Here is a 288358-nt window from a genome sequence, read left to right as displayed (position 1 = left end):
TGCATTAAATTTTTTCAAGATTATTTATTTTGAGAGAAAGAAGGCAACAAAAGGAAGAAAGAGAGAATTTCAAGCAGGCTCTGTACTGTCAGTGCAGAGCCCCATGTGGGGCTCAAACTACAAACTGTAAGCTCATGAGCCATATGAAGTCAAGAGTCAGATGCTTAACCAACTGAGTTAAATGGGTGACCCCTTATGTCAAAGCATTTATAAAGAAGACTATTCATTTGGGTCACTAAGACATTATGAATAGAATTCATATTACTATCATAATGACTAAGTATTCTGCACAGACCAATTTCTACAACATATTGACTTTGTAATTTAAGACAAGTACTTACATTTTCTTAGTCTGGATTTCCATTTCTATAAATTGGTTATAATCACATGTATCTCACTGCTTTTTATAAATATCACATATATATAGTTATAGTATATATTTATACTAATGATATACTAATAGTGTATATATACAGAGAGTATTTGGCATAATGCCAGGTCTAATATTTAAAATGTAGGGATTGAGGGGCTCCTCAGTTGGTTGGGCTTCCAACTTCTGCTCCAGTAGTGATCTTGCATTTAGTGGGTTTGAACCTTGGGTTGGGCTCTGTGCTGACAGCTTGGAGCCTGGATCTGGCTTTGGATTCTGTGTCTCCCTCTCTCTCTATCTGCCCCTCCCCTGCTCACTCTCTGTCTCTCTCTCAAAAATAAACATTAAAAATAATAAAATGTAGGGACTGCCACTAATATTATTTTTCATATTATGACTTTGTTTTACTTTTATTTATTTGTTTGCTTATTTGTTTATTTATTTGAGAGAGAGTGCAAGCAGGGGAGGGGCAGAGAGAGAATCTTAAGGGGGCTCCTCGGCCAGCACAGAGCCTGAAATCCAGAGTCTATGCTTAACCAACTGTGCCCCCCAAGTACCCTTGGCATTTTATAGAATAAATTAAATCTATTATTGAGTATGAACTAATCCAGAAATTTTACATGAGTAAAATATAAATTAATAAAATGAATTGCATATAAGGAAATCAAAAAATAGAAAAATATGAGAATTAACAACACTTTTATTTGGTTTATATTGAAAATTAAATACGCTGGGTAATTTTCCATTAAGGAAATTATGTCATAATGATACTTAAGGCTACAGAATAAATATCTCCAGATTAAATATATATGTATATATGGTGAAAAACACAATACAACCTTAATACTATGGAAAAATAAACATTGAGTTTCCAAATTTTTATACATTAAAGCATTAATGAAATTTTACAGAAAATTCAAATTTGGTAAAAATGCTCTTGTAATTTAAGTTTTAACAGATGTGAAAGAAGAAGAGAGATAGACAAACATGCAAAAGCACATTACTTATATAAGAAGGGAAGCAAAGTCTTAATTGGTCTTTAACAACTTCATGGTGACATTATTACAATTCTTTTAAAGGTGATGAAAAATAATATTGGCGTGTTTCCCTTAAAATAGAAACCTGACCACCTCAAGGTAATCTTTAATTTTTGCATCTAATTCCTGATAAATTTGATAAAGAAAGCACCATCAACCTAGTGCTATTGTTACAGAAGGATGACAATGAACCTCACCTCTTGTCAATTTAGACACAATAGAAATCAGGTTGCTCTCTGGGAGTCAAATAGGAAAACTGAAACCCAGTGGATGTGCTTAACCATCAGTGTGATTACACCAATGATCTATGAAGATATGAATGAAGATAGTCTCTCCTCCATGACTCCATACTCCCAAGGAATCCTTGTAACTTGAATATGGCTTCCAACATAACCTAACTTCAAGAGGCAAATGCACTAAGCAGCTAAACAAAGTATGTGATCTATTTGGCAATCACATTCTCAGTGTTAAGAAATAAACAGACAATACTTTTAAAGAGGCCAAGTGGTACTACCATCATCTATCTGCTTTCATTTCTATGTGGATCTAGCACCAATCTATCCATCCTCACTACATCTATCATAACAGATTGTTCTCTTTCCACCCATCCACTCTTACTTCCCCTTATCTATATAGCTATGTATGAATTTGGCTAATGTAAAATTGGATGCCAAAGTTGGAATGATTTACTTTCTATTCTGGTAAAGCTTAACATCAATGACTGTGACCCCCTTTTTTGGGGGGGGAGGGATCCATCTAAGTAGGTATTCATACAGAAAAATTCCACTGAATTTCCAATGAGACACCCAAATCTCACTTTTTAAGGAAAGAAACAGCTGCTTGAGATAATTGCAGTAGTCACACAAAGTGTTCAGTATATCTCTCTTTATTTGAAATAAATCTCTATATTGTGTGCAAACAAATGTTTTAGCATAGACTAATTTAGATTGAATTTTTTAATTTATATTTGGAGCTTTATTTTAAAGAAGAGTCTCAAATTGCTAGTGCAAATGTCATCAATAAGAAACAGTTGCTACTGACCAGCAGGGTTGAAATATCTACTACAAAGACCAGGGATGCTGCTGTGACAGGAAATAGTATCATTGACCAAAGCCCTCATTAAAAACCAGAGGTAGCTGCAGTGCTTCTAAGGATCCTCCCCAAGGAAGAAAGGAAAGGGAAAAGGAAAAGCAAAGAAGAAAAACAATATAGCTTGGCTGTTCACACTGGATGCTCAGACGTAGGCTTTCTACAAGGAAAAGACGAGGAAAAGAGCTTAATCACAGGTACTCTTTCTGAAATACAGAGAAGGCATTTGACCTTATGCCCGAGCTCTATTTACATTACTTCATTTATTCTTCACAGCTCTGTGAAGTGATTATTATTATTTCCTGCTCCCAGTCTGGGTTTCCTTAGGCTCAACCTATCAATTACACTTACAAGATTCCGATAGGCAGTATGTGACACTGGCTTTCCCAAAAGGACACGGCACAGGAAATAGGGCATGGGGTAGGACAGCCTCTGGTGCTTTTCTTCATTGAGACTTGTCAGAGACCGCAAACCATATAGCTCTTCTCTGGTATGCACGTGTGACAGCCCAGGTGCAAGGACAAGAGACACAAAGCATGGCATTTCCCTGGCTTAGAAGCCCCATGTCTCAAATAGGAGCTGATATGTCTCAGGACAATTCCAGAGGCAAGACTAACGTCAGGGCAACTCCAAGTTATAAGATCCACTCCCCTCAGGGCAGTCTCAAAGCTATGACTCTCACTACATAGTGATAGTTTATTCATTGATCTTCTGTCCAGATGTCATTTACCTATATGGGGTCATGTGTGCTATAGGCAATGATACCTAGTCACACAACTGGCATCCTACTTTAATAGGAAAAATAGGGATAGAAACTTATTTGTCCATAGAATAGGAAAAAGGATTTTGTTAACTCTACTCAACATTTCCATATAGCTCTGAGGAAGATGACAGTATCAGGTAGTAGTGATTTAAGATCACACAACCATTATGTGACAACTTAATTCCTTGTCTGTCTGACCTCCAGAACTCTCCTGAGATTAACACCTGCTCAGTTCATTTCTGTACCTGTCCTGGTTTTTCCACTCCAGCCAGAGTGCATGACTTAAAATTACACACTTTCATGTGGCCCCAAATGCTTTATCTACTGTAGGAATTAAAGCTTTTATGAATGTCTGAATAAGTCCTACTTATTTCTTAAGGGACTGGGCAGATAATATTGAAAACAGCAACCAACTATGATGTGTCAGCATTGGTATTATACATACTATATAACTCAGTAGTATCTACATCAAAGAATTCATCTTAAGGAATTAATCACATTAAAGCACAAAGTTTATTTGTGAAAAGATAACAAAAATTAGAGAAGGCACAGACAATCCAGAAGATTATGTGCACAAAGGATAATTTTTAAACAAATGCAATATAATAATCTTGAAATTTGAAGTGACACAGATTATATTCTGTGAAAATGTATGTTTCTCAAAAACAAACATTTTGTAAATAAAAACTAATGACAGAGATATTACAAATAAAAAGAACAACAAGAATAATACAATAATAATAATCTCAGGTTAAGGAAAGTTTCCAAAAGTCCAAAATTTCTAAAGAAATATATGATATATTTATCTGGATCAAACTTAAAAATGAAGGCAAAAGTCACTCACAATAGAAAAGAATAGCACAATTAATAAGCATAAGAAATTATGTTTTAGCACAATAATATGTGAGTAAAAATTTATAAAAATAAATCATTTTACCAACCATTAAATGGTCAACATTTTAAGATTTTTTGAAGATCATTCATCTAAAGAATTAGAAAACCACAATACTCATTTACTGTTGGTAGGATATAATGCTATGGTTAATTTGGAAGGCAATTTCACAGTAATCTCACACACACACACACACACACACACACACACACACACACCCCAAAGGACCACATCAAAGAATGTTAAAAAAATACTAATCAGTGAATTGCTTATAATAATTATTACAATTAGACTGGAATAAATATTTTATCAATTTTATTTATCCATTTTGAGATAGAGAGAGAAAGAAAAGAAAATTCCAAGCAGACTCAGTGTAGAGCCTGATACAGGGCTAGAATGCACGAATCACGAAATCATGACCTAAGCTGAAATCAAGAGTCAGAGACTTAATTGATTGAGCCACACAGGTGCCTCTAGATTGGAAAAAATATTTAATGGAAAAAATCTCAATAAGGAACTTCAAACTAAGCTTGGGTCAGTTTATATATGTAAATATACAGAGGTAAAAAGAACATTTACATCTATTTTGTCAGTCTGTTTGAGCTGCTATAATAAAATATCATATACTGGGTGGCTTATAAATGACAGGATTTTTTTCTGACTATTTTAGAAACTGGTAAGTCCAAGATCAACGTATTACTGATACATTCAGTTTCCAGTGAAGATTGACTTCCTGGATCATAGTCCAGTATTTTCAGTGTGTTCTTGCATGTTATAGGGAGTTTTGGGGTACCTTTTATAAGACACTAATTTTGTCATCAGGACTCTGTGCTCTCCTCCAAATATCATCACAACAAGTATTAAGCTTCAACATATAAATTTGGGGGGAGGACACAAACATTTATTCTATATCAGTACTCACATAGAATATCTTTACGATGAAAAAAAATGGGTTGAAAATATATTTGGAGAAATACTACATTTATATAAAATCAAAACAACCATATGACTTTTCTAAACATTTCCATATCAACAAAAAGAAAAAAACTAAATTTTCAGAGGTTGGAGAGCATAAAAATTATTCCATATTCATACACTGTATGAAATATTGACTAAGAAAGGCACTATATTTTCAATAAATTGACAGTAGCCAAAACAAATGAAAAATCTTCTTAAAACAGAAGCTTAAATTTAAGGTATTTAAAGGTACATCCAGGGGCGCCTGGGTGGCTTAGTCGGTTAAGCGTCTGACTTTCGCTTAGGTCATGATCTCGTGGTTCGTGGGTTCGGCCCCGCGTCGGGCTCTGTGCTGACTGCCAGCTCAGAGCCTGGAGCCTGTTTCAGTCTGTGACTCACTCTCTCTCTGACCCTCACCTGCTCACACTCTCTCTCTCTCTCTCCTAGAAATAAATAAAACATTTTAAAAAAATAAAAATAATAAAGGTACATCCATACCAATACAAAAATACTAAAATAAATATATATGTTGCCAAAATTAGTATAATCTATTTCTAAAACCCTATACTTTGTGAAATTGGGGAAATAGGTTAAAATAAAGCTAAAATTGTTTTCTTGATATTTGCAAAATGGAAAAACAGATGCGTTTTTAAATCTTAACAAGTAGTAGAATAAATGTACTTTCTGTAAAAAGGAGTAGAGAAGATTTTTTTAAACAAGGAACAAATACTACTATATAAGTAAATAAGTGTCAAGAATAAAGAAAATTGGGGGCACCTGGGTGGCTCAGTCGGTCAAGTGCGGACTTTGGCTCGGGTCATGATCTTGCAGTTTGTGAGTCTGAGCCCTGCGTCGGGCTCTATGCTGAGAGCTCGGAGGCTGGAGTCAGCTTCAGACTCTGTGTCTCCCTCACTCTCTGCTCCTCCCCCACTCAGGCTCTGTCTCTCTTTCGCTCAAAATAATAAACATTAAAAATCTCTTTTGAAAAAATAAACAAAATTGTCTGCCATGCCTATATTAATTTTTTGCCTCAAAAATGAAAATTGGACAGTTTCATTCTTTAAGAATTTTACTTTCTTTTTTTTCTTAGAATTTTACTTTCTATATGATTTTACCTTACAATTGATCTCCCAATTTTTATAATCAATCTCATATAAAATATATTCATATAAAACTTCCCCTATTTTTTCCAGTGAGATACTACCTTAATACTATAAAAGAGGAGATCATCATTAGAAATTTCCATTTTGTTATAATACTACATTTTGTTGTGTATTATTATTATTTATTTATTTGAAAATCTTCCTTTTCATATCTATATTTCCCAGGATAAAATGGTTATCATAACTTTGTATTTACTATGTATTTCATCATAACCAGTTTTATATCTATAACATAAACATACTCACTTGCAAGCAAAGAATGCCAAGTGTTTATGCTATGAATGGTAAAAAATGGCATAATTGGTTAAATGTTGGGTTATAGCATAAATATGAGTTAGTGTGCTCAAAGACACAGATGGACTTTTTATAAGAAATTGAAAGTTCGACCCTGTACACTGTTGGTGAGATGTAAATTTGTGCAGCCACTGTTGAAATCAGTATGAAGTTTCCTCAAACCATTAAAAATACAAATATCATGTGACCCAGTAATTTCACTATTGGATATTTACCCAAGGAAAATTAAAACACTAATGAGAAAAGATATATGCATCCTATGCTTATAGCAGAATTATTTACAATAGCTAAGGTATGGAAGCAACACAAGCATCCTTTGATAGATGATTGGATAAAAAATATGCGATATATATATGTTACTCTGCTAAAAATAAAAAGGCAGAATACTTCAGTGACAAATTATGTCATAGCTCAGAGTCTGGATTCTGCTTTGGATTCTGTTTCTCCCTTTCTTTTCCACCCTCCCCAGCTCATGCTCTGTCTCTCTCTGTCTCTCGAAAAATGAATAAAGTTTAAAAAAATTGCCACCATTCTTTTTGGTAAAATAAATATTTTTTATAAATTTGTACCTAATATATGATGAAATTCAAACATTTTAATAAGCATTGTACATAATTTATGTATAATCAAAGAAAAAGATATTTAGAAAAATTATTAGTAAAAATGCTTTGAACTTGTAGAAATATACCAATGATGAAAGGACATTGAGAAGTGAATATGATAATAATAAAAAATAAAAGTAAATATTAACCATTGAATTATATAAAGGGAAATACTTAATAATTTAGTTTTTGTAAATATTGTACTAAATTATAATTTATGCAAGAAACAGATATTGAAGATGATTCAAACATTTGATTTTAAATCCTGTGAAATACTATAAGAGTGGAAATCTTTAAAAACACATTTTCTGCACAACAGAAGACTTGTACCTATAGAAAGTATGGGGAAATGGGAAATGCAAAAATACACCCTGAAACTAACTTTTAAAAAATCACACATAACTAGAATTTCTTATAGCTCTTTTTAAGACAATTATTGGAAATACCTATTGAAGTAATTCTCAGTATTTTTAAGTAATAAGAGCAATAGCTCTCAGTACTCAGCAAGAGATAAATGAAGATCACTTTTACCCAGAGCCACATTTCCTATAAATAATAACATATCATAACTCAGCATGCTATCAGTATGGTCCCTTGAATTTTAAGGAGCCAATGTAATTTATTCTCCTTATTGTTATAGCATTTGAAAAGAAAATTACTTTAGAAATTCATAATAAGAAAAAAAAGTAAGTCCCACTAGCTATTTCTCACCTGGCAAGTATTAGGAGTCATTAACTGCTAAGTCTTTGATGTGAAATTTACTTTTCCATTTGAGATCCTCACTCAGTTCAAGCACATAGTTTTTGTTAATTATCTGGCAATATCTAAAAATGTTTGCATAGCAAGAAAATGGAATTTATAATAGTTGTTTCAATAATCAAAGACAAAGGAGTACCCCCATCTTCATGCTTCATATTAAATTTATCATCTAATTACCTAACCAACCAATCGTGGACTTGAGGAACCCCAGGTTTCAAACGTGACAGGCATCATTGGCATTTGAGAACATATACTTAGCTCCTTTGTACAATATGTTGCTAAGAAATGGGAACCTGCTTATTTTCCAATGAGTATTTTTTTAAGGGATGTCTTTGTTGATTTCCCCTCAGAGAAGAGAAAAAGTCAGGTATAAGGAGGTAGAGGTGGACCGAGAACTGTGGAGCAAAAGAGCGGGGAGACTGGGTAGAGAAAGGGGAAAAGGCAGTTTAGGAGAGTGTTTACTGTGCAGTTGCTGTTGGAAGCACAGGTTTGGGTTCTCCTGGACTTGTTGAGAAGCAGGCAGAATGCATCCTAGGATTGTTACCCTGTAATATGTATCCACTAGCTCCCCAAGCTTCTCTTGGGGAGAAGACCCCAAGCCAGACAGCAGAAAGGCAGAGCATATGCACAACTGCAGGGAAACCAAAAGGGTCCAGCAAGAGTAAACTCAGGACTCCAGAACTGTGTACAAGGGGGCTACTGTGTGTCATGCATAGACCTGGGACTCTGAAATTAACCGAACAGCAGAAATGCAGTATATAAAAGTAGAGAGATCTAAAGCACAGTCACTAACCTTGGTGAGTTGATAATAATAGCTATGCAAGATTGTTTAGTCTTAGTATAAAATGAATGACTTATATAAGGCTTGTAGGAATTAATTTATATAAAAGTCCACCTCCCAACCAGTCTAATAACTCCCTGTAGGCAGGGAACACTTAAAACTTGCTATTTCTTAAAGCCCATAAAATGTACTCAGTATATAGATATATATTAAAAATGAAAGAAGAATGGGTGGTGGAGAGAACAAAAAAGAACCAAAAAAGTTTAGAGTGGTTCAGGAAAAGACTTAGAAAAGGAGCTATTTGTACTGGGCTTCACCAAACAGAAGTAATTGCACTGTGCAGTATGCTTATGAGTATCTGTTAATATGTTATATTATCTAATGTTACATTTTAGGAAAAAAAACTATTCAAAATATTAATGAAAGGGAAGGAAGTAATTTTAACTACCTCTAAATACAAGTCAATAAAATTACCTTAACTCTTCCATTATCATTTTCAAAGAAAATTATGACAAATTAATTTCGGAACTAGATTTCTGATGACTGAAAACAAAATGAATCATAAAACTCGGTTCAATACCATTATAGCCAGATACAGTTTTCCTTGTTTTCTCTTTCTCCAGTTCCATTTTTTTTTTTACCATTTAAAATGTTATGTTGTGCTTTCTCTGAATTTTCTCTATGACATTGGTCCTGACAATTAGGAAATCCTGCAATAAAGGTCAACAATGTTCATCTCTACAGACTGAATATGTGAATAACTATTCTTGAATTTTTTTTCACAGTTAACCCAGAGACTTTTTAGCTCATAGAAAAATACATTTGTAAAATCAAAGTCTGTGTCAGTGCTTTACTATTTAAAAAAAAAATAAACATTTTATTAACACCTTCAAAGATCAAGGGCTATAAAAGTAAAACCTTACAAAATTTGAGCAAATAACATAAATGTGTGTTTTGGTACAGGTTCACAATAATAGTACATGCAATAGTATATGATTGACTCTTCAGTTAATTGAAAAACACATGTCTTTTTAAGGACATTCATTCAAATCACATCTTAAAAAAGTTATGCTGGTCAAAAGCAAAACAAAAAAGATGAAAATAACCTATGCATATGTGTATCAGTTATTTACAGCTACAGTCATGCTGCATAGAAAGCAATCACAAAATCTTCGTGTCATGAATTGGCAGATATTTAAGTCACACATCTAGTCTAGATATTCCATTGATTTCAAATTGGCTAGCTCATACCTCTTTGGTCTACTGATCTTGTAGGGTTTACTCACATGCTGACTTTCAGATTATCTAACATAGCCTTGTTTCAAGTAGATAAATGGGAGTATATCCTTATGTCATTCCAAGGAGAGATGAGAGAAAAAGGAAACAGACAAACACTTTTTCCCAGACTCCACATGGATCACATATTCTAATGTCCTGTTGACCTAAGTGAGTTATGTAACTGAACTCAGAATTCAGGGCTAGGGAATTAAATTCAGCCTCTTTAGTGAGAGAAATTGTGAAGTCATGTGTCAAAAAAACATAGATATAAGGGAGAAGGATGGAGAATATTGCCCATTATTGCAATCAATCTCCTACACCTTGCGTGTTATCTCTAATAAAAGGGCATCCATCCTTGACCTCTACTACAGACTATAATTGTGTACTTTGAAGAGTCATTTATATCTATGGTTAGTTTTGTGTAATCAAGCCCACTTGAAAAGCTATTAATACCACGGAAGCTGTTGCTGATCAACTTTTAAGGATCATTAAGATATTAGTTATAACGGAATCTGGTCCTTTCATTTATGAACTATATTATCTGTATAATGACTCTTATAGCCTTATTCTTTATTTACGTCTTTCTGTCATGAGTACTTATAGTTTTCATGATATATTTTACCTTTATAAATAGGTCTGTTTTTGTTTTTGGGTTACGAGAAAATGGGCTAATTAGCTACATTCATTTGTTTTTCATAGACAAATGGTCATGATGTTCTCAGCTCTGATAAAACCAAGCAGACAAAAGCAAACTATAATGTTAATTGACACACGAGTTCATCTAATATTAATTTTTCTGGCACCCACGATGGATTTCTGTATAAGGTTTCTCTCACTACACCACAGTCAATGAACAATTGCATCTTTATACTTGTGTTCTCCTTAACACACGGGACTACTCATTGCTCCCTCAGTAAGTATTTCCTGAACTGATTGGATGAAATTATGATAACATAAGTCAACATAAGTAATTCTCCAGTGCTTTGTACTTTTTTAAAAACCTTAGTTAAAAAAAGAGGTCAGCATACCTAATCCTTTCCTTTTACTCTGCCATAATTCAATTTGGTAATTCCTTCTCTGATTTTGTCACAGGTGATGGTGATGAGAAGATAAAATGAGATAAAAAGATAAAAGCTAAGAACATAAAATATTCTTTTTGGAATTCCAACATGAAAGAGAAATGGCTAGGGCTAGATTTCAGGGATTTAAATATTTGTTCCCACATACGAGATGGCTATTGCTCTTCTGAGAGAGAGAAGGAGAGAGAGAGAGAAAGAGATAGAGAGAAAAAGAGTGAGAGAGAGTATGTGTGTCATTTTGAAATCAAAATTTTGACAGCCATATAAAGGCACTATATAATCTGAGGGTAGATGGATTTCATTCCTAGACTGGTGTACCCTTCTTACAAGTCATATTCAACCCCAAAATATCTATATTTCTTCTTATTTGAATGACATTAACATTAAATTACGTCCATCAATTTTATATTCTGGTTACCATAAAATTGTCATCGCTAACAAATTTATAGAAGAACTTTGACATATTTAAATGTGATAAAATGTACAACATAAATAGTTATAGTTTGAAAGCTATTTGGTTCTTAAAAGTCCTCAAGATTATCATTTCAAAAATTTACATTAATTAGGCATCATAAAGTAAGGAAAGTCTAGATCACTGTAGTCACATATGTTGTTAAACACCTGTCAAGATTAACCTCTATTATCTTATTTTTAATAAATGTATGCTCCTCACATGCATACGGAGTTTATACATTATAATTTAAAATACAACAAACCTTCCAAAGGAAGAAAATTTTATGAATGCTTTTTGGAGTAATTGTATGTTGAAAAATAGCATTTTATTAATAATTCAATACATAAAACTGTTTAGTAGATCTTTTAAATATGGCTGAATTCTGAGTTTTCCACTGTACATAGGATTGCAGGTCCAACAAGCACAAATCTTATCACGATCTCTACAGAGGGAAGAAATTCTTTGCTTAAATAAATAGTTCATACTGGGGAGAAAGGCAAAGAGAAAGTGGCTAAATAGTTTTCAATCTTGAGAGCTTTGACTGTTATATTGTTAATACTGATCAACCACTGCACACTCCACCTTCAACACATTCATACATTGCTAAGAGTATTTATTTATATCTCTAGAACAGGTGATTACTGGTGTCAATTTATTGAATGATATGTTTTGCTTTTTTATATTTATATTATTGTAATTGCAGAGTAATTAGTTTTAAAAATATAATGAAATCATGGTAGCTTTTAAACAAACCACTACTAATGTGACATCACCTAATAGATATGCACGGAAGGAGTTCCTGACCTCCTGATGGAATTTTTCTGGTGTACTCACTAGAGTCATCAACTATTTTTCCAAACAATGTGACTAAACTTAAAGGCCTTTTCAAGGACCTGTCTGCTGACTTATCCTGATTGCATTTACACTCTGAAGACCACTTGCTTCTGTGACGGCCGCAAGTAACGTTGAAATATTGAGGATGGTTAAGTTCTTCAAAAGAAAGGTATCTCTGTGGCATCCATTCAAATGCATTGTTTCACAGGGGATGTATTTTGAGAAAGGGCAGATGGTAGCATTTCCCAGAACATCTGTTACCCATCATTCTTTCACAGAGCAACCCAGATGCTGTTGACAACTTGTATGTAAATCATGCTGACAATTTGTTCAGCGTCTTTCCTGCTGAGACTGAGGTTGTCCTGGTCATACCATTTATCAGATATAGGAGATTCTCTGGTCCCACAAGAACAGCTCCAACTGTGTTTTGGCCGCAGAACAATAACAGCCATTAAATTAATGGAACAATTTATCTACCCTGAAGTTATCTCCATATTACAGCAAGGATTTCCTACCTCACCATCCCTAGTCTTATCTGAAAGTGTACACTAGATATTAAATGCTCCATAGAATAGAAAAATGCCAAATTGCTTCCTGATATTTGTCCTTACCTTCTATTATTATTTGTTAGGGGTAATCATTTCTTTGACCTTGCATTTTAAAATTACTTTCATCTCAGGGAAATGACATATAAGGGGAAAATTATGCATGCATTCCTATATAAATGTCAGATTTTTTAGTTTGCAAATGCGTGCTATAAAATATTCACAGTACAGAAGTTGATTTACAATCCATTTCAGTCTGTAATCTATCTTATTCTAATTTTGCACCTTGTATCAGGATGCATTTTTTACATTGTAGAAAAGAAAACAAAAAGAAAAAAACAATCATTTCTTTAATCAACCTACCTATGCAAAGGATAAACAAAAAACCATTGGCATTTATTAAATGATTGTTGGTTTTCTAAACAAGCTTCATTAGATAATACAAGCTGTAAAAAGGGAAAATGCATAATTAAAATTTAAAATACCTAAGCCTATGAAAACATGATAAATAAGCTAAGATTCCTGTAAAAATAATGAAGATAAAAAATTAAAGATTGGGTTAAGCAACTTTAATACAAATTTGCACACACAATACCAATTTAATTTTGCTAGGTAAATAAATTTTACTTTGGGTGTTGATTATTCTGCATCTGATAGTAATTGATTTTATCTAAGCATTTTTGTTACACAGTTATGGGCTGAGTCAACTGAGAACACTATGTTGAGCTATGAAATATAAATGTGTTCCATAGATAGCTTAAAATTATAACATATATAATATTATATACAATATATGTGTAATGGATTATGTATATTATAATGCGCACATACAATTACAAAATAAAACCAGTCCCTGTTAGATTGGCCCTCCACCTTATAAACATGTGTTCTGAACAGGGACAATAATTACTTGCACTATAAAAGAAGGTAAAGATAGTTTTCGGTGGGTTCTTTTCCAGACAGCTAGCCTATGAAATTATAATTACTTTAGACTAAAACCAATGCTAAATTTCAGTTGTATCTAAGAGTGAGACTCCTGGCTCTTAATCAAGAGTATCTATAAAAGATGTCATAGGATTTGAACCAACTTCTTGGGTGAGGATTTTTTTAAGCCTTTGCGGTGGGTGGTAAAAGATAGATTTATCTATAAGTTAAGTATTTATTAGAATTCATACATATGTGTAACATCTGGAAAGAACATTCATCATACGTTATGTCACTTGATTAAATGTAAATAATATGATAAAATTAAGTTTCACAAATTTGAATTCATTTTTATTTTTATATTACTTAACAACTTACTTGTAAAAGTATTAACCTTCTAACAAAACATCCTGAATTTTATGATACCACAACAAAGTATCCATTAAGCGATTTTGTTTGCTATATAGTAACTAGGTCAAATTAGTTAAATCAGTGGATCTGAGATTTTATTTTCTTATTATTCAAGTAGCTTCAAAATAACATAATCTCTGTGTATGATTATACATGAATCTACTAATTGATATACATGTGTGTGAGTACACAGATGAACACACCTTTTACATTATTGGATCTCATCAAATAGGTCCCAGAAGAAACTAAGGAAGTCATAGCAATTGGTCATGTATATTCTGAGTAGCCAACTTCATCCAGATTAATCTGTCTTGCGTAGCTCCTGCAACTGTACCTGTGAAAGATCACATTGTGAAACATAACTGTGACCTGAAACTCTTGATCTGAGGTATATTTTTTCAAGACCTTATTTCTCTGTCTGTTGAAACACAAAACTCATCAGAGCCCTCTTGCTAGGGCAGTGTTCATGAAGTCATAAATTGGGTCACCATACATTCTACCTTGCCCAAGACATTTCTGTTATGGTCGTTTCCCTGTGCAATTAATAATGTCCCCATTCACTCCAACATGTGCAGGTGTAGATGACAAATGATATGACCACATTACTTACTAACCACCCAAGTGCATCATGGTGCTGGAAAAAATCTTAGTCATCAATTCATATCTGAGAACGTTTTGAAGCAGCTTAGTTCTTGGTTTATGAATTACACATCCAGAATGTTTGTGCCAGTTTCCCCAAACAGGTATCAGTGGCTCCTTGTTAGGTGCCTTTTAGTTCAGTTAACATTAACTTTGACATGGTGGTTCTAAATGAAAATTGTCATTCCTTCTTCACATACTGGCAAGCAGGGAGGTTTCCTATTTTTAGGACCATAGAAATCATTACATAAAGTCTGTTTATATCTGTGCCTGACAACTTGACTGGTCTCACACAGAAGGAAAGATAATAGATGTGCAAAGTGTTTAAGTGCAAGGTGCTTTTCTGCTTCCCAATTTATCAAGAGCTTTGACAAGGAAAAATGTAAGAATCCAGTACCCTGAGGGGGCAAGTTATTGTTCAAAGTTGCCCTACAAATGTATTCTGACACAGCAGCACATCACCTTCTAAAAACTCGGCCAGTTGTACATCCTATGCCTTAGGTGTGTATTAGGGCAACTATCTTATTTCATTAGCTGCAGAAATTATTTTGTCTTGTTGATTCAAAAGTACAAAACATATTTGTTTTAAATAGAACAGAAAGGTCATGATTCTCTGAAAAGCATTTATGTCAATAATTAAGTCAATTACTATAAAAAGAATAAAATCCTTGTAATCAGTACCCTCTCTCTTTGTGGCCCAAGATTAAATCTATGGACATTAAGTGCTATATGAAGTTTAAGTATATCACTCTTACTTAAAACACACTTCCACTGGGTCATCCTGGAATGCGTTTTGAAAAACCAAGAGATGGAGCTAGAGCCATGATGTCTCTGGAATGTTAGGGTCAGGGAATGGCTTAAAGTTGGTTTTAATATGTACATATTGTTTCCAGTCCAGACAGTCAAAGTTTATGGCTTTCATCAAATACTGGAACTAAACCTTTCAAAACATTATTAGTTTCAAATGGTGAGCTGAGTACATATTATCTCTTTTTTGGTCATGAATCCCAATACCTTTATGAAATATTAATAAATAATTAAAATATAAAATATATACTTCTATTTGAAAGCAAGAAGGAAGAAATTTGCTTTTTAGAAAAAGTGAAAAATATCTTAAAGTTTAAATATAATGAGAAGCAGAAAAAAGATCAAAATTGTAGTTTGAGGGACACGCAAGAGAGTGCCTTAGACCGATGACACAAAATGTCACCTTCTTACAGGCAATGGAAGAGCTTTCACTTACCTTAGTTTTACCACTCCATCAAGGGTGACAGATTAATCTAACTGAACTTTAAAATAATAAAGATTATCTTTTCATTTTATTGGGCTTCCTGGACTTAAATGTATGATAAAAAATAATTCTTACTTGGTATATTGTTATACTCTCTTTCTCTCTCTCTCCAGTCTTTTACGTTCTTTTCTATCAAGTCTAAACATGGTTTTGACTGAAGTAAAAAGGATAAATCATATCAATTTTCTTCAATGCCAGAGAGATGGCCTCTGAAAATGCTCACAAAACATGCAAGCTTATTTCTCAAAATGTTGAATAAGCTTCCTAATGAAATAGAGATCAATGTGTCCTAACAATCATAGTTCCCTCAAAACTTGCCTGAAATCATTTTAGTTGCCTGACTTCAAATTGGAACTATTTCAGTGTCTACAGAGTCTGTATTACCAACAACCAATACATCAGCAAAAGAACCTAAATGTGCTAGCTTCTCCAGAGCTCCATTCATATATAATCCTAATTAACAGAATAATTCCACTATGAGGCACTGCTTTAGAAATTTCTGAACCAATTAACTTATGATCAGACTTGTGAGTCAAATGTAGAGATAAATTTCATTTCCAAACTAAAGATGATGCTATTAAAGACTTAGTATTTGGTATCTCCTAACCATGAGCATTATTGACATAAAAATGCTAAAACAGGGGTATCTGTGTGGCTCAGCTGGTTAACTATCAGCCTTCTGATTTCAGTTGAGGTTATAGTCACATGATTTGTGTGATCAAGCCACTGACAGCACAGAGCCTGCTTGGGATTTTCTCTCTCCCTCTCTCTCTGTCTCTCTCTGTCTCTCTGTCTCTCTGTCTCTCTCTCTCTCTCTCTCAAAAATCAAAAAATAAACATTTTTTAAAATGGTACAACAATGTGAAGATGATCAAGGTTTCCTTCTCCAAGCATGTAGATATAATGGTAAAATTAGAGGGAAAACAAATGAATATAGTAAGTTCTTCTTTACATCCCACGCTCTATTCTGTTACCTAAAAAGCCGATAATGCCTCCATCTGACTAGTTTCTTTCTGTATTTTATAAAAGCAAACATATTGAGCACAATTTCGTTACTACTTATTGTTATTCTTTGTTTTACCTGCATTCATATTTTAATTCAATCAGATATTCAACAAATGTTTAATAAGGACCTCATTGGTGATAGGCAATTTTATACAAAATTCAAGGAATAAACTATATTGAACTATTATTGGTTTTTTTTACCAGAAATACTTTGTAGGTAGACCATTTCAGATATAACTATTTAAGTGATCTGATCTTACATCAATCCAAGAATGAGAGAAATGGCTTCCTGACAAAGCAAGTCATGATTTGAAGCATTTTAATGAAAGTGTTTTGTTTCTGGGATCATGTAAAGACATGAATTTGGATATTTTAAAGACTAATTTAACACACAAACATGATAAAACAAGGAAGAGACATAATCTATATACCACATATGTGTTTTTATTGTTATGGAACAGCAACCAATGCAGAAAGAAATTTTTCTAATATAAATAATATAAGATATAATATCCTAACATTGGTTTGAATTAAGTGAACATTTTCCTAGCCCAAAATTTTATTTTCCTGGGACTGCTATAACAATGTACCACAAACTAAGTGGCTTAAAAAACATAAACAGCTTTGGAGCCTTGAAGCCTGAAATTATGGTATTGGAAGGGCCATGCTCCCTCTGACATCTTAGGGACACCTTTGTCTTTTCTAGCTTCTGGTGGTTTGCCAGCAACGTTTGGTATTCCTTGACTTTATAGCTGTAGAACTTCAATCCCTGAATTTATCATCACAGGACATATTCTCAGTGTTTCTCTTTCTTCACTAGTCCATTTTCTTATAAGACACAACCCTATTGGATTAAGGGCCCACCTTATCCAGTATTCATCTTAGCCAGGTACATCTGCAATGACCCTATTTCAAAACAAAATCACATTTGAAAAGTACTTACATGAGCACTTCAACATCTTTTTTTAGGGAATACAATTCAGCCCTTCATACCTGATGTTCTTTATTATTTAAAAAGTCAACAGAAACTAACTCAGTTAATCAAAGAAATTTGGATATCCTTGCCCTCAAGAATCAACCGAGCATCTCTGCCACGTCAGATATATTACTGAATTGTTATAAGAGTAAAGAGAATGAATACTCTGGAAATTATGTAGAATAAATTGTTTTTGCCAAAGGTGATGACTTACAATTACAATATCTCAGTCAAATATTTTCCCGAGTTTTGAGGAATATGTAAGCTACTTTTTGAAGTAAACCTTGGTGAGCTTTATTGACACTGGAACTTTTCTCTGGGTAGAGGAAAGAAAACTATCCAACTAGAAAAAAAGTGCTACTTTCCTGTTTTAATTTCAAAATACAATGTTTTTACTCATGCCTTCTTATAGGTCTAGAACAACTCAGCTTCTATCACATAAAAGAGGGAATGCCTTTCTGAATAAGCTTGTCTTAGCTCAATCTCCTTATGTGGTAATCATGCCCTTGATGATCATACTAAAAATCCCTTCACCATCTCGGTACATATCATCTTGCATTAGCAGGAGATGGAAGCCTACACATTTGAATTCAACATAAAATACAGATGAAAACATATCTACCATTTCAAGGTAGAGATCCAAATTCAAGGTAACATCCAAATTCAGCAGAGATATTCATAATATTTAACTGCCACCCAAGAAGTATAGGTCAATCAGAATAGATACTACTCTTAAATAAACAGTGGGTCTTAACCAGCGCAGACCAGTTGAATGACTCTCCTGAGCTACAATAACAATTATATTTAGGTTGTTATTTCTATGACTTTATATGACATTTTTCTGTAATAAAGCTTTTCTGGGTAGATTAATAAACTAATAAGGAAGTATAATCTATTAAAATTTTAACTTGAATTTTGAGAAGCGATTGATTCTCTTTCAAAAATTCTGCAATTATATTATTAGAGGCTTTTAATTTCTTAGAAATTTTATAATGCCTTAATAACATAGGAACTGTGAGATACATGCAAAATTATATGTAAATCTATTTTAATTTCTTGAGCTTTTCCAAGATAATAATGTTAGGATGCTGTTTCAATTTAGCCATATTCTAAAACATTTAATAAAATTTGCATTATTTTAAATTTGAATATTAAAGAAATTATTATTATATTTTGTTTTAGAGATCTTTGCACTGTAGTTTGCCAAGGTAGCTTTTTTACCCTTTGATTGGTCCTTACTAAGTCCTTAAATATCCTACATAGCAGGTGTTAGCAATAAACCACAAGGGATAAGCAATATTTCTTCCTAAATAAAGGAAAATGTTTTCCCCATCCTTTTACCTGTATTTTTTTAAGTGAGTACTACTCAAGAATGAAAATACAATAATGCTATTGTTTATTTAAAAATTAATTTAATGTATGTCTAGAAGAGAAAATGGAGATATTTTTCCTGTCCTTGTAAAACTGTTTATTTAGTCCATCTATTTTGCTTACTCCTTATGACTAATCACATCACCTTTAGTATTATAATATACAAATAATTCTTGAGTGCTTTTATTATCAACTTGTGAACACATTTTGTTTTTATTATTGTTCTTGTTATCATAAAAAATAATATCACTCATTGCTTTGAAAGAAGAGTCACAGTTTTAAATAAAAATGGACATGTCAAAGGATCTGGATCCTTTTTTCTATAAAAAAATTACTATAAATTCTCTAAGTTCGTGTTTATGCAGTGCTGCTGTGCTGGTGTTTCGTGCTATTCTTGTGGAGTTTGGAGCACCACAAAGTTCCTAAATCATGCCAGGCAATGGTTTGTTTCCCAAATTGTAGACAAGGTTAGTATATGTGACTCTAATGTGCTATGGCAATTAAGAAAAATGTGAGATTTATGAAAATATTCATAGAGTTAATATTTCTTGAATAATCCCAATAGGAGTGTTTTGTTGTGTTTTTGCTCTTGTTGCAGGCACTGCTTTTGTTCCCGGGAGCTTTTCACCTAGTTCTTGCCCTTTAAAATGAGCCATAGCCAGTTCACAGAGGAGAGCAGGTCTTCCTATTCAAGGTTAGCAGGACGTCCCAGCCTGTCTCCTCTTCTTTTCATCTCCAAAGACAGTGGCCATGCCCACAGAGGTGGATTTAAAAGAGATCAGGAGATATTTTTCTACATAAATTTTAAAAAGATATTGGCATTTGTAGATATGTTTAAACCTTCCTAGTGAAAATTGATTTTTCAAAATATTTTGCTTCATTTGTTTATTTTTGGTTCACTAGACATATAATTTAACTTGTTTATTCCTAAATAAACATTTAAGGCTATGAGGAATATTCTTTTGTTTTCAAAAGACAATCCAATGTACTGTTAGCGTGTTCTTTCAAGGCGATAATTAACAGAACTGTTTTGCTGAAGGCAATTATCAAGTCTTTAAATGATTTAAGATCAGCACTGACTCCACCCATGATCTCGCCACGGGAGTCCCAATGTCGCCAAAATGCCCAGACTGACACGATCCTAGAAGAAATTCCCTCAGCATCTCTACCACCTGTCTTTCTGTCTTGTTATCCACTTTACCATTCTACCATCTGTCGCACCGCGGAAGTGACCTGTAATTAAGAACTTTGAAGTAAATCCCTCTAAATTATGATTGGACACAGTCTTTCATGGCCTTCAAATATAACACTTCTGTTCTTGCTATTAGTCAAGAATTCTCTTGCATGGGGCATGGAGAAGACTGGCACGTGCAGAAAATAACCTTAGTGTCTTAATGACCACTAATTAGGCATTTTGTCTTTCAAACAGCACAGTTATATGACAGCCACACAGCTGTTTCTCCAAGAAGGAAGAAATAAGGTTGTTTTGGGTGGGGATATTTGTATATTGTTTTTCTCTCCTTAGACTATGACACATATTTTGGGTTTTATTGTATATTTCTCCTTAGCATATATTGCATATTTTAATTTTTTCCAAATAGTTTCTTCATACCACAAAGTTACTTTTAATTTTCTTTAAAAATGTATAGTATAGGAGCGCCTGCCTGGCTCAATCAGTTGGACGTCAACCTTCTGATCACAATCTTGAGTTGGGTGCTTTTGACCCACCGCCTGGGTCTCTCTGATGACAGCTCAGCCTAGAGCCTACTTCAGATCCTGTGTCTCCCTCTCTCTCTCTCTCTCTCTGCTCCTCCCCCACTCACACTCTGTTTCTCTCTCAATAAATAAATAAATATTAAAATAAATTTTAAAAAATAAATAAAAACATATAGTATAATTTTCTTCTTAGTATATTTTTAATGTAATATAAAATGGGTCATATAAAATACACGTTTGAAAAGAAAAAAAAGAATGACTAATTTAAAAATCTGCTAAAAAAGATCAATTATACATTGTGAATGATATTGTAAAATATCATTTTACATTTATTTTAATATCTGTATTCCAAGTGCCAGATGTTTCCATAATGATAAATCCTGTGAGAGGAGGAATTTTTCTCACTTTATTTTTAATGATTTCAAAATTTATGCAACTCACAGATTTGTTAAAAACACTGCACATATCTTCTTGAATTTCCATATCTTCTGCTTCTTAAGACAACACATTACCATTTGGGGTAATTTTTATGGCAAATTAAGCCATATCATTTGTAAGTATAATATCAAACATCACTAAGTAAAAGGGAGAGAGGAAAAAGTGAGTTTGGGTAATTAAAAAAAATTAGTGAACTCTCCACTCTTATAAATCTTCTCATCTTTAGCAGTAACATACTATGTATTTTTTAAATTTGTTAATATTTATTTAATTTTGAAAGAGAGAGACAGAGACAGAAACAGAAAGTAAGGGAGGGGCAGATAGAAAGGGAGACACAGAATCCAAAACAGGCTCCAGACTCTGAGATGTCAGCACAGAGTCTCACACTGGGCTCGAACTCACAAACTGTGAGATCATGACCTGAGCCAAAGTTGGAGGTTCAACTTACTGAGCCACTCAGGCGGCCCACATGCTATGTATTTTTAATAGACTGTGCTTTAAACATGTTCAACTATTGAGGTTGAACTGAACTGAAGCCCCAGCACAGTCCCCAGCCATGTTCTTAAATACCGGTAGAGGTCTCTGTTCCAAGCCTTTCTATCTGCTTTGGATAGTGATCATTGCTAGAATGCTCTTAATAGTGAATTAAAAGTTCTTTCCAAACTCTCAGTTTTTATGCCTAAGTTTTAAACCCTTAGGAGATACATCTTTCTTTTTCTTTGTTTCTTTTTTAAGTTTATTTCTTCATTTTTGACTGAAAGAGCATGAGTGGGGAAGGACAGAGAGAGAGGAAGAGAGAGAAAGAATCTCAAGCAGGCTCCACACTGCAGTGCAGACTGTACCTAGGGCTGGATGTGGGACTCAAATTCAGAAACCCTGAGGTCATGACCTGAATGAAAATTAAGTGTCAAACATTTAACCAACTGAGCCACCCAGAGACCTGGGAAAGATACATCTCAATGCAAACCCTGCTTCACCTCACAGTTTATCACAATGTGGACCTACATTTTATTTCTCAAACTAGAGATTTCTAATCATTTTGCCGCCCCAAAAAAGCAATATTTTTTAAATCTCTTTAACATTTTTAATCTCTTTAATATCCTGATGGTACTCTAAGACACATAATTTTATTTTAATATATTATCTGTCATATTGTGTAAAATCAATGGATCTTAACCTACTATAAGCATTACTGCTGACCATCTGAGTGAATAATGAACAATCTTATGATGAATAAGGGATAAGGGGTGTAGAGAGATAACCTCAGTGGATGCATCTAATTTCTCAGTGCTTAAACACACACACACATACACACACACACACACACACACACACACACACAAATATACAGGGCATTAAAATCACATCTGTCAGCTAGTTATAATTATCTATAAGTATCTGTGCATATAGTTAAGCTATATAATCTTGGTATCTATTCATGATAGACTATACATTATGCTCTTAATATAGTATCTCTATTTTTCCAAATTACTGTAACTCCTTATGATACATGCTTGTGCATGTATATAAACCTATATGCACATAAACACACATACATATGCACATACATACACATAGTGCATCATAAATGCAGTATGTTGTCTAACAATGTTTCTGAGATGTGGTCCAAAATGTTCACTACTGTATCTAAATTTATTGATTCTTGCATGACAAAAACAATTAAATCTGTTGACTCCAATTTAGTGAAAACAACATGGAGATACTTGTGCCCTCCTATCCTTATCGTTTGTTCTTCCTCACTCATTTTAGATAAATTAATGAACAGAAATGAAGTGGGCATGTGAGACTTTTAAAAGCCAGCTGCTATTGTTGGCTTGGATCTGAAGCTAATGGCTAATCTTCAAGTACAGTGCCTGTTTTGCTATAACCTGAATCCTCTTTCATCCTGACAGCCTATTTCTGAGCCAAAATTGGGGGACAGTCTTGAATTCTTGAATCTCTTATTTGAGAGTGGTGTGGGGATAAACAGATGCAGTGTAGGAGAGAAGGAAAATGTTGTGTATTCCCATTCAGTTCTCACTGAGGTTTTATCTTTAGTTTGTGTTACTATTTTAAAGAAAAAATATGGAAAAATGTGTCCTGTGAATTATCAACGATATGCTCTATATTTAGATACTGTATATACTTTTACTTTCATTATTTTATGTATGAACCAGAAACATTTGATATTAAATATACTGCCATCACTGTAAAATATTTCACTTACATATACTGTATTTGCTTATTGATAGATTTGGCATTTTTGCATTTTGCATTTGGCTTATTGATGTTTGTGTCATTTTTCAAAAATTTTCAAATGGCATACTTCACAATCGGTAACGTGGAACTTTATTTTAGTATAGTGCAAAAGATATTTTGCCAATTATAAAACTAATGTCTTTTATTTTGTTCATAATGGTAATTAGACCTTGGTTTACAATTTCCCTGAATTTTAGAAAACATCCAGTTAACAGTGTTCAATGAACAAATTGAAATGAACACATTGGACAGTTTGGTGATAATTTAGTGAAACAAACTGCTTGAAGTGATGGCTTTTTTAATTGATCAGCAATCAATTTGGTGAATTACATTATATATTAGACTGTTTCATAGTCGGCTTATCATTTTACTTTTCTGTGCCTTCCTTACTTTACTTTTCTTACTTCAGTAGCCAAAAAAGTTTTTAAAATGTAGGTTTATATTAATGATGCATCTATACATGCATATGCATGTTTATGTCCATTTAAGTGTCTCCATATATGTTTATGTTAACATGTATATCTATGTAGTTGGTCCAAATATAAAAATATACTTGTCAGATATAGCTGATGGTTTTGGAATAGAGGAGGATATAATGCAAAGGTCACATACACAAGTGCATCTAAATATAAAATATATATAATTTTATATGATGAACACATGTGAAAATTATTCCCATTTTTAAAAAATTAAAATTAAGTCTTTAATCTATCCCATTATAAGTTTTTACTGAATATTCATTTCCTAGACACAAAAACACATTATGAGATAAATCCATTTAAATAAGTCTATATAAATCTTTCTCCTTATTAAAAATAATAAAAAAAACATAATGAAATGAGATTGGAATACTCAAATCTCATGATAATATTAGAATAGAAGTATTTATCTTAAGAATTCCAAATGTATAATTATTATGATGGTGTTGATGATGATGATGTTGATGATGGCAATGATTTTTTTAGTTTTAGTTAGTCCAGAGAAATATAACGTGAATGAAAAAAATGCAGAAAAATATTTTTATAAGATTTAATTTGATGTCAGTAAAACCTGTGAGAGTTATATAGCCAAACAATGAGAAACGTCATGAGACAGCCTTCTGGTATCCCCCCAAACCCTTCTGTCATGCTTGGTAACTTCCTTGTCCACGGCTGAGTCCACAACATTCTTGGACAACCAATACTCCAAACTGCTTACTGCCCTCACGCAGCCTTCTTCCTCCCTCCTAAAGTTACACTCCTAAATCTCTAGATATATTTGTTAACTCTCTTTTTCTTCTAGATCTAGTACATTCACAGAAATGCTTTTTACCTCTTTTTTTTTTAAATATTTTTCATTTATTTCTAGGAGAGAGTGAGAGAGCGTGAGCAGGGGAGGGTCAGAGACAGAGGGAGTCACAGACTGAAACAGGCTCCAGGCTCTGAGCTGGCAGTCAGCACAGAGTCCGACGAGGGGCTCGAACCCACGAACCGCGAGATCATGACCTAAGCGAAAGTCGGACGCTTAACCGACTAAGCCACCCAGACGCCCCGCTTTTTACCTCTTTTAAGACCCAATCCACTTTTGTGTCCTGGCTTCCTCCATCTCTCTATAAACTTAATCCTATTGTTCATAATTAAAACCTATTGCTTATTAATATTTTCTACTGCTTTTTCTTCACTTTCTATTACTCACCAGGCTTGAGTCTATCTAATAATCCAAATATATACATAAACTTTAGGAAATTTCTAGATTAAGTAACACAACTAAGCTGAAAAAATATAGTAATTTTTAAAAATAAATCCTCTAGGGGAACCTGCATGGGTCAGTTGGTTAAATTCCGACTTCTGATTTTGGCTCAGGTCATAATTTTGCACTTGCAAGATGGACCCCAACTGGGGGCTCTGAGCTGGGCCTGGAGACTGCTTGAGATTCTCTCTCTCCCTCCCGGACTTGCATGCACACACATTCTAAATAAATAAATAAATAAATAAGTAAGTAAGTAAGTAAGTAAGTAAATAAATAAATAAATAAATAAATAAGGGGCACCTGGATGGCTCACGGTTAAGTGTCTGACTCTTGATTTCAGCTCAGATCATGATATCATGTTCATGATTTTGATCCCCGCACTGGGCTCTGTGCTGACAGTGTGAAGTCTGCTTAGTATTCTCTTTCTCCTTCTCTCTGACCCTCCCCCACACAATTGCCCTGTCTCTCTCTCTCTTTCTCTCAAATTAATATACTTAAAAAAGTAAATAAATAAACACTCAAAATTGCACTTAATGCCAACAATTATTTTTAAAAGAATGCAATAAAAGAAAACAATGCCATTTATAATAACAACTACAAAGGAAGTGTCAAACAAGGGATATGTAGATTTATGTTAAGTAATTATAAAAATAAACTGAAAATTTAAAAAATCCTCAAAGAATGAAAAATATTTTCTTCTTGGCTAGAAATACCCAATATTGTAAATATTATAGATATTTTTTCTTTTCTATAAATATAAGCTCAACTAAAGCATCTAGATGATGATAATTGAATTAGAAAAGAGTATAAATATTACACAAATAATAAATAATAAATATAATAGGATACCTGGAAAAATTCTGAAAAAATAAATACTAAGACAATTAAAGGTATAATAATTAGAAATGTTTGATATTCATATATAAATAATGCAGACAAATAGAATCTAATAGAGACTACCAAATAGAAACAAATATAATGAAAATTCAGTATATAAAAAGGGCAAAGTGGAAAAAAATTCAAAATAATATTTAACTGATATTGTTGATATACACTACCAATGATTTAAAGAAAAAATAATCTGAATGCTAATGTAAGCATTCATCAAAATAAAGTTTCAAACTATCAACAATTTAAACTTTAGAAAGTAAAAACAGATGAATATATGAAAAGAAAAGCAAGACTAAAATTAAAAAGATTGCAGAACAAATCCAAAAATAATATTTATCAAGTTATCATTATTATGAAGTAATCAAATCACTTTATAAGTTAAAGCCTCAAGGCACCTGGGTGGCTGAGGCAATTGAGCATCTGATTCCTAATTTAAGCTCATATTATGAATTTATAGTATTGTGAAAGCCCATGTCAGGCTACACTTGTGCTCTCTCTCTCAAAAAAATAAAAATAAATTAAAAAAGATGCCAAACTTTCAACATGAAATTTTAAATGTCAAAAATTATCTATGTGCTATCAATTTTTTAAAAACTTTAAAATAATTATGTGACCAAGATGCATCTGAGAAACTTTAATACAAGTGTCTCATAAAGGCTGATTTTTGAGACTAAGAGATCATAAAGTCAATATATAAGCAAAATGCAAAAGATTTGGGTAAATATAATGCTCATAAAAGTACATTTGTATTCAACAAACCTATACCTGATTTTCTTTTCAAAGACACACAAACTAGACAGAGAATTTGATAATGTCCTAGATCTCAAAATAAAGGTAAAACATATTTCAAAATTACTAAGTATTAAAGTATAGTATTGAAACCAATATTAAAATTTTTAAATAATATGCAAAAAACTTGAGTAAACATAATCAAGAAACATATGTGTAAGCATTAATTTTAAAAACATGCATAAAAGAACATAATGAGTGATGCCTGAGTGGATCAGTTGGTTACAACTCTGACTTCAGCTTAGGTAATGGTCTCACAGTTCATGAGTTTGAGCCCCACATCAGGCTCTGTGCTGACAGCTCAGAGCCTACAGACTGCTTCAGATTCTATGTTTTCCCCCTCACTGCTTTTCATCCACTGATGTTCTCTCTCTCTGTGTCTCTCTCTCAAAATAAATAAATAAATAAATAGAAAAAATTAATAATATAATTAGTTTAATAATACTGTACTTCTGCCAGTAAATATTAAAATATGGTATAAAACCCTCCTAAAAATTAGTTGCTTAATTTCTCTCAAAAACATAAAATATATGAATCACAAAAATGCAAAAATAAGGTGACTCCATATTAAGATATTTGGCCAAGGTGGATGGTTAGAAACAAATTTTATCATTCTTCAAATAACAAAATTAACAAGTTTTGAAGTATTTTACAAAACCCTAGCATGAAATCTAGAAAACACCAGCTCAAAATAATTAAAATAATAGGTAGTCCCATTTATACAAAAGATAAACTAAGGTGATACTAGATATCATCAACTAGAGATTATCCCATGATTGCTAATTGTGTAGAGCAACAGAAAATATACATTAAATATATAAAGAAATTATGTGACAACAGCAATAAGAAAATGATTAATCATCAGATTCCACTTCTTAAATCTTTTTAATTTTTTTAAAAAATTTATTTCTGAGACAGAGAGAGAGAGTGACAGTGTGAGCAGGGGAGGGTCAGAGAGAGAGGGAGACACAGAATCTGAAGCAGGCTCCAAGCTCTGAGCTAGCTGTCAGCACAGAGCCCAACGTGGGGCTTGAACCCATGAACTGTGAGATCATGACTTGAGCCAAAGTCAGATGCTTAACCAACTGAGCCACCCAGGTGCCCCCAGATTCCATTTTTTAAAAGACATAATAATTAACAGTCTTCCAGGAAAAAATATGAGATCTAAATTTTGAAAGAGAAGAGGAAAAAAAAGAATTTTTTATTGAATAGTATAATTTACCTTAAATAATATAAAAGAATACACAAAAATTACCTGGACAGTTATTAAAACCAATAAGAAATTTCATCAAGTTTGTCAGAAAAAGATCAACTACGATATAGTTTTTTTTACACAACTCTGGTGAACAAATTGGAAAATGTAATAGGAAATATTTTAATGATCACTAGATCAAAACAGCAGTAAATACTACACAGGACTAACAATAAATCATGTGAGATATTTATAGGATCTTTTTGGGGACTAACCCTAAGTAAACGTAATATAGGATGTTCATGCATAGCTATATCCATCAATGGAAAACCACTGATCTCCACACATGTTTATGAATGCAGTGCATTATCAATCAAAGGCCAATTATATTTTTTATGAAGTTTGATATGCAAATTCTAAAATGTGTTACTTTAGAAGTGTTGGTTCTATAATATTTAATAAGCAAGGGAACTTAGATACATGGTTTGTCTAGGACAGCCACAAGTTGTATAGACTTCTGCATCAACCTACCAGAATCCTAAATGTATAATATAGAGGCTTTCACTGGGTTCAATCACATATTCAACTCTATAGTGTCAACAATACTTTCCTCTCTCAAGGCCATGTTCTTGAAATAGCTCTGAGTATGGGGATGGTAGATGAAACATACATTTTAAGGGCGGATAGAAGTTAGGAGCTTATGATTGCTTTTGTCCAGCTATTGGATCAACCAGGTGTCACACCCTCTCAATTACCTACTTTAACATCTACCCCTCATGACCTGTTTTTACAATCCTATAAGTCCTCTTCTTTTGCAGTGTGCCCTGAGTGGTCGTCAAATGGTTTCATCAGCTTGGAAATGGTTCGTTTGACAACTATCCGGATGCATTAGAGGCAGATACCACAGCAACAATATAGACTCATGCAAGAGAAAACACAGATCAGGATAATGATCCCCCAAATAAATATTTTTTCTACCAAGAGCCCTATGATCTGAACTACTGATTTATTATGTCCTCTAGACTGGGTATTCAATCACTCAGGGTTAAATTACATAAAATGTGATTTACTAAAGATGATACATTAGCAGACTCATCAGCTATGAACACTGAATAATGGCGTAGGTGCTTTCTTGTAAGGCAGTAATAATGTCTAAGGCATTCCTCTTTTGTAGCACCACCTTTTTTCATTAGAGATATTTCAGTGGTCAGTAAGCAGTATCTTTGTAGACTTTAATTTAAGGCTTGTTAGATTAATTTTAGTAAGGACTTCTCTGTGTTATAATGGCCTCCAGACAAATGGAGGGTGGGGGGGGGGAAGATGGCAGCCAAATGATCATACCAAAGGAAAACAAAATATGCCATTTAGTCTTGAGGAGAGGGAGATTGGCAGCTTTAGGCACTTGACCCGGTTGTATATACCACATATGTTGGCCAGAAGAGGGGGCATAAGGAGATGGAATGAGAACAAGATGTGCTAGATCATGCCCTGCATCTTCTCTCTTCTTTCAATGATACATGTTTAATTTCAGATATAGTGTATTCCAACAGGTCTGGCTTGCAGCAGAACAACAGGATCCTAATAGAGACTGATTATTTCCCCTCATCCAGGGTGTAAAGTAATTCATCCATCCTGGTGGGATATCTCATTGCAATTGCCAGTAGATAATGCCTTTTCTAAGAGTTGTGGAACTTGATATTTTCAGCAGCACAGCACATTGATCTACCAAAAGAGTTGGACAATTATTGGATGTTTCAGCAGGTTTCCATAGTCTGGCATATAAGGCAACAGGCCCTACCGGTTGATTATCCAAACTTATTAAAGTCTGGTAGTATTTTAGCCCACCCAGCCAAGGTGGGTTTACTTGTTAGGAATTTAATCTGCTGCCCAAGTGCTGCATTCTTTATTTTTACCAACCCTGCTGCTTGTGGGTTATATGGAGATGCAACTCCTATTCACTATCATATTCTTTTGCCCATTCTAAAGTATCATATGACCTTTGAAATGGGATGCCCATTCACTGTCTGTTCAATGAGAGTATCTGTACATGGTGAAGAGCTTTTCTAATCACCTAATGATGGCAACTTGGTTTGTGCAGCAACAAGGTAAACTTGGGTTAGGCCAGATGCAGTATCCACACAACCCAAAGCATATTTAGAAATTTCCCTTGGAAGGAGGGGCCAATATAATCAATTTGATAATCCCTCACCATTTGGAAACTCCAGTGGATGAACCAAGCCTTCTTTGGCAGTTGTTTTGGGCATTGTTTACAACATACAAGACATGTTGTTAGTGTATTAACCAAGTCACTGTATTTTAAGCATAATCTGACATTCTTGGCAGTATTTCATCTCACCTAAGCACTGTGGGGGTCATTGTTTTCATGCACCCAATCTGCTGTGTCTACTGAAGGGTCAGTTGTTAGGCCTCATACCAGAGATAGGGCATTAGCTTCCTCATGTGGCCTCTTGTAACAAGAAGATTTGAAAATGAAGAATAGGGCGCCTGGGTGGCTCAGTCGGTTAAGTGTCTGACTTCAGCTCAGGTCATGATCTCATGGTTCGTGAGTTCGAGCCCCGCATTGGACTGTGTGCTGACAGCTCAGAGCCTGGAGCCTGTTTCGGATTCTATGTCTCCCTCTCTCTCTGTCCCTCCCCCACTCATGCTCTGTGTCTTTCTGTCTCTCAAAAATGAATAAACAACAACAAAAAAAGAAAGAAAATGAATAACTCTGGAAGATAACATTTAAAATGAATAAAAGTAGTTCAAAAGTGTGGTATTAGTGCAGTAATAAATCAAACACAGATGAAACAAAATCTTGAGTCCCAAGCCGACATATTAATTAGTTCGTTCATTAATTTATATTCTAACTTAAATGCCACAACCGTGTTCTTGTTCATAGCACATTATTACAAATGGGCCCCAATGGACAGTTTCTTTTTTATTTTTTCCACTTTATCCTTTATTATCACTGGTATTTCCCTACTTTGAATAGGTGTTCAACTCAGAAAATGTTAAATGTCTCTTAACTATATGTCTCTAAGCATATAACTTTAGTTGTGGTTTTTAGCCTGGGTATGTAATGTTTAGCTTACATGAATATTTTGCAATATACATTTTTCACTTCTTCATTTTTCTCACCCATCATGTGTGTTAGGTCAATCTACCTTGCTGAGTAGACACCTAGTTTCTTGTTCATTATATTTCATAGCATTTTTCTAATATTACCCTTACAATAAAAACTTTTCCCCAAATTCTCTTTCATACTCCCAAATACACTAGAATTAACAAACTGTATAGGCCATTTATTTTCTTGATATAGTGTACCTCATTGCTATGCCACCCCTTCCTATTTATTTGAGTTACCATCATTATCATATCTACCTTATGCCACCCCTTCCTATTTATTTGAGTTACCATCATTATCATATCTACCTATGCACATATGTTTCTTAGTTTTCTGGTAGGTTTCATCAATCTTTTATTTTCCTGGTTTTTTGGCAAAGAAATATTTTATAAAAATATATGGTGTTGCAGTATACTTTTATACCTGCTAAGTTAATTTCTACCTTTTTGTTCTTTAATTAGTATGGGTGGTGGGCATTGAGGAGAGCACTTGTTGGGATGAGCATTGAGTGTTGTATGGAAACCAATTTGACAATAAACTATATTTTTAAAAAAACAAAAAAAGAAGAAAAGGACGCTTAAAAAATACAAAAAAAAACCCATGAATTAAATAGTGATTGATGTTTAAACTTCTAAGATTATAAAATTATTTTGCACCCTGGAAGAGAGAAAACTGCTCGATCTCTACTATAATCCCATTGTATTGCTGTAAGCCTTTTGTATCTTTCTAGGGAAATAAAAGCAAAAATAAACTATTGGGCCTAGATCACAATAAAAAGTTTCTGCACAGTGAAGAAAGCGATCAACAAAATTAAAAGATGATCTACTGAATGGGGGAAAGATACTTTCAAATAACATATCTGATAAAGGGTTAGTATCCAAAATAGGTTAAAAAACTGATAGAACTCAACACCGAAATAGTAGTAATAAGTCAATTAAAAAGTGTACAGAACACATGAATGAACATTTTTCCAAAGAAGACATACAAATGGTCAACAAACACATGAAAAGATGCTCAACATCAATCATTATCATGGAAATACAAATCAAAACTACAATGAGATCATCTCACATCTGTCAGAATGGCTAAAATCAGCAACACAAGAAACAACAAATATTGGCGAGGATGTGGAGAGTTGAGCCTCCTGCACTTTTGGTGGGAATGCAAACTGGTGCACCCACTCTGGAAAACACTACAGAGATTCCTCAAAAAGTTAAAGATAGAACTACTCTACAATCCAGCAATTGCACTGCTAAGTATTTACCTAAACAATACAAAAGCATTAATTCAATGGGATTTGTATATCCCAATGTTTATAGCAGCATTATCTATAATAGCCATATTATAGAAACAGCACAATTCAATTGACTAATGAATGGATAAAGAGAAGTGACATATATATATAGATAGATAGATATAGATATAGACATAGATATAGATATAATAGAATATTACTCAGCCATGAAAAAGAAGAAAATCTTGCCATTAGCAATGATGTAGATAGAGCTAGAGAGTATTATGCTAAGCAAAATAAGTCAATTAGAGAAAGTCAAATCCCACATGATTTCACTCATATGTGGACTTTAAGATATGAAACAAATGACCATAGGGAAAACAAAAAGAGAGAGAGGAAAACCAAGAAATAGTCTTAACTATGGAGGACAAACTGATGGTTACCAGAGGTGAGGTATGTGGGGGGATGGGTAAAATAGGTGATAGAGATTAAGGAGTGCACTTATGATGAGCACTGAGCAATGTAAAGAATTATTGAATCACTTAGTTGTATATCTGAAACTAATATAACGCTGTATGTTAAATATAAACTATGGAATTAAAATATTTTTATTTTAAAACATTAAAACTAAATTTTTATTCTAAATATTAATAAAATATTTTTTTAAATTTTACAATAAAATAATTTTTATTTTAAATATGAAAATAAAGAATATATATACCTGCTAAGTTGATTTCTACTTCTTTGCTCTTAAGAAACAATGATCTGGTTTATCTATTTTTTACTCAGATCTTCCTATATTGCTTATTGACATATGTTTTCTTATTTTTTACCGATTGTTTTTACCACTGACACATCATAATCGCATGAAGAACATTAGAGTTCAATGGTGTTATTGTACGTTCTACGGTCTTAGATAAATGTATAAGGACATACACCCATTATTATAATATCATACAGACTGGTTTCACTGCCATGAATGTCCTCTGTGCTCTGCCTAATCATTCCTTCCTGCCTCTAACTCTGGTAACCACCGATTACTTTATTATCTTCAAAGTTTTGCCTTTTCCAGAATGTCATATAGTTGAAAGTATATATATACTTGTTTTAATTTGCATTTATATATATATATATATATATAATGTTTTCAGATTGGCTTCTTTCACTCACTGATATACATAGAGCCTTTCCATGTCTTTCCATGGCTTAATAGCTCATTTCTTTTTTGCACTAAATAATATTCCATTGTCTAGATGTACTACAATTTACTTATCCATTTACCTACTAAAGCATATATTGGTTGCTTCCAAGTTTGGGCAATTATGAATAAAGCTGCTATAAACATCTATGTGCAGATTTTTATATGACATAAATTTTCACTTCTGTTGGCTACATATTGAGAAGCATGAAAGCTCAATTCTATGACAAGCTTGCTTAATTTTGCAAGAAACCACCAATTTTTCAAAGGCGCTACACCATTTTGCATTCCTACTAGCAAAATAAGAGACTTCCTGTTGCTTCACCTTATTGCCAGATTTCGTGTTGTCAGTGTTCTGGATTCTAATAGGTGTGCAGTAGTTTCTCATTTTGTTTTAATTTGCATTTCCCTGATGAGATATAATGTGGAGCATCTTTTCACCTACTTATTTGCCACCTGTATATCTATTTTGATGAGATGACTGTTGAAATCTTTAGCCTATTTTTTAATCATCTTGTTATCATATTGTTGATTTTTAAAAGTTCTTTGTATATTTTGGCTAACATTCCCTTATCAAATGTATCTTTTACAAATAATTTCTCCCAGTCTGTGGCTTGTCTTCTCATCTTGTTGATACTGTTATTTTCACAGAGCAGACATATATAATCTTAATAAAGTCCAACTTATCAATCATTACTTTCATAGATGGTGCCTTTCATACTGTATCTAAAAAGGCATCACATCAAAGTCATCCAGATTGTATCCAATGTTATTACCTCCTAAGGGTTTTATAGTTTGGGTTTTACATTTAGATCTGTGATCCATTCTGAGTTAATTTGTAGAGGATCTAAAGTCTGTCTAGATTCTTTTGTTTTGTTGTTGTTTCCGCATATGGATATCCAATTATTCTAGAACCACTTGTTTAAGAGACTATCTTTGTTCCATTGTATTCCCTTTGCTACAATGTCAAAAATTAGTCTATATTTATAGAGGTCTATTTCTGGGCTCTGTATTCTATTCTACTGATCTATTTGTCTGTTCTTTCACCTCTACAATGGTTCTTGATTACTGTAGCTTTACAGTAAGTTTTGAAGCTAGGTAGCATCTGTCCTACTTTATTCCTTTCTTCAATATTGTACTGGTTTTTCTGGGTCTTTGATTCTCAATATAACCTTTAAAATCGGTTTGGCAATATCCATAAAATAACTTTTGGGAATGATCTAATTTTTAATGTGGTTGACAAAATCTGCAAATATTAAAAAACTTCATCTTTTCTCACCTGAACGGATATTATAGCACTTTCTCACAGCATTATTTCTTGTTTAAAACTATTTATAAAGTTAAAACATTGCTTGAACAGTAGCAGGAATGACAGACATGCTTTTATAAATTCTTTCTCCTATGTTAAAGGAGATGCCTTTTAGTTACTCCACAAATTTTAATGATTACTTTAAGTGCACATATAGACAGCATAAAGTTAGACTGTCCCTTTTTATTCCTTCATATGGAGTATGTTTTTTAAAAAAACACACATATAAAGAGAAATTTATCAAAATATTTTCCTGAATCTATTGATATTATACTGCAGTATTTCATTAACATAGCAAAACACAAAGTAGATTACAAATGAGACCTTGGCAATAAAACAGTCTAAGATTTAAACAAAGCATTGCAGTGCATGGAAGGATCTTCCATTGACTATTACACTTTTCTCATAATACCCCAAAGATACACACTATATCCTGATGACATTTTTTTCTTAAATGTCTTCTATTTCTAAAGGATTTTCACACAGATTTTTTATGACAGTTTTCCAGATTCACATACTTCTCTCTCTCCTCTCACTTCTGAAGAAGCATTCCCATTTTTGGGAGAAAGCCAGCAGCTCATGCTATGTTATCCCTTTTTTTTCCTGTATGGATATTTATTATATTATAAATTTGATATTTCAAATTCTTAGTTAAATATTAGCTATTCAAAAATTGATGGTGTGTAATGACTTCTACATATAAGAAATTCAATTTAGGTTTATATTTTGCATATACAAACATTAATAAAAACTAGAGAACTAATCATAAATAGAAAAATTCAAAAAGCATTGGAAAAATGTGTTGATAATTAAGTAAGAACTTTTATAATCAGCATCCAAAGTTTAAAATATTAATATTGAAAGTAATAGTACTAAAAAAAGTCAGAGTAGTAAGCAGAGGGCTTGCACAATGATTTACAAACACATTTTGAAAGAAACAATTTGTACTGTAATTGACAAAGTATTAATATCTAGGCCAAAGGAAAAAGAAAATATCTCATGAGTGATATATTAGTAAAATAAGTAAGCTCCCAAGAGCTAAAAATTATAGAAATATTTAATAGACTTTTAAATAAAAACACTTAATTGATTTAAATAATGCAATTAGTTTAACCTATAGGAAATTCAAACTTATAAAAATCCAAAGAGACAAGATTATTGTAAAATTATTTAAATGGAATCTCTAAGAGTCTGAGTCATAGAAGCTTATTGAATTTTAACCAGAAGATTGAATTCGGCTGGAAAAGTAGAAGGACCTGAAGTTTTGGTATATATTATAGACAGATACTATGGAAAATATAACAGGGAGTATAATGAGCCAGGAGGCAGTTTACCATGCCTAATAGGGATTATCGTGGAAGGAATGGAGAGAAGGAAAAGGAATAATTTGATGAAAAAAATGACTTCTCAGATTCAAAGGGCAGAAGTTTTAAGTAGGATAAATCTGCATATCAGCATATCTTACTAAAACTGCAGGTAAGGAAATATAATGAGAAGTCTTTAAAGCAATTAGATCCTGACATATCAATATGTAGAGTAAGTTATTAAAACATTAATATAGTATCTTAGGGATTGCTGAGGAAAGAAAACTGGTTACCAGTTGTATTATATCCAAATCTGTGCTGCCCCAGAGCAGATTATTTTAAGAATGTACTTGTTATTTTTAAAACTTGTTAGAGTCTAGGATACATGATAGAATTTCAAAAGTAGCCTTTTAAGGAAAAAATAAAAATGTATAAATTTTAAATCACTGTGTGTATAGGTGAGAAAATAAAGAAGCATGGAAAGTCCAAGGACATCAGAAAAAAAAAAAAAAAGCATAAGAAGATTGAATAAAAGAACACCCAAATTATGATGGTGGAATTTGTCTTAATGTATATTGAAAATTACAGTCAATAGATGGTCTAAAATACCACATACAAGGTAGATGTATTTTTAAAATATTATAGTAAGAGTATTCAAGTAAAAGAAAATCATCATTATTATAATCATTAAGAAAAAGTGACTTTAAAGCAAAAGTCTGTTAAGAGATAAGCTGAAGTACATTACATTTCCAATAATTTATTTGAACAAACATGAATTCCAATGAGGCAGAGCCAAACAAAAAGTGGTCAGGAGCACTCCACAGACAGAAGGCGGTGGAAAGGCTTTTACAGAGAAGATGTGGAATATATATATGCCTTATTTGGAAAACCTGATTTGGCTGTTTGTGATTAGTTGTCCTTAAATTCCATTTTCTCAGATTTGCTTGCATTGACACTGGCTTATGTTTGGTGCTTATATAGACAACCCAGACATTAGAGCCACTTCAGTCTAATTGTCTTCTTATTTAATTACTGTAAAAAGCCTTATTAGGCATCAAGAGTGTCATTGTGTTATTATTCTATCAATAAACTAGACTTGAACAGGAATGGAAAAATGATTTAATCTCATTTATGAATTTTGATATGAAAGTCTTTTTTTTTTTTTTTTTAGAAAGAGAGAGAGAGCACACGAGCAGGGAGATGGGTCAGGGGGAGAGAGAGAGAGAGAGAGAGAGAGAAAGAGAGAATCTTAAGCAGACTGACTCCATACTCACCACAGAGCCTGACATGAGGCTGGATCCGACAACCCTCGGATCATGAACTGAGCCAAAATCAAGAGTTGGACGCTCAACTGAGCCCCCTAGGTGCCCCTTAATATGAAAGTCTTAAGTAAATTAACAACAGTTAAAAAGCAAACATGATCTTATTGTATTTATTTGCAGAAATGCAAGAACAATTTAGCACTAAACAAGCCAGCAGTGTGAATTACCACATTAACAAACCGCTAGAAAAAATAACTTAAGATCATTTTAAAATACATAGACATGTCATTAAAGATATTCAATCATGTTTCAAATTAAAATATCTTCTTAGGTAGGAATAGAAAGGAAATTAATTACCTTAATAAGGAGAATCTACCAAACCTTACAGCAGCCACAGTTAATGGTGGACTTCTGTAAGCTTTTCACATTTTAGGATAATCAACACCACTGTTCAGGTGCCCTCTCTCAGGTCTCCTGTTTGCTGCTGTGCTTAACACCCTGACCTTGACGGTAGATGACCGCAGGCTATCACCTCTGCCAGTCCCTCCTTTCAAGCCCTCCCACCCATGCACAAGTAGAGGCTTAGCTCAGACATACTGCAGCTTAGCTCCAGACCACTGCAATAAAGTCAGTACCTCAATAAAGTGAGTCAAATGAATTTTTTGGTTTCCCAGTGAATGTAAAAGTTATGTTTACACTATACTGTAGTTTACTAAGTATACTACAGTATTATGTCTATAAAAGCAATGTACATATCTTACTTTAAAAATTACTTTCTTGCTAAAAAATACTAACCATCATCTGAGCTTTCAAGGAGTTGTAACCACTGATCACAGATCACCATGACAAATTAAATAATAATGAGCAAGTTTGAAATGTTGAGAAAGTTATCAAAAGGTGACACAGAGACATGAAGTGAGCAAATGCTTTGAGAAATGGTGCAGATAGACTTACTGCACACAGAGTTGCCACAAACCTTCAGTTTAAACAACGTAATCACTTCGGGCACCTGGGTGGCTCAGTCGGTTAAGCATCCAACTAATTTCAACTCCGGTCATGATCTCACGGTTTACCAGTTCGACCCCCCATATCTGGCTCCACTCTGGCAGTGCAGAGTCCACTTGGGATTCTCTCTCTCCTCCTCTCTCTGCCCCTCTTAGACTTTTTAACACACACTCTCTCTCTCTCAAAATAAATAAATAAGCAAAAAACGACCAATGTTATATCTTGAGGCACAATACAATGAGATATACCAGGGGCATCTGGGTGACTCAGTTGGTTAAGGATCTGACTTCAGCTCAGGTCATGATCTCATGTTTGTGAGTTCTAGGGCTCACAACTGCATAGGGCTCTGTGATGACAGCTCAGAGCCTGGAGTCTGCTTTGGATTCTGATTCCCTCTCTTTCTGCTCCTCCCCTGCTTGCACTCTGTCTCTCTCAAAAATAAATTAACATTGAAAATTTTTTAAAAAATTAAAATGAGGCATGCCTGTATACTGTAATGATACACCTAAGGATTAAAAAGAAATAACCAAAGCTGATTTCTTTGCAGATGATGTTATCAACATGTTGACTACAGTCTGCAAACCATAAAATATAACCAGAGTCCCATATATATTTATTGTAGAGAAATGAATTGTTTCTGTATCTTTGTAACACACAATTAAAATGTGTGCTAAAAATATACTACTTAAAATAGTACTTAGAAAATACTTGTAACATAAGCATATTGGTGAGATAAGCCAGGAATAGGATGTTAGCAAGTTGATAGCTTGAATGGGTTAAAAGCACATAGAAGAACTTTTTATGGATGGACTATCATTGACAAGTTAGAAGAGAATATTTAACTAGGGCTTATGTGCAGTTAGTAAATCATATTTGTTCAAAACAGAAACAATGTGGGTTTGAACAGGTGAAATGTAGGTGAGAGTCAGGTCATGAATGACTTATGAACTCAGTTTACAGAAATGGCCTTTCTCCTGTCAATGTTGATGGAAATGAAACTGATATAACTTGGAAAAACTGATTTAATGAAATCAAAATTGTAGTTCAGGAAGAAGATAATTCTAGTAGATGGACTGAAGCCAGGAGAGCCTGAAGACAGGGAACTCATTTAAGTGTGTCTTCTCTATATGATTTTAATTTTGCATTAAAACTTTCCAGTGGTATTACTTTTGTAATCCATAACCATTCAAGCAGTGCTACTCTTAGAATATGCATTATGACAGTGTTTTCCTTCAGCATATGTATTTTTGTAGCCTATAAACTTCCTCATACATCTTCTTAAAATTGCAATCACCACCACGAAAATTTTCTTTCATATCTTATTAATATTGCAATAACCATTAAGTCGATGCAATATATATCTCAGTAATATGGCAATACACATTAGCTTATTTTAATGTTAATAAAATATATAAACACGTCATTCTAATATGTACTGCTAAGTTTATATGCATTCATTGGTTGACTACTTTAATAGTATAATGAAAAAGGAGATAGGTCATAGAATGGAAAGCCATGGCCTTTGGAGTCAGACAGCCTGGACTTAATTCCTGGCTCTCCAGTTTTTTCATTGAGAGCCTGAATAAGTTTTTTCTTCCCAAATTTAGCTTTTAATCTCTTTACCAATATGAATGGTAATGCCAACCACCCAGTGTGTTAGGAGGATGAAATGAGATGACATATGTGAGATTTCAAGGCTAGTTACTGGCACATTATAGGTCCCAAGTAAAATGAGTTCCTTTCAAGTTTCCGCTAATGCTACATGAAACTATGAGGGAGTGGGGTGGAAAAAGTATGATAGAAATGGCTTTGCTCGTGTGTGTGTGTGTGTGTGTGTGTGTGTGCATGTGTGTGTCATATGTTGTGGGTGAAGGTGGGAAAATTCGGCAGGCTCAATAATGAAAAATATTAAAATGAGAACTGAAAAAATTAATTATTCATGCCCAATATATTCAAATAATTGAAAGCATGCCAGTATTAACTAAAGGTTTAGCAGTTAATGTAAGTCATTATTCCTATCACAGTTGACTAAATGAAGTTCTTAAAAATAAAATCTACAAAATGATACAAACATTGAGAGAAATTATAATTTTCCATGACTATATTACTTACATGGCAATATATAATCAATAGAGTATATATCTAGCTTTGTGTCACATCTTTTTTTATGCTAAACACAATATTTATCTTTAGAATCACCTTTGTTTAAATCCCACTGAAACTCTAAGAGAATACATACAGTGACTTTTTTTTTTTTTTTAATGTTTTACTTATTTCTAGGAGAGAGAGAGAGACAGCGTGAGCAGAGGAGGGTCAGAGAGAGAGGGAGTCACAGACTGAAACAGGCTCCAGGCTCTGAGCTGGCAGTCAGCACAGAGCCCGACGCGAGGCTCAAACCCATGAACCGCGAGATCATGACCTAAGCGAAAGTCGGACGCTTAACCGACTAAGCCACCCAGGCGCCCCGTACAGTGACTTTTTTAAAAGACAATGTTTCTGTCCATGTGGAGTGTGTGTGTGTGTGTGTGTGTGTGTGTGTATGTGTGTGTATTTCCATTCAAAAAAGAAGAATGAAGTTGCAAGATAAGAAGACTACTACAATTGACAAGGAAAGATAGTGGTGAAGAACAGTGGAAATACTGATAATAGTAATAGTCAAAGCTAATGACTTTTGATCTAACCAAGGGATCCAGGATAAGGTGATTATGGGAGAATTGAAATCTAGTACCCTGTGTTCAATGAGCTCATGCCTTCAAGCATTGACTGTGCCAGTCTGGAGCAAGTTTTTTTTTTTTTAATTTTTTAATTCAAACAAGCCATTTATGTGTCAGCAAACCCTCTGATATTCTCCTATTGTGCATGGCAGATATTATTTTAAGTAAGCAACATAGATTATTTCATGAGAGAGATGCATACTATGTTGTGTTAGTTTGGGTCCACTGATAAGAAGAACTCAAAATGGGATGTACATACATAAGAGATGAGAGGGGGAGAAGGAAGTGAGACATGTCCTGGGAGGTAACCAAGATGCTCTTGACATTCCCCTTAGCTAACCTTAAGACTGGCCATCAAGTTCCTGATCCCCTTCTGTTGTTACAATTATGTTCAGGCCATGGCCACATTTCTTACAGACAGCCATGGCCCTTACAGAATCCAAATGGCCCAAAACCAGAAGCCCCTTCCCTCCTTTTTCTTAGAACATTCACTTTAGAAAACATGTCTTTGTAATTTCTTTGCTTGCTCCTTTGCATTGTAAATCTTTTTAATAGTTTCTTGCCTCTTTTACAGTCCTAGACTATCTTTCTCAGGGACCCGAGGGCTATCCCTGTGAAATGCAATCATAAAGGAACCAATGTTCCTGTTTCTCAGTCTCAAGGAGGAAAGATGCCTAACATTGATAGATACTTTCCTTCAACTTATAAAAGTATCCCATCATAAAGGAAGAAAAATGTACTTTTCTTTTGGGTAGGACTGATAGGCAAACATAGATGGACTATTAGCCCACTGCCAAGGTTGTCCATGAAAGTTACCCTGCTTCTGTGAGATACCTGGATGGCTCGGTCAGTTAAGCATCCTACTCTTGATTTTGGCTCAGCTTATTATCTCACAGTTCATGGGATGGAGCCCCTGTGCTGACAGCGTGGAGCCTGCTTGGGATTCTCTCTCTCCATCTCTCTCTACCCCTCTCCTACTCTCTCTCTCTCAAAATAAATACATAAACTTAAAACACACACACACACAGACACACACACACACACACACACACACACACACCACCCTCCCCCCAGAAAAAACAACCTTATTTTTCCTCTCTTGTAAAGGACTGATGTTAATGCTTTTGCCATTCTTGGTCATGGTGGTTTGTAGGAAATGTTGCCATGGCCCAAACATACTTGTGGAAACAGAGGGTCAGCAGTCATTTAGAATCCTATAGCGTGAGGGGCACCTAGGTGGCTCAGTCGGTTAGCGTCCACCTTCGGCTCCTGTCATGATCTCGTGGTTTGGTGGGTTTGAGCCTCACATTAGGCTCTGTACTGACAGCTAGCTCAGAGCCTGGAGCCTGTTTCAGATTTTATATCTCCTTCTCTTTCTGCCCCTCCCCTGCTCATGCTTTCTCTCTCTCAGAAATAAATAAAAAACATTTAAAAAAAAAGAATCCTATAGCATGAGAGTTGAACCATGTATTTTCATGATTTCCATTATACATACTTCTTACTTCTTCATATAAGTTCAGGAAGCAGCTTTTTATGGTTCTTGTGGAGTTTTATCTAGCTGGGCAGACTGGCAAGGAAAAGTTTCGTATCAAAGGCCATGTGTTGGTCTCTCTTGTTTTAAAGAAGTACCATTTTTATCTTTGGAGTTTTAATTTATCTCACAGGGATGATGTAAATATATGTCCTCAAATAATATTTCACTAAATTAATTTTTAGCATGTTAAATCCATCAGTACTAAAAAGTATTTAATAGACATCATTTGGTGATATATGTCCCATATCAGCACTATGAGTTGAACAAAGATTTCAAACATAAGGGTGCCTGGGGGTGGCTCAGTTTTGAAAAATATTTAATTACATAAATATACTACAGTGTACTTATCCATGCTATAGTTGATGGACATTTGTCAATTTCCAGATTGGAGGTATTAAGAACAGGCTCCTATGAACATGGTGAACATGTGTTTACATTTGTAGGGGGGATTCATATAAGCATAGAATTAGACTTGCTGAATTAATAGGTTCAGCTTTAGCAGATTCTGCCAACAGCAGTAAGTGAGATTTATCAAGTTTTTTAATCTTTTCAAAGAATGGACTTTGGTTTTGATTTTTCTCTACCATATACCTGGGTTTTGTTGTTGTTGTTGTTTTTTGGTTGTTTTTATTTTTTGATTATTTCTACTTTGAGTTATATTATTTCTACTTTTATAAAAGAATGTTAAATCATTGGTTTTTAGTCTTTCTTCTTTTGTAAGCGTTTACGGCTATACACTTCTAGTTAAGCAGTAAATTACTTTGCCTGCATCCCTTGTCATTTCCCTATGATCAGGAAATTCAAATTATTTTTGGTTTCTTTTGGGATTCTTTTCTTTGATTCAACACTTTACTTTCAAACAGAAACTATCTAGTAATTATTAAGTCCACAATGATTAGAGAGCATCCTAAGTGATTTTACATCTTTGAAATATATTGGGTCTCAAAAATAATAATCTATCATCTGATCAATTTGGGGAGATATTTCATTTTCACATGAAAATAATATACATTCTGTTGATATTGGGCACAATGTTTTACATCTGAAATGTAGCTTAAGTTTATTAGCTGTATTGTGCAAACCGTTATTATTACTTTTTTTTTTTTTTTTTTTTTTTTTTGCCTTCTGGATCTACAAGTTAATGAGAATTAGTGTCCCTTGTTATTTTATGGATTAGGTTATTTTCTTTTTAGTTTTATCAATTTATGTTTTATAATTTTAAGTATTGTTTTTATGTAGACATTGATTTAAAACCAGTATGTTTCTGGTAGCTTCTTTCATTCCATATCAAACCCTAAAGAAGTCAGTGCTCTCTCAAAGCATCCTTTCCTTTGCATTTTCCAGCAAGTTTTGTGTTCAGATGCCTCTTCCTTTCCTACCTGGACACCTGCAATGGTTTCTCTAACTCCTCTAGTTTCATTATTCTCTTCTGTCCATCACAAACACTACTTCCAAAGGTTTAGTTCTACTTAAATCATGATTCTGTTCAGAACCCTCTCAAAGCTCCCCCTTCCTCCCTTAGGATAACATCTTGATTTCTTTGCACAGCTTTTGAGAGCTTTCACCTTTGAGAACTAATATAAATGTAAATTGTGCTCCATTAACACCAGATTTTTCTTTAATCCTATAAGGTGCTATACATTTTCCTGCCCAAGCATTCTGCTTTTTTCCTGTTTCCTCTCCCAAGATTGCTAGCTCAATTCCATCCCAGGCCAAAATCCAGTCACTACCAAATGCTTCAAGGATACTTCCAGCTTTTATTTGCCTCTACTTTGTAACTGGTGATTCTGATCATACACTGCTTTGTATTACACTTATTTGTGTCTATTTTTCACACTTGCCATAGTAATTTCTTTATTGAAGGAATGTGTAGGTATGTATGTGTATGTATAAAATACACTATTATATATAATGTAATATATGGTATATATACATATATGTGTGTGTGTGTGTGTGTGTATATATATATATATATAGTAAATATTTTGTAATGACAAAATATTCAGAGAATAACAAGGAAAATAAATTTCCATTTCTTTTAGAGCTGTTGCAGGTCAACTAACTGAAGGTTAAGAAGCAGAGTCTTATCAGAACAAGTGACCTGAGAATAACTACTGTGCACTTTACTGATGAAAACAATGCACAGCTGAAAGAAAGGCATAAAGGAGCAAGTACACTGCTTGTGAATTGAAATTGCTCTCCCCAGTTCTGGCGAGCACCTGCAGAACCACCCTAAAACCCAAATTAGAACTAAAGTCCTGTACATTGGCCTCTCCTGAGCTCATGGAGTAGGGTGCTGGAGGGAGGTTTATCAACTCCTCCCAGGCTTGTGCAGGCGTAGAGTCACTGGATTTCCCTCCTCCCCTCATGCAACTGCCAGTGTATCCTGGTCTTCCTACCTTGGAGGTAAGACTATTGTTATATTTAACAAAGACATCAGTACCAGTATATGACACGTAGCATAATAGTAAATGTTATCTTACTTGAAAGTAATTTACAGGAAGATTCAGTGACCTATGTTTACGCTCAGTTTAGTCATATAAAAATAATTTCAAAGGATGAAATTTATGAAGGAACTCTGCAACTTTGAAATTAGTATCTGGTTTGCCTAAATATTAAGCAAATCTAATTTTTATTAAAACAACAAATAATGATGTTCTATAAGCACAATATTATTTTGTATAATCTTTTTAGGCTATTAGGCAACATTTCATAGAGGATTACTGAGGATCCTCAGTAATTTCAATTGAGGAAATGAAATTTAAAAAATTAAGTAACCCATTTTGCTTATTTCTAGTCTGAATCAGGATCTAAATTTACTCTGCAGACCACTCAAAGTGTTATGAGATTTCTGTGGATAGGGAGGAATTTGACAAGTTTAAATTGATATGGTTACCTTAGACAAAACAAAAAACAAACAGACAAACAAACAAATACTTCCAGATTACTACGGCAATGTTAATCCATAATACTGTTAGGGTGAAAACTATTTTTGACATTCATATTTAAATTTCACACATTAATATTGATGTTATTATAAGAGAACATTGGTCATTATTTATTTTGTTCATTCTTACCATCTTATATATTAATAAATAAAAGTTGAATGTATAAATTATATTGGGTCTGCTGTGGTTGAAGAACAAGGAAGGTGATTCGTGGACAAGGAAAATATTTTAATAGTTAAGGGAATAAACTGCCCAAATGTTATTTTTTCATCAAAAGTGCATATTAGCTTTCATTCATGAAACAAATATTCAACATTTCTTTATTCTTTTCCAGAGTCCTCACTTTTGACACTTGACTATAATTTCTTCATCCAGGCTTGTAAAGGAAAGGCAGTGGGGTTAGGTTAACACAGTGATTCAAGACAAATGCCAATTGCACGTCTCATTAGACGTATATTCTCCATGGAAAGAGTCACAGAAGCATGGAGCATGGTGATATATATGAGTGTGGCACTGAAGTTCTACAGATGGATGTAGAAATATTGAGTTAAGCACTTAAAGCAATTGCTTTCAGTCATCTCAGTGATAAGCAGTCACAGATGAGATGTGTGCATTTGAGATGGAAAAGGTTGGTGTAAATTTAAATCAAATCCAAAGGCTGACATTTATCTCATTTTGGTTGGATAGAAAAGAAATATATTTAAGGTTCAGAAACAAGTTTAAATACTTGAGATGAGTTAAAAAGAGTTGAAAATTCTGTCACAGAATCTTTACTTAGCTTCACTGTACAAAAGCAAGTTGTTGGCTGTCTCATATATTTGTATTTTGGTAAATAGAAGATCTCTTTGATTATGGGATGAAATAAGATTAATATGTGAAGATGAATCATAGGACAATCATTTGATTGTTTAATTATGAGAGATAATCAAGAAGGGAACCATGATCACAAATACAGACAGTGTTCTAGGTCCATTCAATATTAATTACACTATACACAAGAGCACACAAGATGATATGATTCATAAAAGAAAATAATTACAACACAAAACACAACATAAGCTGCTGCTCATCAGAAACCACTATATATTTAGATGTTGCAAGAAAATTTATATATTTTTAACTGTATATATGACCTTTTCAGTATAAAATGTCTCCAGTATCTTTTAGTAGGTAAATCAGAATAAATAGGCCAGAAGAAAAAAGAGACAGAAGAAATAGAAACGTTGACGCAATATTTTAGATTATCTAATGTTTATTAGATACGGAACCATCTTGAGGAATTTTCCCCAACACTCAAAAATATGCCAATAGAAATGATCACTCAATACCAGGTTCTGAAAAAATGAAGAGCCTGGAATTGTTTACTGTATGCAGTGCCTAAAGAAGGAATTAAACTAATATCAGACTAAAAGGTCATAAGCTTCTGCAGTGCAAGAGGCTTCCATGATCTGGACATTCACCTTCATGATGAATGTAGCTAGGGCCAGAGATGTTAATGATCACTATTTAAAAGTGGTTTTGACTAACACCTGGAGCTTTTCCCCAGTTACTTAAAATGGGGAAATAACTGGGAAATTTTTATTTTAAGATGTTATCTGAGACAGTGGGGTCTGTAGCAATTCTTGCAAATGACCCCAATTTAATTTTAGTGTAGTTTTCCCATAGTAAAGTACATTACTCACCTTATTACAAAAATAAAGGTCTATTCATCTTTGGCCATTGACAAACATTATGCCATCAAAAGTAGATACTTTGATTAGCCCTTTTATCCAAAATAACTAGTTATTGAAAAACAAAACTTTTAAATGAATGAATCAATGAATAAAATGTTCTTTCTCAAAGAGAAAATTTTCAAATATTTAAAATAAACTTATTTTCTGGTCACATTCAAGAGGCTATTTCTTCTGCTTTTTATCATTGGGTTTTCAGGCCATAAATGCACTCTTTATGTGCTCTCTTTTTACCATTTTTCAAAATGAATAATCACAAAAAGAATATGCCATTACAAGTGTAGAGAACCGTGAAGTTAATCTACCACAGTTCCATGGATTCTGACAGAGGACATGAGACCCCTGGGCCACAAATAAAGAGCTGTATTATTCACTAACAGTATACATCATGATTCTATATTTATATTGGATTTCATCGGCCCCTGCATGACCCACCCACCGAGGCAATCCGGAAGTGGGCCCAATTGTACCCAGCACATACATTGGATTTTTGCAACAGTTGAGGAAATCTAAGCTTAAGGAAACCATTTATGTTTGTTTTGTTTTGTTTTGTTTTACTGAGGGAGTTGCTAGCAAACCTGACCAAACTTTGCCCCACATGGAGACATCATTTTTATCAGACTCATCAGGAAACATACCCGCCCTCTGCCCTCAATAGGAAATATGATTTCTATCTTCCAAGGCTTTCTGCTATACAAACATCCTTGGAAATAGAGTTGGGAACAAAAGCTATCACAAAACATGTAAAAATACCTTGGAGGATTGTGTTCAAAAACAAACATAAATCAAAATATTTGAGAACCAACTAAGAGAAAATAGAAGTTGAGTTGATATCCTGAATAAAAATATGAATCAAATAGAAAGCTAATCCCTCTTTAACATTACATGTGCCAATTAATTAACACTAAATGGTAATCAGTATCTTCTCTGTAGCAGCTTTCTTTCTATCATTTGCCTTATTTTGTAAGTGCTCCCACTTCTTTTCTATTGCCATAATATCAAAGGAAGGTTTCTTCTGCACTGTTGACCTTTCATTTAATTTAGTAATCATAGTTTTCCAATAGATGATATGTATTACAATTGAGATAAGTTGTGACCACTACAGGCAAACTACTGGTATAGATGTAAACCAAGGAAACACTAAGCTCGATCATTTTTCAAAGAGTCTTTATTTTCATTAAAAAAATAAAACACAGTGTGGTGCCTGGGTGGCTCAGTGGTTCAGTGTCTAACTTCAGCTCAGGTCATAATCTCGTGGTTCATGAGTTCGAGCCCTGCGTTGAGCTGTATGCTGATAGCTCTAGCTCACTGGAGCCTGTTTCGGATTCAGTGTGTCTCCCCCTCTCTCTGCCCCTCCCCTGCTCATGCTTTGTCTTTCTCTTTCTCCCTCTCTCTCTCTCTCTCCCCCAAAAACAAATAAACATTAAAAAATAAAACAAAATAAAACACAGTTACAGGTACACAGTTACACAGTGTTTAACGTTTACGTTAAAAAATTTATACAGAATAAAATGGATCCAGATACAATAAATGCAAAAGAAAATAAGTTCTCATTAAGCCAAGATTTCATCACTTTTTAAAAAGATTTTATCTTTTACAATGACCCTAAACAGGCTTTTGTATTTTTTTCTTTTCAATTGGAGACATTACCTGTTTTTATTGGCTTGAGCTTACTATAAATTTGTAGCCTCAACTAAAATATATGGTCTGTTTAACCTTCATCAGCCTTATTGTAACTTTTCCCCATGGTGCCAGGGAATAGATTTCCAGAAATTTACAGCCACTCTGCTTTTGGTATTGGAATTGGCACAGTGTACAATATCTCAAACAGTAATTCCCATTACCTAACAGTACAGACCTGAAGGGAGACAAAGCCATTGTTCCAATCAAGCAAGGCTTCTCAGGCAGCTCATGACTAATTGAAATGAAAGTTTCTCTGGTTTCAAGTTTCTTACCACCATGGTCTACATTTTATGAACAATATACTATTCACTTTTTTTTTTTAATTTGACTATACAGTTAGAAAAAGAAAAATATATTTGCTTTGTACTTCTTAACGGGTTCTTATGAAGAATTTATTATACTTCAACTATTTTACATTTGGCACAAGTATTTTCTGCCCTGTGTCTTCTTTGGAAAAATATCTATTCATGTCTTCTGTCCATTTTTTGATTGTTAAACCTCTAGCTATACTTATCAAAAGAAAAGAGAAAGGACTCAAATAAATAAAATCACAAATAAGAGAGCAGAAATAACAACCAACACTACAGAAATACAATCATAAGAGAATATTATGAAAACTATATGCTAACAAATTAGGCAACTTGGAAGATTCAAATAAATTTCTAGAAACATATAAACTCCCAAAATTGAAACAGGAAGAAACAGAAAACTTGCACAGACCAATAGCCAGCAAAGAAATTGAATCAGTATTTTAAAATCTTCCAACAAATGAAAGTCTAGGGCCAAATGACTTTACATGCAAATTCTACCAAACCTTTAAAAATAGTTAATACCTATTCTTCTCAAACTACTCCAAAAAAATAGAAAACAAAGGAAAACTTTCATATTCATTCTATGAGGCCAGAATTATGCTGATACCAAAACCAGATAAAAAGAATACAGCCCAATATCCCTGATGAACATGAATGCAAAAATTCTCAACAAAATACTAGCAAACGGAATCCAACAATGCATTAAAAGAATCATTCACCACAAGCAAAGAGTTTTATTCCTGGGCTTTAAGAGTGGTTCAATATTCACAAATCAATCAACCTGATATACCACATTAATAAAAGAAAGGATAAAAACCATGTCATCATTTCAATAGATGCAGAAAAAGCATTTGACAAATTACAGTATCCATTCATGATAAAAACCTTCAACAAATGTTGAAAGGGAGTATACCACAACATAGTAAAGGTCATGTAGAAAACTCCACAGCTAACATCATCCTTAATGGGGGAGAAACTAAGAGCTTTTCTTCTATGGTTATGAACAAGCAAGGGATTTCCACTCTCACCATTGTTATTTAACATAGTACTCAAAGTCCTAGCCTTGACAATAAGGCAACACAAAGAAATAAAAGGCATCCAAATCTGCAAGAAAAAAGTAAACCTTTCACTATTTGCACCTACACGATTTTCCATGTAGGAAACCCAAAAGACTCTACCAAAATACTGCTAGAACTGATAAACAAATTCAGTGAAGTTGGAAGATACAAAATCAACATATAGAAATCTGTTGCATTTCTATACACCAAAAATGAAGTAGCAGAAATCGAAATTAAGGAATCAATCCCATTCACAATAGCACCAAAAACAATAAGATATTTGGGAATAAACCTAACTAAAGAGGTGAAAGAAATCTACTCTGAGAACTATAAACCAGTGCTGCAAGAAAAGGAAGAGGACACAAAAAAATGGAAAAACCTTCCAGGTTCACGGATCGAAAGACTATTGGTAAAATGTCTATACTACTCAAAACAATCCACACATTTAATGCAATTCCTACCAAAATACCACAAACAGTTTTCACAGATCTTGAATAAATAATCTTAAAGTTTCTAGGGAACCACAAAAGATCTTGACTAGCCAAAGCAATCTTTAAAAAGGAAAACAAGCTGGAGGTATTACAATTCTGGGATTCAAGTTATATTAGAAACCTTCAAAACAGTATGGTACTGGCTCAAAAATAGACACATAAATCAATAGAACAGAATAGAAAATCCTGAAATGAACCCATACCTATATGGTCAATTCATCTTTGATAAAGCAGAAAAGAATATCCAATGGGAAAAGACAGTTTCTTCAACAAATGATGTTGGGAAAACTGAACAGCAACATGCAAAAGAAAGAAACTGTACCACTTTCTTATACCATACACAAAAATAAATTCAAAATGGATGAAAGACCTAAATGAGAGACCTAAAACTATAACAATCCTAGAGGAGAGAATAGGCATTAACTTCTTTGGCATCAACCATGCAACTTCTTTCTAGATATGTCTCCTCATGTAAGGGAAACAAAAACAGAGATAAACAATTGGGACTTCATCAAAATAAAAATTTCTGCATAGTGAAGGAAACAATCAACAAAACTAGAAAATGATGTACACAATGAGAGAAGATATTTGCACATGACTTATTTGATATAGGGTTAATATCCAAAACATACAAAAATATACAAAAATGAATAAACCTATATTTTACCCTTTAAACAGTTCTCTATCACATTCAGTAAGTCCTGTTTACCACTCTAGACTAAGTGTACTTTTTTGTTTTTTTCTATCAGTAGTTAATTGATCCTTATGTTGTCTTCCTCTTTGTTCTCTTAACTCTTATCAGGAGAGGTGATTACAAAAGTATTTTGTGTTCCAAATTCTAAAAATAAATATTAATATAATTTTGCGTGGATTCCCTTCTGTATTGGTAAATAATGAATTTACAAGATATTAGATCTTTTACTTTCTTCTCTTTCAACATGATTTTGAGAAATATAAATAACTGCCCCCCAAAATTTTTTTAGCATTATTTTATTTTATTTTAATTTATTTAAATTTATTTTTCAGAAAGAGAGAGAGAGGAAGGAAGGAGGAGAACGGTAAAGGGAGAAACAGAATCCTGAGCAGGCTCCATGCTCAGTACTGGAACCCAGCACAGGGTCTATCCCACAACTCTGAGATCATGACCTGAGCTGAAATCAAGAGTCAGATGTTCAACCAACTGAGCCACTCAAGTGTCCCAAGCTTAGCATTATTTTAAATTTTGCTTGAATATATCTATTCATTTCTTATTTTGCAATCACTAAATCAACACTATTGGCAAAATAAAAATTAGGCAACTCTTAAATTCTGAACAGTTTTTTGATAGAAATAACCTAACTTTTTCTATTGTAGCATTTGTTAAGGAGGATACTGCCAACATTGAATTCCATGTATACTAATTGGATATAACTACAGGTGATTTATAATATTCCAATATTTATCTATTCCAGGAATTCTTTACCATGAACATCAAATGAGACTGGCTTTCCTCTTGATATACATCATGCTCATGGAGTGCCTCTGCCCACAGAAGTTTATTTATAAGAATAACTTTTTTTATTATGAAGTACCAGATGCTATTGTAAAGATTTTGAAACCAGAGGGAATTTTTAAACAGTCACACAAATTATCCTCCCCAGAAATATCTATAGATAGCAGTTTGGTATTTTATGGTTGTCCCTAATTTATAAGGCATATGTGCATTGTGCACATTTGTGTATGCACAAGTATACGTTTATGTGTTTCTTTTTGTGCAGTTTTCCCATAATATGATTTAATAGTGGTATAATACACCACCTGAAATTTTTAAACAAAATTGATAAATAATTTTGTTTTATCAAAATATTATTGTTATTTATAACGTTTTCCTTAAAAAAATATTGCCACAATGAATATATCTTTATATAAACTCTTCCTTCATCTCATGATGATATATTCCACCAACTGCTGAATGAAATAAAGACAAAAATGTAGACTCTTATACTGCAGCAAAACATCCATTTAAACATTCTACTTTTGCTTCTATTTTGCTTTACTTAGTTAACTGTTTAAGCTCATGCAAAGAATGTTGTTTGTGAGGAGGAAGTACTGTAGTTGAATAAGCCAATTAAGAGTGATACTTCCTCCATGAACCCTCAGTTTGTTCTCTATAGTTAAGAGTCTCTTATGGTTTGCTTCCCTCTTTTTATTTTTCTTTTTTTTTTTTTATGTAAGGACATAGGTGGGGAAGGGCTAGATGAGTGATGGGGCATCAAGAAGGGCACTTGTAATGAGCACTGGATGTTTATGTCAGTCATGTATCACTGAATTCTACATTTGTAGTCAATTTTACCATAGTGTTAACCAACTAGAACTTATAAAAACTTGAAAAAAAAAAAAGTGACAAGCTACTTATATCACTGGAAAAGAGACCAGTGATGAGATCTCTGATGTTGAGATCTCTGGTCAGATATACTACTCTAGAGATTCTGAATCCTAGATCCAGTCCAGGCCTACTTCAGTGAACGTCCTGTGTTTTAGCTAGGGTGCTATAATAAAATACTGTAGACTGAGTGGCTTTAGCAACAGACATTTATTTGTCACAATTCTAGTGACTGGAAGTCCAAGATGAGGGTACCAGCTTGCTCGGCTCTGGAGACAACCTCTTCTTGGTTTGGAGATGTCCACCTTTGTCCTCACATGGCTGAGAGCTTGAGACAGCAAGCCCTCTGGTCTTTTCTTTTTTTTTTTTTAAGGACACTAATCCCACCAGGAGGATGCTTGACCCTCATGACCTCATCTAAACCTGATTACTTCCCAAAGACCCCATCTCCAAATACCATGATATTGTGTGTTTGGCGGGAGGGAGGGGTAGGACGTTAGCATATGAATTTGATTGGGGACACAATTTAGTCCATAGCATCCTGCTTCCTCAGATTATACAGATGAAAGTCAAGTCTCCTTCCTCCCAGATGCCCAGCGTGGGTGGCACAATGGCAGTCATACAAGGGTACAGGAGAAGCCACTACCACCACATACTATGGACCATATGCATCCCAAGGGTCATTGGATTATTTTTAAGAATCACTTGCCTGTGAAAAAAAAAGTGTGGGGAAATGGACAGATTACTTGAAAGAAATACATCTTTCTTTATTTCTTCACCTTCACTAAGCAGGTCTGTGCTTTAAAAACCTGAGCAAAAATGTCAGGAAAAGCTGTTTCTTAGTGCTTTCATTCTCCAGCTTTATTCAGGAATCACCTAAGACTTCAAACTCAATCCCATCTCTTGTGTCTGAAGTTGGTAAGAAGGCTTAAATTTAGACCTTGATCTCCAACACCAAAGGCTTGCACTCTGTCTCTAGGTCTTACTCCCTTATCATATGCCTTGAAAATGAACTGCTTCGGCTCAGCTCTATGCAGTCATTTAGTGATGATTGGACTACATCAGCCAATCTGAGAAATTCATGACATACTCTCCTTTATTTTTTTCAAGAGAATATTAAATCCTTTATTGATTACACATGATAATAGATGATACACAAGCTTTAATCCCATCTGTAATTTTATCTGATACCACACTTCAATTTATATACATTGCATAAAATGTGCCAGTAATCATATTAACACCCAAATAAACTCCAGAACTTTGCTTGGTTAACCCTTTTAATGGTGAACTCTAGGTCATAACACATTCACTGTCAGTTCAATCACACCAATGTTTGTGGAGTCAATGGCATCCGTGCTCAGGCAGATAATGTAGATAATGTCAAATAAATAAATACATATCAAATAAATGTCAAATGGAACCTGGCATCACCCTGAAGGAATTCGTATTTCACACTGTTGGGATAGTTCATCAAGATGGCTTCAGAGTAGACTAACTTTACACAGCACATTAAAAAATACCCAGAAAACATTTATTCAGCATCATAATCAGACTGTTCAATCTAGCAATCAACAGCATGGGTGCAAAAAAACCCAAAACACAAAAAAACACCACTCTACATTAAAACCCTTTGTTGGAATGCCTTACACTTTCCACAGAATAGAAACTAAAATAACCTGTTATACAATTAGTCACAAATACAGTCCTCAAATTTTTTGCCCATACACATGAGTATCGTCTAAAACATGTCTTCTTTGTAGCAATTAGGCCCTGCCACCACTGTGCTTGGCTGAGTTCACAAGTCTGTTGTAACCTATAGTTTCCCTGTCACTTCTGTGGCTCTCTTTTCCTGCTGTGCTTTGTTTCCTGCCAGTTATTAAAACCTTCTGCCACTGCCATAGCTACTGCTGCTGCTGGAACTTCCAGAGCCACGGGTTTCATGGTTTGGTAAAGTATTGGCCTCCACCAACATAAGGACCAGAACTTTTGCCTCCAAAAGTTGCTCCTTTCATGGGTCCAAACTTTGAAGATGGATGGATGTAATTGCCAAAATCATTATAGCTTCCTCCACCTTCAGAGTTGCTTCCAACATTTCCAAGTCCATTCTAACCATCCCCACTGCCACCATATCCACCACCACCTCGACTGCCATCCAAGCTACCTCGCCCACTGAAGTTTCCTCCATGACCAAAGTTGTCATTCCTACCAAAACCACCTCCATGACCACCACTGAAGTTTCCAGAACCATTTGGACCTCTTTGGCTGGATGAAGCACTAGCCATCTCCTGCTTAGAAACAGCTCTCCTTACTTCACAGTTGTGGCCACTCACAGTATGGTATTTTTGAATGACAATCTTGGTCATGAAATATTACAAAAGCAAAGCCTCTCTTTTTGCCACTGACTCAGTCAATCATGATTTCAATCCCTTGAATTTTCCTCTGCTGTTCAAAATCATCTCTTAGATGATGTTCTTCAGTTTCTTTTTTAATGCCACCGACACAAATCTTTTTCACAGTTAAGTGGGCTCCAGGTATTTGAGAATCTTCTCTTAAGACAGCCCTCTTTGGATCCACAACTCTTCCATCTACCTTGTGTGGCCTTGATTTCATAGCTGCATCCACCTCTTCCACAGGGGCGTACATGACAAACCCCAAACCCCTGGAGGGCTTGGTGCTTGGATTTCTCATCCCCATACAGTCCATAAGTGTTACCCATTGCTCAGAATGGCTCCTCAGACTCTCATCGATTGTTTCAAAGCTCAAACCTCCGATGAAAAACCTCCACGGCTGTTCAGGCTCTTTGGGAAACTCTGACTTAGACACGATGATGGTGGGAGAGAAGACTTTAACAATGCTTCCTCAGCAGTATCCAGGGGCAGAAAGCGACTTATTCTCCTTTAAATTTTTTTTTTCCTCCAAGTATGCTTTTTACAATACTATTCTAAAAATTTAGCATGGATTAAATTTCTAAATCCAGGTTGAAAAACACATTTTCCAGGAACATTCACTAAATGATTTTCCCATCCCTTATACTTTACTTTATGCTCTGGGATCATATCACAGTTTTGGTCAAAAATCATAGAAATAGCAAAGTTGATAATAGCAATATCAATGTTATATCTTATTATTTCCAAAGTACTTCATAGGGATTAATATCTTTGACATTTATGTCAGCTCTGTGAGATCTGAAAATAATTATTCTCATCTTCATATTACAGATGAGAAAACTGAGGCATATCAAGGACATGGTATGTCCTTAAGCCTAACAAGGAACTACAGGAAAAGTTCAGAGACTGAATCTGGGATTTTTTTAAATTAAAACTTAAAGAAAAGAAGCAGCTTCCTGACAACACCTCACAGAACTTTCTTTCATTATTAGTTGTTCTGTGCATTTATGTTTTAATTAATCATTTGGAGTTAAAAGAAAATTAGAAGTTTATTTGCCTGAATAATCTCGAATCACTATGCACATTTATACTAAAAGATTCTTGTGGTTTTTTTCACATGTAAGAGATTTTGTGTCACATGAAGAGGTAACCAGTTGTCATACTTTACATGCTTATGTTCTGTTTGATAGCGATCTATTTTCATATTTCCTTTTATAACTGCTATGGAGTCCTATTATTTGTGCAAATCCATTTCCATTTTTGGAATCATTAGACATGCATAATGTAGTTCATTGCTATCAGAATTTCATGCTTATGTAATATAATTGACTCATAGTAATTAGTGGGATGCCTATTTTTGCCTTAAGTTAGAAATTTTCATTTTTTTCCTTTTTGACTCTTGGGTCAGAGATATGAAGCTAAGTAGAAATTTGTATAATTATCCTGTGGATTTCAAAAGTTCCAGAATGTCTAATCAATTTAAGTCATTAAATAGTTCCTTCCATTTTTCCCCAAAATCTGTAAATTCAGGAAAATATAAAGCCCTTCAGATGCAATTAAATTAAGAAATTATATTTTATTTCATTTTGCCTAGCCTAATTCTTACTATCAACATTCTTAGCCTATATACTAAAAATAACTTATTAAAATGTAATTTTAATCACTATATTGCTGACATTTTAAAAAAGCAAGACCTATTTTTTTAATTTTACCTCATTTGTTCCCAAACTTAGTTTATTTGTGCATTCGTGTATCAACTATGCATTCTAAGTGTCAGATTCTCAGCTAGGTAATTGAATAGAAAATTAAATAGGTCATGTCCTTGTTTTGACTCTTTGTATTACAGATTCTAAAGAAGTAGGTGAAAGTAGCCAAAGTAGCATATAAGAAATACGCTAACAGAGGGGTGTATGTGTCGCTTTGGTAACACAGAGGAAGAGGAAGACACACCCTGTCTTCAGGTAGATTGGTTGTCAGGGAAGCCTTCCCAGGAAAGGCTGCTTTTAATCAGAATCCTACAGCTTTTGGAGCAGTTTGCCAGATGTATGGTAGCAAATAGGAGAAAGGCAACAAAAAAAAAATCAGATATCTTAACATGCATGGATTTTTCAAGTAGAGGAAGCAAAATATTATTTGATGAAAAGGAAGGATATGGGGCAGGTGGGTTAGCTGGAGGAAAAAAAAAGACTCTTAAATGTTAAATTTGAAAGGGACATTGAAGTGTGGTTAAGTGGTAGGTGATAGGACAAGGCAGAACTTGGCTTGCACCTCCTTCCACACGTAACAACTGCTTCACCTTGGGCAGTTACTGGTTTTCGTATTTGAAATGTGTGGATGAATGTACACACACATATGTACCATTAGTGGGTATTTCAGGTTTAAATAAAATAATAAAGTTTATGTGGTGAACACAGTGCCGAGTGCTACTCAAAGTTCCACTATCAATGCTGTTACTATTCTTATTGCTTCTATGATTATTAGGGCTTTATTCCATAGGAAGGTCATTCCTGAAGCTGTGGAGAGAACTCGGTGATAGAGGAAAACAGTGCAGGCTAGGGAATCTCTTTATGGAGTATTAAAACCATTCCATCTACAGAATAAAGCAGAACAATAATACTGATAATAAAACTAAAATACTATCTGAAATCATTTCATACCCTGTACCAGGGAAATGGAACTAATATTTTAAGGACACACACACACACACACACACACACACACACCATATACCACACCACACACACAGGGACAGAGAGAGACAGATAAAAAGAGACAAACAGGATAGAGATAGAGACAGGGGAGCAAAGAGGTAGAGAGAGATTTATTTTAAGGAATTGACTCCCGTGATTGTGGGGGCTACAAACTCTTAAAATCTGCCGGGTAGGTGGCAAGCTAGAAATGCAGACAGAGCTTCTATGTTACAGTCTTCTTGCAGAATTCCTTCTCCTTCCAGAAACCTCAATTTTTGCTCTTAAAGCCTTTAACTGGTTGGCCTTTGTATTATGGGGGATAATCAACTTTACACAATATCTACTGATTGTAAATGTTAATCACATCTAAAAATATATAGCACTTCACAGATACATCTAGGCTAGTGTTTGACCAAACAACTGGGCACCAAGCCTTGCCAGGTTGACACATAAGATTAACCATCTCAATAGGACTGATGAAACCAAGGTTTAGTACACTTAGTTGATGTAGTGGAAGCTAGACCTGGCATTCAAACCCCTGGTTATATGAATTCATATTCAGAATGTGTCACCCACAAGCTGCCCGATCTAATAAGAGTACATATGGAAAAGAAGGGATCCATGTGAAGTTATGACTATGTGAGGGAAATGAGGAAACAGAGGGAGAGTAAAATTATTTTCTATGGTTTATTTTTAATGATTAGGTGACTGGTACAGTGATTCTGGAAAGGATCAATTGTGAAGAATGAAGAAATGGTCTGTTTTGAACCAAGTAATTTTGAGTCCTGCAAAGATCAACCTGTTACCTCCCTGAGTAAAAGAACTTAGGTTAAAAAAAATCATTGTTCCTTGCCTCCTTTCTTTCCAAATACCATCTCTGCTGCGTGAAATGTCTTTCCACATTTATCCACACACAGCACCCAACTCCTCCTTCAAATGAGATAGACTAGTGTCTTCCTTCTGAAGTCTTCTGTGAGTTTCCAGGCACACTGAGTCATCGTTCCTTGTGCCTCTATAGGGCACAGCTTTGTTAATGCTGTCACACTTCACAGCAGCCTCCTTGAGATGGGGACCCATGTCTGACCCAGCTTAGCATCTCACAGTAGTGCTTGGTCCTCAGCACTGGGCAATAAGCCACTCCTGAAGGAATAAAGATTGGCCTCCTCATTTCATTAATATAAGTATGCATAGGGTTGCTCAGCCATATAAAATATTATGACATATTTATGAGTCCTTTTAAATATTCAGCATAAGTATGAGATAATAAGTTGACTGTCATATAAAGTGTAACTATAGCTGTAAAGTAAAATGTTGCCCTGAGCTCATTCATATCTCTGGTCTGTTTCAAAACTGGCCCCAAATTATGTATCATTCTTATATCTATATATTAATTTCCTTTCAGGCTGAAATGGGCAAACAAACTAGTCTTTTGTATTTTCCTTTTTTTTTTTTTTTTGGCATCTAACCCAGTAATATTTTCCTGAATTAAAAATAAAAGACAATAATATTTTATTTATTTTTTCATTCAGGAAAATAAGGCGGCTCTCTAATAGTTGATGTCGTTATATAACATTGCACTACGACGTAAAATTTTATAATCAAATAATTGATTCAAAACCTATTAACTAAAATTTAGTTAATTGTAACAACTTTAGAGGTTCATACTCTGCCAAAACCGTAATTCATATTAATTTATTTGGAAGGAAGAACAGGTGTGGATTTATTATTATATTCTGATTTATATTATAAATTATATGTTCACTTTCAAGGCCCTGAAATCCCGTCTCTCTTTGCAGCATCAGATGCATCCCAAAGAGGTCAGATTCGTTCAGGGGCACGTAGGCGTCCAACGAAACCGTGCTTGGTTGGCAGCCTGCATACACCGAGCACACGTGAATGACTGACCACGAGATGGCCCCTCTCAGAGTCACTTTGTCATTCATTTTTGCATCTGTCTATGGTTTTTAGGTCAAAAATGAATGAATTAGCATCAACTTTGAGCAGCACAATGGGTAAATACATAGGATTATCTTTTATAAAGACCTTAAATTTGAATAATACCAGCATATAAAATTCCAGAAAAGGAAATAGAATGCTCACTAACTTTTGTAAAAGAAATCATTCCATTGTAGTAAATAATGGAATGCACAGATAACTTTATGTATAATCCTCAACTTTAAAAAAGCCTAGAATATGTACATTTTTAAATAAAAAGGATTTTTTATTTTTTTTAAGTTTATTTATTTTGAGAGAGAGAGAGAGCATAAGTGGGGTAGGGGTAGAGAAAGGGAGAGAGAATTCCAAGAAGGCTCCACGCTGAAGCGCAGAACCCCATGTGGGGCACAAATCCACAGACGGTGAGATCATGGCCTGAGCTGAGATCAAGAGTCAGACGCTTAACTGACTGAGCCACCCAGGCACTCCTAAAAGGATGTTCTTAATATACAGCATATTCTCATGTTAGAACTTTATTGATCTAGTTACGCTTGACCTAATCTGTTCCAGGTGAAATGTTTACTTCTTTACTCCCTATTCTTTCACTAATTTTTTGTATATTGTGAATATTTTTTAATTTTAAGCCTCTAAATAAAGATAGAATTGATAACTCAGTAAGAGTCTGTGAAATACAAAACATATTCAATACAATCAAAACTTTACATATTCTTTATGATATTGAATCATTAAATTATGTGGATAAATCACAAATTACACTGAGATTATTCAATCTTAAATGTATATTTCTTCTATAAATGTATCCTAGTCTTAAAATGAATGTGCATTTTTGGATTAGTATGTCTTATTCTGAATCTCCTCTTAGTTTTAAAAATTCAGATTTGCTTTAGCCTCTGGAGGATTCTAAAAGAGTGCCTCCAGGAAGTTTCTAAAATGCCAGTCCCTTCTCCCCGTCCCATCTATTGCTTAAGGCCTTTTAAGATGCTTTTTACATAATGATGTTGCCCGCATTTCTTTCTCTCTTGTATTTCTCAACTTTCTTTCCTGTAATAATTCAACAAACATTTAGTGAGTGCCCACTAGGTGTCAGACAATCTCCTAGTAATTAATAAAAAAAAAAAAAAAAAAAAGGAAAGAAAAAACTTTTCTTGATATCTTCACATATGTGGAAAGAATTAAGACGAGAAAGAGAGTACAGTGTGAGAAAGAAGATATTTTCTGCTATTTTCTCTTTGAAAATGTTGAAGTGGCCTGCTCCCTGAACAGTCTCCAACTGGCACTGGTTTTACAATTGACTGGATTAGAACACAATTTCTTTAAAAAATGGTTTTGCGTAACTAATTAGCACATAATGTAATTACTCTTCTAAAGACTCATTTGTAGAAGATGTTGCATTGTTCATACAGAGAATATTTCAAAGAAGTTTGTAAATAATATATTTTTCCATTTATTCATAAGACATTGTTGGAATGTCTACTAGACAAAGGCCCTATTTACAATTTCTATGAAGAAAACATAAATAAAAAATAGTGTCTATTCTCAAGGACCTTACACCTAGCAAGAGGGAAATTAATCTAATCAGGTTGGAATGCACATCCGAGCTGTGAACTTTACATTCTCAATCAACAAAGACAGATTTTAGGTGCCAATATAAAACTTAATTTCATTCTTATACCTTTGGACAATTTTCACATTAAAAACTCTGTGGCATGAGCTATAAGGTTTTGTTCATTTTAACTAAAGATGTGTAGTATTAAGAGAAAATAAAAGTTCAAATTCAAGATTTGTTGAATGTCTTGATATTATATCAAGACATATTTTTGAATATATCTATTCTAAAATCTTGTTTCCCATGTTTATTGTTTAATACTATTGTTTCAATTTGTTGCTTTAGTCTCATTATAAAAGATATTCCCAATATCGGGTGACTCTGGTTTAATTATTATCATTACTATTAATAGTAGTCGTCGTCGTCATAGTAGTAGTACTTGGAAATCCTATACCAGTTCTAATTTGCTGTAGTCTGTTCCTAGATGTTGTACAAGATGGACAGAATGTATTGCTCCTACTGATAGGTATGTGCCAAGGTCATTTCCTCTGGGTATGAACTATTCATCCCCCTCTGGGTATAATTAACTTCTAAGAACAGGTCTCTTATCTCTTCATTCTCAGGACTGACACTGCTCCAGCTCAAGATCAAGTACCACTACAGTGAGTTCTGAGCAAAATGGGAAGAATTCAAATGCTCTAGCTATTCCAAATCCATTTCCCCCATTAGTAACCTTGACAACAAATGTTTCCAAGGTCATTGCTGCATCTTACTTGCATGGACTTAGCTTGGTGCTCTCTAATGCTGCTCCTACTTTTGCAGTTATTATCTGTTGGGAACTGGTTTCTTCAGTTTTGACATGTTAACATGTCTATGTTCCAAATGTGAGCACTCCCCTCAGTATTTGTATAAAGTGACATCATTTTTTTTTTTGTTTTATTAGACATCCATAGGTTTATCCTTATATGTAAACTACCTTTTTTGGTTCATTTCATGGACCCAAAGTGAGAGTTAAGTGAGAGATAGAGTATATATATATTTATCACTTTATTATTTTGTTCCAATGTTTCACCTTTTGTTCAAGTTGTAAACTTATATTTATCTTTCAATGCCCTGAGCAGTGTACTCTTTTTTGTACATAATTTGTTGCCTAATAAAGGTGTTATTGTTTGAAAATGTGCTTCTTCCTTTGATTCTTTGTTTCCTTTCCTGAAGGAATGGCAAAAATACTCTCTCACTATCCCTACACAACATTTTAGTCTTCTTTATTTCCTCTTTAATCCTATTCCTTCCATTTAAACTATCCAGTGAGGTTTTCATAATCTGTTTGTTGTAACTATTTTTATTTTCTCTAATACTTTATCTTAGATGTTTTCAAATTTTCCTTCATTGTCCATTTTTCACTACCACTGTTTGGTTATGCATCTATTGTTTCTTGAGTGGCCTATTGCATTTATCTCGGTGATCATTGACTTCTTTAATGTGCCCAACTAACTGATTTATTTCACAACAGATAAAATTATATCTATAATGTAAACCTGATCTCATTTTCCCATGAATCCCCAATGGCTCTGGAGAGTGAACTGTCATCCTAAATGGAGCACAAAATCCTTCATGACTTTCAGCTATATCTCTCTTGATTTATCCTGGAATCCATTAAATTTGGAAACCTTTTCTCTGATTCCCCAGGCTCTTTCTAATATCCTTGATTGTTCATAGATCTCACCTGAAGCTATATCTCACCTGAAGCACCTAATCACACCAGGGTACACATGGATGCCTCTTTAAAAAACAGTCTCTAAATATTTCTTCAATATATATTGATTACAGACACTAAATCTTGAGCAGGTGGCTTCTTGGTACCATTTTTAAAACTCACCTTCTTTCTTGTTTTCTTAGTATTTCACCTCTTTCTTTAGTTTTCCATATACTTCTCAAAGAAAAGACAATAACAAAAACAAAATTCTTGCAGAAAAGCATACACAGTCCACTGGATTTTTTTTTTTTTTTTTTTTTTTTTTTACTCTTTTTATTCACCACCAACTTAAGAAATTGCATTGGTGCCTCACCCTCCAGTAGAAAATACAAATCAGAGTTAACTGACCAGTATCAGATTGAGGCAAATAAAATTAACATTATTTTCTTGGCTAAAAATGTCAGATTTTACCAATGTTGTGTGATTTAACCTAGTATGTGTAGTATTTCATTCTACAAAATACTAGCAGAAGTTGTGTCTCTGCCTTGTTACATTTCCAGTGATGATATGGTATTGCTGAGAGTTTGGTCTATCAGAAACCTCACATGCTGATCCACCACTTAATATGTATTTGATTCAGATAAGAAACTTTCTCTGGCTGAAATGGCTTTAGCACTTTAAAAAACATACTTTATTTTTAGAGAAGTTTTAAGTTTACAACGAAATTCAGTGGAAAGTACGAAGTTCCCATTTACCCTTCTGTCTCACACAGGACAGCCTCCCCCACTACCAGTACCCCCTGACTAGAGTGGGACATTTGTTATCACCAATTATACTGCACTGGCACAGCATAATTGCCCCAAATCCTTAGATTACACTGGTTTTGTACATTCTGTAAGTGAAGACAAATGTATAATGACAACTATTCACAATTATAGTGTCATATGGAATATTTTGACCACACAAAAAGTCCTCTGTGCTCCAGCTATTTAGCCTTTCGTTCTTATCCCAATTCCTGGCATCCGCTGATCTTTTTAAATCTCCATGGTTTCTTTTTTTTCACAATGTCATATAGTTTGAACCATATGTTATGCAGCCTTTTCACATTGGCTTCTTTCACTTAGTAGTATGCATTTAAAGATTGTCTATGTTTTTTTCATGATTTGATGGCTCATTTCTTTTTAGTGCTGATCCATACTTACTTATACATCCATCTACTGAAGGACATCTTAGTTGTGTACAAGTTTTGGCAATTTTGAATGAAGCTTGTATAAACATCCATGTGCAAGGGTTTTTGTATGGACATATGTTTCAGCTCACTTGGATAAACACCCAGGGCATGATTTCAGGATGGTAAAAGTATATTTAGTTTTATAAGAAAAGACCAAACTGTCTTCTAAAGTAGTGATGCCATTTTGGATCAAGCTTCTACCACTTTTGCTTGCTAGGAAGACTCTTATACACTATTTAAATGGTGCCCAGTTCTCATTTTTTTTTATGAAACTCTCACAATCTGCAGATAAAACTAGGCATTTTGTTTCTATTCTACCAGAAGACTTATTTTTTAAGCATATATTAAATAGACCCCAAATGAACCCAAATCTAGGAAAAGAAAAGTGTCCTTACAAGGGTCAACGCGCCTGAGAAAGATTATGGTATATGATGGTAACTCCTGCCAAATACCACAGCTGAGTAACTGAGGAAAACATGTTTTAGGGAATATGTATATATATATATATATATATATATACACACACACACACACATACATACACATATATATATGTATATATCATATATATATCGTATATATGATATATATGTATGTATATGATATATACGTATATATATGATTCACCAATATCTTCTTTCTGGGCTCAGTCACACTAGTCTATGGCTGCATACAAATGAATTAATTATAGGTTGCTTAGAGCTTCTCATCTGGGAGCCAGACCTATTTTGGCGTGAAGCTCCTCTCTGAGCACCACATGGGAAGAGACACCTCCTACTCTCAACATTGAAGTAGTATTTGGCAGATTGGGAACAGCACAGTGCCCTCACACAGGGTGCTTCCTGTTAGAAACAGCTGCGGAGATGGCAGAATCATCAGAGGATGGGAACCTGACTGGAGGAAGGGAATGCCTGGTCACAGGTTTATCCTGTCTTTGAAACCATGACCTTTGAATAAAATTCTTAAAGAAATTGAGACCAGAAAATTGATGTCTAGAAATCAGTTGATTTGTAATTCATCCTTATGGGTTAAGGATTGATAAAAATTACTCAGAAAAAAGAATCAGTAGGAGAATAAAACTTCAAAATCAGCAGAAGACAGGTGCCTTTGAAATATGGCTACTAAAATAAGTATGAAACAGAATCGACCAGTTATAAGAATAATTAGAGATCAAATGAAATGCATATTATTGTACTTTGAAATAGAATTCTACAGAAGTTAAAGTATTATATATTATAGAAATAAATGTCTTTTAACTATACTTTAAAAACAATTAGAATTGCTGCATTTGCAGTGAATATCCCTTAATGGTTAAGATTAATATAAGAAAAACTTCAAAAAATTTTTCATTTAGTATAAAGATATAAATTTAGTTGTTTCAATTTTATATTTTTTGTAATCCTCTGCAATTTTTGACATTACTATTATTGAAAAGAACCAAATGAGTTCACATACTGCAGTAGATAACTGGCCTGAGAAGCTAAAAAATTCAATGAAAGTACTCAGGAGGGCTAACCTGGTACAATTTTTAACTTCCCCCATCGAAAAAATGATCATCATTAGGTTTTAAAAATGTATTCACACATTTAAATGCTTGCCAAACTGACAGTGAGTTTTTAAATATTATTGTTTTTCTCATCATTAAACCAAGTAACACTGACAGAAACAAGGATATCTGCTAAGAAGAAACATTTGTTTCTTTCTTGCTTAAGAAGGTAATAGAGGGGTGCCTAGAGATTAGGCCCCTTAACTCCCCAAATACTCAAAATTAGAGGAGATTTTAGAAAGAGTTGATGTATCATTTGAAAGTTTCATAATGACACCACAAAAATTGTAATATAGATTTGAATTGTATATATTTTCTATGATAGTAATAAATGACTGTGCATTTGACTAATTAGAAAAGATTGTTAAATATAGCAATGGTTAGAGCATAGATTCAGGTTTTAAATTTACAATGTCATATCTTATTTTGACAAATTATTATATCAGTGACCTTGGGTAAATTAACAGTACCTCTTTCACTGAGATAGTATGGGGATTGAATGAGTTGATATCTGTAAATAACTTAGAATGATGTGTTCAGCATTCAAAATCAATCCGTGTAATTTACTTCATTAACAGAATAAATAATAAAATCAATAGGATCATCCTAATAGATGAGGAAAAAGCATGTAACAAAATTCAAAACTCAGTCATAATAAACACCTTCAGTGACTTAGTTATAGAAGCAAACATCTTTAACATGATATAATATTCCATGAAAAATCGATAGCTAACATAATACTTAGTAAACAGACTATAAATTCCTTAAGCTGATTGAGAACAAAGCAAGGATGTCCGCTTTCACTACTATTCAATACTATGCTGGAGTTCTCAGCCAATGAAAAAAGGAAAGAAAAAAATTTGTTCTGACAAGAACAGAAGAAGAACAAATTATTTTTTTGCAGAAAACATGATTGCTTTTATATAAAATACTAGTTAATCAGGAAAAAATCTCTATGATTACTAATAAATGAATTTAGCAAGATCATAGGGTTCAAATCAATCTGAATGACTTAATTATATTTGAGTAAACTATTGGAAATTACCATTTTAAAACAAAAGCATTCACAATAATTTTTAAAATTTATATATATATATATATATATATAATAATGGTAAGCCCACTAGAATGAAAACTATAAAATAGAGATCAAGATAAATGGAAAAATAGTTTATGTCATAAATTTAAGAGATTTAAATAGTTAATATATAAGTCTTCTCAAAAATAATATACAAATTCAAGTCCATCCATGTAAATAATTCAAGCGGTTTTCTTATAGAAACTGACAAATTGATTTTAAAATGGACACACACACAAATGCAGAGGACCAAAAAAAACTCTAGCACTACTTAATTTTAATACCATAGTTAGTGTAAATAATTAGGAAAGCATAGTGGTGGGCAAATAGATCAATAACACAGCATAGAGAGTCCAGAAATAGACATAAACAGATATAATCAATTAAATTTTAATTCAAGCACTAAGGTAATTAACTGGGGAAAGACTTTTCTCTTCAACAAATGTTCTACAACAACTGAAAGTATGCATGAGGGGAAATGAATCAATGTCCCTACCTAAAATGATTCATAAAAATTAAATTGAAAAGGATAATTGAACCAAAATTTCAAACTATAAAGCTTCAGAATAAAACTTAGAATGATATCTTTGCAACCTCCAAGTAGCTCAAGATTTCTTATGAAAATACCAGGATTGTTAAACATGGAAGAAAAAATGGATAAATTAGACTTTATAAATTTTATACATTTCTACCTCTCAAAATACATACTGATAAAATGAAAGAGTAATCCACAAATTGGCAGAACATAATAGATGTAAAGCTGTCCAGACTTATATCCAGAATTATCTGTGTCTGTGTCTGCATGTGTGTGTATGTATGAGTATATCTAATAATTCCATTATAAGAACAACAGTTTATAAAATGTGCAAAAGAGTTCCGAATCCCATGAAATGGTGCTGAAAATATTAGTCATGAGAATGCAAATTAAAACCACCACTAAAGAGTACTTCATAATCACTTTCATGACTAAAATTAAAGCCTGATGTTATCAAAGGTCAGTGAGTATGAGTGCTGTTGAATCTCAGATACAATTCTTCTGGGAATATGAGATATTCCAGTCACTTCTGAATATAGTGGCAGTTTCTTATAAACAAGACCTATAATATATATGACCCATCAATTCCAACCCACTAAACATATGACTCAGCAGTTACTCCCAAGAGAATTTATTCACATAAGCTTCATTCATCATAATCAAAAGAGGAAAATGACACTAATATCGATTAATGTCTTTATCCATTAATGGGTAAAAAAAATTGAGGCATTCATGCAGTTCATACCTAGTAATAAAATGTACAAACAACTGATGCATGCAGTGACAGGGATGAATTTCTAAACTTTGTGGTAAGGGAAAGATGCCTCTCACGAGATGATACATATTGCATGATTCCATTTATATTAAGTTCTAGACAAGCAGAACTAAGTAATGGTGACAGAAGTCAGAAATGTGTTTTGCACTGGAGGACTGGGAAGTATGGGTTGGCTGACATATGACCCGAGAAGCATACAGCAGTGATGAAAATGTTCTACAGGTTAACTGGGGTGAGGATTACATATTTCACATATTTGGCCACTCCCCCCCAAAAAATTTCTACACATAGAACACATCTTCTTAAAAAAGAAAACAGTCCACCTAAAAGCAAGATATTTTAATCTATACCCAAAAAATGCTATAAGTAAGTATTCTATATGAAATCATATAATGATATCTATATAATTGTATAAATATATAATTATAAGTAGTTATAAAAGTTTTATATGTACACATGTAACAGCATTATAAGGAGAATAACATGCATCTATATTTTTTTGTATAAATGTGTCTTCATATATACAGGTGTGTGTATAAATGTAACATAGGTAATATGTCTCTCAGGATACACCAATGAATATTAAAAAGATGGTTAAAAATAAACAAGAAAATTATATATATATATATTTAAATAAATTTTAAAGCCTGGTCTTCTTCATTCAAGCACAAGTTGAAAATATCATGTGAATATCAATCATTCAATCACATCTTAAAAAGCATGTTTACATAATTAAAATTATAGTCATTATTCTTCCACGCCTAGGTAAAGCAATTTTTTCATATGTTCATGAGTCATGCAGATAATTTTAAGGAGATAAATTTGGTTTGTACACTTATTATTATTTTTCAAAAAACAGAGTTTCTTGCTCTTTATTATAACAGATTAATGTGGAATTTTTTCTTCCTTGTCCTAAATATTCTAAATAATTACAGTCTAAATCACAAACACACTTAAAACCTTGGTAAGTAAATATGCCTTTGCTTCTTTTTTCTCCTCTTTGGCAAAAAAATGTAAGTATTTACTAATGTTTCCTTTAATCTTATTCTTTTTCCTATCATTTCTAATCTCCTTCTTTTCAACTAATTGAGACATTATGAACAAAGATACAAGATGATAGAAAATTAAGAAAGACTTGAGCCAATAACCAAGCTTTTGACCAAAGGAAAAACACACATCAGCTCCCAGACTCCACTTACAATCTATGAGGGAATGTGAGATGGATGGAACTGGCCTTAAATCTACTGAATGCTGATAACTTTGTGAGACTATATGAGGAGCTCACTATATATATGTGGGAGAAATGGAAGGAATGGAACCTAATGTTGGAGAAATCACTGCCCTTTTGTGGGAGAAGACAAGAGCACACACATTATGACAGAACAGGCTGGAGACATTATATGACCTGTATTGCTGTTTCTTTGCAAATTGACTAGAGCGATCTTATACTACTGTTAGTTCACTACACCTGATGCCACATAACAAAGTAAGAATAGGACAGACCTGGAGCTCATATAGATAATTAGGTACCAGCAATATGTGAAGCAAAGTATGTCAGTGTCTTCCTTCTTCTTTTTCCAGATTTACCTCCCATTATGTACCATATTCAGAATGCTTGTCAATAACAACAGGCAACTGCAGGCTAAGGATTAGGTAGTGGCCTGAAACAGAGGTGATGAAAACTCAGGGACTGCCTACTGTTGACAGTTTAACTAAACTACTCCATAATACTGTTGTTTTGGCATCCGGTTTGTGTGACCAAGCAGTCTGCAGGGGCCTTGAACTGACACTAGCCCCTCCCATGAGGCACAAATGCATGCAAGTTCCTGATAGGACTCCCAAACTGCCTCGTGATAAGCATATTGCCTTGCTCCCAGGGTCTTCCCTTTGTGTGCCCCCTTGAATTGGTCCCCCGAGAAGCTTACCAAGACCTGACTCCTTCCATCTAAATTGACCAATCTAGCCTTAGCCCAGGAACTGCAAAGCACTTCCCCTGTGGACCCTGATAAAATCCTGTGCCCCAGGTACTGCCCCACTGCTGCCTACCCCCTGTCTTAGCCTTCTATGTGTCTTCAAGGCATAATGTGTACCTCTTCAGAGCCTGTAAATTGAACTTTATTTCACTTTCTCTTGTTGTGCCCTGACTCACCATTGGACACCCCAAGGCTTTACTCAACAAATGTTAATTTAACAAAGTCACAATGATTGGTTTCACCAACAGAACTGGATATATTGAGTCACATTTGCTACAGACCCCAGGGAATGCCTTTTAGCTGCAAATAGCTTTCCGACTGAGCGTCTCAGGTGGGCCATTCTATCTGAGAGGGGTCCACTTCTTGCTGGCCTTCTGTTGTGCTATTTTTGGCTGCATTGCACCAACTGTGCAGGGTTTTACCTTGGTCTCTCATTCCAAAATATAAGTTCTGAGAAAAGACTTAAGAATCCTCCTGAACCTCAGAGTATTGATCATTGGAGCTAGTTAGAGGTGCCAAAGATGTATTCCACCTATTAACACCTTGTGGAGTAAAATCCCCAAAACAGTGTTAGGCCTTAGGTATATTTCCTGACTCTAAGCACAAACCCAGCTGCTGTCTGTTATAGAATTGACTAATATTTTTGCAGGATCTTGTTGCATTAGTTAATGCCAGGACATGAGAGTGCCAACCCCAGCAGTACTGTATAAAAGTGCCAGGCAGAGCCCTTAGGAGAAAGAAAGGGAGATTCTCCTTCCCTGACCACTGTGTTTGGGAGCCCCACTAGGACTCTGAGTTCTAACCAATATGGTTACTCAGGAAGGCATGGCCCCTGGCAAAAGCAGTAGTGGCTAGGGCATATGGTCCCTCTTTCACTGCATACCTTGTTGTCGCACTTCATCGCCTGACCCCATGGATATCACGGGTCTCATCCCTGGTGTCACAAGATCCAATGGCTGAATACAAATGGCTGAAACACCTAGTGCCAGCTCCCCCTAGAACTCATGAGGAAGTTACTAAATCTATAGTGCCCACGGAAGAAGTGGACACTCCTCACTGTCACAGCAGAACGTGTCGAAGTTGTGGTTCTATATTCTCAAGGCTTAGGGCCCAGATCTAAAGATCCTGCCACCCCAATTCCAGTGAAGTCAATTGGGACACGCTGGGGAGGAAAATCTACTGACTACAAGTCAAGCTAGTTTCTTGAGACAGTCCACTTTGTAGGCTTTCTGAGGATGCTCTCTAAGACTTAACAGCTAGTAACACTATTTTTAGTAGAGAGGATAGGCCATTGCCCTGCATAAGATCAAAGGACTGCCACTGAGGTCAGCTGAACTCAAGGGGCTATCATTAACCTAAGGGCATCAAAATTCTTTTCCTTGTAAAACATCAACTCACAATCAAGCTGTGCAGTGGGGACAGCACATGTTAGGTCTCTTCACTTTTCAGAAGCGATATATTCTACACTTGCTCATTCCTCTTAAGTCTACTTATGCTCTTGGGGTCCCTGGATGGCTCAGTCTGTTGATCAACCAACACTTGGTTTCTGCTCAGGTCATGATCTCAAGGCTCCTGAGTTTGAACCCCATATAGGGCTCTGTGCTGACAGTACAGAGCCTGCTTGGGATTCTCTCTGATCCTCCCTGGTGCTCTTCCTCTCTCTCTGTCTCTCAAAATAAATAAACATTAAAAAAAAAGTCTACTTATGCTCTTCCTTACAAATCGGTGTCTTTCCATTGGCGAGAACCTCAACAAACTGCCTTGCATCTGGCCTAGCAAGCCATGCAGCAGGCCCTAACTTTAGTTGCTTGGGACTCAGACTTCTGAGTTGAGCCACAGGTGTGGCTCCACTTCATGGGGGCTAAGCATGGTTCTATCTGGCTGCCCATGAGGTTCTGGATCAAATACCTTCTCTGGATAGCAGCTAGGTACATACCACTCAAGCAACAAAGTTTGACAACCCACTGGACTCTTCAAGAGACAGAGGCACCATCAGGCTCACAGCTCATACTGCTTTACACAAATCTCCAACACATCTTGGGTTAGGGATTCAACCCAACAGCCTCAGCATGGCATCTGAGGTCTCACTGTTAAAAGGGAATGGGGTACCATCAGGAAAGGACTAAATTTGATGTCAAAAGCTTTTCTAGATAATAGGAAGATGTGGCATCCCCCCTATTCAGCCTCTTGCCCACTAACATTGATGTGGGTATTCCCATTAAGGGCCCCTCTAGCAGTCAGGAGAACTGGAGACCCAATGACTGACATGGAGAGAGAGAGTCAGTATTCTTCAAAAAGAGCAGTGCCCCATCATGCACAATGGTGTCTGCTGGGAGACTGCATCATTCCATCCTGTTAGTGGCATGAACCTAGTTGAAGATGCCTGCTCCTCACTTGGTCCATCTGACAGAATTGGTGGAAGTGGACTTGGGTCTCTAACAAGCCATAAAAATAAAATTCCAAAGAATACACATTTTTACTGATCCCTGGATAGTAGACAATAGGCTCACAGTTTGGACTGGACAGTGACAAAATAATAATGTCATGATTCAAGGAAAGTCTCTCTGGGTGCCTCCATTTGCAAAAATATAGCCAACTCATATATGCTGGTTATAATCACTTGTATTTGTACACACATGCCAGCAAACATCAGAAGCACATTATAATAACATTTCAGACTACCTATGCAAATTGTATGCTTGTTCCAAGGCCCCACATGAGCCACATCCTAAAGTATAAGTCACAACTCCAGATACAACTATTGCCTCCAGAGGTGATATACCTATGAGCAGAGTGGACCCACATTACATCAGGCAGTATAAGAGTAAAGGAACTAATTGAGCATACAGATGCAGATCCCCCTTCACTCTGGCTCTAGCCAAAGTGGTAGTAAATATTTGCCCATTTTAATCCCAAACAAAAATCTAGAAGGCTCCCAAGTGGAGAAATGTGCTTCTGCATGACAGACCTTATTCAAAAAAACTGATTGATTTTATTGGACCACTGTGCCCTCCAGGGTGGCTAATAGGTATGCAGCTATCATTATTGATACTTTCACAAGATTCCTGGATTGCTTCCTCCAGAAATGCTCCTTCCCATCATGTAAACTTCTTAATCATGTATGTGCTCATCTTAGGTCCACCAGATTCTATAGATTCAGTCTAGGGTTCTCATGTCATCTCCCAAGCTATTGTTCTAGAACTTGGAATCTCATGGAATTTCCACCTAGCTTACTGGCCCCAAAGCAGCTGGACTTACAGAGATGCATAAAGTCTACTTGAAGATATGCCTCTTAAGCTTTTAAACAATAAATGATTCCCCAAAAGAAAAGGTCTTTTACCCCCAACTCTAATATAGCTTAATTCATGGCTCGACACGGGGCTCGAACCCATGAACTGGGAGATCATGACCTGAGCTGAAGTCGGACATTTAACCAACTGAGCCACCAAGGCGCCCCATGGTCCTCAGATTTTCAAGCACCCCCATCTTACTTCTAGTTTCCTCTAAGGATTCCCTTGTTAGTACTTATAGGCAAACTTTACACCTCTGACATTAGAGAGGGCATCATTCACATCCACCAAATAAGTTCTCCCTTCACCATTTTAATCTTTCCACACACTGACCACATAATCGAGGGTGTAGTTTACAATATATCTCTTAGATCAGAGAGCCCAAGGGGACAAAGCCTTAGCAAATTGATTAGAGAGCATGATCATTACAGATTTTATTGGCCCAGACAATATATGATCCACTGTCAGTAGTGAAGCTCAGGCCGAATGTATGTGGTTAAAAACTACTACTTTTATTTATTAAAAAGTTCATCCTCCACAACAACACTGCTGCAAGAAATCTCCCTATCATTACTACACTGACATATCAAGATTGATTATTTTACCTTCACAAATAGTAGGTTTGGGTTGAAGAGTACTAACCTTATTGCTGAGTCACTTGTGTCCCCCAGCTCCACCATAAAAAGAGTAGAAACCTGGACAATTTTATGTAATCCTCACTTGTGTTTTTCTAATATGTAAAATGGAGATAGTAACAGTGATTATCTTACAGTCATTGTAGGAATTAAATGTGTTAGTATATGTTAGACACTTTAAACAATTCTTGACATATGTGCCTATTAGGCACATAAATGTTAATTACTATTGTCATCATCATGTCTATAATCTTAGTCATTACTATTATGGTAAATAGGATACAGCTTTATGATTCAATGTGTAAGTTTTCCAAGAACACACATTAAATATATTGTTGTTGTTGTTTTTAAGTTTATTGTATTTATTTTAGAGAGAGAGAGAGCACAAGAAGGGCAGAGAGAGAAGGAGAGAGAGAAGGAATCCCAAGTAAGCTCAGTGCTGTCAGCGCAGAGACCAATATGGGGATCGATCTCAAGAACCATGGTATCATGACCTGAGCTGAAATCAAGAGTTGAACACTTAACCAACTAGGCCACTCAAGCACCCCCTAAAGATATTGCTAATCATTGGCATTTTATGTATTTAATTTACCATTATTGGTTTACCATAAAAGATATGTCATTATATTTTAAATGATTCAGAGAATACCTTTGTGTTTGTCCTTGTTTTTCCTACTTTCCAGCAACATTTAAAAATGTATGTTAATAAATGTATCAAGATACAAAATTAATTGTTCTCAATATTCTATGTTGGTAATGCACTGAGATTTTAGCTTCACTGTAGGGAGACTGGGACATGATATGATTATCTTTAAATATCTTTAAATATGATTCATTTTGCCCATATATAAGCCAAAAATTGAATTTCACTTTTCTCCATTCCTGTCTCAGGAAGAAAGTTTATAAAAGAGTACATCAAGTTTGGGTTTCCTTCCATCCAGTTATCTAAATGCTGTCTGCTCAGGCTATCACTTTTGGGAAGATGATGTAAGAACGTTTCAATATATAGTTGGCATAATTGTGCATAGCTGCTGTCAAGAATTCCTAGGCAGAGACTGTCATCTGAAAAGGTTACTGTGACATTTCTAGAATATGCTTTTTCAAATATGAATGAAACATGTTGCCTTTTTGGTTGAGGGTAGGGAAGGCATGGAACCTGACATTTTCCGTGGTGCCAAAATTAGAAAACAAAGTATTAGAATGCCAAGAGTAATCAATCACTCAACAAGTATTTGTGTAGTACCTACTTAGGTGTTCCTTGCACTGCTCAGAACTAGCATTTTATCAGATTTAAGTGTTTAGCCAAATGAAACCTAAAAATCAAGGAGTTGCTTTAATCTAAATTACAGGGATCTGCCAAGAGAATGTTCCATATGTTGGAGCTACTGAAGTACCTGCACCCTTTTGAATGACTATTTTCTATACTCAGAATTATTACAAATGCAGAATCAAATTCTGCCTATAATAAACTTTTACTCTCTGAAGAGACAGAAACAAGAAATTTATTCAATTAAGATGGATATATCGTGTATATATATATATATATATATAAAATCTTTACATTGTACACCTTAAGCTTATACAATTTTGTATGTCAATTATATCCCAAGGAAGCTAGAAAAATAAATAATGATTTTAAAATAACTTGCAAGGCTAAAGTACTGCTCTTCTAAAAGAAAAGTAGAATGTGCTAGCAGTAGAATTAATCACTTAGTCTGGATGTTTTTTTCAAAGATGTATTAACATTAACAAAACTATTTAGGAAAGACTTATTTTAGGCTATATTTGTAGTGGGGATAATGAAAATAAATATAAACTGTAACTCAATGGCATGAATTTCACACACTAGTTTAAAAAAACTCATTTAAAATCCTCTTGATTGTAAAAGGAGAGAGGCAACGATCGCTGCAAGAGTCTTAGGAATGCTTCTAAATATTTCACATTGTGGAGGAGGTTTATTCAGATAATTTGGGGATGAGGTTGCTCTGCTATCCTTCCTGTGGAGTTATAAATGTCATGTTCCAAATTCAGGATAATTCCACAGCTGGAAAAGAGTTTTCACAAACTGGCTACCAGTTTTCTTTTATGCTCTTTTTAATGGTTAATCCTTTCTTATATAAATCCCTTAATTTGATAAAGATGGCTCATTATGCTGCTTTATGCCTGGTTTAAAATAATCCCATTTATAATAACTGTAGAAAATAAGGTTGAACAAATTATCTTTATTTGCCTTTTTCTGTTTGTTTTTGCTCTTACTAATTAAAACTGTGAAAGGTGCCTTTTTTACCCATTCTTTTGCATAGTTGATTTCCATACCTGAAAATGAAATAGCGAATTCAGCATAAAGGTAAATACAATATTTAGTCTTAAAGAAATTGTGAGATTATCAGAGTAATTCAATGTAAATAGTAACACGTATAATAAGTGTTTGAGTGAACTAAAATGAATTAAACATATATATTTATATGCTATGATATAACATATAAATATGTTACATATGATATATATGTTAATATATATTGTTTTGGGGCTTTGGTTTTGGTTGCTATGTAAAAATGTATGTGTATACATATACTTCACAAAGTTGACTGTCAGCGCAAGCATCTTTGCTTATTCACATCAATTCTCTTGGCCCATTTCTTTGGGTTTGTTGTGCGATCTTGATTCAAGGTTGTCTCTAAAGTCCTCGCTTAGGTAAGTTTGAATGAAGGCTTCCTCTTTGCATAACAGGTATGCAAAGCATATTTTTGGTATAATTTTTGGCAATTGCAACAAGTGACATTTGCTACAAGCAATCAAGAAAACATAGATCTCTTTATACCCAGTAGTTATGGCCTCTAGGAAGTAAACAAATAAAAACACTAGAAGTACATAAAATCAAATATTGAACCTTAGTGCCTTTAGGCAAGAAAGTAGCACAGTCTTCCTTCAACTTTCTTTTTCATTATCATCTGTCTCAAAATCTTCCCTGATCAACAGTCCTTTATTTGGCCTTTTTGCAGCACCATTAAGGTCCACAAAATCATGACTCAGACCCTACTCTACCAGAACAAAACCTGAAAAAGTAGTCATCTGTGCTTCTTGCACTTAATTTATTTTATGTCAATTCCCACTGTGATCATTTTTGGTACTTCACTAATGTTCCAAACACATTTGCAATGTTACTTCATCTAAAATGATGTTTTGACTTTCTCAGATTTGTGTGTCTTTTACAATATATCTCTAATTTCCTAAAGCAATTAGCCAAAATAATCATTGGCTAGTTAACATTTACCATTAAAATGATGGCCCAGGACAGTGCCAGTAGGGAAGAAAAAAGTTTTCCAGTAAATGAACAAAAAATTCAGAGTCTCCTCCTAGAACTTTGAGTAGTTCACTATTTAAAGGAGGCAGAAATATCATATGCAAATAATATGTATATACATACATACATATATATACAAACATATATATAGGTATAAATTATGCAATCAATCCAATAGTACAATATTTATTAATTCTTCCAACAATTGTTTATTGAGCACCTAAATAGATATAATTCTGCTTATTGGGCATCACAATGAACAAAATACAAAATCCATGCTCTCATGAATTTTACATTCTATTTGAGAGAGACAAAAAGTGATTCTATTAAACAAGCCACGTAACATGTTAAAAAGGTAGTAGTGTTAGAGAGAAAACATATGCAGTATCAGAGAAATAGGACAGTGTAGGGAAACACTATAACTTTCAAGTAGGTTGGACAGGGTAAGACCTCAATTTAAAAATACCAATTAATAAAGATTTTGAACAAGGTAGGGACACAAGCTGGGGAAGAGGGAATGGTCAGCGTGAACTTGTGAATGCCAAAAACAAGAGTCAGTAATGGCAGCACAGAAAATAAATGGGAGAATGTTCTTTACAAAGGCTTTAAAGATATAATAAGGATTTTGCTTTCTACTCTGAGTAAGATGAAGAGTAGTGTTTAGAACCAGGAACCAAATGGGATTTTGAAAATATTTCTTAGACCTCAGTGCTGACAGTAGAGTGTAACTGGGGCCAAGTAACAGCAGAGAGACCACTTAGGAAGTTAATTGCTCCTAGTTAGTTGAGAAAAGGGGTGTTGGAGGTTTAGGGTAAAGTAATGGAAATGGAGAGAAGTGGTGGGATCCTGTGTATGTTTTACAAATGAAAGGAAACCACCTTCTTGGGTGTGGGATTTACAAGAAAAAGCAGAGTCCAAAATGACTGCAAAGTCTTGGATATGGGTATATCATTGGAGTAAAAGGGGAAAGACACCCCCTGCGACTAGATGCTGCTGTCTTACACTATTCACAACCTGCAGGATAGTCTGGTCACCAAATGGAAGCTCTGAACCCCTCTCCATGAGCTAATCGTGCACTCTTTCAAAGCAACGGAGAGTCCCAGCAGCTGACCAGATGACAAAAGGTAACCAAAGGTCTGCTAGATTTCAAACTACTCAGAACAGGCGGCACTTCTGTCAGATCTGAGTGAGGGAGATTCCGTTTACGGCCATCAGGGAGCTTGACCAGGCAGGCCTGCAGGGGCCCCTATAGGTGCCCACCCAGGCGCAGGTCCACAGGGCAACAGAGCTGCAGCCTGTGGTCACGTGGCATCAGGCAACACATGGCCAGAAGAGGGGGGGTGTAGCTGGTGAAGGCATAGTGAAGACATTATATACAGACACTCAGCTAGAGGTATTAATCGATGATCCAGATACTCGTGATTCTCAATCTTAAATCTTTGTTGCTTTAAAAGTTTTTATTTTAGACTTAGACATCTAATTAATCATAATTTATGTGTTTAAGTCTACCAAGAAATCACTGGAACTCTTGTTACTGTGTGACAGTATCCACCTGACATATAGACACCTTAGCCTAAGAGTATTAATTTATCAGTCCATAAACTTTTTTTGATATTTTGTTGAAAATAAAACCAATGAGAATTGACTGACTTAATCACCATTTCTAATGACCAAAGGTTATAAATCATTTTATTTCACTTGTCTGAATATTTCAAACATGAAAAAGGATGACAGAATTTTTTCTCTGTGTTTAAAAAAGTGAATCACAGTCAAAGCCAAGTATTTTATTATAAATTCTGAGTATTTTGATAACTATTTTGCCATTTTTTTTCATTCTCAGTAGTAGAGGGATTACATACATATATAAAAATTATATATAATTTATTATTACTTCTCTAGGGTCTAGAACACCTTTTGGTTTTTATAATAGATGCTCAAAATATTTGATGAATGAAAAAAATAAATGGATGGATAAATTAAAAGCCTATAGCTGTCTGATATAATCAATAAGAAACTGAGAGATATTTTCCCCATTTGCAATATAAAAAATTTTTGGACATATGATAACCTATGTATTGGGCATTCTGTCAGAGAACATCATGTAAGGGAGACTATGAGAGAGGGATATTTTTAGTTTCAGGGTCTTTAAGAAATTTAACATGTCACCTTCCTTATCAAGGAATAAAAGGATATCTGTTACCGGGAACTGTTTCAGAACTCTGAAGAAGTGATTTCTGTACAACATAAGATATTGCCAAAAAACCCTGCTAATCAATCTCCTTAATATTTTTTGGAAAACTGATTTGGATGATACTAGAGATCACTGCTACAATTCTTAAATTTATTAAAATTGGATGATAAAATAAGTGACAGAGCAAGTTAACGTCAGTTTGAAATGATCTGAATTTGGGTAATTAAAAATATTCAGATAAGAATTCCAATTACTGATACCCAATATTATTAAAAATAGCTAATGCTGGAAATTTATAAACTAGTTTTCAGTCAAATGAATATGATATTTTTCATCATAATTAATGTGAATGTTCATAAGATTTATTTTCTTTTAATTTTTCCAATTTTTCTTGATGTTATTTGAATGAATAATTCTGGGACATTGAGGATTTTCTCTTCCATCAGTTAGATTTTTGTTTTATTTTTTTTCTCCTTTTAAACTCTGTCCTTTTTATGGTCAGCCTTCTGGTATATGAATAGCTCTTGAAATATAATAAGTGTACCAAGTTAGGTTTTACTATGATCTGATGTATCAGCCTTGTGATGTGACTAATTTACCTAGACCACATGGGTTGTTTTTCTTTTGTAATTATATTGCCATGCAAACTGTTTGTAGTTGGTGAAATGCATGCCATTTCATCTTGGGAGTTGGGGGGAAAATACCATTCAAGAAGACTGAAATAATTCTGCATTAAGGATATTTCAATATTGCACTCTAAATCCAAAAGCATAGCATTTTCACTAATTGGGAAGCACACAAATCTTTGGTATTGTTTATGATTTCCTCAGCAGGGAATGCAACATCCTACTGTAGGCGCTACAGAGAGCTCCATTTATAAATAAATCATATTTGGAGCTTGAGAAACCAGAGATCAGTTGGTAGCAGCTGGCCTCTGTGAATCTCAGCAACAGTAGACGATTAACTGCCAGGATTCTTTTCCTTTCTATTGAATCATTCATTGACAGAAAAACAGACTTAATTACAAATAAATACGTAATGCATTTTTGAAACCTTGACAGTCACAATGCTGTATCTTAATGGAATATTTCCCATTATTAGTATCATAACTAGGCATTTTCAAAGTCACCACGGGAGGTAAGTATATTTTCCATGAAAGGATTATTTCAATCTGAGATCTGTCAGAACTCTTCTTACCTATAAAACTCAATAGCACAAATATCATACAAAAATAAGAAATGTGATATTCTTTCAGATATTATTTTAATGACTATGAACAAACCAAATGACCATATTGCTGATGTTTGGGGATATTTAGCGTAAAGATGGCCATGATTTTAAATTGGCTTAATGGTACATGACTATTACTTTTAATGTGACACGTTTTTCACATAGCAGAGCATAACAAAACTCACTGGAAAAACAGTTCTTACCTAAGTCATATTAGCTTGGTTAGAGGTCTCAAAAGTAACTCTAATGACTTTGTGCCCTTACCTGCGTCAATGTACTTTTGTACCAAGACAGTCCATGGAGAAACTTTTTCTTAGGAAAAAAATGAAGCTGGAGACAAGGTAGTTGTAAAAACTTGTTTATTTTTTTAAAAATAAATACAAAAATATAAATATAAAACATTAGCAGATAGAATTTGATGAAATGAAATTGCACAAACGTTTGTATACCAGGTTGCATATCACACCTACTAACACCACATGTATTTTTTTTTTTTAATTTAATGTACAGAACAGGATATACCTTAAATGTTTTTCTTCACCTTTTTAAAAGCTTCGTTTGCAAGGGCAGGACGTGTATCTAACAGAAGCGGCTTGTGAGGTTGCTATCCTGTTCATGTTTCTGAAATTATCTTTTATTTCTAAGATGGACAACACTGAATTTCCATAGCTTTGGCTCTTGGAAGTGATTAAATAAAATTTCGCATATATTCCATGAGACATCCTACAGGAAAGAATTAATGGAATTAATGAACAAATTAAGAAGTAAATGGGAAAAAATTGTGCTGAGTGGCAGGAAAACTCTCCTGAATATCAAATATTGTGAAGGAGGGGACAGTGTCCGTCGAGTTACCTCTTCTTGCTTAAACAGAATCGATATCCTAGGTTAAGAGTCTTTGTCACTGTCCCCGCCACCGTACATCTCGGCCAGCTTGTTAAACCGGGGGCCCCATTCTCGGAGGTAATCGTAGTTTTGGTCTCCGTCGGTGGTCCCTGACTCTAAGGAGCTCAGAGACTCTGCGATGGAATCGTTTCCCTCGTAGGCGTAGGTTGCGAGTGAGTCGTACGGGGGTGCGGTGGGGTCGAGATCATGCTCTTTCAGCCTTTCGTTAATGAAATCCCGGACGTCTGTGTTGTCCGGCGCCGTGGGAGTCCTCCGAGGTATAAACAACGTCTCCGGAATGATGTCTCTCCGGAGCTTCTTCTCCTCGATGGCTGCGGGGTTCCTCAGGGTGCCGATATCAAAGGCTTGGGTGTCCTCCTCTCCGCCACCCTCGTCGTTATAGCTCACAATGTTGTCTCTGATGTCCTCTTTAGACAAGATCAGAGGCTCTTTCTTCCGCTGTCTTTTCAGAGCTGCAAACAGCACTACTATAACTTGAAACAAGAAAAAGAAGATTCATTAGCGGTCCATCTAAAGCACTCTATAAATAACGAGTGGAAGTCCTGGAAAGGAGTTGAAGTTATTTAGGTTTTTGGACACAGGCTGGAATTTAAGATTCATTCTGTACTTCCATTACTTTGGAGGGGAGGTGGGGGGAAGGGAGAGGGGATCATTGAGGATTGAGCCAGGGCTGGTGGTTTAAGGGCAGTGTGTGCAATTTATTTTTAAAGCCATCTGGGATATTTCTCAAATACAGTGAGATATTTTGTCTATTTTTTCTAAGAACTGTTTAAAGTTAGTTCCTGATTGTACAGACATTATTTATATTTTGCATTGAATAGTGGCATAAGGTGTTACATAATAAATAGACACATGGAATTCAGCTTCAAATAAAACAGTTAAGGGGGACAAAAACATGCCCATAGTTTTCATGTCTTTATGCAATATTCAAAAGGCAGCATTCTTCACAAGATATGCAAGTATTGGTTTGAGTTAAATAGCTTTGCTGATGGATTTACATAGATTTTTCTTTCCTTATGTTGTTAAAAGAAAAAAAATGTTGTTAACTTGTTTTTTCATACATTGTCTTAATTAGTGGGGGGGGGAGTGACCTTCTGATTAGACACTATATTTGTTTAGCAATCTTCCAGGTATTACCTGGAAATTATGTATCTCATGTGAGACCAAAAAGAAGCAGTCAGATCACAAGATGGCAAAGAGTGAATACCAGTTTCTACACCAAATTACCTACAGAAACTATGTGTGAACCTCAGCTAGATACATTTCAAATGACTATAGATGTACAGATAGAAATGTGTATCACTCAGAAAGGGCATTTGCCTATATTTGTGACCAGTTATCAATAATAATAACTTAATAATTTTACTAAGCATAATAATGGTAATATCATAAAAGAGAGGAGAATCTTAATCTCAAATTCCCTTTGGTTATATTGCTATTCCTACCCTCATTCAGTATTCCCAAACATTTTGGACATGATCCTTTAAAATGGTGACTTGGGGAAACAGAAGTGAATTCAATAGATAAGGAAAGAGAGAGAAAATATTTTACCAGGGATATGTATGATGAAATATATACTTATTTAAATTCTTTAGAAGAAACATATATAGGATATAGGATTTATTATCATGATGAACTGAATATATCTTCTCAAAATTCATATTAAAGCCTAAATCCCCAAAGTGATGGTATTTGGAAGTGGGGTCTTTAAGAACTAAAGTCATAAAGTGGAGCCCTCATGAATTGAAACAGTGCTTAGTGATTTTATAAAAGGAAACAAAACAGATGATTACAGTCTGCCATGTGGGGTTACAACAGAAGATGCCCTCCCCAAATTGAGAATCCGCAGTGCCTTGATTTTGGACTTTTCAGCCTCCAAAACTATGAGAAATAAATTTCTGTGTTAAGCCATCCAGTCTACAGTATTGTTACAGCAGCCTGAACTAAGAGAATTATAATATTCTGTGAAGGGCTCTTAAATTTTGTTTTTTATTAACACAAGACTGTCAGGCTGCTTGCCTTCAAGCTTGTGTGAAAGGGCAAACAAGGAACTTTTTTAATGCAACACAAAATAAAGTTTTAATCTATTGATAAGTGTTCTTGACCTTCAAAGTGGTTAAAAAATAAATAGGCCAGCATTAAGAGAAAGAAAATGTTTATTCTTCATGTCTTTGAGAAAATGTGACATTTTATTGTGCTCAAATTTATACATTCATGCACACTCATAAAATTGTGATGTAAAGATTTTGAACCTTAGATTGTTTATTATCAACCAAACGATCTTACCCTGTAAAAAATGTTCTAATAATGAAGATAATGAAACTTACTAAGATTGGCTCCAAAATCCAAGTTCATTTTATTGCTTCTTAAAATGTCAGATACAATGTTTTTTGATTAGGGTCATAGGAATATGCACAATAGTTTTAAGATAATGCAACTGGAGAGTAAACTTAATCAGATTTTTCATTCAAAAGCAGTTAAAAAACAATTTGCTCTAGGTTATAAAATCAAGTATTATTGTTGCAGAGAAAAGTGAACCAGGTGAAGGCCTATTTCAACATTATTTCAGTGAAAAGGAAAGATAGCAAGGCCTCCATCCAGCGTAATAAGAACAAAAACCTGGAAATAAACTGTAGATTTACTGAAAAACTATCCCCAACTAACAGCAAAGTACCTTGACTTCCTTGAGCCACTCAGAAATCGTTTGACCTTGAAAAATTCCAAAAAAGCTCTAACTTTTGATCTTACTATCTTAAGAAAAGGTAATAGCTATCTGACCCAAAAAAATATTTTAATATAAACAATATCCCCTGATTAACTTATGTCTGTTGTATATAGATATTGGAGTTATCTGGGAGGAGATATTTAATTAATTAATTAATTAATTTTTAATGAACGTTTTAGGTTTTTTTTTTTTTGAGAGAGAGAGACAGAGAGGGTGAGAGTGAGCAAGGGGCAAAAAGAGAGGGAGAGAAGCAGGGCTCACCCTAAGAGGGGCTTGTGCTCACCAGACGTGAAACCCGAACTCACAACTGTGAGATCATGACCTGAGCCGAAGTCAGACGTTTAAAGACTGAGTCACCCAGGCGCCTGGAGGAAGTACTTTGAGAACAGCATTTCTTATTTACAAACACGGAATCTAGAAACGACCGTATATTCGGTAACGGCTCTTACCCAGCAAAATAATGATGCAGAGGAGAATGGCGATGAGGGCGCCCGTGCTGAGGCCGGCGGGGAGGAGCAAGGCTTCGGCGCTGCACGACTGCATGTTGCCTTGGCTGTCACAAGCACACACGCGGATGGTCAGCGTGCCCGTGCTGCTCTGAATTGGGTAATCGTTGTCTGATATCACCACGGGCAAGAGATAGGTACTTATTTCATGTCTATTGAATCCATTTTTTCTGGTTAAAATTCTGGCCGTATTATCTAAAAAAACATTTTTAAATATTAAAAATGGGGGGGAGATGGGCAGGGAGGAGGGCACTTGTGGGGATGAGCACTGGGTGTTATATGGAAACCAATTTGACAGTAAACTATTTGTAAAATTAAAAAAAATATTAAAAATGGCTTGGGACAGTAGATTTCTCTCATCTTGATCACTATGGTTTGACGTATAAGTAAAAAGACATTCGTGTAAATTATAAAATTATTATCAATTATCCTATAAAATGTATGCAGTGCAACTGAAAGGTAGATAAGACAGGTTATACAGTCAGAGGAATCTAATACTATGCTTATTTATTAGATTTCCAACTAATATGCAGATACTACTTTTAAAATGGTAAATTTTTGTAAGTGAATATTTTATCAAAACTGCAAGGATAATAGCATATTGTTTTTTAGGATTTTCAGAAAACATACCTATGCATACCAAGAAAAAATTATATAATTTTTTAATTTATAAATGCATGTATATTTATGCACTCATGCACACATACACACACACACACAAAGCACGTATTAATCTAATATTCATGAAGAAAAACATGGGTAAATTTTAAGTGTAGTTGAACTTTTAAAATCAATAATGGACTCCAAACCCTTCAAGAGTCGCAATATATAAACAACGGTGAGCAAGTTATTTAGTATTTCTGAACTTTGATATCTACCCATTAAAATGAATATAATATATAACTGAAAATACTGGTGGAAGACAGCTGATGTGGGGTGCCTAACAGAGGCACAGAGAGATGTAAGGACTTAATAAACACGAGCATTCTACTACTCAGTATATTGCTACTGAAAATGTCTGTATCTGATAACTCACCCAGTATATTGCTACTGAAAATTTTCTTTATCTGGTAACACACCTCCTTAAATGGAGGTGGTGCAGTTAATAAAAAAAGATTCCTCCTACCCTTCTCTAATCAATATTTTTAAAAAAATCAATATACACTTGCATAATAATTTCCTATTATGTTGGTCCAACGCACTTAGACTTGTTTAGCCAATCCCATAAGGTTGTTTAAAATGCTAATGTTGGGAAGGGAGTGAGTTCAAATCATATTGTTCAAATTCATATAAAACAGAAAAAAAAGTGATAATTTCTTGCAAGCATAGTGTGTACATATAAAAGTCATTTCATAAATTATTAATAAGATGTTATGTCTACTACATCAGTTAACTACATAAGCTACAAAAGGAGCTTAGCAAAATAGAAGACATACATCAGCAAATTAAAAAAAAATAAAATGTAACCCTAATAATTTTGCAAACTTGACTTATATTCCAAGAAATATTAGGGTATAATTTTTACAGTCTCAAACCTACACAAAAATAAGTATAGGCCTATGGATATATATTTTTTCTTTTTTTATGTTTTTATCTAAATTTCATTTAGTTAACATAAAGTATAGTATTAGTCTCAGGTGTGTAATATAATGATTCAACACTTCCATACAACACTTGGTGTTCATCACAAGTGCATTTCTTAATCCCAACATCTATTTCACCTATCCCCCCATCCATCTCTCCTCTGGCAGCCATCAGTTTCTTCTCTATAGATAAGTGTAAGTATCTGTTTCTTAGTTTGCCTTTCTCACTTCTTTTCCTTTGCTCTTTTGTTTTATATCTTAAATTCCTCATATGAGTGAAATCATATGGTATTTATCTTTCTCTGATTGATTGATTTAGCTTAGCATAATACTCTGTAGTTATACCATGCAACATTTCATTCTTTTTTGTGGCTGAGTAATATTCCATTGTGTGTGTGTGTGTGTGTGTGTGTGTGTGTGTATCGCTTCTTGCTTCTTCTTTATCCATTCATCAGTGCATGGAGACTTGGGCTGTTTCCATAATTTGGCTATTGTAGATAATGCAATAAACACAAGGATGCATCCTTTGGATTAGTATTTTTGTATTCTTTGCGTAAATTGCTGTATCATAGGGTAGTTGTATTTTTAACTTTTTGAGAAAATTATCGAGGAACCTCCATACTGTTTTCCAGAGTGGCTGCACCAGTTTGCATTCCCATCAATTGTTCAAGAGGGTTCCCCTTTCTCCATATTCTTGCCAACACTCATTCATGACAAAACTCTCAACGAAGTAGGTTTAGAAAGAACATACCTCAAAATAATAAAGGCTATATATGAAAACCACACAACTAATATCATTCTCAAGGGAGAAAAACTGAGAGCTCTTCCTTAATGGTCAGAACACAACAGGGATGTCCACACTCACTACTGTTATTTACCATAGTACCAGAAGTCCTAGCCACAGCAATCAGACAAAGAAAAGAAATAAAAGGCATCTAAATCCCCTAGGAGGAAGTAAAAACTTCACTATTTGCACATGGCATGATACTCCATGTAGAAAACCCAAAAGACTTCACCAAAAGATGGTTAGAATTGATACATGAAGTCAATAAATTCACAGAATACAGAACCAATGTACAGAAATCTGTTGCATTTCTATACACCAATAATTAAGCAGCAGAAGTGGAAATTAAAGAATCAATCTCATTCACAATTGTAGGAAAACCAATAAGATACCTAGGAATAGATTTAACTAAAACAGTGAAAGACTTGTAGTCTAAAAACTATAAAACATTGATGAAAGCAATGGAAGTGAGCACAAAGAAATGGAAAAAAAAACATTTCATGCTCATGGATTAGAAGAACAAATAAGGTTAAGATGTCTATATTACCCAAAGCAATCTACACTTTAATACAATCCCTATCAAAATAAAACGTTTTTCCAGAGCTAGAACAAGAATCCTAAAATATGTATGGAACTGCAACAAACCCCAAATAGCTAAAGCCACCTTGAAAGAGAAAAGCAAAGCAGGAGGCATCACAATTTCAGACTTCAATTTATATTACAAAGTTGTAGTGCTCAAAACAGTATGGTACTGGCACAAAAATAGACACATATAAATCAATAGAACAGAAAACCCAGAAATGAATCCACAACTACATGGTCAATTAATCACTGACAAAGCAGGAAAGAATATCCAGTGGGGAAAAGATAGTCATTTCAACAAATAGTGTTGGGAAAAGTGGATGACAACATGCAAAAAATGAAACTGGACCAGCTTCATACACCAAACCCCAAAATAAATTCAAAATGGATTAAAGACTAAATGACCTAACTGTGAGATCTGAAACCACAAAAATCCTATAGGAGAACACAGGCAGTAACCTCTTTGACATTGGCCATAGCAACTTCTTACTAGATATGTCTCTTGAGGTAAAAGAAACAAAAGCAAAAATAAATGATTGGGACTTCATCGAAAGAAAAAGCTCCTGCACATGAAGGAAACAATCTACAAAACTAAAAGGCAATCTATAGAACTGGAAAAGATATTTGCAAATGATATACCTGATAAAGGGTTAGTATCCAAAATCTATAAAGAACTTATAAAACTCAACACCAGAAAACCAAATAATCCAATTAAAAATAGGCAGACGATAAGAATAGACATTTTTTCCCCAAAGAAGACATACAGATGGCAAACAGACACATGAAAAGGTGCTCAATATCACTGATCATCGGGGAAATACAAATTAAAACTACAACGAGATATCACCTCACACCTGTCAGAATAGCTAAAATCAACAACACAAAAAAACACAACAGGTGTTAACATATGGATATATTTAGAATCTTCTTGCCTTACCCTTTATTAACTTTTCCAAAGTTTCTAAATCTTAATTTTACTTACAATAGTTTTAATATATTGAAGAACAAAATGACATTTTACCGCATTCTAGCCATTCTATTCAAATCATTTTATTAAATATTTAGAAAGTCATCATATAATTACGCTTTTGATCTATAAGTTATTGGAAAGTGAAGGAATCTTAACAATTAAAAGCCCCAAATGTGTTATCACAGAAGCAGGAAATAAAATTTTAAGAACTTATACATTAAACTTAAGTTTTCTAAGATGAATATATTGATAAACATAAGGGTATTTTCTCAAGAAGAGCAATTCTATTTCTCAATGAAAATTCTTTCAAAATTCACCCAGTAGCAAAATAGTAAATTTATGCAGGATTATATCATATATTTCATCTACCTTTAGTGGTATTCTATAGAGTGTCATGTTCAGATTTATATTCATATGCCTTCAACTCTTGTTCTGAGAAACTCATATAAGATCAAGAACTCTCCCAAATATAGGAAGATGCCACTACTTGTCAAAACTTAATTAAGATTAGCCTAAAGGTGCTTACCTAGTAACTTTGAAATGTTGTGATAAGACAACATTTCCAGTCTCTATTACTTTTCCAAATTGAGAGGTGGTTTGTGGGAAGCCAGGGCTTGGTTTAACAGGAACATAAATTAAAATATACTTAGAAAGATGAATAATGTTGTCAATTCAGTATTAGTGATATCCAGTCTAAGTTCAACATATAGGATGCCAGATTCAGCAAATAAAATGACGGGTGTTATTTTACTGATATGCAGATGAAACTGGACATTTTGTGTCTTATCTGCCAACCCTATGCTAATTTTTCCCATCACAATTATTTTAGATGTTCAGAGGGATAGAAAACAGACATTTCAGAGACTCCAATTTAGCAAACAGATGTTACCAGCGGATGCCCTCTCTTCAACTGATTTGTGACATTTCTACCATATCAAATATCTCAAATAAAAATTGGGTTCATGTAAAACTATCCATTATCTTCAACTTCTTTCTGATATTCTGAAAGCCACCTAGAGGTGATATAGCAATCTGACTCTGCCAACGTACTTACATTGTTATGAAGGTATTACAAACATGCCAAGGCAGTTATTAAATTTATTTTAAGAATAGCTGTATTTACACTTACTCTAAAACATGTATGGCTTTTTAAGAAAGATGGGATGATATAGTTACTTTAACATATATTTATTGGGGGGGAAGAGCTCTCACTGCACACTTTTGTTTAGACTAGGATAATTACTATATATTTTTTCAAAGAATAAAACTTTTCAACTTTTCAAAAATGTAACCATTTTCATATTTTTCCTATAAAATCTGTTTTTGCCCCTTTTGGGAATGCAAGACACGTAATTTCAGTATTTTCAGTATTTTTCATCACAGAGACATTGAAATATTTACATATTACACAGAAGAATAGTGTATCTTGCCCTTGTGACTGCTTTTGCACTTGAACCCCCTCACAGGCCAATATGACTACTTCTCTTTCTTATGACCCATATTCCATGCTTTCTTGGTTTTGGTGAATCTGTTGCTGCTAAATCTCATTGAAATTTTCACAAACGTCTCACTGTGTCATTCATTTCTCTGCCCCATGTGTCTGATTATTTCCAGCCTCTCTGTTTCCAAGATCCAATCTTCTCATTAGTTCTCGTATAGAAATTTCTTTCACGTAATTTACTATTTTTTGAAATTTGAGAAAATGAACACTGTCAAGAAATTAATCTCATCAAATATCCGATGAAAACAACATTTAGTAACACAGATCAATAAATTAGGACATCATACATATGGTAATTGTTACTTTGCAGAAAAGTTGTTGTTACTGTCACCTTAAATCATAATGACCCCGTTCTAAAATTTACCTTCATTATCCTGTACTGTGAAGTTGGGATTGACAGCAGCTAAACTGAAGAAAAACTTCTGTCCACCTAAAGGGTCATCTTTGTCTACTGCGCTTATAGTCTGTATTAGCTGCAGAAAAGAGAAAATGCATATTTATCAAATTCTATGGGTATAATCTGCTTTATAACATGTAATTTTTAACATCCAGTTTTGTCTAAGTTTAAAGGCAGTGGGTTTTTCTCCTTGTGCATGTATCTTTGACTTATTCTATCTTTTTTTGTTATTACTTTGATTTTAATAAAGTCCTCATCTCTCTCTCTCCCCCTCCCTTTCTGCTTGTCTCTGTCTCTCTTTCTCCCTCCTTCTCAATTTCTTCTATATATTATCCATTTCTTCAAAATAAAAAATGTCAATATTATATTTTTGCAGCCTTTTAAATTTAGTATTTGAAATGAGGTTATTTCACACATCTTTAAACATTGATCTGGAAGAGTTTATCTAATGTAGAAAAATTTCAGAAAACTGTTGTGATTATGGTTTTTCTCCTCATCAAAAGTAAAGTGAAAACTATTCAAAGAGTGTAGAGATTTTATAGATAATATTATACACAACTTTTTAAGTGAAAGACTTAAACATTATGGTCTATTTTAGCAGTTATGGTTCACTCCATCTGCACTGTCAATTAAATTACATATTTTTATCAATATATGCATATGATGGGAAATGGTTATTTTATAAAGTTCATCTCTGATTTATTTATGGATAAGAGACAATATGAGATGCTATCTGGTAACAAAACAGAAAATGTAACACTTTATACTATAATCAGATAAATGCTTTGAACATATTCGATTAATATTTTTAAATATATATATAACATATAGCTATATAATTTTTGCATATATATCCATTTATCTTTAAGTTATATGCCTAACATTTTTATGTTTATTTTTGCATATATTAAGTTTTCAAGAGAGCTTCAGAAGTTGTTAAATTTGTATACCAACGTTTATATAAATGGTCAAATTTGTGCTTAACTAAAAGGAGTATGCTTTAATAAACTGACCCATTTTAACATTGTGTCTATATTTGATGAAAATATTTGTTACTATATTTTTATTTAAAAAGATTTCAATTTTAAAATATTATATGAAGTAATTATTAAAAAAATAAGAAATTATTTTAACTCTTCTGCATTCAATTAGTCTTCTTTTAAAGTGCGTTATAAAAATAAAAATGTGGTATGTTTTAGGTACTCCCTATTTACTTACATCTTTAACCACCTCCTTCAAAATGCCAAAAGAAATACAATTTAATCAAAGAGAGATAAATGTTTATTGTCTAGGAATAAGCAGCCAAAACAATCATTGAAACTTTGATTAATTTTAAAATATATTTTTAAATGAAACATAACTACTTAATGAAACTGTAGTGGTAATTTAAGATTGAATAGAAAGCAAAGCTTTATTGTTAATGGCTTAGCCATCCAATACAAAACCAAAAATGGTACTATGTGAAGGAATTAAAGAGAAAAAAAATGTTTATACAAGTATTCATTAATACCATTTAAGAGGTATCAATTCAGTTACCAAAGCATTTCTTGACTGATTCTTGTTTGTCAAGCAGTCTAAAATATTTTCTTTTTAAATAGTGATTTATAAGAATAAGTTTAAGGGAAAAATGACATAAATGAAGTAACATCAAGAAAGACAGTAGAGTAAACAGAATTTTTATGTTTACATATATCATTGATTAATAGGTTAGCACACATACAAACACAAAATAATAGAAATTTAAAAGTATAGCTAAAAGCATTTTAAAATAAAAACTATAATATTCCATCATAAATATACATTTTCAGCTATGATTATAAATTACAATTTCAGACAACAAAATATCCACATTTTTACATATATCTATAAGAAATTATAATGGTTTACACAAAAATTCTTTTTTCTTTAAGTTTATTCACTTATTTTGGAAAAGAGAGAGAGTGTACACTGTTGCATGTGCCCAGGTGCAGAAGAGTGCACAGAGAAAGGAAGAGAGAGACCCAGGCAGGCTCCATGGTCAGCTCAGAGCCCAACTCGGGCTCCATATCATGACCATGAGATCATGATCTGAGCAGGAGTCAAGAGTCAGGTGCTTAAACAACTGAGTCACCCAGGTCTCCTTACAAAAATTCTTTTTTTTTCTTTAAATTTTTAGTGTTTATTTATTTATTTTGAGAGAGAGAGAGAATGGGGGAGGGGCAGAGGGAGAGAGAAAATCCCAAGCAGGCTTCTCACTATCAGTGCAGAGTCCAACATGGGGCTCAGTCAAACACCGTGAGATCAAGACCTGGACTGATATGGAGAGTTGGACACTTAACCAACTGAGCCACCCATGTGCAAAATTTCATGCAAAAATTCTTAATTAAAATATGTTATTTGAATAATTGATTTCAAAGTTAGTGATTCACTGATATTTTCTTTAAATGTTATAAAGAAAGTAATCTCCATGTTGTTCAGGGATCAACTGTAATTTGTTTTGCTGTATGTTTGCTTATTTGATTTGGCATATGTACCATATACATATGGGCATATAAATATACATACATATATATATGTATATACTATATACATTTGAGTTGAGTTGCAATAGAAATCATAAGTTGGCAAAAAGAAGGAGATAAAACCACCTCCCCTATATCTCTGTATAAACACTCACTATTTTATTCTGCTAGAAACAAATTCATTTTAACTAATTTCCAATAAAATAGGTTGCCACATTGTGGAAAACAAAACCAAAACCACTGGTGATGTCTAGTATTCACTTTGAGCATATGGAGAATAGACATTGATAAGTCATTTATATTTTATATCCTTAGCTGTAACATAATTGGTTTGTATTTTTACTAGGCTATTCTAAAATAATCTCAATTCAATGAGAAAGCTTTTACAGTGATCATGAGCTTTTCCAGTGGTTAGAGTAATAGTTTCCATTGATGTAAAAATTCCCTTTGTTCCGGTAAAAAGCACTCTTTTCAGTAGCTCGTAAGTAACTAAACTGTGTTCCATGGAGACATGCAGTGGGATATTTTGGGCTTGATAAAGGTCGGGACCTCAGATACTATCTGTGGGTAAATACAAGTAGCACTCCTCCCTGGGGAGACTCTGGGGAATCTGTGAGACCGAAATGCTATTTCTTTCCCATAATGATGAAAATTTTTTAAATATATTTTATTGGCTGAAAACGAAAGAGAAATGAAACAGCCAGTCTTCTTTCCTTTCCTAAGGACTCTCTGTGATGGAAAAGATAAGGACTCAAGTAGCTTAGTTCAGGCAGGAGAGGGAACTCTTAAGGGTACATCAATTGTAAGCTCCATCTTTTCCAAGGGGGAAAATCTTCTACGCTTAGAGGAGGGAACAGGGAAAAAAAGAGGAGGAGATGGTAGTTAATTTTATCTCTGTCTTCTCATTTTGTCCATGCATAACACAAATGGAATTATTTCCTACGCTGTTGCCCAAAGTACGACTTTCAATCAGCACTTGATTCAGAGAATTAGGTAGGTTGAAATACTCTATAAATAACTGAAGCACAGCCAGAAGTCCTCACAAGCTCCTACTTCCCAGAAGGAGAGGCAGAGTTAACAAGTGAATTTCAAGGATGGTTCAGTGAAGGACTTTCCCAAATAACCACCTTGGTTTCACCTGTTAGGATGCTGTAACCTAGAATTTCATCACTGAGTACATAAGGATTTGGTTTAAGGAACCATTTTTCAGCCTATGAGACCAAAATGATATTTAATAAACTGATCTTATTTAAAAATAACAAACTACTATTGGGGCTCTTGGGGCACCCAGAGCCTGGATGGCTCAGTTGGTTAAGCTTCTGACTCTCGATTTCTGCTCAGGTTGTGATCTCATAGTTCATGAGTTTAAGCTCCACATCTGGCTCTGTGCTGAAGTGTGGAGCCTGCTTGGGATTCTCTTCTCTCTCTCTGCCCCTCCCCTGCTCATGCTCTCTCTCTTTCTCTCTCTATCTCCTAAAACAAATGATAAACATTAAAAATAATAACTACTATGGGAAGCTATTGCACATTCAATTAGACAAAAATTATTAATCATGTTATTCCTAACAAGTTGATCAAAATAGGCTACTTTTTTAATCGAAATAGTCTTCAATTTTATTATTTTCCTTCAATATGCCAAGAGGTTTTTAAAGTCCAAAAAATACATAGTTACTAAACCAGATATATTTTTTTAAAAAGAGTCATAAAGAGGAAAAAAAAACCTTTATTTTGTATATTTTGAATACATTTGGAAATCAGTATTTAAAATGATTCAAATGCTCTGAAAAGATATCTCTTGAAAATCAAATAGAATAACCATAGAGGAAGCAATGCATGCGGCAGTTGTAAAGTGGGTAATTTATCTCTTAGAGAAAAGGCTTCAACTTATATCATGCTGAGCCTGCCAAGCAGAGGACTATTTGGAATGGTATTTTCAGGGCAAACAGTGTTTCATTAAGAAGTAGGTCGGAAGTAGCTTTGTCATTTAAATATTCCAAATTAAACATTTCCATAACATTTTCAAATAAAAAATGAATCCAATTGCAGCAATTTTACCATTTCAAACAATAGACAGGCTATTGAATTTCTGTTAGAATCTTCAGAAGGAAGAATCTGTGTTATTCCACAATGTAATTTGCATAAAAATGTAACAATGACATTGATGTTTATAAAGAGCATCAAATGATGTCAAAACACAATACAGTTTTGTGATGGCTCTTCTTTCTTTAATAAAACACATTTGATTCCCAATTATTATTTATAACATGCAGCTTCCTTCTGTGAAGATAGCACTCAAACCAATTAAGAGCATTTCTTTCAGCCATATACACTGGAGTTTTGCAAACAACAAAATGAGTCCACTGAGGAAAAGACTTAAAGAGTTATAAACAAAGCTGATGTAGAAAGAATGTTTTAAAGGACGAAAACTAAGTCATTAAGCACTCTGAGTGTTGCTATAATGATGAAATACAAGCATAAATCTAAGGAGTGAATCCTTCAGCCTGCTTTGAAATCATTTGCATACATTGGAATATTGATGCACTGTCTAGCTGATCCCATGTATCCATCTCTGTGTTTTTCCTAACTTCCATCTCCCATTTCTCCAGCAGTTACGGTACTCATCTAAAGAAAGAGCAGAGGTTTTTTGTTGTTGTTTTTTTATTCTTCCTATTTTTGTGTTTGAGTGTTTAATAAGTGAAAGTTATTTCTTCTTACATCTAAAGTTTTGTGGTAAGACTAAAATTTTATGTTTTCATTATAACTGCACAAAAGAAATCTGAAATTCGCTATATTGTCATTGAGAACATTTTTAAACTTTAAAAACATCAGCCTTTGTGTGTGTGTGTGTGTTGTGTATACGAGAGAGAGAGAAGAGAGAGAGAAAAAGAGATGAAACATAGCAGGGGTGGGCACAAGGAGAGGGAGAATGAATCTTGAGCAGAATCCATGCTCAAAGTAGGGCCCAATAAGGGGCTTGATCTCATGACCATGAGATTGTGACCTGAACAGAAATCAAGAGTCAGGCATTTAACTGACTGAGCCATCTAGGCACCCCAGCACCCCATCATCAGCCTTAAACATAATATATGTTCCTGGGCCTTATATGAGTTCTTTTACCTCTGTCTACTCATTCTTCTTAAGATTAGGAGAAGACAAATATTTAACAAGCCATTAAAATCTTCCAAAGCTCTTAAGTCCTATGTTTGCTCACCTGTCCTGGTCTGGCATTTTCACATACAAAAGTGTCATAGAACACAGCAAATTGCGGGGCATTGTCATTAACATCCAAAATTCTCACAAAAACAGCCACGCGAGTCATCTCTTTGGGATTGTCTAGAAAAGAGAAAGGAAAAATTTGTTTAGGAAGACACATTTGTGCACCAGATTTAATTTATACAAGCATCTTGTGGATATTAAGTGCTCACATAAAAATAAACATCGCGTTCATTCTACTAACATAATGAGCAAATGCAATAAAGAAAATTACTACAGAGCCTAATTAAGTAGTCATAAATTCAGTTATTATTGGCCTCAAGAGTACTACTATTATTTTGGAAAATCTTCTCAAAAGCAAAATCCAGCATAAATGAGTTCATATTGTACTTGTGTCTTTACTGTCCAAAATATGTAAAATAAGAACAAATAGTTATTAAATCTTTGTCATACAGTATTATATTAAGCTTCAGCAAGTTTTTGGTTGAAGAAATAATTTTAAATAAATTATTAACTAGTCCATAGTCACAAGCTTATAAGTAGTAGTTTTTATATTACAACTTACCCTTCTGACTACTTTAATCACTAAAATGTATTCCAATAGCTACTCTCAATTCCTCTTTTGGAAATTTTAACATATAGCTACCAGTTTTACAAGTTGGATAGAAATTTAAATTAAACATAAGCATTTGAACTTTCCATTAATTGTTATTGATGCTATTTTAACAATCCAGGCTGAATTTTGTGAAATAAAATTAGTTTGATAGTAACATATAGTAGAATAATGTTTTATTTTTTCCTACAAATGCTAAAATCAAGAGTATCAAAATGTTCACATAAAAATATGCATTAAAAATGTTTAGATTTGTAAATGGAATTTTAAAATATTAATGTCTATTGGGGTGCCTGGGTGCCTCAGTTGGTTAAACATCAGACTTGGGCTCAGGTCATGATCTCACAGTTCGTGGGTTCAAGCCCCGCATCAGGGTCTGTGCTAACAGCTCAGAGCCTGGAGCCCACTTCGGATTCTGTGTCTCTCTCTCTTTCTTCACACCTCCTGCCCGTGCTCTGTGTCTCTTGAAAATAAATAAATAAACATTAAAAATATTAATGTCTATTTGTAAACATGAGGTAACAGCATAGCCTGGGGTAACAAACTTTTATTAATCATAATCGCATTATTTCCACGATGGGTTTTTCTAGGCATGTGTACTGATACCTAAGAGTGTTTTGACATCTTAAATTGAAGTTCAATTTATCAGCCTTTGTGATATCAAAATCTTAGTCTTTGGATACAGTTCAATTTCTACATAGACTTCAGCAAAGTCAAACTGAAGATCAATATAAAAAAAAACCAAAGGAAGTAATTAGCTAAAAACAAAGAAAAACAGGGGTCTAAGAAAGATAGTGGAGGAGAATGAAGGGTCTCAGCTTAGCTTGTCTTGTCCCTGAAATGCACGTCGATCAGTACCAAACCATTTTACACACCTAGGAAACTGATCTGAGGATTAACGCAACAATCTGCATAACTTGAGCCACAGAACTCAGCAGGTACACAGTGCGGAAAGGTGAACTGGGGAGAGAGAAGCTGCAGAGGGCAAGGAGCTGTTTTTGCAGAGAAAGAATAAAGGGAGAGAGTGCTTTGGGTGAGTGCTTTCGTGCAAGAAAAGTACTCCCCCAAAAGGAGAGAAAGAAAGAGTGAAAACACACAGAAGACTGAACAAGAATTCTGTTCCCAAAATCCACTAATGGGGAGAAAGGAAAGAGTTTCAGTATCGTTAGGATTATATACACAGGGGAGCACAGAGTCTGAAATTCTAGAGTTCAGTTCCTGGTGGTGCTCTGCTGAGAGGGAGAATACCTAGCAGCAGGCAGCAGGGTCTGAGAGGTCCATGGGCCACAGGGGCGAAGCGGTTCTCCTAGAGAGCATTTGGTAGAGGCCAATAGGCCTCCCCAGGGTCAAAGGTCCCAGCAGACCCCGGGGAGCAGCCACATTTACTGTTATTGGGACAAAGACATTATAGTGCAGTGAAACCTGGCACTAGCTCTGTGTTGTGATTTGTCACACTCTCTGAACTTCTGCCACCGTGCAATTACACAAACATTTTCTGAGGTAACCAGGCACCTGGCTATTGCTCAGTGAGACCCTTTCCCAGAGAGATGGCATGGGTCCAAGCCACTGGGGTATCTGCAGAGATGGGTGTTGAAACACAGCCCTACCTGCGACAAAACTCTGCAGGGAGGTGCTGCCTGGCAGGCTGATGCTTGGATACGGACAGGGTAGAGGCAGGGAGTGACAGGCCTGAGACAAAGAAGGGGTTCTTGAATGTCAGTGAGAGCATGAGGTTCCTGTGACAGAGACTAGGAAGCTGGGTGAAGCCAGTTCCAACTCTCCGGCACGCGCGCATGCGCGGGCATCCAACCCAGTAAACTAAGTAGCACCACAGGACAATGGAGCCATTACGCCAAGCCCCGCCCAAGTGTGCACTCCAAGCACAATGCCTTGACAACCAGCACAAGTCTCTCCCTCTGCTCAGTGTATGGACTCTATAGAGTGTTTCATAGTCTGAACTCCAGGGGACACTGAATCCAACTTCATTTGGGTTTCATTCTGTTTGCTAGTTCATTTATTTATTCATTTTTGTTTATTTGTTTTTGTTTTGCATCTGTCTTTGTTGAAATTGTTTTTTTTTTCTCTTTTCTTTTTCTTGGATACAGAAAGAGATAAATTTATTTTTTATTTTCTTTTTAAAAAATATTATTTATTGTTTTCATTATTTTACTATGTTTTTTGTAGATTTTTATTCTATTTCATTTTTTATTTCATTTTGTTATATTTTATTATATATATATTTTAATATTTAAAGCTATTCTTACTCTTTCTTTCTTTACCTTTTTTCTCTATTCTACCAAGTTTCTTTCAACAAGCAGAGCAAAACATACCTAGAGTCTAGCTACTTTATTTGATTTTTTTGTTTTGTTTTTAATTTTTAATTTATTTTGTTTTATTAATTAATTTTCTTTCTCCAAAATGACAATGAAGGAATTCACCCCAAAAGAATGGACAGGAAGAAATGACAGCCAGGGGCTTATGCAACACATATGTAAGGAAGATATTTGCAGTAAACTCAGAACCACAATAGTAAGAATATTAGCTAGCTGGGGCTGAAAAAAAGCATAGACTCCCTTTCCGCGGAGATAAAAGAAGTAACTAGTCAGGACAAAATTAAAAATGTCATAACTGAGATGTAATCCCTAATAGATGACACAATGAAAAGGATGCACAAAGCAGAGCAGTGAATCAGTGATATAGAAGACAAAATTATGGAGAACAATGAAGCAGGAAAAAAGACGGAAACAAAGGCAAAAAAGCACAATAACAGACTTGGAGAACTCAGTGACCTATTAAAAAGGATAAAATCCAAATCCTAGGAGTTTCAGAAGATGAAGAGAGAGAAACAAGGACAGAAGGTTTATGTGAGCAAATTATAGCAGAAAATTTTCCTAATCTGGGGAAGGACATAGACATCAAAATCCAGGAAGCACAAAGAACTCCCATTATATTCAACAAAAAAGACCATCACCAAGGCATATCATAGTCAAATTCACAAAATACACAGACAATGAAAAATTATGAAAGCACCAAGGGAAAAAAGTCCTTAATGTACAAGGGAAAATGGATCACGTTTGCAGCAGACCAATTCACAGAAACTTGGTAGGTCAGAAAGAAGTGGCAGAATATATACAATGTGCTAAATCTGAAAAATATGCAGCCAAGAATTCTTTATCCAGCAAGACTGTCATTCAAAATAGGAGAGAAAAAGAGCTTCCCAGACAAATAAAAATGAAAGGAGTTCATAACTACCAAACCATTCCTGTAAAAAATTTTAAGGGTGATTCTTTGAGGGGAGAAAAGATGAAACAAAACAAAAAGGTACAAAAGCAACAAAGACTGGAAGGGACCAGAGAACATCACCAGAAACTCCAACTCTACAGGCAGCATAACGACACTAAGTTCATATCTTTCCATACCCACTTTTAAATGTCAATAGGCTAAACGTACCAATCAAAAGACATAGGGTATCAGAATGGATGAGAAAGTAAGACTCATCTAGATGCTGCTTACAAGAGACCCATTTTAGACATAAAGACACCTGCAGATTGAAAGTAAGGGGATGGAGAACCATCTCTCATGCTAATGGTCACCAAAAGAAAGCTGGAGTAGCCATAGTTATAGCAAACAAACCAGATTTTAAAATAAAGACGGTAGCAAGAGATAAGTAAGGGCATTATATCATAATTATGGGGTCTATCCACCAAGAATATCTAACAACTGTAAACATTTATGACCCCAACGTGAAACACACAAATATATGAATAAATCAATCACAAACATACACAAACTCATTGATAATAATACCATAATATTGGGGACTTCAACACCTCACTTACAGCAATGAACAAATCATGTAAACAGAAAATCAACAAGAAAACAATGGCTGTGAATGACACAGTGGACTGGATGGACTTAACACATTTATTCAGAACATTTCATCTTGAAGCAGCAGAATACACAGTCTTCTCGAGTGCACATGGAACATTCTCCAGAACAGATCACATACTAGGATACAAATCATCTCTCAACAAATACAAAAAGATCTAGATCATAGGGTGCATATTTTCAGACCACAATGCTATGAAACTCGAAATCAACCACAAGAAAAAATGTGGAAAGACAACAAATATTTGGAGACTAAAGAACATTCTACTAAATAATGAATGAGCTAACCAAGAAGTTAAAAAGGAAATTAAAAAGTACGTGGAAGAAAATGAAAATGAAAACACAGCGGTCCTACACCTCTAGGATGCAGGAAAGGTGGTCATAAGAGGGAAGTATATAGCAATCCAGGCCTTCCTAAAGAAAGAAGAAAGTTCTCAGGTACACAACCTAATATTACATCTAAAAGAGCTGGAAAAAGAACAACAAATAAAGCCCCAAACAGCCAAAAAAAAAAAAAAGTCCAACTTTGGCTGAGGTCATGATCTTGCAGTCTGTGAATTCAGACAGCTCAGAGCCCCAGAGCCTGCTTTGGATTCTGTGTCTCCCTATTTCTCTGCCCTTCCGCTGCTTACACTCTATCTCTCTCCCTCATTCTCTCTCAAAAATAAATAAATATTAAAATTTTTAAAAAGGCATCTAAATTGGCAAGGAAGAAGTCAAATTTTTAGTCTTTGCAGATGACATGATACTCTATGTGAAGAACTCAAAAGACTCCACCAAAAAAACCCCTGCTAGACCTGATCCACAAATTCAGCAAAATCACAGGATATAAAATCAGTATACAGAAATCAGTTGAATTTCTAGACACCAATAATGAAGCAGCAGAAAGAGAAATCAAGGAATCGATCCCATTTACAATTACACCAAAAGCTACAAAATGCCGAGGAATAAACCTAATCAAAGAGGTGAAAAATCTGTACACTGAAAATTGTAGAAAGTTTATGAAAGAAATTGAAGAAGACACACAAAAAAGGAAAAAAAATTCCATGTTCATGGATTGGAAGATCAAATATTGTTAAAATGTTGATACTAACCAAAGTAATCTACATATTCAATGCAATCCCTATCAAAATAACACCAGCCTTCTTTACACAGCTAGAACAAACAACCTTAAAATTTGTATGGAACCAGAATAGACCCTATTGAGTAGCCAAAATAATGCTGAAAAAGCAAACTAAATCTGGAGGCATCACGATTCTGGACTTCAAGCTTTACTACAAAGCTGTATTCATCAAGACAATAAAGTTCTGGCACAAAAACAGACACATAGATCAATGGAACATAATAAAGAACCCAGAAATGGACCCACAAATATATGGCCAACTAATCTTTGACAAAGTAGGAAAGAATATCCAATGGAAAAATGACTATCTCTTCAGCAAATGCTGTTGGGAAAACTGTATAGTGACATGTAGAAGAATGAACCTGGACCAACTTCTTATACCATACACTGAAACAAACTCAAAATGGATGAAAGATCTAAACACGAAACAGGAATCCATTAACATCCTAGAAGAGAAAATAGGCAACAACCTCTTTGACCTTGGCTGCAGGAACTTCTCACTAAACATGTCTTCAGAGGCAAAAGAAACAAAAGCAAAAATGAACTATTGGGACCTCATCAAGATAAAAAGGTTCTGCACAGCAAAGGAAACAATCAGCAAAACTAAAAGGCAACTGATGGAATGGGAGAAGATATTTGCAAAATATGTAAAGAACTTATAAAACTCAAAACTCCCAAAACAAATAACCCAGTGAAGAAATGAGCAAACACATGAATAGACACTTTTCCAAAGAAGACATCCAGATGGCTAACAGACACATGAAAAAATGCTCAACATCACTCATCATCAGGAAAATACAAGTCAAAACCACAATGAGATACCACCTCACACCTGTCAAAATGCTAAAATTAACAATTCAGGCCAACAACAGATGTTGGCAATAATGTGGAGGACTAGGATCCCTTTTGCACTGGTGGTGGGAATGCAAAATGGCTTAGCTACTCTGAAATGCAATATGGAAGTTCCTCAAAACACTTAAAAATAGAACTACTCTGTGACCCAGCAATTACACCAGTATGTATTTATCCAAAGGATACAGGAGTGTTGTTTCAAAGGGGCACACACAGCCCAATGTTTACTGGTAACAATATTGACAATAACCAAAGTATGGAAAGATCCCAAATGTCAATCAGCTGATGAATGTATAACGAAGAGGTGGTATATGTATACAATGGAATATTACTCAGCTATCAAAAAGAATCAAATCTTACCATTTGTAACAACGTGGATGGAACTAGAGTGTATTATGCTAAGCAAAATAAGTCAGTCAGAGAAAGACAAATAGCATATGACTTCACTCATATGTGGAATTTAATATACAAACCAGATGAAATAAGGGAAGAAAAGCAAAATAATATAAAAACAGAGGATGAGAAAAACCATAAGAGACTCTTAAATACAGAGAACAAACTGAGGGTTGCTGGCAGGGTGTTGGATTGGGGGATGGGCTAAATAGTGATGGGCATTAAGGAGGACACTTGTTGGGACGAGTACTGGGTGTTATACGTAAGTGATGCATCATTAAACTCTCTTCCTGAAGTCATTATTACACTATATGTTAACTAACGTGGATGTAAATTAAAAATAATAATAAATAAATAAATCAAAAAAATAAAAACAAAGCAAAACAAAAAATAACAGATGAGGTGAAGGACAGTAGCAATGTTATTAAATGGCCTCTACCAACAGGGTTTATGGGTATTATTATTTGCCTTTGTGAAATTTATCTAACTTTCTAATTTTATCTAAATGATTTTCAAAACCAAGAGAAAAATTATTGTCATTTCTAGATAGGATATATATTACCATTCAAAAGAATTTACTTCTCCTTTCTTTCCACGTAATCATAATGTTACTAAAATAATGAAATCAGCACTTTTAAAAATAATGTTTAAGAACTGATTACTCAGCAGGGACATTTACAAGGTTGAAGTCATATGAAGGAAGGAAGACAGTTCTAAATCCATGTGAAGTTTATTTATCTATCTTTCTTTTCTCAAGGGAAACTTTAAAAGGCATCCTCTCTTTAACACTCTTTTCCAGTCTTACTCAGCCTTTGTAACCATATGTATTCCATTCTTAGGTTCTGATTTCATATTTACCAGTGCATTGCTGCCTATTATTCACTTCTTAGTGTGTCAGGTGGTTACAGAGTTCAGACCCTGGAGTAGATTCCCAGATTCACCACTGATTCGTTGTATGACTGGCCAATTTACTCTGTCTCTCTAATGCCTCAATTTACTCAGTGTAAATCAAAATAGAACTTCTAATCTATGGAGTTACTTGAAAAATTAGGTGAGTTAATGCATGAAACTATAAAAAACTACTATCAAAGTATTACTTTGTTGGTTAAGTGCTCAAAACGTGTTGACTATTATTTTTAAAATCATCCTTATTATCGCCATGATACCTTTTTCATTTTCTTACATGACTTGAAAGCTTATGCTATCTTACTCCACACAAAGCATTCACACAATAAAAATGTGTTAACTGGTTTTCCTACAGTTCATACGGGTCTGAAGAGGACTACATGTGTGGAGAAGTGGAGAGAGGAGAAAAGAAAAAAAAGAACAGTCTATTCCACTCTTTTCCTACCTCCCCTAGTCCTAAACAATTTGCAAACAGCCAGAGTTCACCTATAAAGTGTTCACCTACAGAGAATCCTTAACCTACCTAGTGTTATTTGTTGCTGTGGGGAGGAGTGGGAAGGTATGATTCTTCCACGTTTTCTAGTATGTGCTTTTTCATCTACTTAAATAGTGGACATAAGCAAAATATTTTCTTTCAATATAGAGCCCTGACATAAAAATAACTTGCTGGTAGCAATTCACTTTCTAACTATGCTGAAGAAGCCAAGAGAGACAGAAAAGTTTCAGATCTAAAAAAACTGCATTGTTAGTCCTTTGCCTGACACAATATGAAGATTCTTCAGCTTCTTTACAAATAATTCAAGTCTCTTCAAATCAAAAGCTAAATCCACAGGGATAATGTGCTTATCAAGCATCAGGCCTAGAGTCACCTATTCAAACAACAGTGCTTACACTAATCTTTTTACAGATAGATGTTGCAGCTTATGTACAAATAAAAACATAAAGCATTCTAAGAGTCATCGTGCAGAATGGTAGCTGGCATATGCTTACCACCTGAGTCTCTCTCAGGGCCAACCAGGCACACTCCACCGTAGCAGGAATGTGTCAGCAATAAAGGATCTTAAAATGTGAGAGCATTCTTATGTATTCAGTAGGCTTTTCCATTGTCCAAGAAAAGGAAAGCTTAAATAATTATCTAGAAATCCAAAGCTTTAGAAAGATGTGTCTTTTCTACCTGTTCAGGGCAAGAATTTCCACTGTCAAGGAACTAGGTATAGATAATGGAGTTCTTTGGCCATGAACTTTGCCCTCCTGTTCTCAGAATGTATTGCAATGATTATCGTCAAATTTTCAGATGTGGGCAGAGGAACTCATTAGTTTCTACAACCAATTTCTACAGCCCAAGTGTGACCTTAATTTTAGGCTTTTTATTCTCCAAATAGCATTTAAAAATATTTTTTGAAGAAGAAAAAGAGAGAAATTTTTTCACGGTATAGGGCACTAAATAATTACCTGGAGCAGTACTTGCTGTATGATGTGCTACACTGCTGCGGAATGTAGAATTAAACTGTTAGAGGCAGGGCCGGAAAACGTCTTGGTAAGAAGTCCATTTAAACATCATTCCGTCCTGCTTAGGGCTTGGTGTAATGCACACTTACCACAAACCCAGTGCTTAAAATCTAGGAAAAACAATTTCCTATATATGCTGTTTCCCTCTCTCCCTTATCCCTTTAATACCCAGAACAGCATAATGGGCCCCTGACTGCTTGTGGCTTGGCAGGTAGGCATTCCCAGCAGCTACTCCATAAATTGATTTCACTTAAGGGCAAAAAATAGGTTTAGTTCTTAAAAAGAAGAACATAATTGGCTTTGCTTTTTACAGAATCGTAATTATTTCAACTAGCTTTAGAAGTTAAATTTCTCAAAGTACCTGAAATGGAAAATGCAATTCCTAACTCGTTAGGCTTAAAATTGGATCTTGAATCAAGGAGAGAGCACAAACAATCATGATTCTGGAATGATTAGATTGGACTCTGTCAGGCACATGGCACCATGGTAATATGGAGATAGATAATAGAAATAAAAAGCTTTCCTGAATAGAAAAACTCAAAGAAAAAAATTCTTCAGTTAGCCTTAAATGGCAGAGCCATTTATATCTCAGTACGGAAAAACTGGGTCATTTGGATGGTGGAGTTAATCTGTATTTCAGAGCCAGATTTAAGGACAAAGCTAAGTCTACTATTTTATCTTGATTGAATTCATTGTTAATGATCTGTCCAGCCTAGTTTCATCCTTCTGAGACTTTTGCCAATTTTTCCCCAAAGCTCTGCCTTCCAAATCCTGGAATGGTGGCTTCAGATCTCTTGACTTTGATATGTATTTGTGGATTCGGCTTAGTATTTCAGATTTGGAATTTATAGGCTTAGTTTTTCTCCATGATTTAGTCACTAATTACTGCTTCTTTTTGAAACAGTTAAAGAGCTGATCTGTCCATGTAAATCACATTACAGGAATTAGAACCCATGAACGAGTCTGAGTGAGTGGACAAAGTTGGCTTCACAGGCATATGCAATTGCACAGGACCTTCCTCTCAAAAGGGCCCCACACTGATTTTAAGGCTCTGTTGTTGCCTTAAACATCTTAATCACTTTTTAACAAGAAATATGACACTTTTATTTTATAATGGGCTCCAAAAATTACGTAGCAGGTCATTTGCATGGGCAAGAACCTTTGCAATTAGAGAGAGATAGGATTTTGAGTTCTGGCTCTGCCTGTTATTACTCGAATGAAATTTTGTACATTAGGTAGAGAATTAAATATTGGATCTAGAAACAGAACAGCTAGTTTTAAATCTTAGTCTTACTACTTCTGGTATTGTGGCTTTGGGCAAGGGACCAAAACCCCTTGGAGCACCTTCTCCAGTATATAACATCAATAAAAATATGAGTAGGAGAAAATTAATATAAAATTCTTAGAATAATACCTGGCACAGAGTGCTTAATGTTAGCTATTATTACTGATATCTTCCTTTCCTCCTTTGTAAAAAGGAAGTGATAATACCTACCTACATGTATGTTGTTAAATGGTACATACCTGGGGCACCTGGGTGGCTCAGTCAGTTAAGCGGCCAATTTTGGCTCAGGTCATGATCTCATGGTTCCTGAGTTTAAGTCCCCTGTTGGGCTCTGTGATGACAGCTCAGAGCCTAGAACCTGCGTCAGATTCTGTGCTTCCCTCTCTCTCTCCCCTTTCCTTGCACTCACTCTCTCTCTGTCTCTCTCAAAATGAAATAAACATAATAAAATTTTTATTTTACCAATATTTACCATCGATTTTAATTTAGTGTCCATGCAATAAATGTAATGCATTTATTTTTCCCCAAAAGAGGATATCTTTGCTGCCTAATTCTAGATAATTTTTATTAGTCAACATTAAATGTTGATTTGGGATACCTGTAGTGATGCCTCAGTATACACAGAAATCATTGAAAAGAATTAAAGGTGCTGAAAGCTTTTTATAAACTTAGATTAAAATTACAATTCATGTATATAATGAGAAGGAATTCTTTTAAAAATATTTTTTAATATTTATTTTTGAGAGAGAGAGAGACAGAGACAGAGTGTGAGTGGGGGAGGGGCAGAGAGAGAGAGACACACACACACAGAATCTGACATGGGGCTCAAATCCATGAACCCTGAGATCATGACCTGAGATGAAGTCGGATGCTTAACCAACTGAGCCACCCAGACGCCCCAGAAGGAATTGTTTTTTAAAATGAAACAAAATCTAAAACTATATGTTAAATATTACACACATAAAAGTCATCTTACTGATTTCAGCAGCTATAACAGTAAGATTGTGCCATTGAGATAGTTCACGGTCAAGTGGCTTTGAAGTATAAAGGGATCCATTTCCAGAATGTATGTTAAAGATCCTGTCAAGGTCAGTATGGCGATCCAAGGAAAATCTGAACATAGAAAGCAAAGAAAAATACATGCAGTATTATTGGTTTGTAGGAGGAAATGGTGTAATGCAAACACACACAGTATCATATAATAATTTCATAAAAGTGCATAGTACTGATATAGAATGAAGACTATTTCATTGATTTATCTCACACACACACACACATTCCCATCTCTACCTCCCTCCTCTTGGGAAGGCAAGAGCTGCCACTTATTGGTCTTCTGAATACTTGTGTTATTAAATCACTACCTATTGCCATATTCAACTGAACGTGGACCACTTTTTCTACAAATAGTTGGCATTACAGGTGGTTGCAACACCGACTGACTTTAACTAGTAGTTGTGAATTCTGTTAAGGAATTACCATAAGGATGTAATGCAAAAAAAAAAAAAAAAAAAAAAAAAAAAAAAAAAAAAAAAAAAAAAAACAAAAAAAAAAAACAAAAAAAACAAAAAACCAAAAACAAATACAATACAAAACAAAACAAAACCATTCCCAGAAGCAAGGTCTTTTTCTTAGTGATGAAATTGGAGACATTAGTTCTTTTACAATAGTAGGTTATCAATTTATGATGATGTTCAGTAACCTCATGGTATGATACCCATATAGCTTCAGTCTGTTAACCACATGTAACATTGAAAAATGTATGTATTTTGACAAGAGATGTTTAAAAAACAAAATTTTGGGAAAGGAGTTTTTACACATTTGTACCAAATAAACTCTTAGTGTATGTATAAAAAACCAGCTATGCTGCAAATTGATTAAAGGCATGTGTTTGGAGTCATTCTAAAGCCTACCACCAGGTTTATCAATCAGGTTGAGATAGTTGGCATAAATCCCATTATTTGGGAGATTGTCAGGCAAGATGGAAGATGGCTATACCCCTCATTTAAGATGGCTATACACTTCACAATCCTACAATCCTGGCTACAAATCCTGGCTATGCTTGAGTTAGCAAGCATAATCCTCAAGTTATATTTAATGCTCCATATTTAAAAAAAAAAAAAAAACAAAGCAAAATAAAGATGACAAGTCCTAGAGTAAATTCAGTGATGGCAGATATTTTCCTAAACTACACTGTCATTTATTTTAATATTTTTATGAAACATTATTTTTCATTTTGTCTTGTGAGTTATAATACAAAATGATTTTAAAAGTGCCATAGAACTCTTTTCTCTTTTGATGTTCCAGACCTGTATAATATTTCAAAATATCCACTGAAATTTATAATCCTTATGCTGGGTTTTGAATAAATTGCATTAGAGGAACAACTTATGTTGTCAATATAACGAATGTGATTTTACTTTTGAGGACTGCTTATTTTGGATTTTTATTTTAAATCAGTTCTAAATGAAATGGGCCAGTAATGAACAAATCTCCTTAATAAGCTCTAGCCCTCTCTACTAACAAAATGCGAACTGAGTTTTGCATTCAAACAACATGCCTTACCAGTCACACACAAATTTGTAAAACACTGAATCTCTATATCTGGAAAAATCACAAATTCTATCTCAAAATTCTTTTACTACTAAAAGACTTAACATACCTCCCATATGAAAGTACCTGTACTACCCATCTCTGCCATTTACCACATTGTATTAGAAATTCATTTCAACATCAGCATGTGAGTTAAATCTCAAACAGGAAACCAAAGATGAAAAAAACTCAAGCATCATTCTTGATATAGTACGCACTCAATGAATATTATTTCAGTTACTGAATCTTCCTCCCTAACAGACTGAGAACTCCTTGAGAAATATGTTCACATCTGATATGGGGATCCACATATATTTGTTAAATGAAAAAAAGAGCAACTTACTTCTTTGACATTTTGGCAAATAAATTTTCTTATTTCTATAGAAATAGGCCATGAAGTTGCAATATGTAAATCAATATGAAGCATTATTGTTCATGTCATATCATTTTATGTGTTTCGTCTTATTTCTTATAACTTAGTTTTTAAAATAATTATAAAATTTAGATAATTATGTAAGATTACATTAAAGATAAAGAGAGATCCTGGTTCTTTTACAAACATGATATAATTATATTTTTTGATTCTCTATTGGCAAATTCTGTGTGCTAATTTTCATTTTCCCTTTGAAAATCATTTCAAGGAGAAACATTTGATTAAATCCCTTTGATTATTATATTAACACCCATAATATGTGACATAAACAATTTATAATACCCCCAGCATTATCGATCCCATAAATACATTGCATTAGTAAAACTCTTTTATTTCTGATTACATGTATATGTTTAAACTACATGTTCTATCAAGATTGATATCCCAAAATATTCAGTTCCATTTTTATATCAAGTTAGCATTAATTCAATTATACAACAGCCTTTATGGCATAGACTTGGTCATTAATAAGCAATAACATCATTAATTCTATTGCAATGGTAGACATAAATGGATTCTTTCCTTAGACTTGCATTCTGATTACATATTTTATTTTTGTTTCAAAAATCCACAGGCATATTTGACATATAATAATTATCAATCTATAAGAGGATGCAAAATCGATTTACATTTTGTGGATAATATCTTTACATTGCCACTTACTAACACCACTGGATTTAAATTGAACTTTTCTTAAAAATAATGTATTTCTTTTGAAAAATGCCACTTTAAAACCAGGAACACAGAACACAGCCTGTTAAAATCAATGAAGAGCTAGACCAAGAAAATTCTTGAACGGTATTTAATAGGTAAATTAAGCATGTATATTGGTTATGTAAAGCCTTCAAAGGAAAAAATATCCAAGAATGGAACCATATCAATGAAGCCAAATGGATTGGGGAAGAGACAATTATGAGGAATTCATGTCGGCAGATGAGAGCTGTACATGATCACCATGTATGTGGTCTGTGGTGCTGCATGTGAATAGAAGGGAATATTTTGATAATTTGAAACCACATGGATGGATCTAGAGAGAATAATGCTAAGCAAAATCAGTCAGTCAGAGAAAGACAAATACCATTTGATTTCACTCATATGTGGAATTTAAGAGACAAAAGAAATGAACAAAAGGGGAAAAAAAGGAAAGAAAAAGAGAGAGACAAACCAGATAAACAGACTCTAAACTATAGAGAACAAACAGATGGTCACCAGAGGAGGGTTGATGGGGTGAGGGGGTGATGGGTGAAATAGGTGAAGGGGATTAAGATTACACTTATCTTGATGAGTAAGGTATGGAAGTGTTGAATCACTGTATTGTACACCTGAAACTAATATAACACTGTACTTTTGCTACAGTGGAATTTTAAAAAACATAAAAACAAAACAAAAAATATTTAGATAAACTTTGTAAATCAAGCACTAATTTATATATATATATATATGCAGGACCTATAGCATTTTTAAGTTTGAGTTGAGTTAGCATCATATGGCATAAAAAATTAGAGATTTTTTAATATTATGCTGTTGTATACTTTGGAATCAAAGAAGAGTGTGCTTGGAAATTGTGTAATTATCATTTAAACTCTTACTTGACTGGACCATGTGGAGCCAGAGGGAGGCACAATTAACCTGTTGAGAATTAGGGAAATGAACAAAATCCAAAACACATGATGTACTAAGAGTTTAAAAATGGCCATTTTGATGAATATTATATATAGATATCCACATTTCTTTTCAAAATTATAGAACAAATATTAGTAAAAACTTTGAGTCTTTCTCATTTGTATGCATTTATCATAATTCACATGTTTTTAGACTGCCAAAAGAACACAAAGCAAAAAAATCAAAATTAAATTACTCTGATCTTTCTGGAATGCTCTATTTACTTTAACTAATATTTTTTGAAACAGCCAAAACAAAAACAAACAAAAACCTTCCCTTCTTTGATGGATCCTAGGAGTATAGGGGAGTTTCTAAAATGCATTTTCACTGCATTGTAACATTGCTAGAATTATATTCCTTTTAACTGTTAAAACTCTCAATTTATATCATTTAAAAACTGAAAATACAAAGGAAGTGATTCGGTTACATTTTAAGAGCACCGCTGACACAGTGTCCTTTATCTGTACTGGGATCAAAACAACAAATACCTTAAAAGATACAGGCAGATGATATGAGCTAGGTTTTAGGCTAAAAGGCATGATTTGAAGTAGAGCAAAGTATGAAGCTGTGCATGCCCTGCCCCCAAAACATTCAGAGACAATTTACTTTAAACACTTGTGCTACTCAAATTGATGTACAACTTACGGAGAGACTCATATACTTCAATGCATTAAATGCTATAAATAGAATTTAATGCTCTCTACATTGCAGTCCCCTTTCTTTCATCTGAAACATGGGCATAATTACCTAATGGGGCTAGAAGCAGAATCTGGGTCCCTTGCCATTACAGTACCAATGATCGTGCCCACTTCAATGTCTTCATGAACTTCAAACAGGTAGGAGGATCTGCTAAAAATAGGAGGTTCATCCACATCGTCTACGGAAATTTTCACAATCGTTGTATCTTTAAAGGGTCCCAGGTAATAAAAACGTGGATCCACGTGGGTATTTTCTGCTTCAACCTTCAGAGTGTAAAGTCTTCGGCTCTCATAGTCAAGTGGCTGTATAAATAAATCATCAAATTAGAGTGAGGGAAATTGGATTATATGTTCCTGTCAAGTTACAGTGTGATTTTCAAAGCCTGGTTGAGTTCTGTCAAGTTGTTTATTAACTGAAAATAATTAAAAGTTATAAAAAATAATATCACATTTACGTATCAGATAGGGTTCAATTTTTACTTTTTATGCATTCAATGTGTAATACTTCAGAACATAGGAAAATTAGACTTTAAATCTTGGAAAGATTGAAAAGAATCTTAAAACCTATTTTATAATGTGATGATTCATTACAAAAAACGGGCTGGTAGATTGTTTGTGTGTTTATGTGTACATGTGGGTATGCACAGGCTTGTGATACTGCTAAATGTTTGTAAGTAACAAATTTAGTTATCTTTTTACATTTATGTCATGATATTACCATTCAGTTTAATGGGCTCATGATACTACATAAACTTTATAAAATTTTGAAGACTAATATAAAACTTTCAACAGTTGTATGAAACATTGAAGATCAGGAAAACCTTGAGTAAAGAGAAGAGAGAAAAATTCTGATAGCAAATTAGTAATTAGGTCACATTATGAATAAACAAAAAGTGGGACCTACATATTGATGCAGTTTAACTATCATGAGTATGAAATCAAGCTCTCCCCTTCTTACCCCTCCAAAAGGTATGTTTTGTTAGCAGAGAAAAGACATTGTGGTTTCAGATTCCTTCAACCTTCCTTTTTTAACTGATAAGCAGTAAATTCTATTTGCATTATTATTACTTTCCAGTCATGAAAAAAAAAAAAAAGAAGCTGCTTCCTCCTTTGTGGGTCACCGTCCATTTAAAAACATTTGGTCCTGTACTTTGGCCTTTGCAACAGAATCTGCGGATAGTTTTGATTACTCATTTCTTTAGTGGTTACTTAATGCAATAGAGTTTTCAGGACATTTCATTAGGATCTTTCATGGGGCCTTAATTTTTTCTTATAATAATTGTACTGAGGCTACAATAAAAAACCTAGTTACCTTTAAACTGAATCACTGAGCATATGTTAGCAGAAAAGTTTCATTTATGTAGCAGAAGGGAAAATGTGAACAATTAAATTATCTTCAAAAATATGCTGTCTCTTTTTATTAGCAACTCTAATTATTGCTTCATACATCTGGATAGATGGCATGCTACTTTCTGTGCCTCCAAATGTGATGACACGTTGCCATTATTAGCTATTAACTATTTTTTCTAAAAGAAAACAGTATTATTATGGGGGGGGCTTTTATTAATATGGGTCAGAAATACAGTCATACATATACTAATTTGCCTTTTAAATTTTGTTAAAACTCAGGTTGCATGTTTCAATCAACAAAAGTATTTGGTCAAAATGCCCAAGGAGATCTTTGGCTTTATGTCACTCGTGTTTGTGCGTGATGTAAATTACATTTGGACATGATATTGGTATCTCTTAATGGATAATGCATGTGTGGATAGCACATAACAAAACCATTATTTGCTAAATGGGAAGATGCCTATTTATATTGATGATGGGCACCTTTTTCACTGTTATGATGCCTTCTTGTGTGTCCTTCTCCGTTATGATGTCAAACATATCAGTCCCGTCACCATCAATAATTCGGTATTCTACTTCTGCGTTTTTCCCAGTGTCCGCATCAGTTGCTTTTACACTCCCAATGGCTGTGCCGACAGGGGAGGACTCAAGAACTCGAAGGTGGATGGTGTCTGAAAAAAATATATATATATATGCATACACACACACACACACACACACACACACACGAGGGAGAGAGAATTTTCGTTATAAGTCTTAAACTCTACATCAGATATTGGATGATTAGAAAGTTCAACACCCATAGTATGGATTAAGATTAAGGTCTAGGAATGGAAAAAGTGGAATTTAGGGGGTTTGGGTCTATGCATATAACAAATAGTTCCATCCTCTAATCATGTTAAGAACTCTGTTTTTAGAAGGAGCACATTGTCTTTTGCATTTGCACAGATAACTAAAGATCGGCTTTCAGTGCAGATACGTACCTGTGTGTGTTTATACAATCACAACAAATCCCAGAATATACAGTGAATATTTATATTTGTTTCCTCTTTGTTGTATTTAGTTCTTAACTAACCTTAGTTTATTTCAGCTAAAGAACAGAACATTACAAAACTCCATGAAATCGGCTATAGTGGGGAGGAATCCTATTTCTATTTGTGACAGCAGAAACAAAAGCTAGCCTGTGGGAGAAATACAAAGAGGCACTTTACAGTGTCAGTGTGAAACACTCAATTCTGACAAGCTCCCCTCTATTCCACAGCAAAACAAGAATTTATCTAAGCCCCTGGTGCATCTAGATGTGTTTCTAGTGGGAACAACTTCTACTGCTGAACATAAATCTTCAGAAACATAAATCTCATAAACTTATGATCATAAATTATATATTACTGACAGATTAATCAACCTGAAGCACACTTCTGATTATAGCACCTTCATGCTCATAAACCTTAAGTAATTCTCCTTCAGATATATAATAAAACCCAGACCTTTTAGCCAGTCATGCTCTTACCTGAGTAGATCTTCCCCGGTGTATTTTTCCTTTAGACACTTCTCTGAAGGATTTTGCACCAAACTGGACTTTACAAAGTTTTCTTGTCAAAACTTAATTTCCTACATGTCTCTCTCTGTTTTTCACATGCTAGTTCCCTCACATGAATTTCTTCCCCCACTACTCTCTTGTAATCACAATGCAATTTATCAAATCTGAGAAAATGACACGGTTACAGTGTTACAGTGAGTGTTTGGGGGCTGCGCTTCTCAAAATTCATATATTGAACCTGAATCCCCATTCAGTACCACAGAATGTTAACTGTATTAGGAGACAGGGTCTTTAAAGAGGTAATTAAGGTTAAATGGGATCATTAGGGTGGGTTCTAATCTGATATGGCTGGTGTCCTTTCAAGAAGAGATCTGGGCATAGGCACAGAGTGGGGACCATGTGAAGACACAAGGGAGAAGACAGCCATCTAGAAGCCAGGCAGAGGCCTCAGAAGAAACCAACTCTGCTGATCCTCAATCTCAATCTTGGACTTTTAGCTTCCAGATCCGCGAAAGAACAAATTTCTGTTTAAGTCACCCTTAACGGCAGTCTGTGGTACCTTATTATGGCAGCCCTAACTAACACAGGTACCTCCACATGCTCAGTTTGGGAAGTCATTTCCTATGACTCAGCATCCGCAATGCCCCAGTGAGTTTCAGCCTGTTCTTTTTTTTTTTTTTTTTAATTTTTCTTTTACATTTTTCTCTGCATCTATTTTTGAGAACACTATTGAAAGCAACTCTCAACTCTTTCCTTGGCTACTGTCCTATTGAATAGCACTCTTTACCTTTGCTATTTCTAAAATCTCCTGTCCCTAAATATTCAGATGGCTCTCAGTCACTTCCTTCAGATGATTGCTCAACTGTGACTTCCTCAGAAGTTTTCACTAATAACTTTACTGATAATAGCCCTATTGGAAATACTACTCCCAATCATTCTTCATATTACTTGCAACAGCTATCATTAAATTATTTACTTATTTATTTTCATGTAACATGAAGAATTAAAGAAAAACAGGGATTTTGCGTTTTTTCACCAGTATTTTCTCACAATCTTTCTTTGAATGTAGTGGGCACTATATTCTTATTTGTGCATTGGATAAATGAGAAACTTCATAACTTGTGTACCAGCTCCTAGATGTGACTAAATTCAACCAAATCTCAGATGCTCTTATTATACACTGAAGTCAAATTATCTTTTTGAAAACAATAATCTTTGTGTGTGCGTTTTACATTTTTATGTATGAAAATAAACAGTAACACTATCAATAATTACTCAGAGCTGCAAAATTATTTGATTGGTCCCATTGAACTTGAAATGAAATATACATAAGCTGGCTCTCCCTAAACTGGCTTCTCTGTCTTGTCATCCTTTCTCTTAATTAATACTCTCCATGACGCTGGTCGCTTTCAGGTTTAGATTTCTCCGGTATGCTTTTCTTACTTTGATTTTCCACATGACTCTGCCTGGAAGCCTCTAACACTTCTTTTGAAAAATATCTATTTCACAATCCTTCCATCACAGAACATCACCAACTCTAATCTATTTACAGATAGACCTTTCTTTAAAATATTAAATTTTCTAGAAGCAGCATCTCAATAAGTTGATTTATTACACTGTAGCAGAAGCAGCTTTTCTAAAATACAAAAATAATATCACTGCCCTACTGAAAGCACTTATTATTGACATTAGGATAATTTTTTAATTTTGTCATTTAGTTTATGATGTCTGTAAAATCTGCTTGCTGTTAAAATCTTCAGAACCACAATGATCTATTCTCAGATCAAAATGAAATTATTAGACATGCTTGAATAAATTTTAATAAGTCTGTATCAATTAAATTCTCCGACCATACTATAATTAAGCAGAGGTTAATATAAAAAAATAAAACTCCCAAATGTTCAAATTCTTGAAAAGTTAAAAGAAAATTAAAAATAATTCCTATGTAACTGATGGTTCAAATAACACATAAATATAGAAACCTAAAAATAATTGAAAAATCAGTGAAAACAAATTGACACATGGTGCAGAGAAAATGATTCTATTCAGAGAAAGTATTTTTTAATGTTTATTTATTTATTTTTAGAGAGAGAGAGTGTGAGCATGGGAGAGGCAGAAAGAGAGGGAGACAGAGAATCCCAAGCAGGCTCCAAGCTCAGGGTAAAGCCCGACATGGCCCAATCTCATGAATCGTGAGATCTTGACCTGAGCCAAAATCAAACAGTGGACACTTAAGCAACTGAGAAACCCAGGTGCCCCTAGAGAAGGTAATTTACAACTCTGTATGTTTTTATTCAAAGAAAGACAAGCTGAAACTAATGAGCTAAGCATTAAACATAAGAATCTAGAAAAGAAAGACATAATAGCCATCAAAGAAAAAGAGGATAATAACTAAGATAAAAGCAGAAAGTAATATATCATTGAAAACAAGTATAGAAAAAGAAGAATAAAAATGCCAAAAGTTGAGTTTTTTTAAAGGATCCACAAAATAAATACATAAGGTAAAATGGTTCACAAAAAGAGGGCAAAAAGTATTAAGAATTATTTTAAAGAAATGCAACTACAGATAATGTAGTGATTTAGAAATTCAGAGAATATTATGAACACTAAATATTTAGGTAAATTCCTAAAGATAATTAAAATACACCAAAAGCTACTAAAGAGGAAATAAAATACGATTTAAAATGATTTAATGATTTAATATGATATAATATTTAAAATGATCTACCCTCCTAAATACTAACAGCTCAAATATTTTTTATTCTTTTTTTAATGATTAAAAAAACTTTTTAAAAATTTATTTGGGAGAGGAGGGCAAGAGGGAGAGAGAGAGTTAGAGAGAGAATTCCATGCAGGCTCTACACTGTCAGCACAGAACCTGACATGGGGCGTGATCTCACAAACCATGAGATCATAACCTGAGCCAAGATCAAGAGTCAGATGCTTAACTGTCTGAGTCATGCACGTGCCCCATGAGGTCAAATATTTTTAAGGAACATTCATGAAACAGAAAATTCTTTATATTCTGTTCTTATTGTAAAGTCTTTTGGAGAAAAGAAAAATGCGGACTCTTTCCCAACTCATTATGAGATCAGTATAACCCTGATCCTAACGCCAGATAAGAGTCCAATGACCATACAGAGTGAGTTAAAAGTCAAGATCCACCACACCTAATTGTATAATGTTTAGTAAGTTTCTTTTAATGAAGATAGAACTGTAACTTTAAATATAATGAGGTATTCAAAACTTATAATAAATGAAATAACTCTTATTTCATAATGTGCTAATGTGTCAAAAAGCCAGAAGAAAGGTAACTACTCACATTTAAAATAAGAAATCTAATTATATCTTTGATTCAAAAATATAAATTACAGGAAGTTTTGCTTTTTAACTTGTTAACTGATATTTGTTTTAAAAATAAAATATCTATATCCTTCAAAACTAATTTAGAGTGCTATAGTTTATATTAGTGTTTAATTTTTTAAAGCCTAAGAAAAATCCTGTACTATAACAGAACAAAAATATCTCATAGAAACACCATAATATTAAAACTGATAACACAAATCTCTATGTATAAATTCACGCTTATAAACTAATTGTACATTTTTATTTAAATCGTTGTCTCTACAAAGGCCTAGAATTTTATTCCACTAGCATCACATACAACCCTAATGCCCAATACTGTTTTCCATAATATAAACTAAATTTTCTTGGAGATTTGCTGTTCTAAGTCACAGGAATGGAAAAGAAAGTGGCATCAGGAATTCTTCAGACAGAAATTAAGTAAGTTAAGATCAATGGGATCGTAGAAAAATATAAAAACCAACTTGTTTCTACTGTCCATCATTTTGAAAATGTGATTATTGATAATATAATAATAATTCAGTTGATTAAAAAACATTAAAACAGGCTTCTGGTACTATAAACTGGATAATTAAGTTCAACTGAAAAATGATATTGTGGATCATAAATTGGGATAGAAATGTACACCTGAAGGTTTTAAAAAAGGACAAGCACCAAATTGACAGAAAATGAGAACCTACAAGAGTTAAGTAGAAAACTGAAATCCCCTTTTGGCCTGAGGATATTTGCCATCTCTACAAAACTGATCATTATTTTTATAGCCTCTTCAAGCAAGAAGGACATATAGCAAACTCCAAGTAATCCACAGACAGGTTATGCAACAACAAAGTGTCCCCACAATTAACTAGGATTAGTGTTTTGCAGGAAAGCATGATCTAAATACAAACCATGCTTTACAGCATTTTACGTTCCTAGTATCAGTTCATATGATCCTAAAGAACTATATTTTTTACAACCATAAGCACCTTTAACTGCTGGAAGAGAAAGATGACGCTGTAGCATCCATCAACACAATGGTAAAGGATTATAAGGCAGTCTACAGTCACTTCAGGGAGAATCTGTATATGGATAAGAAAACCACTGAAATTATGCTATCTGGGGGAGACTTTGCTTCTTAACTACCTCTTGTCATATCTTTCTTTTTCAAGTGCTTTTTATAAGAGCGAGGGACATTACTAGCCCTGGAAAGATATACTATAGCTGAATGAAAATACAGTTGTAAATATTTGGCTCATAAAGCCACCAAAGAAGGAAAAAAATGGAGTCAGGTGTCACCAGATATATAGAGCAACATATGAAATGCCTGGTGAGATAGACACACACACATATATAAATACATGTGGATATAAATATATATATGTGTGCATATATATCCATATGTATTTATATGTACTTATATGCATATATATTCTTAGCAAACAAATAGTTCTTTAATATTTTAATGGAATATATTATCAATAATCTTTATAAATACACTTTTGAAATTTCCTAACAAAGGTTAATTCAGCTCTTTCAGAGTGTTACAGGTATCTCTGCCTTATGAATGTTTTGAATTAACATTGTAAGTTTCCTCCCTTTCACCTTCGTGTTTCACAATAATTCTTAAACTACAAAATGCTAAGGTGTATTCAGATATTAATAAAATTATTCTATTGCCAAAGACAGCTGTAAACTACATGGGAGGGGGATTACAAAGAGATGAGGTAATTTCCAACTATAGCCTGCAAAGGTATCTCTTCAATTTCCTTCTAACATGCAAAAACTTTAGTTAAAAATTCTGCATCAGTATCTTTTTGGTTATCTGCAACAATCCTCAGCTCACACACACACACAAATTGTTTCTAAAACTTCAATTTACAAGTAAATGTAGGCCAATATTTTAGCAATCTTTAGCAAGGAAAAGATTTCTAAAATAAGACAAACGATTAACAATGCATAAGATAAAAGGTTGATGAATCAATCTATGCTCTAATTAACAACTCCTCTAAATAACAGACAATATAGAGAAAGTGAAATACCTTACAAATAAAGAGAAGAGAATAATTGCACATTGCAAAACACAGTTTGTCTAAAATCCATAAGAAAAGACAGATAAGCTACCAGAAAAATTGGTCAAGGACATGAATGGATAACAGTTTACAGCAGAAGAAACAAGAAAGGCAAATAAACAGAAATACACTGGATTTTTATCAAGCAAATGCAAATTAAGGCCATGATGTGATACTCACTATTTCATATCTACTAAATTGACAAAAATTAAATCTGACAAAACCAAGTCTTAAAAGTATGTGGTATAACGGGAACTATTATGCAGAGCCGATGGGTGGTAAATTTGGCACCATGGTTTTGGGAAATGTACTAATTAGCTAGGGCTGCTTTAACAAAGTATTAAAACCATAGAAATTTGTCTTACAGTTCTGGAACCCAGAAGTCTGAGATCTAGGTATCTGGCAGTGCCATTCTTTTCCTGAATGCCGTAGGGGAGAATCCTTCTTTTCCTCTTCTAGCTTCTGGACCTTGCCAAAAATCCTTGGCATTCCTTGAAAGGACATCATTCCAGTTACACGGCCTTCTCCCTGTGTGTTCACATTGTCTTCTCTGTGTGAATGTCTGTCTCCGTGTCCAAATTGCCCTTCTTTATAAGGATATCAGTCATATTGTATTAAAGCCCTAACCCTAAAGACCTCCTTGTAACTTGATTACTTCTTTTTTTAAATGTTTATTTATTTTTGAGAGACAGATCGTGAGCAGGGGAGGGGAAGAGAGAGAAGGAGACACACAATCTGGAGCAGGCTCCAGGCTCTGAGCTGTCAGCACAGAGCCCAACATGGGGCTTAAACTTACGAACCCCAAGATCATGACTTGAGCTGAAGTCAGCCTCTTAACCAACTGAGCCACCCAGAGGCCCTTGAAAGGTCCCTAGCTTTACATAAGGCCATATTCTGACATACAGAAGTTTTTAGAGGACACAATTCAACCCATAACATGAAACAATGTGGGTTATATATATACAAAGTGAACTTAAATGGTAGCATAAACAAAGCCCAGCAATGCAGATGAGAATACTTGCAGAAATGCCATATAGAAACACTATTTGTAAAATGGAAAAAAAAAAAAAAAAAGGAAGGGAATACAAATGTCAAACAGAATGCAAATAGGTAAATTCGTTACATAGTATACATGCCAACAAAATTCAAAAGTGAAAACTGTGAGCTATAATTATGTGGGGAAAATATATATGAATCCTAAATACATAATAAGTGGAAATAGACATGTATCAAAAAATTTTATATAGTGTGATATTATTTTTATAAGCTATAAACAAAAACCACAAAATATACTTTTAGAGATATGTAAATGTTATATGTATACTTATCTACATATATGTGTATAATTATCTATATATGTATATATAAATATATATTAATAACAAAATTTGAGGATCATGAATGTAAATGAAAACTATTTTTAAAGGCCTGTAATGATTCAAAGTGGTACTACTTATATTCTCTTGCAGTTATTATACACTACATGAAAGCAAACCCATATACACCACAAATAATTGTCAAGTCAAGTATCACTTAAAGTGTTGGTAATGGGGTCACCTGGGTGGCTCAGTCGGTTAAGTGACTGACTTCATCTCAGTTCATAATCTCGCGTGGATTCAAACCCCACATCCGGCTTTGTACTGACAGCTCAGAGTTTTAGGATTCAACAACGTGTCTCACAAAGTTCAAATATATATATGAAATCGATATATTATATAGCGCATATATTATATATTATCATAATCACATATTATATAGAATATATATCATTTATATAATTATATATTTAAATATGTATATTTAGGATATGTATTTTTATATATAAATATTAATTATATATAATTGTAGGTAAGTGATATTAATATAAATTATACCTTAATATAAATAGTATATAATATATAATAACAATAATATATATAACAACACAAGGAAACATGAGTATCACAGGAAAACAAAACACTAAAAAGAAACAATAAAAAATTCCAAAAGCCAATAAAAACGAAACAAATAGAACCTTGCAGCTAGACCAACAAAACAATGTGGAGCCATCATATAAAAAAATATTTTAAATTATCTTCAATATGCTTTAAGAAGTAAAAGTGGTCAAAAAAAATCAGCAGAAAATAACTATAAAAAGTGGCTGGGCATTTTTTATAAAGAACCAAATACAGTAAATAGATATTTACAGTATAATAGTTGAAGTTAAAAAATAATGGATGACTTAAACTTAAGATTATTATTATCCGATGTGGAGTTTGAGAACTAGAGGATACATGTAAGGAAGTACATGCAACTGAAAACTAATATGTAACTGTGTGGTTGGAAAAAAAAAAAGGTATGGATTAAAATGTCAATGGGCATTTCAAGGTAGCCCCTGATCCTAGCAAAATATTAAGCAATGTCATCAAAATTTGATGATGAAATTATTTTGAACCTAGCCAGCATATTAATCAAGTGTGATAACCCAATAAAGATAGTTTTAGACTCAGCAAATTCTCTCCTTGTAGGCTTTTTTAAAGAACCTAATGAAGAATGTATTCCAGAAAAATAAGGTGCTAAATCAGGATATGGGAATGCATGAGATCTAGACAGTTTTGTATCCAAAATACAAAAGTAAAAAAGGAAAGTCTGGGGAGGCAGGTTTCCTGAGCTGTAGAGATGAGCCAGCCCACATTGGAAGGGAAATACGATGGGTTTAGGTGTGCAACCCTGAATGCTACCAAAAAGAAGCTAAATGCTCTGGGGCTGCTCACTCAGGAATTCTGGGCAGCTGTACACGGAGCACATGAAAAGCTCAAAGTTGTAATATCTTGGAAAAATACACCTTTGCTAAAGGGGATCTCTCATATTCAATAGTTGAAGTTACTGCATGGGAAATAAAATGTCTGACTTTGTCTCTGAGACATTTGAGAGCCAGAGTATGCTCCATTAAATATTTTGGCCCAGGGACACCGAGGTGGCTCAGTTAGTTAATCATCTGACTCTTGGTTTCGGCTCAGGTCATGATCTCACAGTTTATGAGTTTGAGCCCCAGGACAGTGCAGAACCTGCTTGGGATTCTCTCTGTCGATCTCTCTCTGCCCTTTCCCCACTTGTTCTCTCTCTCTCTCTCTCTCTCTCTCTCTCTTTCTCTCTCAAAATAAATAAATAAACAGAAATTTTTTAAAAAATTGGCACAAAAGTTCAACATTTTACATAGTTCATAGTATACTATTTTGATAAGCTCATTTTGAAACTTGCAGGGGTTTTTTAGGCAATTAAAAAATCTCTCTCTCTCTCTCTCTCTCTCTCTCTCTCTCTCTCTCTCTCTCTATATATATATATATATATATATATTTTTTAAAAAATTGGCACAAGAGTTCAAAAGTTAACATAATTCATACTATAGTGGTTTGATAAGCTCATTTTGAAACTTGCAGGGGTTTTTTAGGCAATTAAAAAATCTCTCTCTCTCTCTCTCTCTCTCTCTCTCTCTATATATATATATATATATATATATATATGTACCTAGTGCTTATAGTGAAAATGCTGGTGGGATAGAAAGACAGAGAGAGACTGACAATAGTGGATATAAAATAAACCTATTCACATTACTTAAATTTGCTAAGATAACAGAGTAATGGGAAAATTTTGATTTAATTACATCTGGGGAAGAAAGGATTAAGATGTTACTGAGCTCTATTTCCATCAGTCATGAAAAGAAGTCAAAAGGTGAGATATAAAAACATTTCAACAAATAATAAGAATATTTTGATTAAAGAACTGTAGCTTAACCTAGATGAGCTGAAAAGGTAACAGTTTAAGTTATTTTCTGTGAGGATTACAGCTACAGGTGAGGAAGAATGGAAGAGGTGGCTTAATTTCTTTTTAAAAAAATCTATAAACTTAATACTTCAATGCAAAATATTTTTTAAAACTTTAACTAGAAAATTTCCTGATGATATTAGGGATTATCAGATTCTGGTAATAGGTTTCCTAATCATGGGTCTTCTTTTAACAGGCAGAGTAAGAACAAAAGAGCAAAACATTATTGTTTCATTAATTTTACTGTCACATAGATTTCACTGAGTATTGCCTCTGGGAATTTGTTCTCCCACTTTTTATTTTTAGCTTGGACATTTTTGAGATTGCTTGTATTTTTAGGCACATGCTTAGATTCTGAAAATCTGCCTGCTTTAAACTTGTCATTATAGTTCTGGTCAAGGATCCAAAATTATTTATCACTTCATTTTATTTCTTGGTGAAGGGATGATCTCCATTGCAAAGTTTATTTCTTTTTGAGGAGAATAAGCGTTATCTGTGCTAATTTTCAGTACCTTCTGAGACATAAACAGGAAGTGATCATGCTCCATTGGTTCACATTATACTAAGGCTAAATTATTATATATATCTCTGTTCTCTTCCACACTAGTTTGTTGGAAGGGGCACGGGCGCGCGCGCGCGCGCACACACACACACAGTAGGTGAATTGGGAATGTGTGTGTCCATACAGGCATATACATATATTTATTTGTTCCTGAAACATTAATAAAAGTATGTTCAAGGTGTCTCATATTTTTCAGAAAAGCCATGATTAAGATGGAGCCAATTCATCAAAATAGTATAGATTTAGTTTTCTATTAAATAACTCAAATAGCTATATTATAAGGATACATATGATATATACACACATACAATATACACATTCATGACTGTTTTAAATCTATGGCAACTTTAGTAACTAATTTGTTCAAGAACTAGTTATTCAGTGCCCAACATACACAATTTGACAATGCTTTCTCTGGAATTGTGTTTATGTGCAGAAACCTGTTTAGGGAGAAGTTTCATTGGGTCTATTTCAAAGTTAATAGACTGCATTTCTATATTTTAAATGTGTGAAAGAGCTATTCATTCATTTTTTTCTAATTCACTTCCAAAAGTAGCCTGCTGAACACAAGTATTCTAGTTTGTCAAACAAACTGAAATTATTTTCATTAGGAGTCTGCGACGGTGTTTACCATGTGGGGGCGCAGCAGGAAGGGCATCGGAAAGGAGGCAGATTGTTATGAGTCCTCTGACAAAAAACAAAGTAGCTCCTATCACCCATCTTACGTTTCATTTTTCCCTAAAGACATCTATTTGCATGCTCTTTATTTTTTATCTTACAGTTGATGGAGCTTTAATTATGTGGTATGCTTTCCTATCAATTCCAATTTATAGTTGTTTTAAACTCATTCCCAGGTGTCAGATTGAATCATTTGCTTCTCTTTTAATGTTTAGAGCAGATAAATGTTTCTTCCTAGTGAGTATGTTCTTAGTTTGGTTATCTATTTAAGTACAAAAGCCTGAACACAAGGAGAAATTGCCATTTGTGCCTCACATATGGAAAGTCGTGTTTAGAAGTACAAATCTAAAAGGTAATTTTGCTAAGACTTCCTAAGGTCTGGGCAAAATGTCTGAGGAATGCACTTTGAGACCATTATCTACAACCTCACACCACATCTCAGTTTTCATTATTAAAGATTTCAAGCAATTTTGACGTAGTTCTGGTTTTCTAGGAGTCAAGACTAAACATTCCAGGTCACTTGTTTTTACCAAACATTTGATCAATAGGACCTTTGAACTTCAATATTAAAAACGTTGCAGATTTGTGTACTAGAATTAGAAACAATTGACAGCTCAAGGTAAGAGAGTTTGGAGGAGAGATATAGGAGGCAAAGTAAGAGATGTGACAAGCTGACATCCTCAGAAACAACCTAAGAGATGCCAGAACACTGGTGGGAGGGCAGCAAGAGCAAACTCAGGTTTTGAGCTCGGCAGCAAATAGTTGCGGTTTTGTTTTGTTGATAAAAAAACAGTAAGGCTCAAAAAGATATAATTTGTCTTTTTCCTTTGTTCTCTGCCCTTGTTTCTATTCACATTTATGTACGAACTCTTAGCATTTCCAGCACTGTGGTTAAAGAAAAAAAAATATATGAATCAACAAAATAATTTAACATTAGTTTAATTTTTTTATTTGCTTTGTGTGTAATCTTATCGTAACATCTTCATGCTGCATAATAATCTGGAACAACACTTGCTTTAAGAAAAATGACACAATTATGCACGTTTATAAACCATTCCATTGTATAATGTTTAAAAGATGTTTTTTAATGAGCTTAACAGGAAGAAATTAAAAACGAGATAAAGCTCCTTGGAGAAAACTGCACAGTGGTTAAGGAAATTATGCAATGCTAAATGGGCATTTAGGAGAAAGGAGAGGAGAGCTGAAAGTCACACCAGAGACTGACAAAGGAATGAGGCTTTGGAACGGAAGACTCTCACCAGAGGAAAGACGGAAACCTAAATTTGTGAGCACCGGAGACGTGATCACCAACTTAGCTTTGGGCATTGAAGTTAAATTAGAGCAAAGCGAGATGCTGCATGCGGTCTTAGTTTCCTGTTCATTGAGGAAAGCTGCAGGACAAAGCTTTTAGACAAGCTGCCCATTGATCCCTGGGGACTGGGAAATCCATCTTGATACGTATCTTTGAAATTGTCTCCAAGGTTTGGCATCAATACAATGCACACAACTGCAATGTATAGAAACAAAACTGTTTCATAGGACATGGAGAGGTTAAGATAACCTTAAACTAGTCATTCATAATCATGTTAACATTGTATTAGGTAGCCCCTACTATTGCAATGTGTTGCTGAGCGGGCATACTAAAGACTGTAACAAACAAACATATTTGCACAGCTATTTGTATCTACATATTTATATCTATATTTATCCGGGGGTATTATTAAACTTTGCTCTGAAGGATACAGAGGAACTTTGAATCCCATTTTGCAAAATGCCAAATGGTTAGTCGAAGGCAACTCTCCATGAAGTAACCAGGGAGTTTCAAGTGGTATTTGTATAATTTCCATGCACACTGTTCCTCTGAGGAATTTAGATCTTTCATCAGATTTGCAATATTGTGCATTTCCCCAGTTATGTCTCTCTAAACATTTAGCCTAGCTGAGATTATACTGTCTGTTTTCACTTATATATCGTGTGCATACCTTGCTTGGATCGGTATATTTGTCTCTACTCTTAGATACCTGAAACTCAATTCAAAATGTTCAGATCAAATTGAAATCCCTGTCTCTCTCTTCAAACAAGCTCTTCTGGTAAAAAGCTAGAGCTTTTTCTTTTGCTCTCTCCTCCCTCCCTCAAGCCTTTGTCGACCTAGTTACCAAGTCCTGTGGATCACCCACTTAAATATGTCTCAAATCCCTCCTCTCCTCAGCATTAGTCCAGACTCTGCTCCTGTGATCCAAGCAGTGCACTTCATTCCTACTAGAATAATTAGCCAAAATGAAGAACTGTGCTTGGTCATCTCTTTAAACATGTTCCTTTGCATCATCTATATGGCATTTTAGTTTTATATCCCTCCTTTTTCCTGATGTTAACAATGCCCATATATTTTCCTTCTCTCATAACCCCTGCTTCAAACCCTGGGGTCCAGCCATACCAAATCGAGCTCATTTCCCTTGTTTTCCTGCCTAGAGAACTCTTAAGTAATTTTCTCTTTCCTGATCCACTTCCAACTGAAGAGTTTATCATTTGATGATTTAGACTTTAATTGGCAATTATAGTATGAATGTTATTGCATCATTCTCCAATGATAGATGTGTGCAGAACATACATGTCAACATACATATGTAAAGGCATACATATATGAGATATATACTTACATCTATGCATCTGTACATACACATAACCTATATCTACATACAAAAATAAGCAAGAAAAGAAGAAGACACAGGGCGTAGGATAAACTACAATGTAACCAAAAAGGTGTGTGTGTTTATGAGAGAGAGAGAGGACAAGGGAAAGGGAGAGTTTGTGTCTATGCCCTTCAAAGTACAAACCATTTGTGGATGTATCCTATCTTATATCTCTCTTTATTAATTTATTATTATTTCCTAGCATAGTGCCTGCCCACACTGTTGGACTTTGGTCAATGTTTTATAAATCAAGGAATGCTTTTATAACACCATTTCTTCATAATTCTTATAAACTATAGACATTGGAACCATAGGGAAGAATCCTACAAATATTTTGGTGGTCACAGAAAAAAATCACACCTATCTCTAACCAATATAAATTATAGAACAGTACTATGGAATATAAAGGTATTTTTTTTTCCTAGAGAATGAAAAAGGGAAAAAGAGACATTTTAAATTTCATTCCTTCTTTCTCATGCTAAGGCATCTTCCTTGGGACATACCTGACTGTTGCTCTAGTTGAAATGTGCTTGATAATTTTAAAATATGCAGATCAGCCTGAGGCCTACATTACCTTGGAATCCCCATAGAGAAGAGGTTGATTCTATTTACAAAGTGAAAATCAGCACTTATTAAATCAAATCTCTCTTGTACCAGGCAGGGACTATGGTAGTCTCACAGCTCACTGAATGTACGGGTCTTAAATCCCTACGTATATCATAGAGACATTTCCTTGAAAGACCTTGTCTCAAAAAAGTTGTTTATTTATGTGTCCAAGGAGTATAAGGATCCCATTTAAAAAAAAACAAAAAACAAAAAACAAAAACAAGCAAGTCATGTCTGGTCCCGGAGAATTGCAAAGGACCAACCCTTAAAGGTTTCATTTCCCTGTTTGTATCAAATGCATGGACGTTTTACGAATTTAGTATACCTTATCTAATCTACCTACAAGTAGTGAATCATGGAATTAATGAAAAGCAGTGCTCTAGGGAAGATAAAGAGAGTCTTTCAAGTACCAATTTCTTTTATGGTGTAGTGGTTAGAAGCATAGATTTTTGAGCCAAAGACACTTGATCCTCAATCTGACTTTCATTTATTTTCCAGTTATAGAACTTTGAATGAGTAACTAAGTTTACATGTATCTGTTTTTTTTTTATTAACAAAAAGGAGAAGGTAATTATGTTATATTATTATAATTGTATATATGTAAAGACTTAATGAGTTAATATATATATTTTGTATTTTATAGTGCTCAGTACATGCGGTAACACTGCCTATTTCTATTATTTTTACACTACTGCTTTATTTAAATTTACACAAAGTGGATAACCAATATTTATGTAATTTAATGGGCTAAATAAAGTCAGTGGCCAATATAGATCATTTAGATAAAACACATAAATATACATAAGATATCTTTTCTGGGCTCTGCCTGATTCTGATATTGTTTTCTATTGTTTCTCAATTGGCTATAGTTGTGTATAATATTTAGATACAATTTGAGGGAATATAAAGAGTATTAAAATATTCAGAAAATTAGAGTCTTATTAAGTTTATTTGTACACCTAAATTGTCTATTATCCATAATTTATCTTAATAAAAACTTTCCTATATGGGAGAAATTCTATGTCAATTTTCAGACTTAACAACCCAATGAAGAACTGATTTTTATTGCTGTCCTTAATAATTCACGGCAAAAAGTATAGTGGACAATTATAAATTCACTTTTTTGAGTGTACTTGGGATAGATCTGGAAACTTACATTATAAATATCACATCAAATTTTCATAGATTTCATGATTATCTACATACATAATGCCCTAAAACTTATCTTAAGAGAGTCAAGAATAAATATAAATAAAACTATCACTCAATTTGTTTGCATTTTATAAATCTTTCCACTTAGTAAACTTTCAGCTCATTTAACATTGCATAAATGTACTAGTTACAGGCCCCTGACTCCCACTTGCACACCTAAGCTTGGTGCAAACACATCTGCGACTCAAGGCTAAGTAGACCAGGGGCATGGTTCCATGACAGCTGCTTTTCTCAGGAGCCCACACCTAAAGTTAAGGGGATGCAAAAATAATCTACTCTTTCTGTCTTTTGTCTCTGTGAGAAGATGTGTGGGAAAGCAGTTAAATGTGAATAAAGAGCTGTGGTCTTGAGCTATGCCCTAGAGTTGGCTCATTTGTGGTTCGAAGTTTTTGCCTGGGGCTCAGTTAGTGCATTGCCTTTCTTCTTCTTGAGTTCTAGTGAACTATTGTCCCATTCAAGAATGAGAGCCAAGTCCTCAGCACCAGCTGGCTGGCTTGTACCCTGACCATCTGCGTAAGTGCTTTTGTAAGTGTTTTTTTTTTTTTTTTCTAAGCTTGAACCTACTTTCTTGATATTTATTTTGTTTTGTTTTATTTTTGTTTTTAATGGATTTGAGAATCTTATGATACAACATTCTCTGCTACATTAAGGCAAAGATACTGGGATCTGCAGATCAGATATTTCTTAATCATTTATTCTGGTCAGGATGAAAATCAGTTATTATAACATTTTCCCAGAGATTTTTTTCTAAGTCATTGGACACAGTCTTGTTCCAGTTGATTTTTCCAAGCCCCACAAAGATCAAGTTTCAGTAATTTAGTCTTTTCATAGAGCCTATTTTGGTTTTCTGACATTAGGGAAAGATGAAAGGAAATGGGATAAAAAAGACTAAAATATTTAAGCAGGATACCAGGATCTTAGATTTCAGGTGAAGAAGTGTAATATTTTCTGGGTTAGCACAATGAAACAGCAACATTCAAGGACCACTGAACATTTGACTGGTTGGAGAGCAGAAAAGTAGGCTCTGGAGTCCTCATTCATGAATGTATTCATCTGTTTGGATGAAGTAAGCACATTCATTTTGCTGTGGCCACTGGGGTTACAGGTCTCTCCAGGCTTATGGCACTTTTCTTTAATCTTTGGTTGGCCACAAAAGAACAGCAATACAGCATCAGAAACAGAAAAAGAGTAAGATCAGAAACATTAGATATACTCCCGAAGACGGAAAAGGGGAAAGGAGGAAATCCATTTTTGTCAAGAACCTATTATATGTACATTTACTATTGAAGACCTTTTACATATGTGACCTTATTTATTTATTTATTTATTTATTTATTTATTTATATCATTTTTGCAATGATTCAATTTTATTTTAGAGAGAGAGATTGAGACCATGAGCAGGGAAAAGGGGCAGAAGGAGGAGAGAAGGAGAGGGAGAGGGAGAGGGAGGGAGGGAGAGGGGGGAGAGAGAGAGAGAGAGAGAGAGAGAGAGAGAGAGAGAGAGAGAGAGAGAGAGAGAATCTAAAGCAGGCTCCAAGCTCAGTACAGAGCCCTATATGGGGCTCAATCTCACAATCCTGTGTTCATCACCTTAGCCTAAATCAGGTGTCAGATGCTCAACAGACTGAGCCACCTGGGAGGCCCTGACCTTATTTATTAACTGTTAACACCTAAGTATTGTATAGGTGGGATTAAGATCTAGGGAAGCTAAATTTCCTAATTGTATGCATTCTCAGTTCCTGAAATCACTCAGGTCTCCTTAGAAAAGCCTCCCCTATTCATCCTCCCTAACATAGCACACCTGCCATTCTCCAGCCCCTTCCCTGCTCTATGTTCTTCACAGTACTTACCACACAACCAGACATCACATTATACCCCTGCAGTTATCACTTTATTGTTACATCTTCAACCAGGAGCTCGGGTTCTTTGTTGGCCACTGTGGCCTAATTCCCGCTTCATGCCTAGGCCATCAGAAATTATCTACCAAACCACACTTAATTCAAAATTTCTTCCTAACTACTATATTGTTTTTCTATTTTATTTTCTTATTCATCTTAGCTTCTTAAAGTACAGGCATTATTTCTTCAGTCTTCTTTTTGCTCTTCTTTTATTCCGCAACTTAATATCCTCCAGCTTCTCACAAAATGATTTCAACTCAAACCAACTGGGAAAGATCTCTGCAATTACTCCCATTATGTAAATTCCAATAGCTGCTATCCAGTGCTGATTTAATTGGACTTTACGGAAGTAATTGTCATTTTTGTCCTTTCCATTGTTATTCTGTTTTGTTTTGTTTTAGTATTATAAAGTTCCAAAAACATATAAAATTAGAAAATACAGAAAAGTAAACAGTTAAAAGCATCTACTATTTCAGCGGTGCCTGGGTGGCTCAGTCGGTTAATTGTCCAACTTGGGCTCAGGCCTTGATCTCACCATTCGTGAGTTCAAGCCCCATGCTGGGCTCTGTGCTAACAGGTTGGAGCCTGGAACCTGCTTTGGATTCTTTGTCTCCCTCTCACTCTGCCCCTACCTCACTCACATTCTCTCTCTCTCTCTCTAAAATAAATAAATATTAAAAAGCATTTGTCATTTTTATCACCAGAGAATTTCCATCACCACTTTGAAGCAGGTCTTTTATCATTTCTTTTTCCTGCACAGAATATGCCTTTTAATACATTAGAAATTTGCTAATTCCCAACTTTGTGAACTCTTCATCTTTTTCTACCTTTATGGCATATGGTAGTTTTAAGAAAAGACTTAGATCAAGAGATAAATTTCCCAAAAAAAGCTTCCACTGTATGTGATGTACTCATACCCTCACCCCCTCATTCCAATTTGGATAAGTGCTGCTATTCTGTATGCCCATTGCATTCTGTGCATAGTTCCTTCATTACACATGATTTCCTATTGAAATATTCTCTCTCTTGCTATACATTATACCACTCATAATCAAGACATTAATCTTCATATGCTTAGGTGCAAACACAATGCCTGTCAGTGAAAGGTAAGCAATAGATTTTTTCTTCCTTTATTATTTTAAAAATTCCATCTCTTGATATAACTCAGGATTGTGAAAAAAATTCAAAAGATGTGTCTTTTAGAAACTGAAAAATACAAGTTAGTATCTGAAGCAAAAGAGCAGAAAATACTTTTGGAACTCAATTTTCAGGTGCCCTCTAACCTTCTAATCCACTGGCTCTGCTTTAGAATCACACTAAGCTGGGCACCCATGTTATACTGATGTTCACCTACCTGTACACTTCTAAAAGCACAGGACCATGATGATAACTTAGGTCAAGCACACAGCTGCGTGTTTGTAAATACCAGTAAAAATTTGCTATTGTCAATGATCCTGGGAGTGTAGAGCTCTTTGATCTAATCTCTCATCAACCTATTGTTGTTTGGTATGATCCAGCCACATCATCTTTAGTTCTTGACATAATCATTCAATTTCCAATCTCGGAGTCTCTCACATGCTGTTAACTCTGCTTGGTGGATTTTTGCATCTCTTTATATGGCTGAGTTTATTTCATCTTGCCATGTTTGGATAAAATATCATCCCTTGAACAAGATCTTCCTTATTCTTCCCTTTGGCACACACGTGTTCCTCTTTTTATCCATGACTGAGTCAACGCCTTGTATATATATGTTTTTACTTATGTCTGATCTGCCTCACCTACTGCAATGAAAGGTCATAGGTAAAAAAACCAGGACCCTTTGTTGACAACATTCATATATCTAATTTCTAAAATAGAGTTTGGTGCGAGTAGTTTTTTAAATGTTTATTTACTTTGAGGGAGAGAACACATGAGCATGTGCATGCACAAGTGTGGGAAGGACAGAGAGAGTGTGCGAGAAAGAAAATCCCAAGCAGGCTGTGAGTCAGGGTCTCCACCTCACAACTGTGAGGTCATGACCTGAGCCGAAATCAAAAGTTGGATGCTTAACCAACTGAGCCACCCAGGCACCTCACAGTGTGCTTTCAATAAATATCGTCAGATAAATGAATTTATGATTTCACTGGAATAGATCCTCATATAACATATCAGTTTCCTAACTGCAGCACTGTTGACATTTTGGGCCAAGTTATTATTTGTCCTGTGAATTGTAAAGATGTTCAACAGCATTTCTATCTTCCACCCAATACATGCCGGTAGTAGCCACCAGCTGAGACAAGCAAAAATGTCTCAGAACATTGCCAAATGTTCTCTGGGGTGACAAAATTGTCCCTGATGGGGAATGACTGTTATAGATCCACATAATAAAATAAGCTAAACAATGAAGCAGGACATCTGAGTTTTCATCTTTCACTGTCCCTTCCAAATGACTGAGATTTTTATCTTCCACAGATGGACCATATTGGGAAATACTGAATTTGGATCAGCCCATCTGCAGGGAAGTTTAAGTTCTGAGGCCACTTTTATAATATTGACTAATAATAGTAATAGAGCAGCACTTGAACAAATCAACATTACTGAATCCATAAATAGACTAGTGCCAGCCACTGAGTCAAGTGCTTCATAGGTGTTGAACGATTTGGTCTTACACTCTACCACTGAGTATGCACTGTTATCCAAGTTTATTAACTGTCACTGAAAAACAGAAGGGTCAGTTTAACTGACCAACATGAAAAAGCTGCTAAGCGAGGAAGATAGCACTGGGACTCATGAAGAATCACTCCGTGCAGAGATTGATTAGAAATGTGGTTAGTCTGAACTGAGACTTGATGCAACTGGAAAATCCATTCTCTAAGTGTGTATTCCGAAGAATTATGGTAAAAAAGAATATAAAATGCCCAAAAAAGTTTTATATTTTAAGTTTTATATTGATATATCTGAAGGACAATATTAGGTTAAAGAAAATATGTGTTTAAAATATATGTCTCCTGCTTCTTTTAATTTTTTCCTATGGCTGATAAAAATTATAAGTACATATGTGCACATACTTTGGGTTTGCATTATAGTTCTATTAGGCAGCATTCGTTTGTTGTCTTTATCATTTCTACCCTGAATCTCCTTTACTTGTTCCTTACATCGGTGAAATAATAATAACCAGGGATAACATAAGTTAGTTCTGAGTTCTCAATGCTATGTTGCATATGAAAGGCTTCATAAACTGTGGAACTATCTTCAAATCTTGGCTATTTAATGAAATGATATTAGAAATTTAAAACTAGTTTTCTGGATGTTAGATGACTGAGGCTATCAAGTAGTATTCTAATTGCCAGAACTGAGTGTTCCCAATAGTAAGATATGGTTGCAAATATTCATTGCAGAAAAGATAACTGAGAAAATAAAAATCCACAAATTATGTTTCTGGCTATAATTAAAAAATAATGAGGCAAGATACAAGGTGCTCTACAATTCCTCTAAGTATATTGTGTTGTACATCTGGAGTTGGACATGGATTTCAACCCTACACTGCATTACTTGTAGTTTGGTCTTAACATCTACAACATTTGTTTTCTCATTAGTAAAATGGAGATCATAATATTGATCTGAATGAGTTATTATGATTAAATAAAAGTAGGCCAATGAATAACTTGTTACAGTGGACAACAAACATGTTATTCAGAAAATATGTTATGTTGCTGCTTCTTTTTATTATTATCATTATATCATTATCATCATAACTACTACTACTATTATAATTATATCAGGGCTTGTGTAATGTACCTATCAGATACCAATCATAAATTCTGACTTAACAAAAGGAAAGAAAATAATTATTGAAAGAATTGATAAAGGTTTTACAGTAGATGAAATTTCATTGGACATTATTATCTTTCAGATACCTGATTTTTGTGTTTAATTAGAATATATTAATTTGCTTTAGTGGATGTATCATTTTTAAATAAACTGCATTTTTGAAATGTGTATATATGTTCCTGAGCATTTACAATATAATAGTCCTCTTAGTAGGCACTTATTATTGACTTAAAAAATACTTTTTTGAGGAATATTTTTTTCCATTGTGGATAATGTGATTAATTAGCTATGGTTTATTCTACTGGATTTGCATTTTCATTCTCCTGGTAACAAATTCAGGCAAAGAAGTGGTCAGAAATATACACAAAATGCGAAATTTGAATTCTAATGCAACTAAGTATGTCTTCAGACTTATTTGAAAAGAACTAATAGGAATTATTACTGTTCTTCTTTCCCTGCCGATGCTACAGGTAATCAGAGCTGCAATCTGACTGTTTGAAAGGAGTATTAATGAATACCCTTTTCTCTGTGTTTTGCACCAAACACCACAATACCAGATCTAATGGGAATATTCCTTAATATTTAACAAAAGAATCATCATAAATAATAAGCAAGTGATTATTCTGCTCAAAAAATTCCATGTGAATGTTTTAATTTTTCTACACACATGATTTTAAACAAATCATACACTATTATTACTCATCAAAGTTAGACAAAAATAACATGGAAAAGAGGTAAATTGATTTCAAACAGTCAAATTAATGCAACAAATTCTTAGACCATAATTTCTACTGCATTATAGTCTTTAGGGAAAAATAACTATTACAGGGGGCATCTGGATGACTCAGTTAAGCATCCTACTTTGGCTCAGGTCATGATCTCACAGTTCGTGAGTTTGAGACCCGCGTCGGACCCTGTACTGACAGCTCAGATCCTGGAGCATGCTTCAGATGCTGTGTCTCCCTTTCTCTTTGTGTACACCCTCCCCTCCACCCTCCCACCCCATTCTCTCTCTCTCTCTCTCTCTCTCTCTCAAAAATAAACATTAAAGGGGCGCCTGGGTGGCTTAGTCGGTTAAGCGTCCGACTTTCGCTTAGGTCATGATCTCGCGGTTCGTGGGTTCGAGCCCTGCGTCGGGCTCTGTGCTGACTGCCAGCTCAGAGCCTGGAGCCTGTTTCAGTCTGTGACTCCCTCTCTCTGACCCTCCCCTGCTCACGCTGTCTCTCCTAGAAATAAATAAATAAAACATTTAAAAAAAAACATTAAAGAAATTAAATAGCACAGAAAACTACATTGTAATACTTTGTCACCAAAGTATTTAAGCCAAAAATCAGACTAGAATTGGGAAATCAATTTAGAAGTGGACACCCAACAAATGCTAAAAATTAAGAACAAAGATTATACTACAACCTTCATTTTATGCCACATTTCTAACAACATGAAATTCCATCTTAAAATGCAGGATTTTTCCAATTAGCAGGAAATTGTCTGATACTGGGAGGTATCTAACTGAGGCCTAACATCACCCATTCTAATTGCATGTCTACTAAATTTATATAAAAAGGGAATATAGGTATATGTATTATATTGTCAGAAGCTAATGGTTCTGAATCTATTCTTGATCTATTTTGAGAACTTGAAGTGTTCATTTTATAACAAAAATAGATTTAAATAGACAACATTATCACTAAATAGATTTAGTGTTTTATAACTAAATAGGTCAGGAATACAAAATGTTTTAGAATGATTACCATTCCAAACACAGAGAGAATAGCTATGAGTCTGACACAGTGATAGTAAATGCAAGTCTGATTAGTTTGTTAGGTTCTGGCTATGTAGCCCTTTCTGACCAAGTCCTCATAATATGACAAATTAGATATTTTATTGAAAAATTTTACCCTCAAGATAGAATCCTTCTTATTAAATTCTAGGTGGAAATAAACACATTCATTGTAGAAGTATGACTTTGCTTTCCAATGAAACATAATTTCTTTTTGCTATCTGAAAGAAATAGTTCTTGGATTACAGTCAGAGATGCAGAATATATATACACATATATATATATATACATATATATGGACAAGTTTTGTAATCATAGATCCCTGTTTCTAAATGAAATACATCTGAAATATATATGTACATATGTATATATATATCACATTTCAGCAACAGTGAATTCATCAGCATATGCACCATTTTTTTTTCACTTTTGTAGCACAGTTTCAATGTTTTTAAAATTAAATGATTGACAATTGCTTTGTCCATATCTTTTCTCGTTTTAGTCTAAGCTTTTGCCCTGTGGAAAGACCATTAAAGACAGCTTACTCTGGGGGAAGCGAGGTGGATTGTCATTTACATCTGTCAGTGTGATGTTCACCGTGGTGGTTCCAGATAAGCCTCCCATCTGGCCGCCCATATCTTTGGCCTGGATTACCACTTGATACTGCTCCCTGTTTTCTCTGTTCATGTTTGGTAAAGCAGTCCTGATGATACCTTGAAGAAATATAAAAACTTTTGTTATCCTCATTAAAATTTCAACTATTAGTTAATAAGACCACAAATTATTTATCTAGGGTTTTTTGCAAGACAGAATATATTTTTGCTATTTATTTTTATTGTCTAGAAATAATGAAAGTGATTCAACATAAATATTTTACAATTTGTGTGGTTTTCTGTTACCCAAAGAATACCATATTAGCTATATAATGACCTAAACCCATAACCAAACAGCATAAAACCAGGCCTATTTCCATTAGCTCACTCAATCATTTAACTTAAATTCTCAAATCTTTAAGTGTGCTATCATCGCTCTTCTGTAAGCATTAATGTTAATGTTTTGTTCTTATTTTCCCACCTTTTTTCTACTTCTAAATATCATAATGACTTAAGGTAACAAACACCGACTTATGATTTCTGACCTGTTTCAGGCTCCACAGAGAAATATGGCTTCCCTTGAAGTATGCTGTAAATAACTCTGGCGCTGTTCCCATAGGAAGGATCATCGGCATCTGTAGCTGTGACTTGCACCACAGAAGTACCTGAAGTATCCAAATTCAGCTTAGTTCTGCACAGTACCAGAAGGAGGAGCAAAAGCACTGGTTTTCATGGTAGACTTGAATGATTTTTGGCTTTAATAATGACCTCTTAAAGAAACATTTAAATATAATTGACATGAAAATCATACATACAGTGTTATTACAGGAAAACTCTGAATTCAGCTACATATTTATTTAGGCAACAGGTACATTTTTATGCATGTGTAGATAACGCTACAATGTATCAGACTATAATAAATGCAGTTAGTTTACATACCCTTACCCTTGATATTAAAATTCATTTTTCCATAATAGATTTGTTTCAAGTAAAGGGCATATCTGATCACAAAGCAGTAAGTGTGCTCTTCTTTCCTCCTCTCCACTAATTAGCTATAAAAATAATTAACATCTGGTCTAAAATACAATTTTATGAATAGATTAAATTCTAAATTTAGACACAATCCAAGATGATCCCAAGTTCCATTAACTATTAAAAGTTATTTAATAAAGTTCAAAATATATAAAAGAGCTTTATAATAAAGCAATTGTCAAAGCCCTTAGGCTTTAGTGAAGTAAATATTAAATAATAATCCCAGGACAATGCTTTTGAGAAATGAAGACTTGAAAATGTGCCATTATAACTTAAAAGACAGGTATCAGAATTATTTCATTAGTTTATATGACTTCTCCCATGCTTGAGGAATAAATTTATTTTACCAAATTCTAAATATCTATTTCCAAAAAAAAAGTTATCTTTGTTTCCTGATGTTTGATTTTTGTCCTTCTCTATTTAATAAGAAAAGCAATCTTAATGTTCATTGCATACAAATAACAAATAACAACTTCTGTTTATTTCATTGAAAAAGAAAGTTCCATTATCTTGAATGTTATAATCAGCTTTTGCATGCCTTCCATGTTACAGATTCTACAGCCTAGATCTGTATGTCTATGCTAATATGTGATTGTATGTAATTTCTATATCTGTCTAAATCTGTATTTCTATACCAATATGTGATTGTGGTATTTCAACTAGTTTATTTGAATAGGAGATTTACATCAGCAGAATTATGCTTATAATAAAAATATGCTTTAAAATAATATGAATCAGATAATATAATCAATTGCATCCTTTGTATCATCTAGATAAACCAGACAAATTCTTTAGGCAAATTTTAACTAAAGTATGTATACTAAGACTTTATATTACATCTACAGTGTTCTGAATGTGCTTATAATATGTTTGGGGTCAGAATTTTACCTAGCTGTTCTACAAATCCATGTGACAAAGATATTATATTTTCATAGTTTTCTACTAAATTTTAATGGCATTTTCTTTGGTTTTATAAGGAAGTATCTACTTATTTGCAAAGATTTACGAATCCATAGCATGTAAGAAAATGATTCATCTTTTTTTTCTAACTCATTTCCAATCTGAGGAAATTAAATAAGTACTCTTAGGAAAGAATCAAACATGTCAAATAGTTAATATCAATTAACTGATCATAGCATTTTAAGAATTTCTGGTAATTATTTTTTACACTTTTTGCATACCATGATAACTCCTATAAGTGAACTTACCTACAACAGACATTTCCGGGACACTAGCTGTATAAATTTCTTCAGGGAACGTTGGCTCATTGTCATTGATATCATGGATTTTGATCACAAACTCAGACTCTGGTTCTACTGGTCTCAAAGTTCTTCTGTTAATAGCTTGTGCACGCAGAGTATAAAAGGCCTTTTCTTCCCTATCAATTCTTCTTGTGGCATGAATGTCACCTGTTTTTTCATCAATAATAAAAAGAGTACCTGCTCCATCTCCAGATAAAATATATTTGAGTGATCCATCTCCTTTATCTTGGTCTGAATGAAGCTAAGGGAAATAAAAAAGAGCATATCCATGATAATGTCTAAAAGTACATAATGCTGAAAGAATTCGAACAAAGTATCTCATGTCCCATCACTGAATAATGGGGTCAGTTATCGTAGCTCTTGAAATGTGACTTGAATAAGTATGAACACACTCATCTATATATCTTAAACAGTAAGGCTAGCCTTTCACATACCAGTGTGATTTTTACTTTACATGGGGAAAACTAATAAAAAATAATCCAACCACAGTTCCCCTCTTTGCTTTGCTTGGTAAATAATCATTTTCATAGGTAATTAAAAGCTATGTCATTGGTCTTGATATGCTTGTGTAAATATTACTTCTCTCATTTCTTTTTGAGTGTAAAATTCTCTTACTCTCCTATTACTTAGGAAATTCTTATAAACTTACTATTAGTTATTGCATTCCATTGGAGAATTAGTGATAGCTTAACTGTAAGACAGGCAAAGGTGTGTGAGGCATAGCTCCTATGTTGGAAGCACTATGCATTATTTACTGGTTCATACCAGAGAGAGAGAGACAGAGAGAGAAAGAGAGAGAGAGAGAGAGAGAGAGAGAGAGAGACCATCCCACAGATATTTTTGAAACTCAGAGGAGTACAAATAGATGTTTATACATTTTAATATTATAAATCAAGTCAATAAATTCTACAATAAAATATGTTACGTAGTCTCCTAAATCGTCAAATTTATCTTCTTAATAACCTCAGGCAAGTTTTGTGCAACAACAAGGCAATGCTAAACAAGTCTGTTTCTTTGCCTATGCCCACAACACTAATCTTCCAGAATCCACTCATCATGTCAAGAACCTTTGCAGGCATTCATGTGGGCATCTCAGCCCAGTGCACAATGCATCTCAGTGCAAATGCTACTCCTGGATTCCAGGTTTTCATGGGCAAGTTCCATCTATGTTGTATTTTAACAGATGCTCCCTAGGACTGCCCTCCAGTGTCTAGGGGTGCATATAATAGTTGGTAAGTTTGGCTTTTGGATGACTGACCTGGAGGAGAGAGCCTCCTTGGACCTAGAAACAAGCTCAGGGATGTTTTGGCAGGATATAATGAGTCCCAAGTACATTGAATATGACCTGGGAATAGATATGCAGTTTCTAGATGTGAATACCCCTTGCTCTCCATGGAATTCTTACCCTGCATGGTAGAGCTTACATGTAGGAGGGACTGAACCTGCCTTTGTAAAACACAAGGATTATAAGTTTTTCTTAAATTGAACCACCCAACCAATGAACAGTTTCTATGCTGGGCTCACAGTTGGATTATTTGCAATGAGATTATGTTTTTAAATTTTTTATTTTGTTTTTTAGCAGATAAGAAATATGAAAACAATGTGTAGACTTCCTAAACTTCTATAAGGCTTTTATTACAGCTGAGGCATCATCACAAGCATTTTTCTTTTTTTTAGTATTTACACAAAATTTAGTCATAAAGCAGAACAGGCACACTGAAGTGTAGCCTAGAAAATTAAAAATTGGAGACAACATCCTTCAATTATGCAAAAATTAGCATTAGATATTTATCTAAAAAGGTTTGATATTTTGCTTTAGATTATTTACATCAACAAACATTTTCATCTAATTGCCAGTAGAAATATTAAGCTGATTATTTCCTATTTAAAGCAGGCTTATTTTTTTGAAAATTTTTTCTTCTTTTTGGAGCTCATGTCAACGAACTTACTTGGCTCTGACAACACTTTTACATGAACATAAAACTTTTAAATTAAATATATATTTTAAAACACACATACAGCTAAAATATTGTATTGCTGGTACTGTTAGGTCTATAAAAGCAGTTTTGGGGCACATGGGCACCTGGTTGGCTCAGTCAATTTAGTGTCCGGCTCTTGATTTCAGCTCACGTCATAATCTCCTGAGGTTGAGCCCCATGTGAGGCTCTGCACTGACAGCAAGGAGACTGCTTTGGGATTTTTTCTCTCTCCCTCCCACTCTGCCCCTCCCCCATTCACAGGTGCCTGTGCATGCGCTCTCTCTCTCTCTCTCTCTCTGTCAAAATACATAATAAATAAATAAATAAATAAATAAATAAATAAATGACAGCAGTCTACTCTTTAGTTAATGGTTTTTAGTAACTAGCCTTTAGCCATCAAATTTGGATCAACCTCGATTTTTTTTTTCTGATTCCTGGACAAATAACTCATTATTATAGATATATGGGGGGGGGACCCAAATGGATATGTACTTTAAAGAAAGAGAGGAGCCAGATGACAAATAGTTTTTTTACTGCATTTTTAGCCATTCACAAACAACAAGGTAAGGTTGAAAAACTCAAGAGATAATCTGCTTTTAAGTAGAAAGCTCTCAGAAGCAACATATGACTGTGTTGTCCAGGGAACCACTCTCAAAAAGTCGCAAGATTGATGCTTTTTAGTAACTGAAAACACACATAGTTGCCAGGAAACTTTCCAATTACATGAATGTGCAACAGTGGCAGTTTTCCAAACAGCAGATATAAGCATTGCATAGTTCTTATTCTGTCTGAGAATCAAAAGAACTCAAGAAAAGATTATCATATTATCAATTATTTGTTCAGGTAAGTGTGATTTGTAGTACACAGTTGTGATTTTTATTGTCTATTCATTCAAATTTTTTTCTTTTCTAAATTTTTTAATGTTTTTAATTATTTGTGTGAGACAGATAGACAGTGTGAACAGGGGAGGGTCAGAGAGAGAGGGAGACACAGAATCTGAAACAGGCTCCAGGCTCTGAGCTGGATGTCAGCACAGAATCCTACGCGGGGCTCAAACCCACGAACTGTGAGATCATGACCTGAGCCGAAGTCAGATGCCCAACCTACTGAGCCATCCAGGTGCCCCTCATTCAACAATTTTAACTTAGGAATATGTGTTTACTCTCCTAGGAATCAAGTACTTCTATAAGTAAATCAATGATTCCATTCTATTGCTATGGAAAATCCAAATATTGTGTGTAATAGAAATTCACAGGCCCACAGCTGTGTGTGAGGATTTCCTACAGCATCTAACACCTAAACTACCAAATAAAGGATGACTGGAGGTATAAACTTGGAATTTTTTTTTTTTTGGCATTTTTCAAATTATACAGAACACTAGATGAATACAGAATGTAGATTCGGAGTGAGGAAGGATATACAGCAAGATGGGAAGCATTAAGACCAGTTCTGCTATTCTAATCAGTTAGACATGCAAAAGAAAATGCTAGAATGGGGAGATTTCAATTATTATAAAGTTCAGTTTTGGAATCTGAATCACAGCAGGATTTTTACATTAACTTACACTACAGAATGAAAGCATAAGTCCTGTAATTGGATCACATACTGTGGGAGTTTCCATTGGATTAGAATATTGAACATGGTAGAACGAAATCAAAGAGACGAGGGTTAGGAGCTGGACAGTGATTTTAGGAATCAAAATGAAAGGATTTCCAACTTTCTCATAATTAACAGAAAAAAACAAGACCTAGGCATTTATAAGCTTTGGTCTTACAAAGCCAGGCTTATAATGCATTTTTCTTAAACCATCAGAACTTGCATTAAAAAAAAAAAAAGGGGGTGCCTGGGTGGCTTAGTCGGTTGAGCGTCCGACTTTCGCTTGGGTCATAATCTCACGGTTCGTGGGTTCGAGCCCCGTGTCGGGCTCTGTGCTGACTGCCAGCTCGGAGCCTGGAGCCTGTTTCAGTCTGTGACTCCCTCTCTCTCTGACCCTCCCCTGCTCACGCTGTCTCTCTCTCTCTCCTAGAAATAAATAAAAATATTAAAAAAAAAAAAGATGCATATACGTATCTTAAAATTTTTTTTAAAGTTTATTCATTTTTGAGAGACAGACTGTGAGCAAGTGAGGGACAAAGGAGAGACACAGAATCTGAAGCAGCCTTCAGGCTCTGAGCTGTTAGCACAGAGCCCACATAGGGCTTGAACCCACAAACGGTGAGATCATGTCCTGAGCTGAAGTTGGTGCTAAACTGACTGAGCCACCCAGGCTCTCCAAAGTATCTTCTTTTTTTAAGGAACATTAAAATTAGAATAAAGGGCCCAAATGATCATATATGGAGGCTTAACATTGGCCTATGTTTATTGAAATATTATTTAAACAAACATATTTGGGAACCAAACCAGTAAAGAAATTACATTTATTATAAGGCAGAGAAATACATTTCTAGAACCCCTGAGACCTGAATGATTGAAACTCTGGTTGAAACCCTTAAGAGATAAGAGTTAACTTATAGCAGGTATGTTGATGTTACTAATTTCCCAGCAGTTATAGAAAGAGACCAGCAGACAAAATTCTTTAATATATTCTCCTGCGTAAGTGCCCTCTCTTCTTTTTAAGTTTCTCTTTATTATTTTAATTACTTCTTCTTTTGTGTATTTTCCCCCACCCTTTCCCTGGTACAACGTCTCTGTTCCTCATTCCTTGTGTGGAATAAAATTTTATTTCAGATTCCAACTAATTTACTAAGTAAAGATCAGACCAGGATTAGTTAGTCCTGACAACGATAGCTTTCTCATTACTCTTCCTTTTTTCATTTGGACGTTAGGTATCACTACTTGGATATTAAATATTTAATTGAACAAAATCAGTGGTTTATGTTACGAGAAGTAGAATTAGGGATCTTGTGCCAAGTAACTTACAGCATCCACTTGGAAATAACTTTTGTATTTATTTGACCTCGTGCTATTTTATTATGTGGGACATTAAGTTTTCTTTAAACACAGGAAAAGTGTCAGATTACTGTGGCTTTAGTTCCACGGTAACACCTGTTCTCCTGTGTGAAACATTTGTGCCACAAATCTTTAAGAAGAATTTTATGTTAATACTGACCTTTTCTTTCCTTGAGGAAAGCGTATTAAAAATTCACAACCTGCTGGGTTCCTTGTAAATTCACAAGCAGATAAAGGACGTGGCAAGATATGTGACAATTAATGAAAATAGAACAACTGTCACTGTGCTGCACATTTAAAAGTCATCCTCCTATTATTTAACTTTTCTATTTAGATGTGGTTAATTACATAACCCGTTTGCTTGTATGGAGTAGCTGAATAATTAAAGCTAAGCAATCTATCGAATTTAAAGAAATATTTTAATCACAAATTATTTATTGAAAGCCTGTTAATTTTAAATGTGGCAGGTTTCTGATAATCTTGTAATATTTCATGCGTCATCTTAAGGTATTTGTCTAAAACACAGTTTGTAAGCTAAAAGGCGTCTTGTAGCTTATCTAGTTTAAGGTCATCTCTTTTTTAAGAGGAAGAAACTGAGATATGATCAGTTATTTTCTTTATGACACAGAAGTTAAATTAAGATTACGCTTTGGGTTAGGTGCTACGTTCATGGAATCTTTATCTCTTACTATGCTCATTTTTATTTTCAGTTCCTCACATTAAATGAAGAAATATAAAAAAATAATCAAAGTTCCTATCTATCAAGTTCAGGGACTTTATTTAATTTATTACCAAAAGAATAACTGATTAAAGATTTTTACATATAGTTTCACCTTGTCTGGACAAATGAAGAGCAAGTTATACAAAGTGAAAATCTGTCTTTCAATACTGCCAGGAAAGCTATGATTCCTACTGGTTTAGAGAATTGTGTATTGCTGTGTGAGATTCTTTCTCATTCAGAATACTGATACCTTTTTAGATATTGCTAATTGTTGGTATTTGGTTCTATTCCAAAAACTGAAAAAGATAGAAGATAAAATTTGAACTTTATTTGTAAAACTATATTAGAATTATATTTATAACAGACTACTTATTTGAAGGATAAATTTTGATGAATTTATAGGACTGTAACATTTGCTCTACCTATGAGTTTAACAATTTTTTGCACATGTACATTAACTTAAAAAATATCAGAAGTTATTGAATAGATTTCCTAATGAATAGTGATAATTTTATGCCTGGTATTCCTTCAAACAGCCAATATATTCTATATTTGTTTTAAAAAACCCAGGATGTGGCAAATACATTGTGCTATTCTGGTAGTAATATTATTAGCATTTTGCTCTAATTGCTCTTGTGAGTAATATAATATCAAATGGAAAATAAGACATTGAATCAAATATTTCAAATTTGCATCCAATAAAAAAAATAGTAAAGATGGGTTAGCATCAGAAAGCAGATGAAAGCATGTTAAAGCAAGTAAATACAATCTGGTCAGAAATAAATACATAGTTACTCATTTTGTTGAGGATGGGTAAAAAAAAGGAAGAGTAGTGGCAAATCTTAATTGGAGTATAAGTTTACAGAGTAAGACTGGCATTATTTTATTATTCATGATGTAGAAAAATATAGCTATTTTTTATTAATCCCAATGAAACAATTTTTCCTTCAAAATTAGGAGGAGAAACTAAAGTTTATCAATGACATGGATTATAAAGACAACTATAATTTTAAAATACACCAAATATATGATTTAGATTAGTAAATACTTTTCTGAACAATCTCATTCTTGGACCAGAGACAAGTATAGAGGATTAAATGATGAATGGATAATGATGTCTGCATAGCTTAGGATCTGTAAATAATAATAATAATAATAAGTGGTTTATTTTCCACATTTGAGAGGGTTCTCTAGAGAATGTCCTCCAAGAGGAAAATCTCCGGTGGAGTCTGGATTCAATAAGTAAGGATTCCTTTTCTCATTTGGTCTTCCAAGAGCTCATCCTATTGAAAGTTGTATGGTTTTTTGTTTGTTTTGTTTTGTTTTTGTTTTGTTTTTGCTTATGGACTACCCCGAGTGGGGAGTCTAATTTGGAATCATCCTATAGTTCTGGGTGCACTCTTTGAAGCCATTAGAAATTACTCAAGGCCCTGCAACGGGTCAGCCTTCTTTGCCAAGAGTCTAATAAAATGCAAGAAGACATGACATCTGCCAGAACTATTGCTAACCCACATCTTAAAGTGTCTCAACTTGCCATTGCTTTGCTAGTACTGTAAAGATACCCAGATTACACTGAAGGGGTTTAGTTAAGTTTTCCATAGACACATGTACAGAACATTAGTTGCTTCAAGAACTTAAATGATATGTATAATACACTGCAGTCACATTCTTTACGATGTATTAGTTTATTCTTTCTTTTTTAAAAATAAAAATGCTTATTTATTTTGAAAGAAAGAGAAAGACAGAGAACAACTGGAGAAGGGGAAGAGAGGGAGACAGTGAGTCAATGTGGGACTTGAACTTATGAACTGTGAAATCATGACCTGAGCCAAAACCAAGAGTCAGACCCTTTAAACAACTGAGCCACACAGGTGCCCGAGTTTATCCTTTCTAAAGAGGGTTATTGGGGAAATATTTTAGAGAATGTTCATATTCTTTTAGGTGCCTGGCATTTTCCTTGTTATAGTCTAGAAAAACACTTAGTTATGTAAAGTATCCTCATCAAACATTTTATACTTCATTCCTCCCTATCACTTGGAGAAGTCTTCTTAAGCATCTTGGATTTATAATATAGGAATATATGTAAATACGTGTCTAAGTCATTAAGTAAATGCAAAATAATTAAAACCAAGAGATTTTTATTTCTAATCAATAAGGTGAAAAGAATGAATAAGAATGATCACTTATGTATGGGTTACATGAACAGCTGAGAATCCTTCCTCCCTTCTTTTCACCAACAAAGGGCTGTCAATAGAAGGTGTAAAAGGTAGCAAAGGGCTAAGGATACATCTGCCTTGATGGAATTTATTAAATAAGTAATTTTTGAACTGGATTGATCTAATATAAATTGAAGAAAGTGATGAGACTTCTAAGTGTGGTATTTTAGGATTTAGAAGTTTTGGAGATTTTGCTGCGGAGGCGGTATTTGAAGCTGCTGGGCCACTGAGACTTGTAAAGGTGCTTTCATCTTGAAAGCCAGTGAGTAACAAGTACATGATTGGGTGCCCAAAGGAGAAGGACCAGGCAGCTGCCGGCCATCTCTAGGGGGTCTGGTCAAGGAAAATGAAAAGGGTTTTGATTTTTTGAGGCACTTGAGGGCTTAAATAAGAGTCTAAAAAGGGCTATGAATGCTATCCTATAAAAGAAATTATGTAAGTGTGTATTTGATTCTGTGTGAGTGTGTGTATGTTGTGTGTAAAATACAAAAGCAACGTTATAGGTAGTTTCTGACAGTGTAAATATCTTTCGAAATATGGCCACAGAGCACTAGGTTATAAACTATTCTAGGGGAACTTTCTGTGTTTTTCCACACACAAAACAAGGAATTGAGAAATCAAGATAGATGTCCTCTTCAGGAAAAGGGATTGCTCATTTGACTGAGAGACTATCATATCTTCATTAAATGAGGAAACTTAGTTCTGAGACAATGTCATGCCTCTATAACTTGTCTCCTTCCCCACTACACACATTTATACACCCTGAAAATCCAGTTTCTTCAAACTTCTTTGTAAGACTGAATTAACGTCTCTTTCTTTGTGCCCAATTATAATTTGTGTGTGTGTGTGTGTATAAAATTTCATAGCATCTGTATTAATTTTGAACTATTATTTTTATAAGTCCTTACGGAACTACGATTATATTTCCTTTGGGGATAAGAACCAAGTTTCTATTCTTTTGGACTCATCATTTCACAGTATATCATACCTAATTATTTATTTGTGGAAGGAAGTAAATATCAGCATCAAATGCCACAGATATGAGGAATAAAGACTTCATTTTGCATTACTTTCTTGGAAAGGCTGACTATTCTGAATGGAGTGAAATGGAGTTAGAAGTCCATAATGAAAACTGGGATCAGCAGTTAGGCTACGTTACACATGTATGTAAAGAAAACCTTATTATTTATACTGAAAAACATGGTATTTGTAAGTTAGTAGAAATTCCATTTAATTATGAGATTGGATTGGTGAAATACACATACACACACACAGTCAGGGGATAAATTTAAATTTTTCAGTGAAGACCTAGGGATAGAAATGTAAATCCGAATTTGTCTCTGAAACTGTATGGTAAGTCATTGTAAACATCTGTAATTTATCTTAAAAGTAGGATAAGGTAGGTAATAATACTACAACATTTCCACTGACAACATATAGAACAACCAGATAGATTACAAGGAAAACATATTGCCAAAGCCAGATTGCTGTGTGAACGGGGACTGAATGGACTAAAACTTGGAAGGAGAGAATGGGAAACAATGAGCTGGGGACTGGAAACTGCTTTGTCCCTGTGGGAATGTGTCCGTCCTGGGCTAGGTTTGGAGGTAAAAATATGTAACTGTCCAAAGAGGCTAAGAAGAAAACAGGAGTGATTTTTGAGTTCACATGGTAATGGAGTGAAAATATTGGAGAAATGAAGGTGCTGAAATGCCTTCTCATAAGACATCTGTTGAATTATGGGTCTGTAGATGGCTAGAGGTCCAGGCTAAAAGCCTCTGAAAGCGAGAATACAATTGCCCACACTCCTAGAGTCTTGATGTTCTCAGACCCAAAAGGAAAAACAAAAGCGAATAGGTGAAGTGTGATGCTCTTCAAGGGAATGTCAAATTGACTAAGAGCTAAAAGTAAAGGCTTGACCCTTTGACAAATGGGGAGAAAATAAAGCAGGGGACATGTATTGTTCTTTGTGCAAAGCTGAAGTGGCAAAACACTCTGGTCATTCCCTCCTGGAGATTTTTGTCAATTGGTGAAGCAGCTTCAAACAAATGATTATTTTTGAAGAGTAGAACTGTGGAATTTTGGAGCAAAGAGCCAGGAAACACTCTTACTTGAAGGGTTCACCATCTCAGAAAAGCAATAGGCAGTAATAAACATAGTCTTGCCAAATGACTACTTATCCTGATCTTCCTCAATCCCTGATTGAATTGTGATAATGTATTAGTTAGGGTTCCCCAAAGAAACAAAACCAATAGGAAATCTATATCTATTTCCTTCTTTCTATTTACCCATCTAGAGAGAGAATGATAAGGAATTGGCTCATGATATTGTGAAAGCTAGAAAGTCTGAAATTTGTAGGGAAAGAGAGAAATCTCAGAATTTGGAAAGAGTTGAGGTGCAATCTTGGGTCAGGCCAACAGGCTAGAAACTCACACAAGGTTTCTATATTACAGTTTTAGGTTTCTCTTAAAAACTTCAGTTTTTGCTCTTAAGGCCTTCAGCTGATTGATGAGGCCTGCCCCCATTATGGAGGAGACTTTGATTTAATTATAGTTTATGGATTGTAAGGATTAATTACATTAAAAATTACTTTCATAGAAACACCTAGACTAGTGTCTGATCACAAAATGGAGTTTCATGTTTTAGTCAAGCTGACACACAAAATCAGTGATCATACATGGTGACCAAGTAATCCAATAAATGAAGAAGACTTTTTGGTGAAAACTAACCCATTCTGGAGGTTTTAAGTTCTTTATACATAATATGTGGTAATAAAAAGTTACTATATGTGCAAAAAGGTAAGATCATACAACTTATGCAAAAGTAAAAACAGAAGAGCAGGAGACTGTGGATAATGAACATATTGTATTTAGAAGACAAAATTGAAAAGTAATTACGTATATTTGAAAATGTAAGGAAAATGGAAAAACCAGGTAAAAATGAAAATAAAAAAGAATCAAAATAACATTCTAAAATGAAAAATACAATAGCTGGCTTTTATAAATCAATAGAGAGATTTTACAGCAGCCTGCGTATAGTGAAACACAAGATTAGTCCTTCAGAAAGTAAAAATAGGTTGCCAACTTGAACTTAGGTATATAGAAACTGAAATGCAGAGAGAAAATATATGAGAAAAAATAGATAAGATCATTGGATGCTTGTGAAATCAAATCAAAAGTTGCAACACACATGAAATTGGATTCCCAGAAAGAGAGAAAAGAGAGAATGCAACACAAATTATATCTGAAGGGAAAATGGGGAAAATTTTTTAAAACTGGTATAAGATATCAAGCAACAGATATAATAAACCCGAGAAGCTCCAGAAGGACAAATAAAAGTAAAAGCAAATGAATCCCATTATAGTCACATTTTTAAATTAAAACATATAAAGAAACTGGAAAAGTAGGAAAAAAAGATTCATGAACTTCAAAGCAGCAAGTTTTAACCCTGATTGCGGTTTTTTCAATTATTAGAAATTATGGAAGCCAAAACACAGTGAAATGACATCTTAAAGCAGTAACAGAAAATAGCAACCTAAAATTCTACACTGTGCTTAAAAACACACCTCACAGAGGAAAGTCAAATATGTATGATTGCAGAGAAAAATGAAGGATATTTACCTCAGATAGCATTTAGTAAAAGGAACATGAAACCAATGTTTTCAAAATGGAAGAAAAAAGTCTCAAATAAAATTTCTGAAGGGAAAGAAAGAACTAGAATTGTAATTATGCAATAAATAAAAAATGATTACTGAATATACAAAGGAATAATAGTAATGTCTTTGGATGTGTAGAAATAAAGTACATGACAATAACATCATAGAAATAAAGAAAAGGGGATAGAAATTTAATTTATTCTAAATTTAGGGGCGCCTGGATGGATCAGTCAGTTAAGCATCCCACTCTGGCTCAGGTCATGATCTCAGAATTCATGGGTTCAAGCCCCACACCGGGCTGTGGGCTGACAGCTCAGAGCTTGGAGCCTGCTTCAGATTCTGTGTCTTTCTCTCTCTCTCTCTGCCCCTGCCCCACTCACACTCTCTCTCTTTCTCTCAAAAATAAATAAACATGAAAAAATTGAACAAATAAAATATTCTAAATTTAAACCGGTTTGTGCAATACACTGGAGTGTGAAGTTCTGATATGCACATTTTTCTGCATGATTATTATACTTCAATACAAAGTTAGCATAATTTATCTTTGATGTCTTCCCACATAGCATCTGATCTCTTCATGCACCATCAACTTCAGGCTTATAAATCTGGCTATAATCCCCACCAAATGGATGTCAACATAATGGGATACGAAGAAAAACATAGAGAATAATAAACCAAACAAGTGAGTACCAGGATTCCATTAACGTCAATATTTTGCCAAATGTATGTCAGATCCTTTTTGCTTTAAGCCAAACAACCATGAAAATAAAACATAATTCACACAAGTGAAGCCTTCTCTGTCCCTTCACTCCTTTCCTTACATCCTTACCCATGTCAGCATCCTGAAGAATCTTTTTCTTCCATATATTATATATTTACAATTTGAGTAATAGTGCTCATCCTAAACAAAACGCTTCATTTCCACCCTCTGCACAAAGCAGCTCCTCTCATTTTAGTAAACTGCATACTTATCAACCAGTTTTTCAGACCAAAAACCTAGAGGTCATTGATTTTCCTCCCAACTTTACCCATTTATTCCAGAAGCAAATCCTTTTTTGACTTCAAAATATACTCCAAGGGCTTCTCACTGCCTCCATTGCTGCCATCCCAACAAACCCCAGCATAACCTGTGGTGCTTCTTCCAGGCAGTCTCCCTCCTCTATTTCCAACACTTTGTGGCTACTGCTCTCCACTCACTAGCCAGCGATTATTTAAAAATGCCAATTGACACATAACCGCTACCAGGCTCAAAATGGAGCAATGGCTTCCCGTCCCGTTTAGAACACTCTCTCCCCCTAATTTACAACATTCCCAATGAGGTAGCCCTTGCCTGTCACGTTGATCTCATCTCTTTCCATTCTGCCTTTAACCACTTGAACTCATACTAACCTTCCTGTTTCTTGAACAAGTTAAAAGTATTTCTACCTCAGGCTTTTGCACTTGCTGTCACTTTGAATGAGACACACCTCCTCGCTTAAGTTTTATAGGCCATTCCGCTTATCTCTTGTGCATCTGTATTTTTTGTCCTGTGTGTTTCTTGCACTGTTGGTCATATTCTTCTCAGTTTGTAAGAAATTCTGCAAATACTTGACTGTTAGTAATTTGCTCTCATGCCATCACAAATGTCTCTTCTTGTCGGTTTCTTTTAACATTGATAATAATTTCTTTCATCCCAGAAAATATTTAATCTTAATGTCATAATTTTTGGTCATTCCTTCTATGCTAATTTCTTTCTGTATCTTACTCAAAAAATATTTTCCTAACCCACAGTCATATATATGGCCTCAGAGAGTCTTTTCACTTTTAATATTTTAAAATATTTTTTAAATCCACTTTTCTTGGATGTTTAGCTCACTTTTATCATCCGAATGCTGTGTATGTGGGCGGGGGGGGGGGTTTGCAACAGATCTATTTTTTTTTCTTAAGGACTTACAGTAGATATGGTTAAACCATTGATTTTAATTCCAACTCTGTCCCCTAAAGCTATTCTATGTAACCACAGGCAAGCTCTGTTTTGTATTTATTTTTGACCACTGCTCCAACAAGGGGAGCATCACCCAGGACATGCTGGACATCAGGCTGCTGAGGACCAATGGCTTCCAGCTGAAGGCCCTGGCTTCACCTTCTTCAGCTCCTGGTGATCCTCATCTCCAGCTCCTCACGCTTCACACCTGCGTGGGGGTGCTGCTTACCTCCCCGGCGAAGCACAACCTCAATAATCCACCCCAAATACCCCGCTGGACGCAGTCAGGCCACACCGACCAGCATGGGGTCTGCTGGAGTCCTTGGCTGCCCCCTCTCCTGAACCATGAGGCAGCAAGGCCCACAAGGCGGAGCTGGGGAGTCCCAGACAAAGGGCAGGTCTGGTGTTGGGCTAATGAGGCGCCAGGTCCAGCCTCAGTCTCAGAAGAGTTGCAGAAGGAGCACAGGATGTCCCTTCCTCTGTCAAGGCAGCACCAGACAGGTCTCTTGTGCAGCCCACCCTGGGCAACACGTCGTTTCTGCTGTTTCTGGACCTGGGACACTGGACCCTCAGAACTGCCACTGTGGTTGCTAGCTGAGGCCTCACACCTGCTCTTGGACATCGTGAGGGAGCTGGTTGACCTGCTTTTGGATCCGGCAAAGGCCCTCCACCAGCAGTGACTGGGAAGAGACCCAGAACCCTCCTCAGGTGTCCAAGCCCCCACTTTTCTAAGCACAAAAGACCAAGAAAGCTGACGCTTTTCTGAAAACATTTCCTTTTTCTTCATAACCATGAGTATTTTTAGAACATTCTATTTTGTTCCATTTATCTATAGGCACCGTTATAGTCTAAGTACTAAGAACACACCCAACTTCTGGAGCTTCATAATGACTGGTATGTGTTTAAATAAGTGCCCTTTATTAACCATCTTAAAAAAATTATCTTGCAATTATTGATCTTCACCACACGTATTTTTAGCATCAGCATGTTCATTTCTAGTAAAAATACAAAACAAAGAACAACAACAACAGAAAAAACGTTGCTAAATATTTGATTGGGATTGCAATTTATAGGTTAAATTGGAAAGAGTATAATCTTAAACATAAGATCACTTCTTAATCTCAAATATTGTTTTTATCTCCATACATTAAGGACATATTGCTCCCTTCAATATAATTTTGCATTTTGTTTTGCTATTTAGCTGATTTTTACCATCTGAATTCATTAGACTTTGTTTTAGATTTCTAGAGACTGTTCTATCGAGTGGGATCATTTTATGTACCTTTTAAATTAGTATAGCTGCTTCTAGTGTGCAAAACCGCAATTTGAATTATAGTAATTTGAAGAAAATTCATTATATATGCAGATCAGCATCAATCAATTATAATCAATATAAGTTTTCCACTAAACTCTACCTCATAATTTTCTTGTGACTTTTTTTCCTATAATCTGATAGAACCATCCCACTATATTTTAGAAATTTTTTTCTGTTATCGTATTGTGAATCATTCTTTACTTTTGTTAGTATTTGTACATGCATTCATTTCAAACTTTCTTTGTTAATATAACTAAAGGTCAGCTTTTAAAACAGAGTTGATTTGGGGTCTATTCCTCTATACCCACAATGGTTAATTTTACTTTCAAACATGTTATCTTTGTTACCATTTGTACTTTCTCTTTTCCTCACAAATAATATTTGCCTAAATCCTTTGTGTTCTCTCTCTCTCTTCCTTTTTCAACAACCAAGTCTTCCACAATTCTGTGAATTTCCTTTCAAGTTGCTGAAGCTAAAACAATTTTCATGTTTCAGAAGACAATCTCCCAGAGCCTCTGCCATGTTCCCAAAGGAGCTGTATGAGATTCAGACTCTCTTTACAGCTGCTGTGCTCTGATTTTTCTTCATCAGATTCCTCTGCCTCTCCAATCTCTAGTATGCTTCTTTCTTTGTTGTGTTATTGTTACTGTTCAATTTTGAGGTGACTTCCAAATACTGGATGTACGTGTATTTTCTCTTTGGGCAAAGAAGTCAAAGCTGGATATTATTTTTCCTGAGAATATGAACATATTACTCCTTCATCTTATTATTAGTATTGCTGTTAAGAATTCTGAAGTATTTCTGATGTCTGATCATTGTATAAGAGCCGGGGATTTATTTTTCCCTGGAAACTTGTAAAATCTGTTTGTCTAGATTCCTGAAAATTCAGGGTATAGAAACATTGGTGTTTCTATATTTCTTTCAAAATTTCAGGATTCTCACCAAGTGCTTTCGTTCTGCTTTCTCTGTTATGGGACATTCTAATAAATTTTTCATTGATATCCCCTCTCCTCCATTATCCCTGTTCTAGAACTCCTATTATTCAGATATTGATCTACATTGTTTTTCATTTTATTTTTTTTAATTTTTTTAAATGTTTTATTTATTTCTAGAAGAGAAAGAGAGACAGCGTGAGCAGGGGAGGGTCAGAGAGAGAGGGAGTCACAGACTGAAACAGGCTCCAGGCTCTGAGCTGGCAGTCAGCACAGAGCCCGACGCGGGGCTCGAACCCACAAACCGCGAGATCATGACCTAAGCGAAAGTCGGACGCTTAACCGACTAAGCCACCCAGGCGCCCCTGTTTTTCATTTTAATTTTATTGTCACTTAGCTCTGATTTTGTATCTCTAGGTCTTATTGCTTTACTTTATAGGTTATGTTCCTAATATTATTCTCCATGCTGTCTGTTGAGAGTTTTATATTTGATATCATATCTTTATATTCCAAAGACAACTCTTTTTCTACATGAATTCACTTTTTAAAATTATATACATCTAGCACATAACATTTTCTACCCATGACGGCAACAGTATTTCTACCCTATCCCCTTCTGATAACTTGCCACTGCCTATTCAAGAAAAATAGCTCCATACTCTCTCTGGAATCCCCATTAAGAGATGCAATCTATTCCTTTTCTCTTGTAATAAAACAGAATGTAGCTAAGGTATTGCTGCATAATTTTCTAGACTGTGTCAGAAAAATTGGGGGAAAAAGTGAAAAAGTCACATCCTTCTGAGCTGTAACACTTAGACTATAGCCCTGAGCCCCTGTGTAAGCAATCTAGCTACATTGTGAAGTTATCAGGCTCTAAGGAATCCCAACTATGCATGGGTAGGCCACAGGGAGAAGTGCGGAGACAGAGAGAGACAAAGAGACTTACAGACTGACAGACAGAGAGAGGAACTATGGCAAATAATATTATTGTTGTTGTGACAAGTCATTACATTTTGTGGTGCTAGGCAGCAATAGCTAATCAAAGAGTACTCTCTCATTTTTTGAGTGTAACATATATGCACTTATATGTATTAGCATTGCATTCTATATTAATATTTGTTAATATTACATAGCTGTTGTATGAGACTTTTCTATATATGTTCTCTAATTCCTTCAAATTGTTTTTTCTATTTGCTTTTTTCTGCCATGTCTATAACAGCTTTCTTCAATATCTTAATTGGAAGCTTAACTAAATATGTAATGGCCCACAAAATTTTTTCTTCAGAAAACTTTAGAAATTGTGTCATTTTAATTTAACATCCAATTTTGCTGTTGAAAAGTCTAGTCAGAATCTGATTTTTATTTAATTATAGTAAAAAAGAAAAGATATTCTTAGTATACTTAATTCAAAGATCTTCTCCTTATGGTTTTGAAATCTTGTGATAATAGCTCTAGAAATTAAATGCCTTCATTTTAATTCTTTATGGAGTCCCTTCGATTTAATCATTGATGTCTGACCTCTGCTTTGGGAGATAAATATGGTGTTTAATATTTTATTATTTTTGCATTTTCTGATCTTTATTTTTATTCTCTCTCTCTCTCTATCTCTCTTTTTCTCCTTTCCCTCTGTCTGTCCTTTACCTCTTCTTTTTCTAGGTTTGTAATTGCTTATTAGACCTGCTGGATTTATCCTTGACTATTTTTTCCATATCATCCTTTTTTAAAAATTTTCTTTATTATTTCAAATAAAATTGTTTCAAATGACCTTTTTTATAAAACTGTCCTACATTTATCCATTCTCTTAGAAAATACAATTTAATTATTCTAAAGTTCTTTACTGTACTTTGACTTTTCTTGTTTTCTCAGAGAGTGATGCTCTATTTATTAAATGAGGTACCTACCTCTCCTTTTGTGCTGCAGTATTTCCTAAAGTGTTAGTGACAATTTGTTATTCTTTTACATTTGTGTAAAAGATTCACTAGAGGCTTAAATGACTTATCTCCTTCTTTAAAAGTCTGACCATTAAATGAGCATGAGGACAACATGCTGTCCAAATAGTATCACCAAGCAGCCAAGCAGTTCCTAAGCAGGGCTTGGTAGCAGCTGGTACGTTGGCTTGCCATGTTTCTGTCGATTTGGCTGCTAAAGACAAACTAAGCCCAACAGATTTAGACAGTTTATTACTCTAAGCAAAGCAGTTTGACTAAACTTCATGTGTGTAGTGGTTTCCCTCACTCCCCAAGCCCTAAGGGGATGCAGAATCTTACAGCAGCTCTATGCTATAGCTGAAAGACACCAAACCCAGGAAATCCCCAAAGGAATTTCTAGTATTATACTTAATTTTCTGGGTTAAGCAAACCTTTATTGGGAAGAAACAAAGAAATAATTTTTATCTACTATTCTGAAGTATCACCGGGGAGTGAGCTATTTTCTGTTTGTACTGTTCTGTATTATAAATTAATCTAAGCAAATTGGCTGTTAATACCTAGAAGTGAAGAAATGTAAGATTTATGAAAAGCTGTCTTCCAACAGGGATAGAACATGTCTATCAGGATTGAGAACTTCAAAATAAACTGTGCAGGTGGGAAACATGAAGTGAAGATCCCGTCTACACTACCATGCCCAAATATTGGGTATCAGTAATTAGTAATACCCAATTTGAGAGCCATAATCACTGCTAGGAAGACATCTGATGGAATGATTTGCTCATGCTGTTAGTAAAGGTGGGAAGTTGGAAGGAAAAGCCAATCAATGAATCTGACTGTTGAGGAGCAATTAAACTAAATAATCAGTGAGTCCAAATTGAGATTGAAAGCTTTCATCTCAGCTTCCTTCTCTACCACTCTCATTAAATGTTAATTCTGTTCTGGTGATTGTTGTAGGTATCACTTTGATTTTGAACTTTTAGTTGCCCATAAAGTCTTCATAATTTTTATCCAGTTGAAGTCTCATCCATTCCCTCTGTTTGTAATCTGTGCGTATGACTGCATTTTCTTCTTTTTCAGGTGGGAATGGAAGTAATCAAGAAAGAGTAGGTTGCCAAGTTGAACAAAAACTACCTTTAAAAAAGAGGGGGCACCTGGGTGGTTCAGTCAGTTAAGCGTCTGACTTTGGCTCAGGTCATGATTTCATAGTTTGTGGATTTGAGCCCCACCTCAGGCTCTGTGCTGACAGCTCAGAACCTGTGGCCTGCCTCAGGTTATGTATCTCCCTCTCTCTCTGCCCTTCCCACATTCATGCTCTCGCTCTCTCCCTCTCAAAAATAAATACACATTTAAAAGAGTTCAAAAAAATAGTACAATTGTATTAGATCAAATTGAAACTATTTACTCTAAATGCTCTACAAATAAGTGTGGTTTAAATTATACTATTAACTTAAGCATAATAAATTCATTAAAATGACAATATAATACAATATAAAATATAATAAATAAAATATAACTGGTTGTGAAATTGTGTAACTTTCATTTTTCTGTAGAATGTCCAGATTTCTAGCACATTTAAAAATCTATAAAATGTTCCTCTTTGCTTGTTTGTTTCTTAAATTCCACATATGAGTGAAATCATATGGTATTTGTCTTTCTATGACTGGTTTTGCTTAGGATAATACTCTTTAGCTCCATCAATGTTGTTGCAAATGGAAAGATTTCATTCCCTTTTATGTCTGAGTAATAGTCCATTGTATATACACCACTTCTTTTTTTAAATTTTTTTTAATGTTTATTTATTTTTGAGAGAGAGAGAGAGAAAGAGAATGATCGGGGCAGAGAGACAGGGAGACACAGAATGCACAGCAGGCTTCAGACTCTGAGCTAGCTGTCAGCACAGAGCCCGATGCGGGGCTTAAACCCATGAACCGTGAGATCATGACCTGAGCTGAAGTCGGACGCCCAACCAACTGAGCCACCCAGGCGCCCCTATACACCACTTCTTTATCCAGTCATCAGTTAATGGACAATTGGGCTATTTCTATAGTTTGGCTATTATAGATATTACTGCTATAAACATTGGAGTACAGGTATCCCTTTTAATGAATATTTTTACATTCTTTGGGTAAATACCTAGTAGTGCAAGAGAGGCAAACCACGAAACAGATTCTTAACGATAGACAACAACCTGCTGATTACCAAAAGGGTGTTTTTAGGTGGGGGGGATTTGTCAAATAGGTGTTGAGGATTAGGGAGTGCACTTGCTATGATGAGCCCAGGGTGATGTGTGAAAGTACTGAGTTATTATATTCTATGCCTGAAACTAACATAACACTGTAAGTTAACTAACTTGAATTAAAATGAAAACTTAAAATAAATAAAATGTATAAAATGTAGTTATTTTCAAGAATTAGCTCAACAAGACTTCTGTATAAGGTTTAGTGTTGTACGTCAGCCAATTTGACAATAAATTATATTTTAAAAAATCACTAAGTCTAAGCACTATCCTTACTGAAAAATCTGTTAAAGTTTCTTTTATCGCTAATGACTAAAACCAAATTTTTGATTGAACAAGCCATTAAATAGTAATTTCTTGAATGATTGTTTTAAATGTAATGACTGGAAAATTACAAAGAATAGATTTAAAATATTAATAAAATTTAATAAAATATTTAATACATCTTTATTAAAAAGTAGCCCACTGGTCTATAATAGTGATCAATGTATGATAGCGTATTCGACAGCCTATGATAGTAGAAATTAATTGAGCATAATTTATTCTTTTGTTACACACTGATGATTATTACACATTCACTTCTGTTCTAGAGTTGTTCAAAAAATATTTTTACATATATTCTCATATATTTGAAATGATTTAAAACCAAGTTGATACATTTTAATCCCAAAAGTTTTTCATGTATTTTCTATAAAAATCATAACTATAAACTATATTTTAAGGTATTCTTATTTTCAAGTTTGCTTAGACCACCTCATTTCCTTTGCCTAAATTCCATAAAAAGTGTTAATGTATAAGTGTGGTGGTGATGTAGTGAGGGGGGTAGATGACTTTCTGATACTATATCCTATAACTTTGAATACAGATAAAAGCGGGCTTATTAAAATCTGTCTCTCTTTTATTTTGTAATTACTTTCTACTCCTCAATGTAGATGTTCTCTATCTAGCCCTGATAACTTTCTGAACATTGTTTAGGTTGAAATTTTCTGCTTTTTTGGCATTACTTATAATTAGATTTTGTTGCCAACTGAAAGTCTTGATAGGTTTTCTCCTATTTTAATATTCCTAGCTAATCATTTTTACATCCTACTGTGTTCTCATTTATTTGTATCTATTCTGTTTTTAGTAAAACAGACTGATTGCTGGCTGAAAAAAAGGGTTCAATATATTTCCATATAATTTCATGCTTAAGTTTAATTGTGATCCTCTCCACATAAAAATAAAGATAACACACCATTAACATTTCACAGCTTAATTTACATTTTCAACTAAGTCGTTTGCTTGAATCCTTTAGTCATTAGTCAAGGGACAAGAAAATGAGATAAATTTCCAGTCAGTTAAAAAAAAGAAAGAAAGGAAGAAGGGCTGAAGTTGTAGGAGGTATCTCCATCCTAAAGAACAAATAACCACTTCAGGTTCTGTAAGCAACCAATTACATTACAAAACTCTCCCTGCTGAATTTAATAATTATTTAAAAATTGGTATACTCACTAAACAAAATAAGATTAATGGAACAGATTAAAGATGTAACTAATGATGCATATCAGATTTTTCAAGCAAGAATTGAATTTGTTTTTAACTCCTTTGAGAAATTATGACAGAAAACTTGTATTTTTGTTTAAAATGTTTAACCATCCCCAGAATACAAGTTATTTGAACAAGATGTAAAGTATAAAAGTACTTTTGTGCCTATTATAATTTTGTGTAATATTAGACAAAATAAGCTTGGGGAAAAGACTGTACTCTTTAAATTGAGAATAATAAAATAAGTATATTTTAAAACAGATCATTTAAGTGTTGAAAGTCTGTAAGACTTTCAGTAAGTAATGTTGAAAATTACTGTGTTTTGGGGCAAATTTTCTGCAACTTAGCTAGCTTAATGCATTGATACTATATTTTATTATCTCAGAACATGTGGTTTACATACAGAATTTAGATAATTATATTTATTTAGTAGTTCATTATAAGCTATCATAGGGATTCTGAATTTTCCAGAACATTCGTATTTGCAAATATTCTTCCAAACTATTATTTTCGTTTAGCAAGCAAGGTCACTATGACAAAATAATGATAAGAAATTAAGTAAAATAATAAAATCTATTGGGATGAAAATCTTAAGAATCATAATTAGTCTGGAGAACTAATTTAGAAAACTACATTTTTAATTTTAGATGACTGCACTTTACAATGAAAACTATTCAGTCCTCAAATGGAGTTAGTATATATTTTAAGAGATATTAAACTCCATGACCCTTCTCAGGGTATGCTTTTCAGATCGAATAAAGAAAATAGTCAAAGTCAAGAAATGAAGATGTTAGCATAGAAATCCAAAGAGAAGAAGGAACAAAGAGGGGAAAAAATCAAAGAAATATTACAAGAAGGGGTAAAAAGAAGGGGTATACAAATTATTATAATTTATAAAAGTTTGGTTCAATACACAATTAAATGTTTCTATACAATGTTAGAATCTTGGGTTCAATATTGGAGAAGGCTTTATCTTTACCTTGCTGTAACTTGCCAATATGAAATGTAATACATCATATTAGTTACTGGACTATTTTACATTAATGTGTTTTAATATCTGGTATCTTTCTCATGTGCCTGGTCCTATCTCATTCAGTGTCCTGATCTTATTTTTTATTTTTTTAGTGATTTTTTAAAATATTCTATCCTTTAAAACAAGCATTTTGCTTAGGGTGGCTTAGTGGGGCAGGGAGGTGTTGGGGAGTACTGCATAGTGTGAATTATTTGTTTTAACTTTATCCCTTTAGTAGGAGAATTATTCTCATAAAAACATTCACTTGATTCCCTATTTTGGCTTACTAGAGCACACATATAAACATACTGCTAGGAAATAGATACCATAGGAATTATTTTCTCCTTATTTAGTAGAAATAGACAAATAAGAAAATAGGCTATGGTTGGTTATTTTATTCTTCAAGCAAATCACCCTACAAAACCTTGCATTAGCCAAGTTGTATATCACAGCTAATTTTAGTAATGAATAGACATCTGTTGAAATTTATTATTTGGTTGTGACAAGTTTTAGTTATGAATCTGTGTACATAAATGTGTATCTAGGTACATAAAAGAAACATTCTTAATGAATTACCCTTTTAAACCAATGAATGCATAGTTACAATTTGCATAAATTGACCCTAGATCAATATCCAATCAACACTTCCTTTAGACGGTTCACGACTGGACTGATTTACACTACAGTACTCTATCTGGAGAAACATGTTTATTGGAAGAATAAATTCAAAACTTGAAAACATATTATAGGTGGGGAAGAGAAAAGCAGTCTATGGTAATACAAGAAAATCTGTGGTTAAAATGTTCCCAGATGACAGTAAACTATTTGTAAAAAAAAAAAATAATAATAATAATAAATAAATAAATAAATAAATAAATAGTGGGATATATGTGTCCCTATGAATCAGCAAAAATAAATAAATAAATAAATAAATAAATAAATAAATAAAATGTTCCCAGAAACAGATATATCTGACAATGAAACAGGTTACAATAATAATTTCTGGGTTTAAAAGAAAAAAAAAAACTGGTTGTAAAATGACACTTTGAGAACACAGTCCAAATTTCCTAAGAGAGAAATCTGATCTAGTTTAAAAGCACTATTCAAAAAATAAAGATTGAAAATTTTCTTTTGGAACTATTTAACTGATTAAAGTGGAAAAAAATTCTGTTCATTTTATGGGCAATATTGCTTTGGCTAGAGAACAAATTATATTTTCCATGTTTTAAAGTGTGAGTTTTAAAAATTTTTTGTTACTTTTCTATCATTGCTCTTAAATGACTAACTGATTTTCATTATTATGTCTCCAAATTTTGAGCATCTAAACATTTGTGTCTTTAACTTAACATCTTTTGATGATTTTACTTTAGCAATCTATGATTGCAGCTGCTCAGCTAAAAGCGTGATTTTCTTAAGGGCACCTGGTTGGCTCAGTTGTTGGGGCATGCACCTCTTGATCTCAGGGTTGTGAGTTCGAGTCCCACACTGAGTGCAGAGATTACTTAAAAGTAAAATCTTTGAAAAAAAAAATAAAAGCAAGATTTTCTTTCCCTTTGCTGATTAAATTAAAGTAATGCTGTTTCATTTGGAGTGATTTCCAGTTCTCTGTGTGTGTGTGTGTGTATATATCTGTGTGCAATATTCTACACAGTTCTTTTGGCTTAGATGTTTCTGGCATATTAAAGAGGCCAGTAAGAAAATATGTTGGGAAAACCACATGGCCAATATATAATCTTTAATTATGCTGCTACTTCCACTTCTGAATATTTTCTTTAGATTCTTCTTTTTATTTATATAATTAAAATTGCACTGAATTAAATATCTTGTTTGTCAGAAATAATTGTGGTTTTTTTCACTGCGATGTGCCCTAAATTGTATTAAGGCTGGACATTTGGATGGGGCATAATAGATTTTTTTTTAAGTTTGCATTTCATTATCTAATTTTGATTTTCAAAATTACAACTTGCATAAATAGATGCTATTATTTCCTTCAAAAACATGAAATCTGCACTCTAGGAGATTAGATAATGTTTTGAAGGAATCTTGACTCCTAATGTTCACTGAACTTGAAACTCAGAGTTCTTTAGCTATAAATAATTGTATTTTAAGAGTAAAGCAATTTCAGGTTGAAAATTTCATGCTGATAAATTTGTATATTCAATAAAAACCCTCCCCACAAAAATAAAGTTGCATTTTCTCTGTAATGTTTTATATAATTTGCTAATATACTAATATACTATAGTTAAGTAATGTTTCCTGGTAATATAGCAGTAGATTTAAATCCTAGCTATATAATTTACTAGCTACATAAATAGCTTTAACCTAGCTTCTCTAAGCTTCAGTTTCCGTATGTTAAATAGAAATAGGAATCTTTGGGTCTCAAAGCTTTGTGTAAATTATAGCATCTAAAGTGCCTAGTAATAACTGGCATACACTATGGCCCCAATAAATGGTAACTAGAACTACCTTTATCTTTTAATGTTTAAAAGTATTTTATATATATGTGTTATTTTTATAAAATGTTATGCTGATAATATATATATAGTAAAAATATTTATATGGAATATCTATAGTAAAAAACATGAACGCAACAGAATATATGGAATTTGAAAGTGGAAATATCAGGGGGGTTAACATAATTTTTATACTATTTATTATTCACTTCATAAATATGTGTTTGGTATAAATTTGCATTTATTTCACACTCACAAACTTTTTTTATTAGAAACAGAGAGAGAGAAAGAGAGAGAGTACAGTGGGGTTAAGGGCCATAGGAGAGAAACAGAGAATCCCAGTAGGTTCCATGCTTAGCATGTAACTCAACTTGGGGCTCAATCCCATTATCTTAGGATCATGACCTGAGTCCAACTCGAATTGGACATTCAATTGACTGAGCCACCAGGCACCCAACAAAAAACTTTTTAATATAAATGAATAACTAAGACTTCTGGTTTCCAGTTCAGCCTATGAAAATCTTAGAAGTTCCCTAATCTTAACTATAAGTAGAAAGCTCAACAGATTGAAGAGTCAATAGCTCTTCTTAGGTCCCAAAGAGAGGGTAAGACACAGGACAGGACAAAGTACTGCCCTCAAGATGGGAGTCAGAAAGGCAATCACAGGGAATCTGCATAATGCATCAGAGATTCGTGAGCTGAAATCAACACAGGAACCCGTGCCAGGGTAGGGACACCTGAACTGTAATTGATGAACTGATGGAAGTGCAGTGAGGATGACTGAGTTAACACACCAAGAGGACTCAGTTATAGGGGTGTCCCACAGTATTGTGAGATTTACCTCTAGGAGCCCCAGCAGTTTCCACAGTAATTATCTGAGAAAAATCCCCTCTGGCTCCCAGCAGAGGGAGAAGAAAAATATGCCAGAGTACTGCATTCTTCTTAATGAGGCCTGCCCTCAGGGAAAACCAGTTAACAAGAGTCTAAGCTATTGGGGTATTAACAGAACCTAAGTGTCCTAGGAAGTGGAAATACCCAACTTCAGTCAGCTCTAACCTTCCACTTGGGAGATTTTAATCACTCAACTCCAAGACCTTCTGACCAAAGTAGGGGAGGAAAAAACTGAGAAACATTTGTGAGGTTCATAGTCCAGAGGTACAGGATCACTTATAGAATGCTTCCCTTCCCTTCACACGTCATCATCACATTAACAAATGACTACTTATCTAGTAAAGCATGTCCAGCTATGAAGAAAAAAATGCAAGGCACACTAAAATGTAAAAAACAAAAAAACAAAAACAAAACCACAATTTGAAGAGACAGAGCAGGCATCAGGACCAGACATATTAGAGATGTTAGAATGATCAAAATGGGAATTTAGAACAACTATGATTAATATGCTAAGGGCTCTAATGAAGAAAGTAGACAGCATGCAAGAACAGATGGGCAATGTAAGCAGAGAGATGGAAATCCCAAGAAAGAACCAGAAAGAATTGCTAGAGATAACAACAACAAAAAATGTCACAAAGCTGAAGAATGCCTCTGATGGGCTCATTAGCAGACTGCACATGGCTGGGGAGAAAATCTCTGAGCCAGTAAATATGAACAGAATCCTAAAAAATTGGAAAGCAATGGCAAAAAGATTGGAAGGAACAGAACAAAATATCCAAGGACTATGAAGCAACTACAAAAGGTTTAACAGAGGTTTAACTGGAAAACCAAAAAAAGAAGGAATCTGACCTATAGAGGAATAAGGATTAAGTATAATATAGGCTTCTCCTCAAAAAGTATGCAAGGAAGAAGTTAGTGGAGGGGAATATTTAAAGTGCTAATAGAAAAAAATTTACCACCTGGAATTCTGCACCCTAAAATTATTCACTTCAAAACTGAAGGAGAAATAAAGATATTCTCAAACAAAAATTGAGGGACTTTGTTGCCAGTAGACTAGCCTGCCTGGAAAGAAATATTATAAGAAGCTCTTTAGGAAAAAGGAAAATTATGTAAATTAGAAACTCAGATACAAAGTAAACAACAGCATTGGAGAGTGAATGGATAAAGATAAAATAAAAACTTTTTGTTTTACTTACTCTTTTTTTTTTAATGTTTTATTTATTTCTAGGAGAGAGACAGAGAGACAGCGTGAGCAGGGGAGGGTCAGAGAGAGAGGGAGTCACAGACTGAAACAGGCTCCAGGCTCTGAGCTGGCAGTCAGCACAGAGCCCGACGCGGGGCTTGAACCCACGAACCGCAAGATCATGACCTAAGCGAAAGTCGGACGCGTAACCGACTAAGCCACCCAGGCGCCCCTGTTTTACTTACTCTTAATTGACCTAATAGGTAACTGTGGGGCTCAAACTCACAAACCATGAGACCATGACTTGAGCTGAAGTCAGATGCTTAACTGACTGAGCCACCCAGGTGCCCCTGGTACAGTGTTATTTGAAAGTGAACTTAGATTAGCTGTAAGTGTATATTGCATACTTTAGGGCAACCACTAAAACAAACAAACAAAAACAAAACAAAACAAAAGAGACTGAAAAAATAAGTATAGCCAATATTCTAAGAAAAGAGAGAAAATGGAATCTCAATTAAGACCAGAAAAAGTCAGAAGAATGGAAGACTAAAATAGGAAAAGGGAGGAATGGCAGCAAATAGAAAACAGTAATTAATATGGTAGATATTAATCCATCAATATCAATAATCAGTTTGAACATTAATGGTCTAAATCTACCAATTAAAAGATAGAGAGTGTCCGAGTGGATCAGAAAACAAAACCTAGGTATATGTTGTCTACAAAACACTAATTTTAAATATAAAGACACATATAGATTAAAAGTAAATGGATGTAGAAAAATACACCATGCTAATGCTAATCAAAAGAAAGCAGTTTTAGTTAATATTAGAAAGCAGTCGCCATACTAATTTCAGATAGAGCAGACTTCAAAGCAATGTTGGTTATCAATGATAAAATAGGGCATGACGTAAGGATAGAAGTGTCAGTTCTCCAAGAGAACAGAATGATTCATAATGGGCATGAGCCTACCAAGACAGCATCAGACTACAGGAGGCAAAAACTGATGGAACTGCAAGGACAAATACATGAGTCCGCTCTCATAGAGACTTCAATATCCCTCTATCAGAAATAGGCTGGATCAGCAGGCAGAAAACCAGCAGAGACAAAGCAAACTCAACAACACAATCAATCAACTGGCTATAACTGCTCTCTATAGATTATTTTATCCAGTAACAGACAAATACACAGTCTGCTCAGGCTAACATGGAACATTTGTCAGAATAAACCACAATCTGGGCCATAAAAAAACATTTACCACTTTGAATAGAATAGAATCATACAATGTCTGTTCTCAGATCATACTGGAATCAAATAAGAAATCAATAATAGAAGTATAGCTGGGATATTCCCAAATAAGTGGAGATTAAACAATCTACTATTAAATTACATATATATAAGAATATTATGACAAATTTAATGAAATGAAAAGGCAAACTTAATGTAATGAAAACACATCAAAATGTGTGAGATGCAGTGAAAGAAGTGTGTGGAAATTTACAGCATTGAAAGTATATAGTAGAAAAGAAAAAACATCTAAAATCAATTATCTAACTTTCTACCTTAGGAACGTAAAAAAAGAAGAACAAATTAATTATAAAGTAAACAGAAGAGAAAAAGTAGAAGTCAGTGATACTTAAAACAGGAAATCAATACAGAAAATCAATGCAAAAATAGGGTTTTATGAAAAATTTCAATAACATTGATAAGCTCTTAGCTAGGCTAAGGAAAAAGAACCAAATGTCGTAAATTACTAATATCATAAATGAAAGAGGGGACATCATATCAATCCAACGGCACAAAAAGTATACTAAAGGATACTATGAATAATTCTATGCTCACTAATTTGATAATCTAAATGTAATGGATCAATTCCTTGAGAGACACAAGCTGCCAAACCTCACACAAGAAATAAAAGACAATCTCAACAGGCACATATATATTAAAGAAATTAAAAAATTAATCACTTTAGACAGCAGAAAGCTTTGTGATTCGGTGATTCAGCCATCTGACCCAGATGGCTTCACTGGTAAATTCTACGAAACATTTAAAGTGGGATTTACACCAATTCTTTACAATCTCATTCAGAAGATAGAAGCAGAGGCAATACTTTGTGATTCATCTATGAAGCCACTATTACCTTAATACCAAACCCAGACAAAGGCATCATAAAAATATGCAGGTCACATTTCAAAAGCATGGATGTAAGGGGCACCTGAGTTGCTCAGCTGTTTGGGCATTCAACTCTTGATTTCAGTTTATGTCATGATCTCCTGGTTCATGAGATTGAGCCCAGCATTGGCTCTGCATTGACAGAGTGGTGCCTGCTTGGGATTCTTTCTTTCCCCCTCTCTCTGGCCCTCCACTGGTTGTTCTCCTTCTCTCTATCTCTATCTCTATCTCTCTTTCTCTCTCTCTCTCTCTCTCTCAAAAACCAATAAATAAACTTAAAAAAACAACAACATAGATATAAGATTCCTCAACAAAATGTTATTAATCAAGTCAACAATGAATTAAAAGAATTCTACACTACAACCAAATGGGATTTGTACATCTCAGGTATTCAAGTCTGGTCCAATGTTCAAAAATTTATTAAATAACTGGAAGGCTAAAAAAAAAGTCACATAATTATATCAATAGATAGACAAAAGCATTTGACAAATCCAATACCCATTTATGTTAAAAACTCTCAATAAACAAGGAGAGGAAATGTTTTCAAATTGTTAAAGACTATCTACAAAACTACAGCTAACCTCACATTGTACTTATAATAAGGAACTCAAAGCTTTCCTCCTAGAAAGGATAATCCTATTCACCATTCCTTTTCAGCATCGTACTGGAATTTCTAGCTAATTTAAAACACAAGAAATGGAAAAGGAAGTAAAAGGTATACAGATTGGGGAGGTAAAAATTGTCTTTGTTCACAGATAACATGATTATCTACATAGAAACCTTGAAAGAATCAACAACAACAACAAAAATGGAACCAATAAGCAATTATACTGAAGTTACAAGATATAAGGTTAATATATAAAAGTCAGTCACTTTCCTATATAACAATAAACAAGTGGAATTTGTAATTAATACATAATACCAATTACCACAGCACCCCATCCCCCAAAATAAAATACTTAAGCATAAATCTAGTACAATATATGCAGGATCTACCCATGTTCATGGATAGAAAACCCTATATTGTTAATATGTTAGTTCATTCCAACTTGATCTATAGATTCACTGTAATCCTAAATATTTATCCTTATTTGATAAATTCTGCTTGTAACAAATCTCCCATATCTGCCACCATCATGTATCTCTCAAGAGAATGCACCTCCTTGCCCAGGCTCTGATACTTCATACTCATCCGTCCATAGTACAGATGGCCTCCTTATTCTGTTTTTACTCTGCTGTGTATGCTGGGCCACTGCATTGTACATATGCCCACCTCATTCATCTTTGATTCTGTCTGCGCATATCAGTTCAACTCCCTATATACGTTTCCTTAATTTGTACAGCCTCTAACATTCAAGCTTGTGGCTGCCATCTCTAAGTATGTTTGCTTACCCCTTCAGGTGTTCTTAAGCATCATTCTGTGCAACTAAAGCCTTTTCAATCTTGGAAGTGAATGTCTAGTTTGCTCTGTCCCAAATAGATTTAAATGAACAATCAGGGAAGGGAATAGAAGGAAAAGAGAAAAGAAATGGGGTGTAGGGGCGCCTGGGTGGCTCAGTTAGTTGAGCGTCCGACTTCAGCTCAGGTTCTCGCAGTTTGTGAGTTGGAGGCCAGCATCGGGCTCTGTGCAGAGAGCTCAGACCCTGGAGCCTGCTTCAGATTCTGTGTTTTTCTCTGTCTCTGCCCCTCCCTTGCTCATTCTCTGTCTCCCTCTGTCTCAAAAAAAAATGAACTATAAAAAAATTTTTTTTAAAGAAATAGGGTGTAAAATATCTTTACTCAGACAATCTAATTGTGTAGAAAATCCTAAGCAATCTATTTTTTTAATGCTACATGTTCCACATAAGTTAATCAAGGCCATGGTATACAAGGTCAAATACAAAATAACTTGTATTTTTACATACTAGCAAAATATTCCTGGACAATTGACTAAAATATCATACCTTTTATAATAGCATTAAAGAACATAAAACATGTAGGGAAGACTGTAACAGCATGTATGAAAGATACCTATACTTAAATATACAAAATATTATTGATATAATTCAAAAAGTCCAAAATAGATGGAAAAAATATAACTTGTTAATAGATTGGAAGACTCAATGTTAAGATACGTTATGGACTGAATGTTTATGTCCCCCTCAAATTCATATATTGAAGCACCCAGTTTGGCTGTACTTGGCAATGGGGCCTCTAAAGAGTAATTAAGCTTAGATAAAGTCCTATGTGTGGGGCTCTGACCCTATAAAATCAGTGTCTTTATAAGAAGAGACACAGAGAGCTCATTCTCTTTTTACCTCCATGAGCACACACCCTGAGGACAGGCCCTGTGAGAACATAGTGAGAAAGCAAGTATCAGCAAGCCAGGAAAAGAGAGCTAGCTTTCAACAGAAACCAAATCTGCTGGACCTTGATTTCGGACTTTCAGCCTTCAGAACAGTGAGAAAATACATTTCTGTTGGCTAAGCCAACAGTCTATGCTATTTTGTTATGACAGCCCTAAGCAGATTAATGTAAGATGTGAATTCTACACAACTTGATTTATAAATCCAGCAAAATCCAACTAATACTAAGTATATATTAAATATATGCTTTGGTGAAGTTAAGATATATATAGAAATGAAAGTAACATGGGGAGCGCCTGGGGGCTTAGTTGGTTAGGTGTCCGACTTTGGCTAGGGTCAAGATCTAGTGGTCCATGAGTTCAAGCCCCACATCTGGTCTGTGCTGACAGCTCAGAGCCTGCAGCCTGCTTCCAATTCTGTCTCCCTCTCAATCTGCCCCTCCCCTGCTCAAACTTTGTCTCTCTCTCTCCCTCAAAAATAAATAAATAAAAATTAAAAAAAGAAAGTAACATGGAATTGCCAGAAACTCTTGAAATAAATCAAAGTTGGTGCCCTTATTTGATTTCAAAACCTACTTTGAAGCTATAGTAAGCAAGACAACACTATAATGGCATAATAATATACAAATAGATAAATAGAGGGGTGCCTGGGTGACTCAGTCGGTTAAGTGTCCAACTTCGGCTCAGGTCATGATCTCACAGTTTGTGGGTTTGAGCCCCACGTCGGGCTCTGTGTGACAGATCAGAGCCAGGAGGCTGTTTCAGATTCTGTGTCTCCCTCTCTCTCTGCCCCTCCCCAACTCATGTTCTATCTCTCTGTCTGAAAATTAAATAAAACCAAAAAAATATTTAAATAGATCAAAAGAGTGGATTGATCATTCATTACTACACTACAATGATTAGGTCAATTGATTTTTGACTAAGGCATGACAGGATTGGAATGAGAACAGAAAAATATTTTCACCAATTATGTTAGGACAAATGATTCTCTATATGGAAAAAGAGCAACAATAAATAGCAGCAGTACAACAACAACAACAACAAAGACAAAACCTCTATTCATAAATTACACGGCACACAAAAATGTATGCAAATCTAAATAGAAACTACAAAACCATAAATTTTCCAGAAGCAAATATAGGTGAAAAAAAACCTCACGACCTTACAGTAACCAAAAATCTGTTAGAAAGGGGGAAATATTCAGTAAGCACTAACTATAAAAGGGAAAAAATATATATAGAATATTATATACATATACACATATATATAATGGATTTTATTAAAACTAAAATCTTTCTTTCAATGTAAAGAAAATGAATGGGCAATCAGTGACTGGAGGAAAAAAATCATTTGCAGTAACTATATACCTGATAAGGAGCTTATATCCACAATATTAAACAACTCCTATGACTGAATTATAAAAGTCCCAAAGCCCAATAAAATATTAGGCAAAATACAGAAAGATACTGCATAAAGGTTTACCTACAATGGCTATTATTTATTTTATTAAGTCATATTAAAGATACTCAGTGTCCTCAGTCATCAGGGAAATACAAAGTTGTGATACCACTATGCACTCTACTGAATGGCTCCATTTTTAAGACATTAGCTACCAATGTTATCCAGGAGCTCTCATATATTAGTGCTGAGAGTATAAAATGGTATGTATAACCCCTTCAGAAAAGTAGAATTTTCTCATTAACTATGTACCTAGCTCATGACCCAGAAATTTCACACTTCTATGCATTTACAGAGAAAAAGAAAAAGGAAGGAAGGAAGGAAGGAAGGAAGGAAGGAAGGAAGGAAGGAAGGGAGGGAGGGAGGGAGGGAGGGAGGGAGGAAGGGAGGAAGGAGGAAATAGATGTACACAAAAGGTCCTGTATACCCATCAACAGGAGACTGGATAAACAAATCGTGGTATGCTAATCCAACAAAACACCACTAATAACCAGGAATGATTCACTGATAAATACAATAGTACACAAAATCCTCACAACATGCTCTGAGAAAAAGAAACCACACACAAAAGAGTACCTGCTATAAATTCATTTGTATGAAATTCTAAATGAGGAAATACTAATCACTGTTGGAAGAAATCAGAACAGTGGTTCTGTTGCCGGTAAGGGACTAACTGAGAAGGAACACAGGGAACTTTCTAGGGTGATGAAAATGTTTTATACTTCATGTGATTGCAGAGGCAAATGCATTTCTCAAAACTCATTAGACTACAGCTAAGATAGTGTGATTTGCTATAAGTAAGTTATAGCAGAAAAATTTGAAAACACCTTACTTGAAGAGATTTATTGAGAAAGTTTAAATATGCCAACAACCAGTATCTCTTCTCTCTCTAACTCTGCAACTATGTGTGTATTTCTTTCCTTTGGTTTTTATTTTATCAGCGATGTTAGTAGCGGATAGTTATAGAATGTAATGGTATCTCAAATATGGTTCACCCACATACTCTATTTTTAGTGATAGTCAATCCAGAAACCCAAAGGATTAAATGTTTGTCCATAATCATAAAGAGAATTAGAATCAGCACATGATATTCAACACAAGTCTTGTGATCTACTTTCCAGAAAAATATCTACTGTTTGCCTTAGCTTTGTATTTTTAGTTTTAGATTTTAGTATAAGCAACTTAAAACATTTTTAATGTAAGCTTGTTATAAAAAATAAATATAGACTAGAAATCCAAAAGAAAAACATTGATATATTGAACATATTACCTCTATAAAGGAATACTGAGTATAGAGAATGTGTTCTCAGTTAACATTTAAAAATAATTTAAAATGAAAAAAATTTTAAATAAACATTCCAACTAAAAAATGAGTAAACCATTTGGTACTTGTTTTTCCAAAGAAGGTCTACAGATAGCCAATAAACCCATGAAAAGATGTTCACTGTTACTAGTCCCAAGGGACACAGAAATCTAAACCACAATGAGTTTCTATTAGGATGCTTATTAACAAACAGGAAAAAGAATATGGAGATATGGAGAAATAGAAACACTTTTCCATTGCTGGTGGGAATGTATCAAATAAATAATTTTAAGAACTTCATTAGTGGACTAACTTTTTAATGTTTATTTCTTTTTTAGAGAGAGAGAGGAGTGAGCTTGAGTTGGGGAAGGGCAGAGAAAGGGAGACAGAGGATCTGAAGCTGGCTCTGCTCTGTGTTGACAGCAGAAAGCCAGATGCGGGGCTCGAAATCATGAACTGTGAGATCATGACCTGAGCTGAAGTCCGATGCTTAACTGAGTAACTCAGGCACCCAAACATATTAATTTTAATATACATGATGTGCAATGCTTTTTATACATATGCTAAAAGGCAACAGATCCATGCCTCTGAACACTCATTGACAAATTTTAAAAATAATTTCTATTGTCAAAAACATAGATTTTCCTTAGAACCATTAATGTCATTTCTAAAGTATTTGTGCACATTTATATTTAAAATGACTCTATATATTTTCCTACTTTATTTGTTGTTTTCATAAAACTTTAGTAGGCCTAGTAAATTTATTTCAAATATGTAGGGGTTTTTTTTTCTCCCAAATTTTTATTCTTCATTGGAAGACACTGTTACCTCTGTGTGTGTTTGTGTGAGCAAGTGTGTGCTTTCCTTGAGATTTTTCTCTGAAAAGATTCCAATTTTCTGTTGCATGGAAATCTGTTATTTTCTTAGAGAAATGAATTTGTAGAAACTCCTGCATATGATTTTTAACAGTGATAAAATATTTCTATTCAATTCTGTTTTAACTGAAAACAGTAAGGAGAACACATTTCTCTGCGGTTTGCACATTGAGTTGTCAGCCCCAGTTCTGCCTTGAAGGACCAAATGTGGTTCCAGCTGTGTGAAGCCTCCTTCATGAATGTCTCAACTTCAGAGAGCTACCTAACCCAGGTCACCATTTCGAGGGAAACCCACATCCAGAATCTGATAGAGGCATAAGTATATGGATCTGGCCATTTCAATTCAATGAAGGAAGATTCTGGTAGGATATTTAAGCTCCAGAGACCCCATTAGGTTGGCTGAGGCTGTAGGGCCTGTATCACTGACCAATTCTCTGTTCGATTATAATTTTTTTTTGTTTTTAATGTTTACTTATTTATTTTGAGAGAGAGAGAGAGAGCACGCGAGCATGAGCAGGGAGGAGGGGCATAAAGAGAGGGAGAAAGAGAATCTCAAGCAGGCTCCATGCATGATGTGGAGCTTGATCTGACAAACTGTGAGATCATGACTTATGCTGAAATCAAGAGTCAGATTGTCAACCACTTGAGCCATGAAGGCACCCTGTTGAGTTCTAATTCTTACATCTCCCTTCACCAGTGTTTATGCCAAGGAACTCCCTAATATATATTCTGATAGGCTACATCATGCAACACTCAAAGTACATACTACTTGCTTGTTATCTGACTCCTGCAAATAATTTACACAAGTAAAATGCTCTCTCCATTTCTATCTAATCAGATCTCAAAATTTAAAACTGTCTAGAGAAATCTAGAAAATTTTGTTCATATTTGTGCTTCATAGTTTTAATTTGATTTGCTTTGGGGCAATTTAAATTTTTACCAATTTTACAAGCTTACTTTTGTGAATGCTTTGAAATCATTTTCTTTTGTTCCAGAGAAAATTATGACCTGGCGAGGCTCACTGTCGTGAAAGATGAAGAGTGCACTAGTAGCTGCTGGTTGGAAGTCCTGCTGGCTTATTACTCATTTTAATAAGGATTTGTTCCTGATAGTTTATTTCAGAATCTGATGTGAGGAAAGAAAAGAAACAGCGTCTATTAACGCACTCCTCTTTTAGACACTGAGTGTTAATCAAAATGGAATTTTGTATCAGTGAAAATTCAATTTAAGAGTTTTTAGGGAGAACCAATCCTCTTTCACTTTATGTGGCATTCATCATAATCAACATCTTTGGCAGTGGTGGATGTGTGTGTGCATGTATATGTATGTGTATATATGTATGTGTGTGTGTGTATGTATATATATATATATACACGAATGTGTATATGTGTATACGTATGTATGTACACATTAATATATATGGATATACATGGATATATATGAATATATATATGAATAATTTATATGCTTCAGTGGATTTTAATAGTGAAATTCATGATGAGCCTTAAAGATTGTAGACAAAAGGAAAGATTTTAAGAAGTTAGAAAAGATGTAAGAAATAATAAGAGGAGTTTAATTGAACCAAGAGAATAACAGACACACTAAGAAATTTACTAATGCTAAAATCTGCAGGGGTCAGCAGAAAGAAAATGCCTCAGAAAAAGGAATAAGTGAGGAATTATGTGACAGGAAAATAAATTAAAATTTAAGTCAGAGGCCAGAAAAGCATTATTATTCAATTTTGAGTTCAGATCAGTATAAGAATAAAGCAATTAAGAAATTTAAGAATTTCCATGAGAACTAAAGACAGTGGTCAGGGCAAAGTGGCAGGAAGGCAGGAAGAGGAAGAGATTACTAACATCTACCAAGTATTTATAATATGCTGGAAACATACTTAATGTATTCCATAAATTATTACATTCAGTTCTAGTGATATCTTCATGGGGGAAATATGCTATGTAATGATGAATTGGCAAATCTTTAGCAACCAGCTCCCCAGTGTCAGGAGGCCTAATCTATAATGTCTGCTAGTTTCTATTGTGTAAATACTACATTACACTTAATTTAAAACTATTACGGTGGCATCAACTGACATGTACACATCCTAAAACATGAATAGTGAGCTCTTGCAGGCAGGTGTGAACTGGCTCTACCACACCACTGCTGCTATGCCTAGTCTATAAATAAGACACTAATACACATAATAAATCCAGGAAAAGGTAGACTCGAATTCATATAAACTTGCCTGGTTCAAAAATTCATATTTTTACTAAACTAGACTTAAGGAAAACCAAAAAAGTGAAACAAAACACCCATTGTCTGGGAGGCAATGGAGGAGTCAATACTATCCCAGAGCTCTGGCTGGCCCAGCAGTTAAAATTCATGCGGAGCTTCAAGGACCCAAGTGGCAGAGCTAGAGGAATGGAGTCAACCCTTCTCTGCACATCCAGAATGGAGTTTTTGAAACTTGCCTTACCACTCCAATTAACAAATAACAACATGTAGAGAAAGTTTCCCTCTTCCTCTTCAAAACACCTAAAGGAATTTAGGAGATCGAGAAGGAAACACCAGCCCCATCTTTGAAGAAACCAAGTGATTACTCTGAGGCTAGGCATATGCAGTGAATTGTAAATGGCAGGAGAAAAAACATGGAGAGAGGGATGCCCAAAGCTGAGGAACTAGGCAAACACTAGTAGAGTTCAGTTTGACAGAATATTTGATATTACATGACAAGAAAAAAATCAACAACCTCTTATTTACAAAAAAAGACTGGTTATGTGGGTTGATGGCAAGAGTAAAGAGGCTCTGTTTTGACACATGCATGACAGGGTATGCATATTTGCAGGCTATATTTTTTTTGCAAATATATAGTCATATTTGCAGGAAGTTATGTTTATATGAGAGTGAAAGAGAAGAGAAATCTACATTTTGACCAATCCTAGATCCACCAACGTGAGTTGGCTGCAAAGAAGTAAAATCTAACAAGCAGACACCTTGCCTCTGACTCACACCACATTCATATATAGCTCACATCATATTCACGTTATCAGAGAATTCCTTGCACGCTTGCCTTTGCTTCCTTTATTTCATAACAATACCTGGACCAGGAAAATAATATTTAATGATGAGTTCAAAGGGACCAGCTCAGAATCTATAGAATTATACTAGGATAAGAAAAATAATAAGGAACAAACAAAAAAAATCAGTAACAATAGATACATACAAAAAAAAAGGTCATCAGAAAATTATGATGAAGTAGGCATGAATACTTTTTACAGTGTAAGAACAATTTATATGGAATTACCAAGTATCATGCAGGTACTAATTAATTTAGTAGTGTTTTTTTAAGCCACATAAAAACGATAAGCACAACATGCATGATAACAGGCATGGATTGTTAAAAATTGCCACAGGAAGATGTGTTCCTCTATGACAAAAGTCCGAGTATCAACACAAGAGTTGATAGAAGATATTCCAATAACACAGAAGGGGGTTAAAACATAAACAGAATTCAGGAAAATATGAGAAAAGTAAAATGAAACAAAAAAGGAAGGAACAGAGGAAGCAACACAAGAGAGAGTGAAACTTTTCATTAACATAGTAAATAAAAGAGAAGTCTTGACCAAGAAAAGCAAGCAAACGGAATTAGAAAAATTAAATAGATATACTTGATAAAGGTCTGATATCCAAAATATATAAAGAAATATTAAAATTCAACAATAAGAAAACAAACAACCTTAGTTTAAAAAGCCAAAAGACTTTAAAAGATAACTTCAAAGAAGATAAACAAATGGCAAATAAGCATATGAAAATATTCTCTACATCATATGCCATCAGGAAGATGCAAATTAAAATAGCAATGAGATACCACTACACATCTATTAGAATGGTCAAAACCCGGAACACTGACGGCGCCCAAGGATGTGAAACAACAGGAACTCTCATACATGTTGATGGGAATGCAAAATGTTACAGCCACTTTGGAAGACAATTTGGTGGTTTCTTACAATAGGATTTTACTGTGATATTCCCACAGTTGTGTTCCTTAGTATTTACCCAAAGGAGTTGAACTTATGTCCATCCAATGCCCACACACAGATGTTTCCAGCAGCTTTATTTATAATTGCCAAAACTTGGAATAAGCCAAGATGTCCTTCACAGATGAATGGATTAAAAAAAAAAAGTGCTACATTCAGACAATGAAATATAATTCAGTGCTCAAAAAATGAACTATAAAGCTACAAAAAGACATGGAGAAACTTTAAAAATGCATATTACTAAATAAAAGAAGCCAATTTGAAAAGACTACATATTGTTTTATTTCAGCTATATAGCATCCTGAAAAGGTTAAACTATGGTACAAACATTCTTGGTTACCAGTGTTAGAGGATGGGGAGAAATAAATAGGTGGAGTAAGGGGATTTTTAGGGCAATGAAATAGTCCTGCTGATTCTGTAAGGGTGGATACATGTTATTATATACATTGTCCAAACCCATAGAATGCACAATGTCAAGAATAAACTATAAGGTAAACTATGACGTTTGGGTGTGATATATTGATATAGGTTCATCAATTGTAAGATATATGCCATTCTGATAATGGGGAGACTAAGCATGTGTGAAGGCAGAGGTGTATGAGAAATATCTGTACATCTCAGTTTGGCTGTGAATCTGAAATTGCTCTTAAAAATAAAGTCTTAAAAATAAATTAAAATACAAAAGGGAATAAATCACAAGAGCAACTTTACAGTGGAGATGCCATTTTAATCCCATCATCATAGTTATCACCATGAATGGGCCAAATGGAAATCTTGCACTACTGGACGGGATGCAAAGACAGCAGCATCATTTCTGAGATTTCCTGCCAAAGCTGCATAACCTAAGTCTAGTCAGGACAAAACATCAGACAAACTCGAATTGAAGGACATTTTACAAAGTAACTGGCCTGTAATCTTCAAAAGTGTTAAGGTCATGAGGTCAAAGAAAGATTGAAACTATATCAGAAGACAGAAGGAAAGCAAAAAAGCATGAAACCTAAGTGCAACGTAAAACTGGGATGCATCACTTTGTTGAAAAGGGCTTGCTGGGACAACTGGCAAAATTTGAATGCATTCTGAGTTAGATGTTTGCAATGTATTAGCATTAATCAGAACAGAACTATTAAAATAAGGAGTTTGTGTAAGAGAATGATTTGTTTGAAGAAAATAAATGCTAAATTATTTGGATGTGGAATAAAAAGATGTTACGAGAAAAAAATAAGAATAAAAGAAGTTGTTTCCGGGGCATCTGGGTGGTTCAGTTGGTTGAGCCTCCAACTTCAACCCAGGTCGTGATCTCGCAGTTGAGTTCAAGTCCCACATCAGGCTCTATGCTGACACCTCACAGCCTGGAGCTTGCTGCGGATTCTGTGTTTCCTTTGCTCTCTGCCCCTCCCCCACTCCTGGACTGTCTCTCTCTGTCTCAAAAATAAATAGTAAACATTAAAAAAAATTTTTTTTAAGTTGTTTCTAAGAAGAGAATCAGAGAAAATTCACACAACAAAATAAATTCATACTTTAACTTCACAAAAATAATCAAATAGTCTGTGTAGGAATACATACTCAAACAGCTAAATGCAACATAAAACTGGTAAAAATATATTGCAGCTCATATTAAACCTTAAAGATGACCATTTTCAAATGCAATAGAGAAGTTGCTTGGAAACACTTAGGTTGAAACAATTCAGAATGCTGGAGAAAATATAAATAATACTTTAATAAAAGTAATAAAGACAAGATTCAGCAACAAAATCTAATGGAAAATAAAAACCTAGACCAGTGAGTATAATAACAGATCACAAAGCTATTTTTCTATGAGAATATGTCTATATGAGAAATCTCACTTTTCAGTTTTGTGGCCCATGTTGGGTATACAACTCAAGGCCAAAATTATAGATTCAATGTCCCAAATTAAACAGTTAAAGACAGATGCTCATATTATGGAAACAAAGAGAAAATTATCTTAAGCAAAACTTGAGAAGTAAAGGAAAGTCAATGCATAAACAGTAAAGGTGAAGAAAAAACAACTGACAATGAGAGGCTCTGACCAGATGCTAACCTTCACCCATATCTTGAGCCAGATTAAACTGCGCAAGTAGTGCGCCTTGGTGGCTCAGTCAGTTAAGCAACTGACTTCAGCTGAGGTCAAGATCTCACAATTTCTGAGCTTGAGTCAGGGATTGGGTGAGCTCGATCCCGCTTTGGGTAAGTCCTGCCTTGCTTCAGGTGAGTCCTGCTTCTCTCTCTCTCTCTCTCTCTCTCTCTCCCCACACACACACACTCACTTGTATCATCTCTGTCAAAAAATAATTAAAATAAAATAAAATAAAAGTGCAAATAAACCAAAAAACTCTAAGATAAAAACTTGAAAGCAGTCAGACAAGAATAGTCTTATTATCTTCAAAGGGGAAGAAGACTGTCAGCTGATTTCTCAACAGCAACAATTCATTAATAATGCAGGAGGCAAAGAAATGTTACCTGAAGTGGATGCCATTCTCAAATTCTATACCCACATAAATTGACTTTTTAACACAAAGCCAGAAATATTATCAGATAAACAAAACTGAAGATGTCATCACCAGTATATGTATTCATAAATATTAAGACGACTGATTCTTAAATGAATGTCTGAGATGAAAGAAGAAACAGTGAAGAGAAAGCAAAACAGGTAGGTAAATCTAAACAAACAATATAAAAGACAAAGACAGCATAATTCATGTTGGAGATGAATAGCAGTACTGTATTCTGTGATACTTGTACAATCCAGCTCTAGTTCACTTTGTAGACTAAAGAAACTCTTGAAGACATTTTACAACAAGCAGAAAAGAATTTGAGAACTTGCCAAGGCATTAAAAAAGATGCTCACACTGTATCAAGTCTATGATGACAAGAATGCATGCACTATTCAAACTACTCTTAAAATAAAGAAATAAAACACTTTAAGTCTCAGGATTTCTAAAATTCGAGCATACTCAATAATACTAGTTTTATGTTTTTTCATTTCTTATAAATGTACATCAAATATTAGATGAGGTTTTTAAAGCTTTGACAAAAATATAACAATTCTAAAGTAATAGAAGTGTTAGAATTTTCCTAAATGATTATTAAGATCACACTACATGGTTATATGATCTTACTGTATGGTTTCAGCTTGTATGGGACACTTTTAGGGTCCCGTACTAACATGCAATTAAAAGGACTTTCTATATTATTATCCTAAAGAAAACATGGACATATGGTCAACATACTTTTCATGTCTGTGTTAAGGGACAGATAATAAATATTTTCAACTTTGAAAACCACACAGAGTCCTACACCATATTTTTCCTCTTCTCTCTCTCTTTTTTCTTAAACATAGCCTTAAAAACTTGTACAAATTATGTTTAGGTTATGAGCTAAAGGACTACCTTCTGGCTGGATACAACCCACCAACCATAGCTTACCAACTTCTGCACTAAGACAACAAAATGAAGAGTTATAGCTAATAAGCAGAAACAAAAAGTAATAATATAGGATTAGAAAAAAATTTCAACTTGTTCAAAAATAAGCCTAAAAAGAGAAAACAGTGACAAAACCTGATGGTACAAATAGAAAACAAATAGCAGGATGATAGATTCAACTCTAAACATATCATTAATCATATTAAATGTAAGTAATTTGAATACCCCGATATGTAACTTAGAAGTGAAATTAATCATTTTGAACTTTCACCAAGAAAGTCTCTCCACCAGAATGAAGAATAATTGTAAAATAGGAGACTATTTTCAAGTAAAAATTTAATAGTTAATCAAAATGATCTGAGACAAAGAGATAAACTTCACCCTCAATATATTCTGTGTTCTCACTCTGAAATTTTAGAGCAGTCTAATGCTCCATCTTTCTAAGAATTAATTTAAGATACTTCCATGTGCTTTCCTATTCTGCATATTTGTTAAGACTTGGGCAAACTTTACATTGTTTTAAGATATCTTAATTGCTTAGTCATTATCCTGTTTTGGGGAGTTTGAATTTTCCATTTGTTGTTTTATAAATAGTATTTCTATGAAATTTTTACTTCTTTCTTGAATTAATACTTTCTAAATTGTGCAAACTGGAATTATTGTGTTGAAGATATAAAAACTTTTAATTTCTTATATACTGTCTAAAATATTGATCTGATAATTTGAATCAAATTATAGTGCTATCATTCACATGTACCTGTTTCTTATTAATCCACCAATAACATTTTTACTTATTTTTTCAACTTTATTTCTAAGATATTATGTCTATTGTTTCTAAAAACAATTTGCACTTTCTTTGTGATAACCTGTCATCTGTATTTCTTCAATTATATCAGTTCTAATGGAATTTAAATTCCCTATGTTGTTATCCAGCAGCTCCAATAGCAAGGAGGGAGGGTGACTTTTCTATTATTGAATTGGTCCTGATGTGTATTACATGTAATTTTCATAACAGGTTCTCTCACCTTTTAGAATTTCTCTTAATTCATTGATTTTTTTTTTCTTTTTGTTGTCAGAGCTTGTGCTTTATGGGATTATGACGTGATTTGACTTAAATTCTGAAAAAAAATCTCTGTCTGCCACTCCCCTTGGCCACAGTATCTGTCTCAAAATAAATAACTAAACTTATAAAAAATTTAAAAATGTTCCCTTTGAACAAAGTTTGTTTTAGTGCTGGGGCAGGAAATAAACAAGATTAACCTGGAATATCTTATGGTACTAGAAAATAAGAAAGTGTTCAAAAAACAAAATGATGGGGTAGGTCAAAGGAATACAAGAGCCAATCTGAAAGAGCTCCCCATAGCCAAAGCTGGATGAATTCAAGCAACAAATTAAGTAATATTAGTTTGTAATTCAACATACAAAAATAAATCCATATCTGTATAAATATAAATAAAAAATAAATAAACAAGAAAAAAGAGACACATTTTCCACACAGAAGAATTTCAAATAATTTTACAGATTCTACCTCTCAAGGATTTAGAACATAAGCATCTGTCCCTTGAGTGTGGGCTATGCTTTAGTGACTCATTTCCAGAGTACAATATGGAAAGTGATGTTATACTGGAGACATTAGCCAGATTTCAAATCAACATGAACAGTATCAGTGATAAGTAATACTAAACACAAGTGCCCAGACTATGATATAATGCTGAAAATGACATGTTACCTCTGTGGTCTCAAAATCCCTAAAGCCCATAACCACAATCTACTCTTCAGAAAAAATATCAGGATAGTCCAAATGACAGACATGTTATAAAATACCTGATTAGTACACCTCAAAAATGTGAAAGTCATCAAAACAAACAAACAAAAGGAAAGAAATATGAGAAACCATAGTCTTAGTCAGAGGAGCCTAAGAATATATGGCAGCTAAATGCACTATAGTCTCCTACTGGGATCTTGGAAGAGAAAATGGTCACAATGAAATCTTAATAAATAATAGAGTACAATTAATTAAAAGTATACATATTGTTCATTACTTGTGGCAAATGTATTATAGTAATTTAAAATCTTAACAATAGGGAAATCTGTGTATGGAGTTAATAGACACTCTCTACACCTTTGCATCTCTTCTGTAAAAGTAAAATAATTTTTAAATGAAATAGTGTATTTTGAAAGTCTTTTTGTGACTCCTTCCTTTATTATTGTTTTGTTTCTTTCAAAGAAATATTTAATTGATGCCAAAAATGCAATTTATAGAAACTAAGAAGGAAAGAGAACCGGAGTAGCCTATAACTGTTAAAGAAAATAAGTCAACAGGCTAAGTTTTCTTACAATAAAATTAGTGCATCCTAGGGTATTTTTAGTGAATTCTAGCTAACATTTCATGAAGGCAATAATTCAATCACATACAAATTAGTTCAGGTTATAATAAGTGATAACATTTTCTATTTCATTTTATGTGGTTATCATAACTTTGATATCTAAATACGATAGGAATAGGCCTACAGAAATTTCACAGCATGAGATCTTGGATAAAAATACATGATTTTATAAGAGTAGAATTTAAAACAAAATAAGAACAAATGGAATACAATAATAGAAAGCTATTATATCATTACCAAATGTGAATTTTTTTCAACTCTACAAGTTTTTTCAACTCTACAAGAAAAATCTCTTAAATAAATCCTGAGATTAACATATCGATGGGAAAACAAACAGTTCAATAAATACATAAATATACTTAATAACATTTCATATTCATTCATGATTTAAAAACATAGCACATTAGAATGAAAAGGCAATTTTTAGTATCATAGAAATATTTTTAAAACCCTAAGAAAATTCACAATTAATAGCAAAATGTTGAACTCTTTAAAAAAATCATGAACAAAATAAAGATGCCCCCTCTCATATCATCTATTGAGTATTGCTTTAGAGTTTTCTTCAGTGCAGAAAGACAAGTAAAAAATCCCACTAACATTCTCTTCCGCCACATACTGCTGCATACTTCACTCCCTTCTTTAGCAAGACTCTCTAAAGTTGCATGTACTTTCTCCAATTTCTCTCCCTTCATTCCTTTTCAAATCCACTGTAATAAAAATTCTGGATGACCATATCATTGAAACCATAATATCAAGTTCACCTATAATCTCTGATTTAGGTTCCCCTAAACTTTTTTGAGTCACATACAACCACCCCTAACATTCCATGTATAGTACGGCAGAAATTCCTGTTGTTATCAACTTTAAAGCCAGAAGCCAGAATGATATTTTTAAAATGCAGTTCATGTAATGCCAGTCTTCTGTCAAAAATTCTACATAACTTCCTATTTCACTCGGAGTAAAAGTCAGAATACTTCCTCACTTCCTCACAGTTTCCATATTCTAGAGGTTCTTTGCATTCATTGGCTTGCATCCCTTCCCTCCATTTTCACAGTTTATCACACTAATCCCTAGGTCCATTGTTATGTCTTTTTTCTGACTTTGACCCTCTTGCATCCCTCTCATGTGGGAAACACAGGGATCACCTGAATAAAGCAGGCTAATCTCCCAATTTCAATGTCCTTTATTTCATTACAGCTGCATAGTCTTGTTTTACTGTTTAAAATAACATATTCATTGGGGCTCCTGGGTGGCTGAGTTGGTTAAGCATTAGGATCTTGACTTAGGCTCAGGTCATGATCTGTTGGCTGGTGGGTTCGAGCCCCACATCAGGCTCTGTGCTGACAGTGCAGAGTCGGCTTGGTTATCTCTCTCCCTCTGCCCCTCCCCTGCTCATGTGCTGTGTCTCTCTCTCAAAATAAATAAACTTAACTTTTTTAAATGCCTATTCATTTTTGAGACACAGGAAGAGACAGAGCACAAGTGGCAGAGGGGTAGAGAGCAGGAGACACAGAATCAGAAGCAGGCTCCAGGCTCTGAACTGTCAGCACAGAGCCCAACTGGGGGCCCAAATCCACCAGCAGCAAGACCATGACCTGAGCCGAAGTCAGTGCCAAACCAACTCAGCCACAAATTCTGAGAAGTAGGATGTGGATATCTTTGGAAGCTACTATTCTGTCTACTATTCTTTATGAGATCTGGGCATCCATTACCTCTCAGACCTCCTTCTACCACCTGTTTATTGATTGCTTTGTTCCACACTCACTTCCTTGCTCTTCTTTGAGTATTCACAAGGAACCTCCTGATTTGGAGTGTTTGCAGCATATGTACACATTCCACTGATAGCCACTTAGTTCCCTCTTTAACCTCCTCCAAATCCTTTGCTCAAATGCCACCTTCTCAATGAGGAAGTATCTGACCACCACCACCTGCTATGTCTCATTTCCCAATATTCCTTACCCCTTCTCCTACCTCTCTCTATTTTTTTTTTAATTTGAGTGAGCAAAAAGAGAGTGGAGGAGAGGGACAGAGGGAGAGAGAGAGAGAGAGAGGGAGGAGGGAGTGAGAGAGAGAATCTTAAGCAGGCTCCACGCTTAGCCCAGAGCCTGACTCGGGGCTCAATTCCACAACACTGGGATCATGACCCAACCCAAAACTCAATAATTGGAAGCTCAACTGACTGAGCCCCCAGGCACTCCATCTCTTCTTTTCTGATAGCAGTCTTCATATTCTGACATATTATAATAGTAATTGATTTATTTATTTTTAATTCCCTGCATTTTCCACTGAAAACATGAGCTTCATGACATAGGATGTGTTGTCTTTTATTTAGTGATGTGAACTAGTGAAATAACAGGTGCCTGCTCCATAGCTATTATGGATTTGGAGATGAAGCAATCAATAAGAAAAAAATAGATGGCCTAAAGAAACGATTGGCAAAACAATTGAAAAAATTTTTTCACAAAAATGAAAGCTCACTGTTACTTAGGAAAATATTAAGTAAAATACAAGATTGGGGACTGGGGTGATTTAATAACAAGGCTGGGTGTCTAAAGTAAAAGGACTCTCATATACTGCCAGTGGGAATATGTATTGATTAACATTTAGGAAGCTAAGGGACTCTCTGGAAAAATTAAAGTTAGGCACACACTATATAGATCAGCAGTTTTACTCCTAATTATATACCCTAAACTTTCGGTATACAAATGTATCAGAATGCATATTCAGATGTTCAGAAGATCATCATCAGTAATAACCAAAGCTAGAGGAAGGGACAATATCATATATCCATTACTAATAGTATCTCACTAAATCCAAACACATTCATACAAAGAAATCCTCTACATAATGGGTTAATTTCATAAACCTCTGAATAAAGGAAAAAAGACACAAGTTATACCTGATTTTGGAAACGTTAAAAAACTCTAGTATTTTGTTTAAGATTGGCTACATAGAAGTTCAAACTGTTAAGAAACGCAAGGCATTATTAACACAAAATGAAACTTATCGAAATCTTCATAAAGGAGAAATGGTGTTATTATACCCACAGAGAAAGTTTCTTAGGGCTAGCAATTTTCAATTTATATTGATTTATATTTATTCATTAAAGTGTATACGTGTTTTAGTCAACTTTGGTATGAATTACATTTGAAAATAAAAAAAATACTTAAAGGTCAGTAATAAGGAAAACTTATGGATAAATACCTTACTATCTTGTCAGTATAAAAATTGTTAAAGGATACAAACACTCATGCAAAGAAATGGAAAATACTTTAAAAACATGGAGGAATACTCATTGTCACTTAACGTAAGAGAAATATGTTTTCATTCATAAGACTGGAAAAACTAAAAAATGATGATCCTCGAGATTTGATAAAACTGTGGAGAAATAGTCTCACCCATTGCTGTTGGAATGGTTAACTGAAACACCAATGAAGAGGCATTTAGCAACACTATTAAAGTACAAAATTTCTCAAGACTGCTTCAGCATTTCCACCTTTAGTCACATTTCTGAAGACGTGTCAGCAGTGTGTGAAATAATAGTTCATGTTATTATTAAATTACTTTTTAATAACTAAATGCTTGTCGAAAGGGAAATGGTAAATTATGATACATCCACAGGAAATACGCTTGTCAAAAGGAAAATGATAAACTATGATACATCTATAGTAAATGATACTATACACACACTAAACTTTTAAATAAATCTTCATTTACTGAAATGGAGAGTCCTCAAATTGTATTTTTAAGTTAAAAAACTACATTATATAAGATTGCATTAAGTATATTACCCTTTATGTAAAAACAAGTCATATATCTGTGTTTATATAGTTCTATAACGTCTATTGAAATATATACCCACCGCCAAAAAAAACCCCTGGAAAATGCAATTGTTTCTTAGGAAGAGAACTATGAATGCCTGCGGATCACGGTGGGAGTCTTCGTGTTAACTGCATACTCTATTTTGCCCTTCGAGTTTTATAAAAAGTAAATGTATTTTCAATTCTATATATAAGCTAAATAAGAAAAACAAAACAAAATAAATTTGACATCTGTATGATGTATAAGAACTATCCCTGTTACCTATGTAATTTTAGTTTCCTATTGATATCATTCCGAAAAGAAAGACAGCTAACATACTTAGCATTATACTACTTAAATAAGAATGTAATTATTTTCAGTGAGGTGACATACAGAATATTAATAACAATAAGCATATTATTATTAACAATAGTGTAATGAGGTGTAGTGTTGGCGAGTATATACTCTGGAGTCATCCCTTCTGTGTAAGAACCCCAGCTCTACAAGTTATTTGGTTAGTGCCCTTAGACCATTTATTTAGACAATAAGGACATATTTTTCTTAATTATAAATGAGAGATAATAATAAAAACATCTTATGAGGTTTTGAGGTAATATTAAATAATATTAAAAAACCAAATTTTAGAGTTATTCTTATCAAGATATATCAGTGTATTTCAGATTATTATTAATTATGCCTTATTTAATTGTCACATAAAAACATATGTAATAATATTTACACCAAATTTTGCTTTAAGAAGTATGTCAAGTATTAGTGGCAAGAAAGGTGTTGCTTTTTAATTGTTTTACTTCTGTTTGTGATTTAAATGAGAATATTCTATTTGTTTAATGATTATGATTATCTGTGATGCTCGCTGTCAGCATAATATATTTTCAATTCTAATTATTTTTATTTTTTTAATGTTTATTTAATTTTGAGAGAGACAGACAGAGCGTGAGCAGGGGAGGAGCAGAGAAAGAATGAGATACAGAATCTGAGACAGGTTCCAGCCTCTGAGCTATCAGCATAGAGCCTGACATGGGGATCGAACTCAAACCTTGAGATCACGACCTGAGTCGAAGTCGGACAATTAACCATCTGAGCCACCCAGGCACCTCTAATTCTAATTTTTAATAAGGAAAGAGAGCTCATCTGATTTTGCACATTCGCATCCTCTCTTTCTGTCCACCTCATAATATCCTATCATTAACTCTTCATCGTTTCAAAATATCTCTCACACTTCACTTATTGTGTCTAATTGATAATATGCTTTGAAACTGTTCAACCTAAAGCTAACTGACTCCCATTTGCCTCGGATGATTAGAGTAACTCTCTCCTTGGTCCACACAGATGTTTAAGTTGTTACACCTGCCTTTTGGTTGAGTTTGTATTACACAACAAAATTAGTCACTTGGTTCTTTGCAGTTTCTCTTCTCCCATGACCTCTATAATAATGCTAGTCTTGCCCTTCTTCCCCACCACCCCACCACCCCGCTTCTCCTTGGATGGTCTCTGCCTCTACCTGTATGTTATTTGATTTTTAATCCAAAGTCATGTCCTTGATCTTTGATTTATCTCTCTCTATTGTTTCCCTTCAGAAACTCAGCACCACGGATGCAGAACCTGGGTCTGTTCATGATTCACAACTCTATCCATCTGTTCTGCTAGACTCAGAATAGTCGAACACATACACATAAACTAAACTTGGTGCTAGTTTTGCTGTAGGTTTGTGGTGAAATTGGTGTCAAGGAAAATTGCAAAACTCAGTGGTCTTGGAGTTTTCTGGGAGGCATCTGGAAGACACAACACTGAACTGAGAAGTTCACTTATGGAATTTAAGCTAAATAGCAGCCAAATTAGGCAATGTTCCTTTAGAAAAAGGCCTATAATAGTACATGCTCTTACTTTGTAAAATTTCCTACTTCATAAAATAATTTTAGTACTGGACTGAAAGTTAACATCTGAATTTAAAATTCTAAATTTAATAGTTTTATGTCATCCATAAACAGATACAGTGTGGTTTTAAATGCGAAGTTAAAGAAGTGGAGGAATTTTACTGAAAGAGGGAATATGAAATTTATATAAAATACCCTTTGCATATTGTTGATGAGTGTTCTAACGAGAGAACCAACGTTTATATATTATATTCCAACAAAATTACTGCTCCCTGCTCTAAATTTAGACCATCTATATGGAAACTTACATGTTCATACTGTTCTTTTATTTGCAATTATGAGAAGCCATGGAACCGTTACCCAATTAGCATCATCATAATAATAATGGCAATAGTAATAATAATGGTAATAAAATATTAAGGTTTAACAATATTCTTTACTAAAATGTATGTACAAATTTAACTATGTGAATATTTAAGAACTCACTTCAGAAAACTTATTAAAGTATTCCCTCCTTTTCATGCTTTCATAAGAAGCAACTGAGAATTTGAATATATGAATATATACCAAGTGTGAGACATCGATGAGCAAACACAATAACATACATCCCACTTTTTCATTTTCTTTACTGAAAAGAACATTATTTTTCAGTACAATGGGGATGGAATTTAATTGAATATATAATTATGTATTGTCTCCAAGAAAGAAAATGAGAGGGCTTTCATAGAAATTCATAATATAATAATAATTTCCCATGCTTCATGACCATTACACATGCACCTGTTACTGATAAATTACACTGAGATACTTTCTGCGAAGCAAATTTATGTGCAATTTAACACAGTTTTCATCTACAGAGATTTCTCCTGAGTTTTTGTTAAAAATCTAGTCTATTTTCACATAAGCTTCATTATAAAGTAATCATGTTGCTGAAAACTTTATGTTGAAAAACGATGGGTTAAATTATAAATTTAAATTTTTATTTGAATTTGAATATTTTTAGGTAATAGGTAAGGTGTTCTAAAATTTATTTGACAAAGAAAAAATTTGAGTCATTTTTTATTTTCATCAGTTTATTATTATTTTGAATGCCCTTCTATCTGCTTCCAACTGTTACTAGTCTTTGTGAATTCACTGGCCTAAAATCACAGAAAAAAAACACTTTCAGGAAATAAACAATAACTATCTTTTTTTATAAATTTATTCCAGTAAAAGTAAGTTTAAGGGATATGACATAGGGAGGTAGATTTTAAGAGGTGCTATGTGGCTAAATGAAGAAACAGAAAGAGAGAAGAGGTTTCTGTGGGGAAGGGTTAATAAAATGGTGAACATGAGACAGGAATATACAAAAGTAAGGCTGAGATAGGAAAGAAAAAATGACAATATTCACAGCATCTCTGGGATAGTAACTCAAGGGGAAAAAAATGGGAGAATGGAAGTGTAGATTTCCCACAACAGTATGGGCAGTGGAGTGTGGTAAATATGTTTAGGTGGTGTGTGAGTGTGTGTGTATGTATGTGTGTGTGAATGTCTGTGTGTATGTGTTGTTTCATGAAGGTTATAAAATGAAGTTGTCACACGTACATATGAATAATCTTGATATTTGGTAACATGTTATGCAAATATCTTCATGGAAGACTGTAGAAAATATGTTATCACTACTACCAGTAAAAACTTGTAAGGAAAAAGATTATTGTAGTTGTTATTTATATACGAGCATCCCATACTTAATTCCATTTATCCTGTAAATAAATGCCATTTATTTTTAACATTCAACATTTCACATTTGATGTTTTGATTGAAAATGCTAAAAAGGACCCTATTTTCTATTATTTTATATGAGAAAATAATATAATTGCTCACACATTACATCTAAACTCAAAACCAATTTTCTAAAAAGTAACCAAAGTACAGTAAAATCTATATATGAATAACATACTATAATGTTTGTTAATATGTAAAATGATCACCTAAAGGTTAATATGAATTAGCATGGCTTCTCTGTATTTATAAATCTTGGATACACTTTCTTTTTGACAGCCATTCCTATCTTTAAATCATCTATGTATGGTTTTGAAGTTTTATCTTCAATGCAAGTGTATTTGGAATGCAACTCAATTACCTTCCTAAATATGGCTTTGTTAAAATCTAGGGAACTTTGTGGATGTAAGCATATTTTCCCTATATAACTGCTGGCTGAAATATCATTGTATTGAAAGATATAAATATTGTATGCATTTTGAGAATTAAAAACCAAGAGGTGGTCTGCCTGGAAAACATTATCAATGTTCTGCAGGCCAGGCTTCTATTTAAAAATGCTTTTATTACCTCTCGCTTGAGGATTAGTGTAAGAAGATCTTAAGAACTCTAATTCAGATTTGTCTTATTTCATGGTTTTTACATATCAGGGAAATATGTCTTTATCCATCCAAAAGTACAAATGTCCCTTCATCAGGAAGGTCTATAACCTCCTAATCTAAAGGAGTCTCTGCCAATGTCTGTCACATCATCCTAATTTGCTTTCTTCTGGGACTTTTTCTATCTAAAATTATCTATTGTGTTATTTGTTTCATGCCTCATTCTTTTAGTGGCTGCAATTAATAGGGTTCTAATAGAAAATACCATAAACCAACACTCTACTTGTCCCAAATCAGGTCTATATACATTGAAAGGCTAAAGGGTTTTCTGTTGTTATTTGTTTGTTTGTTTAATGTAGGTCTTTTTTGGTCATATTTGAATTGTTTTTAAAAAACAGTCACCTGGAGGGGCACCTGGGTAGCTCAGGTCATGATCTCACGGTTCATGAGTTCAAGCCCTGCGTTGTGCTCTGTGCTGATAGCTCAGAGCCTGGAGCCTGCTTCAGATTTTGTGTCTCCCTCTCTCTCTGCCCCTCACTCACTCGAGTTCTGCCTCTCTCTCTCTCAAAAATAACTAAAACATTAAAAAAAAATTTTTAAGTCACCTGGAATTTTTTTAGTGTCAAGAACAGTATCATTACAGTTACTAAAATATCCAACTCTCTGAAGAGGATATTTAACATACGTTAGAATGTTTGCAATTTCTGAACTCTTATTGTAGCATAAGTTTCTCCATGTACTCGAGTCAGATATGTTTACCTCAGGAAAACTTCAGTGGAGGGTCGGGGGGAGAGTCAGAGCAGTCTTCCTGTCTCTATCTTAGTTTGAACTACTCTTTCTCCATTGTAACCAGGTTTGACTTGATTGTACCTACATTATTAAGGGTGAAAGGAACATGGTCTAATATGGTGGGCACAGTTGGTATTTCTGGTATTCTTTTTAGAGTTAGGTTATTCTTTCATGGGTCACTTTTTTTCACTTTTTAGAAGATCTTTCCTCTAGAAATATCCAGTGATCACTTTTAATGAGGCATTGTACGTCAAAAGACCTCCAAAGAAATAAACAGATAAGTTAAAAAGTAAAAGCATATCCCTTGGCTCTCCAATCTCAACTTTTAATAACATTGATTTATGTGATGCAAATCCCAAATCTCTTTTATTTCCATTTTAGTTACAAGTACTGCAGAGATAGAACACGGGAATAGTTGGCACTTATTTTTTTTTGTTGGTGGCTTTTGGGTTCTGTGCTCTTTCAGAGATTAAAAGAGCCTCGTAACTTCCTGTTAGCTTTATTTATTATTTTCTCCTTCTCTTAAAGGCAGATACTACATGAGCAGAGAAATGATATTTTCTCTATCATATACTTAATAAAAGTAGTAGTACCTGAATAGTGGGCATTCTAGACATTTATTCGAAGAATGAATGCATACTTCATTTCTAGGCAGTTTGTGGAGCCCCCAAGTCTACAGAGAAGGATGACGAAGAAGCCAGAACCAAACGTATGCCTTAAGGAGTAGATAGGACATGAAGGAGAGGAGATCTTGAGAGAAGTCCCTTTCAAAAAGTGAATACTAATGGCAACTCTGGAAGGGAGAAATAAAATAAGTGGGAACACATTCAGAAGCAAGAACCCAGAAAGAACTAAAATAAAGATTGAGCTATTTAGGAAAATGTAAAAAACTAGCAAACTAGGACGGGATTTCTGTCTTGGCACTGTTGATGTTTAAGACTAGAAAATTCTATGGAGATCTATGCACTGTAGGATTTTTAGCAGTAAACTTGGATTCTGCCATCTACATGCCAGTAGCATCCCCCTCACCTGCCACCACCTGATTGTTTTCATTATACCAATAATGTAGACATTTACCCTAATCATTTATAAAGTATGATTATATTTTCACGTCCTGGAGTGAATTGTCTTACTAAGCTGACTCCAAATCAGGTTATTGTTACCCAAATATGTTATTAATCTTTTGGCATTAGGGGTTTTTCTCAGTATCTGGTTTTGTAAACATCTAATTTTAACATGCTCTTCTCCACTTGAGACTAATTAATATAAACTGAGTACAAAAAATTTTTAGTAAATAAAATTAGCATTTCTCTTAGAACTGTATATCTGTTACAGTTTAAATTAAATTCAAAAGTATCTAGTTTTTTTTATGTTTTTATCTTATTTTAGTTTATTTTTTGAGAGAGAGAGAGAGAGGGAGAGAAGGTGAGGGTAGAAGAGAGAGGGAGACACAGAATCTGAAACAGGCTCCAGGCTCTGAGCTAGCTGTCAGCACAGAGCCTGATGCGGGGCTCAAACCCACGAACCACAAGATCATGACTTGAGCCAAAGTCAGACACTTAACCAAGTGAGCCACCCAGGTGCCCTATTTTTTTTAATTTAAATTCACGTTAGTTAATATACAGTGTAGTATACATAAAAGTATCTAGTTTAATGTTGTTATATATATTGTTTGAAGATTTGGAACCTAGATATTTGAAATTATTTGTCCAGGGTAACTGAATCAGGTAATAAGGAACAGTGATTAAAAGTTGTACTTAAACAAATAAAAATAGTTTATAGTTACAATGATCCTCAAATCTTAAATTGGAAAACTAATATTATCTATAGAAGGATGAAAATGAAAGCAACATAGTACAAAGGTAGATTAATTACTTAAAGTTCAAATTTTAAGCACTTTGCTATGGAAGGTGAAGAAAGGTCACATGGTGTTATCCTGTAAAGGAAACTTCTTAAAGGTAAATTTTGTTATTATCTCACTGAAAAGAAAAAAAATAACTTATGATAAATATATTTTGGTTTAGAATGTATTTGATTGAATGGTTAGAGGAAAATGTGTTTTGATCATTAAGAGCTGAACAAAGAAATGCTTTGAGTTCATTACTGGCTGGCTTTGGGTTTGTTGTTGTTGCTTAATTTCAGAGAGAGAGCCAGGAGAGCGGTGGAGGGGATGGGTGGAGAGAGAGAGAGAGAGAGAGAGAGAGAGAATATTAAGCACCCTCCATGCTCAGGGTGGAGACTGATGCAGGGCTGGCCCACAACTCCGGGATCATGATGTGTCGAAATCTAGAGTCAGATGCTCAATGGACTGAGTCACCCAAGTGCCCTTTGGCTTGGTTTCTTTTCTTTTCATTTTTTAAAAATGTTAATTTATTTTTGAGAGAGAGAGAGAGAGAATGCAAGCAAGGGAGGTGCAGAGAGAGAGGGAGACACAGAATTGGAAGCAGGCTCCAGGCTCTGAAGTGTCAGCACTGACCCTGACATGGGGCTCAAACTCATGCACTGCGAGAACATGATGTAAGCCAAAGTTGGACACTCAATCTACTGAGCCACCCAGGTGCCCTTGGCTTGGTTTCTTAATAACAGTCATGGCAGTGACAATTTAGCTACTGACTGTCTCTCTTCTTTCTCTTTGTTTCTCTCTGTTTATTTCTTCTTTTTTTTCTAAATGGATTTTAAAATTCTCATATACTTTATAATACAAAATATTATTAGATTAAAACGAATATATAGTAAGATTAACATATTAAAATTAATGTAGGTAAAACTATTTTATATGTAAGTACATAAGATAAATATATAAATTAAGCTATTCACATAATCATAGAGTTTGATTTCATAGATGAAGGAATAAAGGCTAAAAGAACTTAGTTGTTTTAACCACTGTGAGAAAAATAGTGGTAGAAACAAAGTTACATCCTAAGTTTTCTGATTATTGATTACATGCTTTTCTTTTTATTTTTTAAAGTGTATTAATTAATTAATTAATTAATTTTTGAGACAGAGACAGAGTGTGGGAGTGGGAAGAAGCAGAGAGAGAGGGTGAGAGAATCCCAAGCAGGCTCCGCACTATCAGTGCAGAGCCCAATGCAGGACTGGAACCCAAAAACCATGAGGTCATGACCTGAGACAAAACCAAGACCCAGATGCTTAACTGACTGAACTACCCAGGCACCCCAATTATAAGCTTAGAGCTACAGAACCTAATAAATTTCTGTTCATCTAATAATTCAACACATATTAAATAGAAAGGAACTAGTGAACGCATCCCATAAATTCTTTATGTTTGTTCTTAAAGTTTTCTAATTTGTTTTTTTCAAGCAGAGTAAATAAGAATAAAACTTGGGTTGTATATCATGATGCATTATATCAAAATGTGTATGCAAGTTATTTACCAGCTTTAAATGCTCATAGGGTTTTAAATTCTAGACTAGTTTTCCCCACCAAAGACCCACACAGTACCAGACTGATTCTGGGAATTCAATTCAGTGCAACTCAGATTTATTCAATCAACTAAATACTGTATTCAAAGATCCAGAGACAAAGTGAGGTATGAAGTAAAGGTCTTGATCTCAAGGTGTTGACATTCTTCTGGGAGAGAACGAAGAAAGTACATAAGAAGTCACTTGACTATCATGAGAGAGCATATAATGCAATGGGAATTTAATTTGTCAACACTTATCAAATCCTTATTAAAATGAACTAGGTAAAAGAAAACACATGGAAATAAGCCAAATAATTTCTTTGTTCAGGAGGAACCAAAGGAAGCTGAACTTTCTTTGGTCTAAATTTCTGTTATTATATTTTCATGTGGTTGCTTTCATTAACTAAAAGTTGCCTATCGCAATAACCATAAAATGCAGCTTAACCCTCTTAGGCATCCAATCAGATGCGACCTTTTGATAAGTCTGCTACTATGTGCTTTCTGCTAATATTGCTCAGATTTCTGCTGCTTTTCCTTCTCCTTCTAGTCGATATAACATTTAACCTTTAATGCCATCTATGCCACATTGCCAGACATTTAAAGAGGACTGAAATAACCGGAACATGAACAAACATATCAAAGTGTTTTAAGCTAATGAAAAAAAAAACTTTAAATAATTTTTAAAAACAGTTTTTTAGAGGATAAAAAATGTTAGCACAATTTTAATTATTCGAATGAAGCTATTAATGTTTAGGTTAATGCAAAATTCTCCATCATGGCAATATATCTATCATAATTTTATAGTGTTAACATACAATATATTAACATGTGATTATAATTATTTTTATCTTGCTAGTAATTCTCTTTTTTCTTTGATATATTTTCACACTGTCCATAAAAATAATAACCATGACTATTAACACGAAATCTTTCTTAAGACACTATCTAACTTCTAGCACACTCAGATAGTGCCAAAAAAATAAAAGCTGAAAATAAATACAATGTAGTTCACACAAGCATTCATTGCTACTTTTCATTCCATTCCTAACCACAACTAATTTTCCTCACTTTTATAACTGAATAGAGTGAAAACTTGTTTCTGTCCACATATTACAATAAGTAAACTACTTCCACCCGCTTGTCTATTTTTCCTTTATATAAATGTGCCCATACTGAGACTTAAGAAAAGTAAATAACACTCTTATCTGAAATAAGTTTTCTTATAAAAAAGCTATTTTTTTGCCCTTAGGTCATATTTTTAATGGCATTTGCTTTCTCATTCTATAGAATATTAAACCACTTTTAAATGTCTTTTCTTCCTTGCTAAAATCAAGAGCGATGGGAACCATTGTATCATCTATCTATCTATCTATCTCTATCTATCTCTCTATCTCTCTATCATTTATCTATCTATCCATCTATCTATCTACCTATCTAGTCATTTTAAATAGCCAGATTGACATATAGTTTTCTTACTATCGATTTCTAACTACAAATTCTAAAAGTGTAATTTTAGTACTTCTTTAATCCATGAGGAAATGGACAGAATTAGTTCAATCAAGTGAATTTCTACCTTTATCATGCTCTATTTATTTATGCTGTTCTTTTTCAAATTATAATTTCTATTCCATAAACAAAAATTGCTTTAGGGATATTTAGAGAATAAAATTTATAAGAATGATGATCTTGATAATCTTTAAATTTTCCTTACTAAGACATGTAAAGAAAGAATATAAATATTTGCCATTTCAGCACAAACTTACCTTGCCCACGTATTGATAATCAGATCCTGTATATTCCTCCAATAAGAAAAATTGATTCCACATCCACCCACGTTTTTGACGATGCAGAATTTTGCCATCACTCCTAGGTACACGTGCACCTAAAATTCTTTGCTGGGGTACAGGAGTCCTTCTGAACATTATCTCTGGAGAACAGAAATGTGGCAGGCATACCCAGAGTAGAAATAGTAGCAAAAATTGATATATTGTCATAGTTCACTTCTTGAAAATTTCCAACGTGGATGAAGAGAAAGCAGTCCTATTTTATTGGGTTGAATTTTACTGTGTTTCAACTGGTTTCCAACATCTCATCAATGTTTTGGACATGTTTCCAAAAGCTTCAAACAAACAAACAAATAAAAAAAAGTCAGTTGACAACATTATGAATGTTACCTGTAACCTTAAACATGAAAGTGATAAAGATCAGTAGCAGCCAAAATACCTACTTTCCCTCTGTTTTATAAAATAATGATTAGTTTTGGGAGACATTGTTTGCCTAGTTACATGTCAACAATTTGTGAAAAGATTATGGTAATTTCAGATAAATTCTAAGGAAGACACATATTAAGCTTTGTTTCTTTTTTCTTCTGTTATTATAACAGTTTTCAGGAATTGTGATTCCTACGTGGAGTAGAGATGTAGTTAATTTTGCACATCAAAGTAACTTAACATAAATTTAAAAACTGAAAACAAAATAGTGATTTAAATAAAGCTACACAAACATGCATCTGTGGTGCGATGCAAGGATATTTGAATGTTTTTTTAAACAGCAGCAGTTTCTTCCAATTTAATCCTGCTCGGAAAAAGCAATACAAGAACAAACAAAAGGATTGAAGTGCCTTTGGCTGAAGACGTCTCTCTTCCCTCTTAAAGTAGAAAGAAATCACTACTAAAGTAAATCCGTTTGTAGTATAATTAATACTACTGTGTAGAGGGAATGGAGGACATTGTCAGGCATACTCCCATTGGGAAAATTTTAAACCCAGAACTCCACATTGCCCCAGGGCATCCAGGCTGCTCTCTGCTTCCCTCCCTGTGCTTTCTTCCTCAACCCAGGTAATCCCATTAAAATCTAAATCAGATTATGTAACTTGTCTGCCCAAAACACTCCCATGAGGTCTCATCTCACTTTGATTAAAACCCAATGCATTACAAAAACCAATAATTCAGTACTTGATTTCATGACTACTGCTCACTTCTCTGACCACATATTTTACTCCAATACCCATGCCACCTCTCAAAATTGACTCCTTTCTAGCCAAAGTGTCCTTTTTATTTCACCATGCAACACACTTCATATTCTCTTCTCCTAAACTAGACTCTCTACTTTTTCCCTCTGTTTGAAATGTTTTTCCACATAGATGTCCACTTGGTTAGACTCCCTGCCTCTTTCAGGTCTTTCTTGAATCCTCTCCTAACATTCCATTTATACCCATATACTATAAGTGCTTTATTTTATTGGGGATACATTCTGTCTCCCCTATAGTAATCCCACTAGTCGTTTTGCTACTGTGTAACAGACTCTTACACACAGTAAGTGATCAATAAACATTTTAATTGAATAACTGAATATACTCTAAGTTGATTAAAAAATCTGATACCATCCCTTTTTCTATCGAGTTATGTCCCAACATTTATGTATGGAGAAACACATTTTGAAATCATAATTACTTTACTTTAGTCTTTGTTTATATTATTGTTAATCCTCACAATATTACTTTTATTTTAAAATCTTCTTTGCAGATTGTTTTTTGTTTGTTTCATGTTAGGTATGGATTTTATTTCAGATAAGGATAAAACATTTGTTATAAAAAAGTAGTTTGGGGACCAAACAGATTGGGTTCCTTTTCTCTAATATGGCAAAGCATTCTAAGCCCTCCAGCACTGACACTGACATTCATGCTTTCATCCACAATGAGCTGTGAGCAATCTGTTTATTCTTTTTGGTTTTGTTTTATTAAGAAGAGTTAAAGGTTAATGCAAACATGCTTTACAAATAAGATTAATGGTGAAGCAGTATTCCCTTGAATGTATTAAATGACAGTGGAGCTCTCGATAGAATGTGAAGCATTCGATATGACAGATGTAAACTGTATTTAAAAAGTCATGTATTGCTATACTTGCAGTATCAAAATTATCTAATACATAAAATGATTTTACATTACAAAGCACTGACTTCATAGAAACTTAAATTGATTGCAATCTAAGTAATAGGAACATTTACCAAAACAGTGTTTGTCTTTTTATGTAACAGGGCATGATGGATGGTATTCTCCAGAAACTTAACACTGTTCCTAAGAATTAGAGGAGAGTGTGTGTAATTCAGTGTATCTACTTTCTGTAAAAGCTTTAACACTTACTGAAGCAACAGTCATTTTCATTTCATCTCTCTTTTTCTAATTTTAAAAATATATTCCAGCAACTGTATGATATGTTGGTGATCATTTTCAATGCAATTATAACATTATCTATAATTTTAAAAGCTTAAGCATCAATACTTTGTGGAAAGGTAGGTGGAGATTATACTTGTAAAAATTGCTGGTAAATAAAGGGAGCTGTACATATGCATAGAATGTTTTTTTCATCATTGTTATAGTTCCTACTAGTTAATGATAGGTTTCCTGTAGGGTCTATAGTAAGATATATTATTTAATATTGATCTAATATTAAAATATGTTAAAAATATATTTTACATAAATATTTTTTGATAAACCATTTGAAATGATGACAAGATTAAATAAAAATTTTAAAAGCAAAAGTTTTAATTTTTTAAAATATTGTTTTATTTATTTTGAGAGAGAGAGTCAGAAAGGAAGCAGAGGAGAGGGAGAGAGGGACACACAGAATCTGAAGCAGGCTTCAGGCTCTGAGCTGTCAGCACAGAGCCCAATGTGGGGCTTAAACTCACAGATCGCAAGATCATGACCTGAGCTGAAGTCTGATGGTTAACCACCCAGATGCTCTCAAAGGTTTTAAATTCTGAATATTTTGATTTATGATTTTTTTTATTAGATTAGGATTTGGGTCCCCTATCTAAAAATCTTTGGGGACACCTGGGTGGCTCAGTCGTTAAACATCTGACTCTTTATTTCAGCTTCAGTCACTATTTCACGGTTAATGAGATCAACTCCCATGTTGGGCTCTGCACTGACAGTATGAAGTTTGCTCAGGATTCTCTCTCTCTCTCTGTCCCACCCCTGTGTGTGCTCTCTTTCGTTCTCATTCTCTCTCTCTCTCTCTTTCTCAATTAAATAAATAAATAAACTTAAAAAAATCTTTGACTACTTTAAGATCAAGAAGATTCATCTCATGTTTTCTTTTCAAAGGTTTATCATCTTAGTTCTAACATTTAGGTCTATGATCGAACTTGAATAAAGTTTTGTACATAGTGTGAGATATGAATGGAAGCTCTTTGTTTTGCTTATGAATATCTAGTTGTCCAAGCTCCATGTGTTGAAAAGTCAAATCTTTGCTCCACTGGATTGCCTTTGTGCTTTTGTAAAAAAATTAGTTTGTCTACATATGTGTGGGTCTATTTTTAGGCTCTCTGGTTTATTACATTCATCTATTTGTCCATCTTTATACCCATAGCACACTGTCTTGATTATTGTAATTTATAAATCTTGAAACCAGATAATGTTGCTCCTTCAACTTTGCTCTTCTTTTAATTTTTTTTTGGTTGTTTTACGTGTTTTGCATTTATATTTAAATTTTATAATTACCTTGAAATTTCTATATAAAAGCCTGTGAGATTTGATTGGGATTGCATTAGATCTTTAGGATAACTTGGGGAAAATGATCATCATAGCAACATTGACTCTTCTGACCTAAAAATCCTATATATCTCTACATCAAAGAGTTCATCTCAGTAATGTTGTATAGATGTCAGTGTATAGATCCTGCTTACTTTTCATCAAATATAACCTAATATTTTCACATTTTTGTGATATTTTTATTTCTAAACCATTTTATTGAGATATGATTGAGATACAAAAGCTGTACATGTTTAAATTATACAACTTGATGAGTTTGACCACTGTTAAATGCATTATTTAATACTGATTTAAGATCATTAAAATATGTCTAAAATATATTTTGAAAAAGACAAGCCAAAAATATATAATAACAGATTATATTTGGATATAGACATATCTAGAATATACAAAGAATGCTCAAAATCCAAAAATCAAAAACCATAAAGTCCAATTAAAAATAGGGAAAATATATGAACTCACATTTTACCTATAGAAAGCAAAAAAGCACATGAAAAGATATCCAACGTTGTTCATGATCTGAGAAATGCAAATTAAAATGACTAACTGTTGGGGAGCCTGCATTGCCTATTTGGTTAAGTGTCCAGCTCTTGATTTCAGCTCAGGTTATGATCTCATGCTGTAAGGTGAACATGAGATTCAGTGCTACTTACGATTCTGTCTGTCTGTCTCTCTCTCTCTCTCTCACTTTCTCTCTCTTTCTCCCATTATCCCTTCCCTGCTTGCTTGCATGCACACTCTTTCCAGGAAAAAAAAATTATATATATATAATTTAATATTATAAAATAATATAATATATATATAATAAAAGAACCAACTATTAACAAGTGTTAGTGAGGATGTGGAGGAACTAGAACAATTCTACACTATTGATGGGAATGTAAAATTATTTAATCTCTTTGGAAGATAGTGTGGTAGACTTAATAATGTTGACCCCTCAAAGATGTTCACATTCTAATCCCTGGAAACTGTGGAACCTATAAATACGTTACCTTCTAAGGTAAAAGGGACTTTGTAGATGTCATTAATTTTAAGATTGCAGAGATTCAGAAGAGTGTTTTGGATTATTCATGTGGGATCACTGTAATCATAAAGATCCTTGTAGGAGGAAGGTACGAGGATCAGAGCCAATAGTAAGAGATAAGATCACAGAAGCAAGGGGTGTCAGTGCCCCGAGCAAGGGGGCAGCACTCAGAATTCAAGCCACTTACAAACTAAAGAAGGAAAGCAGTGGATTCTCCCCTGGAGTCTCCAGATGGAACATGGCCCATGACAACTTAATTTTAGACTTTTGACTTCTAGATAGGCAACAGATAACTCTATGTTGTGTTAAGTCAGCTCTATGTTGTGTTAAGTCACTAGGTTTGTGGTAAATTGTTACAGCAGCAGTAGGATTGGCAGATGCTTAAAACAGTAAAAATACATCTACAGTAGAATCCAGTCTTCTGCTCCCAGGCACTTATAAAAGAAGAATGAAAGTATAGGCTCATCTAAAACCTTGTATATGAATGTTTACACAGGCTTATGGATAGTAGTAAAAACCTGGAAACAAGCCAAATGTTACAGGTGAATATCTGTACAATGGAATGCTACCAAGCAATAAAAAGGAATGATCTTTTTTGGTTCCACATGTAAGGAGCTTGAAGTTACCACTCAAAGCTAACACAACACAAAGCTGAACAGACTGAAAAACAGCAATTCTTGGATCCATAAGAGACAGAAGGAGTCTGGGCAAACTACTGCTCCCAAGCCTGGAGAGACAGACAGATGAACAGAAGGAAACTAGACTTCAGCAGAGACTCAAGAATAGAAACCATCTTGGAAATGGGATAGGAAAACTGAACTATAATTGACAAATTAATGGAGGCTTAGTGCATACAATTCTCAAAATTAAAAACTCCAGGAGACTCAGTCATACTGTGTGGGGAGGTGCTCCTCAATACTGTGAGATTTACCTGTGGGAGCTTGACCAGGTTCCTACAATAAAATGTCACAAAAATCCCTGTGTGCTTTCAACAGGGGGAGTCAAAAACATTTTGAAATGTCTCAGATCACTGTGTTCCTAACAAGGTCTGCCCTCAGGGGAAATTAGTTAACCAGAGCCTAACCTGGAGTATTATCAAAGCCTAACTGACCTAAGGGAAGGGAAATAAAGAATTCAATCCCATCTAGCTTTCAGGTTTCACCTACAGAGGGAAAAAATTGAGAAATGTTTGTGAAGTTCACAGAACAGGGACACAGGCTCACTATAAGACAGTTACTAATCAGAGGCTATAGAATGCTGCCCTAATCCCCACACTTAAACATCACATTATCGTAGGAATATTTAAAGCAGTTCCATTTCCAGTACAATATATCCATCTATCAAGAAAAAAATTACAAGGCATACCTAAAGGCAAAAAACAAACAAACAAAAGAACAAATAAAAAAACAAAAAACAAAAAATAACCCCCACACACAAACTGAAGACACTCAGCAAGCATCACAATCAGACCTGGCAGGAATGTTGGAGTGATCAGACTTGGAATTTAAAATAACTATGATTAAGGGCGCCTCGGTGGCTCAGTTGGTTAAGCGTGCAACCCTTGGTTTCTACTCAGGTCATGATCTCACAGTTAGTGAGTTCGAGCCCCACATCAGGCTTCAAGCTGACAGTGGGGAGCCTGATTAGGATTCTGTCTCCCCCTCACTCTCTCCTCGTCCCCTGCTCACTCTCTCTGTCTCTCTCTCTCTCTAAATAAATATACTTTAAAAAGTAAAATAAAAAAATAAAGTAACTATGACTAATATAATAAGTGTTCTGATGAATAAAGTAGACAGCATAAAATAACAGATGGGCAATGTAAACACAAAGATGGAAATACTAAGAAAGAACTAAAAAAAAAAAAAATCAAGAGATAAAGAACACTGTCTCATAAATGGTTAGGCTCATTAGGACAAGGCTGAGAAAAAAGTCTCTGATCAAGAGGACATATCAGTACCATTCTCCAAAACCTTACACATTCATCCTTATATATTTGTTCAGACCCATAGAATGTATAACACCAAGAGTAAAGCATAAGGTAAACTACAGACTTTGAGCAATTATGATATATCAAGTAGGTCTATCCTGAGTAAAAAATATAGATAGATAGATATAGATAGATATAGATAGATCGATAGATATATACACACACACACCATTTTGGTAAGTGATATTGATAACGGGAGAGGCTATACATGTGGGGGGGCAGTGAATGAGAAATCTCTGCTCCTTCCTCTAAAATTTCTTGGAAACCTAAAAATCCTGCAGAAACAGTCAATTCATAAACACACAAATAAAATAAAAATAGGAAATTGTATGAAACAAACCAACAGTTAATTTGTCCAATGGTAATTCTCCCTGGATATGGTCTATGCAGCTAGAAGCCCAGTGATTAGCCTTTTCAAAATATCACTCCTTCATTTAAATACCACAAATAATTATTCTTTCACTAATCTGATTTAAAATATGGAACAGCTTTGGGGGTGCCTGGGTGGCTTAGTCGGTTGAGCGTCCGACTTTCGCTTAGGTCATGATCTCGTGGTTCGTGGGTTCGAGCCCCGCATCAGGCTCTGTGCTGACTGCCAGCTCAGAGCCTGGAGCCTGTTTTGGAGTCTGTCACTCCCTCTCTCTCTGACCCTCCCCTGCTCACGCTGTCTCTCTCTCTCTCCTAGAAATAAATAAAACATTAAAAAAAATTTTTTTTTAAATATGGAGCAGCTTTGACACTTCCATTAAATCAAAGCCATCTCCAACATGGTCTGTCAATATATAGCCTCGCTTTTGTTTTGTTCCTCATGGCTGTCAGCTCTTTTTGATCTTCCTATTGTATGTGCCAACACACTATTTTACTTACTTGCTTGCTTGCTTGTTTATTTATTTAAGAGAGAGGAAGAGAAAGACTGAGAGTGAGCAGGGGAGGGGAAGAGGAGAGAGTCTTAAGCGGGTTCCACATTCAGCATGGAGCCTGAGGTGGGTCTCAAGCTTACAACCTTGAGCTCATGACCAGAGTCCTGAGTTGAAATCAAGAGGTGATGCTTAACCAACTCAGCCACCCAGGAACCCTTATGTTTTTTTAATTTATTTTTAGTTTTTGAGAGAGAGAGCTAGCCAACACAGTATTTTAAGTAATCATCATTTCCTGCAAAAAATGTACACTATCAGGTTTCTTTAACTTTCATTTTTTACCTAAAATATATCCTATAGGGTATCAGCTAAATTAATATTCCAAAACCCACTTCACCCAAGACCCAAATCAATGAAAAGTTTTAAATGTATCTAACTACTAGGAAGATAATATGTGAACTTCATAGTTCATTGCAATGTCTGGAACCCCCTCACTAATACATAATTCTGAATCTTGTCTAGGTACTTTTACTTTATTAAATTTTCTTCACTAGTGAATTTTTATTATGTATATACAGGTATATAAGTAAACATTTCTCTTTTTTTAAGTTTATTTATATATTTTTGAGAGAGAGAGAGAGAGAGAGAGAGAGAGAGAGAGTCCCAAGCAGGCTCCACACCGTCAGCATGGAGGCTGATGTGGTGTCGGATCTCCCAAACCATGAGATCATGACCTGAGCCAAAATCAAGTCAGATGCTTAACCAATTGAGCCACCTAGGCACTCAAACATTTCTTGAATTAAGTAACAAATATTTTATAAAAGAATCTTTATGAATCGGTTGTGTTATTTATGGTGAAAAATATAGGCTAAAGTTTAGAATATGAAAATATTATTTAAGGGAGTTATACTTGTTTGAAATTGTAAGCTGAACTATAATTAGAAGGAATCAAGTAGGCTGAGACCACAGTTAAACTATTTCCTGACATAAAAATGCTAAAAATTAATGAAATTCTATAATCTTAATTCCAGTTAATAAATTTTCTTTCAAGAAACCTTTTCAAAACCACAGTAACTTATTTTAATCTTAAAAACAATTTAACATGAGTATTACTAGAATCATTGAACCATAGCTGAGCACTCATTCTGCATTCCCATAATTCCTTTAGACCAGTGCTTTGCAAACCTTAATGTACTTTCATATTTCCTGGGGCTCTTGTTAGATGTCCGTGTTCTCATTTAGTGGGTTTGGGTGGGGCACAATTGTCTGCAGCATTTCTAACAAGTTCCCCTGTAAGGCCAATGAGGCTGGCCCACACACTATGAATAGAAAAAAATCGAAGGCCTCTCTCTCAACCTAAATCATCTTCAGAATATGTTTAAGACTTTTCCTTGTTTAATGACTCACAGCTCAGGTATGTGGCCTATTACACTTTTGGGAAAATAAAATATAAGGAAGATTATTATTACTTCCAAATAACCAGGTTTGTTCCAGATTTTCTTTCTTTCTTTTTTTTTTTAATTTATTTCAGAGAGAGAGAGACAGTGTGAGCAGGGGAGAGTCAGAGAGAGAGAGGGAGACACAGAATCTGAAGCAGGCTCTAGGCTCTGAGCTAGCTGTCAGCACAGAGCCCGATGTGGGGCTCAAACCCATGAACCATAAGATCATGACCTGAGCCAAGGTCGGATGCTTAACAGACTGAGCCACCCAGGTGCCCCCAGATTTTCTTTTTATCAGAAGAATCTGTTTGACTCAAGTCAGTACACTACAGCAATTATTCTGATCACATTACAAACTGTCTTTCCCTTAGATGTACATTTTCAAATCTTGTTCTGAATTTCATGTCATTTTTATAATCATGTAGTTTTCATTTATTCTTCTGAAGTATTTATCAAAACCATTTTTTCTCTAAAACATGTTGATTTTACTCATATATATGTAAGCAAAGAATGGCAGATCACAGAATATAATAAACATTTTGACTAATCTCAATTATTAATTAGGTCTCCACACATCACAGATGATCAATTAAGCTGCAATCCATTCTTGGCTAATAAAAGGAATTAGTCATTCTTCAGTTGGTTGATTATGTTGATTAAGATCTTAATGTACCAGTTTCTTAAATTTTCTTTAATTTTACCATTTATAACCATAATAGAAAATTCTGAAGATTATTAAGACCAAATCCAAGCCTCTATGGATGAACAATTTTAATCTTTTTAGAGGTTTATAGCACCAATAGAGCCTAATGAAATTTCAACATCGAGAAATAAAGGAACATTTTTCAGGTATGTTTATATAATTTCAATGAGCCAGTGCATACTAAATACTTCCTTTTTATGCATCTAATACCATTTTATGCATCTAGTAGAAAGTACTATCTGAAATAACTGAATCAAAGCACTACACTTAGGACTCAAATAATATGGGTCTATATGTTTAATCATTTTTTCCAAAAGTTTATTACATATTACCTACTGTGCTCTAATGTCATAAGAAATATGTAATTCTCAGTTGAATACTTATCACTCTATTTTAAGTGTTTGCATATGTATCTCTGTTTAGACTGTAGGTTTAAAGCCCAGTCTTATGTCTTGACTGAAAAGTTACACATGAACAGATTGCACAAAATATTCAATAAATATTTTGTAAATTGGACTGATTATTCTTTCTAAAAAACTTCAATGAAAAGGAAACTTGGTTTATTTTTCTAAAACAGTACAACATGGCATCAAGGACCATTGCATACTGTTTCATGCATATGCTGTTTATATACAACATCATAGAACTCACACAGAACATCAAATAGGAAATCAATATATTATTTTTGAATGAAATATGTAACACAAAGGTTTGCTTGCTAGTATCAGATAAGTTATCAAACATTGCTAGGAATGTTACCAATGCAGAAAGAATTCCAAGAAGCTCTGATCCTTGCTATTTTTCTCAGATTAAAATTCTCCTTCAAGCAAAGCCATTTGAAATTAATTTTATTCCCCCAGAATGTGACCTGAACATAAACCAGTAATCTACTTCTCCAGCTAAACCATGTGCTAACATTTTAACATGATAATTAGCAAAACCAGACAAAACACACAAAAATTGGGTGCAGTGGGTCGATAATGCATGTGGCAGGAGTAAAGAGAAGCATTGGTGAGTGAGACACACAAGCTGGTGTGGCCATTTTCTCTAAGGTTCTCACTAATAAGCTAAAGAATAGCATCCAAGAGTTTTTGCTTCACTCTCAGCAGCCTTTTTAACTTCACTAGCGAGTGTGACAGTCCCAGATGTAATGTGATCCTGGATCAAGTTAGCAGTGCTAATACAGCTGTGACATTATACCTGCCGCTTCCTGGAAGTCTCATTCTCCTGTAGCTAGGATTTATTTCACTATGTGGAAATTGGTAGCAAGAATACTCTCAGGGTAACTTAAGGATGTTAGGATAAAACCTATCTGGTACCCAATTTTCTTTGATCCAGGACTTGAACTACTTCTGAAAAGCAACGAATGAAGAGATGGGGAGAGAGAGCTTGAGAATTGTATTAGGAATTCCTTACCAAGGTAAGGTGTCATTCCTCATTTAATGCATTCTTGGGAGAACATCAAGGAAAAACTTCTGCAGCTAGAAGGAAAAACCCTTTAAAGATCATTTTCTTCAAAAGTTACTTATGTGAAGACCTGTGCATGTACTAATAAATAGTGTGCAAACAATCGCAACTCGCTTTTGAGTGTCCTACTATGTGAATGTGTAGTATATGCACTAAATTGGGATTTTCTGTACAGCAGTCTGTGTTCTTTCTATTAAACCTAAAAGTGTGAAAAGACATGACATTAATTTGTAAAATTAATAAAAGATACAAATGTGGAGGTATATTCTCAGTCATAAAAATATACTTAATTTATAAATATAGTTATTACATGTGGATAAGTACAGTCATCATTAGACAGATCTTTCTGGCATGCATTTATGAGATGGTCAGGCTTAAATAAAAGAAGCAGACAATTTTATCAGCACTAATTTTTAATTCTAATTATACTTCAATATTTGCACAATACTAAAAAACCCATTTGTAGATAGCCTATCTTATCTCTATGTGGAGGCCCATTACATAAAAAAAGGTTTAACTTCTAAATTATGCATCTGTAGCTGAAATATAAAATTGGAATAGTGTTGCATTAAATTTCATTTTCTTGGGGGCAGAAAGGGGCTAGGTTGTCATTTATTTTCTATTTTTCATAATGCTTGGCTCAATGTTAAATAGTACTTTCATCATAGATTTCAAACTGAACTAAAAAGACACTACAAGGTTTATTTCTTTATTTTCTCATGTGTATTCAGGTTTTTAAGTTTTAAAGGTATTGATGCTTAAGTATGCACTGTAAAACATAGTATGAATTTTGTAGGTACTTAAAATATTAAGCTATATTATAATGAGCATCCCAAGGCACTAGCTGTACCAATATTTGTGTGTGGATGTGGCTTTGTTTCCACACATCTCAATGGACTGTGTTTAGAAGTTTCAGTATGTCGCTGGGTCACTGAGGCTCAGGACTGTTCTCTCAGCAATGCCCACGGAGCATTGTCTGTGTGCCACATATTATGATGTGTGGAAGCTGTCAAATGTGAACAAAGCTGAAACAATTCTCACCATCTAAGAATGAACAGTGTCAATGGGTGAAAAGAGCCCTGAATCCAAACATGGATGATCTGAGAAATCTTTTTGGAGCGACTCACATCCTAGATGACACACAGGGAAGAAGAAATGGAGTGTCATGTTGTGTACACATGTGCATGTTGTATTGCAAGCCTGTGCAGTTGTTAAGCTGAGTTCTGGCAACAGAGTGGGATGGAACTGTTTTCCATGAATTGGAATGATGGGTCATGAATATGCAGTGGGTCACAAACAGGGAAAAGAATGTACAAAGCTCAGGAGAACAAAAGCAGCATGTGCATTGATAAAATGGAATCATTTCACTTTGAGTGTATGACATAATTTCTTAAGATGTCTAAGCTCAAACCTAAACTCAGGTCCAGGCCCGTTAAAATGCAGAGTCCGAGTCATCTAATTCTTCAGCCACAGTTTTCTCTATATTAGCCAGGGTTGTGTTATGACTTTCATGGGCTCCTTCTGGACTTTTTCCTCGATAAAACAATAATGGCAAATATATTTTACAATGGCATTCATATAAAGGCACATATTTTAATATTACATATTAAAGAATTGCCTTTGATATAAAAGTTCAATTTTGCCTCTGATTTGAAAAGATATAAAAATACTTTCACAGGCTCCTCCCCCAAAGTATGGGGGACTCTAAGCTCTGTGCCTATTGTGCCTAAGGGAGAACTGCACCTGACCTTGGCAGCAAACATATGATTAAGTACTTTTGAAAATACTATTTTTTTAAGTTTATCTATTTTTGGAGAGAGAGCATGCATAGCAGGGGAGGGGCAGCGCGGAGCTGGACACGGGGCTCGAACCCATCAAGAGGAGCCCTGAGCTGAAATCAAGAGTCAGACACTTGGGGCACATGGGTGACTCAGTTGGTTGAGCATCCAACTGTGGCTCAGGTTATGATCTCGTGGTTCATGGGTTTGAGCCCTGTATCAGCTCACTGCTGCTGGCCTGTCAGCTCAGAGCCTTACAGATCCTCTGTCCCCGTCTCTGCTCCTACCTCAATTGTGCCACCCCAGAAAAGAGTCAGGTGCTTGATCAACTGACTAACCCAGTCTGAAGTACTTTTGAGCTGAGCTTCAGAAATATTTTTTTCTCCTATAATTTAATCTGACAGATATGGAAACAGTTTCAAGAGTAATGTTATATGATGTGCTCAGTCTCAAACAGTTAGTGTCATAACCAGAAATATAACTCAGGTCACCGGATTTCCTTTGCACTGTTCTGAAATGTCTTGCATAATTTAATAATGAATAGATGTTATCATGATTAAAACTTACACTGAAATACTGTTATCGAGAAGACATCCTGGCTAGCTTCCAGATTACTGAGCACAAAAAAGATGAACCCACTGGAGTGGGGAGATCCGACACCACAGGAAGTGGTTTTGAATTACAGACCACAAAACTAGTTGGACATATATAGATTCAGGATAAAGAATATTTATTAAAAACGTTAACAAAAATGTGTTTGGACATGTAAAGTCCACAGATTGCTTTGGACTTAAAACGTATCATTGTCACGTTGAATTTTAATTTGACATTTGCTATTCAGGTCCCTTTGAGAACAAAGGTTCAGTAGCAATCTTTCTTTTTAAAGAATTGTGCCTTTAGAGGAAAGTTATAATTGCTTACAAATTAGTTTAAAAAATAATTAACAATTTTTCTTAAAATGTATGGCTACATTTAGTTGTTTCTGACCCCTACTCTACCTTTACACCATATTCCTGGCCTTGTCAGTATCATTCAGTTCCCTGTTATGCCTCTTGGAATTCCAACTGAAATACAGCTCTCAGTCTTTCACATGATAAGTTTTATGACCACCTATTTTTAAAAGTTTTGGTTTTCATGTATGCATATCTGACTTTTTTTGTACCATAAACACCAATGGAAGAATCATCACCTGTAATCGTATTTAACCATTAGAAAATATTACAGTTTATAAGTCTACTTTATTGAATCACTTAGTGCTTAAACCCAGTGTAATACCAAAAAAAAGTCATATAACAAAAATCTTCACTTACTGAAAGCAATGAAATTTATAAACTTTCAGATAATAAAGGAGATTATTCACTGGTCCCTGAAACAATTATATACTTGACCCATATTCAGTCACAATCATTGTGGGAAATACAAAGATGCATCATTTTAATAAGAATTTAGTGAGTTAATATCAGTGCCAGAAACAAAGTAGTATATCCAAATTCTGGATCACTAAGACACAATCTACAAAATGACATCTCCTCAGATAACTGCAAACTACTATTTCAAACAGAATGCTGTTCAGAATTTCCTAGCTCCCTTGGATAGTAAGTACATGTTCTGTACATAACCCCTTCCATGTATATATGACACTTTCTGAATTTCCACATGGGGATTCTTTCTACATGGTGTTACTTCCTGACTTTTTGATTATTCCTCCAAACATGGATTCTGCATCTTGGAAAAAGACGTATTTTTATCATCTTGTGTATTTGTGTGTGTTTTGGTTTTCTTATGTGTGAATAGCTTTTAATGGACTGAGTTAATCAAAGGAAGTATAATCTAGCTTGCATTTCCATTTGAGGACATTTTAACTTATTTTCCTGTCTCCTACTGCCACCAAGAAAGACAGAATCATAGATACCTGGTGGGTGGGGAGGTGAGTGGGGAATACAGAAAAGAAGTGGAATGGAGATTAAGTTTTCTCACTTTTGTTTTCTCGTAAGCCAGCTATGGAATGAGAATAAGAGGTCACAAAGAAGGCATATGCCTCCAGTTCTAATTTTCTAAAATGGAAGCCTCCTGTATTCATTCAAGATTTCTCCTGCTTTCATTTGTAAACCTGTATATTCACCTTTTTAAGCACAACACATTGATCACTCCCATAACTTATCTTGGATGATAGCAGTTTCCTTTGATGATAAAACTCTAAAACCTAGCTGGTTTCAATTTTTTTCTAATGTTTTATTTATTTCTGAGAGAGAGAGAGAGAGAGAGAGAGAGACAGCGTGAGCAAGGAAGGGTCAGAGAGAGAGGGAGACACAGAATCCAAAGGCAGCCTCCAGGCTCTGAGCTGTCAGCACCGAGCCTGACGTGGGACTCGAACCCATGAACCGTGACATCATGACCTGAGCTGATGTCGGATGCTTAATCGACTGAGCCACCCAGGCGCCCCATCAATTTTTAAAATAGGAGTAGGACAACTACAGGGGAAGAAATAAAACACCTCTAGCATATCCATAGGAGCAGAGAACATAGTGTGGTAGGAAGCAAATGTGCATAAGAGGGGGTATCAGGTACATACACACACACACACACCAACAGTGAACTCATACATCTAATACTGAATTTACCTTAAAGCTCTGAAGAATAAGAATCTACAGCATTGGGGAAAGGATGATAAAACTATATAACAAGACATAGAAAAACTAAAATATTATTTAAGATCATATAGCTAGTAGTGGTCCCTTCCAATTCCAATCCCCTCAAATATTGTATATGTGTATATACAATATGTATATATTGTATAGAGTGCAAATGTGCTTTATAAGTTTGCAACTGCAAAGTGTGACTGCAAAATCACAATTGAAAAGAAACTGTGCAATTGGAAGAAATTAACCAAAATAGGAGACTAATAAAAAATGGCTTTGGTAGACTTTACACGGTGTTTCACTTGCTAACGTCAATACAGACAAAGTCTATAAACACAAAGAACAAAATTTTAATTTTGATTTTTAGTTTGATTGGGTAGACTTATCACCATGAATAAAACAGATAATAGGGGCGCCTGGGTGGCTCAGTCGGTTGAGCATCTGGCTTCAGCTCAGGTCATGATCTCACAGCTCGTGGGTTCGAGCCCCATGTCAGGCTCTGTGCTGGAAGCTCCAGAGCCTGGAGCCTGATTTAGATTCTGTGTCTCCCTCTCTCTGACCTTACCCTGCTCACCCTGTCTCTCTCTCTCTCTCTCTCAAAAATAAAAATAAAACATTTAAAAAAAAAAACAGATAATAAAAACTTGCAATAAATGTCATTATGTTTTTAGTTAATTATCAAATAAGTAAACTTCCAAACACTGTAAAGCTTAGTATCTTTGCTTGCAGTCTATACAGTGTACCAGAATGGGTAACAAAATACAAACTGACTACATGTGATATAAAATAAATTCATCTTGAATAGTAAGATAGAGATAGGCTGAGTGTAAAAGAATGCACAGTATTTTACCATGCAAACACTAATTACAAAAAATCTGGACTAGCTAAATTAACATCAGATAAAGTAGACTTAAAAACAAGGAATATTACTAGAGAAAAAGGAACTATATAATGAAAAAGCGCCAATTCACATAGAAAATGCAATAATAATAAATGTGTATACAGACTTCAAAATACACTAAGCAAAAATTTATAAACAGATAAACTGAAACATTTATACACTGATTTATTTTTAAAAATCAATAATTACACAATTACAAATGGGAATTTCAACATTCTTCCCAATAATATCATCAAAGAGTTTCTTTTCAAGTACACATATAAGATGCAGTAAGAAGGCCATATTCTGGGCGGTTACATGAGTCATAGTATATTTAAGAAGGCTGAAATTATACAATATTCCTCTAACACAGATTTAAATTAGTAACTAATGAGAGAGAGAGAGAGACCTGAATATCCATAAATATTTAAAAATTAAACAACTCTTAGACCTACGTCACAGAGGAAGTACCATAATAAATTAGATAAGATTTTTATTTTAGCTTATCTTACTTAAAGTTTTTCTTTAAATTCGAGTTAGTTAACATACAGTGTAATGTTAGTCTCAGCTGTACATCTAGTGATTCAACATTCTATACAACACCCAGTGCTCATCACAAGTACACTCCTTACTCCCCATCACCTATTTCATCCATCCTCACACCTATCTCCTCTCTAGTAACCATCAGTTTGTTCTTTATAGTTAAAAGCTTGTTTCTTGGTTTGCCTCTCTTTTGTTTCCCTTTGCTTGTTTTGTTTCTTAAATTCTACATATGAGTGAAATCATATAATATTTGTCTTTTTCTGACTGACTTCTTTTGCTTAGCATGATACTCTCCAGCTCCATCCACATCATTGCAAATGGCAAGACTTCATTCTTTTTCATACCACTAATTTAATCATTTATCAGCCTGTGGACACTTGGGCTATTTCCATAATTTGGGTATTGTTGATACTGCTGCTATAAATTTTTGTATTCTTTGGTTAAATACCTAGTAGTGCAGTTGCTGGATCATAGGTAGTTCTATTTTTAACTTTTTGAAAAACCTACATATTCTTTTCCAGAGTGGCTGCACCAGTTTGCATTCCTACCAACAGTGAATGAGGGTTCCCCTTTCTCCACATCCTTGTCAGCATCTGTTTTTTTTTTTTTTTAATTGAATAAAATTTAAAAAGCCAGTACTGGCTTAAATATTAAAAATTTGTAGGATGTCACTAATAAAGTATTTAAAGGGAAATGTAAAGCATTACATATCAATTTCAGTAAGGGAGAACATGTAAAATCAATTATCTAAGCTTTTTCAAAGATACTATTAAAAGAAGAATTAATCTTAAATGGAGACAAAGGCAATATATATGTAATAAATACATATTTAATAAAGATAGTGATATATTATATTACATATAATATGTCTTTCATAAGGAACATAATAAAATGAAAAGAAAATTCATAAACTTGGGGAAAATAATTGCAAACACATATGTGATAAAGCATTTTCCATATTACATTAAGAATATCAAAGTCAATAATTAAACAACCCACTTAAAAATGGGCACAAAATCTATAAGGAACTCACCAAACCCCACACCCAAAAAACAAATAATCCAGTGAAGAAATGGGCAGAAGACATCAACAGACATTTCTCCAAAGAGGACATACAGATGGCCAACAGGCACATGAAATGATGCTCAACATCACTTATCATCAGGGAAATACAAATCAAAACCACACTGAGATACTACCTCACGCCAGTCAGAGTGGCTAAAATGAGCAAATCAAGAGACTCTAGATGCTGGTGAAGATGTGGAGAAACGGGCACCGTCCTACACTGTTGCTGGGAATGTAAACTGGTGTAGCCCCTCTGGAAAACAGTGTGGAGATTCCTCAAAAAATTAACAATAGAACTCCCCAAGGACCCAGCAATAGCACTGCTAGGAATTTACCCAAGGGATACAGGAGTGCTGATGCATAGGGGCATATGTACCCCAATGTTCATAGCAGCACTCTCAACAATAGCCAAAACATGGAAAGAGCCTAAGTGTCCATCAGCTGACGAATGGATCAAGAAGATGTGGTTTATCTATATGATGGAATAATACATGGCAATGAGAAAGAATTAAATCTGACCATTTGCAGCAACATGGATGGAACTTGAGGGTGTTATGCAGAGCTAAATAAGTCAGGCAGAGAAGGACAGCTACCATATGTTTGCATGTATAGGAGGATTAGGAGGAACCTAACAGAGGACCATGGGGGAGAAGAAGGGGAAAAATGGTTGGGGAGAGGGAGAGAGGCAAACCATGAGAGACTCTGGAATACTGAGAACAAACTGAGGGCTGATGCGGATGGGGGGAGGGGGAGGGGGGTGATGGGCATGGAGGAGGGCACTTGTTGAGATGAGCATTGGGTGTTATATGGAATCCAACTTGACAATAAACTATGAAAGAAAAAAAATGGGCACAGACTCTACAATTACAACATGCATATGACAAATAATCACATACAGAGATGCTCAATGTCAGTCACTATTAATAAAAATTTGAGAAGTAAAACCACAATGTTGACCACCACACTACATTAAATAGCTATAATAAAATTTTTTTAATTTTTTAATGTTTTTTATTTATTTCTGAGAGGGAGAGACAGCGTGAGCAGGGGAGGGTCAGAGAGAGAGGGAGACACAGAATCTGAAGCAGGCTCCAGGCTCTGAGCTAGCTGTCAGCACAGAGCCCAATGCTGGGCTCAAACCCACAAACTGTGAGATCATGACCTGAGCTGAAGTCGGATGCTTAACCTACTGAGCCACCCAGGAGCCCCAATAAAATTTAAAAAGAAACAAATTGAGGTTTCTTAAATATTACACATGCACTTATCATTTGATATAATATTTTCATTCTAGGTATTTGTCCAGGAGAAATAAAACATTTGTTCACATGAAATTACAGTATATGTAAATGATTATACCCATGTTATTCATTATTCCTTATCATCAAAAACTGGAAACAACCTGAATGTCCTCAAATGTATGATGGACAAAGACGTTTTGGTGCAACCATACACTGACATGCTCCTTGTCATCAGGAAAGTAAGGAACTTCTGATATGGTACATGGATGAATCACAAGTGCATTATGCTAAGTGGACTTAAAAATCATAGATAGTGCATAACTACATTTATGTGACATTCTTGAAGAAAACAGAAGTATAGGGACTCAAACCACAAAGGATTAATGGTTGCAGGGACTTTTTGTCCTGCAAGTGACATGAGGGAACTTTTTGGGAAGATGGAAATGTTCCCTATCTTTACTGTGGTGGTGCCTACATGACTGTATACATCTGTCAAACTTCATAAAATTTTACACTAAAAAGGATCAATTTACTATATGTAAATTATACCTTCATACAGATGGCTAATAGGTAATGAAAAGATGTTCAACATCACTAATCATCAGGGAAATGTAAATCAAAACCACAATGAGATCTCATCTCGCAACTGTCAGAATGATTATTGTTCTGGATAAATGGAAAAATGTCATTTTTCTAAAAGGATGTTTAGCTTCACTGTACTTACCTTTATCAAATATTAAACATTTTAATAATTTTAAAAGCATTTAAGAATGTGTACTTTCATAAATTTTCCATAAACTTAACAACTATATATTATTTATAAATCTAAATATGGAATATCCCAGAAAAGGTTTATCATTTTGAAATTTTATTCAGATCAGTGAATCCTTTATTCTCTTCTGAGACATTGGAGGTCCAAAGGAAAAGATGCCCTAAATTATATGCCCCATCTTTCTTCCTGTTATTCTTTAATTATGGCTAGTTATCAATTGTTAAAACAACAGATTAAACCTAATACCTAAGGGATGCCTGAGTGGCCTAGTCAGTTAAGCATCTGACTTCAGCTCAGGTCATGATGTCACAGTTCTTGAGTTCGAGTACAGCATCCAGCTCTCTGCTGACAGCTTGGAGCCAGGAAGTTGCCTTGGATTCTGTGTCTCCTGCTCTCTCTGTCTCTCCCCTGCTTGTGCTCTGTTTCTCTCTCTCAAAAATAAATAAACTTTAAACCTAACACCTAAGAGCATGCCAAGTATCTTTTTAAAATCTACATAATGTCATCAAGACTTTATAACCCTAGCTTGGCCTGACACTCACAGTTTCAGAAAACAGGGAGCCAGTGCAATAGTGCATAAAATATCAGGGCTCTGAAAGCCTGTGCCTGCTTAGGGGTGTGTGTAATTTAATAAAATGTTCATTGATGTCAGCGCACTGGCCCATCATGCGGGAGCCTATAGTACAGAGACTCCCTCTGCTAATTAGAAGATGGAAGTAAGATGACATTTCCCTTGGAGACAGACGCGAAGGTGGGAAAGTTATGCTCAAAGGGATTTAGATTTACAAGTATTTGATGGAACAGAACTAAAACAGGAAAGGGCACATTTTAGGGAAAGCCAACTAGGGAAACAAACTCGACAGAGTTGCATTATAAATAAGAACGGAAGTTATGAAAGGCACCACCAGGCTTCTACTGTTCCTACTTTATTCACACACAAATCTCTAACATAAATTATAAATAAGGAATAATATTTTTATGACTTACATGCTAAGCTTTCTAAAACACTCTTGTGAATCCCAGAGAAATTCAAGAGCTATGAGTTAGAATTCCATATATTGTATTTTACATCTTGCTGTCTAGGGATGCTATTAGTTATACCTTTCCAAATTATATCCAAAAAAAAATCAAGTTAATAATTTCTTGAAAGGAATTGAATTATGTATCATTCACAGAGCTAGGAAGAAATTTTCATCCGAGACCATACAAATGGGAGTTTTGTTAACACTGAAGCAAAAGCAAATACTCTGTGATGATTTTCGTGTATTTTATTAATACTTTAAACAGTGTATCTCTTAGTCTGACCTAAATATTAAAGATTCTCTTGTGATAAACAATTATCAACTCAATACTGTTGTAAAGGTAATTTTATATTTAAAACAAGACTTATTTTTTTTTATTTGATAACATCAACCTGGCTATTTTAACTGCCTGACAATGTATTGAATCCTCAGTTTGCTACTGAAATATCCTTGACATGAAATGTTAGTATTAGGGAGAAGTACACTAAACAGCGTATGTGACACAATATTTTGTATTTTTTAATAACATAGACATATTCTTACATAATAAACAGATTGCAAGTAAAATCATCCCATTTTAAACAAGAGGAAATGAGAAAAGATATGGAATAGTAATGGATTCTGTTAGCATAATGAGCCATCTTTCTTGACTTTTCTTACTCTACCTGTAAACACAATATGTTGCTCTTTAATGGCTTCATTTACTTACATTCTGAATGTTTTAGCAAAATATTTCAAAATGTAACATATTAGTGCAAATTGCATTGTCTCAATATTTGTAAAAAATATTAAAAATTTGTATTATCCCATCGCTTGATCAATCCATTCAATGGACAGCTATTTAACACCTAGTATAAACCAGATACTGTGATATATAATCAGGATTTAAAGTACAACACTCTTTTAAACAAGCTTAATGTTCAACAGGGAAAAAGAAATATTAACAATATATCTGAATGATATATCTGCTGAATAAGCAGCTTTTCTAAAGTTATTCAGATTTGTGTATTTAAAGAATTTCTCATGACACATATTGCTAACTGCTATACCCCAATTCATTTAACACCTTTCTTTGTGCTGGAGGTTTTGGGCGTTAGGTTCCAAGGGTTGTGTTATTTAGCAGTGAGTTTCCAATTGTATTTTCTTTAGTATATCTCTAGAATCAATGCCTTGAAAGTCTGTAATTGTTGAATTTGTAAAGCTTTACTAAGAACCTCCCTCAGTATGGAAAGAACTGAGGATAAAATGCAGAATTCTCATTCCACTGGAAACGAGGAAACTACTTTGAATTCTGAAGATGGGCACTCAGGAAACAAACAGAATGGCAAGTGGTCAAGAGGGTTAGGCTCCTGACTCCTAATAATTTCTTCCTCTCCTTAGCCTCCATCCTTAAGGCTTGGCTGAGGGGTGCGGAGGAAGAGTTAGAGGCACAGACTGGGTGGTAGATAGAAATGACCGATGAATGTGCCTAGGTGGGTGAGTGGGAAGCCAATGTGAGAGAGTCTCATACAATCGAGTGTGTTCTGAGGAAGTAACTCATGAACCGGAACAAACATTAGAAGGGAGACTAGGAAAAGACAAGGAAGCGAGACCAGAGACTTCAGCCACAAGATTATGATAGGATCCTACCAGAAAATAATAAGCCAACCATACTACATCAGAGAACAGCACAACCCTGGGATTATCCACCAAAAGGATCATCCCTCAAATAATTACAGTGTAGTTTATAAGGACCAGCTACTTTGCTCCAGAGACCAACAGGTATTCTAGACCAGGCACTGCCTCCACAAGACCATGGCACAATCCCTACAATGTTCTGCTTTCTGGTCTTCCCTACTAGATTCTTCCCTGCATACACATTTCTCAACATGGCTTGAGTTATCCTCACCGCTGCTGACCGTCTCCTAATTCCTCTAGTCATCTGGCTTTGCCTCCGTGTTCAGGCACCCATCAGAATTACTAATCATGCCGCTAGCTGTCAGATGTCTGTTCATCTCTTCCCCTACTAGTCCAGAATTTAGGCCACAACATCTGATAGGCACTACAATGCAAGACAGTGGTGTGGAGCAGGGGAGCAGGGAAATGAACCCATTAATTTATCGGGGGGGAAGGGGGCCTGGGTGACCCATATAGAGCCTGCTTTGGATCCTGTGTCTCCCTCTCTCTCTGACCCTCCCCTGCTTGCTCTTTCTCTCAAAAATAAATAAACATAAAAAGTCATTAGCATATTTTAAGGGGTCTTGGACTCAGAAACATTCCATATTGATACACATACACTGGACATTTTTAGCTTGCTGATCTTTCTTTGTAGGACCTAATTTTATCTGGAGACAGTGCTGGAAAATCAAATTTCAAATATGGCCAATTACTACATTCCAACCACTGAGCAAGGTACTTTCACATGCTGTTAATTCTTAAAATACTGTGAATTAGATTTATAATTACATAAGCGAGAAAAATAAGGCAAAAATACTTAAGATGCCTGTGTACAGATATAGAAAATAACATCATATTAAAAAGTTCCTAAATAGAAATTGAATTCTTTAATCTTAATTTCAATATACACTCCATTTTAAAAATAGTCCATTTAAAAACTGCACTGACTAGGGTCATCTTTATTTTTGCTTCCACTATGCTAATTGCAGTTGATTAAATTTAGAGGTAGATATTTAAATATTAATGGTTTTTTTCATATTATAAATATGAATGTTTGGCCTCTATTTCAAAAAAACACTTATGAATAAAACATTACATTTTCTCTGAATGGCAATGTTAAATAGCTCTACCAAATGGAATTATGATCCCTGAATATAGAGATTATATATTGATTTAATTTATTGCTGGTGAAATCTTCATACTAGCATCAATAAATACTTCCTGGCAATATTCTCATCCTTAATTTTATTTTCCTCTGTCCAAATCCTCAGGAAGATTGTAAGGGCATGGGCTTCTGTGCATTTAGGGTAGGGAAAAAAGGTGGGAAATGATAAAGAGTTGTAGAAATGTAAACAGATGAGTGTACTAAAGAAAATAGGGATGCTGTCCCTTTCACTGATTTCCTGAGAATACAGTAATTGCCCCTTTTGTCCTCACTGAAGATCAACAACCAATATTTATTAAGAGAAAATTTAAAAAGAATAAAAAAACCACTGAAGGGCCAATATTGGCTGAGTGACTATTATGGGTCAGACACATTTCTATATGTTTAAATACTGTATCCCATTTTAGATTATTTACTGTTCTGGGAATGGATTAATTACTCTGTTTTTAATCTCTAGGACCTAGCGTGGATCCTTGTATACATAGTCACTCAATAAATTATTGAAGAGTAAGCTATTATTTTTCCTTGACAGGATACCCAGAGTTAGATCATATGAACTATTAATCCCATTTAACTGATAAATCACACAAGTCTGAGGTATTAAGTATCATGTCTCAGGTGACATAGCTAGTAAATGACTAAACTGAGATTTTAGAACAGTCCCTTTCAACTTTATTACATGATCTTCTAACAATAGACTGTTCCTAACTAGTAAAACAGTAATAAGCCTAGTTATGGAAGAGTATAACAAGATCACTAGAAACATTTAAAAATTCCTGTCTCCTATTTTTCAGCATAGATTTTCATTAATTGTGGTAGGTATACATCTAAGATGATCCCCAGTGATCCCTTCCTCCTGGCATTCACAAACATGTATAATCCCTTTCACTTGAACGCTGAGCTGGCTTGGAGACTTGGTTCTAACCAACAGAATACAGGAAAGGTGAAGAAATATTAATTCCAAAGATTTTGATTTACATCTTGTTAGCAGACTCTCTCCATCGCCTTGTCTGTTTACGTGCGCGCAAGACAATCTGCCATGTTGGAGACGATCATGTGACAAGGAACTGAGGCTGGCCCATGGCCAAGAGCCATCAAAGAACTGAAGCCCTCTGTCCAACAACCTGTGAGGAACTGAATTCTGCCAACACCATCTATTCACTACCTCTCATGGCATCTTTTTTTTTTTTTTTTTTTTTTTTATATTTTTATTTATTTCTAGGAGAGAGAGAGAGAGAGACAGCGTGAGCAGGGGAGGGTCAGAGAGAGAGGGAGTCACAGACTGAAACAGGCTCCAGGCTCCGAGCTGGCAGTCAGCACAGAGCCCGACGCGGGGCTCGAACCCACAAACCGCGAGATCATGACCTAAGCGAAAGTCGGACGCTTAACCGACTAAGCCACCCAGGCGCCCCTCATGGCATCTTTTTAACCTGTGAAGGATCCTAAAGCAGTAGACCCAGCTAGGTTATGCCTGAATTCATGACCCACCAACACTGAAATATAATGAAAGCATGTTGTTTTAAGCAGGAAAATTTTCTGAAAACTTGTTACATGTTAATATATAACTAATACAATGATATTCAAATACGTTAATTTTTAAAAAGGATCATATATTCTAGAAAAAAGTATCAGGTAATTCTGATCATGCAAAGGTATGTAGTAAAGGGACAGAGTGTCCTAAAGACCCACTGGAAGTAATAGTTACTTGAACCACAATAAGTGCCGTGTTTTATATGGTTCCAATTGCAGTGTGGTACTACAAAAAGAAAAATTTTCAAAAGGTTTAATTTGTTTTGTATATGCCTCGTTTTCCTATGACCTTAACTCATCAATTCAAAGATGCAGGGTTTTTTTCATTTTACCATCTTTGATGTAGAAAACATCCTTCAATAAATGACATAGTTGAATTAAAAGTAGTTTAGGGGCACCTGCATGGCTTAGTCGGTTAAGTGTCCGATTTCGGTTCAGGTGATTATTGCACTGCTCATGAGTTTGAGCCTCAAATCAGGCCCTGGGCCAATAGCTCAGAGCCTGGCACCCGCTTCGGATTCTGTGTCTCCCTCTCTCTCTGCCTCTCCCATGCTCATACTCTGTCTCTGTCTTTCTCTCTCAAAAATAAATATTTTAAAAATTCATAAAAAAATAAAAAGAGTTTATCCTCTTATTGACATAAAATAGCAATGCTCATACAATTGATGAACCACAATAATTTATAAATGTGTTAATACATTTTCAATATTCTTTTTTGTTGTTATTGTTCTGTAATATTGAAACAAAAATCAAGGTTCATGAATACAGTGGTTTTTAAAAATTCAGAACTCATGGGACACCCGGATAGCTCAGTTGGTTGAGCTCCCGACTTTAGATCAGGTCATGATCTATCTCATGGTTTGTGGGTTTGAGCCCTGTGTTGGGCTGTGTGCTGACAGCTCAGAGCCTGGAGGCTGCTTCAGATTCTGTGTCTCCTCCTCTCTCTGCCCCTTCCCTGCTCACACTCTATCTCTCTCAAAAATAAACATTAAAAATTTTTTTAAAAATAAAAATTCAGAAGTCATCTAAGAAAATATACAGCCTTCAAATTTGTATATGTGTTTTTTATGGTAGTTTACAAAGTTACCTTTTTCATTTGTTCAAGTGTATTGGTGTGGTTCCTTTTAATCAATATAGCAAAACTGGTGTGACACTAATTGAACTTTGGGAATGCAGGGCATTTTCTTACTCATCAAATATGTATATGGTTATGACATCCTTTGATGGAACATTACATTATATTTTGAGTCATTTTAAAAGGATGCTTGAATTAGGATCATGCAGTACCTTATTTGCAGACATAAGAACACCCTCTTAGAGATTTAAGTCACATCTACTATTTCTGAGACAGGCTGCAAGAAGTGACTGGATATCATTGTCATCATCTAAGATAATCCTAGAGCACTTACATACAGGAAAAAAAAAAGTAAAGGAGTACAGTGTAATGGTTTTCATTCTATCTTTAGTAGAGGTATTTGTTTCTTGAAATTGAAAAAGAATAATTGAGGTGCTCATCAGCTCTAGAGAATGTGTGGAAAGTGGCATAGGTATCAGCATTGAACTGTTATTATTTCATATTTTGACTATAGCTGTGGTGAGCAAAATTACCTTAAAAATAAAAACTCAGGAAAAACAATGCATTTGTATTCTCTGCTGTAAATATATCTATGAGCAAGTATAAATAGGTGGTTGATGCGACTCATTTTTACAGCAGTATGATTCACTTTTACAGCCTTCCTAGCAAAAAAAAAAAAAGAGGGAGAGATTAAATCATCTTTATTTTCTATGTATCCTCTTACTTTCCTATATAGTAGTTTTCAAAATTTTGTTCATTGTTTTCATTGTACTCTTTGATGTATTCTTTGGCTTGGAAGCATCCTCTTCACAGAAAAAAAAAAGTGAAGCTTTCGTTTAGCATAAAAATGAAAGGAAGTCCTTGGAAGTATTTGAGGCAGCTTGTGAAGACATTCGCAGTAAGTAGGAATTGGGACAGGGTTGCAACATAGTACATTCTGGCAATTGTTTCATACTTTACATAAACTAATTTTGGGGCACATAATTTACTGGTCATTAAGGAACCAGTCCCTTACAAAGATACCATTCATGATACAGATGGAATGTTTTGGCTATCTTTTGAATAGAAAGACTTTATAGAAATGTGTTTTGGAATTGGGCATCTATTGCTTTCCCTTCACTGTTGAAAATACTTTGACTCAACTATTCAATAAGTAGATGTTTGTTGAGTGAAACATTTGCTTATAAATAGATAAATTACAAATGTAACTTGAAACCCGAGGAATTATTCTTTTGTAGGGATACTTAAACACTGAAACTAGCACAGGGTCTCTTGAAAGTAAAACTATGCATTCTAGAAGAGTATGACTGAAGTCAGATCGCACAGCTAAGGAACATATTCTTATAACGGTGATAGGGTGTTTTCTGGTTCTATTGTATGGCTGATGTTACTATACGGCTACAATACAGACATGGTGGATCTGACAGTGTTAACAAAATAATTACTCACTACTCATGGAGCAAACTCAGAATTCTAAGGAGAGACCATATCACTGCAATAATAATTTATGAAGTAGGAAAATATAAACAAGTATACTTACAAGGCATGTTCAAATAATGGGACCTGGCATATCACAACATGCAATACATTCCCTTTCTAAAACCAAAGAGAAATAGAAAAATATCTTTTACTTCCATGAAATTAATTCTAGCTTGCACCCTTTCAATGGTAGCCACACTTCTTCCTGATTATATGGTATAGGATTTAGACACCATAAATTTGGAACAGAAAAAATAAAGATCATGAACCTCTAGTTGCTGATCTCAGTGTAATTGAGGATGTACACAATAATTTTAAAAATTCTAAATAATAGAGGGTTGGGGACGCCTGGATGGCTCAGTCAGTTAAGCATCCAACTTTAGACTTTTGCTCAGGTCACAATCTCATGGTTCATGAGATTGAGCCCTGCGTTGGGCTCTGCTCTGATAGCACAAAGCCTGTTTGGGATTCTCTACCTCCCTCTCTCTGTGCCTCTACCTTACTCGCTCATGCTTTCTCCTTCTCTCTGTCAAAATAATGAACTTAAAATAAATAAACAAATAAATAAATAATAGAGGGTTGATAAATTAAGTATTTGATAAAGGATCCAGCATGGCATTGCAGAAAGCCAGTGAAATGGGTGAGGAATCAATTCCACTATGTTTTCTCTGCCATTGCCTCTCACAACTTTCTCATTTCCCACCCTGTGTGCCAGAGACTGAAACTGCTCAGGTCATCCCTGCTGGCAAGGCCCAGGGAAACACCTGTGGGAAAGGACTTCACAGGTCATCCCTGATGGCAATGCCCAGGGAAAATCCTGTGGGAAAAGACTGCAAGGCAGTCAGAAGAACCCCCTGGAGAATTCTTCTTCTTTACTTAGTCTGTGCCTTTTACTGTCACTTCTGCTGTGAGTCTATTCTAGGGTTAATATGAAACCAGAATTGCCCAAAATTCCCCCCTTCCTCCAAAGTGGAATGTACCTAAATATCATGTCCACCCCTTCAATCAGATGTTGTCTAATGAATATTGTAGCAATTAGCAAAATTGGAGACAGTCCGCTATGCATGGGGTCTATGAGAGACCTAGAATTCATTTTCCTTGTATGGGTCTAATGGCCAGGAAGAATACATATATGCCATAAGCAGAGACAAAAACAGGACTTACTAGTTGTGGAGGACTTTCTCGGAAAAGTGTTAGAGAAATATTTGCCTGCTGACCTGAAGCCTGTGAGGCACCTTATGGATTGTTCTGGCCAAAGAATGAGATTGGTAAATGCAGAGACCAAATTCTACTTGATCCACGTAAAACATTTCCATACGTCATCTATGATAAATGTTGACATTGTTCTTTCTTAGTAAGGGGTTGTGAGAGTCTGTTACTTACAACCGCGGGTACAAGTATATCCTGTTTTTGCATGCCCACTGAATTTAAACAATTAAAGGGCACTGAGATCTCATGTATTCTGGGAATATGCTTCACTTATCCTTAGATACCCTGTCATATGTAGTAAAGAATATGTAGAACTTTGTTATGACTACCTGGTTAAATTTTATTGGTTGAAGTGGAAATTATGTACCATGAAACCACTGTTGCCAAGCAAACTTAGAAATGTTAAGTCCTATGACTATATTCAAAAAATATAAATTGTTTAAGCATAATTGTTTGGATTTGCTATATAAAAACCCTAAGCTGAAAAACAAATGTGAGCTGTCCACCTGAAGAGGCTGGCTCCGTGTCTTCTTCGCCGACTCCAACCCTCACTCTCCGGGTCAACCCTAGCTTGCAGAGGCTGGTCCCCTGCACCTGAGCTGAAGCTAGTTTTGTTTTGTTTGTCAGACACGGTAAAGAGAGAGACAGGCACAACTCTCAGACTACTGGTGTCTGCAATAATTCTATGTTCCAACCAGACTGATATTTGGGGATTCATTCTGGGCACTATTTAAACCGAGGCATAGACCAAGATCTGTATTTATCTCAGCTTTCATTCTTCATTTTACCACCTGCTTGCTCATTGTTTACCAGTCACATCCCTGAGAACAGGGCTTATTTATTTTTTTTAATGTAGTCCCCTTGCTTTTCTTTTGCCTAGAATAGTAGCTGACGAAGATATCCAGGCTTTGGCTTCAATCATCATGCCATCTTCAACTGCAGAAATTCAGCACCTAGAGACATTCTCATGTTCCGCCGTCTCCAGTGAGTATGGCCACTGCCCCAGTCTACTTACATACACTCTTGACTATGTTTATTTCTTCTTTTTAAATTAAATTGAGGTACATATTATATACAAAAAATGCACATATTTATGTATGCATTTTGATGAGTTTGGATACATGCATACACCTGTGATGTCATTCCTACAAACAAGGTAATAAACATGTCTGTCACCTCCAAAAGATTTCATGCATTCCTTGTCTTTGTGTGTGTGTGCGCGAGTGCACATGTGTGCATGTGTGTGTGCATGTGTGCATGCACGTGTGTGTGTGATAAAAACTCTTAGCATGAAATCAACCCTTTAAAACTTTTTAATGTGTAACACAGTATTCTTAACTATAAACTCTATGCTGCACCTCAGATCTCTAGAACTTATTCATTTCCTATAACTGTAACTTTATATCCCTTGATATAAACTCCCACATTTCTCTTCCCCATATCTTCTGAAGTTGCCAGTTACTCAAAATGCATTATAGTACTGTGCCTATTTTCTTAACTCATCTCTCATCTATTCCTCTTGGTTTGTTTTCTTCCCTCCATTTATCTCCACCAATATATTCAAGCTCACTTCTGCATCAGGATTTTTACAGCTGCTGCTCCCTCCACGTGCAAAGTGCTTTGTGCACATTCTGCATGTTTCACATTTCAACATTTCTCAAGTCTCAACTTAAATATCACCTCCTCAGAAATTTCTGACTATCTTACTTAAAACTGGGCCTCAGAGACATTCTCGTTCACTTCACCTCACTCATTTCTTTCGTAGACTATATCACACCGTGATATTATTGCTATTTCTATCTACTGTTTAACTGTCATCTATTCCTTAAACACATTCTACATGAATGTGTAGGAAACTAGTATTTATTGTTCATTGTTGCAGCGACAAACACAGAGCAGTACGGAGCTCACTGTAGGACAATATTCTGTTAGCAACAAATCAAATGAAACAAAGAATGAATGAGTAACTTAAGTCCTTTCTAAGACTAGAGAGCTTACCTAAATCCTGTACCTATCATGGATTGTGCTTCTCCTGGTGAATGTCATGCTCCAAATAATTTAAAACCTCACTAACTTTCACTTGACTTCCAAGTAAAGTTTAGATTCTCATTTTCAGGCTTATCCATTAGACTGACTTTTTTTTATCCTGATGATGCCATAAATTAATCCATATATGAAATTCAACAAAGAATCAGGGTGAGCATGCCATGTCTTTTGGAAAATGTGCCTTGAAACATGAAGTGGTCCTCACCGTGATTAGCCATAGCAGATGTTTATTACCCAAATCTGCTGCCAGTTAGGGATTATGATTTTGGCTATAGCATTTGTAATTTATCTTTCCACATTTCCAAGCTAGTATGCCTTCTGTTACTTTAAGTTATTTCAGTTAGAACCACACTATTTTTATGCAATGTTACCTATAATTATTTTATCTGTTATGCTTTTTTGAAAGAAAATATATATGCCATGACATTGCATGGGTTTAGTTCTTTGCAGCAGGGTAAAAAGAAGAGAGGGGTGTATGTGTACTAATTTTCAAGAGATTTGCAGGTTTACCAAAAAAAAAAAAAAAAAAGAAAAGAAAAGAAAAGTAGATTTTAGTTATCTAGTTTTCTATCGCAAAGACCAAGTAATATTTAAATGTTCACCACTTAACTCATTAAAAGAAGAATAGTGTGTGTGTGTGTGTGTGTGTTTCCCAAGGCTAATGAGAATTAGGAATTGGTTTTTAAGTTGGGGCGCCTGGGTGGATTAGTCGGTTAAGCGTCCGACTTTCGCTTAGGTCATGATCTCGCGGTTCGTGGGTTCGAGCCCCGCGACGGGTTCTGTGCTGACTGCCAGCTCAGGGCCTGAAGCCTGTTTCAGTCTGTTACTCCCTCTCTCTCTGACCCTCCCCTGCTCACGCTCTCTCTCTCTCTCCTAGAAATAAATAAAACATTAAAAAAAAAAAAAGGAATTGGTTTTTAAGCAATAAACATGGATTATAATTAGCATTATGGTTTTCAAGATTTCTTGTATTTTTAGGAAATAACTGAGTATGGCTTCTACATTTTGGGATTTCTTAAAACTAAAAAACAAGAAAAAAGAAGAAAATATAAAATAAATAGATATAAAATAAATGGTAGCATTGATAAAGGTGAATGAAGTTTGTACAAAGTAGGGGTTATTCCTAGATTGCAATTATTTGGAAACTCTAGACATAACTAACACTCTCTATATTAAAAAAAAAAAAAAGTATCATACAACCAATCGTTCCTGTTCTGTGAAAATTTAGATGTGGAACAAAATGAAATTTCTTCTCAAGAATGTTTTAGTAGGCATTCAGATGCATTCATTAATCTTAGATAAGCTGGAGTATCAAATTCATATCTATTAAAACACTGGACTAAGGCCAAAGTCTTGTGTTTATCAGTTTGCATGTCAGCTAAGTTCACTCTATGGCATGACCATAGACTAAATTGGTCTTCAGAGTGCATGCGTTATTTTTTCTCTACCAGCTATTTATAAAATTTTTCTTCTCTTTTTCAAGAACATCCAAGCAATATGGTTATTTTAGAAAAACACACATCTCTCATTATAATAACTCCATTGAATTTAATATCTCATCCTTTTAAAACACTTATCCCTTTAGTCAAAACTCTTTGCAAGGTTATCACTGTAAAGGAATGCCAAGTCCAGCGTCTTGCAAATACATCAAGTTGAATTCATAATGCATTTATATCAGAGTTTCTTGACAGCAGCATTACTGATATTTTGGACTGGATAATTCTTTGTTGTGAGGGCCCATCTTGTGCCAGGTAGGATGATTAGCAGCAACCCTGCCCTCTATTCACCCAGCACCAGTAACAATGACACCCTGCTCAGTGGACACAGACAAAAATGTCTCCTGATACTGCCAAATGTTCCCTGGGGAAGTAGCAGCACAATGGTCCCCAATTAAGAACCACAAAATTGTAACATCACCTATATTTATATTTAGATGAATAAATTAAGTACTGAAAGCAAACCCTAAAAAATGTACAAGTTTAGGGGTGCCTGGGTAGCTCAGTTGGTTGGGCGTCCGACTTTGGCTCAGGTCATGATCTCACAGTTCGTGGGTTCGAGCCCCGCATCAGGCTCTGTGCTGACAGCTCAGAGTCTAGAGCCTGCTTCAGATTCTGTATCTCCCTCTCTCTCTGACCCTCCCCTGCTCACGCTGTCTCTCTCACACAAATAAATAAAAACATTAAATTTTTTTTAAAAATATATACAAGTATAAAGGAAAAGGAAGACTGAAATTAGGAGCTGACTAAAGTCCTGAAAAGAGGTAAGCACTGGGCATATGTTTTCTAATTACTCTGTATGCAAATTTAGAATGTAAGTCAAGTTTTATTTTTCTTTTATAGAATATCATTCGGTTTTCCCTTTCTAAACTATTTTCATAAAAGCTTGAAGTTCAAATGACTTCAGAGTTAATCTAATCCAAATCAGTAACTTATAAATGCAAAAAATAAGTCATCATACAGGTAAATTAGTTCTCCAAGGGTTTATACTAGCCCAGCCAATCCAATAATCCAAAACTCTAGAGTCCAGTCACACCAAATTCCCTAAAACTTTCCATATACACTCAGGAATACACTTAGGCTTTCTCTGCGAACACACTGAACCAAAATTCAGGAAAATATTTTAAAAGCTCCTTTACACCAAAGTAATGTGAATGATATGACTTAGTAAGTTCTATAATAATTGGCATTGAGACTAGCTGGAAAATTTGGCAATTGTGGAATGTGGGAGATTAGTAGAGGCAAGAATGTGTCGGTTCTGAGAAGCTCAAGAAGTCACTTTCTGTAAGGAACAATATACAGCATATATTTGTTAGAGTTTTTAGCCTAAGAATCTGTCTGACCATCTCTGTATTCTTACCTTGTTTTTCATTAGAATGCATTAATTCAACATAGCTTTTTGAAAGAAAACCACCATTTTTGGTTTGGAAGCAATAATAACAATAAAATATTTGTGATATTTTTGGTGAATTAGTGATCTTAGCTTATTTGACATTTTTTCAAGAGGTATATTACTGCCCCACATTAAAAAAGAAATAGCACTAATTTAAAATATGGAAAAATACATATATTTATCTAAAGTTACTGATAAAACTAATTGATTATTTAAAATAAAATTGGATTTTTATAGCATAGGTATGTCAACATAATTTCCAAAGGATTTAAAGTGTAAATGTAAAATTGAAGTTATCCTTTAATATTTTTCAAATCTTATAAGGAAAACAAAAAACTAGAGAAATATCCAGCCAAAGATTAATGGAAGATGTTACTAAGGAATAATAAAACAACCACTTCTAAGTCTTCATTTGCTTCTTCTGTTAGGGTTATGTATCTGTACTCTCTACCATGTACCTACAAAGAGGACAGCCTCCTTGTCGAGTTAATGACACCCATATCTCCACTCCATCTTGGCCATGTAACCTGTTTAGGCCAGCTGACAGGCAGCAAGAGAACTGCTAACACTTTGTTTTGCTTATTTAGTAACATCAAAGAAATAGCTGACAAATATAAGCTTTGGCTATATTTCCAAATATATATTAATTTCATATCGGTAGGAAAAAGATAATTTTGGTACCTTTGACAGATAAAATTGAATAAAATAAAATAAAATAACAATTTAGGATACTGATGGAATGTAAATCAAAATAAATTGAAAGGTATTATAAAAATGTCACATTGCCATTATAGACGTGACCTTTTAAAAAGTCTTTAAAGAAAAATGGAATACATTAAATAAAGCAAAAATACAGTCAATGTAAGAGCTATAATAATAACAAATCTATAAATTTTATGGACAATGTGCATATTTAGAATAATACATGCAACATATATTATAAAGGATTTAATACCTCTAAAGGACAACGTACTCTGACCAATTAATTTAAAACTGAGAACCACAATAAAAAAAATGAGTAAAAAAATGAATAGGCAATGCTTTCCCAAAATATAAGAATCATTGTATTATATGTTTGTCACTATTTTTGCTGACCACTCTATTTCAAACACCTTTTCAATGTTGATTGAATGTCCTGCCTTTTAATTCTCATATACTAAGAAAGAATTCCAAAGAATAGATTTCTTAGCTCCCTTTGCAATTAGAAAACCCACATGTGAATTTGACTCCACAAACTTGACTCATCACAAATTGAAATGATACATAAATTGGTAGAAGTGGTTGCAGGCAACAGAACCACAGGGCAGTAAAATAAATGTTGACTTTGTTAACAGGCCTGGTATAGCTGATGGCTCTAAAAAAAAAATACAGATGAAATTTTATCACCCCATGGTCTGCAGTCGCAAAATAGCTAATTAAACCATGACCTATGGTAACCTAGAAAAAATGCTCTCTGAGCACAAGGCTTTGAGGAATCAGGTGGCTGTTCCAAGAGAACAATATAAAAGGCATGAGGAATGTGTGAACTGTAAAAGAGTTGATTGTTTCAAATTGTACTGACAGCTTAAAGAATAACAAGCTCAAAGCTCTGATCTTGGCTCAAGGCACAGAAAGAAACCATGGGAATTTTATGACTAATAAAATAACCTTGTATCATCTACAACTGTAGACCTAAGGCAGAGCACCAAACTCAAAGGTCTGATGATGTCAATTATATAAAGTTGGTTGTGTACACTGTCTCATTACTACCACTGTATAATGGTAGTATAATGAATATTGGAGTTGAGAAACGTGGTAGGATGCAGGTTGTTCAGCGTTCCCCAAACTCCAAACATCCCTGATCATGGTTAGCAAAAGCAATCCTTCCTTCCAGCTACAATAAAGCCCTTTTTGCTTTTGCTTAAAATCCAGTAAGGACCTCATTTGAGAGTACTTTACAAGGCAAAACTATTCCTTTTATGTCCATCTTCCACCATGTCTAATTACCCCCTGATCTAATTTAGAATCAGACCCCAATGTGTCCAAGGAAGACAATTACAAATTCAGACTTTAGAAGACATGATTAATCAGGAAAACATTGAAAGAACTGTTTGATTTCTATTAGCAAAAATCTAGAAAATATTTATAGGATTAAACTTTGAAAGTACTAAACTCAGTATTGCAGAACATAATTTTATAATGCAACATTTACTAATATGGTTCCCCTTCCTATAAACCTTAGAATTATAGTGCTATCCTCAGCACATGATAATGTGGTATGCTTTGTTGCTTTATTAGCTAATTAAAGTATAGACTTAATGAAGGCTATGAGATGCCCAAAACTCTTTGCTATTTTGTGTATAAAAAAGATTCATTTAATTAAGGAAATGAGAATGGTAAAGTAGTTTTATCATGTGTAATTCACTCAACTTAATCCTTACATCTCTTAAAAGATGATTAAAAATGCTTTCTAACTTGGGTGCTAAGAAATACATAGATTATGGCATATTAACATCTTCCAAAAACCCTGTAGATGTTGTTTTCTGTTAGCAAGGAATGCTGCTAAAGGATTTTGCAGTTTAAAAAAAAAGCTTCCCTATTTCCATGGGCACGATGAGACCCTTGAGTGTTGAGACCAAATAATGTCAATGGACTATCAGATGCAAGATGTAATTTCTGTAATTAATAGTGGTGCAAGAGAGCATTTTTCAGTGACTAAATGATTCAGTCTCTAGGACTGAAATAGACATATAGCACTCCACAGTCTACAAGAATTATGTAACTGAGAATCCTTTCAGTTGGTGAGGCAGAAAAAGAATGCTCCAATCACAACAGAGATTTGTCTCTTCAGCCAAATTCCAGAACTGAGTCACTTCAAAGACTCAGAATGATTATTTGGCCACACCTAGATAACAACCATGGTAACAGCACAAAAAGCTTCTACCTAGATTTTCCAAATGAGACTTTCTGGGCTAACCGTGAACTGGGTGGACAGAAATAGCTAGACATTTTGAGACGTTTGATAAAATATCCAAGTTTATGAAAGTACTTAGGGACCTAAATTTTTTTTGATCCACTACCCAGAATGAGGACAAATGAGTATAAAAATGGACTTCTGATCTGATTTCATCTCATGGTCAACTCAGTGAAGCCTCAAACCTATCCAATATCAATGTACACAGTTTCTGGACATATTATTAAAATGAACATACTCAGAAACTAGAAGAAAATCTCCAAAAGCTAGCTAGCTTTCATTCTTTTTTTCCTCCTTCTTAAATATTTAATTTCATATTCAGATTTTTTATACTCCACTCCCACCTTGTCAGCTCATGTACCTCAAGGAAAGATTTAACCACATCCACCTTTACAAGTTCCAGTAATTCCATGTCCCTTGATCCTGACTGACCCAAGGATAGAATTCTGAGAGGCCGTCTTTAGTTATTCTTATGATAGATTCATCTCATTCTCCTTTTCTCTCTTTTCCACCTGCTAGTCAAAAGGAGAAAGCATGTAACCTAGGTTACTATGGCTACTTTCTGCAACCATAAGGGGCCTTATCTCTGGAAAAATTTAAAACCCTAAATGAAAGTAAATAGAGCCAGGAGGAACCAAGTTCTTGAACAGCATAGAATTCCTATATCAGTCAACTATAAGGTTGACCCATCTGTGGCCTTCTAGTTAACTAAACCAGTAAGTTATTTTAGAGATAGGACTAGATTCACTAGCTGTTAGTTCACTAAAATTTGCAAACAAAATCACCCTTTCTGAGACAAGCTGTGGATGTATAACTGTAAATAAAATGGTATTTGTTGGTTTAACTCTCTATACAGGATAAGGTATTATAATTATGTCATTTATGACATTTTTTTTCTAGCACAGGTGTTTAATTTTTTTCTTGATGAGAAAGTTAATTTTTATTAAAGAAAAAGAATTCTGGCCACGTTAGCATATTAAATGTGAAAAAAACATCATGATACCATTACTCACTTGGCAAATGTGAGATATTTTTAAATAAATTTCCAGCTAAGGTTTTTAATGATCATTTCAGTGTAATTTATACTTCCTTAGAATTTACAATTTGAATCTCTAAGGGTGAGTTTTGTTACAGGTAATATCTTATTCATTAGAACCACTAAGACATTTCATGAGGGTTTTAAAATTTATCAGTGGACTTACCTATTAATATTCTGTCACAGATTTTATTTGTTATTTAAAGGTTTTAAAAATAGTTTTTAAAAAGGCATAAGAGTTTGAAATTTTGAATATCAGAATCTTAAATCTAAACCACAAATTTACCCAGCGAATAGTTTATAAACTCATTAATATCATTCATAAAGATAGTATACAATGTCAGGTATTTTAAGTTAAATAATTTATGCCTATATTTTCTTTCTAAAATTGAGATGCTCACAAATAATTTATATTCAATTTCATAAAAGAGGATCTAATTTGCATCTTGCTGAAATGTATAAACGGGTGTTTACAGTTATCCTTTATGTGTTCTTGCTCTTTAAAGACATAAGTTAACATTTGTAAATACTTAAGGATTAGGAAATTCACATAACTACTGTATATGCTCTTACTCATTCAAAAAAAAATCTCATGTTTTGGGTTAGTTTTAAGCTTGAATGTTTTACCAGATTACCGAACAATCCTACAGAACACACTAAAACAAGAATGAATAGCAATTACAAAAAGTAATATTTTGACAGAGGCTCTTGACATCTGTGAATAACTCAAAATTTAAAAATCAAGAAAACATTTTTAAATACATATTGAGGATGATTAAGAATATAGGAACTTTATTACAGATCCTATGACATGCCTCTAGATACTTCTTAATATATTGTTTGATTTCAATATAAAATAACCTCTACAAAAGAGAAAAAAGTCTAAATAGAGAACATAAGATGTTCCTATAGATACTGAGTTTCATGCTCATGAATAAACATTCGATTAAACTGTTATAATGCTCAAGCATTGCTTAGATAGTTATACAATGTAACTTTTTTTTCCATCTATAATTCCATAAAGTGGTCAGCATTGGCTAATGGGCCACTTGTGTAAACAGTTAAATGGTTCTCAGATGACATGAGTACTTCTTTGAAATCCCTAAGTCAGAATAAAATTAAGGTCAGTGTTTAAAAGATATAGCTAATACAAATTTAGAACCTCAATAAAAACATAAAATTCAAAAACGAAAAAGCGTTTCATGCTTGCACATTTAGTATTTGTGCATAAAATAGTATAATCATATGAATCTTAACAGTGACATTTAAATTAAGTAAATATTGAAAATATATAAAATGTAAGTGGGAATAAAGCACTCAGCAACTAGCTTTACAGAATTTGCATGTTCAACCACAGTTGTCTCCTTAACTGTTTGAACTTTTGCTTCATAACTATAATCAGCCTTCAGTAACATTCCAAACAGTGCAGTTTCCAGAGACCAGAAAATTATAGCCCTCATGCCAGTGTTAAATTATTTTAACTCAAAATTACCCAAAATTATGCTTATAATAATAGTTCATTGTTTTTTTCTGAGATGGGCTCTTGAATGAACATATGAAAAATCACCTCATGATCTACATAAAATGGTTGAGGAGGGGAACAAACTCCTAGCAAACAAACACTGAGATTGGACACTGATGAAATGGGGTAATAACCTACCCTAGAAGCAGTAGCAGGAGATACAGGAAAAAATCACAGATCAATTTTGATGATGGTATATAAAATAGGGGATGGAGACACACTGATTGCTAAGATCCTGTCTTAGTCTTTTTAGACCGGTATGGTGTAAAAATACCATAGATTGGGTGACTTAAATAACAAACATTTACTTTTCATAGTCCTGGGTGCTGGCAAGTCCAAGATCAAGGTGCCAGGAGATTCCATGTCTACAGAGAATCCACCTTCTGGTTCATAAGTCACTGTTTTCTTGCTATGTCATAATTTGGTGAAAGGGCCAAGGGAATTCCCTGGGATCTCCCTTATAAGGGCACTAATACCATTCATAAGGCTATGACTTCCTTAAATAATCACCTTTTAAAGGCCCCACCTGAAAATTATAGCAGATACGTCATAATTCTCTTATAATAATCTCTTATAATATAGTTCATGGCTCTATGACCAAGAACCTAATTTAAAGGTGGCTAACTAGGTTTGTAGGTATATTGATGATGATAAAATAATGCCCTAATGAATCTCTTCAAAAAGTTCTAAATCTGCTATGGTCTGAGTCATACATTTGGTACCAAATTATAGAAATCTTTATAATTTATATATATACACACATATGTATATATGCATATATATACATATGTATATATACACATATATTTTATTTATCTATATATATGTTTCTAAAATTTATCTAGCATATAAATTCTATCTAGCTTATAAATTCATTGTATAGCATCTATACAATGTATAGTGAAGCATTCAGCATCTTGGAGAAGTTTTCACATATACTCACAGCCATTTTGATATTATTCCTTCCTCCCACACCCAAAGAGAAAAGCCTGAGTATGTTAAATTCAAATAAATTTCACTAAATACAAAGGGTATAATCTTCCACTATCAATTACTTTAACTTTTAATCCCCCAAAGTACTATTCACTAAAAGGACTGATATTTTCAAGTATCAGGAATTCCTCCTAAACAAAAATTTTGCAGGATCTTAAAAATTGTAAATATTTCTCCCTTTATGTCTTTAAATAGGAAAAAATATTTATTAGAAAGTCTATGAGAATATAAAGGTTACATATTGATAATATTGCACATTGATACATGGGATGTTCATTGACATATAGAAACAAATTATGTCATGTTTCATGTTGAAATAAAATTTTATAATATACATAATATACAGAAAAACCTTGGTTTGCGAGCATAATTTGTTCAGGAAACATGTTTGATGCTTAGATTCCAAAGCATGTGTATATCAAGGGGAATTTCCCCATAAGAAATAATGGAAACTCAGAATATTTGTTCCAAAACCCAAAAATATTCATGTAAAAATTATAGTAATGTAATATAATACAAAATAATAAAGCATGTACAAAATAAAGGAAAATAAACAAATTAACCTGCCCTTACCTTTGAAAATCTTCATGGCTGGTGTGAGGGAGACAAGAGAGAGAAGTGTTATTGTGTAGGACAACTTTCACTATCACTAACAATCACTGCTATGTATTGGCTCCATAGAATCTTTTTCTTCTAGTGCAACTTTAAAAAGGAACTTATCCAATTACCTAGAACAAAGCAAAGAATTCCTACGTTCACTCTTGAATGGAAAGCAGGACTGTCGATAGGTGCTTTAAAGTGACAAAAAATACCCTAGTACCAGTTGCGGGCACCTTCCAACATTCTGAAAAATCACTGATTTCTGCCAAACACCGTGACCTGAGACGGAGCATCCCAACACGGGAAACAATCCCCTACAATCCCGCGGTGAGCGAGAGAGAGAACCACTGGCTCGGTTATGATCATGTGATGTTCAGTGTCACATTCTACTTGTATGGCAAGACGTCACTTGGTCATCAAGTTAAAATGTATTAGAAATGTTCGCTCATTTTGCGGAACACTCTCAGAACAAGTTACTTGCAAGTCAAGGTTTTCCTGTATTTGAATGTGGAACCATCAGCGCTTTGGGAAAAGGTGGAGCAGCCATTTTATTTCTTCTCAGTAGTATTCATGAAAAGAAAGTTAAATACAAATGGGAATGTTTGAAAATAGTGCAGGTTCTACAAATGCAATTTGATATTATCTGTCCACACATTTTAATATTTTATATTAATGCCTATATTTTAAAATATAACAAATATTGTAAGAGAAATCAAATAACCAAAATTCAGATTTTAGCATGTCAATAAGCATCACATATGCTTCAGATGTCTCTCTTTTAAAAATCAAAATAAGAGCTCTTCCCTGTCTTCTCCTTCTGCAAGCATAACACTACCATAAAATTAGTGTGTGTGTGTTTTCATGCACATTTTTTTATATTTTTGCCAAAATATATATATCCAAAAATAACATATAATTTAATTTGTATTGTTTCTATTTATATAGGACCACACTGGACTTTTTTAAAAAATAATTTTTGTTATAACTGAGATTTGCTCATAAAAAAGGAATATTGTTAGCAGTAAAATGAATGCAGTATTCTTACATCCATCAGTCTAGACACTTCTCTATAAAAATGTGTAAATTTCTTCCTTTTCAATTATACCTTACTGTCCTCAGACATAAAACTCTAATCTCTCACAGATGTTAATATATTCATTTTTTAACACAATAAACATACCATAAGGTTTTCTAATATTCCTGAAGTTAGATTTTTCCCTGTTTTCTTTGTCAGACAGCTCAAAATGAAACAATTATTATTTACACTTAGTACATTTTGACAAAATTATAGATGTTAAAAGAAGACTCCATATTGTTTTTAAGATGTAAATAATCTTCCTCAACAATCAGGCCTCCAAATACACTGAGAAAGAGGAGTTCTAAGAAGCAAAGTTGTTCATTTTGTCTAAAATTAACAAGGCTTCATTAGAATCAATTAAGATGAGGAAAAAAAAAACTTGCATAAGACATATAAAATGTGATCGAGTGCTTTTTGTTCTCAAAATCTGTCCTTTGAATAAAGGAAGTTCTCTAAAAATGAAGCAGCACATTAACATTGCATTTGATTTAAAATCATATAAATCTAACTATTTCTCTAGGCGGGCGGTAAGGACAGGACATATCCCTGTCAAGGGTGTACTTTTCTGACCTTTATATATTGTTTAAAATTACTCTCAACCATCAGCTCTGAATATGCCAGTTATAAATGACCACAATAATGGGCAAAGCAAAGTTTTTCCTCCTCTCATTGCCACAGCTTTGTAAGTGGGCTCGTACCAGTCAGTATTCATATTAGACATAAAAAATGTTGACAGAAGAGGTACAGACAAAATAAACAATTTCCAGAAAACAGCAATCAATTTAGCTGACAGACTAGCTCTGGACAGTTTGTTTTAACTTTTGAAGGTTTAAGGAAAATTCTTTTTAGTTTCATCTTATCGTCAAGGTCTAGCTGTCAGCATAATATACAAGACATTTGGACCTATCAGCATCTGACTTCATATTTTGAAGTTTGAAACTGAGGTTTACCTGCCAACATGCAGCAAATATTGGGATGCAGTTTAATTCAGAAAGGAATCACCTTCATCAGCTGTCTACTCAAGGACAGTCAGAACTGCCCAGTCAGGGGAGCCATGCCTAGGAGTCCACAACTGCCCTTACCTCTCACCTCTTGCCCACAATACTGAAGGATGTCAGAGCATCAGCAGGGAGAAAGAAAACCAAAGAAGTGCTCTAAGTCTCCTTGCAATCTCCAGAATTGGTCACCATCTAGAAACCCTACAGAATTCCCATATTCATTGACTTATTTAAACATTCAAACAATGCATATGAACTGAGAGGACTCAGCTAAACAAATCGAACAATATTACCAGCCAGCACCGAGCTTACATTTTTATTGGAAGTATTCAAACAAACAAACAAAAAAAGCATAATAAATAAGTAATACAGCAGAAGCAAAACAGACAAATTCACTGTCATGAAGAAGCTTGATTTCATTGGGAGGATACCAGCAATAAACAAATGGACTAAGTAAAATACATAGTATGTTGGATATGAGAAATGCTGAGCAAACACCAAAATAGGAAAATGGAAGTGTTGAAGGATTTCTATTTTAAATTTTATTTATTTATTTAGTCAGTCAGTCATTTTGAGAGAGAAAGGGAGAGAGAGAGAAAGAGAGGGAGAGAGAAAGAGAGGGAGAGAGAGAGAGAGAGAGAGAGAGAGAAACTTAAGCAGGTTCCATGCCCAGCGTGGAGCCAATATGGAGCTCGATCTTACTGCCATGAAATCACGACCTCGGCTGAAAATAATAGTCAGACACTTAACTGACTGAGCCTCTTAGGTGCCCCCAAGGATTTCCATTTTAAATAGGGATGTCAGGGAGAGCGATTCTGAAGGGGTGATGTTTGAGTAAAGACTCAAAAGAAAGGAGAGTAGATCTGGCCTGGTCTATACATACATAGATATATGTATGTAAAATATACTTATGTAAAAATCAAACATATAAAATATATATGTATAAAATACACATATATATATGTACATATATATATACATGGAACTATTTCCATACAGAAGGTACATAAAAATTCAAAACCTCCACCCAAAGCAGGAGCATAACAGAATGTTATATTCTCAGCTAGAAACCAAGATGGCAGAGGTAGTGTCAGCCCTGAGAAAGCAAGAAATGTGCTTAGAGAGGGAATGGGGACGAGACCACAGAGGGGCCTTGCCAGCTCTTTCAAAGTCTTTGGCTTTTAGGCCAAATGAGGCATTTTCACAGATGGGTGACATAATCTCACCTACTTGGGCTGAGATTAGTTTGAGGTAGGGTAGGCATGGGAACAAGGAGATCCAAGTGAAGGCTATTCAATTCAGTTAGTATGAAGACTCCAGAAAAATGTCAGCACAATTTCACAAGATACAGCTGATTTTTAACAAAACATTCATCTAATGTGGTGAAGTTTTTTCAGCTTTAGAATGTTGTCGGCAAGAGTACACTTGGTGGATGAAGAATACACACACACACACACACACACACACACACCATATGTGGGCTGTGAGAATTTGCAAGAAAGAAGAAGACAAGAACACGAGGCAAAAAGGGACATTCTAGCTAGCCATAACAGACTCAGTTCTGTTGACATTAAAAGATCTATTCTGGTAGGCTGCAAAATTTGGAACGCATTAGGAAGGATGAGAGTGTGCAGAATCAGATGTGTTAAGTTTTAGCCAAATCACTCTTACTTCTAATGAGAAAATAAATCACTATTCTTAATCCCTGTTAGTTTTGAAAGTGATGACCATGATGTAATTTAAATCTGCTAATATAAGCTTCTGGATATACAGCATGTCTTACTCATCTTCAGGTCCCCAGCACTTGAAATCTCTAAGACAGAGGAGGCATTCATTTGTGGTGGTAGTATGGCAGCTCTCAATATTTATGAGATACCAAACATTGCTTCATGTATTTTCATTACAAAGACATAAAAATACAGGTAGTTGGGGTGGGGAACCCTCTAAAGTCACATTTATAATTGACCTACATCTGCATATTTTAAAAATAAATCTTTACTTAGAATGATCCATTTTATGAAACTCAAATAAAAAAGATAGAAATCAATTAATTCATTTCTTTCATTTTGAAACCAAATAAAGCTTTGCCACTTGCATACTTGACCTTAGTTCTGGCACTTTCTAGGACATATAAAAACGTGAGGTAGCTTCAAAGAGTGCTGTGCTCATAATGCCAAGTATGTGGAAAAGAAGAAGAAAAATGGTATGGCTCTTCCAGACATGAGTACTATTTCCCCTTTCTTTTGTGTCACGCAGGAAGGAGAGAGAGGATTGGGAAATGAAGCTACCGAATCAGGGCAGCCTTGCTATGTCCATTCATAGCCAATTCCATGCCAGAGGCTCCTGCAGATGCAGGAAGCAAGTCAGGCACGATCCTGATGGAGGGACTAGTTTTATTTAACAGTCTTGAACAGCAGGAGAGCACACAGCTAATGACCGCTTGAGCATGAAAGTATCTGAGGACTGCATATAAAATATGTCACGCGATAAGGATAAAATGTAATAACAATATATAACAGAACAAATGTGCAGTGACAGGCCACAACATGTAAATTGCATAACAAATTTTAAAAGAGACTGTCACTGTAATGTGCCTTCTTACAGTAGAGTATTTCTTTCAAATCAGAAATAATGTAAGCAATCAGAGAATTTCTCTTTTCAAATACCTCAAAGCTACGTGAAAGGAAAATGATGCGAAGATAGCAACAGAGAATAAGAAAACCCCAAACAGAGAGATTTACAGGTCTGGCAGGAGCTGTTTCAATAGCATTTAAGCATCATGTGAACAAAAATATTTATGAAATCAAACAACCCTCTGGCCAGAGTATCTCTTACCCTGCAGAAAAGGAAAGCTATCAAAAACAAAGTAAGCAGAAGGCAATGCTGCATTCCAAATGCAAGTGCAGGGTGAGCTGTACTTTTAAATAACCGCATATATGTTTTTAGGGATTTGTCTCACAGCATGTGCCTTCTTTTCCCTTCACAAAACTGTCAACTATATCAGTGATGAAAATGAAAAATGTATCACTCAAAACTATTTTTTGCATTTTCTGAACTCTACCTTATCTAGTGAGAAATGAACGTTCTCTCTCTTTTTCTCCCCTACAAAATACATTTCTATAACATTTCTTCACGATCAAGTAGAACAGCAGGTTGAAAGAAAAAACAGGACATAGCCAGATACCCACACAACAACTGTTTTTCAGAGAGTTCGCTAGGTGCTCCAAGATACAGTGGGGACCAAAACCCAGCCATCAAAGAAGCAGTAATCTGTTGAGAGGAAGGAACCACCTGTAGACCAGTAACACCCCTCCTCTGCATTGCTTCCTCCATAGTACTTATTACCATCAGCCATATCAAATGTCTTTGTTATTTATATTTTTATTGTGTGATCTCAATCCTAGAATTCCATGAGGTCATAAATTTTCATATATGGATTTCTGTCCCACTGCTTCAATCAATATATAAATGAATCAACATAAAGTTACCAACTATTATTGAAAATTATTTAATCAAATTGCAGGTAAACAACACAAACAAAGAGGGAGGAAAGCATAATTATTTCTGAGGGATTTAAAGAAAGCTATAGTGAGGTGACACAAGACTAGAAATAGTGGTCAGGGAGGTATGAGAAGGTTTCTATGTGAGTATATAAAATTATGTGGCTACTGTATTAATAACCATGCAACGGTGAAATCTAAATTATTGCATCGTTATTCTTGGTCTCATTAACCACATCCAAAAATATTTTTTCCTTTTTTAAAAATAATTTTGTAATTTCATTTCTGAGATTCTAAATTCAGAAAGAAACTTAGAAGTCAACTCTTCTAAATGCCCAACTTTAGGCAGAAACAATATAAACTGAAGAGGTATAAAAGCATGTGTTAAAGATCCCTTGACTGGTGGAAAGGGCTCTGAAACTCACTCTGTGTATTATGAACTTCTATGATCCACTTGCCTGAAGGTTCTCACACAATACTGACTGCATTATCTCAAAGAAATATAGTAAAGCTAGAAAATGCTCACAGAAAGACAACTAAACTTTTGTTAAGGAAATGGAGCAGCTTTGTATAGGAAGACCTTAAAGATTAGAATCTTCAATCTGGATACTCTGACATCTATTAAATCATGAAGAAGGTTGATAGTGTGAAAGCCAGGCTATCCACAAACTTCAATTATACAAGGTCTAAGGGCATCCTTTGAAGTTTAAAAGAGATAAATTTAGGACAAATAATGGGAAGTGCCAAACTACTTTATTTATTAGATAGAGTGCTTATGGAAGTAACACGGGCTGAAAATATAATAGGTTCATAAAAGGTTTAGATAAAAAACATACAATAAATCAATTCTAGACTATTTAAGGGAAGTGGCCCAATATACCATTAAACCTGCTTTTATCTTTGTCAAAGTACAGGACTCTTCTTGTCTTTAGTGATATTTGAAGTGATCAAGCTTGAACATTTTCACACTGAAATTAAAGAACCAGGTGTCTTGGCAACATTAGCTAAACAGTAAGTTACAAGATGCAGAACTCTACACCTAACAAATTCTCAATAGTTTACTGTTGAATGAATTAATTTCCTGCAGTCATGATAAAATTTCCAAATGGGATCATTATGAAAATGTGATTTGATATACTGAACTCTCTCTGAGGGTACATTCTTTCCAAGTGTTTGGATTAAATCTTACATTTAGCAGCAAGATCTGGTTAATTCTAGAATATATACATATATGTATTTAACATATATATGTAAATATATACATATATACATATACATATATTCACAAAAATCACAAACATGAAAACATATCAAAGGCTATTTTTCTACCAGATATGCAGTCACAGAAAGCTCTATAGTGAAGCATGTTAGTCTCTTGGTATCAGAAATCTATAAACATCTCTAATATAATGAGATCCATCACATTTTAAAATGTTAAGCTTAGCTGCAAAAAAAAAATAATAATAATAATACCGTGATATATTACTCTCACTTGTAATTATGATTTGCAACTACTAAATACTGAGAGATAATTTCAGATTTATCATGGGCTTTTATGTTGAATCTTGTTCTCTTATCATTATTTCTGTTGTTGCATTGATGTGAATAATTTGTAGAATAATGTTACTGGAACACATATAAATTAAGCATGAGAGTTTTTTGGTAAAATGACAAACATTTGTACTTAGAATATAACACAAAAAGTAGTAATTACAAGGAAAAATGACAAAATTAATAGTATTCAAATTCATACTAATTTTATGTAAAGGACTATTTTGGTTCACAAAAACTAATTGTTGAGTGTGAACATGGCACTGAGAATTAAAATGGAAATTATTTAGAGATTAAAACATATAGAACAAAGTAGGGCACCTGGGTGGCTCAGTTGGTTAAGCATCCTACTCTTTTTTAAGTGTTTGTTTATTTTGAGAGAGACAGAGAGACAGAGAGCGCACATAAGCGTAAGTACATGGGAGAGCGGGAGGAGCACAGAGAGAAGAGAGAGAGTCTCAAGCAGGCTCCATGCTGTCAGCACTGAGCTTGACACAGGGCTTGATCTCATGAATCATGAGATCATGACCTGAGCCAAAACCAAGTTGGATGCTTAACTGAATGAGCCACCCTCATGCTCCTAAGCATGACTCTTGATTTTGGCTCAGGTCATGATCTCATTGTTCATAGATTCAAGCCCCACCCTGAACTCTGCGCTGTCAGCACACAGCTTGCCTGGAATTCTCTGTCTCCCTCTCTCTGCCTCCTTGTTCTCTTGCTATCTCTCTGTATCCTCTCTCAAATATAAATAAATATTTTTTAAAAGAACATAGTAAATTATTGATTCACTTTTCTCTATGTGGCAAACTTTTCAATTAATTCAGATAATTCATCACAATATCGTTTAAAGCTCACTTGGCAAAACTCATAAGATACATATTTCTACCTCTGTTCTTGCTTCAGAAACCTAAGCAACGCTTGACAGTAACAATGATCACAGTGTAAAAGTGGGTCCTGGAATAACATAAGAGCAATTTGTTACAAGACTGTTATTCACCTAAGTATATGATTATATTAGATATATCCATACTGTCGCATGAAAGCTCACAGTTTTCAAAATTCATATAGCCTGAATCAGGTTTGAGGAACACTGATTTATATCACAGTCTCAACATGGCTTTCTAGGGGTGTCTGAGTGGCTCAGTCGGTTAGGCGTCCGACTTCAGCTCAGGTCATGATCTCATGGTTCGTGGGTTCAAGCCCCATGTAGGACTCTGTGCTGAGAGCTAGCTCAGAGCCTGAAGCCTGCTTCAGATTCTGTACCCCCCTCTCTCTATGACCCTCCCCTGATCATACTGCCTCTCTCTCTCAGAAATAAGTAAAAACATTAAAAAAAAAATCAACATGGCTTTCTAATAATTAATTCTTAAAACTATATAAAATTCCTCTTATGGTTAGAGCCACATGGGCAAAACAATGTTATTGAGAGTTTTCTCGGTAATAACTATTCAATTTACTAAAGCTCAGTAAGTGGTGCTTAAATGTATATTCACTTATTAGTTTTTTCTCCCTATATAAAGAGACAATGAGTGAGTTAATTTATGCTATAAAGGTCAATTTAAGAGTTTGGAATGTTTCATTTTTCATATGCTCAGTAGGTTTCATGATGATTGACAAGCTTTTCTAAATTAAATATAGTTTTGAAAAATTAGTTCATATTCATAAAACTTTCTGATAATGCACGATGTATTAGTTAATGTACAATGTACAGTGAAGATGATTTTCTAAATGTAGACACACGAATCTCTTGCCCCATACCCAGAGGCAACCAGTGTGGCTATTTTTCTATGTCTACTACAGAAATATCCTATGTATGCTTAAAAATATCATTATATGCCTTATTTCTCTAATTGGAGGCCTTAAAAAAACTACAATATAATGTTAAGAGAACAATAGGACATCCATGAGGAATTTATGGCTACTTTTTAAATTAGATGTTTAAGTAAAACTTGTTCTATGTACAATACAAGTCTTCTCTTTGCCACGAATGACCAAATTTATGAACAAATTTTGGTAACTCAATTGTACATATTAATAAAATAGTGCTTAAAATATGGCACATTTGTTGTACTTTTACATGCTAAACCCCACTTATTTTTAAGACAAAGTTCTCATTGAAAAAGAAACAATAAAAATAGGCATTGACAAATAGAAACTTTACAAAAAGGAGAAGAGGAGTTGAGTCATATATTTTCTCCTTTCAGGAATGCATACGTGACTTCAGTAAACATGGGGGAGATGATAAGAAAAGAGGAGCAGGGGCCACACTAGCATTTGCATTCTGGTTCTCTCACGTACTAGCCTTGTGCTTTGTGAAAGGTATGTAACCTCTCTGCGCCTTGGTTCTCTCATTTCAAAAATGAGATAATAACACTATTCACTAAGAAATCCACCTTATCTGGGGCGCCTGGGTGGCTTAGTCGGTTAAGCGTCCGACTTTCGCTTGGGTCATGATCTCGCGGTTCGTGGGTTCGAGCCCCGCATCGGGCTGCGTGCTGACTGCCAGCTCAGAGCCTGGAGCCTTTTTCAGAGTCTGTTTCTCCCTCTCTCTCTGACCCTCCCCTGCTCACGCTGTCTCTCTCTCTCTCCTAGAAATAAATAAAAATATTTAAAAAAAAAAAAAAAAGAAAGAAATCCACCTTATCTGATGATGATTAAGAAAAATCCTAGATGTAAATCTCTCTGAGCAGTGCGTGGCACTTAGAAAATAAGTGACAGTTATCGTTATTACGAGGCTTATTAATATTTAGCTATTTGCTTCAAAACTTTTTAATAACAGACCTACTATCTTCAAATAATCAGTCTTAGTGAAAGAACTATGATAGCTTCAATTATTATATAAAGAATATGCAGTGTATGCCATACAACAGTAGTATATTACATGCATTACCTCAGTTGGTTATAAAAAAATAAATTTATGCAATTGATATTGCCCGACTTTCCATTTTATAGTGAAGAAAACCTTTACGACTTTTATAGCATGGTAGAAATAACACAGGGATGGGAATTTTAAGACATAAGTTCTACTTTGTATGTTGCCAATAAATGACTATGAAATTAAGAACAAGTTGTTTTCTTTTTTTTAAATATTTTTTTATTTATTTCTAGGAGAGAGAGAGAGACAGCGTGAGCAGGGGAGGGTCAGAGAGAGAGGGAGACACAGACTCTGAAATACGCTCCAGGCTCTGAGCTGGCAGTCAGCACAGAGCCCGACACGGGGCTCGAACCCACGAACCGCGAGATCATGACCCAAGCGAAAGTCGGACGCTTAACCGACTAAGCCACCCAGGCGCCCCAGAACAAGTTATTTTCTTAAAAACACATACACACACACAAACGGGCCTCAATTGAAGCAGAATTTTTACAAAGCTATGTGACACATCAAAGATGCTAATTCATTAGTGTCACCATCAGTAGTTTTAATAGCTTTGGGGTATGACATCCCATCAGCAAACACAGACTAGAGAAACTACACTTCCATCAGTGGTAGAAGGTACGAAATAGCAACCAAGCCATTAGGAACGATGTATGGAGTGGAAGAAAATCACAGACATGATAGGGTGACTCAGAGTACACCAGTGTTTGAGAGCACAGACAAGAAAACGGATGGTGGTAGAGAGGGAAAGATTCAGACATACTATTTATTAGCATAATTCCATTAGCACTCTCAGGTTGGCTAACCTTGGGGAAATAGTTTTGGTTCACTTTGAAGAAGTTGGTTTTATAGTAACACCACCATTTGAGACTAAAATGTCAAGCATCATGCTTGATTATCTTTTTTAAGTTTATTTATTTTGAGAGAAAGAGAGAGACAGAGAGTGTGAGTGGGGGAGGGGCAGAGAAGGAAACAGAATCCAGAGCAGGCTTCGTGCTGTCAGCTTGAACCAGGAACCGTGAATTAATGACCCGAGAGGAAACGAAGAGCTGGCTACTGAACAATTGAGCCACCCAGACACCCCAAGGTTGATTACTTTTTACCCTTATTTGTTCCAATGAATTCAAGGTAAAATAATATTTCCTTACTTATTAAAGAGAGAGAGAGTAAGACTATGTGCATGAGCAGGGGAGAGGGGCAGAGGGAGAAAGAGAGAGATTATTAAGCAGGCTCCATGCTTAGCAAAGAGCCCAGCTCCGGGCTCATTCCTATGACCCTGAGATCATGAGCTGAGCTGAAATCAAGAGTCAGATACTCAACCTACTAAGGCACCAAGTGCCCTAAATAATATATATTTTTTTAAGAGCTTTAAATTAGTACATCTTTTGCGAATGTTTTAATCATGTCTGAACCCCTTACCTTCTTGGCAAGTTTCTTCATAAATAATAGTATTCTCAGATTAAACACAGCTTTGTTCCTTAGCGACCAACCAATCTTCCATGTTCATTCTTGTTTTTTCTCATAGTGATAAAAATAGTGAAATGACTGCTGTTTGCAAACATTCTATACATCCTCCAAGCAAAGGTCAAATAAAAATTCCATCTTCCCCATTACTTCACCTTTTGAACTTACACTAATGATTCCTAAAGCCAACTGCTTTAGAGTCATTTTAGTGTTTAATCATACACCACCAAGTACTGACTGTGCTACCTTGTTTCTCAGGAACATAATATGTCTCTTATTTTTTCCATTATATTTACCCCAGTATATAACACAAAGCTCTGTACATAGCAGGTGCTGAAAACAAAAATGACTATAAAGCAAGAGTCAACTAAAAAAGAATCAAATAAGAATTTTCATATCTTAAAATAACTAATGTCTCCTTCACTGAGGTTACTTTCAAGAAAAAATACTAGTTATTTTCATTATGAAACTTTACCTTTTAAAACTGGTTTGTGATCAATTTATGGGCCCAGACATAAAAACATCACAGTATTTTCTAGTTACAATTATTTATATGGTGTCACCAGCAAAAATTTTAAAATATGTAAGGTCAAGGGTGCCTGGGTGGCTCAGTAGATTAAGCACCAACTTTAGCTCAGGTCATGATCTCCCCATCCATGAGTTCGAGCCCCACAACAGGCTCTGTGCTGACAGATCCAAGCCTGTAGCCTGCTTTGGATTCTGTCTCCCTCTCTCTCTGCCCCTCCCCCATTCACACTCAGTCTCTCCCTGTCTCTCAAAAATAAATAAATGTTTAAAAACTTAAATATGTAAGGTCATATTATAACTCTAAGAATTCCAGGGTGGGGTCATTTATGTATATTAAATGAATAAGGTAATAAATCAATCAATTTGAGGGAAAAAAACTGCTTTAGAGTTTATACTTCTAAAATGAAAATTGCCTTTTGTGAAAGGAGAGATAGTAAATACTGTCCACTGGAAAAGGAAACACCATTTGTGTCTTCAATGAGTTAATTTTTGAATTACTCTATGGTAGTATAGGTATCTTTAAATTATAATCCATTGTATATATTCAACTTGTCTGATGCGTGAATTTCTGTAACATACATTTGCTACTATGTGGGAATTATTGAGCTAAGCATTGTGTTGTAGGTAAAAATGAAAACAATCCTGGTTTTAAGAAAGTAATTATATATAAAATGGAAATAAGGCATATACAAAAAAATAATTCAAGACAGATGATGACGCACAGTAAATGAGAGATGTAAATACAGAGGTAAGACTTTTCTAAAACTAGGGAGTCCTTCTAGCAGGAGAAATCAAAGACTATCTCAAGAAAAAAAGTAACATTTGAAGCCCGTCTGAATGGCAATGGGTTTCAAAAGTAGAACCTGGGGATGGAGTGACCAATATAAACAAATCTGGGGAGATGCTAAATAATAACAATTAAATAATACAGAGAACAAAGAATTCTCCTAGAACTGAGAGCTGGTCAATTTGTCTGTATTGATGAGGCAAATCACTAGGTGTGGGCAGGGTGGGGGGAATGCAGAAGGATCTACAATAATTTAAGAGAAAAAAGAAACAGATCAGATTAGGTTAAAGAATTTGAATTTTACACAACAAGCGGTAATAATGCTGGTAATATTTATTAGGAATTTATAATTGCAAAATAAATCTCTAAGTGTCATATAAGCATAGCTTCATTTAATTTTTTCAACAGGTTTAAGAAGTAGCCATCATTATCCCATCTTCCAGATGAGGAAACAAGCCTTAGCTAGATTAAACACCGTGGCCAAGATTTCCGTGCTTCTTGGTGGGGGAAGTAAAACTATGTTGATTCATCCACTCAACTCTGGAGTGAGAATAATTTTACCACTACATAGTAGCATCTGTCAAAATGGAGATAAGCAAGGGTGCCTGGGTGGTTCAGTCGGTTAACCAACCGACTTTGGCTCAGGTCATGATCTCACGGTTTGTGGGTTTGAGCCCCGCATCGGGCTCTAAGCTGACAGCTAGCTCAGAGCCTGAAGCCTGTTTCGGATTCTGTGTCTCCCTCTCTCTCTGACCCTACCTTGCTCACGCTGTCTCTGTCTCTCTCTCAAAAATAAATAAAACATTTTTTAAAAAATTTTAAAAAGGAGAAAAGCAGAACTTTTGCACTAAATGAGAGACACAGCTTTATGGGTATCGCTTTAATTCCATCTCTACAGGAACGCTTTCTTAGCATTTAACATTGGCATATGCCCTCATCTTTAACTTCATAGTAACTTGTGCTTATACTGTTCCTTACAGTCATCAGACGATATTGTAATTTTTTTTAAATATTTTTATTTATTTCTAGGAGAGAGAGAGAGAGAGAGAGAGCATGAGCAGGGGAGGGTCAGAGAGAGAGGGAGATACAGACTCCGAAATAGGCTCTAGGCTCTGAGCTGGCAGTCAGCACAGAGCCCGACGCGGGGCTCGAACCCACGAACCACGAGATCATGACCTAAGCGAAAGTTGGATGCTCAACCGACTAAGCCACCCAGGCACCCCTGTAATTTTTGTTTTGATTGTCTCCTGGAAAATACCAGAAGGCATTCACGGTAAGAAAGTTTGAATATTATTTATTGTCCATCACATCTCGGTATCTAATATCCTGCCTTCTTCATAATGAAAAATCAATGAGTATTAGTAAAAGAATAATTACACAAAAAATGGATTAAGAAAAATATATTTTAGGAAGTACTAGAACAGGGAGAGAGAAGATCACTTAGGGAATTTAGGATTTGCACAAAGTCATGTCTCTTGTTTCATTAGGTTCATCTTCAATAACCAATTAAATAATGAATAACAAAGATCAAATAATACCTTTCAAATTCCCCTTCATCTCCTCTATGATTCAATTGTTACGTTCCCTTATCTACATTCCCTTAAAACCTCATTCATCCTTCAAGCCAAACACTAAATAAAATAGCTGTATTTACCTTTAAATGTTACTTTTTTTCTACTATACTTTCATCACATTAAGAGACCAAAGTATGTATAACTGTATCCTAGGTTCCTAGCAAATTCCATAAAACATATTAAGAACTCTAAAAAACATGGTTAAACTGAGAAGAAAAGATTAATTTGCATTTCTTCTGTATTATTAAGTTGGAATCAGAAAAAGGATCAATTTTGTAATTTTCATAGAGTGCAAATTAAAAAGATTCATCAAATAAACATATTTGAGGGAGGAAGAGTTAAGATTTACAAACAATGCATTTGCCCTAAGTAAAAATGATTCAAAAAGTTTAAAAATGGTCTCAAGAATAATGATTAATGATAAACCCCAATTATCTTGGGTAAATAGGTATGGTATGTTCACGGTAAGTGTAACACGGTATGTGTTAGACTAAAATTGAGAAGGAACTAGAAATTTTTAGCTAGAAGTGTTTGGGGTTGTTTCTTGGTTTTTACTCACCAGGGGAGATGTTTTTATACATTTTTTCTATATTTATGATTATCCATTTGCTATCCATTCTGTAAAAAAACTTTGTCCAAACCAATAGCACAAAATATGAATATGACATCATCAAAAAACTTCATCTAAATTTTAAACATTTCTAAACTCTTAAACACAACTTCAATTTCTATCTCCTTTTTGGATTATAGTAAATGCTTTATAGGCTTATTTGAAATAATACAGTGTGTAGCATTGCACAGGAAGAAAAAACTAGCAGTCTTTTGAGAATAAAAGCAAATCAATAGTAATATCTCTTAGAATAGAAGCACTTTTGTTGACAGAGGGAACATAGCTTAATGGGAAGCAAAGTAATCTTTGTTTTCAATCAGACTATTGGGCTGTGCATGAGAAACGTTATGCTCTGACCACTTGTTTTACATTAAGAGGCAACCTGACATGTTCAAAATAGAGACTGAAAATGATTTGCTCTATAAAGATGGACAATTTAGGGGCACCTGAGTGGCTCAGTCAGATGAACGTCCAACTTTGGCTCAGGCTATGATCTCACGGTTCATGAGTTTGAGCCCAGCATTGGGCTATGTGCTGGCAATGCAGAGCCTGCTTTGGATCCTCTCTTTCTGTCTCTCTGCCCCTCTCCTGCTTGTGTGCTCTCTCTCACTTTCTCTCAAAAACAAACATGTTTAAAAAGTAAAAACTAAAAATAAAGATGGATAACTGAGGGCTTTAACACATAACCTTCATAAGATATTCTGTGATTTTATGAGTTTGTCTTCAGTTCCCACTGAGCTTTATTCTTTAAATTAAAGTTAATCATCTCAGTGACCCAATCAGGATCAGTTCACACTGGGCTGTAAATGTGACTAAGCTATTGCATGTCCGGTGTGGGAATTGAAGTCTTACTCGGGTGATGATGATGATGATGAAGATGATGATGAACAGTGTTATTTTAGTATGCTAGCATAAATGTGTCGAGAGAGACAGACAAATAGAAATAGAGAAAACTCTAGATACAGCTCTAGACATGGGAGTAATAATGAAAGGAAAAATTTTTTTCTCATCTTTTGTTATGGGAAACGTGGGAAGAAAATTTATTCTAATCCAACTTCTTAATTTTTACCTGTAGAGAATAAGGTAAACAATGGGGAATAAGACCATATAAGACATCCATGCCTGATGCAGATTTTAAAATCTAGAAGTGCTTCTAGAAAATAATTGTATTGTTTTGTTTTTAAGTGCGGGTATTCTCTTTTAAAATTACAAGAGAAGCAGGAACTCTGGGTTACTCTCATGCAAGTGTGTTGTTAGGTTACAAAAAACCAGTGAAAGAGGTTTCATGTTTTGCGGATATGTACCTCATGCCACACAAACTACAAATTATTCTAGTGTTTATGGAAAAATGAAAGCAAACAAATTTGTCTCCCTAAACTTCCAACGAGCTCAATTCAAAAACACATTCAATCACAATCATTTATTTGCTTTCCATGCAGGCTACATATTTACACTGACGTTTTACAAAACTCAAGAGTAACAATAATGTAGCTCCTGGTTCCTTTGTGCTGTACACCAGAGGATGCTGGAAGAAATTCTGCTTGAGAAAGTTAAACATTTAAGGAGTCATTTGAGTTGACTTTCAGCTACACAGTGAAATATATTTAGATTAATATTATATCTTGCTTTGGGGCATCTGGGTGGCTCAGTTGATTAACCATCCAGCTCTTGATTTCAGCTCTGGTCATGATCTCACAGTTTGTGAGTTTCAGCCTTGCGCCTGGCTGGAAATTCTAGCCCATGTGCTGGCATCGCATAACCTGCTCCGCATTCTCTCTCTCTCTCTCATTCTCTCTCTCTCTCTCATTCTCTCTCTCTCTCTCTCTCTCTCTCCCTCTCTCCCTCCCTCCCCCTCTCTCTCTCTCTGTCTCTCTCAAAATAAATAAAGAAATTTTTTAAAAGTTTTAAAAAATATTTGTTTCCTCAAAAGTGTTGTTTAAAAGGTTTTATTTAGACTTTTTCAAAACAATATTTTTTATAACTTCACTTGGTATATAAAAATTAAATTGAACTAATGTAAAATTATCTATTTTTAGTGCTAATAAATATCCCTTATGTCCACATTGGTTTCTTTTTTCTTTTAATATTTCTATCTTACTTTGTAAAGTAGACTCCACAAATGACGTGGGGCTTGAACCCACAACCCTGAATTATAGTCACATGCTCTACCTACTGAGCTATGCAGGCACCTCTTGCACTGGCTTCAATGCTTCCAGGAGTAATGATTAGTTAGAAAAAAAATCTGGGGGTGCCTGGGTGGCTAAGTGGGTTATGGTCTGACTTTGGCTAGGGTCATAATCTCACTGTTCAGAGTTCGAGCCCCACATTGGGCTCTGTGCTGACACCTCAGAGTCTGGTGCCTGTTATGGATTCTGTTTCTCCCTCTTGCTCTCTCTGCCCCTCCCCTACTCATGCTATCTTTCTCTCTCTCTCAAAAATAAACATTAAAAAACCTTTTTTTAAAGAATCTGAAACCAGAGAGCATTCCCAAATATACTATGATATGGCCACAAGGTGGCTCCAAAGACCTAAGTATGTTGTTATTTTACTTCTTGAGACTAGAATTTTACCAGGAATATTAGCAGTAATTTACCCTATAAATGGGACAATACTTCAGAAAAATAAACTCATTTCAATCTTAAAATTAAGTTTTTAAGTAAAATTTATATTATCTTATAATGCAGATATTCAAAACAACATGTCAAATGGTTGAAAACCTTAAGGAATATGAAGGATTTTGAAGGGAAATGAGTATTTAGCCTGTATAATTAATTATTCAAGAATATTTTTTGTCTAGGTTTTTACAATGAATCTCTTCTAATTTTGCACCATTTGATTCTCAATTGAGTTCCAACTAAATGAAAGGAAAATACCTGCAAGTTAATGAACTTTTCCTCTAGCATAAAGAAGTTCAAAACTAAAGAGAAAGCATGTCTAATTGTTTTCAATCTTTGGAAGACTTAATTCTAAAAGTACACACTTTGAGAAAGTCTACTAAACTAAAATATATAACATTAACACAGTATTTTAAGTTAGACATCTTAATCAGCAAAAACTGAAAACATTTATCCAAGTATAGTGAAGTCAGGGGGAAAATGAATGTTATTAAATAATCACAGCATTTATTTAATAAAGATGATATAAGAAGACAGTGAATTTGGTTAAATAAATAATAAATATATATGTATAATACATATTAAATATATAGCTGTGATAAAAAATGAGGATTATTTTTATTATGTTCACAAAAATACATCTGGTAGCTAGGTTTAGTGATCTCTAGTATGACTTATTTTACCTTTACATGTGGATGAATAATAAACTACTAAGTATATTCTTTCAATATGTGAACTTCTAAAATAAGTACATTAATTAGTACTGGGTTATAAATGAAACTGAGAGATGAAAACTGTGATATTATTCTAGATTTCAAAAATAAAGTTAAAAGGAGAATGATATTTATGGACTCACAGAAATGTATATTTTATGACCTTAATGTTTTGGTTTGTTTTTATAAGCCATAAAATTCATTCCACATGCCTTTGAAATTACCATATACAGCCCCAAGCCAGGAAGAAGAAAAAGTGATTTTAAATTGATCTTCATATCACCTTAAATATGAAGGATGAAAAGAAAGAATTATCTAAATAAAACCTGTTAAAATTTTCACATTTCACAGCAGATCCTATGTCTTCATCAGACAGTTTCGGGAACCTAGTCTAAGAAAGCAGTAGTCCACTGACCTTTCAGCTTGTAATACAGACTGCAGAATTATTCTTGAGATTTATGAGTATCCAAACTTTAATGGGATTATTTCTGTAATGCACTGCCTCTGTTCATCATTCTTGTTCTAATTCTCATTACTCTGACCTCAAGAAGGAGAATCTGTTAAAAGAACCATTACTGCCTGTATTCAGAAATGGTTCATGCTTCACCTGAGTGAGTTTATGTGGCTTATGGAACTCACAACAGTAAGTCTCTATCTTTCTAATGCTTTCTCCCTCCCCTGTCCCCTTTTTGGGTCCTTATAACATTTTCAAAATTCATGTCCATCAATTCCCTAGTTCATCCAATTACTATATATGATTCTGAGAATGTAATTTAAGTTTTCAGGTTACATTCTCTCTTTATGCAACTCACATTTCCACAATCATTAGGGAATGAATATATTTATAGCAGTTATATATTGAGCCCTTGCCAGATACTACCATAGCATATTGTATGAGCCCTTTCTAATTATAGCAATAGATAAACCACGTTTGGAAATTATATGATTCAAACTTCCATTTCACAAACAAAAAATAATTGGAAAAAAGTATGATGTTATCAGTAGAATTAGTGACAAAATCTGACTTAAAACACCAAGGATTTTTCATTCTAACTCAAGCACAAAATTACGATTATAGGATACAAGTTAAAATTGTCCAAAATCTTAACGTCGTAGTCCAACTCGTACTGGATGCTATGGTTAAAATAAAGCACACTCAACATTTATAAAAAAAAGAAAAAAGGAGCATAGATCACATGAATTTACATATAGTAATAATAGTACCAATAAAAATAACAGGCAACAATAATATATAACACTAGAACAGCTATTGTCAACTATTACATTTTACATCTATAAGTTTTAAAAATAATAACAATTGCACTATTATGCAAGTATAATTATTAACCTCATTTTGCAGATGAAAAAGTATCAGGAATATTAAATATTAAATATACAGTAAGTGACATAGGGTTTGAAGCCAGACAGCTTGGTGCCACGGTCCAGGCTTTTATCCGTCAAAGAAATTCTAAGAAAGGCAATCTTGCCAATCTTACCATTCCAAGAAAGCCAACCTCAGTGCTTCTGGCATGTAGCCTTATCACTGTGGAGCCTCCCTATTCAACATGACCTTCATCAGGTATCCTTACAAAAGCAGAATATCGTTTCAGAGAAACTTTTTCACAGAGTGACCAAGTTTCAAACACAATGGCTTCTATGGCAGTGAATATTTTAATTACTTGTGGGTTTGAGAGACCTTCTGTTAATGGTTTTTAACAATGGAATTTGGGGGTCCACGTGGTCTTCAGATTTAGGCATCTTGTCTGAGATGAGTATATTAGTCTCAAATTTGAGCCCTTGCTAAAAGGTGACAATTGGCTACTGCAAATGAGAAGTATAACAAAGACACCAACCAAGATGGTGGCCCCTAACTGAAGCACGGATTGAGAACCCACTTTCAAGAGGCCACGGAATGAATCTGAGGTTACACAAATGTGTAACATGAACTAATCTGCTAACGCATTGTGATATTTTCTTGAAAGATGTCACATGGCTTTGAATATTGTTATTTTACTTTATTTTATTTTTAAATATTTTAATGTTTGCTCATTTCTGAGAGAGCACACGTGCAAGCAGAGGAGGGGCAGAGAGAGGAGACACAGAATCCAAAGCAGGCTCTAGGCTCCAAGCTATCAGCACAGAGCCCATCGTAGGGCTCAAACTCACAAACTTCAAGATCATGACCTGAGCCAAAATCAGACACTTAACCAACTCTCCCACCTAGGTGCTCCTGAATATATATATTTTTAAACAGGTGAATTAGAGCCCCATGTCGTTCGTTTTAAAAGTACCTAGCACTCATCTTTCTTACCCAAACTGGGTGATAATAACAAATCATGTGATTATTTATTTAATGTCTCAGTGTAGCAGAGGTCAGGTTTTATTTTGCTTTTCTCTCTCTCTCTCTGTGGACTTTTGGATGCTCACACAGGATATGGCTTACAATAGGCACTTTAAGAATATGTGCCAAATGGAGGAATGAAAGAATGAATGACTGAAACAAGGTACTGAGAGGTTCCTTCGGTGGTTTAAATAACAGAAAATCAAAACTGAAGATGTGGTGTCAGGTGGAGAAATAGGTGACTGTCTAACTGATATTCTGTTATCTCATTCACTGCTATTCCATGGAAACTGAAACATTTAAAACATAACTTTCCAGGTGCCTGCATGGCCCAGTTGGTTAAGTGTCCGACTTCAGCTCAGGTCATGATCTCATGGTTGGTGGGTTGGAGACCCGCATCTGGCTGTGTGCTGACAGCTCTGAGGCTGAAGCCTGCTTTGGATTCTGTGTCTCCCTGCCCCTCCCCTGCTTGTGCACTCTCTCTTTGTCTCCCTCAAAAAGTAAAACAAACAAACAAAAAACACTACCTAATATTTCTATTATAGCTTATGTAATATTTACGGTGAATATTTGCTGTGAATGTATTTATTGTGACTGTCTTACATTAGAATCATCTCTCCTCAAGCACAATATTTGCATTGGGTTTATCTGTAATATCTCCGCATATGGCACTAAGGGAATGGCTCATGGAAACTCCCCCAGAATAAATAAAATCAATTAGAAGCTGAGAGAAAATTGAACGAGTCATTGTTTAGGTTCCAAGAAACTATATAAATTTATAAAACAAAATAAAAGTGAAAAATGCAATACATGCAAAAGAATATGATAACCTTAAACCATAGGGAGTTAAATTAATTATTGTGAAGTTGACATCATCATAGCGCTTAGTCTACTGCCTCTATTAAAAATTGAAAAATTTTGACAACAATGGTTCATATGGGACATCACACTTTGCTTCTAGAAAGGACAGAACTCTTCTCATCCACACTTTTTTTTTTTTTTAACCTTGGTCCTACCCAGAAATGGTTGCATCTAGACACTACTTATCAAGTGAAGTGAAATAATGTTTTTGCTCTGTGGTCAAGACTATGGTTGTCATTTCTCTAACTTCTCTACCGGGTTGGATATTCAATAGAGATTGTACACATAACAATCACATGCCTTTGCCCTAATAAAGAAAACATGTTTTCCCCTCAATTTGTTTAGATTTTATATTATGATAGAGGCTAATACAATTCTAAGAAAAAAATTAGTACAGAAATGATTTGTTATAACATAAAAGTTAGTGTTACTTCATTCCCCAGCATTTATTTAATTATTTAATTTGGTATTGAAATAAATACTTGTGCCTATTGCCAAGATAGTAAAGTTTTATGAATTAAATTTTTAAAATGTAGAACTATCTCATTATTAAACCTTAAAAAATTAGGGCATATATTTTAAAAGGCATAGTAGCTAGAGCGGAAGAGATTCTTTGACAATATGGAGAGTTCTCATTATTTTTTACTTTCATCCAACGAAAAAGCTTTATGTCCAGTAGGAAAAAAAAAATCCTTTGTTTCATAGAGAAATTCTACAGAAAATTTCCACTCTTCAATTCAGCATGAACACACACACACACACACACACACACACACACAAACACACACACGAAAATGTAGAAAGATGGAAGAATGTTTCTAGGTCCATGCCTGTATTTAGGATGTGATGTTGAACAAATCCCCAAAAGAATTGCTGAAGCCTGGGTGAAGGAGTTGATCAAGAAATGAAGACTTTCCATAGGTTTCTATTAATAGGCAAAGGCTTTTATACTCTGCTTTATAACTGCTGGGAATACATTCCAAGACCCCTGGTGGATGCCAGGAACTGCAGATAGTACCAAACTATGTTTCTACCTATACATATTTGTGATAAAGTTTAATTGATATGGGCACATTAAGAGATAGACAATAAATAATCAAATAGCACAATTATAACAATACACTATAATAAAAGTTACATGAATGTGGTCTCTCTCTCCCTCTTAAAATATCTGTACTCATCCTTCTTCATAGGATAATGTGAGCTGATAAAAGGCCCACATGATGAAAGGAAATGAAGTGAATGACGTAGGCACCGTGACATAGCATTCGTCTGTGACTGAGGATATGTCTTGAGGGTCATCTGTTTTCAAATAACACCTGGCTGTGAGTAACTGAAGCTCTGGACAGCAAAACTGTACATAAAGCGGGGGGTGGGGGGTGGGGGGGTGGATACTGTACTCAAATTTAAGTAGCTAGATGTACACAGGGTAAATGTGCATGTTGGCGGGTTTCACTCTCCAGAGAGTAAACATCAAAAAGTCACTCTGGCAACAAAATACTGCTCAAGACTACAGAGTAGGAATAACCCCTAACTTAACGTGATTTAGGAAGAAGCCCAAAAAATAAAAAAAAACAAAAGAAAGAAAAGAAAAAAATATACTTGACGAGGCTAATGTTAGTCATTGTGTACTCGGTTTTGCTTATTTGATTTAATAAGTTGACATATATGTTATTTTATTCCAATGGTTTATTTTCTTTATGTATTTGCCAAAGCAAATAAAATACTATACTGCCAGTATTAAAAGTATACTAACTCCTATTATTTATTTTATCGGCAAAAGATTTAAAGCGATGAGTTACAGCTAGTAAAATTTTAGTTATTTAAAGCAAATATTTTAAATAAAATAATAAATATATTCCACATTTAGATTTACATGGTAGATACAAAATCATTAAAGTCCTGCAGATGGTACAATATTTCAAATCTACCTAAATAAAAGACCATTAATTTAAAGTCAGATTATCCAGAAAGATTATGGTGCTTGATCTACGTTTGAATACTGATTCAAGAATTATGGAAACATTTATAATTTTAGAAATTCCAAAAGTTACGATGGTTTTCAAATTGAGTTGATTTAACATGGTTTCATTGGGAGTAGAATTATATACAAAAGGAGAGTTGGCCACATTTTTAAAACTTATATTAGAATTATGCAAAAAATGTGCCAAATAGCCTAGGCAAACATATTGATTTCCTTTGATCTATTCATATAACTATGCCAAATTTCAACTTTGATTCTCGCATGTATAAATTCTACATGAACATTGCAGAGAATTACCAGAATAACCCAAGTTAAAACATTTCCTTTACTCGGTTTATTGATTATTTTAATTTCCATAGATTCTGCTTTACTTGATTATGGTTACAGTTTATGTTTCCCAGATTTTCTACCGAAAACAAAAAGGAGCAATGACAGTTCTTTCCGATATCTATAAAAGACATTTGCTCATTATATATCAGTTTACACTCTTACATTACAAACTGGTAATATTCGTGTCTTGCAACAAAGAAGAATCAACATGTCTAATGAAAGACTGCTTCCTGAAAATGCAATTTATGTTTAATTTATTTTTAAAACCAGGACTGTCAAACTACTTCAATATCCTCTGTTACAGTAAATCAACAAAGATTCCCAATCAATAAACGAATGTGCTGAATATAATAACTCATGTGTATGCATTCTACATTCTGATATTTTGGAGAAGTCATTTCATTAAGAAATGCTGCAGTTCCCATACTTTGCTCACTAGTGCAGTAAACTACATTGGTGCCAATTTCAATTCCTTAAAAGCCTAGGTGTTATAATATCTAAAAGAACTGCTTTCATTTTAAAGGACATGAACTAGCCAACTGAACTGCCATAGACTTTATGCTATCATGCAAAGGATAATGTAATAAATTAAGTGTATAATGTGGCAGATGATAGAGTACTGGCTATAAAAATCACAAGATTTACAGAAACATTATTTCATATAGGGTGATATTTTTAAAAAGCACATGGAAGACTCATCCAAGGACCTTTGTAATTGCCATAAATGAGGGTGGAGCAAAGGAGAGAGGCAGAGAGAGGGACAGAGGGAGGGAAAGGGAGGGGGGGCGATGAGAGAGAGAGAATGAGTTCACACTGCAAAATTTCTGAGCATCAGCAGGACTCTGAAGTGTTGAGACATGTCATTTAATGCTGAATGTCCTTTGTGAAGCAGTGTTGTATTATACCTTACAGCCTATTGCTTAATTCTGTCCTGAAGTCAAATGTTATTTAACTTTGTATATTTTTGCATAATGTAGAATATGGAGAATCTAGGCTGCTTTATAAAAGAAGGGGGAAGGATATTGAGATCACATGGTTTGGTAAAGTGCTTTATAATGTTACTAACAAACTCTCTACTACATTCCTCTACTATAAGGGATTGTTATATGAAGGCGTTTCAACTCTCAAAGACAGTCCCCATTTGTAAGTAATGCTACATTTTATTTCTTAAAATGAGGTGACAGGTAATTTCATTGTATTCATTCTTACTCAATTTCCAGTTTTCTCTTTCTTTAAATCCACCACCCATGTGGTAATGTTTAACAAATGTCTCTTGGTAATACAGAGGATAGACCATCACATACATTGCTCTTGCAATAGTTTAAAAATAAAAAGACATTTGTGAAAACAAAGCATCTCTTTTCTTTAAAAAATCATATTACTTTTTTTTTGTAAGAAGTTGCATTGATAATAAAGAGTTAAACAAAAGTTCTTCTGAAACAGTTTTTATAAAGCTGTCAGATTATTTAACTGATCAATGTTCACATAATGTTAAGGAGAGTGCATTTCCAGCAATCTACAACTTTAATGTGATAAGTGTTTTCTTATAGTGTTTGGCTCTTGAGTTAGGTGAACTAAGCAGTGACAAAGGAGGTTATGGCAAAGGTAAAAATGTCCTCATGCTTTAGATACCCTTATGAAAGACACCATGACTGGATTTGAAAGGGCTCCAAGTCTCATACTAAAATGTCAAGTGAAGTGAAGCTGCTGTATAGCAAGAAGGAAGAAGAAAAGAGAGGTGACCCTGAGCTGATATTGTTATCTTAGAAAACAGGCACTTCTTGTTGATTGAAATTTTCTCGTTCTTCATGCGTGAAAAAAAATCTGTAATTTTGAGTGTTGAACTTATTAGAGATAAAAGCAGGGAATGTTATATTAGTGCTCTGTGAACATAATCGAAATGCTTTAACCAGGGGAAGAAAAGAGGGCAGGTTTAAAAATATTTAAATTTAGGACATTTCTTTCTACCTGCATATTTCAAATTATTTTAATTATGACCAAATAAAATTTTCTCAGTGAACTCATTGATCTGAATAAAGCATCAAGAAAAGGAAAAGATTGCCCTATGTTGACTTTCATTTCTCAAATATGTGTTCATAATGATATTCCTTGGGCTCTTTTTTTTCTTCAAAATATTTATAACAAGGTCCACATATACTTGGTATAATGCTTCGTCAATATCACCATTGGTCAGTATAAGCCTAATAAGAATGAAGGCACCGTTCTTGCTACTTGGCTTTTAACTTCAGCCTATTTCAGACAGGACTGCTAAATATAATACGGTCAGTAAAGTGACTTTTCTGAGACCCTCATCAGATAATATTTTAGGTTAATCAAAAGTAGAGTTTTCAAGCATAGACCTGAAATTTGGAGATCAAATATCTGCATAAAATTACTTATAATTGATATAAATAATGTTTATATTTCTCTGCTTATACTTTGTTACTTTATTTCAGTATTTTACAAGCACTTCTAACGGGGTAACAGTATTAGAATGCAATTTGTGCAGTAGAAATAACGATATATTATGGCTAATAGTTTTCAAACCCAAGGGCTAGACTAGAGATAGTTGGGTTTATATCCATGATTTGTATTAATTGCTTACTATGCAACACTCTTCCTGATAATAACACTTAACAAAAATATGGTTCACTTTGCTGCTGAATCAGCATCATTGGTGCTAATGATATTCCTGTGCTGCAGCCTAGCGGAATGATTTGGTATAAAAATGACATATTCCAGGAGGACAGTGTGTTATCACTTGCTGCAAAGTAGGTTAAGAAACATAGGAAATAAGTCGTATGTCCAGAAATCCTCTAGATAATAAATTCTCTGCCTCAGTTTTTTGTTTATATGGGAAATTAAGTATGAAGACCATGAAATGAATCTTAGAGTCTGGACAGGGTTCACGTATTTTGGAATTAACCTTTCGATTTCAAATATACTCTTTTTCAACAAGAAAAAAGCCATTCCTCTTTCAGATTATACTACTTTAATAATGTGCAAGAAATGTATCTCCCTTGATAGGAAATCAATTTTCTCTCCTTTTTTCCCTTTTCTCTTTTAAAGAAAATCCATGGGTAGTAAAAATCTAATTGTATGATATTAAGCTGAATACCTGTATAGTACTGGTATCACCAAATAGCTAGTTTTTATAAACATCTAGGAATATCACCTGAAACCTTGATCAGGTACCAGGCAATTTAACCACGGACCTCATACACACACACACACACACACACACACACACACACACACGGACGCCATACACATTACATGTTGCTTTCCTATTTTCCTATTTTTTCCCCAAGACATATAACTGTATGGGATCCTATTCTTTGACTAGAGTCAGGGAAGGCATATGCATTCACCAGGAAAGTCAATTTGTTAGCAGCAAGTATTTGAAACCAAAAAAAGTGTCTGATTTCCTGAAAACAGACATCGACTCATACTTTCAAAACAGCTGGGGAAAAAAGTGAAAGCAAATGAAGGAAGCATTTCTTTATGTTTTTATCATCAGGATGGATTTGTATTCGATGGATCTCAAAGACAAGACACATTTTACTTATATTTGTATACTCCTGGATCTCCCCCCACCATAAACTACTTATGCATTACACATTGAATACATTTGTGCCACATTTCCTACACTGCAGGCAATAGGGACAAGCTAGATGGACTATGCAACTTATTCACCTATTTCTCTCTGACTCAACCTCTTCCTGTTTTCCTCATCACTTTAACTAAAAAAGAACCTAGAGCTCTTGTCAATGACATAATGTTTTCATGAAAGTTCTACTAATTAAAAATCCCCACCATACCAGACCTAAAAAATGAGCACACTCTTGCCAAGTGTTATTCACCACAGAGAAGCTCTTGTAGCTACATTTTAAAGAAGGATACAGAGGGGGATGGTGTGGAGGAAGAAAGTCTACCAACATATGCAGTGAAGTATAACTGTTGTCAGTGTCAGAGGGACAGATGATTTTTAATATAGATCCTTTAAGAAAGAAGAAGAAATAATGCATCTCCAAACAGCTGAGAGGAATGGATGTGCAGTTTTGGATAACAGCGGCTTTTACTGGGATGAAGCACCACTATTATAAAGAGATTTCTGGTTTTTTGAAGCAAAAGATGATAGGGCAGTTTCAAAATGATGTTTGTCTTTGATTGCACCTGTACTCCCCCCCCTCCCCCCTTTTAATGATAAGGAGATGGTAGGTTTCTATTGTAGTAACATAAAAACACTTTCGGACTCCCGCTTTTGCCCATACTTACAGTGCTATCAATAGTTACTTGTTGGGGACATGCATTTAGACTCGCAATGTGCTGCATTAATTTAACACCACATAAAATATGGATTTTATTGCAGCAGAGACAATAAATGCTGCTGACTACACGCATTTAGTCTCCCTTCTTCATCTCTCCCCTTGTACTTCTGATTCAGATATGAAATGTGAATGTAGGAATTCTGCCTCTTCTATTTCTGATGAATGCCAATCTATTTTATTTATGTAGATGCTTAGTGACCATTGACAGTTTCAAGGATTCTGTAGACTGACTGCCTGTCATTTCTCTTTATACTGAACGTACAATGAACTATGACTATGAATAAGCGCAGAGTGAATTCATTCGTATGGAATGCAAAGTAATGTTGGATGATGTTAGAGTTTACAGCAACAAGGTTATCTCTTCAACTGATTTTAAAATAAAGATAAACAAGTATGAGCATGACAAATTATATTCTGTGATCTGTTTTTAGCATTTGTTCAGAGTGAATGAATTCACAAACTCTAGTATCATGACCCACTGTTGAGCATAATATATAATTTAATCTAGTTTTACATTACCTCTATTCATATTCAAAGCAATTGTTTCCAGAATCTAATATAGAGTTTTATGCTTATTAATTTCTTCATGTGTTAAAGATAAGTATTTGGAAATAATTGCTAAATACAACTTAAAAACATACATTATCCCCCCACCCCCAGGGAAAGAAAATAAAAGACCTTAAGGGGGTAAGGAAGAAAAAAAAAATGAGGAGGGGGAGAGGCGAAGTCTTCCTACCTTTTTTTTAGCAGCTTCTGGATAACACAAGTTGGTCCCAGCCAAAATAACCCTGGAGAAATTGTCACTGGGTCCCCTTTTTGTTTGTTTTCGGCTGTTATTTTCTATCACTGATGCTACTTCATCTAACTCAAGCTTTCTCTCAGCATTACTTTCAACTCTGGACGGCAGGGAACCGAAGAAAACGGGGGCGAGCTCTCTCTGATTGGCTTTCATTCAGTGCTTCTGATTAAGAGGAAGAAAAAAAAAGGAGAGGAGGGGAAAAAAGCCCTTCCTCACGCGGAGAGAAAGGTTCTGCTGATGGAGCGGCAGTCCTCGCCATGGGAAGGTTAGAGACTGGGGAAGTGCTGGCTTTTGCTAGCACACAGCGATTTGCAAGTGAATGCGAGGGGAGGGCGCATCCGAGACGAGAGCTGTGGATGAAAGGCTTCCCCTCCCCCGCAGGGCAGAAAGGCTCTCTGTTTCAAGGCTAAAGTAATCAGCCCAATCTAATCCGGCGGTGTCCATAACGCAATCTCAGGAACAGGGCTGCTTCTTGCAATTCTTCTTTAATAGATACTTCTTCTGACATATATATTCCTGCACCATCCCTACACCAGACTCCTGAAATACAAGTATTAGTCGAGTGCCAAGTCACGTTGCAACCAGATCTGATACGTTACCAGAGTGATTTTGGTTGAGGTTTATTTTTATTGATTTTTGCTTGCAGTGAACTTTCATTTTTGATTCTCCAGATACCTTATTTTTGTTAATTCCTCTCATACGAGAACGTAACCTGGCTGATCATTTTGGTACCTCCGGTGAGCCAGTCTGGTCTCCTTAATCTGATATCTGCTTTGTATTTTTATATTTTACAGCTAAAATATCTTATTCATAATTTAAATATGCAATTAATACTATTAAAATGTTTAGACTTTGGACTTAACACAATCTCCTATTTTTTTTCTTTTTACTTTTTTTTTTTTTCTCAGAAATTTGAGTTTCACGCCCAAATGTGAGTGTGGGCAGATGTAAATACATCTGGGTGGTTCTATTTATTTATCAACCATCTGATTGTCCATCTCTCTAGTCATCTATCTCTACATTAAGTTGTATTTGATTGAAACCTTACCAAAGGATGTCAGTATAGCTCCATAAAATATTGAACACCTTTATATTTTTCTGGCTATATATAGGTTTCTTTTTAAAGTAAATAAATTTTATAAACATTCTATGAAATAATAATGTACTATAAAATGATTTTAAAGCTGGAGGAGGGATTGTGAAGATAATCTTGTCTAGCTATGACTTTTATAAAAATAGTACTGCTCAGAAATGTCAAATGAGGGGCGCCTGGGTGGCTTAGTCGGTTAAGCGTCCGACTTTCGCTTAGGTCATGATCTCGTGGTTCGTGGGTTCGAGCCCCGCGTCGGGCTCTGTGCTGACTGCCAGCTCAGAGCCTGGAGCCTGTTTCAGTCTGTGACTCCCTCTCTCTCTGACCTTCCCCTGCTCACACTGTCTCTCTCTCTCTCTCTCCTAGAAATAAATAAAACATTTAAAAAAATATTTAAAAAAAATTAAAAAAAGAAATGTCAAATGACTTGCTTAAGGTCACAGAGCTTTCTAGTGATATGATGACTGGATATTGAATATTTATATAACTATGTTCATGTAAGTATATAACATATATTACAGATATTTATAATTCCACTTTAGTACTGTGGCTGAGATGTCATACCATCTCCTGGGTACATATCTGATTATTACAGCATCAGTAGGTCCTTTATACAGTAAGCATAATGAGAAAGGAAAGAAATTTAATTTGGGAGGAAAAAAAGAGGGAGAAAGAGATGTTAAATCAGATTGCAAAAAAGTTTTAATATACCAAATGTTATTATATGACCAATGTTACTTACTAGTTTTCTATTTTAAAATACCAAATATTTCTGGGGCACCTGGGTGCATGGGTGGGATAAGTGTCCATTGCTTCATTTCAGATTAGGTCATGATCTCAAGATTTGTGAGTTTGAGTTAGGAATAGTTCTCCAAGCTGACAATACTGGAGCCTGCTTGAGATTCTCTCTTTCTCTCTCTCTCTCTCTCTCTCTCTCTCTCTGTCTCTCTCTCTCTCCCCTCCCCCACCTATGCACTCTCTATCACTCTCTCAATCTCAAAATACATAAATACACTTTAAAATATAGCAAATATTTCTGCTCAAGAAAGTGATATTTAGAGGAAGAAGAGACTTTTTGAAACTCTTGACGTCATGGATGAGGGCACTAAAATCTGGAAAATTGTAATGTGTGTGATAATCAAGCTAGAATCCTTAAACTTATCTCTAGATTGCTTACCCATAGTTTTTCTCAACAGAATACTTTTTAACTTTAGACCAGGTAAAAATAAGTGTTCTAATTTTTTCCTGTAATGTATTTGCTAATATACATTAATATACATGTGTGTCTTCAATATAATACTGCCATTGACATATTAAAGTTGCTTGTCAAGAGAAATTGTAGCATCTCATATTGTCTATATGTAATGCAGTATTTAATTAAGTCCAGGAGGGCTAATGGGCACACACGATGGCCTCTTGTTAGATCAACTATCTTTGTATGTTTGGTTGTTGTTAGTTTCAGAATAAATGGCTGCATAACATGAGGAGTTATTTGGATTATATTTAAATGGGTCCAGTTTAAAAAATAACCAAGGGCTGAAATCATCAGATGTGAAATGCTATTTTATTCATGAAAATATATGATGTGATGCTGTATTCCTAAAATAATAGTTTCTCAACAAGATAGAAGTTTGTTCTTCTCTCACAAAAATTTCTGAGTTGGTATCATTGCCATGCTCTGTGCAGTCGTTAGAAACTCTGGCTTCTTCTGTCTTCATGCTCAACCATTCTTAATGAGTTGAATTCATATATAAGACCCAAGAGAGATCACCCCCACATCTGCTTTTTATAAAGAAGAATAAAATGAAAAACGAAAGGATGCTCCCTTCCACTAGAAGGGATTTCATTGGCTGGAAACAAGATATTTGGCCACAAATTTGTTGTGAGAGAGACTTGGAAATGTAATATTTATTCTGGAAAGACATTTGCCCAGCTAAGGCCGTTGATACTATTAGGAGATCACAGAATTGGATACAAATAGCAGTAGTGCTGTCTTATCAATGTATCATGTAGTAGTATGTTTTTTAGCTTTTTAGAGGAAAAAATTGTTTTTGTCTAAAATTAAAATTGGTCATGATGTTGGAGAATGGTGCCCATGCAAAATGATTGTAATATTTTAAAACTTCAAAGTATGAGACAATGGTTTTGCCTGTTACTGCATTTTGTTTTATGATCAGGTAATATGTATAGTAAATAATAAAAACATCTATGTATTTTAAAGTTCAGGAAATACAGATACAGATATAGGAAAGAGACAGAGCATTTGAGCAATGAATGTATTAATACTTATCCCATTCTCCTTAATGCCCTCCTTTTAAAGGAGAGACTCATATGCTATGTTATTGAACATAAGCTTTAGTAATAAAAACTAAAACACAGAACAAATAAAACATTACTTAAAAATTAAAACCTCTGATAAGGAGCTTAGTTTTATTAAACAATATCATTACCAATTCCTTCTTTTTTTCACTCTGTAAATGCATTCATGGGATTCTGCAATTCTTTCTATTTCTTTTGAGTTTTCTGTAGAAATATTATGTAAACTAGTTCTGTGAATTCGATAAAAGTTCTTTAGAGTCCCCAGTGTTAAGAAATGTTAGCCCACAAGGGTGCCTGGGTAGCTCAGTTGATTAAGTGTCTGACTTCAGCTCAGGTCAACATCTCAAGGTTGGTGGGATGGAGCCCTGCCTTGAGCTCTGTGCTGACAGCCCTGGGGCCTGGAACTGGCTTTGGACTCTGTGTCTCCCTCTCTCTCTGCTCCTCCCCCACTCACTCTTTGTCTCTCTCACAACTAAATAAACATTAATTCTTTGTAGCCCACGAAGTCAGAAAAAGAGACAGTAAAGTCTGTATGAATGAGATGAATGAGTCAGTGCCTCAGAAGTGTCCTCCATTGTAAGGAGAGGCCACATGTCCATTATAAGAAATTAAAAGCTGATGAAAACTTGAAAAAATATTTCTATACTTTTATTTTCTTTATTTTTATTTTTTAATGTTTTTAATGTTTCCTTATTTTTGAGAGAGAGAGAGAAAGAGACCATGAGCCAGAGAGGGGCAGAGAGAGAAGAGAACAGAGGATCTGAAGCAGGCTCTGTGCTGATGGCCTGATGTGGGGCTTGAACTCACAAACCATGAGATCATGACCTGAGCTAAAATCAGATACTTAACCCACTGAGCTACCTAGGCACTCTGTTTTCTATACTTTTAAAACTAAATGAGAAGTAACACAAAAGATGCCTTACTATAATCATAAAACACTCAAAAAATTGAAAAGCATTCTGTCATTATAATAATGGGAACTTCTCAAGGATGATCCCCTTCAGCAAATGTAAAATACTCAATGTTGTTGAAACCTTGAGTTTTAATAACTAAATTAAATTATTTACTATTTATAAAAATAATGATTAAATTATACAACCTTCTATTTCATGTGGAATTATATGCCTAAAAGTTGTCATGGTGTTGCTAAATAACGTGTCAATATTTAAGGTGTCACTTAAGAGCTACACGCTTGTTAAAATCAGTAGCTTCTCAGCCACCCTTTCCTAGATTCCTTTTAATCTCTAATATTAGAGATAATATCAGTTTCCATTATAAAAGAAAATTAACCAAACCTAATTCTCTATTTGTGATTATGAGATGAATGTAGAGATTGTCTACATGGCTTCCTTCTCCACAAACACATTGGAGGAAGAATAATTTTGCGTAGTTTTTTGACACATTTTTTTTCCTAATTTCCTTCCAGTCTGCCTTATGGACTGTAGAGTCTGGAAAACTAAAAATTACTTCCCCCTGGCAGTGAGCACTCAGGGTGGGGGTGGGGGGTGATTCATATGCTGTTTTTCAGATGTCCTCATGATCCTTAAATTAGAAATAGAGTCAAATAAGGAGAAAGAAGGGGGAAGACATTGATCTGGCCCCCACTGAGGACGCATGGTTTTGTGCTCCCCCTTACCTGAGACAGTGTTGGCAGCTGTTTGCACCAAAGCGCAGGATGTGTGATTGTGGGACAGGAAGTACACTTGCTAATTGCCTGGTTGTTCTCTTTCTGATTATGCTGTAAGCTCCCAACTACATTCAAAATGCAATTATCACCATCATCACCATCGTCATCATCATCATCATCTAATGCAGTTATCTGTGGTTTCTGTTATCTGCAAATAAACTGTCACTGAAAGCTATGAGTAACTTCTGTTACTGTTACTCTTTAATCACATTTCAAACTTGGAAAAGGAGGGAAGGCAGAGCCAGAGAAAAGTTAGAGTATCAAATAGCCAGTTATATTTTCAAAAATGTAATTATTTTGGAAAAACAATCAAGAGCTAATGAAAGAACGTGTGATCTTAAATTTATTTTGATCTTCCTGCCACCTCCCTTTATAAGCCATGTTTTCTGTGTTCTTCAGGTTAAAAGTCAGCAGTTGGTTTTCTCCTAATTTTCTCAGATCAAACCTGAATCACACTGCTTGAGTTTTTTGCGTAAAAATTTTTGGTTACATATGAAAAGATTTACAAATAAATTGAATCCCATCTTCTTAGCAAGACAGAAACAAAATAGATTGAATACTTCTCATGTTTGATTGAAAAGTAAATTCTTACTCAATCTGACTGCTTGCATCCATACCCGAATAAGGTTAGCGGCCTATTTTAAATTTTGAAACATTGGTGAAGTGAAAGTAATCAGGAATGAATTTCCCATTGTCTGGTTGTGATTTCAGCTTATGCCTAAGAAAGTGAATGCAAGAAATATCTTTCAAATAAAAAAAAAAATAGTGGCAAAAATAAATCAAGTGTGATGTCTGCAATTGCATTTAATGAACAGAAATATAATTTTTAATTTTATATTTTAAGCTGTATTCTTAATGCAAAGACTAGGTCTGAATGGTCCAAGCAGTATTTTAATTAAGATCATCACTGAAAAATTTCTAAGGATACTTAGAATCTTTCTAAGGCAATATTTTTAAATATATTAAGTATCTATTATAAAAAAATTAGACAAAGGTTAACTATTGTTTCATGTATTTGTTTTTGAAATATCTTTCTGGGGGCCTGGGTGGCTCAGTCAGTTAAGCATCTGACTCTTGATTTCCGCTTAGGTCATGGTCTCACAGATCTTTTGTATCAAGCCCCAAGTTGGAGTCTGCACTGACAGCATGGAACCTACTTAGAACTCTCCCTCACCCTATCTCTCTATCTCTCCCCTGCTCAGATTCTTTCTCTCTTTGCCTCTCTCAAAATAAATAAACATTAAAAATATATCATTTCATTCCTCCTCTTCCTTTCTTTCCTTAATTTTTGTCAATAACTTAATTTTGTGATATCTAATCTACTTCTAAGATAGCATATTAGTTTGTCAGCTTCATGGATGCTCGGCAAAAAAAATATAAGACTTCTAAGTCAGAGCCAAAAGGCACAAGAAGCAGCATGGCTGTCATATTTATGTCAATTTCCTTTGTCTCCCACATCTCATTGGGACAATACCTGAGATGGGCTCAGGTGGATGTGGCACATGTGGTGGCTCCACCTAACGGCTGAAGGAAACCGAGCTTAGGAAGCCCACATTTTATACAACAGACTGTGAACAAATCTGATCATCCTCAATTTTTGATCAGGTTCCTCTTGTTCCACCATCTCTGACAGGATGTCTGATCACTGTTTTCTGCCTTCAGCAAGAATCCCTCCCAACCCCCACCCCCATCTGACGTCTGATGTTTCCTCTTAGTAATTTTCCATCCGCTGACCTCCCCCTGCTCCTTGGCTGTAAATTCCCACTTGCCCATGCTATGTTCTGAGTTGAGCCCAATCTCTCTTTCCCATTGCAGGATCCTGTTCGGGTGGTCCCTGCACCAATCAAAATGGTCTCCTTGAACGAAGTCATCCTTATTGTGTCATTGAATAATTTTTTTCTTTACTGCCTGGAACAATGGTTCTCAAAATACAGACTATGAGTCAACAATGATAGCATCACAAGGGACTTTGTTACAAATGCAGACTCTCAGACTTACTGAATCAGAGGGTCAGTTCCAAAATTTGGGAGTGGTCAGTATTCCTTGTTTTCAAATGTTTTAAGATGATTCTGAGAGCAAAAATCTGAGAATCACTGGGCTTCAGTTGCTTTAAAGTAATCTAGAAAAAGAAAGAAACCCTGACTTAAAACTCATGGTTTACAAATAAGAGAATTGTTTATGCAATCACTTATTATTTTTAACACACACACTTAAATATATAGAATTACTGCAAAACATATGCTATTTATGAAATTGAGGGAGAGACCCATAAGCATGGTCCTGGCTAAATAAAGATTTAACCATCTAATAAGAGAGACAGAAATGAAGAGTGGGTATACATGAAAGTAAATGAAGGGGGAGAAAGAAGGGAATTTTTCCAAGTGTGTCATGAATGTAGAAGTAGTTACTTTCAAGATTTCAAAATACAATATTACAACTCTGATGAATGTCAGTTTGGGTTTTCATTTCGCAGTCAACATGCTGGGGAAGAATGGCAGTGAAAACTCCTGGCCATGATGCTTCATCCCAGCAACGTGTTGATTAAACAAAGTCCTACCACAGTTGCCAAGAGACCAGAAGGAGGAGGAGTTCTGAACTCCTTTCTTGCAATCTCCAGTGGTGGTGCTAGCTGGCTTTGCATACAAATGTCTGTCCTGACCCGGGTCCTTCTTGTGATTGTACTCATCTCTGTGTAATCCTTCATGTGATGACATTATTGGAAGTGATGAGGAACTGGGGATAAAAAATGAGAGGAAACAGGAAGGGGGCAGTTTCAAAAACTCAGAGTCCAAACCTAAAGAAAACCAAAAACCATCTTTCTCCTTATTGACAAGGCTTACTTCATGGGTATGCATTCTGCATAGTCACACACAACTCTGTGCTTAAGAAGGGGCTTGCTCTTGATTTAATGCACTGCTGGTGCATTCTTGAATATCTTACAATTTTTGAACAAAGGGGCTCCATGTTTCATTTTGCGTGGGGGCACATGATTTTGTAGCTGATCTGCTTTTTAACCAGCTGACAATGCTGAGGCAGAATGATGTCACCGATGGACTAAAAAGGTCCTGTCATAGATGAAGTTTTGAACAGTAATCAACGTTGACATTTAACAGACAAACACATCGATAAATCGGTCATTAGTAAACAAGGACAATAAAGTGTACTTGACTCATGCTAAGCTGGGCTTGACTCTGTGACATTTGATCTCTAGAGTCAAGGCATTGGCATAAGGCCTCAATGAAATCAGGAGGTAAGATTTCATTCATTCGTGTATTCAGTTATTCATTCCCTGGCTGCTGACTGAGCTGCTACAATGTGCCAAACATTTTGCTTAGGTCTTGAGATGTGATGGTAATCAACAGCTCAATTAGTTTTTAACCACATAGAGCTCACCCTCTAGCCAGAGACAAGAATAATTATTTAATCTCACAAATTATTATATTATTATTCACTGCAGTAAGTGCACTGAAGGAACGCACTTGATTGAATAGTAGCTTTTAAGGTCTTAACCTAACTTGGAGGGGCAGGTAGAACACAGGACTGGTAAGGAGGTCTGAGAAATTTCCTGGAGGAGGTAAGTCTGGAGGTGAAATTAGAAACATGATGGAATGTCCTTTATTCCAGGAACTTTTAGAAGAAACCATTTTGTGTTTTACCTGGTAGTACTTAAATCATATCCTCCTAGCACCTAAATGGAGGAGCACTTCCGTTACCGCAGATATCTGTAAGCTCTGCCACTACGTATTTACCAGGGATGCTATGCATCTGTATATCTCTTTGGTTGCCCTGAGCACATCATCTTACACATGCTGTTGGTTCTGGGAATACAGGAAAACATACCTCAGCTACTACGATGAGCTGAAAGTTAAGTCTGTCTAGCCCCTGTGAGAGTTCTCTAATCTTTGCAAGCTTTTCAGCCACATTTCAGCACCAGGAAAGGCAAAACAATAACAACTATTGAACCATTTGTTAACGCTTTGGTACCAGACCATATTTTAGGGAAATCATAGGGGTAAAAATCTATGTTGGAACAATTCATTTATATGATGAACTATGCCATTATTTAATTTATATGTAAAGATTTATCATATTGTTTTATACCACGGTTCCTGCCTCAAAATAGCCTTTGGCTGAAAAGCCACCAAGATCTATCAAGTATTTAGATTATTAAAAAACACACTCTTATTCAGCCCTTGTTTAAACCAAGGGCCAAAATAAATTTACTTTGATTAGAGGTGTGTTTTTATTTGTTTGTTTGTTTGTTTGTTTGTTTGTTTTTGAGAGACAGAGTAAGATACAGCATGAGCGGGGGAGGGGCAGAGAGAGAAGGAGACACAGAATCTGAAACAGGCTCCAGGCTCTGAGCAAGCATTCAGCACAGTGCCTGATGCAGGTCTCGAATGAACCATGAGATTATGACCTGAGCCGAAGTCAGATGCTCAAACGACTGAGTCACTCAGGCGCTGCAAGTTCATTTTTAGATAGATTTACATTTCATAAATTTCATCACTTAGTTGATACAGTAGTTATTCAACTACAGACAAGATCTCAGGGTATGTTTAGCATAACACTTAACATTTTGCATTTCATATCCTAACTCAGTTAATACAAATGGATTAAAAGTCTTTGTAAAAAAATATGCAATCAATCACAAATTTTAGGTGATTTGTTAAAATTACTAATAACTGCCTAATTTAAATTTAATTTTAAATTTAAGGAAAAATTAAGTGAAGGCATAAAAATGACCAATTGTCAAATTCCCAAGTTGGTTTCTGCAAATATTACTCTAGGAGTGGACATTTTTTAGTGCATTCTTTATTAACTTTATGCTTGTTATTTGCCTTTATTCTAGTACAGTAAAATGGATTCCCTCCAAAGTAAAAAAGAAAATGATTAATTTTTAAGGAAAGCAGTATAACATCATTTAACAAAATAAGAAGTACTAAACATAGAATTCCAAACAGTAGGAAAGACAAGATGCAAAACTCTCAGTGACTTTCAATGTTACCTTATATCAAATAACATAATAAACCTAAAACTTTTAGAGGAGTTTATATAGACATGATATTCACTGTATGGCAATCATCAAAGTATGTTTAAACATTATTATTTTTTTTTTATTTACCAAAAAATTCCTTTTTCAATCTTAACCCTAACCTGCCTTTCTCTTTCACTCATGTCTTCTTCTGTAAGTCTTCCAGTCTTATTTGTCACTTTTTTTTTCTTCCAAGATTTTATTTAAATTGAAGTTAGTTAACATAAAGTGTAATCATGGTTTCAGGGGTAGAATTCAGTGATTCATCATTTATGTACAACATCCTATGCTCATCCTAAATGCCCTCCTTAATGCCCACCACCCATCTAGTCCATCCCCCCTATACATACCTCCCCTCCAGCAATCCACAGTTTGTTCTCAGTAGTTGAGTTTCTTATGCTTTGCCTCCCTCTCTATTTTTACCTTATTTGATTTTTCTTTCCCTTCCCTTATATTAATCTGTTTCGTTTCTTAAATTCCACGAGTGACATTTTTTTTAAATAAATTTATGTTCACTCCAATATTAATCAGTTTCCATGTTTTCAGTTTTGTATGTCTCACACTAGGGTTGGGAGAGGGCAACGGCAAGGAGAAAGGCCTCTACTGAGGAGGATATGCAGGCACTTGGAAGTGGGAAAGACCTGAGTTTGAATCAAAGCCCCAGGATAGGGAGGCCTCCAAGTTCAGCCTCACCACTGGAGGCATGTGGACATGGGATAGGTGGTGTCACCACAACAGTGAGCAGTTTCCCCGCCAAAAAGCCAGGATGGAGGGCAAAGTGCACTGTACTAAGATATGACTTTATGATTCACTATCCTAATAAAGTTCTTAATACATTCTTAAGGGTCTCTGTCCTTGTTCCTCTGGTCAGTATCATTTAATTAATTTTTCTATTTTCTTCTTAAAGCAGAAAATTATACCTGAATAAAAGCCATTGAAAAACTTATGAAATTGATAACCACATATGGATCAGAAAATGTAAATCTTTAGTGTATTAGCACTGTTGATACAGCTTTGTGAATTGTATGTAATAGGTGGCCATATATATATGTATATGTATTATATATATAGTTTATTTATTTATTTTGAAAAAGGCAAGGACAGCATGAGTTGGGAAGGGGGAGAGAGAGAGGAAGAGAAAGAATCTCAAGCAGGTTCTACACTGTCAACATAGAGCCTGATGCGGTTCTCAAACTCACTAACGGTAAGATCATGACCTGAACTGAAACCAAGAGTCAGACATTTAACCAACTGAGCCACCCAGGTGCGTCAATGGGTGGATATATTTAAATTTAGCATAATATTCAGTCACACACAAATGGCTTGTGTGATATCATCAAGGGAAGTACATTGTAGATATGAATTATTAGTCTTGAAAATCCTTATCATGTTATTATTACCATTTAGCCTCTGTGCCTTCTTAGCCTTTTAGCCTTGTTAGCTTATAGTCCATAGTGCAGACAACATTACATGTGCCCATTTTTAAAGTTAATAAAAATGAATATGTAGATTTTTGTTGTATGGAATCCTTCAAAAATACAATGTTGTTTATACGCAATTCCTTAAAAATAAAGTATAATGAAAAATTAAATGATAAAGATAAGGATGGATTTATGAGCACAGCCTAAAGGAATTAAATTCAGATGATAATTGTTATTATCATGTCATTAGAAGACATTGATAAACATTATTCAGTATCAAATGTTTGGACTTCACTTGCTTTCTTCAGTGATGCTCCCTGTCACACACACTTTGGAATTTTGGGGAGGTGATCTGGCCTAACAGCCTATGTGCTATGGTATGCTTTGTATTTCTTAAAGAATAAACATGTTGTCTGCTCAAAATGTTCCATATAGGATTTGTTTCATATTCACTTACTTAACCTACCATTCCTTGGATGGGTGTGGGGGATGTGTTAATTTGCAAACAGATTGCTATAATAAAAACATATGACATATATTATTGCATTACACCTGCAAATTCTATTCTTATATTCAAATGAAATCACAAATTTCTTGAGCCATATTTCTTAATTTCAATACCAAGTGTATCATTCATAGTCATAAATATTTAGTTTAGCTATTAAATACCCCTGACTTATTTATTCTTTTAACAAATATTTCTTTAATGCCTCCCATATCCCAGGGACTATTCTAATTAAATCTTGGGGATTTATTAGTAAAGAAAATATACAAAGTCTTTGCTTTCAAGAAGCTTGCATTCAACTAAGAGAAAGAGAGTAAGCAAATGAACAAGCATTTAATACTGCAGATGGTGCTAAGTGCTATGTGTAAAAATAAAGGGTTCAGAAAGTGTATGTTGTAGGTAGAAGAATGGCCCCCAAAGATATCCTCACCCCAATCCTTGAAACCTGTGAATATATTGCCTTACGTAGTAAGAGAAACTTTGCAAATGTATTTAAGTTTAGGATATTGAGATGAAGAGTTTATCTTGCATTATTCTGGCATACTCAATATAATCGTATAAGTCTTTAAACACAGAGAACAGGGGCGCCTGGGTGGCTCAGTCAGTTAAGTGTCCGACTTCGGTTCAGGTCATGATCTCACGGTTAGTGGGTTTGAGCCCTGCGTCTGGTTCTGTGCTGACAGCTAGCTCAGAGCATGGATCCTGTTTCGGATTCTGTGTCTCCCTCTCTCTTTGACCCTCCGCTGCTCATGCTGTCTATCTCTCTCAGAAATAAAAACATTAAAACTTTTTAAAAACAAAAGCAGAGAACATTTTTCAGCGCAAAGAGAGATATGGAAACAAAAGAAGAGACCCAGTGGGATGGTGGAGAAATAAAAGAAACACCCACTATTACTGATTTTGAAGATGAGCCAAGGATGTGGTCAGTCTAATAGCTAGAAGACACAAAGGAATGGATTCCATTTGTGATTTTTAAACATTTCTTACTTTTCCACACCTCACCTATGTTGAATTTATCTTTTACCCTGCCTTTAGCATCACACAGGACTATTATTGTTTTCATTGATTGAAAAATTTCAGAATAATACTTTAAAAGAGACCATTTTCATTTTCATGCTTGATGCCCCACTTCTGTGTGCTCACCCAGTAACTCCTATTTTCAGTGTTTTCTGTTTACCTCTCTTCTTAACCATCTGGCAAACTATACATTTTTCCCTTGGGTAATTTTGAGTTAATGATTTTTTTTAGATAAACTTAATTTGAAAATCGAAATAAGAATGATATTTTGAAGGCATATGCAAATTGATCGAGAGGAGATTTCCATACTATAAAGTTCCGTTCTTCGGTTTTCTTAGCAATGGCAATTGGTGTCCAGGTGATGTTAAGTGGAATGAGGACTTTTGGCCTGTTAAGTGACAGGTTTCAAACATTAAAAATGACTACTCTTGTTTTCATTAATTAAAAAATGACAGCATCATTTTAGGAGTATTTAGAAGTATTTTAGAAAAACATTGTATTAGGAATGAGATGGCCTAGTTTTGTATACTTAAAATTAAACTGAAAAGTGAATTAATCAGAATAAAGTCGAAGATAAATTGTATTTAATTAATACATTTACAATAATGGCCATCTTGTTGGAAAGTAGGTCTCAATAATAAACTCTCCAAACTCATATGAAGTCTATAAATTTAAATTTAATTTATCAGGGGCGCCTGGGTGGCCAGTCGGTTAAGCATCCAACTTCTTCTCAGGTCATGATCTCATGGTTTGTGGGTTCGAGCCCTATCGGGCTCTGTGCTAACAGCTAGCTCAGAGCCAGGAGCCTGTTTCAGATTCTGTGTCTCCCTCTCTCTCTCTGACCCTCCCCTGATCATGCTGTCTCTCTCTCTCTCTCTCAGAAATAAATAAAACATTAAAAAAATAAATTTAATTTATCATAAATTTAAAAATTGTAAATAAAATAATGTTTAGTTTAATGCAACTTAAATGTGTATATCTCTTACTATATTATAGCAAAGTAGTATTTTTAAACATTTACTGATTCGCATAAGCCCCCATTAAAACATCAGTTGAGAAACTAAGTTTAATGGCAAGTAATGAAATTATTTGATCATGTATTTGGTAGGTTATCATCAAATATCGGAAGTATTACCACAAGTTTAGAAATTCTTAAAGCGTAAAAAAAATTTTTTTTTCCTTCCTGGCCATGTGAGCTTTCTGCAGGATAATGTGTGTTCTTATAAGATCGACTGTATTAATGTTGACCTTTGGTGCTGTCATGTAGGCACGCACATCTGAGCGAATTCTTAGAAGCACATAGTGGGAAGAGCACCACATAGATTTAAAAAAAGGAGGGGTGTTGTTTTATATAGTAAACAGTAAATAATAAATATTAGTACCAACTGAGCCATGACCTAGGATACTGAATTAATACTATAATAATAAAATTTGCTCACTAATTTTTGTCTAAATATTTAAAAAATCATTTAAAGTTAAAATAGTGCCCCATTCTGTTTCACAATAAAACATGTACATTCTACAAAATTCAGAATTTTGAAAATAATAGTATTAAATTATTATTATGCTGATTTATTGAAACTATCTAAAAATTACTAATACAGAATACCAGTTTTTATGTTTTAGTATTTCTCTATCACTTTAACTCAACACAAATTTTCTAATGCCCTATAACAAACATTTCAGAAAGGATGAATTGTGATATTTAGCAGTGTTCTCTGATTCCTGCATGTTTACCTTTCTTCTGTTAGTTTGTGACATTATGTGACCTCCTCTATAACACGTTGATTGTTAACTAACTCACTAAATCATAAAATCTTAGGTCTCATTGGAACCTTAGAAGTAAGCACTTCTAAAATCATTGTCTGAAAGTTGAATAAAATGAGTCAGAAAAATATTAATCCTTGCTCAGGATTAACATGCTGGTTTTTAGCAAAATTGGGGCCTGTCAAACAAATAAATACTTAAGCATTTATTTATTCTTGTGCATGCTGCCACAGAATTAGAAGCACACTGAATCACATGTCCTTTGGGGACAAAGGCACTTGTTACCTTGGTCTTGTATGTTTGAAGTAGATGATTAAATGTTGAAGAACTGTTTGGGCAAATAATGCACCTTTATGTAGTCTCCTTTGGGCAATACTGCTCATCAAACCCCTTTGTAGTCTCTGGAGTTTTAATTTTTTTTTCCTTAATGAAAGACTAATGATCTGTTTTCACATTTCCATTTATACTGTCTTATCCCTCTCCCCAGATGTAAGAAAATAAATATTCACATTTTCAAGATCACTTTCCAAGGTTAGGGTACCAACCGATGGCTGATGGATGGAATTGATGGGACAAGGAAAAACAAACCAATGACCTCAGCTGTTTTGTTTTGATTTACTGTGACCTCACCAATTGAAAAACCAGTTTTTATGTCCTATGTAGAATTACAGCGGCTCTGCAGGCTGTAACTTATTTGACAAAGGTTAAGGCACATGGGTCAATGTAGACTAGAGAGAAGCTTTCATCATGATAATTTTCTCTGAAATAGAGTTTTGAAATATTATTACTTTTGGTCCAGGGTATGTTTCAACTCCCCAAAGAAATGTTTATCTCCTTATCTACAAAAAGTACAGTAGAGCACAGTATGGACTTATAATAAGTCCATAAAGAAGCAAAAATAATATCGAGTTTTAGCTTAAGGTAATATCTATCTTTTTCAAAACCGAATACACAAACAACAAAAGCAAATGAAGAGTTTAGGAGGCCAATGGTCTTTATTTTTCATGTGTAAACTAGAAAGCAGCTGCAGATTTTTGATTCCAGTTTTCATGTCTACGACTTTCCGGAGAAACCTCATCTAAATCTTGGTTCTAAAAGTTTCTAATCTGTTGTACTGAATGAATGAAGGAGCTATAATGAAGACCTGTGGGAGATTATTAGCTCTATAGGCTTGCGGATGTTTGTTTTTGTTTGTTTGTTTTGCCTATGTTTCAGTTTTTAAAACCCACACAGAGTTAAGAATGAAAGAGACTCACGTAAAACTTTTGTTCACTACCACATTCTTACAGAAAACTGTATTCAAGCATAGGGTTATTTCTAGTTGCTTGATATTATTATCGATTTTATTATACTCAATATTATTATCATCATAAAAATGCTACCCATTGTTCTGAAGGGTTAATATTAATAAAATTTTTAAATAATTTGTTTTCAATAAAATTTGAACAAAGGCAATTTGGAAAATGCTCCATCTGTGTGCCTTCAGGAAAAATTTCATCTAAGATAATGTCTTCCAAGTATTGTTTCAATTATAGAACATTACAGGGAAATTTTGTACTATAAATTGATCACCGTCTGACAGCACCTTATATTTTTCCTCTCATTTACATTTTCATTATTGGTCAATTATAAATATAAAACTGCCAAACAATCATTCACCAACTCAATGACACTTTTAGGGGACTGAAGAGAATATATAAAAGAGCACAGCGCGTATAAAGTGTTATGCAATACAAAACTATGTTTTGCTGCATTAAAATATACCAGTTTTGTATTTGTATGTTGGCCATTTCATCAGCTTCCTGTCTGCACTTCCTATCTGCACTTTTATGAAAGGCTCATTAACTCTTAGGAACCATAGTGAAGAGGTTAAAAGGTGGATCCCGCATGCAAAATTTCTGAGCCCAAATATTGGCTTTGACACTAACTAGCTGTGAGATGCTAGGAATGTCATTTATTCTGTCTGTAACTCATTTTCCTCACCTGCAAAATGAAGAACAGAATAGGCCTACTTCTTAGCTTTGTTTTATGAATTAAAAGAGTTAATTAATACTTCAGAATGAGATAATTAATGGAAATAGAAGAGAAATATGTAAAGCCATTTTTATCATAAATAAAATGTGAAAGTTACCAGTATTACAAAACCAAAAGTTAAAACTTAGCATATATATAATAAAGTTTTAATAATTATAATTTTTTTTCTATTAATAATGTCATCAACATGTTTTATCTTCTTTCTTTATCAAATGCAACTTTAATAATCTACTGCCCAGTGATCAATGGCAAAGGGAAAATGGCCCTTTCTTTATACAGTTCCCCACCTATAATATAGCATAATAGAGCAGTCCTCAAATACTTTACCTGTTAAAAACCTTGTTTATCATCATCGTCATCCTTAGAAAAACCCACTAAGCTGTTTCTGAGCTTAGAGGAAAGAAAAAATGGGAACAAAATGTAAGTAGACAATTTAAAAACATCCAGTCAATTTTTCACACTCAGTACACCTTTTCCTTT

The 288358-nt window shown here is 34.6% G+C and overlaps 1 protein-coding gene and 1 pseudogene across 1 annotated transcript; both read right to left on the bottom strand.

The window, feature by feature from the left end:
• Nucleotides 1–55625: 55625 nt before the first annotated feature.
• LOC120224598 lies at nucleotides 55626–60820 on the bottom strand (annotated as a pseudogene).
• A 21385-nt stretch (nucleotides 60821–82205) lies between these two features.
• Nucleotides 82206–271308, bottom strand: LOC120224597 (cadherin-10). Its single transcript, XM_039222856.1, has 12 exons — nucleotides 270941–271308; nucleotides 200707–201062; nucleotides 141654–141948; nucleotides 139959–140078; nucleotides 139366–139533; nucleotides 115313–115500; nucleotides 113529–113782; nucleotides 109074–109210; nucleotides 97527–97648; nucleotides 91782–91890; nucleotides 85941–86192; nucleotides 82206–83239 (listed from the first exon to the last, which is right to left on the bottom strand). Exons 2-12 carry the CDS (start codon nucleotides 200935–200937, stop codon nucleotides 82749–82751), a joined length of 2367 nt encoding a protein of 788 aa, XP_039078787.1. The 5' UTR covers nucleotides 200938–201062; nucleotides 270941–271308; the 3' UTR covers nucleotides 82206–82748.
• Between the last annotated feature and the right edge of the window lie 17050 nt (nucleotides 271309–288358).

The sequence above is a fragment of the Hyaena hyaena genome, unplaced genomic scaffold (genome assembly GCF_003009895.1).
Source record: "Hyaena hyaena isolate Hyena2069 unplaced genomic scaffold, ASM300989v1 scaffold_1198, whole genome shotgun sequence".
Classification (NCBI taxonomy): Eukaryota; Metazoa; Chordata; class Mammalia; order Carnivora; family Hyaenidae; genus Hyaena; species Hyaena hyaena.
The sequence above is the reverse complement of the archived record's forward strand: the minus strand, read 5'-3'. Positions and strand labels throughout refer to the sequence as shown.

Coding starts and splice junctions, on each gene's coding strand:
- LOC120224597 (XM_039222856.1), bottom strand. CDS start 200,937: ATGACAATATATCAATTTTTGCTACTATTTCTACTCTGGGTATGCCTG. Junction 139,534..139,958: donor CTCTGTGGAGCCTGAAACAG/GTCAGAAATCAT, acceptor TATTTCTTCAAG/GTATCATCAGGACTGCTTTA. Junction 115,501..139,365: donor TCCACCTCGCTTCCCCCAGA/GTAAGCTGTCTT, acceptor TATTTTTTTCAG/ACACCATCCACCTTCGAGTT.